At 48.8% G+C, this 252,761-nt stretch overlaps 21 protein-coding genes and 3 pseudogenes across 40 annotated transcripts; 12 read left to right on the top strand and 12 right to left on the bottom strand.

Annotated features, from left to right (window-relative positions):
• Positions 1-13,789: 13,789 nt before the first annotated feature.
• LOC123633563 lies at positions 13,790-13,909 on the bottom strand (annotated as a pseudogene).
• A 12,391-nt stretch (positions 13,910-26,300) lies between these two features.
• Positions 26,301-26,546, top strand: SMIM40 (small integral membrane protein 40). Its single transcript, XM_045542196.1, has one exon. The coding sequence runs from the start codon at positions 26,301-26,303 to the stop codon at positions 26,544-26,546; it is 246 nt and encodes an 81-aa protein (XP_045398152.1).
• A 2,323-nt stretch (positions 26,547-28,869) lies between these two features.
• On the top strand, positions 28,870-33,319 carry DAXX (death domain associated protein). Of its 4 annotated transcripts, none has more exons than XM_045541848.1 (8): positions 28,870-29,020; positions 29,942-30,197; positions 30,336-31,167; positions 31,296-31,510; positions 31,674-31,869; positions 32,029-32,503; positions 32,661-32,883; positions 33,079-33,319. In XM_045541848.1, the coding sequence occupies exons 2-8, from the start codon at positions 29,991-29,993 to the stop codon at positions 33,136-33,138; spliced, it is 2,208 nt and encodes a 735-aa protein (XP_045397804.1). In that variant the 5' UTR covers positions 28,870-29,020; positions 29,942-29,990; the 3' UTR covers positions 33,139-33,319. The 4 variants fall into 4 exon arrangements, with proteins under 4 accessions (XP_045397804.1, XP_045397803.1, XP_045397802.1 ...); XM_045541847.1 differs by having other exon boundaries at positions 29,939-30,197; XM_045541846.1 differs by having other exon boundaries at positions 28,974-29,075; positions 29,939-30,197.
• Positions 33,320-33,974: 655 nt separating this feature from the next.
• Positions 33,975-37,308, top strand: ZBTB22 (zinc finger and BTB domain containing 22). 2 transcript variants are annotated; one of them, XM_045541835.1, is made up of 2 exons: positions 33,975-34,053; positions 34,719-37,308. In XM_045541835.1, the coding sequence occupies exon 2, from the start codon at positions 34,788-34,790 to the stop codon at positions 36,714-36,716; it is 1,929 nt and encodes a 642-aa protein (XP_045397791.1). In that variant the 5' UTR covers positions 33,975-34,053; positions 34,719-34,787; the 3' UTR covers positions 36,717-37,308. The 2 variants fall into 2 exon arrangements, with proteins under 2 accessions (XP_045397791.1, XP_045397792.1); XM_045541836.1 differs by lacking the exon at positions 33,975-34,053 and adding an exon at positions 34,091-34,109.
• Positions 37,309-37,469: 161 nt separating this feature from the next.
• LOC123631829 (TAP binding protein) lies at positions 37,470-47,694 on the top strand. Of its 3 annotated transcripts, none has more exons than XM_045541841.1 (8): positions 37,470-37,713; positions 37,817-37,987; positions 38,197-38,457; positions 44,142-44,306; positions 44,883-45,224; positions 45,305-45,394; positions 45,535-45,572; positions 46,594-47,694. In XM_045541841.1, exons 1-8 carry the CDS (start codon positions 37,677-37,679, stop codon positions 46,603-46,605), a joined length of 1,116 nt encoding a protein of 371 aa, XP_045397797.1. In that variant the 5' UTR covers positions 37,470-37,676; the 3' UTR covers positions 46,606-47,694. The 3 variants fall into 3 exon arrangements, with proteins under 3 accessions (XP_045397797.1, XP_045397796.1, XP_045397795.1); XM_045541840.1 differs by having other exon boundaries at positions 44,142-44,540; XM_045541839.1 differs by lacking the exon at positions 46,594-47,694 and having other exon boundaries at positions 44,142-44,540; positions 45,535-45,858.
• Positions 47,695-48,020: 326 nt separating this feature from the next.
• RGL2 (ral guanine nucleotide dissociation stimulator like 2) lies at positions 48,021-56,008 on the top strand. 2 transcript variants are annotated; one of them, XM_045541832.1, is made up of 18 exons: positions 48,021-48,547; positions 48,764-48,960; positions 50,274-50,357; positions 50,620-50,798; positions 50,925-50,975; positions 51,064-51,361; positions 51,633-51,884; positions 51,964-52,067; positions 52,176-52,260; positions 52,341-52,409; positions 52,606-52,680; positions 53,268-53,300; positions 53,420-53,541; positions 53,636-53,731; positions 53,813-53,924; positions 54,033-54,326; positions 55,101-55,215; positions 55,332-56,008. In XM_045541832.1, the coding sequence occupies exons 2-18, from the start codon at positions 48,805-48,807 to the stop codon at positions 55,541-55,543; spliced, it is 2,337 nt and encodes a 778-aa protein (XP_045397788.1). In that variant the 5' UTR covers positions 48,021-48,547; positions 48,764-48,804; the 3' UTR covers positions 55,544-56,008. The 2 variants fall into 2 exon arrangements, with proteins under 2 accessions (XP_045397788.1, XP_045397790.1); XM_045541834.1 differs by lacking the exon at positions 48,764-48,960 and having other exon boundaries at positions 48,425-48,547.
• An 837-nt stretch (positions 56,009-56,845) lies between these two features.
• PFDN6 (prefoldin subunit 6) lies at positions 56,846-58,365 on the bottom strand. 2 transcript variants are annotated; one of them, XM_045541844.1, is made up of 5 exons: positions 58,136-58,365; positions 57,841-57,919; positions 57,528-57,598; positions 57,322-57,446; positions 56,846-57,062 (listed from the first exon to the last, which is right to left on the bottom strand). In XM_045541844.1, the coding sequence occupies exons 2-5, from the start codon at positions 57,902-57,904 to the stop codon at positions 56,933-56,935; spliced, it is 390 nt and encodes a 129-aa protein (XP_045397800.1). In that variant the 5' UTR covers positions 57,905-57,919; positions 58,136-58,365; the 3' UTR covers positions 56,846-56,932. The 2 variants fall into 2 exon arrangements, with proteins under 2 accessions (XP_045397800.1, XP_045397801.1); XM_045541845.1 differs by having other exon boundaries at positions 57,841-57,991; positions 58,136-58,225.
• Positions 58,249-66,679, top strand: WDR46 (WD repeat domain 46). Of its 2 annotated transcripts, XM_045541837.1 has the most exons (15): positions 58,249-58,649; positions 58,812-59,024; positions 59,134-59,214; positions 59,321-59,433; positions 59,545-59,632; positions 59,755-59,816; positions 60,083-60,187; positions 60,281-60,431; positions 60,561-60,696; positions 60,901-61,000; positions 65,224-65,537; positions 65,686-65,780; positions 65,958-66,053; positions 66,204-66,317; positions 66,418-66,679. In XM_045541837.1, the coding sequence occupies exons 1-15, from the start codon at positions 58,581-58,583 to the stop codon at positions 66,514-66,516; spliced, it is 1,836 nt and encodes a 611-aa protein (XP_045397793.1). In that variant the 5' UTR covers positions 58,249-58,580; the 3' UTR covers positions 66,517-66,679. The 2 variants fall into 2 exon arrangements, with proteins under 2 accessions (XP_045397793.1, XP_045397794.1); XM_045541838.1 differs by lacking the exon at positions 60,083-60,187 and having other exon boundaries at positions 58,449-58,649.
• A 279-nt stretch (positions 66,680-66,958) lies between these two features.
• B3GALT4 (beta-1,3-galactosyltransferase 4) lies at positions 66,959-68,676 on the bottom strand. The gene has a single exon (XM_045541843.1). It carries the CDS (start codon positions 68,393-68,395, stop codon positions 67,244-67,246), a length of 1,152 nt encoding a protein of 383 aa, XP_045397799.1. The 5' UTR covers positions 68,396-68,676; the 3' UTR covers positions 66,959-67,243.
• A 584-nt stretch (positions 68,677-69,260) lies between these two features.
• Positions 69,261-73,314, bottom strand: RPS18 (ribosomal protein S18). The gene is made up of 6 exons (XM_045541831.1): positions 73,220-73,314; positions 72,613-72,711; positions 69,894-69,980; positions 69,715-69,816; positions 69,514-69,605; positions 69,261-69,377 (listed from the first exon to the last, which is right to left on the bottom strand). The coding sequence occupies exons 1-6, from the start codon at positions 73,220-73,222 to the stop codon at positions 69,302-69,304; spliced, it is 459 nt and encodes a 152-aa protein (XP_045397787.1). The 5' UTR covers positions 73,223-73,314; the 3' UTR covers positions 69,261-69,301.
• Positions 73,315-73,399: 85 nt separating this feature from the next.
• VPS52 (VPS52 subunit of GARP complex) lies at positions 73,400-88,576 on the top strand. 2 transcript variants are annotated; one of them, XM_045541829.1, is made up of 20 exons: positions 73,400-73,754; positions 74,704-74,788; positions 74,937-74,989; positions 75,171-75,246; positions 75,435-75,502; positions 75,930-76,105; positions 76,491-76,641; positions 76,932-77,032; positions 77,145-77,277; positions 77,414-77,471; positions 77,836-77,969; positions 78,442-78,597; positions 79,090-79,208; positions 79,475-79,598; positions 79,850-79,945; positions 80,066-80,173; positions 80,394-80,459; positions 87,033-87,144; positions 87,535-87,653; positions 87,856-88,576. In XM_045541829.1, the coding sequence occupies exons 1-20, from the start codon at positions 73,665-73,667 to the stop codon at positions 88,000-88,002; spliced, it is 2,172 nt and encodes a 723-aa protein (XP_045397785.1). In that variant the 5' UTR covers positions 73,400-73,664; the 3' UTR covers positions 88,003-88,576. The 2 variants fall into 2 exon arrangements, with proteins under 2 accessions (XP_045397785.1, XP_045397786.1); XM_045541830.1 differs by having other exon boundaries at positions 73,729-73,810.
• A 3,305-nt stretch (positions 88,577-91,881) lies between these two features.
• LOC123631822 (V-type proton ATPase subunit e 1-like) lies at positions 91,882-92,249 on the bottom strand. Its single transcript, XM_045541828.1, has one exon. The coding sequence runs from the start codon at positions 92,243-92,245 to the stop codon at positions 92,069-92,071; it is 177 nt and encodes a 58-aa protein (XP_045397784.1). The 5' UTR covers positions 92,246-92,249; the 3' UTR covers positions 91,882-92,068.
• Positions 92,250-114,627: 22,378 nt separating this feature from the next.
• Positions 114,628-118,264, bottom strand: LOC123632070. Its single transcript, XM_045542194.1, has 4 exons — positions 118,160-118,264; positions 117,327-117,449; positions 116,700-117,105; positions 114,628-115,304 (listed from the first exon to the last, which is right to left on the bottom strand). Exons 1-4 carry the CDS (start codon positions 118,262-118,264, stop codon positions 114,904-114,906), a joined length of 1,035 nt encoding a protein of 344 aa, XP_045398150.1. The 3' UTR covers positions 114,628-114,903.
• Positions 118,265-118,375: 111 nt separating this feature from the next.
• RING1 (ring finger protein 1) lies at positions 118,376-122,440 on the bottom strand. Of its 2 annotated transcripts, none has more exons than XM_045541826.1 (7): positions 122,131-122,440; positions 121,900-122,031; positions 120,985-121,145; positions 120,643-120,858; positions 119,527-119,916; positions 119,091-119,364; positions 118,376-118,794 (listed from the first exon to the last, which is right to left on the bottom strand). In XM_045541826.1, the coding sequence occupies exons 2-7, from the start codon at positions 121,975-121,977 to the stop codon at positions 118,693-118,695; spliced, it is 1,221 nt and encodes a 406-aa protein (XP_045397782.1). In that variant the 5' UTR covers positions 121,978-122,031; positions 122,131-122,440; the 3' UTR covers positions 118,376-118,692. The 2 variants fall into 2 exon arrangements, with proteins under 2 accessions (XP_045397782.1, XP_045397783.1); XM_045541827.1 differs by having other exon boundaries at positions 120,985-121,055; positions 122,131-122,295.
• A 1,490-nt stretch (positions 122,441-123,930) lies between these two features.
• Positions 123,931-126,338, bottom strand: HSD17B8 (hydroxysteroid 17-beta dehydrogenase 8). Of its 3 annotated transcripts, XM_045541824.1 has the most exons (9): positions 126,058-126,136; positions 125,670-125,887; positions 125,426-125,542; positions 125,222-125,314; positions 125,034-125,119; positions 124,837-124,921; positions 124,590-124,632; positions 124,314-124,388; positions 123,931-124,124 (listed from the first exon to the last, which is right to left on the bottom strand). In XM_045541824.1, exons 1-9 carry the CDS (start codon positions 126,107-126,109, stop codon positions 124,108-124,110), a joined length of 786 nt encoding a protein of 261 aa, XP_045397780.1. In that variant the 5' UTR covers positions 126,110-126,136; the 3' UTR covers positions 123,931-124,107. The 3 variants fall into 3 exon arrangements, with proteins under 3 accessions (XP_045397780.1, XP_045397779.1, XP_045397781.1); XM_045541823.1 differs by having other exon boundaries at positions 123,931-124,388; positions 126,058-126,338; XM_045541825.1 differs by lacking the exon at positions 125,426-125,542 and having other exon boundaries at positions 123,931-124,388; positions 126,058-126,338.
• A 7-nt stretch (positions 126,339-126,345) lies between these two features.
• SLC39A7 (solute carrier family 39 member 7) lies at positions 126,346-130,046 on the bottom strand. The gene is made up of 8 exons (XM_045541816.1): positions 129,871-130,046; positions 129,145-129,559; positions 128,887-129,055; positions 128,672-128,725; positions 128,376-128,540; positions 128,119-128,259; positions 127,727-127,923; positions 126,346-127,244 (listed from the first exon to the last, which is right to left on the bottom strand). Exons 1-8 carry the CDS (start codon positions 130,044-130,046, stop codon positions 126,972-126,974), a joined length of 1,590 nt encoding a protein of 529 aa, XP_045397772.1. The 3' UTR covers positions 126,346-126,971.
• Positions 130,047-130,151: 105 nt separating this feature from the next.
• On the top strand, positions 130,152-136,910 carry RXRB (retinoid X receptor beta). 5 transcript variants are annotated; one of them, XM_045541818.1, is made up of 10 exons: positions 130,215-130,563; positions 131,261-131,509; positions 132,021-132,177; positions 132,554-132,733; positions 133,898-134,070; positions 134,468-134,597; positions 134,774-134,906; positions 135,022-135,113; positions 135,438-135,543; positions 135,656-136,910. In XM_045541818.1, exons 1-10 carry the CDS (start codon positions 130,372-130,374, stop codon positions 135,801-135,803), a joined length of 1,560 nt encoding a protein of 519 aa, XP_045397774.1. In that variant the 5' UTR covers positions 130,215-130,371; the 3' UTR covers positions 135,804-136,910. The 5 variants fall into 5 exon arrangements, with proteins under 5 accessions (XP_045397778.1, XP_045397777.1, XP_045397774.1 ...); XM_045541817.1 differs by having other exon boundaries at positions 130,236-130,563; positions 135,010-135,113; XM_045541819.1 differs by having other exon boundaries at positions 130,332-130,563; positions 132,124-132,177; positions 135,010-135,113.
• A 1,137-nt stretch (positions 136,911-138,047) lies between these two features.
• COL11A2 (collagen type XI alpha 2 chain) lies at positions 138,048-166,527 on the top strand. The gene is made up of 66 exons (XM_045541815.1): positions 138,048-138,336; positions 140,945-141,094; positions 141,230-141,440; positions 141,895-142,057; positions 144,660-144,851; positions 145,632-145,709; positions 146,342-146,404; positions 147,074-147,253; positions 149,364-149,423; positions 149,521-149,562; positions 149,768-149,830; positions 150,152-150,226; positions 150,697-150,783; positions 151,015-151,071; positions 151,238-151,291; positions 151,389-151,442; positions 151,540-151,593; positions 151,761-151,814; positions 151,996-152,049; positions 152,132-152,176; positions 152,303-152,356; positions 152,703-152,747; positions 152,938-152,991; positions 153,205-153,249; positions 153,384-153,437; positions 153,663-153,707; positions 153,910-153,963; positions 154,090-154,134; positions 154,318-154,371; positions 154,699-154,806; positions 155,695-155,748; positions 156,042-156,095; positions 156,205-156,249; positions 156,333-156,386; positions 156,507-156,551; positions 156,696-156,749; positions 156,848-156,901; positions 157,115-157,168; positions 157,590-157,697; positions 157,837-157,926; positions 158,097-158,150; positions 158,379-158,486; positions 158,623-158,730; positions 158,871-158,924; positions 159,028-159,081; positions 159,269-159,376; positions 159,604-159,657; positions 159,804-159,857; positions 160,057-160,110; positions 160,269-160,322; positions 160,652-160,759; positions 161,108-161,161; positions 161,341-161,394; positions 161,527-161,580; positions 162,070-162,123; positions 162,388-162,495; positions 162,600-162,653; positions 162,798-162,851; positions 163,084-163,191; positions 163,346-163,399; positions 163,663-163,698; positions 163,878-163,931; positions 164,044-164,311; positions 164,872-164,984; positions 165,336-165,542; positions 166,016-166,527. The coding sequence occupies exons 1-66, from the start codon at positions 138,252-138,254 to the stop codon at positions 166,154-166,156; spliced, it is 5,214 nt and encodes a 1,737-aa protein (XP_045397771.1). The 5' UTR covers positions 138,048-138,251; the 3' UTR covers positions 166,157-166,527.
• A 15,057-nt stretch (positions 166,528-181,584) lies between these two features.
• On the bottom strand, positions 181,585-191,460 carry LOC123631813 (HLA class II histocompatibility antigen, DP beta 1 chain-like). 2 transcript variants are annotated; one of them, XM_045541813.1, is made up of 6 exons: positions 191,257-191,460; positions 186,457-186,720; positions 183,148-183,429; positions 182,500-182,610; positions 182,140-182,163; positions 181,585-181,838 (listed from the first exon to the last, which is right to left on the bottom strand). In XM_045541813.1, exons 1-5 carry the CDS (start codon positions 191,354-191,356, stop codon positions 182,144-182,146), a joined length of 777 nt encoding a protein of 258 aa, XP_045397769.1. In that variant the 5' UTR covers positions 191,357-191,460; the 3' UTR covers positions 181,585-181,838; positions 182,140-182,143. The 2 variants fall into 2 exon arrangements, with proteins under 2 accessions (XP_045397769.1, XP_045397768.1); XM_045541812.1 differs by lacking the exons at positions 181,585-181,838; positions 182,140-182,163 and having other exon boundaries at positions 182,367-182,610.
• Positions 191,461-196,448: 4,988 nt separating this feature from the next.
• Positions 196,449-197,216, bottom strand: LOC123631815 (annotated as a pseudogene).
• A 2,150-nt stretch (positions 197,217-199,366) lies between these two features.
• LOC123632069 lies at positions 199,367-205,732 on the top strand (annotated as a pseudogene).
• An 8,199-nt stretch (positions 205,733-213,931) lies between these two features.
• Positions 213,932-223,805, bottom strand: LOC123631814 (HLA class II histocompatibility antigen, DP beta 1 chain). Its single transcript, XM_045541814.1, has 6 exons — positions 223,602-223,805; positions 218,801-219,064; positions 215,504-215,785; positions 214,856-214,966; positions 214,496-214,519; positions 213,932-214,194 (listed from the first exon to the last, which is right to left on the bottom strand). The coding sequence occupies exons 1-5, from the start codon at positions 223,699-223,701 to the stop codon at positions 214,500-214,502; spliced, it is 777 nt and encodes a 258-aa protein (XP_045397770.1). The 5' UTR covers positions 223,702-223,805; the 3' UTR covers positions 213,932-214,194; positions 214,496-214,499.
• Positions 223,806-225,651: 1,846 nt separating this feature from the next.
• Positions 225,652-234,316, top strand: LOC123631812 (HLA class II histocompatibility antigen, DP alpha 1 chain). 2 transcript variants are annotated; one of them, XM_045541811.1, is made up of 5 exons: positions 225,652-225,873; positions 230,069-230,314; positions 230,657-230,938; positions 231,149-231,299; positions 234,010-234,316. In XM_045541811.1, exons 1-5 carry the CDS (start codon positions 225,792-225,794, stop codon positions 234,011-234,013), a joined length of 765 nt encoding a protein of 254 aa, XP_045397767.1. In that variant the 5' UTR covers positions 225,652-225,791; the 3' UTR covers positions 234,014-234,316. The 2 variants fall into 2 exon arrangements, with proteins under 2 accessions (XP_045397767.1, XP_045397766.1); XM_045541810.1 differs by having other exon boundaries at positions 231,149-231,315.
• A 4,258-nt stretch (positions 234,317-238,574) lies between these two features.
• Positions 238,575-239,359, top strand: LOC123631810 (probable ribosome biogenesis protein RLP24). The gene is given in 1 exon segment (XM_045541809.1): positions 238,575-239,359. A coding segment is annotated over 1 exon segment (492 nt). The 5' UTR covers positions 238,575-238,607; the 3' UTR covers positions 239,100-239,359.
• Positions 239,360-252,761: the final 13,402 nt, after the last annotated feature.

The raw sequence follows: 252,761 nt of genomic DNA, 5'->3' as shown, positions 1-252,761 counted from the left end.
AGCTGAAGAATTTGAGGCTGCAGTGAGTGATTGAAAGCGCCCTGTACAAATCAATAAAGGGGTGCAAGGTGAGAACTGTGGTAAGGGCCTAAAACTCTGTGAAGGCACCGGCCTAGATGAAAATATTGATAATCATCGGCCACCCTCCCATTGTTTGGTTCTCTATAATTGCTGCTCTGGAGTCACCTAGCTGGTGGTGTAGATAAGGTCACCTTTTTCAAACCTAAAGGTAGTTTCGGAGATACCCTCCAGGCCCTCATTCCAGTGGATTGGCTAAGAAACTGACTCCACTGGAATTGTGACCCCCAACCCAGGAACTGACTCAACACAAGAAGATGATTTCTACACCCCTATGATTATGCCCTGAACCTAACCAATTAACAAACCCAATTGCCTAATCCTTTGCCTGCCAAACTATCTTTAAAGACCTTTCTCCCATCTGTGATCCTAGCACTCTGGGAGGCAGAGGCGGGTGGATCCTTTGAGCTCAGGAGTTCCAGACCAGCCTGAGCAAGAGCGAGACCCCATCTCTACTAAAAAAATAGAAAGAAATTAGCCGGACAACCTAAAATATATAGAAAAAATTAGCCTGGCATGGTGGTGCATACCTGTAGTTCCAGCTACTCGGGAGGCTGAGGCAGGAGGATCGCTTGAGCCCAGGAGTCTGAGGTTGCTGTGAGCTAGGCTGATGCCACAGCACTCTAGCCTGGGCAACAAAGTGAGACTCTGTCTCAAAAAGAAAAAAAAAACCCTTCTCCCAAATTCTCAGGGAGACAGATTTTAGAAATTCCCCCCGTCTCCCCATTTAGTCCTCTGCAAAATTAAACCCTTTTTCTATTGCAACCCTGACTGCCTCAGTGTACTGGCTCTTCTCTGTGCCTCGGGCAATGCAACTGGTTGGATGACAACACTGTGACACCACCACTGCACTCTAGCCAGGACAACAGAGAGAGACTCCATATTAAAAAAAAAAAAAGACATAAATTAAGCTATCCCTAGATATGGGGAAATTTGGGCCCATATCCCTGGATATGGGCAAATTTGAGCTCCCTGAGAAGGCCTTCTGCTTCAGAACAAGCGAAGGGACAAGAAGCAAGAAAGGCCGCAGCCCCAGCTGTGGAAGCAGAGGCTTGTGCAAGGAGGTGACTGAGCAGTCCCAGTCCCCATGTCAGGGGCCTCGTATAAAGAAGGCAGAGATGTGTCAGCACCAGGGACCCCATCATCACTGGAGGTTAATGAAGACTGGGGGTTCCAGAAGATGCAGCAGAGATGGCCCTGGGCACTTGGAGATTCTGGTCATTAGACTTTCTGGGAGCTCATGCAAGGCCGTGGAAAAGACAGCAGAAATTTCTGGAGACTGACTCCCCTCACGGACAGACAGAGAGGCTTGGACAGGGCTGGATTTCTCTTTTTCTTTCTTTCTTTCTTTTTTACCATTTTAATTCATTGACAAAAGTATGGTCAGAAATGGATTTCTCTTAATACTGTAGGTAGAGCCCCCCAAAATATCACTTTAAGTGGTTATTTTTCTTTTGTACTGTATGACCAAATTTTATTTGAGCCTGAGAAATTGTTACACTTTCAAATCTCCCAAATCCACCCAAAGCAGATGTCTCAACAGCTTGTACAGGCCTTAGAGAAACCCCCTCACCATGTCCTGGCCCCTCTGACCCATGCTCAGTAACTGTTTAGTGTAGTCTGCATCTGCACCTTCGACTAGGCAGTGCCTCGGACAGAGGCACAAGAAATTCACTCACTGAAAAGACATGATATCCGGGTATTCTAGCTTATCTGTCAGTCTTTTCATTTGTTTGTTTGTTCATTTTGAAACAGTCTCACTTTGTCACCCCAGCTGGAGTGCAGTGGCATCAGCCTAGCTCACTGTAACTTCCATCTCCCAGGCTCAAGCGATCCCCCTGCCTCAGCCTTCCAACTAGTTGGGACTACAGGCATGCGCCACCATGCCCGGCTAATTTTTCTATTTTTAGTAGAGACAGGGTCTCGCTCTTGCTTAGGCTGGTCTCAAACTCCTGACCTCAAGTGATCCTCCCACCTAGGCCTCCCAGAGTGCTAGGATTACAGGCATGAGCCGCCATGCCCGGCCTGTCAGTCTTATGTGACTTTGGCTAGCATCACTCAGCCCCCTTGAGCTTCAATAACTCTGAATATATTGGCAAACAGAACTTCAGACTTGCAATGACAATCATCAGGCCCTGATCCTCGAAGGTGGTTAGTGCATTTATTCAATAAACCCTGATTGAGCACCTTCTGAGTAGGAGACCATGGTTGGGTCTATCCCCAGTATGGACCTTGACAGCTATTTCCATGTGACCCAACAATCTTATCTATAGAATAGATCTGAAAGTTGGTGGCTTAAGCCAACTATTTGCTAAACTTCCTTCCCAATGTTTCAAAGGAAAATAGTGTGTTGAAGGGAGGAGGTACTTAGGAGGGCCTGATTGAAGCATGCAGGTTTGACTAAATTGTTGAGTGGGGTCACCATCACCATGACATGTCTCCCTACATAGAGCTCAGGGCAATCCTAGGACTAGCCCTACATCTAAGTAGGGGCCTGCAGGAGGAGCCTGGACCGGACCCTTCCCTGTGTTGACTGGCTATGGTCAGAGCAAGGTCACACTGGCACTTTTTTACTGTCATGCCCAGATCTTCCACTTTTTCGCCACAAGGGCATTTAACTGCTTTATCCTTTGAATCAACTGGCAAGTACATAGGAGACTTCAGCCTCACATAAGATTTGGAAGGTAGGATATCATAATAGGTAAAAGCATGTGCTCTGGAGACCAAGTCTGGGTTCAAATCCAGCCTCCAGCCTTTACTTCTCTGGGCCTCATGGAAAATTAAGGCTCATAAGAGTCCTGCAACAGTTAGGATGCACTCAGATGCAAGCAACAAAATCTCAGCTAATAATAGAGATATTTAGTTGTTTCATATAATAGAAATGCCTGGAGTTAGGTGCCTGGTAAAGCCTCTTAACTATATCATCTAAGACCCAGGCTCTCTTCATCCTGGTGCATCATCCTTGGTATGCTGGCTTTTGGGACCCTCTGTGACAGACACTCCACTGATACTCTTAGCACATGGGAAACATGGTCTGCTCTTGGATTTCTTATATCAATCTGGGGTATTACTGCTTGGGAGGTGGACAGGGAACAGTGGCCCTGTGGTGGCTTGGACTATTACTCCCAATTCTTTGCTCCCTCCTTATTATTTGAGTATACATCCATGCCCTTTGCTGTTCGACTTGCTTGAGCCAACAGAATGTCAGAAGACACCATGCAAGCAGATGCTTTAAATGTGCTTTTGCAGTGTGGCTTGGCCTCTTGCACTCCTGTGATCTACCAAGAGAAAAGCAAACTCCGGGTATTCACTGCCCTTCAGCTTGGGCCCCACTATAAGGACCCCAGACCAGAACTCAATACAATCAATAGCCCGGTGTCCTACCAAGCCCTGGCAGGCCCAGCCTGGGGCAGCCAAAACACAGCCAACTTGCAGACCCAGGAGCAGGAAAATAAATGGAAGGTGGACAGGTATAGGAGGAGAGTTGGGATCCTTTGGCCCCTCTGGTTTATGGGTCAACATGCCCTTGGTAACTTTGTGTAAAGTCAGCACTTGGAGTATCTCATGGATCTCTTGGCAGAGTCTGATCTCACTGGTGCTTTCTGGCCAACTCAACCTCCCTGTGGCTCTGGAAAGCCCAGTGGGCCACCTGAATCTCCAGCATGTCCCCCATTCAGCCCCTAACCCCAGCTGTACAAACAGCATGCCTCTGCTGCCAGGTCACCATCCTCCTGTCATACCACGTCCCATGGCAGATCCACAGCTCTCAATACCCATCACTGGGGGAGGACTGGAAATGCAAAATGGACCCTATCTCCCCGCCAGGACACCCTGATGTGCCCACTTATCTATACCAGGCCAAATTTTGTACCAGCTTCAATCGTCTCCTCTATTTTCTGAATGTTTCTGAAGCCATTTCCCCAATTCCAAGTTAAGCCCCTTTGATCCGTATCTTACTCTCACCTCCCGGCTTTCCTCTTCTTCAATCCCCAAGACAAGAATAGGTTTCTCTTTTATTCCTTTCATATCGTATCTTTGGCTTTCTGGCTTTAGTTGCCACTTCAGAGGACAAGAATGGAAACAATATGTTGAGGTAGGTGATATTATCCTCATTATGGACAAATAAGGAATCAAAGATGGGAGATTAAATTACCTCCTCCTTTGGTAGAAACTTAAATCAAGATCTGGATCTTGATTACGTTAAATGGGAGCTAAGTGAATGTAGAAAATTATCTCTTTCTCAGAGTCCAGTTTTCAAGCCCATTGTATTACTGCAAAATCCTATTTTGAATTTCAATAGATGCATATTAGCTCTTTCCTTCTCTTTATATTCCTCCTGAAACAATCTTAATCTCCTCACAAGCAGATTGATGCCATAACCAAATAAGAAAGAGGTCATTTGCTGAAGGCAAAAGAGAAAAGAATAAAAGAGAAAAACACATTAATAGTTTTTTCATACATTGTCCATTCCAGCTCCCTGCTTCTACCTGACTTCCATCCTTCAAAGTCTGGAGAATTCTTATTTACTCTTTTGAGTGCGTGCATGCACACGGCTGTGAGTGTGTGCATGCTTGTGTATGTGTGTGCAATTGTGTGTGTATGAGAGTATTGAGAAAAGCAAACTCTCCGTTTATTCTTCCAAAGCTGTTTTTTTTAATGCCATGAGTCTTGGAAACGCCAAAGTCAAAAGTCTGACTCATTTATAACTGTGTTCATTTATAATTGTCATGCTTTTCTTTAGATAACACAGCCCGAATCAGTTTTTGTGATGCAGTTAGACAGAGGGGTTACAGAGGTTACAAGAAATAGACAGTAATAGGTTAATATTTTAAAAGTCTCATCTCTCCAGGATCTAAGTCAATGGCAACAGGGAGGGAAGAAAGGACGATGGTGGCCCAATCACACTGTCACAGAGCTGTCCAGCCCCTTGACTCTTCCTCCCTTAACTTCTTTGAATCATCACTCTGGCTCCAACAACCTCCCAATGCAGGAAAATAAAGCTAAAATTTTTCTGTCTCAGCCACATGCTGGGCGATAGGCCATGTACGTTTATACACATTACCTCATTTATCGTCAAAGCAATCCTTCAGAGTAGGCAGTACCAGGCTCACTTTTTAATGATGAGGGAGCACAGGCTGAAAGAGGTTGAATAACATCCCCAAGGCCACACAGCTAAAACTTGAAAAAGCTGGGATTCAAACTTGTTCTCCATGACTGCTAATCTCACCCTCGTTTCCCTATGTCAGGGCGCTTCCTGGGAGAATGTGCTAGCACTGTGTGGAGAGGACTCTATAAAGATGAGTATCTTCTTCCTTGTAGGAGTTTTATTTTTATTATTTATTTATTATTTTTAACGAATATATTTATGAAGTATTTATTTTTTAAAATTTCTATTTTTAATGACTGTGGGTACATAATAGTTGTATATCTGTATAGGGTTATTTTTTTTTTATTTTTTGAGACAGGATCTCACTCTGTTGCTTGGGCTAGAGTTCAGTGGTGTCATCATAGCTCACAACAACCTCATACTCCCGGGCTGAAGTGATCCTCCTGCCTCGGCCTCCTGAGTATCTGGTACTATGGGTGCACACCACCATGCCTGGCTAAATGGCTAAATTTTTTATTTTTTATAGAGGCAGGGTCTCGCTGCATTGCTCAGGCTGGTTGTGAACTCCTGGCCTCAAGCAATCCTCCAACCTTGGCCTCCCAAAGTATTAGGATTACAGGCCTGAGCCACTGTGTCCAGTTAGAGGTGATTTTTTTTTTTTTTTTTTTTTTTTGAGACAGAGTCTCACTCTCTTGCCTGGGCTAGAGTGCCATGGTGTCAGCCTAGCTCACAGCAGCCTCAAACTTCTGGGCTCAAGCCATCCTCCTGCCTCAGCCTCCCAAGTAGCTGGGACTACAGGCATACACCACCATGCCTGGCTAATTTTTTCTATTTTTAGTTGTTTGGCTAATTTCTTTCTATTTTTAGTAGAGACAGGGTCTCACTCTTGCTGAGGCTGGTCTCGAACTCCTGAGCTCAAGCAATCCTCCCGCCTCGGCCTCCCAGAGTGCTAGGATTACAGGTGTGAGCCACCGCACCCAGCCAGCTGGAGGCTATTTTTAAAGCAAGAATGAAAATTTATTTACCTAATCTGGCTCTAAACTAAAGGGACCAGATTTAAGCCCTTGCCAAAGAGATAGCACAAGTGGAGAGGGTGGCCCCTGCTCTCTTGCCATGGCTTAGAGGGTGCTTATGCTGAGATGTGTCCAGAAGCCACCTGATCTGGAGATACTGTTTGGGGCATTTCCATTCTTGTCTTTAAACTTAGGCTTTTAAAGGATAGAACTATGAGTAAAGAAAAATGCTTATAGTTCATACTTTCTAAAGATTTTAACAATTCTAAAGTGCATATTTTCTTCTAGGCCAGCATATGATTTTAGCTGCTCTCTCTATTTAGCTTTTGTTAATTCTCTTTTTTTTTTTGAGACAGAGTCTCACTCTGTTGCCCCGGCTAGAGTGCCGTGGTGTCAGCCTAGCTCACAGCAACCTCAAACTCCTGGGCTCTAGCAATCCTCCTGCCTCAGCCTCCTGAGTAGCTGGGACTACAGGCATGCGGCTAATTTTTTCTATATATATTTTTAGTTGTCCCGATAATTTATTTCTATTTTTATTAGAGATGGGGGTCTCATGCTTGCTCAGGCTGGTCTCGAACTCCTGAGCTCAAATGATCCACCCACCTCGGCCTCCCAGAGTGCTAGGATTATAGGCATGAGCCACTGCGCCCGGCCTGCTTTTGTTAATTCTAAATGTCATGTAGAGAAGTTGTATAGACGAGGTGCGTGGTGTGTGTAGGAAGTCTCTCAAACATTGATAACCGCCAGGCACAGTGGTGCACACCTGTAATCTCAGCTACCTGGGAGGCTGAAGCGGGAGGATTGCTTGACCCCAGGAGGTGCAGACCAGCCTGGGCAATATAACGAGACCCCTGCCTCAAGAAAAAAAAAAAAGAATCATAGGCCAGGCATGGTGGCTCATGCCTGTAATCCTAGCACTCTGGGAGGCTGAGGTGGGAGGGTCTCTTGAGCCCAGGAGTTTGAGGTTGCTGTGAGCTATGATGATGCCACAGCACTCTAGCCAGGGCAACAGAGCAAGACTCTGTCTTAAAAAAAAAAGAAAAATTGTAACTCACATTTCCTTTTCTGGTTCAGTTTTGGTTATCTATTGCTGTGCAACAAAGTACGCCAAAACTGTGTGTCTTAAAGCAGCAAAAATTGCATTGTTTCACATAATTCAGTGGGTCAGGAATTCCGGCAGGGCACAGCTCACCTCTGATTCATATGCTGTCTGCTGGGCGTGGAGGGCTCAAATGGCCAGGAGATGGCTGGAACTGCACAGCTGGGTCACATGTCTGGGGCCTCAGCCAGAGTGGAACCCTTTGGAAAAGAGATTGTCCAAGAAATTTGACAAGGACCGACCAACCAAACAAACAAAAAATAACCCTGAAAATACTTTTGGGAGTTTCCAAGTAACAGCCCAACTAGGTTGCTGTAGCAGACATCACTGCCCCCACGCATATGCCCTGGGCAGTTCCACTTTATATTACTCCTGCTCACTTACAGCTACTGGTGTCTGTGGCTCTTTGCCTGAAGTCCCTCTCCAAAGCCAGGGAGGGTTACTCTGCCCAGGTGCAAAGCAGGCAGAAGTGCCAGGCTAGGGAATTAACACCCCCAGGAACAGCTTTCAACCAATGACTGTGGGAATTTGAGGTATAAATACCCCAGCTTCCTTGCCCTTGCATCAGTGAGTCTGAGGTTTGTGTTTTACATCATTTCCCAAAGGTCCTCTGTAGGATTAAGCCTCAGTCCCTCCCAGTCACAGTTAGCATTACGACCGCCTTCCCTTCCCCGTCTCATGTCCCCACTCCCCCGTGTTCCACTGAGTACTTCCACTCCAGTATCTGTCTCGGGGCCTCTCAGGGGGAATCCAAACTAAGACGATCACATTGAAGTTACAAAGCCCCGTGCAAAGTGAATAGAGTTTCTTATTAGCTTTTTAGTGCTTCATTCTTAAATGTAAGTAGATAAAGATCACCAGAAATATAAGAAAAATCTCTGACTTGAAATATAGAGATCAAGCAAAACCAAACCAAAAAAAAAGAATAACTCGGAGGAAATACAGACTAAAAAGGGGAAGCAAACTTACCTAAAAACCTATTATCAATGTCTTCAAGAGAGTTAAAAGAAATCATATCTATGAAATAAGAACAAAATGCTATTTAAAAAATAACATTCAGAGAACACAATAGAGCTGTTGAAAATTAGAAAAATATGAGAGCAGAAATGGGCTGGGCGAAGTGGCTCACGCCTGTAATCCTAGCACTCTAGGAGGCCGAGGCGGGTGGATCGCTCAAGGTCAAGAGTTCGAGACCAGCCTGAGCAAGAGCGAGACCCCGTCTCTACTAAAAATAGAAAGAAATTATCTGGACAACTGTTGAGTCTAAGAATACTGAGTTATAGAAATGCCCCCTGTATTTCTGGAGACAAGATTTGATTTCAGAAGTCACATAAGGCTTTGCCTTAAAGAAAAAAGAAATGTGTTAGTTCAAAAGCTGCCTTGTCTCAGGAGGGCGTCTCATTGGTCAGTAATAGCTGCACTTCAAAGAGACAGCTGTAAACTGAGCCTATGGTTCTCACCTGTTTTGAAAGACAAGACAGGCCTCTTCCTAGAGCCATGGGTTGCCAGAGCTGGCAAGGACCCCCAGAGATGAGAGCTGATCAGAGAGATATGCTAATGCCCAAGCCAGGCCCAGAAGGAGCCATGCGGTTAAAGTAATTAACACAAAGCACAGCTCATGTTGACTTCTGAAATCATCTCTGTCTCCAAGAACACAATCACCAGAGCCAAGATGTCTCTGTTTTTTGATGAAGTAATAGCCTTATCAGAAAACTTAGAAGTTTGCCCCAAGAAGATTTTACAATTCATTGTTCCCCTAGTTAGAGTTAGTTAAAGGATCTGTAGCAGCCTTTTAGAAGACTTTGACCCTAAAGCAAACTGCCTGTTAGTAAAGGGCAACGGGAGCTTGTATCTACCCGATATAATACCTATGTGGATTTTCAGTTTGGGAGATATTTCTAGCGGGAGGAAATATCCCCATCCGGATACCCTCCTTTTATCTATTTTCATAAACCTTTACTTTATAAACTATATCTTTGGCTCTGTGTATTATTATTATTATTTCTGTTTCCTACTATTTTTTCATCCTTTGCGATGACCCCTGCCTGAGAGACCTGATCGGAAGAAAAAACCTCTTTGCTGGGAGCGTAGCTAACTCCCCGCAAACTGGCGTGGTCAACTTAGAGACCTGATCCGAAGAAAGAGATAAAACCCCTTTGCGGGGAGCGTAGCTAACTCCCCGCAGACAACTAAAAATATATATAGAAAAAATTAGCCGGACATGTTGGCACATGCTTGTAGTCCTAGTTACTCAGGAGGCTGAGGCAGGAGGATCGCTTAAGTCCAGGAGTTTGAGGTTGCTGTGAGCTAGGCTGATGCCACGGCACTCTAGCCCGGGCAACAGAGCGAGACTCTGTCTAAAAAAAAAAAAGAAAAGAAAAGAAAGGAAAAGAAAAAAAAGAAAAATATGATAGCAGAAATGAAAAACATTCCAGGAAATTTAAAAGATTAAGTGGATGAAATCTACCAAAAGTAGAGCAGAAAGAAAACAAGATGAAAACTGAGAGAAAAAAAGAATTTAAAAATTAGGGAACAAGCCCAAGAGGTCCAATATCTCGTTTGGGGAGTTTTAGATAGAAAGAATAAAGAAAGCAGTTGGGGCTGGGCGTGTTGGCTCACATCTATAATCCCAGAACTCTGGGAGGCAGAGGCGGGAAGATCCCTTGAGGTCAGGAGTTGCAGACCAGCCTAGGCAAGAGTGAGACCCCATCTCTACAAAAAATGGAAAAAATTAGCCGGGCATGGTGGCGCATGCCTGTAGTCCCAGCTACTTGGAGGCTGAGGCAGGAGGATCGCTTGAGCCCAGGAGTTTGAGGTTTCAGTGAGCTGTGATGATACCACTGCACTCTAGCTGGTGTGACAGACCCAGACTCTGTCTTAAAAAAAAAAAAAAAAAAAGCAGTTGGAAGGAAATTATCAAAGAAATGATTTTTGTTTTTGTTGTTTAAAAAATTTTATTGCAGCAGCTATTCTGGCCCAGGTACTCACTCCCCCTCAAAGAAACCCTCCATAAAACCCAAGCTTTTCCCCTCCCCCTCAGGGTGGATGCTTTTTTGGCCTCCACTCATCTGCACCAGATGCTCAAATAAACAGCATTTTGCTACCTGAGGCTTCGTGTGTGGCCCTCTCGGCTCTGGACCTAACATTTGGTGCCAAAACCCAGTAGGGCACACCAGGTGGACATGACCTCTGGACTCTAGCAGGCAAGGCTTGCAACTCAGGAACTCCCAAATCCTGCCTTCCTCTGAGTCCCTGCATCACCGGTAAGGTTTCCATGATCTTTGACTAAACTGAGAGAGGCCAGTCTCCCTGGTAGATCAAGAGTCCCTCGGAGCCACAAACCTCCCTTGTCTCTGACCAGGTGGCTGGGAGAAGTCCCGAGCGGAGCCATGCAGGGGTCTCTCTCTAACTTGTCTCTGATCCTGGAGTGTAGGCAGAGCGCTCTAGCTCGGCTGAGGTAAGGTAATTGTCCACTGCGACCCTCCTGAACCGAGCTGAGAGAGATACACCCGAATGGGACTCAGATCTTCCTTGCTGACCTCCACGATCTACACCCTGAGACATCCTGTCCTGGTGAGTGGGAGCTCACAAGCTCCTTCTCGTTTCCCGATCCCTCTCGTTCTCCTTCAGCCAGAGGATGTCCCCCGACCTCTCTCAATCTCGCTCTCGTTTCTTGACTCGTCTTGACTAGAAAGTCCTGCCGGGAAGCCAGAGGACCCTCAGCCCCTGGGGCCCCCGTTGGACACAGGGACACCTGTTCTGACTCATCGCTTGCTGGTCACTCCCGTGCCATTCCCTCATTCTAGGGATGCCTAGAATTGAGTAGAATCGGCCCCGTGTAATCCCTGCTCTTTCCAGAAACATGGTAAACTCTCAGCCTACTCTTCCTAAAACTACCCCTTTGGGGTGCCTTCTCCAAAGCCTCAAAACACGAGGTCTCATTGACGAAATCTGGCCAAACGACTTACCTTTTACTGCAATACAGCTTGGCCACAATGTAAGTTAGAGAATTACTCTCAAAGAAATAATTTAATATCTATTGGTAGGCACAGGAACTTTTTCATGAAATGTCTGATTTCCTTAATTTCTAAGTTTGACAGTGGATATCTCTGACATTTCACTTTGAGACTTCTTTTTTTATTTTATTTTATTTTATTTATTTATTTATTTTTGAGACAGAGTCTTGCTCTGTTGCCCAGGCTAGAGTGAGTGCCGTGGCATCAGCCTGGCTCACAGCAACCTCAAACTCCTGGGCTTAAGCGATCCTACTGCCTCAGCCTCCCGAGTAGCTGGGACTACAGGCATGCGCCACCATGCCCGGCTAATTTTTTTTTTTGTATATATATTTTTAGTTGGCCAGATAATTTCTTTCTATCTTTAGTAGAGACGGGGTCTCACTCTTGCTCAGGCTGGTCTCGAACTCCTGACCTTGAGCAATCCACCCGCCTCGGCCTCCCAGAGTGCTAGGATTACAGGCGTGAGCCACCACGCCCGGCCCTTTTTTTATTTTTATTGTGAAGGTACATCCTCAGTCTTTCAAACACACACTGTGGCTTGTGATTATCTTTCAAAATTTTTTTAGATCAATATTTATGAAACCGTGTACAAGTAAAAAATCTGTGTTATTTTTGAATATGAGTTCTGTCATGGAACCAATGCAGCACAGACAGCTCAAAATACCAACAAAACGTTTAGGAAAGATGTGGCTAATGAATGCACAGTACATCAATGGTTTGAGAAGTTCTCTTCTGGTGATTTTAATCTTGAAAATGAGCCACGTGGTGACCTGAGACCAAGGTGGGTAATGATGAGCTAAAAACCTGTGGTGGAAGCGAATCTATCTCAACCTATGCCTGAATTAGCAACAAAGTTTGACGTTACTGTTCCAACAATATTGGACCATTTGAAACAAATCGACAAGGTAAAGGACCTGGACAGATGGGTTCCACATGAATTAAATGAGTGTTAGAAGAGAAATCATCTCAAAACTTGCCTTTCTTTGCTGCCACAACATAAAGGTGAACCATTTCTACACGGTATTGTGACAGGTGATGAAAACTGGATTCTTTCTGACAATCATAAGCACTCAGCACAATGGTGGAATAAAGATGAAGTGCCAAAACACAATTCAAAACCAAATACTCATCAAAAAAAACCCAATGGTGTCTGTTTGGTGGTCCAGCGCTGGTATTATCCACTACAGCTTCAGGAAACCTAGTCAATCCATTACAGTGGATGTGTACTTCAACCAATTGGATAAAATGATGAGTCTGCTTACAATTATGCAGCTGAGATTGGTCAATAGAGACAGGCCCATCGTCGTGCAAGACAGCACTTGACCACATGTCACACAAACAATGCTGCTCAAACTACAGAAGCTGGACTTGGAAACTCTCTGTCATCCACTGTATTCACCAGATTCTTGCACCAACTTCTTCCAGGCTTTGGAACACCTCTCACAAGGAAAAATATTCAATTCTCAACAAGCTGTGGCAAACACCTTTAGCGATTTCATCACCACTTCTTCTCCAGGCTTCTTCACTGCTGGCATAAAAAACCTACTATTAAGATGGCAAAACTGTGTCAATAGTTTAGGCGCATACTTTGATTAATTATACTGCTTCTTATTTGAGATATAATAAACTATACTTTCAATTTAAAAAAAAAAAAGGGGCTGGGCGCGGTGGCTCATGCCTGTAATCCTAGCCCTCTGGGAGGCCGAGGCGGGTGGATCGCTCGAGGTCAGGAGTTCGAGACCAGCCTGAGCGAGACCTCGTCTCTACTAAAAATAGAAATAAACTATCTGGACAACTAAAAATATATATAGAAAAAAATTAGCCGGGCATGGTGGCACATGCCTGTAGTTCCAGCTACTCGGGAGGCTGAGGCAGTAGGATCGCCTAAGCCCAGGAGTTTGAGGTTGCTGTGAGCGAGGCTGACGCCATGGCACTCACTCTAGCCCGGGCAACAAAGTGACACTCTGTCTCAAAAAAAAAAAAAAAAAAGAAATGATTTAAGAAGATTTCCCAGAATTGATGTACATAAGTTTCTATAGTGAAAGGACCGAGAACATTGAAGGAAAATTAGCCAGTTCCAGGGCTGTATCAATTTTGGAATTTCACCAGTGGACAAAAACAAGATCCTAAAAGCTTCTAGAGAGGATAAAACAGTTTTTTGTTTGTTTGTTTGTTTGTTTGTTTGTTTGTTTGAGACAGTTCTGCTCTATCACCCAGGCTAGAGTAGCATCATCATAGCTCACAGCAACCTCAAACTCCTGGGCTCAAGGGATCCTCCTGCCTCAGCCTCCAAGTAGCTGGGACTACAGGAGCACCACCATGACTGGCTAATTTTTCTATTTTTAGTAGAGATGGGATCTTGCTCTTGCTTGGGCTGATCTGTAACTCCTGAGCTCAAGCGATCCTTCCACCTTGGCCTCCCAGAGTGCTAGGATTACAGGTGTGAGCCATCGCGCCTGGCCTGTTTAGTTTTTAAAGTCTACAGCACCTGGTTTGCCAAGGTGGTCTCCCATTTCAAGCACTAACCAGGCTCAACCCTGCTTAGCTTCCAAAATCAGATGGGATCGGACACATTCAGGGTGCTATAGCTGTAGGATAAAATAGTTTTTATACAAAGAATCAAGAATCAGAATGCCATCCACTGGAAATAGGAATACAATAAAGCAATACCTTCAAATTTCTGAGGGGAATTTTTTGCGATCTAGGATTCTATACCAAACCAAATATTAAGTGTAAGAATAACATAAATACACTTTCCGTCATGCAAGATTGCAAAGCATTTACTTCCCATGCACCTTCTTAACAAACTTGTAAAGGATATGTTTCACCACAACATGAGGGTAAACAAAAAAGAAGACTTGATATATGTGAAACAGGAAATCCAACACAAGAGAGGGAAAAGAGAATTTTCAGGAGACGGTAAAGGGAGATCCCAAAGACCACAGCTCTTCAGCACACTGGAGGGCAGCCAGTCTCCACTGGAGGTGGTCAGAGGCTCCAAGAGAAAATTTCATTCAGAAGATGCGATAAACTACCTAGTGTGTTTGAGCAAATTGAGAAAAGACTCTTATCTGGGAGACACTTAGGGGTTGAAATAATGATAAGAACATAGTGAACAATGAATATCCATTTAACCAAAATTAGTTATATTGACTGATGGGGGATGAGAAGTGGGCAGATGGAGGGAGCTGTTGTTTTCCATAACAAGCCTCACAGAACTTATTCAAACCTTTAAACTATGTTCATTGGGCTGGGCACAGTGACTCACAACTGTAATCCCAGCACTTTGGGAGGCCGAGGTGGGAGGACCGCTTGGGGCCGGGAGTTTGAGAACAGCCTGGGCAAAACAATGAGACCCTGTCTCTACAAAAATAAATAAATAAAATGAAGTTTAAAAAAAACTATGTTCATGAATCACTTGATTAAAATTTTTTAAATCTGAAATTAACACCAACAATTAAGTAAAAAAACACTGGGACCTCTAAGTAAGTGTGGAGATCAAGTAGGGATCAGTGGTCTGTTATCTCATAAATATCTCATAAAATTATGTGGACTTTTGCTTTTCAGTTTCTTCACTGAAATTTTTTAATTGACATATAGCATGCATACCCAAAGTGTACATACATCATAATCACACAACTTGATGTTTTTTCACAAGGTAAACACATCCTTGTAACTACCTCCCAGATTGAGAAATAGAATGTGACAGAATATTACCTCACCAGATGGCCCCACATATCTAGATGAGTTCTAATCACAGCCCATATGGTAATCCCTTCCTGACTCTAGCATCATAGATTAATGTTGGCTTTCTTGTATTTTATATAAATGGAATTGCTCAATATGTCCTCTTTGTGTCTGACCTCTCTCACCCAACATTGCGTCAGTGAGGTTCATCCATGTTGCTGTGTGCAGTTGTAGTTCATCCATTGTCGTTTCTGTAACATCCCATTGTGAAAATATGCCACAATCTATCCATTCTACTGTTGATGGCATTTGGGTAGTTTCCAGTCTGGAGCTACTATGAGTAAGGCTGCTATGAACATTTTTATAAATGTTTTTGTAAAAATTATATACATATTTCTGTTGGTTATACTCGTATACTAATCAACACTAATCAAAAGAAAGCAGAGGGGGTATATTAATACCAGACAAATTAGATTTCACAATAAGTAATATTACCAGGGATAAAGAGGGACTTAATGATAAGGGAGGCACTTCATGAAGACAGAAGAGTCCTAAATGTTCATGCAGGAAACACAACTTCAAAATACATATAGCAAAACTCATAGAGCCAAAAGAAAAATAGATAAATCCACAATTATAGTTGGATACTTCAACACTCCTGTCTCAGTGATCAATAAAACAAGTAGGCAGAAAATCAGTTAAGTATACAGAGGACCTGAACACGCTATCCATAAATTCAACCTAATTGACATTTATCGATCACTTCATCCCACTACAGAATACACATTCCTTTCAAAGGGTACATGGAGCATTCATCAAGATGACCATATTCTGACCATAAAACAAACTTCAACAAATTTAAAATAACTGAAATCATAGAACATGTTTTCTGACCACAACTGGATTAAATTAGAAATAAATAACAGAAAGATATCTGGAAAATCCCTCAAATATTTGCCAATTAAACAAGATAGTTCTATTTAATAAATAACCCATGGGTCAAACAGGAAGTCATAAGAGAAATTAGGAAATAGTTTGAATTGAATAAAAATGAAAATGCACTGTTGTACTTAAATGGAAATTCATCTATTTATTTATTTATTATTTTTTGAGACAGGGTCTCACTCTGTTGCCTGACCTGGAGTGAAGGGGCATCATCACAGCTCACAGCAACCTCAGGCTCAAGTGATCCTCCTGCCTCAGCCTCCCAAGTATCTGGCACTACTGGTGCACACCACACTATGCCCAGCTAATCTTTCTATTTTTTGTAGAGATGAGGTCTGGCTATGTTGCTCAGGCTGTTCTTGAACTCCTGGCCTTAAGCATCCTCCAGCCTCTGCCTCCAAAAGTGCTGGGATTACAGGCACTGTGCCTGGCCAGAAATTTAAAAATTACACCAGAAAACAAGAAAAGTTTTCTTACCAAAATGTCAGCACTTGTCCCTGAAGCTGCATCAGAAGAACAAAGACAAGTGAAGTGGTTGAGGAAAAGGAAAGAGGAGTTTATTAATTTGCCAGCAAATGAGGATGGAGACTCCCATCTTAAAATGCCATCATCCTGCTCATAAGCAGAAATACAGAACTTTTAAAGGGAGGGTTTCCAGCTTCAGGCCATTGCTGTTTAATTATAATTGATGATTTTCATCTGTCCCATCTCCAGTGAAGACAATCTGTCATGCCCGGACGTCCTGGACCTCTGCCCAGGCAATTCCATTGAGCCATTTCCTGTGGTAGGAAGAACAAGACACTCCTCTGCCCCTCCTGACCACTGGCCTAAGGCGAGGATGCAGGTTTTAATTCCCAAATAGAGTGGGGGAGGCTTTAAAAAGACAGAAAACATTTTACCCTTTTTCAGGCTGTTCCCTCTATTACAGTTACCCATCAGTAATTAAATCATCCACTTTAAGAAACCCGAAAAAAGAAGAACAAATTAAATCCAAAGCCAATAAGAAAGGAAATAAGAAAGATTAGAACAGAAATCAATGAAATTGAGAACAGGAAAAAATGGAGAAAAATCAATGAAACCAAACACTGCCTCTTTGAAGAGATCATTAAAATCAATCAACCTCTAGCCAGACACATCAAGAAAAAGTATTTAAAAAAATCTGTAAAGGGGGAAATCCAGTCAGAGCTTGCCAGGAACTGCTAGTTGTGGGAGGGATTGACTACAAAGGAGCCAGAGTGAACTTTTAAGGGGATGGGTACGTGCTGCATCTTGACTGTGGCGATGCACATGATTGAGTACATTGTCAAAGCACAGGGGCCTGTACACCTAAAAAGGGTGAATTTTGCTGCATGTAAATTATATCTCAATTAACCTGATGTTAAAGAATACAAGAGTTCATTTTAGTATTATATATGGAAGAAGTAGTTCATGAAATTTTCATTTTAGGGGTGCGTGTGTGTGTTCTGGATTGCAGAGTACAATGTGTTATTTTACCCCAAGAATTGTGGTTTTCAAAAAAAAGGAGAAGAAGGAAAGAAAGCCACTGCTGGAGAACACGCCAAGCTGTTTCTCGCCTCAGGACTTTTGCACCCCCTGCTCCTCTGCCTGAAGCGCTGGGGCGTTCTACTTCAGGCTGCCTCCTTAGGGAGCCAGCTCTATCATGTCACTAAGTCTCTCCCCACTGTCGGTCTGTCTCTGACTCTGTATGGCACTGTTTATTTCCTTCACGTCACTCACCCCATTTTGTCATTATTCTACCTCTGTAGCAGTCCACTGAACCTGTGCACCTGCAGATTGCAATCAGATAGCTGCTCTCTCCTTCCCCCCACCTCCCTCCACCCCTTTGAATCTGTCCTGTGGGGCTGGTTTTTCCACTCCCTTGAAAGATAACTCAGGCAGGCCTCAGAGCATAACTGCTCCACCTCTGGAACAAAAAAATCCTGCAAACTTCATTTTGAATTACGTTCCTTCTCTAGGCCAGCCAAGACCAGCTTGATGTGGAAAGATGCACGTAGGAAATGGGCAGAGTGGCCGCTGCCTCCCTGTGCAATTCTTTCCTGACTTCCCCAGTGTCTGACTCCCCGCCATCCCCATCACAGCCAGCTGCACAGAAGGTACCAAACCTGCACAGACCAGAAGTGGTTTTGGTTTCTTCTGGCTGTGGTGGATGTTCAAATTGACTTTTGCTCTTGTGAGATGTTTGTGGGTCTTTTATAAACCTCCAATTGCTGGCCATCTCTCACTTGTACATTGAATCCCAAACCTGGAATTTACCTAGGTGTTAGATTGTCTGCAATTCTCCACCACTTCCTGCACTCCCTGAATCTGGATTGGCCTGTGATTTACACTGGTCAATTGAATGAGGTAGAGTGGCATTAAGCCAGCCCTCAGGAGGCTCTTCTGTTCTCAGCCTGTCTGGCAAATAAGCTCAGCCTGGTCTCTGAATGATAGGACACATGGCCCAGGCACCCTTGTCATCCCAGCAGCAGAGCTGTCTAGCTGACCAGCAGCTGGTCACAAACAGATGATTGAACCTTACTGAGATTAAACGAATTGCACATGTGTGCCCAGACCGTAATGCTGACCTGTACAATAGTGACCTAATTAAATGGTTGTGAGACACTAAATTTCATGGTCATTTGGTAACAACAATAGCTAAGTGATACAGTCTGTCGAAAAGTGTGCCAGCTGGATTCTGGTTCATAATTTTCATGCTATAACTTTTATCATCCCTTTACTTAAAAATATTTTGTGTCCTTATGATTATTTAGAAAAGATAAATAAAAGGACAAGTTTCTTTTAGTTTTCCAAGCTACCTGTTTCTTGGCATGGGCACTTTGACTCCAACCTTATGAGGTAGAAATTATTATTATACTATTTTACTGATAATTAGGCCAGGTACAATCCTAGGTAATCCTAGCACTTTGGGAGGCCGTGGCAGGAGGATTGCTTGAGGCCAGGAGTTTGAGACCAGCCAGAGCAACATTGTGAGGCCCCATCTCCACAAAAGTAAAAATAAAAAATCAGCAGGGCATGGTGGCACACGCCTGTAATCCCAGCTACTCAGGAAGCTGAGGCAATAGGTTCGCTTGAGCCCCCGTTTGAGGTTGCTGTGAGCTGTGATGACGACGTTGCACTTCTAGCTCAGGAGACAGACCTAGACCCTGTCTCAAAAACAAAAATAAAAACAATCCAGGTAATTGAATCAAAGAAATTTTAAAATTTTGTCCAAAGTAACTCAGCTAGCAGGAGGCAAAGCTGGAATGTGAACCCAGGAAGTCTGGCTCCAGAACTGATGTTGTTAAATGCCATCTACTCTGCTCCCTGCCACACTGACAAGTAGTCCCTGGAATATATGGAAACCAATTTGAGGAGAATAGGTTTAAAATAAGGTATGCATACACTGTTACCTCCAGCCTTTACTTTCCCAAAGTTATTTTTATATAACAGGCAACTCTTCCTAATATAAAAAACTCTTTCAAATCAATAAGAAAAAGACCAACAACCTATCATAGAAAATGGGCAAAAGATATAAACAATTTTTAGGAAAGAAAATTCAAATGGGTTTTTTACATAGAAACATGCTCTATTTCACTCACAACTTATGGAATAAATTAAATTAAAATAATAAGGACATACTATTTTTTGTCCATCAGATTGACAAAGATAAAAAGTTTGATGACACACTCAGCTGGCAGGGGAGGGGAAAGGAAATTGGTACCATTGTACATTGTTGATGGAACGGTAGGCACACTGGCATAGTCTCTACAGACAGCCATTTTACCATATCTACCAAAATTAAGTATGTACATATCATATCCTTTGACCTACCAATTCTACTTCAAAGAGCATACATTTACACTTGACAATTTTTGAGCGTCAAGGGAGCACTAGAATGGGCTGGGTGCGGTGTCTCACGCCTGTAATCCCAGAGACCTGGGAGGCTGAGACAGGAGGATGACTTGAGGTCAGGAGTTTGAGGTTGCTGTGAGCTATGATATCGCCACTGTACCCCAGCCTGGGTGACAGAACAAGACCTTGTCTCTAAAATACCAACAAACAAAACCAAGATGCAGGTTTTGGAGAGGGAGGCCCCGAAACTTGTACATTTTTGGTGGCCCTTTTAAAGAAAAAGAATACCGAAAGCACAAATACAAAACTAAGTCCAGAGCCTGGAAGGGCCCTGAACAAGTGAGGGACTCCGATGCACAAGCATCACTAGCGTCACAGTAAATCACCCCCATCTGGAAAGACACGTGAGAAACCAGGAAGAGGGCTTGGCTGCCACGAGGTCCACTGGGTGGTGCAGGACTTGGGAAACAGGGGCCGGACCTTTATCTCCTTGGACTGTGCTCATGTTATCTATGCAATGGGAAGGATTCTTTTGTAAATTAATCACAATGTCAAATCAATATAATTCCTAAAAAGCCAGGACAAGTAGAATCATAATTTCTCAAGAGAAAGATGTATTTCTTTCTTCAGGAACTTATATCATTTTCAAGAGAAAAAGGATTTGTTCATTGTTTGATCTAAGTATAAGGACAACTATTGTTTTTTAAATGCCAGTAGCTTCTTTCTGTCACAAAAAATAAAATCTGGATCCTAAAATTGGGCTTAAGTTTTCATTTCTCATATACTGTTGATCTTTTTACAGCTCTTGCTGGTTTTTCATAACATCCTGTTCTTCTCACACTCTTATCTTCTATCTATGAGGAAGTTTATCGTAGTTTATGTGAAGTTTTCCTCTTCTCTCCGTCTCTATTTCCTCCATGTTCTTTTTTTTGCTTTCCATTTTGGTTTTTTGCTTTTGTCCAAAGTCTTCCTCAAACATCTGGTGGTCCTTAACTGAACACTCACATTTAAGAGAGAGCCACCAAAGTTGATGTCTGCTCTCGTACCCTGGCAGGAACTACTAGCACTCACTTTGGTGTGATTAAGAGAAAATCCAGCTTTTTTTTTTTTTCTTTGAATAACGCCTAAATGTAGGTATATTTTTCTTGATGGGGCCAGTTTCCTCAAAGGTTCAGAATTCTAGAGGGTAAAAGTGGATTGCTGGTCTTCTGGGAAGCAGCTGGGGGAAGGGGTCTGAGGGCAGGCCTCACTGCCAGGTATAAAGACCTCCTTAAAGACCCCTATTTTCAGTCTGGGCCCTTATCCTTGCTCTCAGGTGGGCTTGCTGCCCCCAAGGCCAGACTCTGGTTTGGCCTTTCTCCAGTCTTCTCCCAGCAGCATGGGTGGGCCTGGGACGGGGTTGCCTGGTTACCAAGTGTAGGGGAGGGGGACTAGCTGCAGGCATCTTAGCTCCTCCAAAAACTTTCCCATCCTCCCATTGCCCTCTGCTTTCAAAGGGAACTGGGCCTCGATTCCTGTATCTTCCCTAAGTACTGCCTGTGGACCAGCTCAATTCTTGTTGCCCCAGCAACGGCTCTCACACTTAGGTTTTGTTGTTATTATTATTATTATTTTTACTTTTTGAGACAGAGTCTCGCTCTGGTGCCTGAGCTAGAGTGTAGCTGGGACTACAGGCGTGTGCCACCACACCTGGCTAATGTTTTATATTTTTAGTTGTTTGGCTAATTTCTTTCTTTTTTTTTTTTTTTTTTTTTAGTAGAGACGGGATCTTGCTTGTCTCCAACTCCTGACCTCAAGAGATCCTCCCGCCTCGGCCTCCCAGAGTGCTAGGATTACAGGCCTGAGCCACCGCGCCCGGCGCACACTTAGGTTTTGCTTTCTCAGGTTGGTGAAGTCAATTATCACTCTTCTCTCAGCTTTGTCAACTTTCCAGTTTCTAAAATGTTGACTTCTCTTGTCTGATGCTGTCTTTGCCACTTCAGGGACATCTGGACATGAGGAGAGATACACTTCAATGCCCAATTCTTAAGAATTAACCAAAAGAGCTTAAAATTGCCTTTGTATTCAAAGAAATTAAGCTAGAATTTGTCCTTGGATTAAGGTATATCTTTGTTTGGAGGAGGACTACTTCCGCATGTCTTTTATTTAGCATCATTTTATTCATTAAGTCACTCAAGAACATTTCTGAGTGCCGGGTATACTGCAAAGGCTGGACAAGATGGTGTCAGCAGCCACCTCATGGAGCTTAGATTCCACTTGCAAGAAAGGAGAGGCACAGATGAAGAGGAGAAAACAACAAATATTATAAACTGCCGTAAAGGTTATAATGAAAACAAATAAAAGAGCTAAAGAATAACCCTGCCGTCCTCCTTTTCACAGCCCGGCGTTGTGGTGTCTGGAGGAGTTGTCCGCACTGGCCCTTCCCGCGGCGCCTCCCACTCTCCTCGCAGCCCATTCCAGACGGGCTTCTGCCTCCTACTGCCCCTGCATTCCCCACGCCCTTCGTGTAACTAAACCTGGGGACTTTCAGACCACCTCCTGCTTGATTTCCCAGCCCATGACATGTGCACGTCCACTTTCTTGAGACACTTGTCCCTTGGCTTCCAAGACCCAACACTTTTTTGATACCCTTCCCACCTCCTCATTAATCTTCATTTCCATGGCATTCTTCAGCCTAATATGAAATACTGCAGCTGTCTAAAGCTTAGTCTTGGACCCTCTTCTCTTTTCACTTTATAATTGCTAGGAGATCTCATCCTTAAGAACTGGAAATTTTAGACCGGGAGCGGTGGCTCGCACCTGTAATCCTAGCACTCTGGGAGGCCAAGGCAGGTGGATCGCTCGAGGTCAGACTGAGCAAGAGCAAGACCCTGTCTCTACTAAAAATAGAAAGGAATTAGCTGGACAACTAAAAATATATACAGAAAAAATTAGCCGAGCATGGTGGCGCATGCCTGTAGTCCCAGCTACTTGGGAGGCTGAGGCAGGAGGATCGCTTGAGCCCAGGAGTTCGAGGTTGCTGTGAGCTAGGCTGATGCCACGGCACTCTAGCCTGCGCAACAGAGTGAGACTCTGTCTCAAAAAAAAAAAAAAAGATAAAAAGAAGTGGAAATTTTAGCGCTCACCTTATTATCTGGCGTCCACCAATAATCCTGACATTATGTTTGCACACAGCCTAGACTCGCTTGCTACTGCAGCCTTTCCCAGTACTACTGGCAAAGCCTTAACTCTCTGAAAACTTCGCCGCTTCACTCATATGGCTGAACACACCCGGAGGGGAAGAAAACCACACAACAGTGCTAGCCGATCTCACTTCAAATTTATGGGAAGCCTCAGGTAGACCTCAGTGTGCCTGACAGTCATGCTGCACCTTCCTAGCCCAGTGGGCTATAACCTAGAGTATGCAAGTCCCAGGGGTCACGAAGACCTCACCAGGGGCATGGCTACTTATGAGCCATCCTGTGTCTGTATGTCCTTTTCCTAAAACTGATTTGCCTGAGAACTATTCTGAACATCCTCGTTTTTTTTCTCCTCGTTTACCATTGCCCATTTACCATTCTCCCAAGATGGGGAAATGTAAAAACTTCCGGGTTGCCAAACAGAAGTACAATTTGAAATATCTGAAATACTGTTTTTGAAAGTGAATGACTGTAAAGATTGAGAAACGAGTCCTTTAGCAAATCAGGTGGTTTCCAGTTCTTTGCTTTCCATGAAATTGTAGGTGAATCTGAGTTGTCAGCTTAAATATCATTAAAAATAATTTTAATGATAGCTCACTGTGTGATTTTTGACATGTAATTCAGACAAATTCAAACAAATGAGTGTCACTGCTATCATGAAAGTCTTTCTGTTCCCATTTACTTATTTATGTGAACAAGGACTCTCAGCTTTTACATTTATGAAAAAGAAAAAAATAGAAAGAGAATTGATACTGAATGCTGTCATTCCAGCTACATAATACAATGATACATGAACTAGTTAAAAACCCATTAAAAGATGCATTTCTGATAACATGTTAAATTTAGACAATTATCTATCACATTTATAATATACTTATGTGATTTTGATTAATGTGTACTGCTACTAATAGTTCAATCTAGAAGAAAAGTTTTTTGGTTTTTTTTTTGAGACAGAGTCTCACTCTGTTGCCTGGGCTAGAGTGCCATGGTGTCAGCCTAGCTCACAGCAACCTCCAACTCCTGGGCTCAAGCAATCCTCCTGCCTCAGCCTCCCGAGTAGCTGGGACTACAGGCATGTGCCACCACGCCCGGCTAATTTTTTCTATATATTTTTAGTTGTCCAGCTACTTTCTTTCTATTTTGTTTTTAGTAGAGATGAGCTCTCCCTCTTGTCCAGGCTGGTCTTGAACTCCTGACCTCAAGTGATCCACCCGTCTCGGCCTCCCAGAGTGTTAGGATTACAGGCGTGAGTCACCAAGCCCAGCCTAGAAGAAAAGTTTTAAACATTAGAATGTTAAGTGTAAATGAAATTAAAAATAACTAATTTTTTTTTTTTTTGACAGAGTCTTGCTCTGTCACCCCAGACAGTGTGCTTGGCACCATCCCCTCCCCAAGTAGCTGGGACCATAGGCATATGCCACCATGCCTGGCTAATTTTTTCTATTTTTGGTAGAGATGGGGTCTGGCTCTTGATCAAGCTGGTCTCGAACTCCTGACCTCAAGGAATCCTCCCACCTTGGCCTTCAAGAATGCTAGGATTACAGGCGTGAGCCATCAAGCCCAGCCCTAGAAAAAATTAATTAGTTAAAAAAATATATTTTTATGAAGAGTGGAGCAATAGACATTGGAGACTTGGAAGGGCAGGAGAAGTGTATGGGACGAGAAATTACCTAATGAGTACCATGTACATTAAGGGGATAAAGTTTACACAAAAGCCCAGACTTCACCCCTCACTATCCATGTAACAAATCTGCACACGTACCCTATAAATCACCAAAAAAAAAAATTTTAAGTAGACTTTTAACATATTTGTTGCAGAGAAATATAGGGTGATGAATACAAGACTTTCAGTATAAAATAAATTAAATTAGGATAAATTTCTTTAGTGGAAGTGAATAAAATATGAATTTAAGGAGAAAGGGCCAGGCACGGTGGCTCATGCCTGTAATTCTAGCACTCTGGGAGGCCGAGGCAGGAGGATCGCTCGAGGTCAGGAGTTCGAGACCAGCCTGAGCAAGAGTGTGACCCCGTCTCTACTAAAATAGAAAGAAATTATCTGGACAACTAAAAATATATATAGAAAAAAATTAGCCAGGCATGGTGGCACATGCCTGTAGTCCCAGCTACTCAGGAGACTGAGGCAGGAGATCGCTTGAGCCCAGGAGTTTGAGATTGCTGTGAGCTAGGCTGACACCGGGGCACTCTAGCCCAAGCAACAGAGCTAGATGGTGTCTCAAAAAAAAAAAAAAAAACAGATCCTCCCACCTCCGCCTCCCAGAGTGCAAGGATTACAGGCATGAGCCACCGTGCCCAGACTGCACCCAGCTTTTTTTCTTTTCTTTGAGACAGAGTCTCACTCTGTTGCCCTGAGTAGAGTGCTGTGGTGTCAGCCTAGCTCACAGCAACCTCAAACTCCTGGGCTCAAGCGATCCTCCTGCCTCAGCCTCTGGAGTAGCTGGGACTACAGATGTGCACCACCACAGTAGAGAGTGGGGTCTCACTCTTGCTCAGGCTGGTCTTGAACTCCTGACCTCAAGAGATCCTCCCACCTTGGCCTCCCACAGTGCTAGGATTACAGGCGTGAGCCACCATGCCTGGCCAAAACCTCACTTATCTTTACAAGTACCCCAACAGTCAAGTTTTAATCATATACTCTGATCCTGCTGACATATCATGGTGTTTCTCTTTTTATAAACCTCCCCTGGGGCTTCTGCAGTCCAATTACAACCCACTCCTGGCACTGCAGAGACCAGAAGTTAGGAGGGAGCACTCTGACTTAGCACCAAAAGCCCAGTCACTCACAGATCTCGGGATTACTTCTGCGCAAGCTTAAGACCCTTCTGCTTGTTCCCACTGGCCTTGGTTAGGAGAGACCACCTCACCCCCAACCACCCACTATACAGCTAGAAGGGGTTTTAGATCCTTGACTGGCAGTGGCTCTCAGAAGCATACTAGGTCTACATGTTTACTGTATCTGTAGGGGCCCAAGACTTCGAGCCTTGGGCCTGGAGACCCAGAATGACAGGGTTCCAGCTTATGTCTCTATGTTGGGTCTTCTGTTTCCAAATCACAGAATTACACTATGGTAAAGCTGAACAGAGTTTAGGGCTCATAGGGATCAGACTTTTCACATCGCACTGGATGATTAAATAATTGTTCCAAAGACTCAGACACCCTCCTCTCCTTTCTCTTGGGTGTGGGAATTAAGGTCAAGACTGGCAGGTATAGGACTTGCCACAGCCACACCCCTTAATCCTGTTGGTGCTGAGCAAGGGCTTCCATCCCAGCCCCACCATCCAGCTGGCTGTCAGACTGTGGGTTAGGATGGCAGAGGAGGAGGAAGGCAATGTGGATGAGGGGGATGTGTTCTTGGCTTTTGCCCAGGGTCCTTCTCCCCCCAGGGGTCCCCTGCAACGTGCCTTGGACAAGGCCTTCTTTATCTTCCTTGCCCTCTTCTTGACACTGATGCTGCTGGAGGCTGCTTATAAGCTGCTGTGGTTGCTACCATGGGCAAAGTTTGGGGACTGGCTCCTGTGGACACCTCAGAAGGAGGAGGAGCTGGAATTGTGATCACTTTTCCTATAAACGTCCTCTTCCCCTGCCACTGAGGTGAGAGGGGAGAAAGGAGGGAAATGGGAGTGTTGGGGGCTGTGGAAGAGATACCTGGGTAGCTTAGGGCAGCAGTCTTAAATTTTCTGTACCTTTACTCTGGGAATTCATTTGGAAAAATACGTACTCCTTCATATATTTTTAAGTAGACATCAAAGAATTTTCATCATAAAATTGTTTCAAGAATATAATTCTGGCATATTGAAAATATTCAAATTTTAAAATAAAACAATAAAATCACCTCTTTAATGTCCAGGGGAATTGAAATATAGTGACTTGGTACCCACCACCCATTTAATAATATATAAATAAGCTTCTAACAGTTGGGAATCATTCCTTTTTTTCTTTCATCATCTCCTTGAACTACTATTATCATTCCACTTGCCTGCAGAAAACTCTATGCTTTTATACTTGAAAGTCTTCTTTCTTTTTCTTTTTTTTAATTTTAGAGATGCTGGTCTCAAACTCCTGGGCTAAAGGGATCCTCCTGCCTCATCCTCCCTAGTAGGCGGGGCTACAGGCCTGGACTACCATCCAGGTCTATACTTGAAAGTCTTTTTATCAGCCAATCTGTCATACTTTCCTGCATATACATATATGCACACACATCTATATACTAAATTAAGATGAAAAATATCTTTAAGTTTCTAGTTAAAAATTCCTTTGGGATGAGTTATTGTGACAATTGTTCTGAGAACAGAATTGTTCAAACAGCATAGAGACTGTACAGATTTTTATAATTGCTCAAAAGGAATTTTTTCCACTCCCACTGCTTCACTTGACAACCCTACAAAATACATAAATAAAAAATAAAAAGGAATTTTTAATAAGATGGAACAGGTGGTGTTCATAGTGCTTTGATGAAAGACATAGGCTACATGTCTCTTTAAGACAGGTAAGATTACCCCAGATTTCATGGTCCAGAACTTTTTTTTAAGAGAGAGAAACTCTATTTAAAAAGGGAAGAGAAAAAGCCTGTACTGCAGGCTTTTGGAAAAGTTGAGGTTCTGGGAAATTAAATCCCTTATATCTTCCAAGTCCCAGTATCCTTTTCAGAGTTTTCATGTTCCCCAAGTGGAAGGCTGTAGGATGAGACGACTGGGAAGAAGTGACGTAGGATTCTCTAATGGAAGGGTGTGTTTGAGGTCCTGGGGCTCTAAGGGTTTCTGTGGTCCTAGAAAGTGGCAAGATGCCCATCACTTGTAGAATGAATGCTCAGGAATGCAGGAGGTGGGAATCTCAGTGATTGGGGGCATGTCAACCTTTATGGCGTCCTCATAAGCTCACCGTGTCTGGACCCAGCCTTGCCGTCACGAATCCCTCCAGCCTCCCTAACTGGGCAAGGTGGGCGTCACAGTCAGTTTCTTCCCCCTTCGTTCTTTTCTCAGCTCTCCCGGAAAAGGAGGAGATGAGCCCTTCAGTATTTTAGGATCCTCATTTTGACTCAGCGCTCACAGGGGCAGTTTGCAGATACTCCGCAAAGCCTGCGCCCCGTCATCGGCCATCCTCCGGCTATAGACCTCCACGATAAAGCACGGCCTCCTGGTCAGCACCGCTGGCCCTTCGAGGACCCCGATGCAAAGAAGGAGGAGAACCACTCAGGTCCCGCCAATTTGGTTGGTCATTAGTTCTGTGGTGTAGCTTGAAAAGCAAATCAACAACAACAGCAATAATAATAACACTTTCGTACAGCGCGTTGTGCTCATTTGTGTGCATGTGCTATGATTTAACGATCGGGAGATGTGGCACCTGGTAGGAGTAGCTGCTGGAGGGTTGCAAGGAGTGCGCCGCCCTTGGGAGCAGAAGGGCAGGCGCAGTCGAGTAAGCCGCGGAAACCGGGATCTGGGAAATAGGAAAGTAGGGTAGGAAGGCTTGCCGGTAGCTCGGCTGAAGGAAAAGGTTTTACTTCCCTTTTAAGAGACTCCTGCCCTTCCCTGAAGCCCTGCGCAGCCTAGAAGAGCCCAATTCCTTTTATCCCTCCCCCTCCTTGGAAAAGTGGGCCCGTGCGCCCGGCACGCGACTCGCCGGCGGCTGGGCCCGAGGCAGGAAGTTTCTGATTGGCGGAGTCGCGGAAGCACCGGGAGACACGAGCGCCCACGTCGCGGCAGAGCCAGCGCCGTACGGCAAAATGGCGGCCTCTAGGTACTTCGGGGCGCCCAGCAGGGACAAACCCCACGGCCTACAGGTCAGGGGGAAGGGAGCCGCGGACTAGGTGGGCGGCCCTGCGGGCGCTCGGGGGAGGGCCCACAGCTACTTCCGGTCACAGGAAGACGGTTCGGTGACGCAGTACGGTCGCGCTTAGGTGTGTGTAGGCGGAAACTCTGTGGCTTCCGGTCCGTAGTGGGGCCTACGGTGGGAGGGGTAAGGGAGGCGGAGGGAACCATGCGAGTTTCTGAGATCAGCGGCGGGAGTCGCCTCGAGAGACCGTTTCTGAGGTGGGGGCCGGACGGTGCGCGGAATGAAGGCAGGGGCGGGGATGTCGAGAGAGAGGTACTGGGGAGACCCCGGCGCTGAGTCTGAGGGACCAGCCACGGTACCCTCCTATCCCTGAAGGGGAGTGGGGCGGCCGGGGGCTGTACTGGGGGGTGGGGACTTGGCGGGAAGTTCATCTACGGGACCGGCCCGATCCAAGGTTGGGGTCCGAGAGGAATCAGAAGAGCCCAGTGGGGGGCTCACGACTGGTTACAGGTCGCAGAATGGAGAAAATTAGGGTGGGGTGAGAGGGAGGGGACTTGAGGTGAAATATCTACAGCCTAAATCCCCGGTTCGAGGAGGACCATCAGAAGGTGAAATGTGTAGAGAATTCAGTGAGGGGAAAGGAGAGTGGATTGTTGGGAGGGAACCTCTTTGGCCTCAGAGAGTCTAGGAGTTGGGCCGATCCTTCAGGATGGGGTGGGGTGTGTGGGTTTGATGTGTCTGAGGATGAAAGGGGGCAAACACCTGAGGTGGCACCTATGGGGGTGTGTTATCTGTGCAAGGGGGTGTCAGGGAAATTTGGGATGTAGGTGGTCCTGGGGTTAGGAAGGAGAATCAACTAGCCAAATTCTCTTGAGAAATAGTGGGAAAACGAAACAGTGAATCAACTTGCGAAATATGAGAAATAGTGGGAAAAGGAAACAGAAAGACTGGAAATCGAAATGAGGGGTGGAGCTGGGGGCGGGGACCTAAGTTTGCACCTACCCCACTTGAAGGGCCCCAGAAAGCATATAGAACTCATGGTGACTGAAGATAGGCAATGAGGACACTGTTGGTCAGTGCTGGATGTTACTGAAACCCACGGAAATTGGAAAGTGTGAGATGAAGGGATGGGGCTATGCCGGAGGGGCTCTTTCTGAGGCCCCATCCCCTTCCAGCAGGAATTCTGAAATCCCCAACACTTCCTCCCTCTGGGGGATTTGATCCCCCATGGCCACCGCTAACAGCATCATTGTGCTGGATGATGATGAAGAAGATGAAGCAGCTGCTCAGCCAGGGCCCTCCCAGCCACCCCCCAATCCTGCCTCACCTAGGGCTGAAGCCCCTGGCTCCTCTGAGCCCCATGGGGCTGGAGGAAGCAGTAGTTCGGGCAGCAAGAAATGCTACAAGTTGGAGAATGAGAAGCTATTTGAAGAGGTGAGCTTTAGGGGAGAATACCCGGGAGGTACCCCAGGGAGGGGGGTGGCTGACTGGCTCTCCTGTCCTTTCTTCCCCACTAACCCCACCTCCCCTTCTTTCTCTCAACCCCCTCCCTTCTTCCCTTGAACCCTCCAGTTCCTTGAACTGTGTAAGACACAGACGGTGGACCACCCTGAGGTGGTCCCATTCCTCCATAACCGGCAGCAGCGTGCCCACCCTCTCTTTTTGGCCTCGGCGGAGTTCTGCAACATCCTGTCTCGGGTCCTGTCTCTGGCCCGGAGCCGGCCAACTAAACTCTATGTCTACATCAATGAGCTCTGCACTGTTCTCAAGGCCCACTCAGCCAAAAAGAAGCTGAACCTGGCCCCTGCTGCCACCACCTCCAATGAGCCCTCTGAGAATAACCTTCCCACAGACTCCTCCTTGGACCCCACAAATGCTGAAACCACTGCCTCTGAGGCCTCAAGGACCCGTGGTTCCCGGAGGCAGATCCAGCACTTGGAGCAGCTACTGGCATTGTATGTGGCAGAGATCCGGAGGCTGCAGGAAAAGGAATTGGATCTCTCAGAATTGGATGACCCAGACTCCACATACCTGCAGGAGGCGAGATTGAAGCGTAAGCTGATCCGCCTCTTTGGGCGTCTATGTGAACTGAAAGACTGCTCTTCATTGACGGGCCGTGTCATAGAGCAGCGCATCCCTTACCGTGGCACCCGCTACCCAGAGGTTAACAGGCGTATTGAGCGGCTTATTAACAAGCCAGGGCTTGATACCTTCCCTGACTATGGAGATGTGCTGAGGGCTGTAGAGAAGGCAGCTGCTCGTCACAGCCTTGGCCTCCCCCGACAGCAGCTCCAGCTTATGGCTCAGGATGCCTTCCGAGATGTGGGCATCAGGTTACAGGAGCGACGTCACCTTGATCTCATCTATAACTTTGGCTGCCACCTCACAGATGACTATAGGCCAGGTAAGGGGTTAGCAGGATGCCCATCAGTGACCTTTATATGTCAGGCATGTGGTGGAGGGAGAATCTGTCTATCTACTCCCCTTTTCTAGGGTTTGGGCTGAATGTTCTGACTATATCTTCCCATGTAGGCACTGACCCTGCGTTATCAGATGCTGCACTGGCCCGGCGCCTTCGGGAAAACCGGGATTTGGCCATGAGCCGGCTGGATGAGGTCATTTCCAAATACTCAATGATGCAAGAAAAAAGTGAGGCGAGCGACAGAAAGAGGAAAAGAGCCCAGCTCCACCAAGGCACCTCTTCCCCCTCTGCAGACTCCCCCAAAGCCTCCTTGGATTCTGGTGAGGTGTGGAAGGTGGAAGGGGTAAACCCTTTAGAGAGACCTTATTCTATCCCTGTGCTGGCTGCCAGGGAACCCAGGGTGACTGATGGGGGAGTGTGCAGAAGGTATGTAAGAACCGAACCCTCTAGGGCAAGAGATTCCTTAGAGAAATGTCTTTATCCCCCAGGGCCCTAGTGGAATGGTATCCCAGGAGTGTCCCACCACCTCTAGGGCTGAGACAGATGATGAAGATGATGAGGAAAGTGATGAGGAAGAGGACGAAGAGGAAGAGGAGGAGGCTACAGATTCTGAAGAGGAGGAAGATCTGGAACAGATGGAGGAAGGTCAGGGGAATGATGAAGAGGAGGCAGAGGAGGAAGCAGGTATGTCAAGGGACCATTTTCTTTATGTGTCATTTCTACTTTGTCAGGTATGAGCCACCAATTTGAGACCCTTTCCCTTTCTCTTCTTATTCCTAGTGTTCTCTCAGTATTTTTCTCCCTAGTTCTCATGCCACCCCCTTCCCTTTTATTCTTTTCCAGATAAGGTTGGAGATAAAAGCCCCATGTCCTCACCACAGATTTCCACTGAGAAGAACCTGGAAGCTGGCAAAGGGATCAGCAGGTCTTCAAGGGAGCAGCAAAACAAAGGACTCATAACGTCACCATCATTACTATCGGAAGAGCCCCTGGCTCCGTTCAGCGTAGATGCTGAAGGCAATGGAGAACAGCCCGAGTTGCCCCTGGAGGAAGAGAGCCCTGTATCTCAGCTCTTTGAGCTAGAGATTGAAGCCTTGCCCCTGGATACTACTCCTTCTCCGGAGGAGACAGATATTTCCTCTTCCAGGAAACAGTCAGACGACCCCTTCACCACTGTCTTAGAGAATGGGGCAGCCATTGTCACCTCCACTTCTTTCAATGGAGGTGTCTCTCCTCACACCCGGGGAGATTCCAGCCCTCCCTGCAAGAAATCCCGAAAGGAAAAGAAGCAAACAGGATCAGGGCCATTAGGAAACAGGTAATAACAACAAGAGGAGGAAGAGAGAAGCCAAGGAAGGATTGCAGGGGGCTTTCTGAGAGGAATATTGGGGAATTGAGTCTGTTGGGAGAAACTGGACACTCTCCCTCCAGCCTCAGTCTTCCCATACTCCATGCATTCATGTTTCTGTTCCCAGCTGTGTGGAAAGGCAAAGGGCAGTGCATGAGAAGAATGGGACGAAGACATGTACCCTGCCCAGCCCACCATCCCCCTTGGCTTCCCTGGCCCCAGTTGCTGATTCTTCCACGAGGGTGGACTCTCCCAGCCATGGCCTGGTGACCAGTTCCTTCTGCAGCCCTTCTCCAGCCCGGCTGTCTCAAACCCCTCAATCACAACCTCCTGGACCTAGTACTTACAAGGTAAGAAGAAGAGGCTGTTTTTCCTCTGATAATTCATTTTCTTTCATTTTCTGTTTCAGTCGCTCTGAATATTGCACCAGCCACCCTTTTTCCTTTTTCCCACCCAATTTTTAAGAATCTCTAAATCCTTCCCTCTGTTTCTCCTCCCCCTGTACTTCAGGTCTCTCTGACTCTTTGTCTTTCACTTCCCTACAGATGAGTGTGGCCACACAGTGCGATCCAGAGGAGATCATCGTGCTCTCAGATTCTGATTAGCTGCTTTCCCCTCTCTTCACCTCCAAAATGTTTGGGACAGCATTTGGAGGATGGTGGGAAGCAGATGACTGAGAAAGGGATGACTTGAGCTAATCCCCTTTTGGTGGTGTTCTTTTTAAGAAACAAAAGGTTAAGTTTTACACAGAAAAATAATAAACAATAAAGTTCTTTTCTTATTGTATTCCTGTCTTCCTTGTCCTACTGTCACAGATTGGCATCCCCTGTCCCGTGGCTCAGGGTTAGCCCAGCCCCGGTGGTAGCCCTGATCTGTCCTTTCTGATGTGGCCTTTGCACTCCTATCTTGGGGTTTCCTCTCCCTCAGGTCTTCCCAGTGCCCTCTGCCAGGCACTTTTTTAAAAAATTGGCTTTAGCCTCCTTAACACATTTTGCTTTCTCGCTTGGAGCGGTAGGAGTAAAAAAGCCAATCAGAGGCCCACTCAAGGTTATTTGGCCAATCCAGGCCCGGAGGAAAGGGGCGGGGCATCAGGAGGACTGTCCGAAGCTAGGGAGAGGGCAATTAGATCCCGCACGCCAGCTAATGGCCACAGCTCAGGGGCGGAGCCTGGGAAAAGACGGCCAGCACCCTTCACCAATGGGAAAAGTCAAGCTTATCGAGTTAAAGGGGAATGAATGCTTCGGCCGATCCAGGTCCTGAGGCCTCAGCGGAGGAGGGGACCTGATACCTTTAAGGTGGAATGAGGCGACGGTTCTTTAAAGGAGAAGTGGCTGAGTCGGCCGAGTATTGCCCAGAGGCATGGGCGGGGTGCCCGCCTGTGCCTTTAAAGTCTGAGGGGCGGGAGGCGGAGCGGAGGCGGAGGGCGGAGAGAGTCGGCGCAAGATGGCGGCGGGAGGGGCTCAGGCTGCAGCTCTGGCCGCCGAGTGAGGGGCGGGGGGGGTCCGGGGGTGCGCGGCCCGGTAAGCGAGGACGCGCGAGGTTGGGGGACGCCTTCCGGGTGGGCAAAGAGGCCGAGGTAGCGATTGGGGCAGAGCGGGGGCGGGGGGGCGGAGGCGGGTTCCGGTGTGGGCGGGGGGGCGGGGCCTAAATGACCGAGGGGGCGGAGCACGAGGCGGGTCTTGAAGGGGGCGGGGCTAGAACTAAACAGGACGAAAGGGGCGTGGTCAATGAGAAAGCTGGGGGGCATAGTCTAAAAGTGAGATGGAGCGAGGGGTGGTTTTCAGTATAGGAGCAGACCAGCTCCCCCCTCAAAAAGGGTGCAAAACACCAAAAAAGTGGATTTTGGAAAGACAGGCTCTCAAGCAGATGGAGAATAGGGTGTAATTCCAAGGGAAGGCACCCATTCCCTAAGAGCACCTTATTTCTCTTATCTCTAAGGAAAGGACACAGGATTTGGAGTCAGACACCTGTACTTGCTGGTGCTTCCACTTAATGGCTCTGTGGCCTTGGATAATCTTTTAATCTTTCTGAGCCTCAGTTTCCTCATCTGTCAAATGAGGTTAAAAGGAATACGTAACTCACCGTGTTGTGGGGAGTTACTCAGATAACAGCTATGAACATTATTAAACTGTAAAGGGCTGTGCCATCATGAGATTTTATCATTCTTTTCTCTTTTTCTTCCCAGAGACCCCCCCGGCTGCCCTCCTCCTTCCTTTGTTTTTGTGGCTGGGGGGGTATCCCCTCCCTCCACAACATGGAGCCATCTCTTCTGTCTCCCAGTGGGGCAGCACTCCCACTGCCTCTATCGCTAGCTCCACCCCCACTACCCCTGCCAGCGGCTGCAGTGGTACATGTGTCTTTCCCTGAAGTGACCAGTGCTCTTCTGGAATCCCTCAATCAGCAGCGGCTGCAGGGCCAGCTCTGCGATGTGTCTATCCGAGTACAGGGCCGGGAGTTCCGGGCTCACCGAGCTGTCCTGGCTGCCTCCTCCCCTTACTTTCATGACCAGGTCCTACTCAAGGGCATGACCTCCATCTCACTGCCCAGCGTCATGGACCCAGGCGCCTTCGAGACTGTCCTGGCCTCTGCTTACACTGGCCGCCTCAGCATGGCTGCTGCTGACATTGTCAACTTTCTCACAGTGGGGTCTGTACTCCAAATGTGGCACATTGTGGACAAGTGCACTGAACTCCTCCGAGAAGGCCGGGCCTCGGCCACCACCACCATCACAACTGCTGCAGCCACCTCTGTCACTGTCCCTGGCGCTGGGGTCCCATCAGGGAGTGGGGGCACTGTGGCCCCTGCCGCCATGGGCTCTGTGCGTTCCCATGCCTCCAGCCGGGCCAGTGAGAATCAGTCTCCCAGCAGCAGCAACTACTTCAGCCCCCGAGAGTCCACTGATTTCTCATCTTCCTCCCAAGAAGCATTTGCAGCTTCTGCAGTGGGCAGTGGGGAGCGTCGAGGAGGTGGCCCTGTATTTCCAGCCCCTGTCGTTGGCAGTGGGGGAGCCACCTCTGGGAAGGTCCTGCTGGAGGCAGATGAGCTGTGTGATGATGGCGGGGATGGGAGAGGGGTGGTGGTTCCCGGGGCTGGGCTCCGGAGGCCCACCTACACGCCCCCCAGCATCATGCCACAGAAACATTGGATGTACGGGAAGCGAGGTGGGAACTGCCCAGCACCAGCACCCCTGGCTCCCCAAGACCCAGATCTGGAGGAGGAAGAAGAGGAGGAAGACCTGGTGTTGACCTGTGAGGATGATGAAGATGAAGAGCTGGGGGGTGGCTCCAGGGTTCCAGCAGGGGAAGGGCCTGAGACTACCCTCAGCATAAGCGATGTTAGAACTCTGAGTGAGCTTCCAGGCAAGGAGGAGGAGCAGGTCAACTTCTGTGAGTCCTCCAATGACTTTGGCCCCTATGAGAGTGGGGGTCCTGGGGCAGGGCTTGATGATTCAGTGGGGCCCACTCCCTCCTCCTATGTTCCCTCCCAGCCTCCCCGACCCCTTCTTCCTTTGGAAGTGCAGGGCAACCAGATCCTGGTCTTCCCATCGTCTTCAGCCTCCTCCTCCTCCTCCACCTCCTCCTCCTCCTCCTCACAGGCTCCAGGCCAGCCCCCAGGGAACCAAGCTGAACACGGGGCAGTGACCCTGGGGGGCACGTCAGTGGGGGGCCTGGGTGTGCCGGGGGGTGCTGGTGGGGTCCCTGGAGGGACCAGCAGTGGGGATGGAAATAAGATCTTTCTATGCCACTGTGGGAAGGCCTTCTCCCACAAGAGCATGCGGGACCGGCACGTCAACATGCACCTCAATTTGCGACCGTTTGACTGCCCTGTGTGCAACAAAAAGTTCAAGATGAAGCACCATCTGACTGAGCACATGAAGACGCACACAGGTCTCAAGCCCTACGAGTGCGGCGTCTGCGCCAAGAAGTTCATGTGGCGAGACAGCTTCATGCGCCACCGGGGACACTGTGAGCGCCGCCACCGCCTGGCTGGGGGCGGGGCCGGACCTGGACCTGGGACGCCCACGGGGCCAGTCTTGCTGCCCAAGAGAGAGTCCCCCAGAGCAGGCGGAGGCAGCAGCGACGAGGCCAGTGGGGCCACGCCCCAGTCCAGCAGACATGTCTGGTCCCCACCCAGCGTCCCCAAGGTGGAGATGGGCTTCAATGGGGGCGGAGGAGCAAATTGAAGGGTCAGGCTACTGGGGGTAGCTTTCGGGGAAGAGGGACTAGGGAGTACGATCCAGGGGCGCTGTGGCCCCGAGGTGCTCTTTCACCGCACTACTGTCTTCCTTTATCTCTGTGGACTTGTATATATTATGGAGGGGGAACCACATTGTACCATCGCCAGCCCATTCCACTCCTCAGTCCTTGTCTCTTAAGGTATCCCTGGAACTAAGCCCGTCCATCTCTGTTGAGTACACCGAAGCCCCAGCTCCACAGAGTGGGGTGCGCATGGAGGGGGGCGGGAGACGGGGCGTGTTGAGCATCCTGGAGTCACAGAGTCAAGGGTCAGGTGGTTGTAATCTGTGCCTGAAGTCTGTGTTTGTGTTGTTGTGGGGATCAGGCCTTTGAGCCCTACCCTTGTCTTAGAACCTCCCCCTCCAGAAGGATGCGCTCTTTATTTCTACCCTATTTCTCCTGCCCCTCACCTCCCTTGGGGATCCCCAACTCGGCTTTCATGGGGGAGTGGGTGGAGATAAGGAGGGAGTAAGTCGTAGGAGTGTGAAGCTTTTATTTTATTTTTTTTAACAGTGATTAAAATATTTATTGGTCATTTCACTTGGCTTCCTGACAACCCCTATGTGTTTGCTGGGGACCCGGCACAGGTAGAGGAAAGCCGGAGTAATGGTTCTAGGGGAAGTGGATGCTGGAGGGGGGATACGGGAGGGGAAGCCTAGGTTTGGGGAGGGCTCGAACTCGGCGCGGCTAGGTGGCCCAGAGGGGCACGGTAGGGCTGGGGTGTCCAGACCAGAACTGGAGAGGATGTTCCCGGATCCTGTTCTGGCCAGTGGGGGACGCACCCACCTCCGAGACACCCATACCTAACCAGAGCGGGAATTTCCTCCGCCCCTCCTGCTGGCCTTCGGAGGAAAGTGAAAGTGAAAGGCGGGAAGAGGAGGCTTCCGGGCTGAGAAGATCGCAGCGCCATGAAGCCCCTGTCTCTGCTCCTCGCTGTGGCTTTGGGTGAACGAACCGCGCGACTCCTCGCCCAGGAATAGGAGGGTGGGGGAAACAGAGGGAGGTGGCCCCATTCCCGGCCCCCCTCACTCGAGCTCCTGTCCTCCAGACCTGGCCACTGCCGTCTCCGCGGGACCCGCGGTGATCGAGTGCTGGTTCGTGGAGGATGCCAGCGGAAGCAACCTGGCCAAGAGACCTGCTGCACTGTTGCTGCGCCAGGGACCCGGGGGACCGCCGCCCCGGCTGGACCTCGACCCTAAGCTCTACCTCAGCGTGCACGGTAAGTCTTCCTGGACTTGCCCCCACCTCTGTTGCCTCCACCGAAACCCCTTCCTCTTTAGATCGGGCAGTGACCTGAAGCCTCAGTTTCCCACTCTGTAAAATGGACTACCTGTAAATCTCCCACTATGAGAAAATCTGTGCGTCTGAAGTTCCCCGAACGCTGCGGCCATGACTCTATCGCTGCAACTCCCTTCTCCGCACTCACAGACCCGGCTGGCGCCCTCCAGGATGCCCTCAGGCGGTACCCCCGGGACGCTCCCGCGCCGCACTGTGAGATGAGCCGCTTCGTCCCGCTCCCCGCCTCTGCGCATTGGGCCAGCGGCCTGACCCCGGAGCAGAGCTGCCCGCGGGCCCTGGACGGGGCTTGGCTGATGGTCAGCATGTCCAGCTCTGTTCTCAGCCTCTCCAGCCTCTTGCGACCACAGCCAGAGCATCAACAGGAGCCTGTTCCCATTACCGAGGCAACAGGTAGCTGGGGAGGGGAGGTGGAGATGGGTACGTGGATTCTAAGGGTCCACAGCAGCCGGTGACGCGCCGTGTGGACTTGAGCGAGACATTTCCCCAATGGCTTTCAGTTTCTTTTTTTGTAAAGCGAGGCGTTTTGGCCAGAATTAGCTTATCTCCACTGCAGCTTCTAGCCCTCCCCCAGTTAAAAAAAAAACAAAAACCAAACAACAACAACAACAACAAAACCCCTGTGGTTTGGGGGCGGGGCTTGGGAGAGGCGGGGTTTCCAGACAGCGACCTTGAGAAACTTGTTAGGGAAAGGGCTTGGGAGGAGTTCTGAAGCCGGAACCGTTTCCTCTGCTCCTCCCAGATCTGTATCTGGCTAGGATCCCTCACCTTTGCGGTTCACTCTGTTTCAAAAACCAGCCCCGAGCCTCACCCGCGCCCACACTCGGTGCTGTGACAGTCGGCAAAGCAAAGGCTCTTGCACCCAAGCGCGTTTACCTTTCCTGACAGCCGCCTCCCTGAGGTGCGTGGGGCTGTGCTCTCAGTGGTCCCCAAACAGTGGGCTTGAGTGAGCGGAAGGCGCGAGGTAGGAGACCCGATGGTTCCCACTGCCAAGACCGCTTATGGCGTGGCGCAGCGCAGTTTGGGGCCCAGGGGTCGGGCACTGCTGGGCTGGGTTGCGGGCAGCGAGCAGGCGGATAAGGCAAGAATGGGGAGGGGCTCTCCCTCCTCGCAGCGGAGGCAGCATAGGCTACCGGTGGAGTCCCCGGCTTCTCGGCCTCCTACGCTTTTATGTAAACAATACAGTCTCACGGACAGGTCAACCCCACCCGAGCCCTGCACCCTCCCTTCCTCAGTTTCTGAGAATCACCCACCCCCAAACCCTCACCTCTGCCTACACCTCCGTGCTCTACCCTGGGCAGAGGCTGAGGAAAACTGCTCTTTGTGGGGAGAAGAACTGTCTCCAGTAGGGAGGAATATTTCCTAGGGCTGCTGTCTTCGCTGAGGTGGCGATGAGAATGTCCTTTGCTCTCAGAGTCTGTTTTTCCAACTGTAAAATGTGGATGTTATTTCCCAGCTGTCTTTCCGTTGTTGTGACTATCGGAAGAGGCATTGTGTTAATTTCTTGGTTGATTCAATAAATACACCTTAGCACCAAGAATAAGTTAGGGCTCAGTAGTTTTCAGCCCAGGTTGTGAATATGAATCCTGTTGGAGGCTTTTAAAATATATCAAAACTTCTTTCACGCAGGTCTGAGACTTGCTAAAAAAAATAAAAAATAAAATAAAATTTACTAAAGCCTAGGTCCCTCTCAAGGCCGATTAAGTCAGGATCTCTGGGGTAGCCGTGGGCAATTTTAAGATTCTGCTCTCAGGGAGGTTCTGGGCAGACTTGTCAGGGATAATCCTACTGTAAAGTAGAAAGTGACTTGTGCCTATGACAGAAGTGCGGATAGGGATCGCCCCACCCCCCACCCTGGGGGCCCAGACAGACCGATGGGGGAGGGGGGGGAAAAACAAGTGGCTGTGCTCTGTCTTCCTTTTCAAGCATTTCTGCTTAATTAGGGATTTAAGAAAACAAAAGCTGTTATTTTGATATAAAATTACAAATGGAATCTCTCCAGGGTCAGAGATCATTGATAATTTTGCTAATATATATATATTATTTCATCAAATGTTTTAAGTATTTGTTGCAAATATACTTTCTTAATATGTTTTACATATACAGTATTTAATTCTTACCATTCTTTTAAAACACTGTGGAAAATTTCAAAGATACATAAAAGTGGAGAGAATAGTATAATGAACCCACCATACCTGTTACCCAGTTATATAGTTATTACATTTTACCAAATTGTTTCACCTATCCTCCCTCCACGCTCTTTTTTTTAATTTTTTACAGTGTTTTAAAGCATATCCTAGGACCATATTATTTTACTCATAAGTACTTCAGTAAGCATTTCTCTTAAATAAGAACTTTATTTTTTTTTTTCTTTAACTCATGAAGTAAAATAGCATATATAAGGACTTAAATAAAACCAACAATAACCACAAGGCCTGGCGCGGTGGCTCACGCCTGTACTCCTAGCACTCTGGGAGGCCAAGGCGGTGGATCGTTTAAGCTCAGGAGTTCGAGACCAGCCTGAGCAAGAGCAAGACCCCGTCTCTACTATAAATAGAAATAAATTACCCAAACAACTAAAAATAGAAAAAAAATTAGCCGGGCATGGTGGTGTGTGCCTGTAGTCCCAGCTACCTGGGAGGCTGAGGCAGGAGGATCACTTGAGCCTAGGAGTTTGAGGTTGCTGTGAGCTAGGCTGATGCCACGGCACTCACTCTAGCCCAGGCAAGAGAGTGAGACTCTGTCTCAAAATAAATAAATAAATAATAAATAAATAAATAAAACTATAACCACAATACCATTATTACACCTAGCAAAACAAATAATTCCTTAACATCATGTAATTCCTAGCTTGTATTAAAATTTTCTTGTCTCAATGATGTCATATTACAGTTGATTTGCTCAAATCACAATCCAAAACAGGTTCATATTTTATATTTGGTTGTTGTATTGATATTCTCTGGCTGCCATAACAAAATACCATAAACTGGGTGGCTTAAACAACAGAAATTTATTTTCTCACAGTTCTGGGTGCTAGAAGTCCAAGATCAAGGTGCCAACAGGCTTGATATCCAGTGAAGGCTCTCCCCTTGGAATGCAGGCTGGGGACTTTTTGCTGCATCCTCACGTGGAAGAGAGAGAAAGAGTGCTGGTGCCTCTTCCTCTTTTTATAAGGACACCAGTTGCATTGAATTAGAGCCCCACCCTTTATCACCTCTTCACAGTCCTTATCTCTAAATACTCAGAGGTTAGGGCTTCAACATATGAATTTTGGGGGACCCAAGCATTCGGCCCATAACAATCATTTGGTCTCTTGCATCTCTTTTATTCTGTAATTGACGTCTCCTCACTTTAAGAAAAAATGTTATTGATTTGTTGGAAAAACCTGGTCATTTGTCCTGTAGAATTTCCCACATACTATCTTTGGCCAGTTGTTTCCTCATGGTGTCATTTATCTTGTTCCTTTTTCCTCCATATTTCCTATAATTTGGTAGTTAGGTCTAAAGGCTTGATTACATTTAGATTTAAGGTTTTTTTCAGTAATACTTTATAATTAGTTGTTACCATTCACTTTTTTTTTTTAACAGAAAAGCAAAAACTTGTTATTAACAAGCTACAAAAACATAACTTTTCCTTACTTTCTGGCTTTCTGGCCCTGTTTATATACATTTGTATTCTTACAGAGTACAGTTTATGGGATGCAGGTCTAAAATTGCTTCCAGTAAAAATCACTGTTAGCTTAAGGGTTCAACTATAAAACTTTTAGGTTTAGTTTATTAATGTTGTGGATTTTTTTTTTTCACCATTCAAAAGTATGTTTCTGGATTTTGCTAAACTAACTGAAATTGCATGCTTTTTTTACTCTACTGAACTAAAACAATCCCATGAGGTTGAGAAAAGTTCAACTTTATGGGCCTCAGAAGCTAAGATTAAAAATAACAAAAATATAATTATAAGAAGAAAAAGATTACTTCTACCTGGAGGATGCAGACATTTCTGGGAAGAAATAACAGTGGAACTGACCTTGAAGGACATGGAGCATTAGATGTTTGGGAGAAAATGGGAGAGATGTTGTAAATTGAAGGAACCTCATGACCAAAGTGAGGAGATGCCCAATGATTAAAGCTTCTACTGCTAGGCACATAAAAGGGATTCTATGTGGCTGGTTCATAGGGTACAAGAGAAATCTCTTAGAAAGGTGGGTTAGGGGCTGAATTTTCAAGTATCTTGAAAGCTGGGCTTTATTCTACAGGTGATAGTGAACCATCAGAAGTTTATTTGTTTTTTTTTTTTTTTTTTTTTTTGAGGAGGGTCATTCTAGAAAGCCTGTTATTTTACTTGATTCTTATAAAAGGTAGGCAAGGATAGGATCATTGGACTAGTGAGAAAAAATATAGTCTAAGTGATTTTCCCAAGATGCCCAGCAAGTCTTTGATAATGATGAAGGTAATGAAAGTATAACAACTAACATTTATCAAGCATTTTCTATATGCCAGGCCCTGTTCTAAGCACTTTATATGCATAATCTCATGTATTCCTCTCAACAACCATAGAACATAGGTATTAATATTATTCCCAGGTGAAGAAATCTGAGACACAGAGCAGTTAGGTAACTTGCCCAAGGACACACAGCTTGTAAGAAGCAGGGCTAGAAATAGAACTCAGGCCATGTAGCTTTGGCCTGTGCTTTTAGCTGCTGACTTCCTAGATAACTGGGATTTTTAAACAGGTAAGTAACCTGATCAGACTTGTAGCAATGTTGTTTGAGTACAGTATGAAGGAAGAATTAAAGGAAAGAGAGACTGAGGATAGGGAGACCAGAGAGGAGGCAGTTGTAATTGTCCAAATGTACATTGATGAGAACCTGAGTTGGAAACAGGTGTGAGATTATTAGGGCCTGGTGGGGATAGCACACAGCACATTATTTTTGGTGATTTGCTTGTCGCTCCCTGGACTGTAAGCAATCTGAGGGCAGGAACTGCCTGTCTTGTTCACCACTCTGTTCTCTACCACTACACCTTGAACATCCTAGGTGCTCAATAAATAATTGTTGAGTAAATGAATGAGAGGAAAGAGTCTGAGTGACTCCAAGTGTTTGCGTTTAGTCTCTGGGGGGGATGGTGGTGACCATTCATCAAAGTCAGAGATGACAGGCATTAGGGCAGGGTCAGGGAATGTTGTGGAGATGCTGTTGAGTTGGATTATATTAAGTTTGTCTGGCAGATGGTCAGGTGTAACCATAGCAAACACTTTTGTAGACTTACTGTGTTCCAGACACTGTTCCAAATACTTTTCATATATAGGTGTCTTTGTTATCTAAAATCAGGAACTGAATAGATTTGGGTAGCAAGAGGTTTTAAATGATTTAACCTTCTCAACAACCTCATGAGGTAGGTACTATCATCATCACCATCACCATCATCATCATCATCCCTATTTTAGAGATTTGGAAGCTGAGCCATGGAAAAGTGAAGTAAGTGGCCCAAGGCCATATAAATAAGCTGCATAGTTGGGATTTGAACCAGGGCAGCCAGGCTCCAGGCACTTGGCCACTGCACTGCACTGCTTCAGTAGAGCACACAGGTCTGTGCTCAGATCCAGGCTAGAGCTGGAACCTTCTGGGGTCAATAAACACTCTGTATAGCACCATAGGATTGACCGTCATGGCTCAATCACTGGTCTTCACTGGTAACCAAGCAAGGCCTGGTTCTTCAAGGCTGGTGCTTGGAGACTAGACTGGTTCAGGCTGTGTTAGAAGTACCCTGAGATCCTGCTGTCCCCAGAGCTAGAGTCGGCTGTGTGTTCAGAGCAGGCTTCCAAGGGCATACCCCCTCACTGCCCCTATTCACCCCTAGACCGCTCTGCTTGCTCATTCAGCCACACTGGATCCCACCCAGTCCCAGGCAAAGGGGATTTGCAGGGAGGGCTGGGAGACAGCATCAGAAAAGGAGGTGTCTATGTGGGGCGGGTGAATTGGAGTTCAGTCTTCCCTATAATTCAATTTCTCTCCCTCTTTTTTTCTCCTTCTTTCTCTCTCTCATGCCCCTCCCACTCCCTCATCCCCCTCTCTTCCCCAGTGGTGCTCACTGTCCTCACTCACACCCCTGCCCCTCGAGTAAGACTGGGACAAGATGCTATGCTGGACCTGAGCTTCGCCTACATGCCCCCCAGCTCCGAGGCTGCCTCATCTCTGGCCCCAGGTCCCCCTCCCTTTGGGCTGGAGTGGCGACGCCAGCACCTGGGTAAGGGGCATCTGCTCCTGGCTGCAACTCCTGGACTGGATGGGCAGATACCAGCAGCCCGAGAGGGGGCAGTGGCATTTGCTGCTTGGAATGATGATGAGCCATGGGGCCCATGGACTGGGAATGGGACCTTCTGGCTGCCTGCAGTGCAGCCCTTCCAGGAGGGCACCTATCTGGCCACCGTACACCTGCCATACTTGCAAGGACAGGTCACTCTGGAGCTTGCTGTGTACAGTGAGTGGGAGGACAGAAGTTTCCACGGGTAGAGGGTGGGCATTGGATTATGGGGACACCATGATGGGGAAGGGATGTTGGTGAAGAGGGTGCCTGGGTGAATGGAGATGGGGATCCCTGGGAGTCAGAAGGGCAATGACAGGGTGGAGGGTCCCTGGAAACCTGGGGGGCTTTGGCATGGGGATTACTGTGAAGCACCAATGGAGAGAGTGGGCTCCCCATCCCAGGAGAAGAAAACCAAACCCCACTCAGTTTTGGGGGAGCCATAGGATAGACTGAGAGTCTCTGAGGGAAGATGGTACAGATTGATTTCCCCATTCTCACGTCCTACTTTTTCCCCAGAGCCCCCCAAAGTGACCTTGATGCCAGCACCCCTTGTATGGGCTGTCCCAGGGGAGGCTCCCCCAGAGTTGCTCTGCCGTGTGTCCCACTTCTACCCTTCTGAGGGCCTGAAGGTAGAGTGGGAGCTCCGGGGCGGCCCAGAGGGTGGCTCTCGGAAGGCTGGGGGACAGAGTTGGCTCTCTGCCCTGAGCCACCATTCTGACGGCTCTGTCAGCCTCTCGGGGCACTTGCGGCCACCCCCAGTCACCGCTGAGCAGCACGGGGCACGCTACGCCTGTCTAGTCCGTCATCCCAGCCTGCCTGCCTCGGGCCGCAGAGCTGAAGTCACCCTGGAGGTGGCAGGTAAGAGCTGGGAGCGCCCTGGACCCTGAGCTGGTGCTGGGGAAGACATGGAGCTCACTCTTGCCTCTTTCACCTGCCAGGCCTCTCCAGGCCCTCCCTCGAGGATGGTATAGGCCTTTTCCTGTCCTCCTTTCTCCTGCTTGGACTCATCAAAGTGCTGGGCTGGGTCGGTGAGTGTGAGCCCCACCCTGACCATGACCCCCGACTTACAGACACCCCCTGCCTACTCCCAGAAGCCTGACACCCATCCCTCTTGTCCTCCCTGCTCTTCCATTCCCGAATCCCATCCCTTCTCAATCTTTCCCCACAGCTGCCTACCTGTCCACTTGCAAGGATTCAAAGGAGAAGGTAACAGCACTCCACCTCCCTTTGTTTTTCCCTTCTCATTTTACCCCCCGCCCCACCTCATCACCATGGAGGGAGGCTGCTGGTGTGGTGGGGCTGACACAGACCTGGGTCAAATCCTACCGCTACATCCTAACTGTAGGACCCTTTGAACATGCTACTTAATTTACATCTCAGTTTCCTTGGATGTAGGGATTCAAGAAAATTACTTAGGCAGTGCTGTCCAACAGAAATATAATGCAAGCCACTTATATAAATTTAAATTAGCAATCCATTAAAAAATAAACAGGTAAAATTAATTTAATATATGCTTTAATCAAATACAGGGTGAGTATCCCTTGTCTGAAATGCTTGGGACCAGAACTGTTTTTGGATTTTGAATTTCCCTATGTATGAGATATCTTGGGGATGGGACCCAAGTCTAAACACAAAATTCATTTATGTTTCATATACACCTTATACACATAGCCTAAAGGTAATTGTATACAATACTTTTAATAATATATGTGACCCATCACATGAGGTCAGGTGTGGAATTTTCTACTTGCGGCATCATGTGGCACTCAAAGTTTTGCATTTTGGAGCGTTTCAGATTTTGGATTTTTGGATCAGGGATGGTCAACCTGTATATCCAAAATATTATCATTTCAACACGTAAACAATATAAGAAATTATAGCTCTTTTTCCATTCTAAGTCTTCAAAAGCAGATGTTTATTTTAAACTGTCAGCACATCTCAGTTCGGACCAGTCACATTTCAAATGCTCAATGGCCACATGTGGGTGGTGGCTACCATGTAGGACAATGGAGCCTCGAGGGACTGTTAGGAGGATTAAAGAAGATAATGCATCTTCTTTAGAAGATGCAGGAGATAAAGCATGCAGCAGTGTCTGGCAGGTAGAAAACACAGAAAATGTTAACCCCATCCCTCCACTCTCTGTGCCCCTGACGGTTAATATGTCTCTGGAAGGAAGCTCACCTGCCTTCTAAACCCCTGAATTCCTCACCTCCTTCTTCTCTTCCAGAAAGCACAATGAGGGCACTCATCACCGTCCTGTGGCAGCCACCACCATCTCTGGCTCCAGCTACTGTAGTAGCTCCCATAACGAAAACCCGATCATCTGCTCCTACTCCCTCCAATCTCCCTCCACTGAGTGGCTTTTTTTTTTTTAAAGAAACAAATCTTACCACATTCTTCTTCTTAGAGCTCTAGGGCAGTGGTTCTCAAAAATTTTTGGTCTCAGGACCTCTTAAAAATTATCAAGAACTCTAAAGAGCTTTTGTTTATGTGGTTTGTAACTATCAATATTTATCATACTAGAAATTAAAACTGAGAAAAATTTGAAACACAAGAATACACAAGCACACGTTCCATTCGTTGTGAGAACCATGGTATCAATACATATGTAGCTTCTGGAAGACTAAACTAATTGTACACTCTTAGAGAATAATGAAAAAGGTAAATACCTTAATTTTGGTATAAAAATGCTCTTCATTTCGCATACGCACTGAAATATTAATAGTCTCGGGGACCTCTGAAACAGGGACTAGATTCAGGGAACCGGCGCTCTAGGGCCAAATCCATTCTTCTTGCCTCGGCCTTGGTGGCCCCCGAGCCTGACACTGCCTACCTCTCCAGCCCTACATGGTTCCCCCTACCCCTACCCCTACCCCCTCTCAGTGCTTATTACACGGATGGTTATTCCTTTCCTCCAGTGAAGCAAACGCCTCCCGCCTGCCTCTGGGTCCCAGCGCTCTTTTCCCTCTGCCTGGTCCATCCTCACCCTCCCTGGTCCACCTCGCCATTCCCCTCAGACTGCCGCGCGTCCCTCTTGTGCGGTTCTCCACAGTTGTATTTAAGTGATTGTGTGAGTCGTCGTTGAATGCCCGTCTCCCCTCCCGGACTGCGGGCGCCTGGAGGACAGGGGCCGGCCCGCCCGCTGCGGTACGCTCCGCGCCGGCACCGGGCCTGGCGCCCACTGGAGGGCGCCAAGCAAATAGCTGCTGGATGTCGGACGAAGGAAGCGGTGGCGCAGCTTTGGGACCTTCCGAGGGTCAGGACGGTCACCCAGAGAGACGGGGGAACGGGCCTAAGTGGGAATAAAGTTGTGTTCCAGTGCTTCCAACCGCGTCTCTCATTCTGCCCCCTTTCCAAGCACAATGAATCTCGCAATCACCTCTGGTCCTTCCAATGCCCCCGACCTCCCACACGCCTCGGAGACGTTTGATGCCCGGGTGAAACGTTTGGGGGCGGGCGCCACTAATGGCGCATAAGACGCCCCAAAGCCGCGGGCTATACACGGACCCGACCAGCATAATACGGGAGCGTCGGTCGCGGCCCCGGCGCCGGAAACCCAGAGCGCCGAATCTGGAACCGGATGTGGCGGCTTCCTGCCCCGCCCGCTTGCGCGACCGAGGGAACCGAGTGCTCCTCGGAAAACCCGGAGTGGAATTCGGTCGCGCTGCACTCGTGGGTTGGGGTCGGGAGTGTAACTCCGTGAATTGGAGTGGCGGGGTGTCTCCCCACCTAAAGCGCTCCCCGCAGGCCTTTTAGCCTTGTTCTTGTTGGGGAGGAGAACGTCAACTTCTGCTCTTGCCGTCTCCCGGGGGCAGGTGACTGGAATCTGTCCCAATTCAGTGCAGGGCGACGTGGGCTCCAGAATCCCGGGGGTGGAGGCGGAGGACAGTGGAGCTGGGGACCCGGCCTCCTGGGCTCCGGCCCCTGGGCGTCCAGCGCTCCCCCTAGCTCGCGGCCCTGGCTCCTGTCCTCACTTCCTTCCCCTTTTGGCTCCCGCTTTCGGAGCGGGCGGACGCGGGGGGGAGCGGAAAGGGCGGGAGGGCCCAGGAGCCCCGCGGGAGGGGATACAGGGGGGTGCGGAAAAGCCCGGGAGGGGACTCGATCCGGGGACTTGGTCGGGGACTGGAGAACGACGGGAACGGCGGCCCGGGACCCACGCTGTCCCCACCCCTCCCGAGCAGGTCAGAGCCTGAGCACCTTGTGACCCTGCCCGTTTCCGTATTCGTAACCCCCTTATCCCCCAAATGCACCAAGGTCCCCTATATTACACCCCTGTGTTGCCCCCCTACCCCGGCCTTCCCGCAGAACTCCCATCCAGTTATCTGGACACCTACCCGTGTCCCTTCCCTGCCCCGCTTCCCCGCCTGACTCTCCACCCCAACCCGGTCTCTCCCCAGGCGCCCCCATGGCCCGACCCCGCTGATTGCTTCACTCGGCCATGCTCCCGCGGCCCCTGCGGCTGCTTTTGGACACGAGCCCCCCCGGGGGAGTCGTGCTGAGCAGCTTCCGAAGCCGAGACCCCGAAGAGGGTGGGGGCCCAGATGGCCGGGTCGTGGGCGGGGGGCAGGAGAAAGAGGAGGAGGAGGAAGAAGAGGTGAGACGCGGGTGGTGGGAGGTAGGGGGTGCATATATTTCGGAGATCTCCATCTTCCTCTTGTCTCTGGGTCCCTACATCTCTTCCTTCCTGCCCCAGTTCCTCCCAGACACCTCTCTCCAGTGTCTGCCTGTCTCCCTGCTGCGGGGAGCCCTGGCTTCTCTGTGGTCGTCTGTGTCAGTGTGACTCCGGACTGGCTCTCAGGAACCTGCCTGTTCCTGCCTGGAAATGCTGGCTGGCTGTCCCTGCGCGTCTCTGGCCGTCTCTCCCTATGGCTGCTTAAATGTGCCTGCCTCTCTGAGCAGTTTTGTCCTGGTCCCTGTCTCCCTCCTTGTTTTTGTTTGGCGGGGAGGGGTTTGTTTCCACAGTAACCAGCTCCTCTGACTCAGGGATTGGGGAGGGAACCCTTAAGATTTCGTGACCCCATCCTCCCCTCCCCTGGCCTGGTCCTGGGTAGAAGCCAGGAAGCCAAGGTTCTGGGACCAGGAGGAATGATTCTAGGCTGGGTAGAGTGGTCACCTGCTTTCCTTAGGGCGAATGGTGGTGGCCAGGAGCAGGATTTGGGGCTTCAGGAGGGGCCAGAACTTGGATTTGGGGCCTGGAGGTCCTGGACTCCTGGGTCCAGACACTGGGTGAGGGCAGGCTGACTGGCAGGGCTGGTTTTTCGGGATCGGTCAGGGGAGGGGCTGGGGCCACGTGACGCTCTGAGCCTACCCCCTACACCATCCCCACTTCCCCTTCCCCTTCCTGTACTGGGATTGGAGCTGCCACCTTCACAGGGTCCCCGCGGCTGGGATAGTAGAGGCCCCACCTGAGGGACCAGGATGAAACAGGGCCTGAGGGAAGGACTAATTCTTTGGTCTTGCCAGGTCCTTGCGGGGGAGGGTGGGGCATGTGGCTGTGCCTGTGACTGAGGTTTCAGCTTCTGAGGTCGCTGCCTCTGGCTCTCTGCCTCTCGCTTCCCTCTCCTACCCTTTGCACCCTGCATCTCTGTTGTGTTGGGGTCAGCTCTGGGGAGAAGGGGCTTCGGGGGTCTCCAGGATCAGGGTTCCTGCGCTCCATCCACCCCCTCACTGCAACCCCCTGGACTCCACCGGGCCCTGAGGCGGCTGGTCGGGGGCTGTCTGGGCCCCAGTGGGGGAGACCTGGGGTCACCAGCCCCCCCCACCCCTCGCACTTGCTGGTATTGCCCCCTGCCATCACAGGTGAGGGGTACAGTGGGAGGAGCAGGGCCTGGGGTGAGTGAGGGCTGAGGGCAGTAGGGGTGGCATGGAATATGGAACTATCTGACTTCCCCTTCCTTGCTCCTCCAGGCCCCTGTGTCTGTCTGGGATGAGGAGGAGGATGGTGCCATCTTTACTGTCACAAGCCGCCAATATCGGCCTCTTGATCCCTTGGTGAGATCATGACTTTGGCTTCTCACCTCTGACCCCTCATCTTCCCAGTTCCCCTTCCTCTGGCTGACTTTCTGGCCAGAGTGCTAGGTTGGAGGTCTGGAGTCCTGGACTCTGCTCTGCTGTGTGATGTAGGCCAAGTCTTTTGCCCTGTCTGAATCTCAGCAAAATGAGCCTGGATCATCTCCTAGGACTGGGACTGTCCCTAGAAATCCAGGGGCAGAGTTGAAGAAAGAGTCAGTGACCATCCCTCTGTGTCCTCCAGGCCCCCACGCCTCCCCCGCGTTCTTCCCGACGGCTCCGGGCTGGCACTCTGGAGGCCCTGGTTAGACACCTTCTGGATGCCCGGACATCAGGGGCTGACGTGACCTTCACGTCAGCCTTCCTGGCCACCCACCGGGCCTTCACCTCCACACCTGCCCTGCTAGGGCTTATGGCTGACAGGTCAGGGTCATAAGGGACCAAGGGTCATGGAGGTGTTTGGACTTCCTAAAGCACCAGCATCCCACCGAAACTGTCAAAGCCACTGGGGATTTGGGGAAAATGGACAGATTCTCTTCTCCTTCCCAGGCTGGAAGCCCTTGAACCTCATCCTGCTGATGAACAAGAGAGGACAACAGGGTGAGTGAGCCCTGATCTCAGTCTTCCAGTCCCCTCTGCCCATGCTGTGGCTTTACCTCTGACCCTTGGCTGATTGCCCCTCTCTCAGGGTAGCCATCTCTGTACTGTCAACCTGGCTGGCCTCTCACCCTGAGGATTTTGGCTCTGAGGTCAAGGTTCAGCTTGACCGGCTTGAGAGCTTCTTACTTCAGACAGGGTATGCAGCAGGGGAGGGTGTTGGGGGGGGCAGCGCTGACCTCATCCGCAATCTCCGGTCCCGGGTGGACCCCCAGGCCCCTGACCTTCCTAAGCCCCTGGCCCTCCCCGGCGATCCCCCTGCTGACCCCACGGATGTCCTGGTGTTCCTCGCTGACCACTTGGCCGAACAGCTGACCCTGCTAGATGCGGTGAGACCCTGACCTCTGACCCCCATGCTCCTTGACCCCTTACTAACCTCTCCTTGACTCCAGATCCTTCCCTTGCTTCCAGCCCTTCCTGATCCAGTTCCCAGCCCCTTCCATCTACCGTTTGGACCTTTCCCCTTTTCCCCTTGGTTGTTTTTACCCTTTCAAACCCTGTGCCCTTGGTTCCTTGGCCACCCGAAACCCTCTGATCCCTGATATTGGAAGGCTCACCTCACTTGACTATGAACTTTAACCTCTGACCTCTGCCTTGCAGGAGCTGTTTCTCAATCTGGTCCCCTCTCAGTGCCTGGGGGGCCTATGGGGACACAGAGATCGGCCGGGACATTCCCACCTCTGCCCATCTGTCCGAGCTACTGTCACACAGTTCAACAAGGTGGCAGGGGCAGTGGTTAGCTCCGTCCTGGGGGCTACCCCAACTGGAGAGGGGCCTGGGGAGGTGACCATACGGCCACTCTGTGCCCCCCAGAGGGCCCGGCTCCTGGAGAAGTGGATCCGAGTGGCAGAGGTTAGAGTGGGTTGCCCTGCTGGGGACTGTGGTGTGGAGAGGGCTCCCACAACCTTAGCTTTCCACTTTGACCCCGTAGGAGTGCCGGCTGCTCCGAAACTTCTCTTCGGTTTATGCTGTTGTGTCGGCCCTGCAGTCCAGCCCCATCCACAGGCTTCGGGCAGCCTGGGGGGAAGCCACCAGGTGGGGAGGATGGGGCACTGGGCTGGGGCTGGGGGTTCCTCAGAGCGCTGGGAAGAAGGCATGGCTGAGCCAAGCCTGTCCTCAGGGCCGCTCTTCTCCCTCACCCAGGGACAGCCTCAGAGTCTTTTCCAGCCTCTGCCAGATTTTCTCTGAGGAGGATAATTATTCCCAGAGCCGAGAGCTACTCCTGCAGGTGAGGCCTTGTTTTCTGGCTTTCCCAACCATCCCTGCTCCCTGCTCCTCTTCCAGATCTTCTTGTTTTGTCACCACCAGGAGGTGAAGCTGCAGCCCCCTGTGGAGCCACACTCCAAGAAGGCCCCGAGGTCTGGCTCCCGAGGTGGGGTGAGTGACTAGCGGGGGTGGTGGTCGTGAAGGAGTAAGGAGTGTGTTTGTGGGGAGCAGTCTGAGGGCTGTGAACGGGAGGCACAGGGTGAGCAGAATGAAGTCTGTCCTCTGAGGCAAGTGGAGGGAAAGTGTGGAGGGGTGGAGGGCCCTCCGATCAGTGGCAGGGGCATCTGACCCTGACCCCTGACCTCAGGGTGTGGTCCCATACCTCGGCACCTTCCTGAAGGACCTCGTGATGCTGGACGCAGCCTCCAAGGATGAGCTGGAGGTCAGTGGAGTGTGTGTGTGTCCACTGTGGGGATGTGGCAGGCGGGCTGCAGCGTCAGACAGACTTCCTTCCAAAAAGGGGCTGTAAGGCGTAAACAGCTGAGAGTGGGACTCCGGAGCCAGATCTGTTACGGCGGCAAGTGGCATAGCCTTGTTGTACCTTGGTGATCTATAAATGGGAAGCTAGCTATGGTATCTATATCAGTCTGTTATTATGAGGGTTAAATGAATTTGTATTTGTCAGGCACTTAGAACATGCCTGAAATGTAAGCATGTATAGAATATAGTTTGTTAAGTAAATAAATACTGAGACCTTGGGCAAACTCCTATCCTCTCTGCACCTCAGTTTTCTCATCTGAAAAGTAGACACATTTTCTACCTGAGATACTTGCTTTAAAGAGTCCGGTGCAGTGCTCAGGGCATGATAGACTGAGGGGAAGGGTGGGGAGGGATGGGGGAGTGAAAGGCCAGAGGGAAGTGTTTGTGAGTCGGTTGTGGATTTGTGTGTGTTTAGGAGACGACATATTCTCTCTCTGTGGCCTGGAAGGCAGGGCTAGGACTTTGATCCCATCCCCATTTTCCTTGCAGAATGGATACATCAATTTCGACAAGCGGAGGAAGGTGAGAGGAATCCGTGGGCTGGATGCTAGACATCCCTATCCACGTCCCAGGAGGAGGAGGAAGGGAAAGTCAGGGGTCCCTGAATTTTTGGCTCCTGCAATTTGAGGGCTCCTTCCCAGGAGTTTGCTGTCCTTTCTGAGTTGCAACGGCTCCAGAATGAATGTCGCGGCTATGACCTCCGACCTGACCATGACATCCAACAGTGGCTACAGGGGCTCCAGCCACTGACAGAGGCCCAGAGGTGACTGGCTGGGTGAGGTTGGGACTCTAGGGCTCTGGCTGGGTATGGGGGGTTGGTGTCATGTGCTGACCTCTGCCTATTGCCCCCACCCCAGCCACCGTGTGTCCTGTGAGGTGGAGCCACCTGGTACCAGTGACCCTCCTGCCCCAAGGGTGCTTCGGCCAACACTGGTCATCTCACAGTGGACAGAGTGAGAGATTCAGCAGTTGGGGGTGGTTTCTAGGGAACTTGCCATTCTTCTTCTGACCTTCCCAATCTCCCGCCACTCCAGGGTCCTGGGCTCTGTTGGGGGCCCCACCCCCTTGGTGTCCTGGGACAGGCCCAGTATAGGGGGAGATGAGCTGCCTGGAACCCCTGCTCCTCTGCTGACCCGCCTGGCTCAGGTGAGCTCTGCTCCTGATCTCTGACCTTGACACTGACCCTAACTCTGTGAATGTTTCTTTTTTAATCTCCCCACCTTCATGCCAGTCCCCCTATGTTGTTTGTTCTAGCACATGAAGTGGCCGTCTGTCTCGTCGCTAGACTGTGCCCTGGAAAGCAGTCCATCCCTGCACAGTCCGGCTGACCCCAGCTACCTCTCTCCCCCAGCCTCCTCCCCTAGGCCTTCTCGAGGTCACCGCAGATCAGCTTCCTGTGGCTCCCCACTGAGTGGGGGTTCAGGAGAAGGGGCCTCCAGGGGGACTGGATATGGGGAAGGGGGATCTGGGCCAGGGGCCTCTGATTGCCGAATCATCCGAGTCCAGATGGAGCTGGGGGAAGATGGCAGTGTCTATAAGAGCATCTTGGTGAGGGAGCCTTGGGCTGCGGGTGAGGGTGAAGGATGGTACTTTGTTGGATTATAAATGTCGTCTTAGTTTTGGGCAGCCAAGTGGAGTTGATTCTAGTTTTAACTGTGACCTTTGGTTTTGGCAGTTATGTTTTATTTTGATGGCCACTTTGCATTAGCTGCTGTACCTTAAACTTTTTTTTTTTTTTTTTTTTTTTTTTGAGACAGAGTCTCGCTCTGTTCCCCGGGCTAGAGTGAGTGCCGTGGCGTCATCCTAGCTCACAGCAACCTCAAACTCCTGGGCTCAAGCGATCCTCCTGCCTCAGCCTCCCAAGTAGCTGGGACTACAGGCATGAGCCACCATGCCCGGCTAATTTTTTCTATATATATTTAGTTGTCCATATAATTTCTTTCTATTTTTAGTAGAGACGGGGTCTCGCTCTTGCTGAGGCTGGTCTCGAACTCCTGAGCTCAAACGATCCACCCGCCTCGGCCTCCCAAGTGCTAGGATTACAAGCGTGAGCCACCGCGCCTGGCCTTAAACTTTTGGTGGCCATATTAGATTTTCAGAACCAACAGCAGTTTCCCCCACAGGAAGCAGCAGTATTTCACTGGGCACCATGTGGGCTGGCTCATGAGGTACAGGGACCCACCATATTGGATTTCCCTGTTCATTCTAAAGCCTTGGACACATGTAACCTTTTTAGGTTAGGTCAGTGGCTAAGGTTGGAAGGATGGGAAGCAGAGGTCATCATGGCCGATTTATTGCTCTTTTGGTCTTTTGTCCTGTCAGGTGACAAGCCAGGACAAGGCTCCAAGTGTCATCAGTCGTGTCCTTAAGAAAAACAATCGTGACTCTGCAGTGGCTTCAGAGTATGAGCTGGTACAGCTGCTACCAGGGGAACGAGGTCAGAGGCCATGAGGGAAAGGCAGACTCGGGAAGAAAGTGGAGTGCTTCCACATCTGGGCGGTTGTTGGGGGGGAACGATTGTTTGCGACTGACATCTACCCTCTGAACCTACAGAGCTGACTATCCCACCCTCGGCCAATGTCTTCTATGCTATGGATGGAGCCTCACACGATTTCCTCCTGCGGCAGCGGCGAAGGCCCTCTACTGCTACACCAGGCCTCACCAGTGGCCCCTCTGCCTCAGGAACTCCTCCGAGCGAGGGGGGAGGGGGCTCCTTTCCCAGGATCAAGGCCACAGGGAGGAAGATTGCAAGGGCATTGTTCTGAGGAGGAGCCCGTTGGCTTACAGAAGTCATGGTGTTCATATCAGATGTGGGTAGCCATTGTGAATGGTGGCAGTTATGTCACATTAGGACAGAAATTTAGAAAGGTGGCTGCCACCCTGGGGCAGTGAAGTGCCATTGGTTTACCAGACAGCTGAGAAATCCAGCCCTGTGGGAACTGGTAATCTTGTAACCAAGTAACAGCTCCCCCCTCCCATGAATGCAGCACACAGCTAGTGCTGGAAAAAGGCATCAGTTTCTGATTCCTGGCCACATCCTAGCGAAGGGCCAAGGAAAGGCCTAGAAGTTGTGGGGTGGGGGGGAGAGGGGAAGAAGGCCTAAAGTCTCTGAGCCCTGGGGCAGAGGGGAATGGCAAGAAGTAGGTTCTAGTAGTTCCTTTTCCCACTCTGGGTGTTTCTATCACTGTGACAACACTAAGATAATAAACCAAAACACTACCTGAATTCTACTCCCCTGTCCTTGCAGTGCATTGAACTGGCTGCTGGGAGTGGGAGTGGGGGTGGGGAATTGGCTGAAGGTAGAAGCCATGGAACAGGAAGGGGCATGAAGAGCTGAAAGTGAGGTATTGGTGAAAACGGCTTCCTCAGAACAGTTTATTCCTCTCCAGTAACCTCTCCACCCCTGGTCTCTTCATTTACCGTTAAACTGTCCTCCTCAGTTGTCACAGACCCATGTCAAGTAGTAGCCACCAAATTAAAGTGATTAGTATGAAGGACACCCCTGGCTGCAAATTTTTAAGAAGCAATTTTAGGACAAATAAATGAAAAAACAACCTTGTGGACAACACATACTTGGTGGTGTTGGAAGACTTACCAACACCATAGAGTGTTACGGGCTAGAATTTTAAATCAGTTTAAGCAGCATTCAAACAAATTCTAAACGAGTCAGAGGCTAAAAAGAACTGAAAAGAGATTTCAGAGCTATTTGGAAGATGACAAGTATTCATAGCAAGAAGGGTAACCGTATTTTTATCCTGGGGTCTCAGGTTAGAGAATTGTGAGTGCTTCAATTAAACTGACATTCCTAACAATATGCTGTAAATGCTCTTCTCATGTTTCCTAAAGGGTCATGCCAACCAAGACAAGCGAGAGTTAAGGGTTCTATGTATAGGCAAGAAGCAGGTTTGAGACATTTAAGATTTTAGTTTCAAGAAAGAAGGATTACCCTGCCACAGAGAGATTCCAGCTGCAAGAGTCTGGACCTGAGGGGAGTAACACAGGTGGAATATGTATAAGGTGGAAGGGACCGGGGAGATGGTGGAGACAATTATGACAGAAGTGCCTGGTCAGAAAACAAGCCAGGTATTTTTACATTTTATTAGCTACAGTATAGATCCTAGAGCTGCCTTATTCCCCTCCCCCCCCCCATGGGGTCAGGCCTTCCCAGGAACCCCTGCCTTTGCCGCCTGGGCCCGCTGGAACTCCTGCTGCAGCTGAGCAAGGGTTTCCCTCTGTTGCTCTGACTGCCGCTCAAGGTCCCGGAGCTGGGATTCGTATCTCTTACTGAGGAGAAACAAGGGAGACAAAGACTCAGAAAAGGAGAAATTAATGGGAGTTATTGAGGGTGCTAAAGGCAAGAATGAGATTGGTAGAAAACTTTAGATCTAGGGGAGGGATGAGAAGGGGGATTAAAAGGGAAGGAAGCGGTTGGAGGAACTGGACAACTGGGGACTAACTATGGAGAGCTACTCTGCAATTGTTCCTCAACACCTGTACTCCAGTGGTGTCAGTTGTAGCACAGGGTGGCAGAACAGAGACTCACATTTCAGCTGTGATATACTCCAGCCTCTTCCCCACTGTGGCCCGAGCCTCCCCCAGCTCCTGTTTGACCAGCACAGGACCCAGAAGTTTAAAGACCACGTTGGACCCATCCAGCAGGGCCAGTTCCTGATGGAGGGGCAGGACGTATATGATCAGAACCAAGGCTGGTACAGGTCCCTCCTCGCCCCACACATCCCAGTCCCTCACCTCCTTCACGATATTATTTTCTGTTAGTTGTGCCTCAAGCTTCTGCCTCCCTGACATGGATTTACTCAAGTCTGGGAGTAGGAGGAAAGACATGATTAGAAACATCAAATATGCCACTGACACCCCACAACCCCAGTTAGAAGAAAATGGATCTGAGAAAGTAGACAAGGATGGGGGCAGCGGGTCAGTGGGTAGAGAAGAGTATTGAGGAGGGAAAGTAGCTGCATGCGGGGGCCCGGATGGGGCAGAAAACCTTATCTCGGTATGACTCTGGGTTGTGAGTGGATTGGGGCGAGGTCGCCTGCTTCCTTACCCTTCTGTAGCTGTTGATATTTCTCCACTTCTCCCTGCAGCTTCTTCTGGATCAGTTCAGCCATGGCCGGGATAAAAGCCTGCGGGGAGGGGGAGACAGCCGCTGGGTCTCACTCTCTGGAAGGTCCCTGAGCTCCCCTTTCTGGCCTGGCCTGCAGAAATGACAGCACTCTTGAGAGGCAGTCCCTCGGGGCACCGCAGCCTCTCCCTGTTCTGGATATGGACTGTACCCTGGCCCTAGGGGGTGGAGGGCGAAACTCGAGACCCCAACCCTCTCAACCGAAACCCTAACCTACCCACGTTCTCCCCTCCGTATTAACAAACCCGGAAGTAAACAAGGAATGCTGGGAAAAGATGGCCGGAAGCTGCCTTCTGACACAGGCCGGGACTGTAGTTCTCACATGTTTAATAAGTGGCGTTCTCCTAAAAAGATGGGACTCAGAAATGTTTAGGCAAGATGGGGAAGCTAATCCGGAAAAATAAACCGCACCGTTACTTGGGCTCTGGCCCCAAACCTGCTTTTTTGCCATTACTCGGGCATAAACTGCCGCTCGCGGGGGCGGTGACAAGACCTGCCCCGCCCCTCAAAGGAGAGCATGCCCTCACTCAAGATGGCGCCTAGAAGGCTTCAGACCTGGTACAGTGCTCATTGGATGAGGCTCAGAGGACTTCCGGGAGTTTCTAAGGCCGCTGTGGGACAGCTGAGAGTTTTCCACGTGGATTGGGGTTCGGGAGGGCGAGATGGAGAGAGCCCCCAAGCCAGGCAGAGATGTCCCACCCAAGAAGGACAAACTTCAGGCCAAGAGGAAGGTAGAGGCCTTCCTGGGTGGGAAAGGAAGTTTTGTTTGTTTGTTTGTTTTTTATATTTTTGACCTCCTAAGATTTCCATGTCCTAGGGAAAGAAGGTTTTTAGCTGCAGGTTCGGGGGGCGGAGCGTGGGCAGGAGTATCAGAGTGCCCCGTCTTCCCGTAGAAACCGCGGCGATATTGGGAGGAAGAGACCGCTCCGACCACAGCCCGAGCCTCTCCAGGGCCCCCTCGTAACAAGAAGAGGAATCAGGAGCTCCGCCCCCAGAGACCAAAGACCACTCACATCCTAAAGAAGTCTCGGATCTCTAACAAGCCGCAGGTCCCGAAGAAACTCAGAAAACGGAAAAATCCAGATCCCCAGCGGAGCTTGTCTGGGGTGAGCTTGGGACCTGATGGGTGGCAGGGCACGTCGCCTTGTGCTTTGAGAGTGAGAGGGTTAGGGGTCTACACAAGCCTGTTTGCTAATTGCCTCCTCCCTGCCCCAGGCCCAGGACCCATTCCCAGGCCCCGCTCCCGTGCCTGTGGAGGTGGTACAGAAGTTCTGTCGCATTGACAAATCCAAAAAGGTGAGGTCCAGTCCGAGAGTGGAGCAGGGTTGGAGGCAGGGAGTGTCTGGGTGAGCTGGATAGAGTCTTGACCAGGTGGCTCTCCTTTGATCCAATAATTTTACAGCTACCACATTCGAAGTCCAAAACCCGAAATAGACTTGAGGTGGCTGAAGCTGAGGAAGAGGAAACAAGTGTCAAAGCTGCTCGTTCTGAGCTACTGCTTGCTGAGGAACCTGGGTAAATGTACCCTAATCTGGGCCTCCCTAGTCCTTGCTTTACAGGACTGTCTTTTCTCGTTTTCCCACTTCATATGGGAAGCTTCACTGCCATCCTAACCTTCACTTGCAGGTTTTTGGAAGGAGAGGATGGGGAAGACACAGCAAAGATACTCCAGGCTGACATCGTGGAGGCTGTGGACATTGCAAGTGCAGCCAAGGTGAGCCTGAGGAGGGTTGATTCATGGTGCAGGGCAAGAGAGAAATGGGGACTAGAAGAGAGAATTACTGAAGAGAATTCATTCTTTCTTGATTTTTTTTTTCTCACTCTTCTCTTTCCTAGCACTTTGACTTGAATCTGCGGCAGTTTGGACCCTATAGACTGAACTACTCTCGAACTGGGAGGTAAGGTTTGTATTCCAGTGACTCTTGAACTAAAATGTGGTTGTGTTTTCTTAAACACTTCAGCCATACCCACCTCAGTCATACCCAGAATACATTTGGGTGGTTGATGCGGGGAGGGTCCTGCGATTTGCTTAGATGTGAGGGTTAGCATCTACAGCAACAGCTCTCCTCCCACGTGGAGAGGAGGGGCTGGTGTGGGGCAGACCTCAGTTTGAGTCAGGGTGTTCCCCTGTAATAACACCTTGCCTGTCTGTCACCCCCAACAGACACCTGGCTTTTGGAGGGCGTCGGGGTCATGTGGCTGCCCTTGACTGGGTGACAAAGAGGCTTATGTGTGAGATCAACGTCATGGAGACAGTGCGGGACATCCGGTCAGTGGTCAGTGGGGGTGAGATAGCCCATCCTTCATTGAATGACAGCCCATGACCCCATCTCCCATTGAACCACCACTCCTCTCCCCGCAGGTTTCTCCATTCTGAGGCACTGCTTGCTGTCGCTCAGAACCGCTGGCTTCACATCTATGACAACCAGGGCATTGAGCTCCACTGCATCCGCCGCTGTGATCGAGTAACACGGCTTGAGTTCCTGCCTTTCCACTTCCTCCTGGCCACAGCTGTGAGTGGCTGTGAAGCACAGGGACTGGGTGGCAGCCGTTGGGAAGACCACTTCTCCTGAAGGACCCCAGGAGAGAGAAGACAGGCAGTCAGGACCCAGTCATTCTCTCTCTTTGTCTCTCTCTGTCAGTCAGAGACAGGGTTTCTGACTTACCTGGATGTATCGGTGGGGAAGATTGTGGCAGCTCTGAATGCTCGGGCTGGGCGGCTCGACGTCATGACTTGGAACCCTTACAATGCCGTTATCCATCTTGGACACAGCAATGGTCAGTCCTTGGCTTGGCTTGGACTCTCTGACCATCCTGACCTGCTTTTCTTCTACAATTTGTACTTCATATGTGCCTTAAAGTTACCCTTTTGTTTCCTTCTTTTGTTATCTCTTGGTCTGGAGTCCACATCTTTCCCAGGTTTAATAACCTCAGGGTTAGGTTTGTGTTGGTAACTTTAGTTCTTCTCTTAATTACTTCCAGGCACTGTGTCTTTGTGGAGTCCAGCTATGAAGGAACCGCTGGCAAAGATTCTCTGTCACCGTGGTGGGGTACGCGCTGTGGCAGTGGATTCTACAGGCACGTAAGTCACTTGTTTACGGATGAGGTGTTGGGTGTCACAGCTGGGCAGAAAGGTATGGAAGGCAGTGTGCCATTAGGAGCACAGACAGACTCTGTAGCCAGGCTACCCGGGTTTAAATCTCAGTGTTACCAGTGCCCAGCCATGTAAGTGTGGGCACATCCATAATCTCTGTGTGCCACGGTTTCCTCACTCTTAATGTGGTGACCTGAGGGTCTAGCTCAAAGGTCTGCAGACTTTCTCTGCAAAGAGCCAGACAGTAAATGTTTGAGGTCTTGCTGGCCAAGAGGCAAAAATTGAGGGTATTATATAGGTACTTAAATAATGACCGAGAAAACAAATTATCATTAAGTTTTTTTTTTTTTTTTTTTGAGACAGAGTCTTGGTCTTTTGCCCTGGCTAGAGTGCCCTGACGTCAGCCTAGCTCACAGCAACTTCAAACTCCTGGGCTTAAGCAATCCTTCTGCCTCAGCCTCCCAAGTCGCTGGGACTACAGGCATGCACCACCATGCCCAGCTAATTTTTTCTATATATTTTTAGTTGTCCAGATAATTTCTTTCTATTTGTTAGTAGACACGGGGTCTCACTCTTGCTCAGGCTGGTCTTGAACTCCTGACCTCGAGCGATTCTCCCGCCTCGGCCTCCCAGAGTGCTAGGATTACAGGCGTGAGCCACTGCGCCGGCCTATCATTAAGTTTTAAGCAATGAAATTAAAAATATTAGAATTGAATATGATATTCTTGTAATACAGGTTTACTAATGGGAAGAACTGAATTCCTCTTTTTGAGGAAAACATTTTGCTTAGTTGAGGTTCAAACTTGGTATTCTAAATTATCCAATTTGATTGCAAATATTCACGTTAATGCTGATCTGTAGAGAGATTTTACATATTTCATCTCTGAAAACATCTTTCCCCACTGGTGATGATGTAGGTGGTATATGAGATGCTCGAAATGCTATCAGGTTATAACTGTGTCACTGTTACTTGTAGTGTACACTAAGCAGCAGGGCAAATCGAGATGCCATAGTCTCCATCTCGGTCCCTTGACTGTGGTGTGACAGAGCAAAAGCAGCCACAGTTTAAGTGCATTGAGTGTGGGTATGTTCCAGTAAAACTTCATTTGTGGGCTGAATGCGGTGGCTCATGCCTGTAGTCCTGGCACTTTGGGAGGCGAGGCAGGTGCATCACTTGAGGCCAGGAGTTTGAGACTAGCCTGAGCTATAACATGGCGAGACCCTGACGCCACAAACAATAGAAAAGTCGGCTGGGCGGGGTGATGCGTGCCTGTAGTCCCACCCAGGTACTTGGGACTGAGGCAGGAAGATGGCTTGAACCCAGGAGTTTGAGGTTGCTGTGAGCTATGATGACGCCATGGCACTCTAGCCTGGGGAAGAGAGCAAGACCCTGTCTCAAAAAACCAAACAAAACAATAACAAAAAACTTTATTTGTGGACACTTGAATTTGAATTTCATTTAATTTTCATGTTTCTAAATATTATTCTTTTGTTTTTTTTTTCCAACCACCTAAAAATGTAGAAACCATTCTAGACTTATGGGCTGTACAGAAATAGATGGTGGGCAGATTTGGCCCATGGGAGTAGTTCACCAAGCCCTGGTCTAAAGCCCTCATAAAGCTGTGGCAAATTTAAAACTAGTTAAGGCATATGCAGAGTTTAGCACAGTGCCCAGCAGATGGGGAGCACTACTGTCATTGTTGTCGTCAAGATGATCGTTCTCTTCAGGTCTGGCTGGTGAGGTGAGGGGCGGGGTGGTGTGTCTGCCTCGGATTCCTGCTGTTCCTGAGGGAGTATCTGCGTCTTCCACAGCTGTGCTTTCTGACTTGTACTTTCCTCTAATTCCTTTCATCAGGGCACCTGCTGGGGGGCGGGGGCTCTGTGGTGAGGTCCTGGGGTCATAGGGATGAATTGTTGAGCCTGCCCTGGTGTGGTGTTCCAGTTACACTTCAGGTACAAAACAGGTGGCCGTGGTTTATGGGAATGAAGCCAGGTGATGCATTTAGTTTCTACTCTGTTGTCTTCTGTTATCCCAGAATCAGTGTGACCAAACTGAATAGGTCGCCTTACTCCCAGAGTTCCTCCTTGCCTGCTCCCGTTCTCCCAGAATTTTCATCACCCAGAATTGGACTTCTTTGATTCCTGTAGCTATACATAGTCCTCATGTTCTTTGGCCAACAGGAATAGCAGGAACCAAAAGTACTGTTTCCTGAGTGCCTTCTGGGTCCCCCGGTTCTGACACTTTGGTGGCATCATGGCTACCTGTGAAGTCTTGGCTGCGTTTCCTCAGGGGTCCCTCCCAGAGCTGTCTCCATCCTTGCTGTCTCCCGTGGGCCTGAGCCATTTCCAGCCTCTGGCTCTTCCTTGCTTGTCCTGGCACTCTTCTCAGAATAACCTTTCCCACAGGCTGCTTTCTTCCTTTTACACTGCTGCTCAGGAATCTTCTACATTAAGTATAGACTACATAATCTATTTTTAAGTTGTTTTAAGGAAAATCAGTAAGCAAATGCCTGGAAAAGGAAAAGCCTGGTGGTCACCAACTTATGAAAGCCTCCAGGGTGCTTGGACCCCCTTGGCCTTCCACGTTTGCATCTTTGTGAACAAGCGATGTGGTTCAGCCCTTTTTACTCCCTATCTGTGCCAGCCTGGCTCTTGGAGAGTGGGGAGGTCTGCCCGAGGCTTTGTGCTTCTGTGGGCCACTAGACCTACGGTGTAGCTTACCCTTCCCGGGCCACCTGGGTCAGCCACTGCTCACCTGTGCTTCGGGCTTAGTCACTAGTTCACTGAAGCCTGGGATCTAGTCAACACCTTGATGCTGAACAGCTCTGTTCCTTGATCTTAGGCCCATCCTCACTTTTCTCTGGTTCTCCTCAGGAGGTCTTCACACAGGCCAAGGGGGCTCCAGAGATGAAGCTGACCATCCTCAAGAGGCTTTCTGGAAGCTTGCGTCAGGACTGGATTGGCCTTTCAAAGCTGAACTGCTTCTTGCAAGTTCAGTAGTACAGTGATGTGGCCTAGACGGCTGTCTGGCTGCTGGGCTGGTATTGACCCAGGGGATCCCATAGGTGGGTGCGTGTAGGGGAGAGGAGCCAGCATGTGCCCTTTTGTTGCTTCACTGAAGGGTGTGACCCCACGTCCTAGGAGCCATCTGCAATTCCTGGTTTGCATTAATAGCCCCCTGTGGTGGGGTTGAGGCCCTGATTATCTTGTCAGGAGAAGTACCCAGCTGGACCTCTCATGGGCTCCATTACCAGGGCAAGTCTCGAAGTCCTTGGCTGCTTGGCAAACATATCTCCCCTGCCAGGATGGCCCCCCTTCAGTCTCCCTCTCTGAGGAAAAACTTGAACATAGAAACTCCAGCGTCTGAAAGTTAACAGCTTATGCAGCGCACGGTTCCCTGAGGGGATATGGTTACCACCCTTGCCTTCCTCCTTCCAGGGGAAGCAGAGAGGGGCAGGGCCCAGCCCTCCGGCGCGTTACTCCCCTGCTTCCTAAGTAGGTTTGCTCGAGTCCATGCCATCTTCAGCTTGTGATTTGTCACTGCCAGAGAGCAGTGTTGGGATAATGAGTTGTGGGTCCTCAGTCTGACTTTAGAAAGACCCTACAATTTCTCCCCTCCTGATTTTCCTGACCATCTTTCCCAGCAATCCTGAGAAACCTCATCTTATCTCACTGAAAACAAACCTCTGCTTCCGTCTCATGGTAGCATGTGTTAATACATTTGTATCTGCTGTATCTGTTTATCATGCTTTCTTGAGAATTACCTAGAATGGCTCAAATCCCGCCTTGCCCACGAAGCCCTTCCTGACCACTGCAGATGCTCTTTTCCTTTGCTGCGCGTCTACGCAGGGGACGTCACATTTAGGTACAGCCTGTCGTCGGTGTGCTTGCTCCCTTGGCCTCGTGTCTCGCTAGGGAGTGTGGTGTGAGCAGATAAGATGCAGACACTGGAGAAGCAGGCCTGACTTGAATCCCAGTCCGACCATTCACTAACCTAGATTTCCTTTCTCTGAGCTTCAGCTCCTCACCTGTAAAAGGGAAATAAAAATAGTACAGAACCGTGTGAGGCTTAACTGAGAGGATGCCCGTGGAGTGTTAGCGTGACGGCAGCAGTTGTTATCGTTAGTCTTTTTCTCCTCAGGTGGACTTGGCCACAGGCCTGCTTAGTAAACCCATTTACTGACAGCTTAACTGATCCTCCTTCCCCCCAGGTACATGGCCACCTCTGGCCTGGACCACCAGCTGAAGATCTTTGACTTGCGAGGGACATTCCAGCCTCTGAGTGCTCGGACCCTGCCCCAGGGAGCAGGGCACCTGGCCTTCTCCCAGAGGGGACTGCTGGTTGCGGGAATGGGCGATGTCGTCAACATCTGGGCAGGGCAGGGCCAGGCCGGCCCACCCTCCCTTGAGCAGCCCTACCTCACCCACCGGCTCTCAGGCCCTGTGCATGGCCTTCAGTTCTGCCCCTTTGAAGATGTGCTAGGGGTGGGCCACAGTGGGGGCATCACCAGCATGCTGGTCCCTGGTGAGTGGGCCGGGGATGGGGCTCGAAGTGGATCAACTCTGACTGCACGTTAGGGTGGCCTGAGACAGCCAGGAGCGCGGGGCTTGGCCAGGCTGGAGCCGCTGGCCTGGCTTCTTCCTTATGGCTCCATGCTCCTCACTCCCTCCAGGAGCTGCTGAGCCCAACTTTGATGGCCTGGAGAGTAACCCATACAGGAGCCGGAAACAGCGCCAGGAGTGGGAGGTGAAGGCCCTGCTGGAGAAGGTGAGGTTCTCCCCGCCAGAGAAGCTGTCTATGTGTGGGGCTGGGGTGGGGAAAGCTCCCCAGAGCTCTTATGCTGGGCGATCTTGGGAAGAGGGCTTCAGCAACCTCTCTGGCTTCTCTTTGGTGCCAGCCTCCTGTGGCTCCTTGCCCATTCCTGTCCTTGTGTGACACTCCCAGGTACCTGCAGAGCTTATTTGTCTGGACCCACGAGCCCTGGCGGAGGTGGATGTCATCTCTTTGGAGCAGGAAAAGAAGGAGCGGATAGAGAGGCTGGTATGGAGCAGGCCGAGTGCCCAGGCCCTTCCTCACCCCCACGTCTCTCCCCACCACGGGCCTGCCCCAGAGGTGTGGCACAGCAGGTGGGTGCTGCTCGTGCCCTGACTCTGAGGCTGTAACAGATTATACTCCTGTCCCCTTCCTCAGGGCTATGACCCCGAAGCTAAGACTCCCTTCCAGCCAAAGCCAAAGCAGAAGGGCCGCAGCTCTACAGCAAGCCTGGTGAAGAGGAAGAGGAAGGTCATGGATGAGGACCACAGGGTAAACGAGCACTCCCACAGCCATACCTTCCTCCTTGGACTGCTGGCCAGCCTGCCACTTAGCACTTTGTTCATGTCCTCTCTCCCTCTCCTGTCCCCAGGACAAGGTCCGGCAGAGCCTTGAGCAGCAGCAGCACAAGCAAAAGAAGGCCAAGCCCTCAAGGGCCCGGCCATCTGCCCTGGACAGATTCGTGCACTGAGCCAGGTTCTAGGGTGCCCTGGGAACAGTCTTTCCCCAAGATCACCAGTAGGGAAATGACTGTCCCCTGGAATGAGGGGGCAATGTGCTCCCTTCCTCAATTGGAGGTAGACACCTGGCTCTTCGGGTGGGTTGGTAATAAAGAGGAAAATGATTTTTTTGGATGATGTGTCTGAATCATCCTGTGGACCTAGTCCCCTCCCCCTTGCCCAGCATGAGGCTATTCTAGGATCAGGGGTCACAGTGTTCTGCCTTTATCCCTGCCCCATACCTTGTGGTTGCTATGGCCTTAGCCTTGCCTTTTAGGAGCCTTCCTCCTCAGAGAGGCTGTCCTTTCTCCCATGTCCCTGGAGATGTTCTTTCTGTTCGGCAGGGCCTAGTAGCCTCTGGGCAGGCTCTCCAGGTTTGTGTTCTGGAGTCCTAGTGAAGACCACACTGCACTCGAAGAGGTGGAGAGACAAGTTTATTGAGGGGTGTTTGCCCCTCTTCTGCCCTGGCTGGAGAGAACAACTCCAGCTTTTTTTTTTCCCTTCCTATGACCGTCTTTGGGCCTGGCAGGCCAGGCCCCTAGAGTTCTCCTACGTCCCTGTCTTTGGTGACAGACAACATGAGGAAACCGATCAGCTGCAGCCAGTTAGGGCCCCTGCCTTGGGCCTGTGAGAAGAGAAGGTCTCAGGGGTGCTGCTGGACTGTGAGCTTCTCATACCTCTCCTTGGCCACAGGTACTGTCAGCTGTGAAGCCAGGCCATTACCCGGCACCGCAGGATGCCCAGGGCTCCCTGGAGCCAGGAGCAGAAGGGTGCAGTCCTTTCTCCAGCAGAGCCGCCCACCAGCTTCCAGGCTTCTTGCATCTTCCAGGGGTCCAACTTGTGGGATGTCAGCAGGAACTTCCCATAGCAGCACCGGTCCAGGGGATAATGGGTGGCGCCAGCCAGCTTGACACAATGGGTTGGGGCGAGGCCTCCTCTTCGGGCACTTACCCCCACAAAGACATCTTCCAGTGGCAGCGGGGGTGCCCCGCTGGCCACCTTCAAAATGAGCTGCACAGCAGAAGCTGACAGCACGTACCCTGTGCCAGAGGCATAGGGGGGAAAAGGGCCCCAGGTTGGAGGCCACAGCTCCTCTGACACGTGGTGCCGGCCCCCTAGCGTCCGAGAGGGGTTTGCCCGCCAGTGCACCCGGCCCAGGTACAGAAGAGGCACTGCCTTGCTGTGTGAGGCCTGGCCTCCTTCCAGCTGTTCATCTCTGACCGCAGCCTCTGTCTGGGGCTCCGTGCCCCTCTCCCATTGCTCCCAACGGCCTCCTCGCAGGACCAACTCTGACACCAGTTCCGGGACGTTGACAAACACATCATCATCCGTCTTGAGGATGTAGCGGGCCATGGGGCAATGTTTGTCAGCCCAGTTCAGCCCACTGAGGGTCTTGAGGGTGAGGTTTCGGTAGGAGTCCTGGAAGGCCGCCTGCAAGATGTCTCCCTGGGCAGCTGACTCCCTCGCCAGGTCGTTCCCGTGGGAGCCCCAGGTAGGGTGCTGCCTGTTGGGCTCTCCCAACAGGAAGAGCGTCTGCACCCTGAGCCCCCGGGCCTCACGCAGCCCACCCCACGAGGCCCGAATGGCGTTTCTCTGGTTCAGGTTCTCCGGGGCCGTGCACACCAGAATTAGCAGGAAGGGAGGAGCGCCGGGACCACCGCAGGCCTCTTGGTTGGGGATCAAGAGGCGAGGCAACGCCAGGGGCGGCCCTGGTGAGGCCGGGGCTGGCAGCAGGGAGGCTAGCGAGAGGCTCAGCAGCTCCTCCCCAATCCCCGAGGGCCCGAAGAGGGTCCAGACGATCACCACCAGCAGGGCAGCGAGGAGAAGGCGCCGGAAGAGGCTGAGGGGCATGGCGTGGCACAGTTGGGGATCTGGAGGGAAAGGAGGACGCTTACAGGCTGGAGAGCATAGCTCTCCGTGGCCTGGGTCACGGGCTCCTACCTAACCGGACACGCCTCGGATGCAGCGGGAGGCGCGAGCGGCCAGTACCAGCCCACCCTGGGAGAGAGGCGGCGGCGGCGCAGCTGGGGACCACAGCAGCTGCATCCTGTGTGGACGGTTACCTGCCGCCCCCGGGCTCTGGTCCGCCCGCTACCGCACCCCTCCCTCCAGCTGCCGGTCTCTCCGCCATTTCCGAGTTACGCGTTTACATCCCCGCCGGAAGTAGCGTCAGAACGGCGCGACGGGGCGGAATACAGGCAGGCGCATGCGCGGAACGGACAGGGACATACCCTGACGGCTGTTGTGCCAGGGACATACCCTGACGGCTGTTGTGCCGTTGTCCACCTCAACCCCCGCGCGCTCTCCGCCTCGAAGTCGGGGAGGGGGGACCTCACCCTTTATGGCCACAATAATCTGTGCCTGTTGTTTGTCCTTGCTGCGTTAAGTCCAAATGACTTTTTCTGTACCAGCCTGCCCCTAACTTTCCAACTATAGGACCCCATCTTTTAGGAACCCAGGGCCGTCAGGACCTGCAAGTAACTCACGGCAACTTGAACTGGCTAGGCTGAGCTACCCACAACCGCCGTGCACACCAACCCCAGTAGATTTCCTTGGTGTAAAAAGGGGTCTGGGCACCCCCCAAGGCTGCATATGTTGGTTGTTCCATCACCCTGGTTATCTGTACATCACAGGGTGGGGACATCACTACTAGCCAGACATAGGGTGACTAGCATCAGTGTCACCAGAAGAATGGAGACCAGTAAGAAGGAAGCCATACATATATAAACTATTTATTAACAGACAAGGCCTACAGACTTATTTCTTCTTGGACACTCCCACGGTACGGCCTCGGCGGCCAGTGGTCTTGGTGTGCTGGCCTCGGACACGAAGGCTACAGGTAAAAAAGAGAGAAGGGTCATAGGTCATACACAGCACAAAGAAAAGGCTGGGGGGAAAAGACTGAACACAAATAATAATGGTGGAAGTGAGTCTAGAGGCAGGCAGATGAAACCTTCACTCCTACTCACCCCCAAAAGTGGCGCAGCCCTCTATGGGCCCGAATCTTCTTCAGCCGCTCCAGGTCTTCACGGAGCTTGTTGTCCAGACCATTGGCCAGGACCTGGATTTGGAGGAGAGGGTGAAGATGTTTGTTTTGTTCCAACCTCCTATGCCCAATTCTATTTGGATCCCCCTTTCCGCCAATCCTGCCCCAATCTCAATATACACACCTGGCTATATTTTCCATCCTTTACATCCTTCTGTCTGTTCAAAAACCAGTCTGGGATCTTGTACTGCCGTGGATTCTGCATAATGGTGATCACACGTTCCACCTGGCAGGCAGGACATGGTCAGATCTAGATGGTCCCTTTCTGAGGCAAGCCCAACCCCTAGCCTTCCCTGTCCTCACCTCATCCTCCGTGAGTTCTCCTGCCCTCTTGGTGAGGTCAATGTCTGCTTTCCTCAACACCACATGAGCATATCTTCGACCCACACCCTGAAGTGAGAGGTTTCAGAATTAGGGTTCAATCTGATTTTTTAATCTTCCCTTATAGCACCATTATTCAAAAAGCCCACAGAAGGAGGACCTGCAATAAATTGCTGTTTTACAATTCCTCAGATCGCCCTTCCCTCACCCACCTTCCTAGATATAAATCTTGGGATGGACAATAACCCCTTGAAAGCAGGATCTTTTTTTCCTTCACTGCCCAGCATATGTAGCTGTCAACAGGTGTTCTCAGATTTTTGCATTGTGGAGAACAAGGGGCCTGTCTCTCCAAGCTTATGCAAGAAAACCGGTCTTGTGAATTAACAAGGCTGATCAGGGAATGGATTCAGTTGCTTGGAACCACAACTCTTCAGGCAAGTCACTGTATCCCGATGATCAAAGGTTTCCAAGATCACTTGATTTTGTCAGTGCCCAGAGCTAACTCTGCCCTCAAAATCTCTAAAGATTCTTGTTAATATAGTGGCAACTGATTAAAGAGCAAAAAAATAAATAAATAAAAAGGATTTTAAGTATTAAAGAAACTAGTGCTTACATTGGTGGCATGGTATCAACATCAGCACCAGCCCCCCTTTGCCACGTGAACTCACAAACCTGTCTGCATAGTGAAGGATGGCATGTTGGGCTGAATAGCGCCCCCCAATTTATGTCCACCTAGAACCTCAGAATGTGACCCTATTTGGAAAGGTCTTTGTAGAAATAATCAGGTAAAATGAGGTTATACTGGATTAGGGTAGTCCCCAAATCCAGTGACTGACAACCTCACAAGAGGAGAGACACAGACACAAAAGAGGGCAGGCACAAAGGGACAAAGGAAAGACTGAAGTGATACTACAAACCAAAGAACGTCAAGGATTATGGACAACCACCAGATGACAGGAAGAGGCAAAGTAGGATTCTTAGAGCCTTCAGAGGGAGTATGGCCCCTGTGGACACCTTGATTTTGAACTTTTGGCCTCCAAAGCTGAAAGAACAATTTCCTGCCTAGTTTGTGGGAACTTGTTACATTAGCCCTAGGAAATGAAAACAGATGGCATTGCCTCTGTGCAAGAAAGTGATGGAGGATCAAATTATCAGGTTGATTCAGTAGAAATCAGGGTCTCTCTAATTTACAAAATGGGTAGAGGTAAAGAGGAAATAAAATTTCTAGTTTTTAAATACATCCATGGGGTTAATTATTCTCTTCTACTTCTGAATGTTTCACTTTTTCATCTTTGAATGCTCCCCCAATACCAGATCCTCAAAAAAAGACCACCCTCAAAGTTTCCTTCTCTCACCAGGGCCAGAGCTAGCTGTTTTTGCTGGCTCTCCAAACCATTAGACTTATTACAGAGGCATAAGTACCTGAAAATGCGTTGTTTTTCCTTGAGTTGTAAGTTTACTACAAAGGTTGGCCCAAGTAACAGATACAAAGCCAGTCAATTTCAAAGAGGCAGACAGGACAGATCCAGCAGAAACATCATCCTGTTAACCTTGCTTATCTTTTATAAACACTGTCTCACTTAAGCCTCATGTCAAGTCTCTGAAATAGGTACTGTATTTTACACTGCCTAACTGAAGGAAGCAATTTTCCTCTATATCATTTAAGAAGAAATAAAAGCTGTGCTCCCCGCAGTACAGAATAGAAAAAAAAAAATCAAATGAATTTGACAACTTTTTATAAATGAAAGAAAAGACTTACTGCTTAAACTAACTCACCTTCTGATAAATACCAATACATGCTCCCTCAAGATAAACAGGCTCCTTTAATTTTATCCTCTATAAAATTTTTATCGACTTCCTTAAAATTCCTCAAAACCAGGCAGCAGTCAGTATCCCTGGAACCATCCATTCCCTGATGCTGCACAAATACCTACCATGCACCAGAAGCTGGAGATTGTGACTAAGATAGGCCTAGCCCTGCCCCTGTGCAGTGTACACACACTGGTAGGAAAGAAAGACATCCAGCCATTTCCAAACTAATTACGAATTCTAACTGGAAAAAAAAAAAAAAGTCCCCACCTGGAAGACCAGGAATTCATTAGGTTCGTGGACAGAGATATCCAAGCTTGCATTTACTGACTCTTCCAACAAGCCAAAGAGACGTATACTGGTTCCCACTTGAACAGGAAAGCAATAGTAACTCTGGCATCTGAGTACATGTCCTGCTGGCACCTCTTCTACACCCAACTAGGGGTTTCTTCACACTTGGTATCTGCTGGCATTTCTACTTACCCCTCGAGATGTACAACAATTATCCAATTCTAAGGGCACACAAATTCCACAGAAAGGATTGCTATTAACACGCAGGGGGGAAAGGGGAGGTAGAATTATGGTATCTAGAAGGGATCTCATAAGCTGATGGTCCAGAAAAATCTTAGTGAATTCACACAGGCAACTATTTCTACCCTCACCTCCCCAGGTGAAATGTTTTGACTGGACCTTAGACTACTCTCAGGCTTTTATTACTTATGTTTTGTAAGAAATGTGGTAAAGGATTACTCGCTCCCTTAACCAGTTTTCTTCTTAACCCAGTAGCCAAGGAGATCTCGATAGAGCTCAGGTCTCCTCAACCTTGCCTCATTTATGGCTTAGGTCTTGTCCCAATTTTCGTTTACATTCTCTACCCTTTACCCTACTTTACCTTAATGGCAGTGATGGCAAAAGCTATTTTCCGCCGCCCATCGATGTTGGTGTTGAGTACTCGCAAAATGTGCTGGAACTTCTCAGGGATCACTAGAGACTGAATGAAAAAGTATGGGGGAGAAAGACACCGTGAACTACTAACAAACTGTAAGGTCTATACGGCAAACGAACAACCTCAAAACAGAAACGTTAAGTTTGTCATAAAGGGTGCAAAGACAAACCCCTCCCTTAGGTTTTCACACCACAGCAAACTGCTCGGTCCTGCAAAGAGCAGGAACATGAAGCATTCAGGCTTCGGAAAATACAATCTTTGGTAAGAGGGAGTAGGTCTGCCCACTCCGAAAAGTACACTCTGCACGGCGGAGGCTGGAGTTCTCCACAGACGCCCAAACTTTTAGCAGCACCTTCCATGAGCCCAGGGAATGACCCTTCCTCTGGCCCTGCTCCAACTGGAAGTCTTTGGTGTCCCTTCCCAACTGTGCAATCCAAGACTCCACACGGAAAGTTGCAGGCCCCCAGGACAGGGCGTTTTCGGCACCGTGACAGCAGACTTTCCCCGCCCTGGTTCCGATGTCGCTGGATCGCGACACAAAGTCCAGTCTTACCATGGCGGCAGCGCGACCAGCGGCGTGTATGCCTCCGGTGGAAGAGAAAGCGGAAGTGACGCAATATTCTTATATAGTTTCCATGCGGAAGAGGCGGAGCTAGCTAGAAGCGCGTCCGGAAACTGCTTCAGCGCGGCGATCTGACTGGACTTCTGAGAGTTTGGCTTGGGTGCCACAACTTCCGGTGCGGCTTTTGTTTACAGTTCGTAAAGTTCCTGGGTAAAAGAGCAGCAAAGGTTCCGGGACAAGATTGTGCTTGAGACATCCACGTTCCCGTTTGCACTTGGTTGAAGAGGTTGGACCTGAAAGGGGAAGGCTGGATTCAAACAATTTGTCAAATATCTGGGAACGACTTCGCGCTGTGCAAGACACTCTGGGACTTGTAGTTCCACTCTGGGGAACGGACTCGTCGGACTCACAGCTGCCGGAAGTGAGGCTGCGGGGAATGGCCGCCGCTGCGACCATGGCAGCAGCCGCCCGGGAGCTGGTGTTGCGGGCTGGGACCTCAGATATGGACGACGAGGAGGGCCCGCTGGTGAGAGTGCGGGGCTGTTTCTCCTCCGTAGTCCCGGTGATCCTCGCGTCTGAAAGGTCTGGACTGGGTTTAGGCACAAGCGTAGGAGCTTGGCTGCTACCCGTGATGCTACCTGTTTGGTTCCCCATACCCCTTTCTGGGATGGGACCCTACCCTGAACTTGGACCAGAATGGATGAAACTCAGGTTCTGGGGCACAATTTCAACTTTTCCCTCCACATTTTGGGTAGAATAAAGAAGCAGTGTAAAGGTTAAGTACATGGCCTCTGGAGCCAGACTGCCTGGGTTCTGATTCTAGTTCTGCCGCTTACACTCTCTGTGTCCTTGGACAAGTTAAGCAGCTTCTCTGTGCCATCACTCCACAGCCCTAAGGTGAAGAAGATAATAGGACCTACCATATGGGTTGTCGTTAGGATTAGATGAACATGTGTAAGATGGCACCTGGCACATAGGAAATTGCCGTGTGTTAGCTGATGTTTCTAGAAAGTCTGGTGTTCCCCAGGGTGTGGTGATAGAACAGCTGGAGAGCAGGTGTCTGAGGGTCCTAAATTTAACTGAAAGTTCTGCTTTGTCCTCGGCAACTCCTAAATTTCCTCATTCGGGCACATGACTTTTTTTTTTTGAGATGGGGTCTTACTATGTTGCCCAGGCTGGCCTCAAACCCCTGGGCTCAAGCAATCCTTCTGCCTCAGCCTCCCAAGTAGCGTAGCTGGGACTACAGGGGCTGGCTATGGTGCTGGGCTACCTTCACTGTCTTTATGGATTGCCTGATTCCTTGTCATATTCCCTTACCCGTCAGCCAAAGTAGTAAATTAGGTACAGTGTGAGACTCTTAGAATTTTTTGACTCAGTATCTGTGGCTCCCCAGCAAAAGCACCTCCCTTCTCACTGGAAGGATTAGGGGCACCCAATTACATTTTGTTCTCCTTCTTTCTCTCTATCCTCTACAGGAGGGTGGTCCTGGGCTCCAGGAACCACTCCAACTTGGGGAGTTGGATATCACCTCTAATGAATTCATCTTGGATGAAGTGGATGGTAAGTGATGGCATGGGGTGGGTACAGAGAACCTGTAATCTGAGAGGCGTGGGGGCTGGAAGGAATAAGGCAGGGATTGTGTGCAGATGCTCCGTGTGGGGAGAAGGAGCTGTGGAGCTGGACCCTTATGATAAACTTCTATTTTCAGTTCACATTCAGGCAAATCTGGAAGATGAGTTAGTAAAAGAAGCTCTTAAAACGGTGAGGCTTTCCCGTGTATTAATCTTCCTTCCACCTACCCTCCCCCAAGAGGAAAAACAGCAACAGTCTCTTTCTTTTGTTATATCACCCTGGTGTCTTACCCTTCAGCCTTTCACTGGTTCTGTTCCAGTGTCCCTTCACTGGGACTTCCTCCTGACCTGTCATCTCTATGTTCTCCCAGGGTGTGGATCTCCGTCACTATTCAAAGCAAGTTGAGCTGGAGTTACAGCAAATTGAGCAGAAATCCATTCGAGATTGTATCCTCCAGCATAAGGAAGGGGTGGTATTATTGACATGGGGATTTTGTGGGGTGTGGTTCAGACAGCCCAGCTGAGGCCAGCGTCTTCTCTCTGAGGCTTCTGTCACTTCAGGGAGAAACTGGAGAGGTACTGCAGCTCTGAGGATCTCCCTCTTCACCATGAGGCCCCTTGACTTTGTGGGTTAGATATCCAAGAGAGTGAAAACATAGCATCTCTGCACAACCAGATCACAGCCTGTGATGCTGTCCTGGAGGTTAGTAACCATAATCTGTAACTCCAATAACTCTGAAGCAGATCATGGCCTCTGGTGCCAATTTTTTTTGGTAGAGACCTTGCTTGTTGCCCAGGCTGATCTTGAACTCCTGGCCTCAAGTGATGCTGTCCTCTCAGCCTTCCAAAGTGCTGGGATTATAGGCATAAGCCGCCATGCCCAGCTTCTGGTACCATTATTTAGGCTATCAACCTTAGAGGCAGGTTAGCCTCATTTCCAGGATGACCTCGGGAGCCTTTTTGTTGTTAGCCTGCCATAACTAATGTTATTTCCTGGTACCTTTGGGGTACCTCATCTGCCACCCTCATGGACTCATAGATACTGGGGATTTCACCACGAGACTTAGGTGGCCTATCTGTCCCCTACCAACCCTATGGCACTCCAGCAACATCTTCTACCCTTCCTCCAGCGCATGGAGCAGATGTTGGGAGCTTTTCAGAGTGACCTCAGCTCCATCAGCTCTGAGATCCGGACACTGCAGGAACAGTCAGGAGCCATGAACATTCGACTGCGAAATCGCCAGGCAGTTCGGGGGAAACTTGGGGAGCTTGTTGATGGTCTGGTGGTGCCCTCTGCGCTGGTCACGTGAGTTACTGGTTTGAAGGGTCCGAATGTCCATGGCAGGTAGATGGCCTGGGACGTACCTTATTTACCACATAGGTCTCCTGGCTCTGGGCCGTCAGGTGCCTTTTAGAAATTAGTGGGTGGGTTGACAACCATTTCTGACCTTGATAAATGTTTAGGCATCAAAGATTAGGAATGATCCAAGGTCAGGTATGTAGTGAAGGGGTCCAAGGCTTATGGGGCAGGGATGTCCAGGAATAGAAGCTTTGTGCATATATCTTGACTATATTGTACAATGTAAGAAGGTAGAGGTGGCAGAGGCTGGAGGTAAGGGATGTGGTTTGGGTCTGGTTTAGGGATGTCTGGGTCTGCCTTCTAACCCATCCTACCCCTCCCTGCCACCCAGGGCAATTCTGGAGGCTCCAGTGACAGAGCCCAGGTTCCTGGAGCAGCTGCAGGAGCTGGATGCCAAGGCGGCTGCAGTCAGAGAGCAGGAGGCTAGGGGCACAGCAGCCTGTGCAGATGTCAGAGGCGTGCTCGACCGGCTCCGGGTCAAGGTGGGAAGTAGGGGTGGACACCCTGGAGACTACTAGGACCGGCCTCCCTAAGACCCTCACTCTGGATTTCCTTGGCAGAGCTTACTGTAGCCTGTCCCCAAGAACTTCACCCTGCCTTTACCAGGCAGAGCTCATCCTTGCCTCTCTGGGTTTTCCTGACAATCTTGAGAAATACCAAAGAGGTATTCTCCACACTTCCTCCTATGTTTAGCATTTGTCACTTTCCCCAATTCCTCTCGTACAGCAAAAGGATTGCAGCTTCATGCCCTGTATTTGGTTCCCCTGTCTAGGCAGTGACGAAGATCCGAGAGTTCATTCTCCAGAAGATTTATTCCTTCCGAAAACCAATGACCAACTATCAGATCCCCCAGACGGCCCTGCTGAAGTACAGGTCGCCACCTGAAGGAAGAACACGGGATGGCTTTGGAGCTTTTGAGCAACCAGATGTGGGCATCTGGTTTTTTTGGCAGATAGGGAGACTGACTTGTCCCTGGCCCCTCCAGGTTCTTCTATCAGTTCCTGCTGGGCAACGAACGAGCAACAGCAAAGGAGATCAGGGATGAGTACGTGGAGACGCTGAGTAAGATCTACTTGTCTTACTACCGCTCTTACCTGGGGCGGCTCATGAAGGTGCAGGTAAGGCCAAGGAGGGAGAGGCATTCCTGGGCACATGGACTAGAAGGAGGGGACAACCCTGGGCAAGGAGGGACAGGAATTTTTCATTATGTTGAAGGAAGAGGTGGTTACCAGGTCTCTTTTCTGTTTTCTCTAGTATGAGGAAGTCGCTGAGAAAGACGACCTAATGGGTGTGGAAGATACAGCAAAGAAAGATATCCTAGTGCTGAGGGACCCTTTTGCCAGGCCTTGAAAGTGGGAGGTCTTCTGGCTCCAGCCACTAAGGCCCTGCTTCTTACCTTTTTTTGTGCACTAAAACCTTTGAGAATATGATGAAAGCTATATAGCCTCCCTCCCTCCCCAGAAAAATGCACATATCATTTTGACACACAATTTTGCATATGATTTTAGGGGGTGTAGAAACCCCCTCAAGCCTTTCACAGATGTCAGGTGAAGGGAAGCCCCAGTACCGAGAAAGAGGGATGTCTGGGCTTGTCTGGCTGCCTGGGGTTCCTGGAGACACTGAGTCTTTGGCCTAGCTGTGGTCTCATTGTTTTCCCTGACTCTGACCCTTCTCACGATTCTTCTCGAAGCCATCCCTCCGCAGCAGAAACACCATCTTCACCCTGGGGACCCGTGGCTCTGTCATCTCTCCCACTGAACTTGAGGCCCCCATCCTGGTGCCCCACACAGCCCAGCGGGGAGAGCAGAGGGTATGAGGAGGAACAAGCTTCAGTCATGAAGGGAACTCTGAGCATGGGGAGGGACGGCCAGACCCCAGGGCAAAGCTTCCCAACCTACAGGCCCCTGCATCAATCCCCTTGGACCCAGGAGTGGCCTCCGCTCACTCTGGCCTGCTGTGATGTGAAAAGGGTTGGGAACCATTGACTCCAGGCCACGCGGAGGGGAGAGACTGGCTAAGGGGAATGACTGTCGGAGGCAGGTATTACAGTAGATGCAGGAGTAGCAGCGGTGGGTGGAAGTGGGCTCTTCCTCCTGTGCCCCTGATGTTCCCCCACCGTTTCAGTGCCTGTTAGGGTTCCCTTTCACAGCCTGGATGTAGGTTGGGTGGGAAAGTTCTGCTGGGCTCTCGTTACCCAGGTTTGCTGATTTTCCAGCCATATCCATGGGGAATCAGCGTTGGGGTCCATCTCTGGTCTTTTTTCTTTACTCCTTTGCTCCTAGTATCCATTTGAAGCCCTCTTCCGCAGCCAGCACTACGCCCTCCTCGACAATTCCTGCCGTGAATATCTTTTCATCTGTGAATTTTTTGTTGTGTCCGGCCCGGCTGCGCATGACTTGTTCCATGCTGTCATGGGCCGTACACTCAACATGACCCTGGTGAGATCCCTGTTTCCTGTGCTCTTAAACCCCTTTGTTCTCAGTGCTTGTCAGCACTCTAGTGGGGTCATAACTCTGGTAGTACTGAAACCAGGATCCCCTTACTCTAAAATGCTGAAGGCTTGTACTCACGGTGTGACTCTCCACGAAATCCTCAGAGCTCGGGGTGCCAGACACTACCCCTACTGCTGATTCACAATCAGGCAATAGCACCTGGAAGCTGAGGGCCCCCTAAATCGTGGTGCTCAAACCCCTGACCTAAGCTCAGCCCTGAATTCTGCTGTGAAAGGCTTGTGATCATAGATCCTGGTGAGCAGGGCACCAGGACCATCTGCGTGGCAACGGACAGGGAACGAGGGAGCCCTTCGCCTTTCGGTCTCTCCCTTCCCTCCCACTGTCTCATCCCCAAAGAAACACATGCATTTGTTCATAGCCACTGGGAACGACAAACTAACATTCTCTTCGAATCCTCTACCTGTTCCCAAATCACAGAAACACCTGGAATCCTATCTAGCTGACTGCTATGATGCCATTGCTGTTTTTCTCTGTATCCACATTGTTCTTCGGTTCCGCAACATTGCAGCAAAGAGGGATGTTCCTGCCCTGGACAGGTCACTGAATTCTGGTCCTTGAAGCCCTGCAGGCCATGGTCTTACATGGTCTTTTGGTCTTACATGACTCTGCCCTGAACCTTGAGCTCCTACTGACCTGATACTGTTGATCCTCATTCCCATTCCTCTGCTTTTTGACTCACCTTTCACACACACCCCCGCCCCTACCCACCATCATCCCTTAACCTGAAGAATGCCCCACTCCCTCCTGATCTTACCTCCAACATTCCTCGCCAGCTGACGTCTGGTTCTGATTAAGCCCACAGGTACTGGGAACAGGTGCTTGCCTTGCTGTGGCCACGGTTTGAGCTGATCCTGGAGATGAATGTCCAGAGTGTCCGAAGCACTGACCCTCAGCGCCTTGGGGGGTTGGATACTCGGCCCCACTATGTGAGGGAGGGCAAGGGTAACAAGGGGTTCTTGAAAGCCAGGGCTCTAAGCTTCACTGTGGGGGTTGGCCAGCATCACGGTTGTGTCATGGGCCACACTCTGTGAGCAGGCGGTCTAGGAATGTGGCCAAACTCATGGTGGGTTGGGCACTATTGGTAAGAGGGATTGGAGGAATGGTGGCCAAGGGAGTTGGGAGATTGTGTTAGTTGGGTCACAGAGTTGGTGTGATTTTCTTTCCACTGTCTTTCTAGATCACACGCCGATATGCAGAATTCTCCTCTGCTCTCGTCAGCATCAACCAGACAATTCCCAACGAACGGACGATGCAGCTGCTGGGACAGCTACAGGTGAGGGTAGGGCAGGAAAGACTTCCCAGTAGCAGGGCTGCTGCCATGGGTGGAGGATGAGGAGGGATGAAGTGACCTTACTTTTTCCTCTCATTTCCTTTCGGCTTTTTTTTTTGTTAGGGGGAGGTTGAAAATTTTGTCCTTCGAGTGGCAGCTGAATTCTCCTCAAGGAAGGAGCAGCTTGTATTTCTGATCAACAACTATGACATGATGCTGGGTGTGCTGATGGTAACGGACGCTCCTTCCCCTGCCTCTCTACCCAGAGAATTCAGTCCCCCCTGCTCTGTTAGCTCCATGAGGGCAGAGATGATGTCTGTCTTGTTCAGTGTGTCTCTCCTAGAGTCTGGCACAGTATCTGGCTAAGTACAGTAAGTGTGGAATGAAGGTGACATCCTGAAGTGAAACACTGCTTTCCCCAAACCTGACATTTCCCTTTGTCTTCCCTTAGGAGCGGGCTGCAGATGACAGCAAAGAGGTTGAGAGTTTCCAGCAGCTGCTCAATGCTCGGACACAGGTAAGGGTGTGGGGAACAGGGAGGTCTTGTGTGCTGTTTCTAGCTGTGTGTGTGTGTGTGTGTGTGTGTAGGGGTGGCATAATGGACCTCAGGTACATAGAATTGGAATTATTTGTAACTCTTGATTTATAACATGCTGTCATTATCAGTCTATTTTGTTTTGTTTTTTAATAATATAAACACCCATGAACCCACTACGCAATCCAAGAACTAGCACCTTGGCAAAAACTAACATCAAACTGTGAATTTCTCCTCACCCTATCCCCCTGCCTCTTATGCAGAGACACCTATTGACCTAAGTATTATGTTTAACATGCTCTTGTTTTTTTCCCCCTGGGGTTTTTTTCTTAGAGCTTTCATATTTTTTTCTTTCTTTCTTTTTCCTAACCACCAGACCACTAGGGACTTGTTAAGTATTTTTTATGCTCTTGCTTTTAAAAATATAACAATAAGTATGCCAAAACAGAAATTCATTCTGTTTTTGAGTGTCATAAAAACAGAATCATAGGATTTTTCCATCACCCAGGTTACAGTGCAGTGGCATCATTATAGCTCACTGCAACCTCAAACTCCTGGGCTCAAGTGATCCTCCTGCCTCAGCCTCCCGAGTAGCTTTCTACTTTCTTTTTCTTTTTCACTGGTATATAATGTTACACTACATAATTATAGATACTCATCTGTAAGTGGGTCATTTCCAGTTTTCTGCTACTGTGAGCACTGTTTGTGAACAATCATATTCTTGTAGTGTACATAGATGTCGATAAACTTTTTTTTTTTTTTTTTTTTTTTGAGACAAAGTCTCACTATGTTGCCTGGGCTAGAGTGCCATGGCATCAGCCCCACTTACGGCAACCTCAAACTCCTGGGCTCAAGCAATTCTTCTGCCTCAGCCTGCCAAGTAGTTGGGACTGCAGGCATGCACCACCATGCCTGGCTAATTTTTTCTATATGTTTTTAGTTGTCCAACTAATTTCTTTCTATTTTTAGTAGAGACGGGGGTCTCACTCTGGCTCAGGTTGATCTCGAACTCCTGACCTTGAGCGATCCTCCCGTCTTGACCTCCCAGAGTGCTAGGATTACAGGCGTGAGCCACCACGCCTGGCTGGATGGCGATGAACTTTATCAAAAGTGTCTCTTGGTTACAAACCTAGGACAGTAGTCTTGCTCCTTATAGGATATACTAATATTCAACTTTATGAGACAATGCCAAATTGTTTTCCTAAGTGGTTGTACCAGTTTACTTCTTACCAGAAATATATAAGAATTCTTACTGAGCCACATTTTCTTCAACATGTGGTATTATCTTTGCCATTTTGGTAGGTACAGGTTGAGTATCCCTTATCTGAAATGCTTGGGACCAGAAGCATTTCAGAATTTGGAATATCTGCATTATACTTACTGGTTCAACATCCTTAATCTAAAAATCTGAAATCCCAAATGCTCCAAAATCCAAAACTTTTCAAGTGCTGACATGACACTCAAAGGAAATTCTCTTTGGAGCATTTTGTATTTCGTATTTTCATATCTTACTGGAGTCTTTATTTGTATTTTCCTGATTACTAATAAGATTCAGCATCCTTTCAAATGTTTAGTAGCCATACAATTTTTTTTTCTGTAAAATGTCTGTCATAGCATTTGACCTTTTAAAAATTGGTTGCTTGTGTTTTTCTTGTTGATTTATAAGAGCTCTTTATGTGGTCTACGTACTAGTCTTTTGCTGATTATATAGGTTGTAGCTGTCTTTCAGTATACATCTTTTTACTTTTTTTTAATGTTTTTTATGAACGTAAATTCTTAATTTTAATATGATTGAATTTATCAATCTTTATTTTTGTGTCTTAAGAGATTCCTTATTAGCCCAAGGTCAGAAAACCATTATAGTACACTTTCTTCTTCATATTGTAGAATTTTGCTTTTTACTTTTAAGTCCTAAATTTACCTGGAATTACTTTTTCTGTATGACGTGAGGTAAGAATATAATTTAATTTTTCTATATGGGTAATGATTGGCCTGGAACCATTGATAGAAGATCCCTTTTTTTTCCCCACTTTATGTACTGTACTGTCTCTGTCATGTAGCAAAACTCCACAGAGATGTGTCTTGCCTCTCTCTGTTCTGTTGCGTTGATCAATTTGTCTATCCTGGAGTATAGTTTTAGTTATTATGCTTTTTAGAGCAAGTTCACCAACCTTTTTTTTCATGAGTATCTTGACTATTATTGACTTTTTTTTTTTTTTTTTTGAGACAGAGTCTCACTCTCTTGCCTGGGCTAGAGTGCCGTGGCGTCAGCCTAGCTCACAGCAACCTCAAACTCCTGGGCTCAAGTGATCCTCCTGCCTCAGCCTCCTGGGTAACTGGGACTACAGGCACGTGCCACCATGCCTGGCTAATTTTTTCTATTTTTAGTTGTTTGGCTAATTTCTTTCTATGTTTATTAGAGACGGGGTCTCACTCTTGCTCAGGCTGGTCTCGAACTCTTGAGCTCAGGCGATCCTCCCGCCTCAGCCTCCTAGAGTGTATTATTGACTTTTTGATTTTCCATATAAATTTTACAATCAGCTTGTAAGTTTTCACATTAAAAAAAAAGCACTTTAAGAGCTGTTTTACTTCATGAATTTGAAAAAAATCTTTAAGGATTTTGATTAGAATTACATTGTCTATAGATCAATTTGGAAGAATTGATATTTTATGATAGTGAAACTTGCTATCCATGGACATGGGTTTCCCTCTCCATTTTTTAAGACCGTCTTTAATGTTTTTTGATAACCTTTTATAATTCTTAGCACGAAGACACTGCAAGTCTTTTGTTAGATTTATTCCTAGGTAGGTGTAATATGTACACATAGTCCTACTAGTAATAAATATATCCTTTCAAATCCTTTGTCTTTAATTTCTTATGTCTTTGACCTCTTACTCTATTGGCTAGCACTTCTAGGATAGTGTTTAATAGTTGAATAAAAAGGTGATTGTCAGAACACTTTTCCCATCCCTATTTTAAAAGGAATGCTTTCATCATTTCTCTGTTGAGAGTAATGTTACTCTTAATGTTGTGGATAAAAGATACCCTTTATCAGATTAAGAAAATTCCTTTAAATCCCTATTGTGCTAACAGTTATTATTAGTTATTATTAGTTATTAGTTATGACCAGTAATAACTAATGACTAGTAATTACTCATTACTAGTCATGACTAATAATAAGTCTATATTTTTAAGGAATAATTTACTTAGGAATAACTACTAGGAATAATTACTACATTTTTTCCTCTTTAATTATTTGGGCTTTCCACTTTATTTTTTTAGAATTTGTCCTTTAAATGAACTGTTGTTATTTAAATATCATCTTTTTAAAACAAAGTTTTCTTGTTTGAACTGGTGTATAGAAATGCTATTGATTGTTGTATATTGATCATATAATCAGCCACCTTCCTAAATGGTCATTTCTAATATTCTGGAGGGGGGTGTGTGTGTATTTCTATGTAGACAGTCATCACCTATGAATTAGGACAGTTTTACTTCTTCCTTTCTAATCCTTATGTCTTTAATTTCCTATGTCTTTAATCTCTTACTGTACTGGCTAGTACCTCCAGTATGATGTTGAATAGTTGAGTAGAAGTGGTGATAGTGAGAACCTTTTTCCTAATTAAAAGAAAAGTCATCATTTTCCCATTAAGAGTAATGTTACTGTAGGTTTTTCTAGATATCCTTTATCAGGTTAAAAAAATATTGTCAATCTCTAGTATGCCAGGAGGGTTGTTTTTTGTAATCAAATGGGGTTTGAATTTTTAATAAAGAATGGGTGCTAGCTGGATGTGGTGGTTCACACCGGTAATCCCAGTGACTTAGCAGGGTGAGGCGGGAGGATCACTTGAGGCCAGGAATTCGAGACCAAAGTGCTAGGATTACAGGCATGAGCCACTACGCCTGGCCTGTTCTCTTTTTTTTATTAAAATAAGCATGTAATCAGATGAGAAAGGAAACACTTGTCCTCACCTGAACAGGTAGATGACCAGAGGGAATGTCAGCTCCCCTTCAGAAGTGTAGTTCTCTAGCCACCCTGATCCCATAAAGATGCACTTAACCAGTGGACTCTGCTGAGAGCAGCAGAGATGCCATGGGATTTGCCAGAGGTGGGGAGCCAGCTGCCATCGACACTCTTGTTCTTTTTCGGTGGCTGCTACTTGATACTATGTGGGAAGGATTGTTAGCCCACTGCTCCCTCTGGTCACTTCTCTGCCATGGAAGTGCCCTCTTTTGCTAAACAGAGAGTTTAACAAGAGTTTGTCCAAGCCCAGACTACTGCTGTCCAATAAAAATATAATGTATGTCACAAATGTGAGCCACTTAAATAATTTTAAATTTTCTAGTAGCTACATTTAAAAAGTAAGAAACAGGTGAAATAAATTTTATAATACATCTTATTTAAGCCACTTAATATTAAAATATTATCATTTTAACATATAATCAATAAAAATAGTAATGATATACTTAAAATTTTCTCCAGTATGAAGTATTTGGAGTCTTGTGTGCATTTTATTCTTACAACACATTTCAGTTTAGATTAGCCATGTTTCAAGTGATGAAAGGCTACATGTGACTCGTGGCTACTATGTTAGCACAAGTCATCTCTGTTAGCTCAATTTTTCTTTGCAGTCCATTCCCTGACCCCACACTGTTGTATTGTTAAGAGCGTGTGTGTGTGTGTATGTGTGTGTTATTGCATTTAGGCAACTGTAATAGGTTGAATTTGGTTATTTAATCTCTGTCCAAAATCACATCACAAATAAAGATAGATCCTTTCTTGAAGCATGTCTCCCTAGTCTTATATAAGATACTTGATAACCCTCAGTGGATATAAGTAGATATTTTGAGGTAAGAATAGAAAAGATACAAGTAATTTATTTTTAAATAGAATAATAATTTCACTTTCATCTTACTGTCTGAGTACAGTTTTTTTTGTTTTTGTGTCTGTGGGGTTTTTTGTTTTTGTTTTAATTCCCCTTTTGCATTAAAAAAATTAACTTTTTATTGTGGAAATTTTCAAATGTATATGCTAAGAGAGAGAAGTGAACCCCCAGGTACCATCACTGATATTCAACCAATAACTTACAATTTTGTCTCATCTTACCAATACCTATGGCTTATGCTTCTCCTGTCTCCAGTTATTTTGAATTAAATCGTATACATTATTATCACTTCATCTGTATCAGAATGTGTTTTTAAAACCACAATATATTATCACACTTAAAAAATTATCTTTTAAAATAGCTAGTATTCAAATTTCCCCAGTTATCTCATAAGTGATTTTTATGGTTCAAATCAGAATCCATATAAGGGCCATACATATGTCTTTTTTTAATGTGTAGATTTTCCTTACATCTTTGCCCTTCTCCCCTGCAATTTATTTGCAGAAGAAACTGAGTCATTGAGTCATCTGTCATGTAGATTGACCTACAGTGCAGGTTTTTACCAATTGCATCCCATGGTGTGGCTAAACTGTTCCTCTGGTGTATTTCCCATAAATGTGTAATTTGATGGGAAAGGCTTCATCGGATTTCAATTCGATTTTTTTTATGAGGATATTTGAGAGGTAGTGGTCTATGCTCCATCAGGAAGCACATGTCTTCTTGGCTCTTTGTGAGGTCAGTAGCCATGAGCAATCACTGCCTACATCCATTAATTAGATTTCTATATCTCTTACTGTCTCAAAATTTTCCATCTCTTTTTATGGGCAGCATTCTGAGTCATTTCCTCAATTATAAATTCCAGTTTATTGTATCATTCTTCAGTTATATCTAATTTTCTATTTAACCTGTTGACTTTCTAAAATTGGCTTTTTATTTCTAAAAAACTCTACTTTTTTTCTAAGTCTGTTTATTCTTAATGGTTCTTATCAATTGGTCATCTTTATGTGTGCATCCTAAACTTTAAACATTTCATACAGAACATACAACTGCTATCTATGTCTCACAATTCTAATGTCAGTAGTCTTTGAAAATATGAGTCCATTGCTTATTGTGTTTGCTGACTCTTGTGGTAGCTTGCCTTTTTATATCTGGTGATTTTTGACCTCATTGCTTCATCTTAATCAGGGGGAGCTGTATGGGCCTAAATTAGGATTGAGGATATTCTCCTTCACAAAGGATTTGTCTCTGCTTCTGCACTAGATGAAAGGTGCCACCCACTTGAATCTACATTGATGTCTTTTTGAGGCTCTCACAAGAGACCCTGGCTCAGTTTCCAGATAGTAGAGTAGTCATGGCCATTTGCCTTCTGGTAGCTCTGCCTCTTCTCCCAGCTGCCCACTCCTTGGGCTCCAGCCTTGACTCCAATTCCTTATTGCTTTGCTCCCAGTTCAAATTTAGTTTTGGTTTTTTTGAAGAGGGGGACCCTTGGAGATTTCCTCTACCTCTTGTGGGACCAGTGAATGTCTTAAAATCTATGACCTTTCCAGAGGTTAGCTGTTCTGCTATGGGAGTGTCCTAAGCGCCTAGTCAGTCATGATGCCAAAAGTGGGAAAAATCTGCTGACACCAGAATACTTGACCATATGTGTATGTGTTTGTTTCTCTCCAGGAATTCATTGAAGAGTTGTTATCTCCCCCTTTTGGGGGTCTGGTGGCATTTGTAAAGGAGGCTGAGGCTTTGATTGAGCGTGGACAGGCTGAACGACTTCGAGGGGAAGAAGGTATGAGGATGGTATGGTAGTGGTGGGATCAGTGGTCAGGTGAGTGGGAAGGAAAATGATAGAATGCAGGGCCGGGCATGGTGGCTCTCGCCTGTAATCCTAGCACTCTGGGAGGCTGAGGCGGGAGGATCGCTTGAGCTCAGGAGTTCGAGACCAGCCTGAGTAAGAGTGAGACCCCGTATCTCTCTCTCTCTCTCTCTCTCTCTCTCTCTGTCTCTCTCTATATATATATATACACACATACAATGCAGATTGCATGGGGTGGGGGTAGAGCAGGAAAAACTGGGTTTGATGGTGAGGATGGATGGCTATGCCTTGGGGAGGACTTAGTGGGATTCCAGATCACCCAGCCAGCTCCTTCTCTGACACTCTCTTTCCTCCTGCTGTCAGCCCGGGTAACCCAGCTCATCCGTGGCTTTGGTAGTTCCTGGAAATCATCGGTGGAGTCTCTAAGTCAGGATGTAATGCGGAGTTTTACCAACTTCAGAAATGGAACCAGTATCATCCAGGTGACCTGCAACTCCCAGGCCCAGCCCCCAACCCCCATCACTTACTATTTTCCTCCTCTTTTCCCTGGGCTCAGCATCATTTAAGTGACCCTTGATCTTCAACTACTGGCTGTGCCCAAAGTTCTGGATGAGCCCTCACCTGATTGCTAATCATCATTAGCACCACCTCAGTCTGATCCCACCGTGACTTTCTCTGCCCCAGGGAGCACTGACACAGCTGATCCAGCTCTATCATCGCTTCCACCGGGTGCTGTCCCAGCCCCAGCTCCGAGCCCTCCCTGCCCGAGCTGAGCTCATCAACATTCACCACCTCATGGTGGAGCTCAAGAAGCATAAGCCCAACTTCTGATGTGCCAGGACTGACCCTGAGATCTGCCAGTCCTCTCCATGGACTTCTGCACCCCATCTGTACCCTTGTTCACTTGGGGTCCCCCTTCCAGTTCTCCCCTGCCTCCCAAGCCCTTGACATGCCTCGCCCTATCTTCATTCCCAGGACCCTGCCTCAACAGAACAAGCTGTATCCCCTTGGCCTTCTGAATGTCCGAGTGTCTTCAGGTTTCCCAAGACCACTTTCCCCTGGGCTTCCAAATGACCTTAATCATTTTCCTAATTTTGTCACCTTTCCTGCTCCAACACACCCAAGGCTCATTTCTTCCCCCAGTAAAAACCGCCACTGCCTCAATCTCTGGCTCACTCAACTCTTACCACCATGTCCTGAGGCATGAAGCCTCAATTCTTAGAATGGTGGCAAGGGGTGACTGCCCCCAAGTCATTAATTTTTTGTTGTTGTTGTTGAAAGTGATATCTTTTCTGTAGTTTTTTGACCTAAGATCTCAGCAGCTTGAACACTAACTCATTCCCTTCTGACTTGAGAATTATTCCAAGGTCAGTTTGCAGAAAATAATAAATATTTAATAGGATAACACTCTTCTCCCATTTCCTTTCTGCTTCCTCCTGAGGGCTTCAAGTGGCCCCACTTCTTCTCCAGAGTCACCTTCCTTCTCTACTTTCTGGGCTTACGTCCCTTCCGATGGGTACCCAGAAAAGGGGGACACAGTAACGTCTAACCTCTAGCTACTTCAGGCCAAAGAGGTGGCTGTGTAATTTTAGGGTGGGGACTATTTTTTTTTTTGAGACAGAGTCTAGCTTTGTTGCCCAGGCTAGAGTGAGTGCCATGACATCAGCCTAGCTCACAGCAACCTCAAACTCCTGGGCTTGAGCAATCTTCCTGCCTCAGCCTCCAGAGTAGCTGGGACTACAGGCATGCGCCACCATGCCTGGCTAATTTTTTCTATATATGTTTTTGTCCAGATAATTTCTTTCTACTTTTAGCAGAGACAGGGTCTCGCTCTTGCTCAGGCTGACCTCAAGCGATCCACCCGCCTTGCCCTCCCAGAGTGCTAGGATTACAGGCGTGAGCCACCGCACCCGGCCAAGGGTGGGGAGTATTTCATAAGTAACCAACCTGTTGGAGGGAGGCAGCCTCTGGTTAAAATGGCAGATGCCTTGGGCTTGGAATAGGCTGTGCAGCCTCAGGCCCTTTCGGGGGGCGGGGGTGTGGAGGGTGTGGGGGGGTGGCCACATTGAGAAAAGCCCAAGCTGACTCTGGGATTCCGTCATCGGCCTCAGCTCAAGTTCCTTAGCACCTCTGGTTGTGGCTGCCACAGCCACTCGCTAGGAGGCTGCGGCACCCACACCCTCACCCACATCCACGCCGTTGGGGCAGGGGCAGACCAGGTTCGCAATTTATCCATCTCATCCATTTCTATGTTTGCCTTGGAGCTTTCCCGCCGCGCACCACCACCCCCATACCTCATTTGAACTTCCTTTAAGTCCTAAGAAAGGGGAAAGGCACTGTGAAGGGAAAAATGGTAATTTCGGGATGTTTTCTACACTCGTGGCCTAACCATTCCTTCCCCAACTTTGGGGTGAGTGAAGGAAAAAGCGGTTTCTTCTCCAGCGTAGGCGCCCCAGATGCCGGCCTAGCCCGCCCGCGAGCGGAGGCGTCCTGAGGAGTGCGGAGGAAGCGGCAGGTGTGTTCTACGGCCGCCCTGGGGCGGTCCCGGCTGACGGCTCTCCTAATTGGCTGCTGCGGGAGGGGGCGTGGCAAGACAGACTGGTGGCTGCAAGCCGCTCTCGCCTTTTTAGGGTTCCGCCCCATCTCCGAGAGCAGCACTCTGATTGGCTTTGGAAGCCGTTCCTCAGCGCCTAGGCCTTGCGGCTGTGAAAGGGCTCCCCAGGTCGAAGCTCAGAGGAGGGGGTGGGGCGGAGAGGGGAGAGGCTGGGGACCGAGAGCGACTCCCGATTGGTGCAGACGCTTTGGGGGCGGGGCCAGGATGTGTCCCTGACTAACCTCACCCTGCCCACCGCCTTTTACCCCTCTCAGCGTTGCTGCTGGCTTTCCCCGTCTGACTCTCCGCCCCGCACTTTCCCTGGGCCCTGCCCGGGGCTAGGCGGTGGTGTGCTGGCCTCCGAGGGGCCGCGAGCTCACCCCAGACGCCCGCCACAGGAATCCTCTTCCCTTTCCCCTTCTAGTTCCTCGCCTACCTACTCTCTTCCATGTGTTGATCTTGTGGGATCGAGGTGTTCTGGCATATGATCTGACTACAGCCTCCGCGCGGGAGGACGGGAGAGGGGCCAGAGGTTTGGGATTTGGGACGGGAGAGGCGTACACTGCTTTGACAAAGAGAGGGTTCCCAAAGAAAGGGTCCCCGCATACCCCGCGGGGGAGACTGTGTAGAGACAGGTGACTTCATCGACAGTCAACTAAAGCTCTGATGGAGGAGGGCTGTGCAGGGAGGCACCTTGGTTCTTCACAGTTTTGTTTCTTTCCTTTCCCTGTTCATCTCCAAACCCAAATATTCAGACTTGACAGGGTTTTTGCAGATTTCACTGAGGGGCAGTTTTGGAATGTGAGCGATAGGGCTGAGGGACAGCTCTGGAGGCTCGCGATAATGGAACCCGGTGAGCATCTAAGTGAATGCTGGAGCACGCAGTTTTCGGGGACATTTAACTTCCTCCGGGGGTCCTTAGGAACCCTCAGACCCGGGACAGGGTGATCCAGAACTGAGATGAAAAGGAGACAGAATAGCGTGAAAGGGAGCGGCGATACCCACACAGACTTCCAGGGGGCAGCATGAACCAGGAGATAGAGCGGTTCTCGGTCAGCTCCAACCCGCTAAGCTGTCGCTCAGGCTGTCACTTGCCCGCTTCGCGCTGAAGCTTTTCCTTCAGCACCCAGATTCTCTGTTCTGTGCCTTAGATGGGGCCTTGTGATCCCCAGGCTGAAACTCATAATTTCTGGGCAACATCACCACCCTTCAAACTTCTCCCTCACTTGTTTTGCTGATCATGGATGGACACACTGGCCTCGCAGACTCAGACGCATCTGGAATCACTCCCTAGGACAGAGCTGTGTCAATATCCTCCTTCCTTCTGCTAATCCCTGAGACCAGTGTCTGTATCTGGTACAGGGGTCCCTAGTCATATAGGAAGGACTTGGAGGTGTCTTCATGGGCTGCAATGCTATTCATGGATCCGTGTCCTTTAAAGCAGTGTAATTTCCCCCTATTTCTCTACCTTTGTGCCCTCACCTTACTCTAAGTTGGTTCTTTTTTTTTTTTTTTTTAGAAAGCAGAAAAATAATTTATTCCAAAAGATGGCAGAAATAAGAAATTTATCCTGAAAATCGTTTGGTGTAATTCTGTTGGGACAGATCTTCGCTCTGAACATGCTCGCCCAAGGACTGCCCTACTGGAATCTTGTCTTACAGTGGTTCTTAAACACTTTGCTGATTCCAATGTTGTGAGAAGGTAGAAGCCATCTTCAAATCTGCAGATTCCAAGGAAAGAGTAACATATTTCTCAGAAGAGTGTCTTCCGTCTCAGAAGAGTGCATAAACATTTTGTAGAGTCAGCAGCGTTCAGGTTAAGTAGGCACATAATTCATTAAAGTGTAAAAAAGTACCAGCCTGAGCAAGAGTGAGACCCCGTCTCTACTAAAAATAGAAAGAAATTATCTGGCCAACTAAAAAATATATATACAAAAAAATTAGCCGGGCATGGTGGCTCATGCCTGTAGTCCCAGCTACTAGGGAGGCTGAGGCAGTAGGATCGCTTAAGCCCAGGAGTTTGAGGTTGCTGTGAGCTAGGCTGATGCCACGGCACTCACTCTAGCCCGGGCAACAAAGTGACACTCTGTCTCAAAAAAAAAAAAAAAAAATAAAGTGTAAAAAAGTGAAGGAAAAAAATACTGCATTGTAGAATAAGATATTCAGATGTGGTGTATTAAGGCAGTTGATGCCCAAAAGAGGCAAGTCAAGGAAGATGGTCTGGGTTTGGAGGTAATTTTGCTTCTAGAAGGAATTCTCTTTTCGTAACCTCAAAGACTGAGCACTGTGGAGCATGTCTTCTTCCTCAAGGCCAGTGATACTTCAGATACCAGATGGTTTCATTTTTCAACTGTGGTCCAAAGAGAGGGTTGAGTTGGGCCAGAATTGCAATCAGCCAACCCCGGTTAGGACCTTTGGGGATGAACCAAGGCACAAAGAAGCCGACGAAGCCCCAGAACACGCTCATCACAATGAGAGGCATCGTGCTGAAGCTGCCAGCCTCTGCCCTGCCGCCTCACTTTGGTCCCACCCCTAAGTTGTTTCTTCACTGGGCTTTCTGGGAAACATTTACTCAGTGTTCAACAGCACTGTCTGTGTATAATATGGAAGGGTGCCTACTTTAGCATCAGTTTCAGGCCTACTGAATATGGACATGTGCCCTGAGGACAAAAGAAAGAAGGGACATCCTCCTTTCTTCCCATCCTATAAATATGGACCCATCTACCCTCCACATAAGAAAGGTGGCTTTTCTGATTTTAGGATACCAGGCATTATGGAAAGCAGGCAAACTGACTGCATTTCAAACTAAAGTAGTAAGACTTAGCATAAAGATACAAGGAAAGAGAGAGATGCAAGACCAAGACAAAACTCTGGGGAGAGGGAGAATAGAAATCAGCTCTCTTCACCCTGGGCATAATGGACACGGCTACTCATGTTGCATGCTAGTGTTGACACAGTGTTTTATATCCAGTGTTCATCAAACCAACAAATCTTTGTTGGTGCCCTCCCTGCATTCTGTGGTAGACACTGGATTTGGCAGAGAATAGTTCAAAGTCCCTGATCTCAGAGAACACATATTTCACCTCATTGAATTCACACGCCAGCCCTGTGAGGTGTTCTTCCTATTTCAAGTAATGAGCTTGAATTTCAGATAATGAGCTCAAAACCATATAGCCACTCAGTGGCTTTAACCTTCGGTGCCCACATTCACCTTTTGTTCCATGACTCCAGGGTGGAAGTCATGGAGCTGAAGAGGCAGCCAGTTGTAGAGAAGCAACAGATAAATAAGTAAAAAAAGGTTATTGAAGGGGTATTTACAGAACTGAAGGAAAAACTGAACAGATGGTCCTTGGAAAGGACAGAAGCCAGGACAGTTGCAGCATCGAGGTAGGAAGGACCACTGGTCCATGCTTCTGTCTTGGGTGAAAGGGAGAGAACTCTGATTGGCTTAGGTTGGGTCAGGTGCCCACACCCAGCTGAGGCAGGGGTGGGGGAGGGTCCCTTGACGAATAGTACTACCAGCCGGTCCAATGTTGGAGGATAGTGGCCCTGATGCAAAATGGGATCCTGCTACCAGGAGAATGGGGAATAGATGCTAGGTGGCAGAGTCCAACAGATGCCCACATGCTCAAATGGCAATTCCACCACAAACAGACATGCAACTCTCTGAGTGTCAATTAGAGTAATACCAAATCTCTTTTTTCTTCTCACCATTATGGTACATGCAGTAATTATGTTTACTCTTCTCCTTGTTTTCTCATAAGACTATCAAGACCAATCAGTCTTTTGTAAAGAAGTAAAAGCAAAATTGTTTATTGTCTTAGTCTATTCAAGTGCAAACTAGTAATATTAAGTACAACTCAAAGAGGAGTCGCTGGAGAAGAACCAAGTGCAACTTAGAAGAAACAACACTCTGTGGGTGTGTGCTTGCGCACGTGAGAAGGTAAATACATTTGTCCCACCCCAACTCCAAGTCATGAGCACGGCCCTCTCAGCAGAGGTTTATCTCCATCTCCTCTGGAAGAAGTTTGTAAAAATGCAGATAAAAAAATCTGATATTGGGCCTAGTAAGGTGGCTCATGCCTGTAATCCTAGCACTCTGGGAGGCTGAGGTAGGAGGATGGCTTGAGGTCAGGAGTTTGAGACCAGCTTCAGCAAGGACAAGACCCCATCTCCACTAAAAATAGAAAAAATTAGCCGGGCGTGGTGGCTCACGCTTATAGTCCCAGCTACTTGGGAGGCTGAGGCAGGAGGATTGCTTGAGCCCAGGAGTTTGAGATTGCAGTGAGCTAGGCTGATGCCACGGCACTCTAGCTTGGGTGATAGAGTGAGACTCTGTCTCAAAAAAAAAAAAAAAAAAGAACTGGGAGGAGGGAATTGAGGAGGAGAAAAGGATATCTCAAAAGCCTATTTGTGTGTGCGTGTGTGTAAACTGGAAATGGTTAAACTCCCCTGTGTGCAGTGGCATACCAAGCAAGGTGGGGTGGTAGGAAGAGGCTGTACCATGGGGAGAATTTTATCACTAACTTTGTTTTATAATTGCTGGTGCATGGTAACAATAAAAAGTTGTGTTTAGAATTATTTATAAATTCTCCACAGACAATGCACCCTCTTATTCCTGCACCCAGGGCAACCTTCCCTCTGCTCTGACCTTGGTAAGTGACAGCCTGTGTACCCTACATGAGTAAGCAGTTCAGCTGCTCTATCAGATTGTGAACGGGGCCGGGGAGCACTGCGAGTGAGAATTATTTTGCATGAATGTGTTTCCTATTTGGCAAATGAAAGAATAATTGAACTTGAATGATAATGAAAGAGACAAAAAAAAAAGGGAAGAAATTTCATAAGCAGACATTTAGTTTAAACATGAAGAAAACTTTCCTAATGACTCTGGTTGTAAAATAATACAAAGTAGGAAGCTGTACCACCTCATTAGAGACCTAGGGGTTCTTAACCCTTATATGCCTTGGATATGCCTTTGGCAATCTAGTAAAGTCTGTGGCATCTTGGAATAGTCTTCAACTGCGCAAAATAAAATACGTGGGGTTTTAAAGGAAAACAATTGTATTGAAGTATGGTTATCAATAAATTTTTAAAGTGTGATAATAAGACCTAGTGGTGAGTCTAACCACTACCATTAACTACAGTTAATGATGAGCATACATGACATTTTGAAATTTCTGCAATAACTGGAAGGTGATCTAAAATATCTGATTTCTACTGGAAACAGCTACATATACTGCAAATACCTGCATAGATTTATTGCCTACATTTATCATTGGAGAAAAATGCTAAATTTCAGTTAGAGATTAGTGAAAATAAAATGTAATTTTTCCCCATCCTCACTCATGGCCCTTTGGGATCCTGGGTCTGAGTTAGAGCCAGCGATGTCTTTGAGCAGAAAGGAAGTCAGGTCTGGAGAACATGGTACTCGCTGCCCACGAGCCCTCGGGGCGGTGGGAGGCGCCTCTCCCCACTTGACAGTCAGAGCCAAGCTCCCCAGTAGCCTCTCCCCTCCCAAGCCGTGTCTCAGGGCTCCGGGAGTGGGCACTGTCCTCATTCCCACTGAGCTTCCATCTGAACCACTACTGAAGGCTCTTCCATGGACCAAAGCCCCTAAGGATGTGACATTTGGAGAAAAGATGGGAAAAAGAGTCGGTAGTTAGTGACAATGCCCTGTAACTATTTGAATGGAAGCACGAAATGAGTCCCCAGCCCTCAAGATTGAGTCAGTCTGGGGAAGAAAACTAATTGGCCTTTCAGCTGGGCTATGTTGTCATTCCCGAGGCAGATATTTGTTCGGAAGGTTCTTTTCTAGTTCCTATGGACAATGACACTTTATGCTTCTAAGATGAGAGAGTCCCAAAGGCAGAGGACGTGAGATGTGGTGTTAGAAACCTGGAAGACAGGCTTCTTCAGTGGGACACCCAGCACTTAGGTCAGGGAAGCCACCAGGCAGTGATGCTGACCCTGGGATGCCCTTCATATCTCACAGGAACAGAGAGGAACTAACATTTCCTGAGGACTTGCTCCGTGCCAGGGGCTATATATTTGGTACCTCATATTTATCATAAACTGTTCCCCTGTAAGGTAGGTGCTGTAAGGTCGGTGGCGGGCACCCCTCCCCTCCCTAATGAAAAGAAGAAGAAGCCCATGACACCTGCCGAGAACAATGCCTGCAAGGCACAGCTAAGTTAAAGAATAGCCACACCTGGATGGATTACCCTGATAAGGGTCTCGGTTCCTAAAATCCACCAGGTCCTCCTAGTTCTCAATACTCACCCTAAAACTGTAACAGAACTGAAAGACCTCCATCCCCCAGCTCTAAAACATATATAAGCCCACACAAGACTTCTGGGCGGTGCAACTTCTTGGGCCCCTCTCGGGACCCCTTACCCTCCCCTGGGAGCGCTCAGATAAAGCCTCGTTGCTTACCCCTTTCTACTCTACTCGTCTTTCTTTCTCTGGCGCCAACCATCCAAAAACCTTACAGGTGGTTCGTTTGCTTTTCAAAAAAATTTTTTTTACTAAATAAAACAGAACAAAATATGGAAACGAGAAAAGGCTTTACTTTGCTCCAATATTACTCTTTTTGAGACAAAGTCTTGCTCTGTCACCCCAGCTAGAGTGCAGTGGCATCATCATAGTTCACTGCAACCTCAAACTCCTGGGCTCAAGCGATCCTGCTGCCTCAGCCTCCCGAGTAGCTGGGACTAGAGGTGTGTGCCACTGTGCCTGGCTAATTTTTCTGTTTTTTAGTAGCGATGGGGTCTTGGTCTTGCTGAGAATGGTACAGCCTCTTTCTACCGTCCCACCTTGCTTGGTATGCCACTGCACACAGGGGAGTTTAACTATTTCCAGTTTATACACACGCACACACAAATAGGCTTTTGAGATATCATTTTCTCCTCCTCAATTCCCTCCTCCCAGTTTTTCTTTCTTTTCTTTTCTTTCTTTCTTTCTTTTTCTTTTTCTTTTTTTTTTTTTTTTTTGAGACAGAGTCTCACTCTATCACCCAAGCTAGAGTGCCATGGCATCAGCCTAGCTCACTGCAACCTCAGACTCCTGGGCTCAAGCAATCCTCCTGCCTCAGCCTCCCGAGTAGCTGGGACTATAAGCGTGAGCCACCATGCCCGGCTAATTTTTTCTATTTTTACTAGAGATGGGGTCTTGCCCTTGCTGAAGCTGGTCTCAAACTCCTGACCTCAAGCTATCCTCCTACCTCAGCCTCCCAGAGTGCTAGGATTACAGGCATGAGCCACTGTGCCCAGCCCCTCATTCCAGTTCTTTTGTCACTCTACTCAGGATGGGATCTGCAGCACTGCTGGCCCAATCTACCCTAAGGTGAGTGTCCAAGCTCTGTCCCCGTAAGCTCCTCAGCCTCTGATTGGCTACTTAATAGTCCAGTGTAAGTCCTGCAAACCTAGCATCTGTAGCCCTTCTTCATGCCCTGTGCTTGAGCCCCTTGGCAGTTGCTTTGACAGTAGGTGATTCCCACTCCTCATTTCCAGATTTCCCATTCTTCAAGAAAACATTGGGTCTCCCGGTCACTCCAGGGTTTAATTAAGTGGCCCGGCAGCTTCTCTGGTTCATTTTCTTTTGTTTTAGATACAGAGTCTCGCTCTGTCACCTGGGCTAGAGTGCCGTGGCTAGATCATATCTCACTGCAACCTCAAACTCCTGGGCTCAAGCAATCTTCCTGCCTCAGCCTCCCAAAGTTCTGGGACTACAGGTGTGGGTCAACACGCCCAGCTAATCTTGCTATGCTGCCCAGGCTGGCCTTGAACTCCTGGCCTCAAGTTATCCTCCCACCTTAGCCTCCCAAGGTGCTGGGATTATAGGCATGAACCACTGTGCCTGGCCAAGTTTCCTTTTCCTCCCTTACTTTCTATGGATTTTTAGGGAAGATCCATTGGTCCTGAATGAGCTCAGAGAAAGTAGTTTTACTCAGTAGTTTTACTCTACTAGTATTACTCAGATGTGTCACTGTCTCCATTTCTGTTCTTGAGTTTTTTGTGATTCTTTTCTCTGCAGCCACAGAGCCTCATCCAGCTCTGCAGAGAGTCGACACATAGTCTGAACTGCTAGAATTGAGGTAAGGAGGTCTCCAAGCGTAGGAATGTGTTTTCTCCTCTCCAACCACTATTAAAGGCCTTGGATATGATCGAGTCAGGCCTACCCTGTGCAGTCTCCTTTTTGATGAACTCAAACCAATCTGTGACTTTTATTATTATATTTGCAAAATCCCTTCCCAGCAGCACCTAGACTAAAATTATGATTGAATAACTGAAAGAGGGTGAGCTAGCGATCGGCCAGGGCAGTGATTCCAAGGGTCCCTGTGCCCCACATCCCCAACTGCAAAATGTGGGTTGTTATGTCTCCCCCTCCCAATTTCATTGCTTGAGTTAATGCAAATAAATTCAGTGATGTCTTTTGGATTTGGCATCTGACGAGTGTCTGTGACTTGGGAAGAGTGGTCAGAATGCAGGGTGGGAGGGAAGGACCAGGTTGGAGCTGGTTGAGGGTGAAAGCGTGGCCATTGCCTTGCTCTTTCTGAAGCACAGGTGGAATTTGGAGACTAAAAGCCTCTGTTGGCCTCGGGGGCACTAAGGAAAGCCCCCCATCCTCTCAGACTTCACTCCCTTTTGGCTGAGGTCTCCTCAACCTGATAGTCTATAATCCCACCCCATGCCTGGGCCAATAATGCACCTGCCATGGAGGATTTGAATATGGTAATCAGCTTCCTCTATTCCACAAGGACACAGAGTCCACACCATCTGCGAGCCTGGCAAAGAGAAGGAGCTTCCTAATTTGTCGTGACTTTGAGCACTTTACTCAAAGGTCTTCTCTGAGCTCATTCAGCACCAATGGGTCATCCCTAAACATCCGTAGGATGAAACATATGTTTGATGATGACACTTCGCTCGTGGTGCTTTCCCGACGGCCCAGCTCCCCTCACGGGTCTCCAGTCCTACTGCTTTTGTTGCAGACACAGCTTCTTGTATCTTTGCACTTCTATTTTTAGACATCATAGTCCCCCTTTGGCTGAAACTTTGTCACTTTGACATGTAATTTGTAGCCTCTAATTTCACTTTCATCCGAAAGCTTTACTGCAACACCTGCAGATTCCCTCTTCAAATAGTAGTAGAACCCGTCTCCTCCAAGATGTCTTGAATTATCTTTGTAAAGCTTCATCTTAAAGTCTTCTGAGGATTTCTTATGATAATGCAAAATTTGAATATAGGCAATACAAATTCACCCCTGTGATGTGTCTGGAGGCATGCCATATATATATATATATTTGTATTTCTGTTTTTTTCAACATGAAACTGTCCTGATTCCATTTTTCTTTTATCTCCCCTCTTTTTTGGATCAGTGGGTTTGGGAGATTTTCTTTGTGGAAGTTCCTCTGCATTCTTAGCATTTACATCTTGTACATTTGCCAGAACTAGGTGTCCCACCATTAGAAAAGCCATAATCGGCCTGATGTGTAGTAATGAAACCTTCAGTGGCTTTGGGGAACCAGGAATTCTTGTCTAGATCTCACTCATGGGGGACTCATCCAGCTGCTGCCCAAAAGAACACATTTTTTCTCACCAGACGTGGTGGCTCATGCTTGTAATCCTAGCACTCTGAGAGGCTGAGGCAGGAAGACCCCTTGAGGCCAGGAGTTTGAGACCAGCCTGAGCAAAAGCGACACCCCATCTCTACTAAAAATAGAAAAATTAGCCAGGTGCAGTAGCGCATGCCTGTAGTCCAAGCTATTCGGGAGGCTGAGGCACGAGGATTGCTAGAGCCTGGGAGTTTGAGGTTGCAGTGAGCTACGATAATGCTGTGGCACTCTAGCCAGATGACAGAGTGAGACTCTGTTTCAAAAAAAAAAAAAAAATTCATTTTCCACTGGGATCTTCTTGGATGTTGCTGTCCTTGGTGTTTCCATATAATTCTTGCATTTGCCACTGCTCGTCAAAGTTGTCATTACCATTCATGTTGTTGCTGCTCATGTTTCCTACCTAGGCAGGGGCAGGGTCCAGGTGATCAAAGAGGCTGCTCTGTGGGCCTGAGAGCCCCACCAAGTGTATCTGAGGTGACTGCCCAGGTACTGTTTTAAACATTTAACACACTAAGTCTTCGAATTATCACAGACAGCCTGTGAGGTGGGTACTATTGTTATCCCCATTTTATTTCATTTTTAAATTTATTATATATATATACATATATATATATATATATATATATACATATATATATATATATATATATATATACACAAACACATATTTGTAATGTCCATTTTAGAGAAGAGGAAATTGAGGCTCAGAGACCTTGCGAGACAAAGCTGGTATTTGGATCCGGGCAGATCTGCTTTAGAGGTCACATCCTTAACCATCACGTTTTATAGCCTCCAAGAAACTAACAGGGTGAAGCCCAGCCTGCCTCCTGTTCCTGTTTTTATCATTTAATAGTGAAAGTGTGAACTCCCTAGCCCACCCACACTGCTGTCTCCACGACCCTCTCTCTGTTCTTCCTGGCTCTGACCCAGCCCTCCACCCGCCCCCTCCCTAACCTGCCTTGCGCCCTCTAATAAGCTGCAAACCCCTCATACCCTTAACTTCTCCCTGGAGCACTCCCTCCACTTGCTGGATTTAACTGAAATTTGACTCTCCCTTGAGGGCCCTACCTCCTCTGCAGGCTTTCGAAATGAGAGCTGTTTATTTTCTTAGAGGTGAGAGTGCCTTCCCTGCTTCAGATTGCTGCCTCCAGAAACTCTCCCCCTAACCCCCATTTCTAGCTTAAAATAACCCTCTGCCTTCCAGGCTCAGCCACTGGGCTAAACTGCTCTCTTCCTTTCTCACTGCCACCACCTGCCACCTTACTTGGGAACACTGGCACGTGGCTGACTATCTAAGTCTTCCATTGAGTCCTCCCACCGTGGCACTTCATTGTCCATGTGGAGGACCCATTCTCCATCTGGCCTCTCAACAACTTGGCCACTTTATCCCCAAGAAGCTTCTCTGCTTCACCTCTGCTGCACATTGTCATCAGCATATCCTAGACCTTCTCACCTGGAGCAGACCCTTGTGAGGAGTCATCCACGCAGCCCGGTCTCCTAACCTTCCACCCGTCAGTCTATCCACCGCCTCGTAACCATTTTTCAGACTCCTAGGACCTCCAGATCAATGAGGTCTTCCTTCCTCCAACTTGTCAGCCCTTCCTATCTAGACTGACTCCACGACCCTTCATTTCAGCAACTCTCTGGGCAATATCCCCAGCTCCTGTGCCCCTCTGTATTTTCATCCTTTGCACCTAACTGGTGAAACCCCAGCCCTGGGTGAACCCAATGATTTGTTTTCTTCAGGATTTTGCTCTGAGAGCTAAGAATTGTTGGGGGAACTCACACAACCAGGAAATGGTTACTAGTCCTCATTCATGGTCATCAGTCTTAAGGAGGCTCCCAGCACCGCTTTGTGACCCAACCACGCACTCTGTCTGGTCAGTGGTTACTTTACACCTCCCTGATCCTTTAACCTCCGAGGCTCTTCTGTCTGTCTGTCATGTCCCTCTCAGTTGATGATCACACTGTTATGTCACAGAGAAAACTGAAGCTGTCAGAAATTAATTTCTTCTGCCACCTGTTACCAAATTCACACCCCAGCCCACATCTGTGCCCATTCTTTCTTTTCCTTCATGTTGAATAGAGCAATGGTTCTCCAACACAGGTGTGTGGCAGATTCAGTGGGTCAGGGCTGGGGGCAGGAGTTTTCATTTCCAACTAGTTTCTAGGTGATCCTTGATGCTGCTGGTCTGTGGACGCTGCTTTGAAAAGTGCTGGAGTAGAGGGACTGCTGTCCTTCTGCACGCGGCCGATCTCTCTGCATCCATCTCCTTCTTCACCTGTTATATTTCTCCAGGATCTTGAACCTCTGCCTCTCAGAATAAAACTAACACTAAAACTAATCTCTCCTCTACCTCACGTCCTCTGACTGCTACCCACATCTCTCCGTTCTCTCGATAGCTGCACTGCCAGGCTCCTCTCTCACGCAACAGGGGCACAGCGTGTGTCTTGACCGGGTCCTGGTTTGAAAAAATCTGTATACTTGTAAGACGTTTTGGGGTTAATTGGGGGAATATTCGAGCATATTCTACATATCGGATAGTGTTAGGGACCGATTATTATTTTCTTAGCTGTGATCATGGTATTGTGGTTACGCAGAAGAAGGTCCATGTTTTGGGGAGATGCACACTGAAGTACTTAGGTGTGAAGCACATGTTTTCCTACACTTTCATGTGGTTCAAGAACTATATGTAAATATATAGTTGTATATGTGTGTATGAATATTTGTATATACGTATAAATAACAATTGTTAAATCTAAGTAAAGTGGTGGATATATAAATGATATTTTGAATTTTTCTGTATGTTTGAAATTTTTCATAATAAAAAGTTGGGCAAAATTCTCTCTCTGTTGCCTCACTTTACTACTCAGTGCTCAACCCTTTCAGGCTGGTGTTCTCTCTACCACGCTACTCAAATATTTTTGCAGTGAACTTCATGTCATTAAATCTTTTTTTCAGTTTTCCTCTTACTTGAACTGCCACTAGTATTCAACATTGTTGACCAGTTCTTTCTTTCTTTCTTTTTTTTCTTTTTTTTTTTTAAGACAGAGTCTTGCTCTGTTGCCTGGGCTAGAGTGAGTGCCATGGCGTCAGCCTAGCTCACAGCAACCTCAAACTCCTGGGCTTCAGCAATCCTCCTGCCTCAGCCTCCCTAGTAGCAGGGACTACAGGCATGTGCCACCATGCCCGGCTAATTTTTTCTACATATATTTTAGTTGGCCAAATAATTTCTTTCTATTTTTTTAGTAGAGACGGGGTCTCACTCTTGCTCAGGCTGGTCTCGAACTCCTGACCTTGAGCGATCCACCCGCCTCGGCCTCCCAGAGTGCTAGGATTACAGGCGTGAGCCACCGCGCCCGGCCTTCTTTCTTTTTTTTTTTTTTTTTTTTAAAGACATTCACCACAGACAACAAATGGACCCTTTGTCATAACAAGAGGCTGACCAGTTGTTCTTAACACACTGTATTCCTTTGGCCTCTAGGACTGGGCCTCTGCTGGTTTCCTCCTACCCCTGCAGCTGCTCTTTCATGCCTCTGTTGGCTCGCTCTGCTCTTTAACTGAACTGAACTGGCCATGTTGGCATCCACCAAGAGTGGCCAGTCCTGAACCCTCCTCTTCTCATGCTATATTCTCTCTCCAGGGGATCACACCTGGCCCATGGCTTGGGTTCTATCACTAATTACTCTCAAATTTATGTCTTTCCTCTAATCTCCAGACTTGCAGTATATCTGACTGCTGACCTGGCATCCCTACTTAGATGTCTCAAAGGTACTGCAAGCAGCATATTCAAAACAGAAATCATGGTCTTCCCCTACAAGTAATATCATCCTCCGATCTGGACCACAGGGGCCCTGCCCTGGCCCACATGCTTTAGGGGGATTTACCTATCACAAACAACATATCACACACAACATTTATTAAATGACACCTGTATACCTCTGTCATTTGGGATCTTCCCCCAGTGCTGGCACAGAACAACCTGAAACCCTAAATGTCTGCTTTTGTAATTAATTCTGTCCAGGCCCCAGGGAAATGCTTCTGCAATCTCTTGCCCTGTATCCTAGAACAAAAGATGCTACAACCGAATTCTGTGTAAGTCTGAGGTTGTGTTTCTGCTGGATTCCAAGGCACACGCTGCTTTGGAGTGTATGGAGGATTTAAGCAATGGAACCACTTACATAAGAGAAAATACAGCCTAATGATCTTGTCAAATATTACCTCTCAAATAGCATGATAAAGTATAATTTCCCAATAGTGTTGAGTGTCTGTTTTTCTTCTCTTTGTGTTCTAGAGGTATCAATTCGTGGTGTGCTATATTCACAGCAGTTGCAAATGATAGTTGAGGAACATTTTGCAATATTAAATAATTCTTATTACTGATAAATTTGCACACATGTAGGTCTAGACATAACTTGTGTGAGGTATGCTGTTGATTACCTATATTGGTAAGTAACTGGACACTCAATACTAGATTATGAATGCAGTTCTCCCTCGGTATCCACTGGGGCTTGGTTCCAGGAACCCCACAGAAACCAAAATCCACAAATGCTCAAGTCCCTTATATATTAATAAAATGTAGTAGTATTTGCATGTAACTTACACATCCTCCTGTATTCGTTAAATCATCTCTAGATTTCTTATAATAGCTAATACAATGTAAATGCTATGTAAATAGTTGTTATGCTGTATTTTTAATTTGCATCTTTAAAAAGTATTGTATTGTTATTTTTTATTGTCATATCTTTTAAAAACATTTTCAATTTGTGGTTGGTTGAATCCATGGATGTGGAACTGCAGATATGGAGGGCCAACTGTAGTTTAATTTTTATAAAATTATTATCGTAGTTCATTCAGGCTGCTATAACAAAGTACCTTAGACTGTATAATTTATAAGCAATAGAAGTGTAATGCTTACAGTTCTGGAGGCTGGAAAGTCCAAGATGAAGGTGCCAGCAGATTCAGTGCCCAGTGAGGGCTCATTTTCTGCTTCATAGATCTTGTCTTCTTGCTGCATCCTTACAGCCTCTTCTATAAGGGCACTGATCCCATTCACGAGGGCTCCACCCTCAAGACCTAATCACCTCCCAAAGCCCCCAGACTCTTCACACCACCATATCAAGGACTAGGTATCAGCTTATGAATTTTGAAGGGCACATTCATGCCATAGCAATGTTTGATAATATCTAATTATAGATATTATAATATCTATATCATATAGATAATATATATTGCAGGTGGCTCACACCTGTAATCTTAGCACTCTGGGAGGCTGAGATGGGAGGACTGCTTGAGGCCAGGAGTTAGAGACCAGCCTGAGCAAGAGTGAAACCCCCAAGTCTCTACCAAAAAATAGGAAAATAAGCTGGGCCTGGTGGCTCCCATCTGTAGTCGCAGCTACTTGGGAGGTTGAGGCGGGAGGATCGCTTGAGCCCAGGAGTTGGGGGTTGCAGTGAGCTATGACCTGGATGACAGAGCGAGAACCTCACCCCCACTCCCCTCTCTGCTTCTAAAGGAACAAACAACAATAATAGTAACAATACCAACAACAACAACAAACAACAATAGTCTTCTAGAGTAGTTACCCCAAGGCAGGTACTGTCCTAAAGCACTTTGCATGAACTTATTTAACTCTCACCACAATGCAAGGAGGTAGGAGGCACTTTTTTTTTTTTTTTTTTGAGACAGAGTGTCACCTTGTTGCCCGGGCTAGAGTGAGTGCCGTGGCGTCAGCCTAGCTCACAGCAACCTCAAACTCCTGGGCTCAAGCGATCCTCCTGCCTCAGCCTCCCGAGTAGCTGGGACTACAGGCATGTGCCACCATGCCCGGCTAATTTTTTCTATATATATTTTAGTTGGCCAGATAATTTCTTTGTATTTTTAGTAGAGATGGGGTCTCGCTGTTGTTCAGGCTGGTCTCGAACTCCTGGCCTTGAGCAATCCACCTGCCTCAGACTCCCAGAGTGTTAGGATTACAGGCGTGAGCCACCGCGCCCGGCCAAGGAGGCACTTTTAATATACACATTTTATAGATGAGGAAATTGAGGCATATAGTGGTTACGATTATCAAGGAACTCGGATCTCTCCACCTACACAGCCACCGTTGTCATACTCTTCTAAAGAGACTGGCAAGGGGGGAGGGGCAAAAGCCCACCTAACAGGTACAATGAACACTATTCGGGTGATGGGCACATTTACAGCCCTGACTCAAGCCATATATAAAAAACATCTGTACTGCTTTAATCTTTTGAAATAAAAAATAAAGTGTACAAAAAAAAAAGAGATTGGCAACGAACTTTCACTTAGCACTGTCCCATTTATTAGCTCATTTAATCATCACAACAACCCAATTAAACAAATCCCCACCTTTGCATCACATCTTTTGCTTTGTATGTCTTTTTCTTTAAAAATTGAAAGAGACCAGGCGCGGTGGCTCACGCCTGTAATCCTAACACTCTGGGAGGCCGAGGCGGGTGGATCGCTCGAGGTCAGGAGTTCGAGACCAGCCTGAGCAAGAGCGAGACCCTGTCTCTATTAAAAAATAGAAAGAAATTATCTGGCCAACTAAAAATATATATAGAAAAAATTAGCCGGGCATGGTGGCACATGCCTGTAGTCCCAGCTACTCGGGAGGCTGAGGCTAAGCCCAGGAGTTTGAGGTTGCTGTGAGCTAGGCTGACGCCACGGCACTCACTCTAGCCTGGGCAACACAGCGAGACTCTGTCTCAAAAAAAAAAAAAATTGAAAGAAACAAAAAGCATTACAGATTTGGCCAAAGCCCATCCCATTTCTGTCCTTCCTTGTGATAATAATTATTGTTCTGAAGTTGCTGGGAAATATTTCTATGCATATTTTGTACTTTTTAACAAATATGTTTATTTTCCTAAACAAAAAATGCCACTGTTTTTTGTATTTTAAACTAATGTAAATAATATCATACAACATCAATTTTTGCAAATTTCTTTTACTCATTATATTGACAAATATGTCTATAATTCATTTAACTGCTGTATAGTAGCCCACTGTAAGAACAAAACATACTTTATCTGTTCCTTTAAGGACAGTTAGGTTGTTTCCACTTTTTCTTGACAATCAAATGATACTGCAATGACCATTTTTATCTTTGCCTCCTTGTGTGTGTGTAGAAATGTTTTTCTGGGGAATGAATCTAGAAGCGAGGTTGCCAGGTTGTAATGTATATGCATTTTTAGCACTAACTATTGCCAAAATTCTCTTCAAATTTGTTCTATCTGTTCCCACTTTAACCCAAAATGTATGAGTTCCTATTGTCCCACATTTTTGTCAACACTTAATGTTATCAGAGTTATTTATTTATTTATTGAGACAGGGTCTCACTCTGTCACCCAGGCTGGAGTGCAGTGGCGTCATCATAGCTCACTGCAACCCCAAATTCCTGGGCTCAAACAATCCGTCTACCTCAGCCTCCCAAGTAGCTGGGACTATAGGTGTGCTCCACCATACCCAGCTAATCTTTTACTGTTGCCCAGGCTGGTCTCAAACTCTTGACCTCAAGTGATCCTCCTGCTTCAGTCTCCCAGAGTGCTGAGATTGCAGTGTGAGCCACCGTGCCTGGCCCAAAATGATTTTAATTTTGCTGATTTAGTATGTATAAAATAGTATCTCATGTTTTGATTTGTGTTTATACATTACTAGTGAAGCTGAGCATCGATTTTTCTCTTTTTCTTTCTTTCTTTCTTTCTTTTTTTTTTTTTGAGACAGAGTCTCACTCTGTTGCCCGGGCTAGAGTGCCGTGGCATCAGCCTAGCTCACAGCAACCTCAAACTCCTGGGCTCAAGCGATCCTCCTGCCTCAGCCTCCCGAGTAGCTGGGACTACGGGCATGCGCCACCATGCCTGGCTAATTTTTTCTATATATATTTTTAGCTGTCCAAATCATTTCTTTCTATTTTTAGTAAAGACAGGGTCTCGCTCTTGTTCAGGCTGGTCTCGAACTCCTGAGCTCAAACGATCCATCCGCCTCGGCCTCCCAAGTGCTAGGATTACAGGCGTGAGCCACGGCGCCCAGCCTCTTTTTCTTTTTTGTATTAAAAACATTTTTTTAAGCCAAGCGCAGTGGCTCACGCCTGTAATCCTAGCACTCTGGGAGGCTGAGGCAGGAGGATTGCTTGAGCTCAGGAGTTTGAGACCAGCCTGACCAAGAGCGAGACCCCTTCTCTACTAAAAATAGAAAAATTAGCCAGGCATCGTGGAGCATGCCTGTAGTCCCAGCTACTGGAGAGGCTGAGGCAGGAGAATGGCTTGAGCCCAGGAGTTGGAGGTGGCAGTGAGCTGTGACGACGCCACTGCACTCTACCTGGGCGACAGAGTGAGACTCTGTCTCAAAAAAAAAAAAAAAAAAAAAAAAATCAGCACACACTACCTTTGGGAGAGTATTTTTTCTGATGTTTATTGGCCATTTGGGTTTCCTTTTTTATTACTTACACGTTCATAGCTTTTGCTCATTTTCTCTTGCCTTGTTCTTTTCTTGTGGATCTGCAGGAGTTCTTTATAAATCCCAGATACCTCCCTTTGTTGGTTATATAGGTTGTAAATATTCTCCAAGTCTGTGGCTTGTCTTTTTACTTTATTATAATGTCTTTTAAATCTGTAAGTTTAAAAAATGTTTTAATGTGGTCATGTGTGTTACTATTTTCCTTTATTGCTTGTGCTTTGATTTATTTATAATTAACAGATACACATTGTATATATTTATGGTGTACAACATGATGTTTTGATATATGCATATATTGCATAATGGCTAAAGAAAACTAATTAATATATCTATTGTCTCACATACTTATCATCTTAAATGTGACAACATTTAAAATGTACTCTCTTAGCAGTATTCAAGTATACAATACACTGTTATTAACTCCAGTCACCACATTGTACAATAGATCTGCTGAGTTTATTCCACCTGTCTAACTGGCGTTTTGTGTCCTTTGACTAGCGTCTCTCCAATCCCCACCACCAGTCCCTGGTAACCACCATTCTATTCTCTGCTTCTATGTAAGTTTGATTTTTTAGATTCCACGTATCAGTGAAATCATTCATTATTCATCTTTCTGTACCTGGCTTATTTCACTTAACATAATATCTTCTAGATTCACCCATGTTGCTGAAAATGACAGAATTTCCTTCATTTTAAAGGCTGCGCAGTATTCCATTGTGCTGATGTCCACTGAGCTTGCTTCCACGTCTTGGCTGTTGTGAATCATGCTGCAATGAACACAGGGATGCAGACATCTCCTCAACACATCCTTTGGATGTCTACCCAGAAGGGGAATTGCTGGATCATATATGGTGGTTCTCTTTTCCATAATGGCTGCACTAATTCACATTCCTACCAATGGTGTAAGGATTCCCTTTTCTCCACATCCTTGCCAACACTTATTACCTCTTGTCTTTTTTATAATAGCCACCCTAACAGGTGTGAGGTGACATCTCATGTAGTTTTAATTTGCATTTCCTTCATGATTAGTGATGCTGAGTACTTTTTTCATACACTTGTTGGCCATTTGTAGGTCTTCTTTTGAGAAATGTCTTTTCAAGTCCTTTGCCCATTTTTTGATTGGGCTATTTGTTTTCTTGCTATTGAGAGTTCCTTATATGTTTTCGATATTAACCCCTTATCAGATGTATGGTTTGCAAATATTTTGTCCCATTTCATAGGTTGTCTCTTCACTCTGTTGATTGTTTCTTTGGGTGTGCAGATGCTTCAGTTCAGATGCTCTTGCTCAGGCTGGTCTCGACCTCCTGAGCTCAAGCGATCCTCCCACCTTGGCCTCCCAGAGGGCTAGGATTACAGGCGTGAGCCACCAGGCCCCACCTCTCCTGTGTTTTCTTCTAGTAGTTATACAGTTTCAGATCTTATGTTTAAGTCTTTAACTCACTTTGAGTTGATTTTTATATTGGGGGTGAGATAAGGGTCCAATTTCATTCTTTTGCCTGTGTCTATCCAGGTTTCCCAGCATTATTTATTGAAGAGACTGTCCTTTCCCCATTGTGTATTCTTTGCACCTTTGTCAAGGATCAGTTGCTCATAAATGGGTGGATTTATTTCTGGGCTCTATCCTGTTCCATGGTTCTATATGTCTGTGTCTGTGCCAGCATCATGCTGTTTTTATTACTATAGCTTTGTAGTAGATTCTGAGATCAGGTAGTGCCTTTAGCTTTGTTCTTTTTGCTCAAGACTACTTTGGCTATTTGGGGTCTTTTATGGTGCAACGTGAATTTTAGGATTTTTTTTCTATTTCTGTGAAAATGTCATTGGAATTTTGATAGGGATTGCATTGAATCTGTAGCTTCGGATAGTACAGACATTTTAACAATATAAACCCTTCCAATCCATTAACACAGGATATTTTTCCATTTATTTGTTTCAGATCTATCACCTCTTTGGTGAAGTTTATTCCTAAGTGGTTTTGTTTTCTTGGTTTTTTTTTTTTTTTGGATAGTTCACTATTAGTGTATAGAAATACTGATTTTTGTATATTGATTTTGGATCCTGCAACTTTACTGAATTTGTTTATTAGTTCTAATAGTTTTTTTGGTAGATTCTTTAGGGTTTTCTATATATAAGATCATCTCATCTTCAAACAATGACAAATTAACTTCTTCCTTTTTGATTTGGTTGCGTTTTATTTCTTTTTCTTACCTACTTTCACTGGCTAGGACTTCTAGTACGATGTTGACTAGAAGTTGTGGGAGTGGGAATCCCTGTTTTGTCTCTTACCTTACAGAAAAAGCTTTCAACTTTTCACCATTGAGTACAATGTTACCTGTGGGTTTGTCATATATAGCCTTTATTGTGTTGAGGTACATTCTTTCTACACCTAATTTGTTGACAATTTTTATCATGAAAGTATGTTGAATATTGTCAAATGCTTTTTCTGCATCTGCTGATATGATCATAGGTTTCCCCCTTCATTTTGCTAATTGTTTCTGCTTTTTGTATCTTGTTTAAAAAATCCTTTCCTACTCTGGTATCTTCAATATATTATCTTACATCTTCTTTGAACAGTTTTAAGTTTTCCTTTTCATATTTTAGCTATCTGAAATTTTGTTTGGGATATGGTGTAATGCAGAAATCTATTTGTTGTTTGTTTGTTTGGATAGCCAGTTAACCCAAGACCATTGAAAAAATAGTCCATCTTTTTCCACTGATGTAATTTCCATAATTTATCAGGTCTCATGTCTTCATGAATATGGCATTTCTCTCCATTCTTCTTTTTTTTTTTTGAGACAGAGTCTCATATATGAAGTAGTGTTAAACTTTATCCAGCGGGTTCTCCATGCCTACTGAGATAATCATATACTTTGCCACCGTGCCCACCAAATTTTTCTATTTTTTGTAGAGATAGGGTCTGGCTATGTTGCCCAGGCTGATCTCGAACTCTCGGCCTCAGGAAATCCTTCTGCCTTGGCCTCCCAAAGTGCTAGGATTATAGTCATGAGCCATCACCCCCTGGCCTAAACTACTTTTTTACTTCCAGGGAGCATAGATTCAAGTTGCCCTGAATATATGCTCCTCATTAATAGATTTTTAGCTGGGTGTGGTGGCTCATATCTGTAATCTTAACAGTTTGAGAGGTTGATGTGGGAGGATCACTTGAGTTTAGGAGTTTGAGACCAGCCTGGCCAACATGGCAAGATCCTATCTCTACAAAAAAATTAAAAAATTAGCCAGGACTGGTGACTCATGCCTGTAGTCCCAGCTACTCAGGAGCCTGAGGTAGGCAGATTGCTTGAGCTCAGGAGTTTAAGGTTGCCGTGAGCTATGATGACACCACTGCATGCTAGCCCAGGCAATGGAGTGAGACCCTGTCTCTAAAACAAAAAAAAAAAAAAGAAAAAGAAAAAAGGATTTTAAAAGTAAACTGTTCTTGCATTCCTGGAACAAACCCTGCTTGGTCATTTACTAAACATATACACATGTATGTACACATGCACGAACTTCACTGGATTGTTTCCTAATATGTTATTTATGATTTGTAGTCTTATGACTGATAGTCTTTTTCCATTGTCTGGAACAGTTTATACAAATAAATAAACAGTTCCACTAACCATTGGCAAAGTATTAATACATCTGTAAAAACATGTGGGTACAGCATGTGTGTGTACATTTTTAACTTATTCAATCCTTTTAGAATTTACATATCTTGTTCAATTTTTCTATTTCTTTCTGAGTCAGCTTTGGCTGTCTTTCATCTCATTCCTCAACTCTTTGGGACCAACACCTCCTCTCCTGTCCCTGTTGGCGGTAACCCAAGCCCTCCCAGACCCACAGTCCGTTCATCCTCTGGCTTCTGGTTTCCTCTGTTTCTAACACCTGGGAGTTCACTTCCCTTTTGAAAACTCAATCACATGTTAAATTTTTTTATTCATATTTTATTCAGTATTTCCAGGTGGTGGGGAGGATTGCTTTTAGATGTGATAATTCCTGCATCTCGCTTGATTCTGAAGTTGTTCCCATTTTGTCAACAAGAAAGCTTGGGTTCAGAGTGATTTTATAGCCTGTCAGAATCACTCCATTCGTACTTTTAACCTGGTTATTGAATCCAGATTTTCCTGTTCCGAATCCTGTGTTCTTGCCACGTTATTCCACGCTAATGGAATGAGGCAAAACTAGAAAGGGGCACTACCAGGTTAAAGGGGGAGAGACTCTCCTAGGCAAGATAGAGGGGCCGGGATGAAGGCAGGGCCATGGCACTGGATGATGCCGGGAAATACGGAGGAAGTAACAGTGTCAGGTAATGGCATGTGACACTCCTGGGCTGCAGCCGCAGGAGGGAGAATCATGGCCTCCATTCATCCTCTCTGAAATCATGAATGCTTCTATTCGACCAATATTTATGGGGTGTCCAGTATTAAGTCCAGAGTATGGCAAAAGTGAGCATCTGTAGGCATGGTCCCTGCCCTCAGGGTCTTACATTCTATGGGGAGACAGACATCAATCAAATAACCAACAAATGTAGAACTTCAACTGTGCCAAGTGCCTCGAAGGAAAAGTAGACCTTAGTTAGTGTGAGAGCTCATAAAGGGGAATTTGACCTTGAAAAGGTCAGGGAAACTTCCCTGAGGATGCTAAGAAGCTGAGACCCAAAAAATGAGGAGGCACTAACCAGGAAAGGAACAGAGGAAGGAGCCTTTCGGGCAAAGGGTCCAGCCTACCCAAAGGCTCTTTGCAGGAGGAAGCACAATGTGGACGGGATGTGGAGCACGCGGAGTGAGGGGGAGAGAGAGTGGTGGGAGATGAGGCTGGAGAGGTGGGGCCACCGTTGGAAGAGCCTTAGGCCAGGTTAAGGACTGGGGTCTTTAATCTAAGATGAATGGAAAACCACTGAATGGTTTTAAGCAGGGTGATTGAAACAATCAGATTTGCATTTTTTAAAGATCCCTCTGGGCCTGGTGGGGTGGCTCATGCCTGTAATCCTAGCACTCTGGGAGGCCGAGGTGGGTGGATCATTTGAGTCCAGAAGTTCGAGATCAGCCTGAGTAAAAGCGAGACCCTGTCTCTACTAAAAATAGAAAGAAATTATTTGGACAGCTAAAAATATATATAGGAAAAAATTAGCCGGGCATGGTGGCACATGCCTGTAGCCCCAGCTACTCGGGAGGCTGAGGCAGAAGGATCGCTTGAGCCCTGGAGTTTGAGGTTGCTGTGTGCTAGGCTGATGCCACAGCACTCTAGCCCAGGCAACAGAGTGAGACTCTGTCTCAAATAAATAAATAAATACAAATAAAAGATCCCTCTCACTTAGGTGTGCATCATATTTTAGGGAAGGCCATTCCCAGCCTCTCCAGCCACTGCAGTGACTCAGAGGACAGCCAGTGGTCTAGATGCGAAAGAGTCGACAGACTGTGGATATATTATAGCAGATAAAATTGACAGGACTAGATGCTGGATTCGATATTGAGATGCTCACACTGAGATGCTCGCCCCTAGGTCAAGTCCCCCAAAGGCAGGGGTCACATCCTATGACCGCAATATCCAGGTCCCAGAACAGCCCCTGCCACGTGGCAAACTCAGTACACATTTCCTGAAAGGGTGAAACTGATTTGCAGTCTCTCTGGTGATCCTTTTACCTGTAAAGGTATTTAATTCCTTCTGACATGTGTCAATAATCAACCTCCATGATACATCATAGGGAGAAATGTCAATTTCCAAAGAGTATACTTTGGGGAAAGTTAATACAAGAATAAGGTCTCACTTATCTGACAACATGAACAGTAACAATAAACGTGATGCAAAGTGTTGCCCAAGGGAATAACTCCCCAAAGGAACCTTCCACAAGGGTGAATGATGACAGCTCCCTCTTCAGTTGCCAGGCTGGGAGGAAGAGTGCTAATTTGGAGGGGACAGACACTCTTGTGCGATTCCTGGCAGACTCTGTTCAAAATCAGTTTCCCAGCATGTGAAGAGGACATTAAACAAACAATTTTGCAAAAGAAGTGCACATGACAGGACATGCACTGCTTATGGTGGCAACTCAGTGCCTTGGCAGCACTGGGGAAAGCTGTAAATTGAAGAAATGGGTGGTCCCGTCGGGGATGTCTGTACCTAAAAGTGTTTCTAAGTTTTCCTGAGGTCTGTCTTGTGCGTCTTGCCTCACAGAGCCCTGTTCTCCTTTCCCTACTCTCTCCTCCAAACTCCCCTGGCTCCTTCCTCTGGTTCCCATCTCCTCCCTCTCCCTCGCTTTCCCTTGGCCGCATGCCTCTGCCTGTTTTCGTCCTTCAGTAAGAGCCCATCTGTGCAGCTGGGAAGAGCGGCCCCAAGCTGGGCTTTGTTCTTAGGAGTTAAGTGCAAGAAGGGTTTTAGAAAGTCCTGGGGTCCCGAGAACAGGCCTGATGAGGCCAGGAGTGGGCACAGGGAGGTGGCATCATAGGATAGGGGTGGTGGTGTAGCTTTAAAAGAAGGACCCAGTAACCTCTGGGGGAAGTGATGGGTTGGGTGGGATTGGTGGGGGACTAGGATTTGATGGTGGGGTTTGTCATGGAGATCTCTGGAGATTAAGCTATCTCTTTAAAATGACCCCTTCAAGACAATCGTAGGGAATCTGATCCATCCATGACAACAGCAGGTCTGAGACAGTCTGGTTAAATTTCTCAGATAGAGGACAGGAGAGGAGAAAGTGCGTAGGGAACTTTTATTTATGTAAACAAACAACAACAAATATATATATATATGTATATATATATATATAAAATGAATATATATGTACACACACACACACACACACACACACACACACACATACAGATTCTTTTCTAAGAAAAGTCTTTTCCAGGCCTGGGAGCTCCTTCAGAGATCAGCACTTTGGCCTAGAGCGAGGTAGACCTGGCCATCCCAGCTTTAAGTAGGTCCAGCTGAGACACTCTGGCCACCCCATGTGGCTGCTCTGAAAGTCACTCTGGCTGGGCGCGGGGCGGGAGCCGTGCACTGTTACGCCTCCCACAGGTGGAGGGCGTCTGTCACCAAGGCTGCCCTTCTGTCCTCCTCCAGTGCTTCAGGGTTGTGGGGGTGCTGCCACAGGGGCTCTGACTCCACTCTCTCTGCACTGTAGAGGCCTGGTGTCATGGCAGATGGGTAATCTGAGTGGAGTCACAGCCACGGAGGCCAGAGCAGCAGGGCCTATCCGTGGTGTGGCCCTGGTGCTGCTGTGCCGGGTTGGAGTTGCATCAGAAGCTGCCTGCAGTGTTGCCCCTGGGAACTTGCTGGTGCTGCACCAGCCCTGAGCTCTGCCCGAAGCCCTTGCCGCACTGGCCGCAGTGGTGGGGCCAGTCCCCACTGTGGTCCTGCTGCTGGTGCTGCAGGCTGGAGTGGCAGCCAGTGCCCTCGCCACACTGGGGCAGGAGAAAGGCTTCTCACTGTGTGCTGGGCTGCACAGTAGCGGGCCACTGCCAGTGCCTGGGGGAAGAGCAGACCAGAGTCGTAGCAGCTGTGGACTAGTGGGGACAGCAGCAGGGGAACCAAGTGGTGGGCCCACTGGTGGACCATGAACCAGGAGTGCTGGCTGAAGCCACAGCAATTCTCACTACACGGGTAGGGCATCTCCCCCATGGAGGCTGGGGTGGTCCCCTAGACCCCACCCACAGGTGGCACAGATATAGGGCAGCAGGCCAATAGCCTGTGTGTATGGGGGCATGCTGCAGCTGCCTAGAGCTCTTGGGAGAAGCCCTTGCCACGCTGGCTGCAGTGACAGGGGGGCTCAGGCGGGTGTGTGCGGCAGTGCTGGGCCAGATTTGAGCTATGGGAAGAGCTGTGGCTACACTCGCTGAAGAAGCAGGATCTGTGTGGAAGTATAGGCATGGGGTCAGGTGAGCCCTTTAGCTGAAGCACTTCCCACATTTGGGGCAGGGAAAGGGCTCTGGGGCTCGGCTTCTGCATTCAGACACATGATCTGCTCTGGTGTGGGGTAAAGTGACAAGGGTGCATGGGTGAGTGGTGGGTATGGTAAGGGGGAAAGAGGTTCCTCCTACATCTCCCCTAATCGCCCCCTCAAAGGCTCCTCTCTTTCTCCAGCTCAGTCTTACCTCCTGACCACCCTACCGGCTCACAGCCATCCCCCTGCTTGGGCCACCTTTCATTTAGGCTATAAGGAAAGGAGGTGACATGTCATTGAGCTTCTTACTGCAGCGCTCTCAGGGTCATGTGCACATCAGAATCACACGGAGCCTTGTGGAAACACAACTGCTGTCTCCCCTCCCCGGAGTTTTCGTACAGCAGATCCAGGGTGGGGCCCAGCAATGTGCATTTCTAGCAAGTTCCCAGGAGTTCATGCTGCTAGTCCCGGATCCATACTGGGAGAACCACTGGCCTGTCAGGCATGTTACTTCACTTGTAGCATCTCATTAAATCCTCATGGCAACCTGTTATTCTCCCCATTTTGCAGGTGAGGAAACCGAGGCAAGATCCAGTGGCTCGTGCAAGTCACTCAGTTTGTAAACGGTAGAGGGAAGATTGGAACTCAGGTATGTCTGACTCAAATACTGTATCAACCTTCCTTTCTCTACCCCACTCTTTTGCATTGTTAGCTATTCTAGTGTATCTTGTACCTCAACAAAATAGTAAAGTGCTCTTTTGTACACTTTGTATCTCTCATCTTGCCTAACCCGGTAATGCAGGCTTGACCGAGAGGGACCGAAGGATTTGAAGGAAATACCCCAGTGGAGCCAGGAGTGGAGCAGAATTGGAGCCCACCCCCAGACTCAGATGCCTCCTTCTCCTGGCACTGGGGAAGGGGGATGCCTGGCCAGGCAGGAGTAGTTATCTTTTCTTGGTGGATGGGTAGAGAAGACTTACCCAGGGCAACGGGTTCTTGTATGTCTTCCACACGGCGTGACCTAAATAAACAGCCCTGTCTGCAAAGTTCACGAAGGTCGCGGTTACCGAGGGGTGGGCGCCAGAGCACTCCAGCAGAGAGGGGCGGGAGGGGAAATGAGGCGAGTGCAGAGAGGGGGATGGCCAGGCGACTGTGGCCACTGCGGAGCTGAGAGCGGAGACAGCGACCAGGGAGGCGGCAGGCTGTTCCAGAGTGAGGCAGGGGGGACTGGCAAGAGACAGAAGAGGCTGTCAGGTCGGTCAGGGCTGGGAGAACGAGAAGAGGGAGGGGAGATGCTTCAGCCCCTGGAACTAGAAGAGAGGCCGGGTTAATTCCATACTCTAGCTTCCACCTCGGTATCGCCCCCGACTCCTCCGCACCGATTCTCTACTTTGAAACTCCAGGGGCAACGCCCACCTGCCTCCTGCCCTGGCCTCCAAGGAACATCACCCCCCCCCATACTTGGGATCCCAGAGGAGGGGAGTCAGGATCACCGGTTCCAGGGAGGCGGGTGTACAAAGGGCTCCTACAAGGGTAGAAGTGAGTGTTTACTTCTGCAGTCCAGGAGGCTCCGGGGGTCACCAGCCAGGTCACCAGGTCTGCAGTACTTGCCGGGGCTGGAGGATGCCTGCCAGCATCTGCGGTATTGAGGGTACCAGGGACGAGGGGAACAAACGAGAACTCCCAAGGGTGGTGCAGGGTGTCCGCGGGTCGGCGGGCGGCCGCCTAGTCTGCGGAACCAGGAGGGCCAGGAGGGCTTCACCCGCACGGCTTGCTCCTCTGCCAGAGAAAGAACTGAGCGAGGGGGAAGCGTTTGGGGCGGGTGGGGTGAGGGCTCCAAGGGCAGCGGAAACAGGAAGCGAGGCTTGTGGCATTAGTCCCATCTGGAGAAGCAATTTGTCTCCTCCTGGCCCCTGCACTGCCCTGGCCGGGAAGCGCAGTCCTGCTCCCCTGTCCCCCAGCCCGGAGCTTGTGGCCCGCCCGCGGAACTCCAAGCCGAGGTTGCAGCCGCTGTTTTCCGCTCCGCTGTCAGCCGGGCCCGACCAGCACGAAGCTGCAACTCGGGGCGGCCCTCCCTCCGCTCAGCGCCGCCGGCCCGCACAGCGGCGCGGCCCTGAACCGCAGTCCCAGCCCTGCCTGCCCTTCTTGGAGAGGTGGCGCGAGTGGGCTGCAGGGACGTCGAGCAGGGAGCGAGTCTCCCTGCCCGCTCCCTCCTCCCGGCCCCCGCCCTCGCTTTTTTTTGTGTTTTCACGCAGCTACAGAAACCAGCTCTTCGCAGGGATGAGCAATTTCCCTTCGGAACATCACGGTCCTGTCCGTGTCTACAAACATGCCTTTCCTCTTCTGAGCCACTTTCCTGCTTTCCCTTTGCATTGGAACCACGGATTTAAGTCTGGGCAATTCAGGTTTTAGGAGGCAAGTTTGCGATCTGACTTCACACCTCTCCGTTCTTCCTCCTCTCCCCCAGCTTCACCCATGTTTCTGTCCTCGTCCGTGTTTGCCAGTTTGGAGGTTCCGAAAGAACATGGTGAATAACCTCGGACATTTTCTCCCCATTTCCAAGGCTAATCCTACGTGATTTCTAGGCTTCCCTTCTCAACCTTTTTTCTTTTTTTTTCATGTACACCCCCGGTAAACACAGACACAGCACTGCAGGTTTCAAAGAGGAGAAAAAAGCACATTTGTTGTTGGTGGGAGGGAATAAAGGGAAGGGCTCTTTGCTTCCCCACGCCTTGTATAGAAGGGTGGCCGGGGGCAATAGAAAAGGCAGCAGATGGGGGCGTGTGCCTCGCTCTGTACAATATAGAAGAATCTGATATAGATACTTTGTATAAAAGCCACTTGTCCTCATTTGTGTCCTCTTGCTGGCTGGCCGGCGGGGGGTGGGGGCGGTGGGGGACAAAAAAGCTGGGGTGATGGGCCAGGACACAGGGACATCCCATGGTCCCCATCCTCTGGCTATCCCTTCTGGGGTCACTTTGGATCCTTGGTGGGGGCATAGCAGAGCTCCAGTGGCCGGGACACCTTCCAGAACTTCTCATTCACCAGCTCCAGGGTTAGCGAGCCATTCAGCGTCTAGGTAGGGGGTAAAAGGGAGAGGGAGGGGGACAACAGAAGAAAGTTAGAGAAGATGGAAAAGGAAATGGATAAATGAGAGGCAAAAGGTGACCAAGGGAGGAGGGAAGGAAAAAGGAATAATACAAGGGACAGGGCAAAGCAGGAGCACACAGGGAGATGGGAGAAGGGCACGGAGGATGCAGAGGGAGAGAAGAGGGCGGATGAGTTCCGTGGTCAGGCTCCTGGTTCTGTGTGGCCTCAGCCCACCCTTCTTTCCTTCCCCCCCTCATACCACTGCCCTCAGAGGCTCTCACCGTGAATGCTCCGCCTCCAGGTGCAATGTAGATGGTATACTGCTTTTCACTGACGCCCTCCAGGCTGGGCAAAGCAGGCTCCTCAGGACCATCACCTCCTCCAGCACCTCCACCCTCCCCACCACCCCCATCAGGTCCCCCAGTGTCAGAGGCACCCCCACCAGGCCCTCCTGGCTCCCCCGCCTCTTGCTGCTGCCGCCGCTCAAGGGCAATGCGCAGGGCCAAGTACTTGGAGAGATGGTCCACTGTGGCATTCCCAGTTGTCTTCACATACCTGGAGTGGAAGAAAAGGCCGGATTAGAGCACAGGAAGCCTCAAATGAAGAAAGGAGGTAGGGACTTTCGAAAAGGGCTGCGTTTGAGAAAAGCCCACTTCTGATGGAAATCTCTGTGATCTTTGGTTTCTCAGTGGTCTGGGGAAAGACAGGGCTCCTCACCTAGTCTGGCAGTATTCTCCCTTCTCCACGAGCAGAGGGTGGGGCCGGAACACGAGCTCAATTTCTCCACCTGGCTCCGGGGGACTGGGAGCCCCAGGAGGGCTTGGGGGGCCCAGAGTTCCCCCTCCCAGGGTCCCTCCCCGGTCACCAGAGTCTTCAGAACCGGCGCCCCCACCCACCCCACCAGTGCCACCTCCTCCTGTCCCTATACTGCTCCCCCCTGCACCCCCTCCACGGGGTCGCTTGGGAGCAGGGCCTGGGGCAGAGTCAGGGGCAGAGTCTGAGCTCACGTCCTCTCCATCCCCCTCACCCTCCCCAGGCTCTCCTTCCCCCCCACTCATCGTTGTGGTCTGATCTGACCCGGGCATCGGCCGCCTCACACGCTGGGCCCTGTAGAAGCAAGTGGTTAAGGTTAGAAAGCATCAAGGATAAGATCTTAGACTTTAAGCTTCAAAGAAGTAAGAGATCAGGGAAATCCTAATGACAATACCTAATATTCATTAAACATTAACTATGTGCCAAGTGCTCTGCTAAGTGTTTTGCACCAATCCCCTTACCTAACACAACAAATCCTACGATGCAGGTAATTATTTCTGTTTTATGACTGAGGAAACTGAGGCTTAGAGAGGTTAAGTAACTTGTTTGAGGCCATAGGCCCTCTCCTGTCAAAGTATGGTCCAAGAACTAGCATCACCTGGGAGTTTGTGAAAGGCAGACCCTCAGGCCCACCTCTAGATCTACTGAATCAGAGTTTGCATTTTTAACAAGACCAACAGGTAATGTGGTACACATTAAAGGCTAAGTGATGCTGGCCTAGGAAGTGAGTGATTTAATCCCCAGCAGTATGAATCCAGAGCTTATTCTCAAAATCACTCTACTGTTCTAACTTCTAGAAAGTCAGAGGATAAACTATATTTTTCTTAAGAATAGCAGTGCCAGTTGCTTACTACGAAGCTGCAGGTTACATCCATGATTTCCAGGCCTAACGATCAGGCCGTGCTCAGCTCTTAGGATGCTGAGACTTAGAAGCTGGCAGGCAGTAAAGACAGTACTAGGAATCTGACCCACAGACCCGTCCCACTAGTCCTGCTTCTGCCTCTCTCCTGACCCCTGCACCTGTGCATGGCCTGCATGCGCAGCCCCTCCTCGATGCTGGAGCTCAGTGCCTGCTGGTTGTGCAGGCGGCTGAGGCGGATGAGCACTCGGTCCTGGTGGGCTTCATATTCCTCTCGGCTGGGATAGATTTTAGAGATCAGGGCATCAAAGTTGGGGTCTGGCCGTAGGGATCGCTTGGATACCAACTTCTTGCGACAGGTAGGGCACTCCTTGTTCCTGGAGTAGGAGAAAGGAAGTCCTGAGCCACCAGTCCAGGAAAGTGGAGCCTAGGCTGAACCAGGACCAGTGAGAGGGTCCAACTCCATACCCCTCACCCCATCTCAACCATGGCTTTCCAGTTACCCGCTCCGCAGGGCTGTGACAATGCAGTCAGAGCAGAATCGGTGGAGGCACTCCTTGGTGGTCATTGTGTTCTTCAGCATGTCCAGGCAGATAGGGCACATGAGTTCTGAATGCAGTGACCGAGGGGAAACCGCAATCTCTGTGCCATCCATGATGGCTTCCTAGAGGCACCAGTGAGTGGGAAGGTGGTGTGGGTTGCGGGGAAAGGAGTTTTTAGAAACCAGCAGTCCATGAAATAAGCGTTTTGTGAAATACAGTGAGATGGCAGAATCTGGGTATCCATGCTGGCCACTAGAGGAGGATGGGAATTCAGAGAAAGAGGGGGCCATTGACTTGGAGAGAATAGAGAACAGAAAGGAGTAGTATCCATTCACTAAGAGTAGCTTTGGAATATGAGGATCTGAGGTTTGGTGAGAGGCCTAGGGGTGGGGACAAATTTGCGGTTTGGAGAAAATTTATTCAACAGAATTTCTTAAAGTGTGGTTCTGGTACTACTTACATCAGAATCCCCTAAGGTGCTTGTTACAAATGAAGATTCTGAGGCCCCATCCCGCTACTGAATCAGAACGTTAGGGGGCATGAAGCTCTATTTTTAATAAACTCCAAAAGTGAGTCTTATGTGCACTGACCTATGATGCTGAACTGAGGAACACGAAGGTAATTTCTGTGTCTGTTTACTGTCTTTCAAATGAAGATAGTAATACTCTACCTCTCTGGCAGAGTTGTTTTGAGGATTAAATGAGTTAAATGTGAAAGTGCTTTGAAAAGATTAAGGTGATTCAAAGGTAGGACCAGGGAGTCTGGAATCGAGCAGGGCTGAATAGAGCAAAGGATGAAAAAGAGGCTGTGTGATGGGGTCTGTGGATTGAGGGGTTTGGGGGGAGGGGGTAAGCTGGGAAGGAGAATCCCTGTCACCTGCGGGGTCCGATGCAGCTCGTACAGACTCAGTTCCCACGTTTTGCTGGCATTCTGGGCATTCGCCGGCGTCGTCATGGTGACCAGGCACAGACCCCCACCAGGGCTCCGCCGCCGAGGAGGAGAGGAAGGCTGGGGAGGTGGGGAGGCGGGTGTTAGGGGGGCCGCCCTCGCGCAGACCCCGCCCCTCCAGCGGCGCCCCTCTCCGCCCCCGCCTCCGCTGCCCCTCACCCGGCTCCGGGAGCCCGCACTCCCGCTGCCGCCGCTTCTCTCTCGAGGCCCGGGCTCCTGGGCCGCGTTCGCTCGGTCCGCAGCCGCTGCTCAGACAGCAGCTCCAGCCGCCGCCGCCGCCGCCATGGCCCGGGCGCTGGGGCCCTACGTCACTTCCGTCTGCCCCCCTCCATCCCCGCCGGCGGAGACGTCATCCGCCACTCGCAGCGCGGGTGGGACAGGACGTGGACGCTGGGGTTCTCCCACCCACGAGACGCGCCCGCCCCACGTGAGGAGCCGACGTCCCGGGAGTCCTGCGCCACGTGGGGACCACGGCCTCCGCCCCCGGCCTGGCAGCGTCGCGGGGCCAACAACCTTGGCCACCGTTCCATACCCGATGCGCCCACGCGGGGCCTCCGCTCCGGGGGCGGGGCCTGGGATCTCTGAGACCCCGGGAGGGGACGGAGGGCTCGGGAAACGGGCCATCTCCCCGACTCTTGAGTCCCCTGGCGGCCCTGAGGATCACGCTTCCACCCACCCCCAACACACCCCGCAACACACACAACTTCTCGGAAACCCCAGCCCAGAATCCCGGGGGAAGCTGCGAAAGATCCTTTGCCGCTTTAGCCCTACAGTCCTGTGAACGCAACCAGATGTACCCAGGATCCCCCTTATCACCCTGGGGACTTGCTCCACCCTCCGCCCTCCGCTTTGGGTCTCCCTGGACCCTCCAACCCGCTCTCCCCCTCGAGGTTTGGGGGCGGCGGCTCTGGACGTCCAGACTCAACTCTCGGCCGGAGCCAAAGACTCGAGAATTGCGTTTGGACAATCAAGAGCCGCGGCCCGGGGCGCGGGAGGGAGGCGCACGGGAGGGACGGGGGAACGGAGACACCACGCGGAAGCAGGGACAGACACAAGATGGGGCCCCCATGGGGGGGTGCGTGTGTAGGTGGGAGACACAGGGGCGGAATGTCTGGAGTGGGAAGTGGGCAGAAGCCTCTTCTAGGACTCTCGAGTAAAGGAAGGGGACAGGGAGGAAAGAGAAGAAGAAGGGCCAGAGCGATCCTCATTGAGGGTAGGGGATGGGGTGGGGGAGACCGTGGTGGATGTCCTGTCCCCGCCAGCCCGAGCTGGGGCTCCCGGACTTGGGCTGCAGCTGCCAGGGGGTGGCTTGTCTCTGAAACAAGGCAGCAATGGGTCCCTTTGCCCCCCACCCCAGTTCCCCCCTACTTCCCTGTCCTCTCCTTCAGTCCGTGGCCAGTCCTTATGTGGGAGCCAGAGTCGATTAGCGCGGACCCCCTCCCCTTCCTCCTCCTCCTCCCAGCCCCCTCCCTTCTGCTCTCCTCCAGCCCCTTTCATCGGCTGGTTCATTCCCCTAATCCTGGCCCCCTCCCCTAATCCCCCCATCCGACCCCAGGCCGGCTGCTGCTATTGTAAGGTGGAGAGAAAGGGGTGGGGTGACTCAGAGAAAAGAGAGGGGTGGGGGAGGGCCACCTGTTCCAAGACCCCCCTCTCAAGGCCAGACTGGACACCACGATGGGGCCATGAACAAATCACCTTTGGGGACCATAAGGACCCAGGGAACTGGGGGGTGAGGAGTGGTGCTGAAGAACCAGTGGAAGGGGGTGATGCAGAAACCCCTCCCTCCAAAAAGACCTAGAGTGTCATGCATACACAGTGACACACACTCTTTCCTCTCACACCCGGCGGCGGGGGTTGCCCTGGGAGACCAGGCAGTGAAAGGGAACAATCCTTCAGGAAAGGGACAGGAGGGGGAGGTAGGGAAGGGTCTGAGAGCTTGGACACAAGAAGAACCGGAGGTGGCAGGGAAGAGGATTTGGAATTTATTAGGGTCACAAGCACCCCTGCCTCCCATATTCAGCATTCCTGAGCCAAACACTGCCACCCCTTTTGTAGCCTGGGAACTTAGAGTCCTCATCAGCAGGAGGCTGAGCAGAGTGGTGGGGGAGTAAGCAGAGTCCAGGGTCCTTGAGGCAGTTACATGAAAAGACCTCCTGGGAGGGCAGAAACATTTGCACAGATGCATGGGTGGAGAGACAAACGGGCTGGGGGGAGCCCATTTCTGTCCCTGGCCTCAGGAACCTCTGCCCTTCCCACAGTGGCTTCAGACTCCCCTCACTTGCTTTCTCATATAGTCTGGGTTCCAGTTCTCTGCCCTCTCTCTCCCCATGCTGGCCTCATACCAGTGACTTCCACTGAGGCCCCTGTGATGTATCCACTGTCTTCAGATGCCAGGAATGCGACCACATCTGCCACATCTATGGGAATGGTGGGGAGAGGGCACAATCCTACTTACTCCCACAGACATAAAGCAGCCATCATCTCCCACCCAAGACATCCCCTCCCCCAAACACATACACATACACACCCCAACCCCCAGTCTCTCAGAAATACCACAAACCTTGAGATCTCTTCATTTAGGCACCCTCCCCAGGCCCTCCTCCCTACTCAGTGCTCACCCTCAGGGTCCCCCATGTGTCCCATCGGGATCATTCTGGTCACCTGTAAGGAAACACTCATATGTGGCTGAAAGTTTCTTTTATGGATTTTTTAAAAACTTAGTCTGTGACCCTTTTTTGTCTTCATGCCTCACACATTTATTGAATACCCACTGTTTGCCAGGCACTATGTCCAGCATTCTCTCTCTGTGAAGCCCAGAGAGGTTGGGTCTCTGAATGATTCTGCCTTCCACCCACAGCCTCCTACCTTGTCCAGCACCTTCTGTGGCACTTTCTGTGTCATGGGTGTTGCAATGAACCCTGGGAGGACAGAGTTGCAGCGGATCCCATGTCTGTGGGAAGGAGAGTGGCTGCTTACTCTGGAGAGGACTAAATACTGACTGTCCCCTTAGACCCACACATGCCTCAGCAAAGCTCCCCAGCACCCTCAAGCATGTGACCAACCGTCCAAGCTCCCGGGCTGCAGTCTGGGTCAGCCCAATCACTCCAGCCTTGGATGCCGCATAGTTTGTTTGCCCCATGTTCCCCACCTATGGGTGAGTCAGAGATCTGGGATGAGTCAGGAGTCTCAAGGAGGGGCTCTTCCCTCTATGCTCACTTGGCTGGCTGACCTTGTCCCAACTCAATCTGACCTTTCCTACAATGCTACTGATGTTGATGATGGAGCCATGACAACCACTGGACACCAGGGCTTGGGCTGCAGCCTGAGTGACTAGGAAGATGCCCTGGCAGGAAACATTAACAAGGCAAAAAGATCAGCTGGGGTGACAGCCCTCCTCCAACTGCCTCCCCAGGCTGGGGAGGTGGGCAGAAGTCACAGGTTCAGAGGTCACCACCTTGAGGTTGACAGCTATGACTTTGTCCCAGTCATCCTCAGACATGTGGAGCAGAAACTCATCCCGGGTGATGCCCGCACAGGACACAACGACAGATGGCGGGCGAGAGAAGCAGGCCTATAGGAGGGGTAGGTTACACACCAAAAAAAAAAAAAACACACACACACAAAAAAAACCACAAAGAGCCGGGAGCAGTGGAGGCAACGTTATAGCTTTAAAGGGGGCAAGGTTGCCTGGCGTTCACCTGCACTTGTTCCAGCAGGAGCCTGGCGGTCCTGGCCTCAGACACGTCACCCTGGAAGGCAGCGTGGTTCCCTCCGGGCGCCCTCTCCTTGCTCCCCGGCCCGCCCAGCAGCCGCACCGTCTCCTGTGCCGCTGCCCCGTCCAGGTCGCAGGCGGCCACCGCGGCCCCCTCTCGGGCCAGGCGCACACTGACCGCCCGGCCGATGCCGCTACCCGCACCTGAGGTAGGAGACAACACGCGGGGTGGGGGTGGGGGGGAGTGGGCAGGGGTCAGAGGTCACGGGACGCAGAGTTAGTAAAATTTAGACAAGGAGCCAGAGGTTACAGAGGCCGCGACCGCTGACATCACTCCGGCACCCTAACCCGCCCTCGGAGAGCACCCCCTCAACCTGTGACCAGGGCCAGCGCGGAGCGGAGCCTGAGCGGGAGCCGAGGCGCCATCGTGGGCTGCGGGTGGGCGGGCACCCCCGCACCGAGCCAATCCGAGCGGAGAGAGGGCGAGGCTAAGGCAAAGCCGGGGCCAATCGCAGCCCAGGCAGCCTTAGGCCATCTGCGGCCACCACCGCCGGCCGACCTCCCACCGCGGGGGCGTGGCCAGACACAACCGCTAGGGGGCCCGCCGGGGAGTGGGGGAAGACAAGGGCCCCATTCCCCCACAAAAAGACAAACACTGCATGTGGGGTGGAAGATCCGAGGACTTTATTTCTGGTCACCACCCTCCCCTTCGATTCAAACACAGTGATATAAAAAGAAGAGAAACAAACAAAAAAAAATCAGGCCATGAAATTACCAACTAACCCTCTCCCCATCCCCCCAAATCAGGACACACGATTGATGTTTAATTGATGTTCATCCCAGACTCCTCCTGTTACCCCCTCTGTCCAGGGCTCTGGTCTTCCCTGAAGCCCCCACCAACTGGTGGGAGTCATGGAAGTGGACCCTGGAGTACCCTCTGCATAGCAGCTTGGTCCTCTGAGAACAGGTAGGGTAGGGGACACCAGGTAGGCTGCCATCACCCCTCTCCCTTCCAGCCTTCTTCATGGCCCCATTTAGCCCTCCAAACCCAACAACATGGTCAGGCAGTGCCCAACACTATGGTCCCTCTGGCCTCTCATTCTCACCTCTACAGCCCCAGTAAGACTGCCAAATCTTGAAGGCCCTAATGCCAATGTCACCATTCTCCTAGGTTACAATTCCGTCCTTTGGCAGATGTCCCTGGCCATGGCCTCCAACTTCTACAGACCCCTGACCTGGAGTTAGGGGCAGAGGTTTGGGACAGGGGTGAGGTGGTTTATCCCACCTCTCACTCGAGGTGGGCAATCAGCACCATCATGACGACGCCCCCCAGCAGCCCCAGCACCTCCAGAAGGGATTGCAATGGCGACGCCTCCCTCAACAGCTCAGGCAACACAGACACAGTTGCTACGTAGATAAAGCCACCTGCAGTGAATGGCAGGACCCAGCCAGGACCTGCACCACCTGCAACTTCACTGCCTATGGCCCCTCCTTCAGTTAGAAGGGCACAGACTGTGCCTGCCAGTGCCCCTACTGCTGTCAGTAGTTGTAGACGCATCGCCTGGTGGGCAGAAAAGAGAGAGAGGCACTCACCAATAGTTAAAGATTATTAGTGGTTTAGAAGTGGTTGGTGGGGTACAGATATATAGATGTAGGCTATGTGTCTTTGGAAAATGAAAAGCAAGGTAAAATGAGGGATCTAGAATAGACAATTTCTGAAAAATCTTATAGATCAAAGAGGTCCTTTCCATAAACCTTCTGATGCAGTAGGTGTGTGTGTGTGTGTGTGTGTGTGTGTGTGTGTGTGTGTGTGTGTGTGTGTGTAAGACCCCCATAAACCATTCGGATGGTTTACAGACCAGTTTAAGAAATACCAAGCTACGGGACAAAGAAAACAGAACTTCTTTTCCATCGTTTCTAAAGGATTTGTTGTCAATGATAGTATGACTTGTTTGAACTAATAAGAGGCAGTTTTGGGTTTTGGGTGAGTGAACAGAAATAAAGGGTTTGAGGCAACCATGTCTGGTAGACATTATCACCAACCTGCTTTTTGCTGCAGCCAGATTGGACCAAGATGGCAAAATCCCCAACTTCATGGGGCACTTCATGTAGCAGGACAGTCATTGTGGTCAGGATCCCCAGCCCCCGGCCCCCTCGAAAAGAAGCACCAATGGCCAGACCATCTGTGAAGTTGTGTGCCAAGTCAGCAGCCAGATTCAGGTACCCAGATACACGCAAGTCTTGTATAGGACAAGAAGACAAAATGATCAGAGGCATCCACCACCACCAGTCCCAGTCCTGGCCATTCTCCCATCTCTCCTCAGAGTCCACTTCACACCCAGCCCCTTAGTGTTTCCCAGACAGCTGTCTGTCATTACCCATGGCCCATATTGCATGTGATTCATGATAATGCTCACCAATCCCCAGGCCCTTACCTGAGCCTGTTTTTTCTGCTTCAGGGTTCTGAGGTCGCACTGGCCCATCTTTGGGTACTGTGCTTCCTCCTCTCCTCTTCCGCAACCCCCCTGCTTCCTTTTCTTCTTCTTCTGAGCTCTGTTTCTCCTTTGAAGAACACTCTGAGAAAAGAAAGGAGTTGGTCAGAGTAGGGAACAGAGATCTTGACATATTCTCTCCCTTCTGAGAGCCATCGGATGAGGGGATTCTGAGGCAGGAAGGTTGTTTTTGGGCTCACCCTGTCTTCCATGTCCATGACTTCCACGTGCGTGACTATGAGTGTGTCCATGTCCGTGACTGTGTCCATGTCCTCCTTTCACATGCCTCACAAATTTCTCCACCACAAGAAAGGCAACAATTCCACTGAGAACCCATAGTCCCACAGACAGAATGGGGCCCTGGCCTGGGAATGGAGGCATTGAAACATTAAAGGAGATGTGGATTCCAGACTCCTCCTCAAGTGCAGGAGGTGAAAAATAGAAAGAGAAAGACCTCTAACACCCCAACTCCTGTCCCCATCTCTCTCTTTCTCACCACTGTGGGAATGTCCATGTCCGGGCTGCTCCAGAGGGTGGTGAGAATGAGGTTCTGGAAGGGAGAAAAAAAACCAGATCAGCGAATACCTGATCCATAGGGTGTAGTACATTTGGGGGAGCATTGGGAGATCAGGGACTACAAAGGAGAAAGAATCCTTTTTCCCCAAAGAATAAAATAGGTTAAGATTTGGGTAAAAGTCAGAGGTTACTTACCCAGAGCATGAGGGATAAGGTGAAGGAAGGCATCTCCCAGGAGCCCACCAGAAGCAAAACTGAGCAAGATCTGGAGTAGAGAGCGATGCCGGGGAGAGTTTGACTCCACAGGGATAAGGAAAAGGACAAAAAATGGAGCTGCAGAGATGAGCACTGTGGCCCCCAGTGCCTGGTGAGGGAGAGTCAGGGGTCAAATAGTGCGCAGTTTTCCAACAATCCAGAACCAGCTCCTCTCTCCCCCATCCCCTGGGGACTCACATAGGCCCAGAGAGTGACAGTGTCCAGGTCTTGCTTGATGTGTGGAGCCCCAGACTCCCCATAGCCTCCATGGCTATGCTCATGGTCATGTCCATGTTCTCCGTGGTAGAATCTCTCATGGGAGTGGCCATGACTATGGCCATGGTGCAAATCCTCATGTGAATGTCCATGGTCGTTACTATGGGTATGCCCATGCCAGATGCTCTCATGAGTGTGGCCATGGCCATGGGCATGGCTGTGGCCATGGTGGAAATCCTCATGTGAGTGCCTGTGGCTGTGGCCATGGAAGTCCTCTTGCAGGTCCTCGTGCGGGTCGCCATGACCCCCGTGTCCGGCCACCAGCAGCCCCAAGGCTGCCCAGGTCAGCAGTCCCATGGCCACCCAGTGGGGGGCCCCCAGGTCTCTGGCCATCACGCTGACCAGAGGGACAGAGACAGTGACTCCACTTGACCCTCAACTCTATACCTATGCAGGGTCCGCTTTATTCCAATCGCTCCCTCCGTCCATCTCTACGGGCCGCTCCCCAATTCCATTATGTCCCCGCCCACATTGTTCCCAAGACTCTCGTTCACTTTATCCCGAACCCCCTCCCAGATGTTGGGCCCCTGGGACACCACTCTATACTTTGACCCACCACTTTACAAACTTCTGGGCCCTCGTCTCTATGACCCATTAGGTGGGGAAAAGGCCTGGAAAGGACCGTAGGGAAAAGCAGGGAATTCTCACCGGCTCGGGATCCTTTCCTTTCCCGGTTTGCTCGGACGTGGCAGTCCCACCTTAAGCTCCCGCGAGAACAGGAAGTTCCGTTCTACCTTTGTCCTGATACCTTTACCAATATGGTGGCACTCCGGTAGCGGCGAAGCCACCCTGCCCTGACGCGCGTGCGCAAGCGTGGAGGTCATCTGAGGGGAGGGTGGGCGAGGCGGGCTAGCAGGCCAGAGGAGACCGCCTCCTCCGTTTCCAACTAGACGAGGGGGCGGGAACTAGCGCCGAGACTTCCCGTCTGTACAAAGATGGCTGCCACATCGGCGCTGTCATTTTGGTACAGAGCAGAGCAAAGAGCTTAATTCGACCTGATCCGGGCCAGAGTCGTTTTCTCAGGGCCTTCCTCGTGCTCAGCTAGTCCTCCGATCAATCCTTGGGAATCCCTTGTACCTCTTAGGTATCCCTACACTCAGCCAGCGATCATGTCTTGGGCCGCTCGCCCGCCCTTCCTCACCCAGCGGCATGCCGCAGGGCAGTGTGGGCCGGTGGGGGTGCGAAAAGAAATGCATTGTGGGGTCGCGTCCCGGTGGCGGCGGCGACGGCCTTGGCTGGATCCCGCGGCGGCGGCTGCGGCGGCGGCGGCCGGAGAACAACAAACCCCGGAGCCGGAGCCGGGGGAGGCTGGACGGGACGGGATGGGCGACAGCGGGCGGGGTGAGTGTCCTAGCGGACGGGCAGGCAAGCTACTGACCGCGTTATCTGCAACCCCTCCCCCCACTCTCCCCCGGTGCTTTCCTTGGCGCTCCCGCCCCCTTGTTTGTAAACACGCGTCCCCTCCCTCCCGAAGGCTTTAGCGCCCTCCTCCCCGGGGCGGGGCGGGGAGGGGGGAGCTTCCGCCCTCCTAGCCTTGGCCGCTCGAGGCCCTGTGCACCGTAGGTCCCAGGCGTGGGAAGGACACGACTCCGCTTGAGCTTGAGGACTTTGGACGCTTGAAGGCAGATCCTGCGTCCTAGAAGGGGTCTCTTCCCCTTATCTCTTTCCTCTGCACGCCTCAGCAACCCTGCTATAAGCTGGGAATGAAGGGGTTGGATGGTCCACCCCACGTGCTGCCCCACCCACGAGACACGTCTGGCTTGGGTGACCTGGCATTTATTGAGGCATTTGGCTTGGAATTTTTCCTCACCTGAACCATCCTCCTCTCCTTTGTCAGCCCCCATCTCTTACCACAATTAGGAGTTACACTGTTGTTTGACAGGAGGTGGTCTCTGGATTTGGGGACGGGTGCTGTGGGCTGGGTATGGGCAGGGTGGGGTATTAGAGAATTAAAGTCTCCAGTGGATGATCAATGACTCATTTTCTCTTTTTGTCTCTCCTTTGTGTGTCTCTGTGCCTCTTTGTACCCCTCTCTCAGACTCTAGAAGTCCAGACAGCTCCTCCCCAAATCCCCTTCCCCAGGGGGTCCCTCCCCCTTCTCCTCCTGGGCTACCGCTACCCCCCTTCAGCAGCCTCATCCCTTGGAGGCTCTGGGGTGCCACCCCCACCCCCTATGCCACCACCCCCACTGGGCTCCCCCTTCCCAGTCATCAGTTCTTCCATGGGGTCCCCTGGTCTGCCCCCTCCAGCTCCCCCAGGATTCTCCGGGCCTGTCAGCAGCCCCCAGGTGAGAGGTTGTGACCCGCTCAACTGCCTCTCCACTTTTACTTCCTTGTTTTCCTTATAACCCCAGATCCTTGTGTGAACTTCCCCATGGCCCACTGACCTTCCAGTCATCTAATCTTGGCAGGCCTGTGGTCCTTGTGAGACCCCTTGCCCTTCCTGAGGTGACTGATCTTTCAGTGCATGCTTCCTCCCAATGCTATGAAAGAATCCCAGTATTCTTGATACCCTATTGATCTATCCGTGATTTTCTACCCTTTTGGTCGCATCTGCTCTTCTAAGACACATGCCCTTCAGGGCCACTGTGTTGCAGTTTCAAGGGGAACTGTTTATATCTGTCCTCTTTGGGGTTGTGTTCCAGGGGTGGCCCTTCACATAGACTGCAGTGTAAATAATGCCCTCTGGAATGTGCAATGCAGGGCCCTGCCTAGTGGTAGGGTGTGATTTCCATCATTTCTGCAAGATTCTCCCTCCCAATGAGTCTTCCTGTGACTTCCCTATTTCCCCCATCCCAGATTAACTCAACAGTGTCGCTCCCTGGGGGTGGGTCTGGCCCCCCTGAAGATGTGAAGCCACCAGTCTTAGGGGTCCGGGGCCTGCACTGTCCACCCCCTCCAGGTGGCCCTGGAGCTGGCAAACGGCTTTGTGCAATCTGTGGGGACAGAAGCTCAGGTATGGGGCTCAGAAGATCAGCAGAGAGGAAGAAAGAAAGAGTCTGGGACATTTACCATCACCTGTGGGATTACCAAGGGCTTATGGGGTTGGGTCAGAGCACGTTACCTGAGGGAGGCCTGAGAAGAGTAAGGAGCCCGAAGCTCAGATGTGGGATGGGGTGGGGGTTGGTCAGAGGGAAAAGGGGGCTATTAGAGGGTTTCTGAACAGTGAGGAGAGTGGGGTTAGGTTATCCCCCACTTCCTGGTTCCCCAGCTCTGCATTTGGCAAACACAGGAAGATTTAAATTAAGTTTTGCTGAGGGGGAAATTGGCACTCTTGCTTAATGGTGAAGGGATCTCCATGCAGCCTTCTTAATTCTCTTCCCCACATATAGGCAAACACTACGGGGTTTACAGCTGTGAGGGCTGCAAGGGCTTCTTCAAGCGCACCATCCGCAAGGACCTCACCTACTCTTGCCGGGACAACAAAGACTGCACGGTGGACAAGCGCCAGCGGAACCGCTGTCAGTACTGCCGCTATCAGAAGTGCCTGGCCACAGGCATGAAGAGGGAGGGTAAGGACCTGCCCACCCAGGCTTCCTAGGCCACAGGCCCTTTCTCTCACACCCCATTCAATGGGAGAGGAAGGAGCAGGGGGCAAGGAAAGGGGAGATTGAAGGAAACCACATGCTCTGTATCTCTCAGGAAGGCCTACTGTTCTCTCTCCCCTCTAGAGGGCGATATTTGATTTCTCTTTCCCCTCCTCATCAGCTCTTCTCCCTGGTACTCTGCTCTGGCCTTTGAGTTTCCTTCTTAATGGTTCTGCCTGTGTGGCCTGTACCTATGACTCCTCCCCAGTCTGGTCCTAGGGTAGGATAACTTTTCCTCACCCATAATGGGATTTTTTATCTCCCCTTCTCTAATCTGAGTAGTCTGTTCTCTCCTTGATCCCATGTGCCTTCTCTGGTCTCCATCTCCTGTTATCTGTGGTCTTTGCTGTGACTTTTGGGACTCTACACCCTTATTAGCTATAGACTTTACTGAAGATCTCAGAACCTGCCTCCCTCTTCTGTGTCTCTATCCTGTCTTCTTAAGCAGATTCTTAAAGTTCTGAGAGAGACATTTTAGAGAGTATCTTGGTCAAACCCCTCATTTTAGAGAAGATGAGCCTGAGGCCTGGCTTTCCCAAGGTCATGCACAAAAGAGTGGTAGGACAGGGATGAGAACTCACATCTCTGAAGACCCAGGCCAATGCCCCTTTTACTGCCTATTTTGTTGAGTCAGAAGAGCACAAGATTTGCCGTCAGGCACACTTGGATTCATTTGTGTGACCTGCCGTGTATTGTGTGAACATAGGCAAACTATTTAATCTGTTTGAGTCCCAAGTTCTTCATCTTGAAAATGGGAATGAGCTCACAGCATTGTTATGATGTTTGGATGAATGTTAAACTGTGCTTAGCATGTTTCTTGGCATGTTTTTTAGCATGTAGTAGGCCTCCATTTAAATTCCTCCCTAATTCCTTTACCCTCTTCTTCCCTTCTTGACTTATTTATCTGTCCTTTTATAACTGCTGCCTCCAGGCTTCTTCCAGTCCACTGTTTCTAGTGACTTCCCCAATTCCTATAAATATCTCCCAAGGGCCACGACACCCTGATAAGGCCCTAAGGATATTTGTGGAACCCCTTCATGGCTGGCTGCTGATTTTCCATTTTTTCTCCCCCCCTCCTCTGCCCCGCAGCAGTACAAGAGGAGCGTCAGCGGGGCAAGGACAAGGACGGGGATGGGGAGGGGGCTGGGGGAGCCCCTGAGGAGATGCCTGTGGACAGGATCCTGGAGGCAGAGCTTGCTGTGGAGCAGAAGAGTGACCAGAGCGTTGAGGGTCCTGGGGGAACCGGGGGTAGCGGCAGCAGCGTGAGTGATGGGGTTAATCCACTCTTCTTCACGATGGGGGGTTGGGGGAGGGAATCCAGGTCTGTTGTATGTCCCCTCCCCCTCCCTCCTCTCACAACCCTCCTAACATTGCGTGGGACTGGAAGTCTGGCCAAACAAGATCTTTCAAACACCTGAGGTGGGTGTGATTGCTCCTCTGTCCCCACTCCCAAAACAACCCACTGGCAGGACCACAGGCAGGTCCAAAATAAGCAATCATCTACACTAATGCCAGAAGAGAAGTCTGGCTTATAGGGATTGGTTTAGTTGGGGCTTGAGGGAAGACTATATATAAGGAAGGGGTGTCAAAAGCCTCTTACGAGGAGGCTGCCGGTATACCTCCAGACCTTCCATAACTCCTACCCTCCGTCCCCTGCAGCCAAATGACCCCGTGACTAACATCTGTCAGGCAGCTGACAAGCAACTATTCACGCTTGTTGAGTGGGCGAAGAGGATCCCACACTTTTCCTCCTTACCTCTGGATGACCAGGTCATATTGCTGCGGGCAGGTCAGTGACCTTGGATCTCTTTGACCTCCTGACCTTTAGTGACCCCGGTGGCCATACCTTGCATACTGAGGGAGCCAAGCTAGCTGACCTGGCTACCTCTTTTCTTCTTCTCTTCCACTGATGTGCTTTGAATCCCATGGCCTTATCTCTGTCCTGACCCTTGCTATCCCACCCAGGCTGGAACGAGCTCCTCATTGCCTCCTTCTCCCACCGATCCATTGATGTTCGAGACGGCATCCTCCTCGCCACAGGTCTTCACGTGCACCGCAACTCAGCCCATTCTGCGGGTGTGGGAGCCATCTTTGATCGGTCAGTGGCCCTCGACTGGGCAGGCATATTGGTAGAAGGGGTGGGGCTATAGGCTGGTCCGTGTCCAAGGCTGGCTGAGCTGTGACCTTTGAGTGACCTGCAGGTCCCTCTCCAGGGTGCTGACAGAGCTAGTGTCCAAAATGCGTGACATGAGGATGGACAAGACAGAGCTTGGCTGCCTGAGGGCAATCATTCTGTTTAATCCAGGTAAGAGGAGGATTACCCTTGTCTCTCAAGGCCAAGGCAACCTTGGAGCCTCCTCTTCTCCAGAGACTCCTAAGTTACCCAACTATCCCCTCAGTAAGACCCTCAACCCAGAAATCTCCCACCTACCCGAGGAAAAACTCACATCCGCTGATACATTCCTTTCTGACCCTATCCCATAAACTCGGTGGGCCCTTCTTCCCTTGCCAGGCATCTGGTAAAAGGCAAGCAGGTGGAGCCCAAAAGGGGCGTCCTGTGGGCCACATCTGTCTGTTCTGATTTGATTTGTCTTCCTTCTTCTTCCTCGTCTCTTCCCTGCCATCCCAGATGCCAAGGGCCTCTCCAACCCCAGTGAGGTGGAGGTACTGCGGGAGAAAGTGTACGCATCACTGGAGACCTACTGCAAGCAGAAGTACCCTGAGCAGCAGGGACGGTGAGATGGAGTCGTGGGGACTGAGGTGCCCATGGGAGTGGGGAGTGCCATGAGGGTGTGTTCAGGCCCTGTGTGCTTCCAGCTCTCACTCCTTCTCCCACCTCCACCCTAGGTTTGCCAAGTTGCTGCTCCGTCTTCCTGCCCTCCGGTCCATCGGCCTTAAGTGTCTAGAGCATCTGTTTTTCTTCAAGCTCATTGGCGACACCCCCATTGACACCTTCCTCATGGAGATGCTCGAGGCTCCCCATCAGCTGGCCTGAGCCTAGACCCAAACATGGTGCTTCTCACACTTGAGGAGCACACATCCAACAGGGACTCCAAGCCCTGGGGCAGGGTGGGAAGGGCCACGTTACCAGAACCTTGGGGTGAGAAGTACAGGCAAAACCAAGACCTCCAAGGGGATCCAAAAACCCTCCAAGAGGTTTGCTTGATATCCCAATTTAGAGGGGACCCCAGGTCCGTGTGAGGACTGGACATCTCCTTTCAGTGGCCTTGAGTCTCTGAATTTGTTGGGGTTTCCCATGATCTGGGATGATTTCTTACCCCCTGGCCTTCCCCTGGCACAAAGCACTGGCCCTGCTTCTGGGACCTTGCTTCCCTCTCATCTTGCCTCACTTTGCTCCCCATCTGAAGAGAAGAAATGGGGAACTCCCCCAGGGATGGATATTGGGGGGCAGGCCCCCCAAACTGGTAGACATGGGAGTAGGGCTCTGACAGGCCTCTCTTCCCAAACCTGGCAGATGGGCACCTCTCTGGAAGAGGGAGGGCCCTGTCACTGTCTCCTGTCTAATGTCCCCTTTTACACGTCACCTCCTGCAGTCAGACTGAAAAATAAAAAAGGTGGTGGTGGTGGTGAAGGGGCTGGTGGATATGTAGGAATGATCTGCTATTTTTAATTTCCTCTGAGGATAGAGACTTGCAGTTAGACTCAAAGAAGTACTGTACTTTCCCAGGTTGACTAAGAAATGCCAGTGGTGGAGGTGGGTGTTTGGGAAAGGCAGGGCCCTGAGATGGTCTGTCCCTGGGGCTCTCCAAGCACTGGCCTTCCCAGTTCTCCCCCTCTCCCATCTCTTCCTGTCTAACTTGTGGAAGGGGCCTGGGCTGTGACAACAGGACCTGGCAGGGGATGGTTTGGTGAGTGCAGTCCCCAGCCCTTCCCTTCACAGCTCTCCCCCAGCCCTGGGCACACAGCATAGGCTGGGGACACATGATCCTGGCCTGAGAACTGAGGGGAAGTGGCCAGCCCACAGAGATGGGGTGCTGGGGCTGCATGATTTTTGCCCTGCGTCTCTTCTCTTTGGAGTTCCTCTCCCCTCTCTTTCACTCACACATAAAATCGCTTTCAAATTAAAATCCGTGTTTCTGGACTGAAGTGACTGTATGGGCATGGGCAACCCCACATCGGGCTTGGGGGCGGTATCCGGTTGGGAGCTCAGGACGCGCTCCCTTGACGCCGGCGCTGAGGTTCCCTGGGGCTGGAGAGGCGGGCGCAAGGTGGGGGACACAAGGCGAGCTTTGTCGGGGAGGGGGGAAGAGGGTGTGCCAGGCTGGGGGCGGGGCCGGCCGGCGGAGGAAGGGGGGCGGCTGATTCTCAAAGGCGCCTTGTTCGCTCGTGCCCTGCCAGCGCCAGCGGGCGGCGGCGCCGCGGCTCGCCCAGGCCCTCTCCGGCCGCGCCGCGGGCTCCGGGCAGACCCGGCGCCGTGCCCGTTTGTGGGGGCGCGCCGGGCGCCAAGCGCAGCGGCTTCCTCGGGCGCTGCCGGCTCGGAGGCGCCCCACGTCCTTGAGTGACCCCATTTCCCTGGACCCTTGTAGAGTCGACTGCTCCCTCTTCGCACCTCTGCTCCCTCGCACCTGGGCTCTCGGGCTCCCTTACCTCATCCCCCCATTTTCCTCTCCTTGGACCTATCCTGTTTGTTGGTCGGGCAGTCTCTGGCCTCTGCCCCTAAGCAGGCTCCCCCCGCTCGGCGGAACCGCCCTCCCCCGCGTGGGTCGCTATCTATAGCCTTGTCTATAAATACCCCCGCCCCGGGCCCGCTCTGTAATTACGGGCGGGGCGAGGGAAGCAATTGTGGAGACCTGATTGGGGGTGGGGGTGGGGTGGCGACCCCCAGGCCCGCCTCTCTCCTCCCACTGTGCCCTCAATCCCGCCCCAGATTTTGCAGAAAGGGGGCTCTGGGCCCCTAAGGGGGAGGGGAAAGGGGGGCTGTGACTGGCCGTTTGGGTCCTAGAAAAGGAAGGGGCTAGGGAAGATCTACTGGGGTTCCCGAAAAGAGAATCTTAGCGTACAAGCCACTGAGTGCCCGCAAGGAGCAGAGAACAGTCCGAGGGTCTGGGAGGCAGGGAGGGAGGGGAAAGGGGAGGGTTCCCCAGGTGGAGATCGAGGGTGGGGTTTCCCCTCGGTGGCTGTGGGCGGGCGGCTTGAGACGGGGGCCGGGCCCGGGGCGGGGGCGAGGTGGGGGCTCTGGGCCGCCGGGGTGGCGGGGGACACACAGGAGCGGCGGCCACCGAGGAGGGAGCAGGGCCGGAGCCCCGACCCCCGACGGCGCCTCGCAGCCTCGAGCTGGGCCGCTGAAAGCTGTCGCCTCTGACCTCCCCCGACCCCGGCGTCCGAGGCTCACAGCCCGCTGGTTGTCTTCTGTCAGCCTCCGGGCGTCCGGCGCCTCAGGCCCACCTGGGTCGCTGGGACCGGGCTTTCCGGTCGCTCAGCCATGGAGCGGTGCAGCCGCTGCCGTCGCCTCCTCCTCCTGCTTCTACCTCTGGTGCTGGGGCTGAGCGCGGCCCCGGGCTGGGCAGGTAAGAGGAGTCCCGATGCCGGGGTCTAATCGGCTGCAGCTCTAAGTATCTCTGGGGAGGGGACAGCTGATGACTGGGGCAGAAGCTTCTGAGTCTAAAAAGGAGGTTTTGCGAGTCTAAGGTCCAGACTGGAGGCCAAGACACCTGGGTTCCTTGGAGTCAGGGCAGGGATCTCTCCCTCCTTGAAGTGACTGGGGGAGGGCAGGTAAAGCCGAAAGGTGGAGGACCGCCTTAGAGAGCCCGAGGTGGCCAGGGCCAGTCCAGCTGCTGCTGGTGTCGGGGTGGTAGATGTCAGTGTTGATGGGTGAGGGGGGTGTGTGTGTCTTCTGGGCTTTCTATCTATGTCTTTGGGATGAGGGCTGAGCATCTGTGGTTCAGAGAGGAGCCTTGTAGGCCAAGAAAGAAGGGATGCCTCAACTGTCTGTCCTGTTGGCTTCCCTGACAGGGTCCCCCTCCCCCTCCCTGTGCCCCCGGTGCTGCCACGCGGCTGGCTCTGGGGAGCACTGGGGCTGGCTGCCAACAGGACGGCCGCTGGACAGGCCAGGATCAGGTGTCTGAGGCCAGAGCCAGCTCTTTGCATTCCTGCCCGGGGCCCTCCTCCTCTGGCCAGCCGGGCTCCCGGGGGACCCGGGTGTCCACAACCCCAGTCTTTTCCTTCTTTTTCCCAGGACCCAGAATTCCTGGCTGCTAGGAAAGGGGATTTGATGTCAGAGAGGAGGGGGCTGGGAGGGCTGTGCCCTGGGCAGGCTGGAGAAGCCCCCACTCCTGGAAACATTGGGGGCTGATGTGTATATAACTTGACCATTTCTTCTCTGCTTTGGAGAGAAAATGGTCAGAATGGCAGCATAAAGGATTTAGATTCAATATAGAAGGAACTTCCAAGATGTGAGGAGTGTGAGGCTCAGGGACAGGAAACTGAAGTGTATGGTGTCTGTAGACCCTAGGAGTCTTTCTTAGGGCAAAAAGGGACCCTCTGGCATGGAGGGAGGGGGATGGGTAAGATGACTGTCTCTTATTTCAGGGCTGAGTGGGACTCTAGGGAAATGGGTTACTATGGAATTTCTAAGATTAAAGAATAAGGCATTTGGGGGGCCATAGGTAGAGTGCTAGAGGGTGATGGGGCTACCAGTGGGGAGCCCTGGGGCAGATGAGGCCGGAGACAGTGGGCAGGTATGCGGCCTGATGTGGGCGGATGGTGGGCGGACCTGTGGGCAGGTTGTCTATGGGATTGAACTGTACTCTCCTGAGGTTTGGTGGAAGGCTGGGGCCTCTGAGATCTCCTTGGCCTAGGGTCTCTGTGAGTCTCTGTGTCTCTGTCTCGCTCACCCTTGGTCTCTCAAAGCTGCCCTTGTGTGTTGGTGTTTGCGGAGCTGCCACACGCGCAGGGGCCAGGATCAGGCAGGGGGGTGGGGGGGGCCAGGCTGCGGTTTCCCCGGCTCCTGGACTCAAAGGGCCTTTTCTCTGCCTGCCCACCCCGCCCCACCCAGCTCTGCTCTCCTGATTGCTCTGGCCTCTGCACTGCCCCACACTTCTGTGAAAGTTTTGCTGAAACTCTCTTTGGGATTTTTCCAATCTGGAGCTGATGGTGTGAGGAGAATGTGTGTTAAGGAGCAAGTGAAGGAGAGGTGACCTCTGTCTTCCAGGGAGTTTGAGCCTTAGGAAGCTAATTTCTAGGCGGACAGGGCTGGTGGCCTGGGTCTTGAATCTTTAGATCCCAGGTGGTGGGAGTAGTGGGGGTGGTGAGGCAGGATCAAGGTTCCAGGTGTGGGGAGCTTGCCCGGGTTTTGGGCGAGGACTCTGATGGGATCCACAGATGTGTGGCTCAGGGCTCTGGACCTGCTCCGGCTCTGCGTGGCAGCTTCAGCGCCGCCCCCCCCCCAGCCCATCTCCCTAGTAGGGGGCACAGGCTCCTGGGAAGGCTCTTTTTTGTATCTTCTTCGTCTGCATGATCTGAGTTGCCCCCTGCCCCATGAACCTGGGATCTGAAGCAGCTTGAAGCCCCCTCCCACAGCGCCACCTCCTGCTCTCTCCTCCTGGCCCCCCTGCACCTCTTGTGCCCAGGATAATCGATGGCCCAGATGTTGTTTGTGCTGGAGACGGGACAGATGCCAGAGGCCCGGAGAGTGAGAGATATGGAAAGGGAGTGAGAGTGAGGAAGAAAGACAGGGAAAGAAAAAGATAGGCAGAATGTGAGGAAAATGGAGGAAGACAAGAGACAGGGGGACAGACCAACAGTCAGAGACAAAGAGGGTAAGAGAGACAGTGCAAGAGAAGGGGAGACATGGAGAGTTAAGAGAGAGGTCGAGAGAGAATAGAGAGACAGAGTCATACACCGAAAGATAGGGCGGGAGAGTAGGAGAGACAGATGCTGGCGGGGAGGGGCAGGAGTGGGCGTGAACGGGATACCCCAGTGCTGCCCTGCCCGTCCAGGCAACTCTGCATTTCCCATCCATCTGGGCCCCATGCAGAAGCCAGTGAGGGAGACGGTGACCTCTGTCTTCCAGGAAGACAAAGAGCCCTAGGAAGCTGAGTTCTAAATCCCAAATGTGCCCTGTTTATGCCCTCCTGAGGGCATGTCCTTTGCCCTGACCTTCATGGACTCTCCCAGGTACACCCCCTGTGGATGTGCTCCGGGCCCTGAGGTTCCCCTCTGTCCCTGATGGTGTCCGGAGGGCGAGAGGCATCTGTCCAGCTGATGTGGCCTACCGAGTGTCTCGACCTGCCCAGCTCAGCGCACCCACCCGCCAGCTTTTCCCAGGTATGGGTGACATGGTGGGGTAGGGACACCTGGGGGAAGTAATAGGGTGGGGTGTGGGATCAGACACCAGGAAGGGAGGGGTTATGGCCCTCTTTGCGTCTCACTCAACCTGTGTGTATCTCTCTTGGGCACTAGGAGGCTTCCCCAAAGATTTCTCTCTGCTGACTGTAGTCCGGACCCGCCCTGGTCTCCAGGCTCCCCTCCTGACTCTCTACAGTGCCCAGGGCGTGCGGCAGCTGGGCCTGGAGCTTGGCCGACCTGTCCGCTTCCTGTATGAGGACCAGACTGGACGGCCTCAACCTCCGGCTCAGCCGGTCTTCAGAGGCCTCAGCCTAGCAGATGGCAAGTAAGTCCATTTGCTCCCCTGGTCTGCCTGGCCCACACTTTTAGGAGAAAGTGTCCCAGAAGCCCTACTCCCCAAACTGGGAAACCCTGCTAATCCTTCTGGCCACACTGCAGCTACCTGCTGGCAAGACTTCAGTCACTTCTAGCCCAGAGTTTGGGCTTTAGAGTTTGCATTCTTTTCTGCGTGTTGTACTAGCCTGTACCTTGGACATGTTACTTAACTTTTTTGAGCCTCAGTTTCTGTCTGTAAAATAGGGATAATAGAATCATGACGATCAAATGAGAAAATGATTCCATGATGACTGGTGCACTATAAACACTCAATAAATGGTAGCTGTTGTGTTACTATAATACTACTGTCATCAGTGGCTTCAACTCTTCCATCAACTGCTTCCCAGCCCTGTTGACTCCATGCCTTCCGTCAGTCACTTGAACCTCTCCTCCCATATGACCAGGTGGCACCGTGTGGCTGTGGCCGTGAAGGGCCAGTCTGTCACTCTCATTGTTGACTGCAAGAAGCGAATCACCCGGCCCCTACCCCGAAGTGCTCGCCCAGTGTTGGACATCCACGGAGTGATAATCTTTGGTGCCCGTATCCTGGATGAGGAAGTCTTTGAGGTAACCAGAGTGATCAGAGAAGGAAGTGATTTCTGGCCTCATATCTTGTGCCCACTCCCCTTCCGGCCCCAGCACTTCATCTTCTAACTCCCGAGGCCTTCATTTTTCCTCTCATGAATTTTTATTTCCGTTTTCTATCTTCAGGGCTAATTTTCTCTGTAGGAAAACTAGATGCCCACTTATGTGGCAGGACTGTCCACAGCCACTTACTGTGTCATTCAGTCTTCATCAGTTCACCCATCCATCCATTCCTTCAACCCATCTCTCTATTCACCCACCCACTCATTCACCCACTCACCCCCTGGCCCACCTATGGACACATACATGCCTCCACCACCCACCTGCCTACCCCCTGGCACACATGCATGCCTCCACCACCTGCCTGCCCACCCCTTGGCCCACCTATGGACACATACATGCCTCCACCACCCACCTGCCTACCCCCTGGCACACATGCATGCCTCCACCACCCACCCGACCACCCCCTGGCCCACCTATGGACACATGCATGCCTCCACCACCCACCTGCCTACCCCCTGGCACACATGCATGCCTCCACCACCCGCCTGCCCACCCCCTGGCCCACCTATGGACACATACATGCCTCCACCACCCACCTGCCTACCCCCTGGCACACATGCATGCCTCCACCACCCACCCGACCACCCCCTGGCCCACCTATGGACACATACATGCCTCCACCACCCACCTGCCTACCCCCTGGCACACATGCATGCCTCCACCACCTGCCTGCCCACCCCCTGGCCCACCTATGGACACATACATGCCTCCACCACCCACCTGCCTACCCCCTGGCACACATGCATGCCTCCACCACCCACCCGACCACCCCCTGGCCCACCTATGGACACATGCATGCCTCCACCACCCACCTGCCTACCCCCTGGCACACATGCATGCCTCCACCACCCGCCTGCCCACCCCCTGGCCCACCTATGGACACATACATGCCTCCACCACCCCACCTGCCTACACCCTGGCACACATGCATGCCTCCACCACCCACCCGCCCACCCCCTGGCCCACCTATGGACACATGCATGCCTCCACCACCCACCTGCCCACCCCCTGGCACACATGCATGCCTCCACCACCCGCCTGCCCACCCCCTGGCCCACCTATGGACACATACATGCCTCCACCACCCACCTGCCTACCCCCTGGCACACATGCATGCCTCCACCACCCACCCGCCCACCCCCTGGCCCACCTATGGACACATACATGCCTCCACCACCCACCTGCCCACCCCCTGGCACACATGCATGCCTCCACCACCCGCCTGCCCACCTACACACACATGCATGCCTCCACTACCCACCCGCCCACCGCCTGGCCCACCTATGCACACATGCATGCCTCCACTACCCACTCACCTACCCACTTACCCACCTATCTGTTCCCACACTTACCCACATACTCATGCATTTAGACTTATATTCACCCACCTGCCTATCCTCCCCCTGCTTAACCACTCCCCGCTTCAAACCACCCAACTATCCATCTATTGTTCTGTCCATCTATCCTCTTCAGCCCATCCAGCCATCTACTCACTCACCCATGCGCCCACCCACCCCATTTACCCATGCATACAAGGATGCATGCGTGAATATAGCCATCCACCCACCCATCTACCCACCAACTCAACCACTCCCTCCTCCAATACACTCACCCACCTGTCTCCTCACACACCTACACCCCATTCAACATTCATTCACCCACATATTCAATTCCACCTATCTACCTATTCACCAGTCTGCTTCCATCTACTCTGTGCCTCCTGTTCATCTACCCACCAATCCACCCATACACACATTCATTCATTCACCATCCATCAACACTCCCATTTAGCCATGCATTTGAACCTCCACCCAGCCATCCACCTGTCTATTCATTCATCCATTCCTCCAGCCATCCACCTAGCCAGTCAACAGTTTCTGAATACCTGCCAGCCAAGGGGAACACAGAAGAATCATCTAAGGTCTCTGTCATCCCAGGAGCTCCCAGTTTGGCTCTAGAAATGAGATACTGTCCCTAAATTACAGTGCAAGGGAGGGTGTGCTAAGCACCCTGTGTGGGCCCAAATAAATGCCATTGGAATTCCAAAGTGGGTTCCCCTCCCCCAGCTCTAGAGGTCCTTAGAATTCTCATCATCACTGCCATTGGCAGGCCAAGGCAACTAAGGCTAGGCTACTGTCTCCAGAAGCCACTATGAAAAGGCCCATGCATTGCCACAAGGGGCGGGGGGTAGGGGTTCTAGTCCTGGAAGTCCTGGGTTCTAGTCCTGATTCTGCCACTCTGAGTGACCCTGGGCCAGTCATTGCCTTTTGAGCTTTTCCGAATGGAATGTATCTGAAAAAGGGGCATAAAGATCTTTGTTCTACTGACTTACTCCATTGTTATGAAGGATCCATGAGATTCTTTGAGAACTGAAAAGGGCTATGCCCATGAGAAAGCTGATAATGACCTTCTCCCATTGTACCGTTTTCCCTAGGATTGGCCTCCTACCCTTTGTCCCAGGCTATTCCCTTTGTCTCTCTCGGCCTCCCTCCCTTGATGTTCCTTCCTCATGTCTTTGCAGGGTGATGTCCAGGAGCTTGTCATTGTCCCGGGGGTCCAAGCTGCCTACGAATCCTGTGAACAGAAGGAGCTGGACTGTGAGGGGGGCCAGAGAGAGAGCCCTCAGAATCAACAGTCCCACAGAACCCAGAGATCTCCAAAGCAGCAGCCGTCAACACTTCATAGGCCACAAAACCAGGAACCCCAGCGACAGGTGAGGGAGCTGAGTGAACCCCCAACTGCAGCACACCCCAGAGAGGGAAGATACCCAGACATCTCTCCTCCTTAGATCCCTCCCCATCCACACCTCCATCACCCCGTCCTCCCAGTCCTCATTCATCAATCTTTTTATTTTCATTTAAAAATAAAAAGAGTCATTATGAAGAGTTTGTTATGAAGAATTCGTGGCTGGGAGCTGTGTTCCCTACTTGTGTCTCCTCCTCTGCCAGTCTTCCTAGAACTGTGCCTCTGGGCTTCCCATTCCTTCCTTGAATTAAGAGATTGGGAGAGAGTGGGAGAGTAGAGGAGACAGAAGCTGGGAGAGAGAAGTTGAGATGGTGGGACCGAGGAGAAACAGGGAAGGAATAGGGGTAGAGGATCCCAAAGGAGCAGGGTCTGCTGAAGTGTGGGAGTGGGGAGCCCAGTCTCTGGCCCCTCCACCCAGAGGGACAGGGTTAGGGCTGCGGAGAGGAAAACAGCGTCCGGAAGGGAAACTGGGTGGGGTGGAGTCTGGACAGCGCGAGTATAGATATGATCTGGGGCCAGTGGTCTGAAGATTGGAGGGTCAATCTCTTAATCATGTCTACTTCTGTCTCACACGCGGGACCCCTTCCCCTTTCCCACCTCTCTCCACCACTCTCCTGACCCCCAACCTTTCCTTTCATCCTCAACTCTCTGCTTCCCAACTCCATGCCTCCCCTGTTTCCCAACGTCCCTGCCCTTCACCCCCACCCTCCAACTGCCCCACCCCCTCCTGCCTATTCCTCTGTCCCAGCCCACTGAGTCTCTCTACTATGACTACGAGCCCCCCTATTACGATGTGATGACTACGGGGACGACCCCTGATTATCAGGTAAACTTGAGGGACCCCTTCATTTCTTCCCTTCCTCCCAGCATCTCCTATGACACCTCCTCCCTCCCCCGTCTGTGGGGAGAGACACCATATATAGATTATGGGGGTTTACTCACTCAGTGCCCCTCCATGTCTCTCTGCTGCAGTGGCCTCGGAGCCCCCACCACAGGGCTCCCCCTTCCCTTAGGGGGCATCGGACCCCTCCCCGAAAGCCCACCCCACCTGCCAAGAGGTCAGCAGCCCGGCAGGCGTCCCCCTCACCAGGCCGGAGGCCCTCTCCAACTGGAGGCTCTGGCCCAGCACGGGGCCAGCCTCCCCCCTCCCGACGCCCAGCTCGGCGGGCTGCTTCCCCCGCTGCCCAGGCCCCCCCCAGGACCAGAGGCAGCGGTTACCGGCAGGTAGAGCTGGGGCATCCAGATCTCTGCCCCCAAACTTCTATGACCTTGGAGATTCAGTCTCCCCAGACTGTCCCCCCTCCAAAAGGGCTGCAAGATCTGAGATTTCCCCCATCCCCCAGCACAGACAGACACTGCCCTGGGGTGGAGGGACAGGTGCTGCTTTGCCTCCCCTTCCACTAACCTCTCTCCTTCCTTCTACCCTGTGCTACTCTCCTCCCCTCTCCTTGGGGTTAGGACCCCAACCCTGGTGAAGAAGAAGAAATCCTGGAGCCCAGCTCCTTGCCACCCCCTGAGGAGGTAACTCCGTCCCCTGCCCTCACCCCAGCTGGGGGCAATGGGCATCTGTGACCCAGTCCCCTTGCCCCATGCCATCTTGATGAGCCAGCCCCTCTTCTGGCCAGAGGGCTCTTTGTCATTTCCATTTATGGCCTTCTGTCTTCTGATCACTCCAGACCTATGGGGTGGCTTCTTTCTCTAAGTATGTCTAAGTATGTCCATGCCACCTGCCATCATTCTTTGATTCCAGAGTAACCTCCTCTCCATGTTGGTGCCAAATGGTCTGATTTCTGTGTCCTATTTCCATCCCTAGGAGCCATTTTCTGTCCAATGCTGTCATTTTTTTCTTTTCTCCCAGTCTCTGTCTCTTTGGTTGTTGCCTGGACTTCTTTGTCTATCATTACATCCATGGACTGTCCACTCTGTGTCCAGCCCTCTGGCCGCCCTTCCTGTTATCCACCATTTCTTCCCACCAGGCCCATTTGTGGGACATCCCTCCCCACTTTTGGCCTTCAGTAGCCATCCCATTTCTATACAACCACTCCCCTTGCTCTTCTTGGGAGAAAAACTCTGGTCTCCATTACCCTCAGAATCCTTTGGGCTGGAAGTTGTCACACCCTGGGGTCCAGGGAAAGCCTTCTCTCAGCCCTAACGCCCCCATCTACCCCTTCTCCCTTCCCACCTGGGAAGGAGCAGACAGATCTCCAGGTCCCCCCAACAGCTGACAGGTTCCGGGCAGAGGAACATGGGGAGGGTGGCACAGACCCCCCAGCAGGGTCCTACGATTACACCTATGGCTATGGGGACGATTATCGTGAAGAGACGGAGCTTGGCCCTGCCCTCTCTGCGGAGACAGCCCACTCAGGAGCCGTAAGTGAAAGGCGCTCCTCTTCCGTTCTCACCACCACCGGGAGCTACAAGAACTGCTGCCTGTTGGTTTTGATCATTGTCTGTTGGCTGTGCGCTACTTCCCATTAGTGGTGTGCCATTTTCTGTTCACGTAACATGTATATGTTGCTTGAAAAGATACTTCCTGCCTTCCCTTGCCAAATGTCTTACCCTGTGACTCCTTGTGGATCCCTCTGCCCAGGGCATTGGGATTTTTTAAAAAATCCTGTGGCCACATCCTGTCTTTTTTGGTTGCTTTCTGTCTAAACCCATCAAGCTGGATTTCATAAAGCTTTCGGTCAATAAGTCCCTACCCTGTGTCCATTTTCAGTCTGTCTCTGTCATTTCTTCTTGGTCAAAACAATATCTTGTTCATGTTGCTGTCAAATAATCTAACTTCCTATGTTACATTTTCCAATCTACAGGCCACTTCTTATCTGTCCCTTCCTTCCGTGGCATCCATCTTGGTGTCCATGTCAGATTGGGCTGAAAGGGATTTGTTGTTTGTGTTCTGCCTCTAGTTTTTCATGCTGTCTTGTGACAATTTCCTTTGACAGTAAGCCATTTCCTGTGTGTCTCAGATCATCCAAATCATAAAGTTTCCATTGTGGGCCTAGGTATTTATCATGGCCACTTCTTGTGTGTCCTAGCCTTGATGTTTGTGTTTTTCCGAAGAATTACCTGTCATTGTCTTAATTCCCTTTGCAGGAATCACTTTCTATTTTGCGGATGCCTTTTCTCTCTTGGTCACAGTAGCGATGTTGTTGAAGTTTCACCTCCTGGGTCCTCTTTCCTTGGCTCTTCCTGTGTGTCCAGCCACTTCCTGTTTTTCTAGTTTGTTTTCTAGCCATCTTGGTCATGTTTAATTTTTCTTGGCCCTGGCATCATTCTTGCTTCCAAGTGTTTGTCATTTTGTCCTGTCTCCCTTGATTGTTCCCCATGTCTTCAACAACTCCCCGTCAGCTGGAGTGTTCCCTGTCTACTCCGCTTCATCTCCTGCCTGCCCCACGGTCATGGCTGCCTCCTCTACCTGCCGCCTCACCGCACACCCCCCTTCTCTAATATTGCCACCCTTGACCCTCTGCTACCTTTCCCTTATGCTGCTCTTTGGCTATTTGGGGTTGATCTGGGATTGGGGAGAGTTTGGAAACTGATCATTGCTGTTTGGTTAGGATAGAGGGGAGGGGGCCATCCTGAAGATCTCTGTTGGGAGAGTTGGGGGTGGTGGTAAATGTCCTCCCTTTTCCCTGTCCTTATCTTGGTTCTGGTCCTAGAGTTGGGAGTAGCCATCTGAGTGGAAGCATGACAGGGAGGGAACTGGTAGGCTTGAAGGGACGGAGGAGGGACAGAGGAAGGGCATAGCCTCCTTGCTGAGAGATGAACTGAGGGACTTACAACAGGGGGCTGCTCTTGGGGTTGGAAAACTGAACCCAAGAACTGTGTTTTTCCAAAAGCTAGTTATGAGGCCTGAGTTGGGGGTATCAGTGGTGATTACTCTCCAAATGTACTTAGAATATGGATGCTTAACCTCTGGGGAATTTTTAAATTGTGAACCCCTTGACGTCTACATAAAATTCTGTGCACAAGGGCACATACTTTTTCTTTTCTGGAGAAAGACTCATAGCTTTCATCAAATTTTCACATGGGTCCCTGCCCTCCCATTACCCCCAAATAAAAGTCTATCTACAATCTTAGAGAGATTCTTATTTGATAGGTTGGGGTAAGGGTGAGAAAGTGGATGCCTTCTTAAGATTCTAGGGACTCCTGGCGCCAGAGGGAGTTTGGGGAACAGGGTCGGATCCTCTGGAAGAGGGTTTGAAATCCCAGGAAGGGTCTGAGAACTTTCCTGACAGAAGCGCTCAGGGAGATGGAGAGGTTGTGCTTGCTGAGGCGGGGCTGGGAACTAGCAGACTCCTTGGCGGGTCTGCAAGGTCTGTGAGAGGAGGTTTTGGGGGAGGGCTGGCAGATTTGGGGGGTAGGGTCAAGAAAGTCTTGAAGGATGTAAGAATCAAGGCTGGATTTGGGAGGGGGCAGTCCTGGGGTCCTGGCTGCTCACAGGCCCCACTGGGGGTTACATGTGTGTCTCCCTCAGGCTGCCCACGGACCCCGGGGGCTGAAGGGAGAGAAGGGAGAGCCCGCGGTGCTGGAACCTGTGAGTGGTCCCTGGCTGAGGCGGTGGGAAGAGGGGAAGCAAGTGGGGGTGGGGAGCTAGCCCTGTTGTGTCTGACTTTTAACCTTTGACTCCACAGGGTATGCTCGTGGAGGGGCCCCCTGGCCCAGAAGGCCCTGCGGTGAGTCTGGCTGTGACTTGTTACCCTCCATTCTTTTCTCAGAGACCCTTCCCCCATATGCCCAGGCCTCCTTCTCAGCACCCTCGAGGGTCCTTCCAATCAAAGCTTCCCGGATTCCCAGACTTCTTCTGTAAGACCACCCTCAGCCACATTCCCCTCTTCTGCCTGAAAGTCCAGACCTGACCCCTACTCTTCTGTTCCTCAGGGATTGACTGGTCCCCCTGGCATCCAGGGGAACCCAGGCCCAGTTGGAGACCCTGGCGAGAGGGTAAGGGAGTGTCCTGTGGGTGGCGGGGCTGCAGAGGAGCCGCCTGTACCCCACAGGGCTACCATGCTCAGTGTTCCTTGCTAGCTGGCTGTCTGGTGAATGAGGGGCAGCGTGCTCCTCAGAACCCAGAAAGGAGGGCAGTCACTGGTTGGGGAGGGGAACAATCTGGTATCTCACCCTCATTTTTCTCCATGGGGCTGGGGGGCTCAGGAAAGATCTAGGGAGTCTACATCTATTCTGTTGAGGAGGGTTGCAAAATGACAGTAAGACCTTGTCACCCCCCATCTGTCACTGTGCTTTCTCATTCTCTCCCCACTCCAGGGGCCCCCTGGCCGAGCAGGGCTTCCTGGATCAGATGGGGCCCCTGGCCCTCCTGGCACGTCCCTCATGCTGCCAGTGAGTTGTCTTCTGGGCTTCGGAATGGGCTGAGGGGGAGGACAGGGGGATTCTGTTGTGTCACCAAGAATCAGAAGGTCAGGGAAGCTATGGAGCAGTCTCTAAAGACCATCATCAACCTAAAGGGATTGATCTTTGGGGTGAGGGGGTTGGAGCTTCATTAGATGATCTAGAACCAAACATGGATCTTCTAGAACCAAATAAATTATCTAGAACTGGCCAGAAACTCCTACATTTCAAGGAGTCTAGAACCAAAGGAGAGTCTTTTGGGAGGTAGAGGCTAGAGATTGGGGGAGGTGCACAGGGGTTGAGTTTCTGAAAACCTCTAAGTAGTTATCTGGAACCCACGAGAGATGCTGGACAGAGCAGAGCCTGGGGGATGGGGCAGAGATGCTGGAAGAAGCCTCTGGCTGGGAGGGTCCCACAGATTTCCTGGAAGAGAACTTGGACCTTCTCTCCTTGCCCCTCAGTTCCGGTTTGGCAGTGGTGGGGGTGACAAGGGCCCTGTGGTGGCAGCCCAGGAGGCTCAGGCCCAGGCAATCCTGCAGCAGGCACGGGTGAGTGAGTCTGGAGGGGGTCTTGGTGGAGGGAGGGGTGTGGTGGGAAGGGAAGGCTCTAGGAGGGCTGCAAGGTTCAGTTGGGGCGAATGTGGGGCGGAGAGGGAGGTTGGGGAGAATGCAGGGCAGTGGATGAGGACCAGGAGTGGAAGGGCAAGTTGGGAGGGTGTGCTGGGGCTGGAGGCTCCCCTGCTGCCTCTCCCTCAGCTCTGCTGTGGCCTGCTCCCCTAGCTGGCGCTCCGTGGACCCCCTGGCCCCATGGGATACACAGGTCGCCCTGGACCCTTGGTGAGTGAGTGGGGTGTTGGGGTAGAGGATCCTTTATTTGTATGGGGGGTGTGGATAGTTCTGGAAAGGGGCCAGGTTGAAAGTTGTTTTGCTTCTTTTGGGGAGGGTTCTGAGGTCACCGTTGGGCATGTCCTTCATCATGGCCATTCTCTCTTCTCTCTCCCAGGGGCAGCCTGGAAGCCCTGGCCTGAAAGGAGAATCTGGAGACCTAGGACCTCAGGTGACCACCCCCCCAACCCCTGCCCCGACGCCTGATCCCCAACCCAGCGCCTCCCACTGTCTATGCTCACTAACCTCCCCGTCTCTGCCCTCACCAGGGCCCCAGAGGACCTCAGGGCCTCGCAGGCCCACCTGGCAAGGCTGGGCGAAGGGTGAGTGCCCCAGGGGTGGGATAGGTGTTGGGGGAAAGGGGAATGGAGAGGAGGACTGCGCCCCCTGCTGGCTCTGACGCTTTCCTTGCACTCCCAGGGCCGGGCGGGTGCTGATGGAGCCCGAGGGATGCCTGGAGAACCTGGAGTGAAGGTAACAGGCCCTGGCCCCTCTCTGACACCTGTAGCTCCCAGCCCCACCTGTGCTCGTTCATCCCCCCGGCTCCCCCAGGATGCAGCCCCTCCCCACTCAGAGCACTGTAGGGAGGGCAGGGGCGTGGAGGGGCTGGGCCCTCACTCTGGCTGCCTCTCTTCCTCTAGGGTGACCGAGGTTTTGATGGACTCCCGGGGCTGCCTGGGGAGAAGGGACACAGGGTGAGTATGTTGGGGGCAGGCGTTGTGATGGGGGTAGATCTGTGGAGGGAGGGAGGCAAGGAAAGAAGGCTGGGGGTCCGCAGGAGCTCCGTGAGCGGAACCCGCTGGCGAATTGAAGAGGGCCGGTGTCTGCCTGCATTGGGGCTCTGAGGCCCCTCTTACCTGTTCCCCTCTTTTCCAGGGTGATACCGGTGCCCAGGGCCTTCCGGGGCCCCCTGGTGAGGATGGAGATCGGGTAAGTGTTGTGGCAAGCACAGGGGGTGGGTGCAAGAGAAGTCTAGAAGGCAAGGCCACTTCACCATGTCCTCCTCCTCCAGGGAGACGATGGGGAGATTGGGCCTCGAGGGCTGCCTGGAGAGTCGGTGAGTGTCCAGGGGGTCAGTTTGGGGGAGGGGGCTCTGGGGAGGTCAGGAGGGGGCCATGGGCACTAAGGGGACACATTTTCTCTAACCCATCCGTGCTGTCTCCTCCCCTTACCCTGAATGCAGGGACCCCGAGGTCTCCTTGGCCCCAAAGGCCCACCTGGTATTCCTGGACCCCCGGTAAGTGACTCCCTGACTTCTGACCCTGATGTGACCTCTTGACCTCTCCAACTCTCCTCTCTCCTCACCCAACCCCTCCATGGCCTCCACCTGGCCCTGCTTCAGCCTTTGCCCACAGATGCACCAGGGCTCTGAACATAGCCAAAAAGAAAAGCAAATCCTCAAGAAAAACGAAACAAAAACCCACAAGCCCACAGGTCCGCAGCCCCGTGCCCTGTGGGTATGGGCTGGGCTGGCTGTGTTTGCTTACGTTTGGGATGAACTGGAGGTCTGGCCGCCCCACCCTCTCAGGACCACAAGTCCCTCCAAGGCCCATCTGGCTGCTCACACCCTTCTCGTGTTTCAGGGCGTCCGAGGCATGGATGGTCCCCAAGGCCCCAAAGGGAGCTTGGTGAGTGACGGGCATGGAGACCCCACCCCAATCCCCATTCCCGAGGTCCCTGCCAGGGTCCTGTTCACCACTGTGTTGACGCTTTGCCTACTTCCCAGCTCTCTTGGCTGACCTGCTGGGACTCTGCTCTTTGCCCTAAGTTTGTTCTGTCACCATCTCCTCTGACCCCTGCCTGGTTGCCTGTTTCTAGGGACCCCAGGGAGAGCCAGGACCTCCTGGACAACAGGGCACTCCTGGGACCCAGGTGAGTGGTCCTGCCCACCCTCTCCCCAACTTTAGCAGCTTCCCCTGGACTTCCACAATGGGCCAGACCCCAGATGGGGACAGGAGATTAAGGGTCTCAGGCTCTGGTTGGGACCCATGCACACTCTGGGTGGGGAGGCTGGCTGTAGGGGAGAGCCCACCTACTCTCTCTAGTGGACAGAACAGTGACTGTGACCTCTCTCTCTGTGCGTAGGGTCTCCCCGGGCCCCAGGGTGCCATCGGTCCTCATGGAGAGAAGGTAAGTGACTAAGGGATTTGGGAGACAAGGGGCTCAGGGTGGGGTGTAGGGAGCACCCAAAATGTCTGTTGGGACTTTAGCTGTGTCCAGACCTGACCCCTCCAGTGACCCTGAGCCTCCTCATCTTCCTGTAGGGTCCTCGAGGGAAACCAGGACTCCCTGGCATGCCTGGCTCTGATGGACCCCCGGTGAGTGAGCCCCCCCCTGTTAATCCAGTTCCCCTCAGCCCTCTACCCCAGGGCACAGCCTCTAAGCTCCTTGAGTGACTGTCCATACAGTGTGTCCCTGGCACTGAAAGGTCACTGGTGGTGCCTGGTTAGTTAGCTTCATTAGGTTACAGGGAATTTGGGTTGGAAAAAGTGTGGGGAAGGTGACAGGGGCTAGCGGTCACCTTCTCTATCCCCTACCCTCAGGGTCACCCCGGGAAGGAAGGTCCTCCTGGAACCAAAGGAAACCAGGTGAGATCTTCCATGTCTCCACTCAGACTCGGGAGTCTCAGGGTCCCTCATCTCTTCGTTCACATGGCTCTAACGATACTCTCAAGCCCCGTGCCCTGTAGCCCTGCCCAGACTCCAGTGCTGTTACCTCCATTTCTACCCTCTGGAGCCCCACACTGGTACCCCAAGGCCCCTTTATAAATGTCTCTATTTCTTCTCCCAGGGCCCGTCTGGACCTCAGGGTCCTCTAGGATACCCAGGACCTCGAGGTGTCAAGGTAACCAACCACCTGGCTGGGAGATAAAGGGCTGCAGTCAGGGGAGCGAGATGGGGTCTTAGGAGCTCAGCCCTCCCCGCCCCTCCATCCCCTGATCACTCTGTCCCTATTCCCCTCTCATTCTAGGGTGTGGATGGAATTCGGGGTCTGAAGGGTCATAAGGGTGAGAAGGTGAGCGCCATGTTCCCAGCGTCCCAGCACCTGCGTCCTCTCTCCTCATGCCCTTCCCTCCAGCCTGCCCACGTTGCCCTCCAGCTCCAGAGCCCACCCTTCCACCCATGTTCTCTGAAAGCCTCCCTTTGAACCCCCAACCCTCTGTGATCTGTGGTGTCCTCTCACCTCTGTCTTTCTCAGGGCGAGGATGGCTTTCCTGGGTTTAAAGGTGACATAGGCGTGAAAGGTGACAGGGTGAGTAGAGACCCCACACTGGCCCCCACCCCCATGTCCTAATGATGCCCCCCTTTGGAGCCCCCAGTCACCAGCTTACTGCCCTGAGACCCTGGACTCCCCCGCTTGGTGCTGTGCTCCCTCGGGAGCCTGATCCCAGCAGGATGACAAGCCCACTGTCTGTCACGCTGGCCCTCCAGTCGCAGCACTGCCCCTGTGGGCTCCCTGTCCTGCAATAGCTTCTGGGATCCCACCAGCTCCACCCAGCCTCACTGGTGCCCGCTTCTTCTCCGGGCCCAGACCCTACCTCCAGTCCCCAACCCTCACTTCTCCCACCCTCCCACTCAGGGCGAGGTTGGAGTCCCTGGATCCAGGGGAGAGGACGGCCCTGAGGGGCCGAAGGGACGCACTGGACCCACTGGAGACCCTGGGCCCCCTGGGCTCATGGGCGAGAAGGTGAAGGGATGGGGGATCTGTGCCTGGGTCCTCGGGGGGGCCAGGGTGGGCGTGGGGGTGCCCACAGCTGGAGTCACAGAGTCAGCTGAAGATAGCCTCGCGTTCATTGTGCTCTCTGGCTGCCCATGGGTTGTGGGGGGATAAATGAGCAGCCAAGGAGAAGTCCCTGCCACAAATGAAGAGTCTGGTGGGGACGAGGCACAGAGGGTAACTGTAGTGAAAATGTGTCCAAACTCAGAGCAGCCGGGCTTCCGAGAAGGGAGAGAGTCTACCAGCCGGTGAGGTCTGTGATCTCCAGAGCTGGCCCTCCCGGAGCGAGCACTTGCCGTGTGCGGGCACCGTGCCAACTCGTCCTGTCAATCCTGCGAGGCAGGCCTGGGCTTTGCAGAGGCACAGGGACGTTAAGACGCGTGTTAATCATGTAGCCAGTGAAGGGCAGATCCAGGGTTTGAGCCCAGGCAGTCGGCTGCAGGGTCCCTGCTCGCAGCCACCGTTGCACAGCTGCCTGGCAGGACGAGCTCTGAGCCCCAGGAGGAAGGGGGCGCATGCGCGGGACTTGGGGTGGTGTGCTGCCTGGGCAAAGGCCCGGAGGCCTGCAGGGCGACTGGTCTTGGTGAGGTAGCAGTGGGTGCTGAGGTTGACAGGCGGGCAGCAGCTAGACCACACTGACTCTGAAGGACTTGTCGGAGCTGCAGACACGGGGGAGGCGGGGTCCCAGCACTAGAGTTGGGGAAGTCTCCTGTCTCAGGAAGGAGAGACTGCAAAGGCCAGACAGCCCTGGGGTTGAGGAGGGCAGGGCTGGGGTTTGTGGGGCGTTGCTGGATGAGGCTGGGGTCTCTAGGGATGCAATGGTAACGGTGGCTCCTCTTGCTCCCTGTGTCTCCACAGGGCAAGCTGGGTGTTCCTGGTCTGCCTGGCTACCCCGGACGCCAGGGTCCCAAGGTGATGTGATGTCCCGTTTGTGCCCCTCCTCCTTTCCCCTTCCCCGACCCCTGATTCCAGGAAGCACAGGCTAGCAGAGCAGTGGGGGGTCCTAGAGAGAATGTAGCTGACCCCTTTCTACAGAGGAGGAAACAGAGGCCCAGAGCAGCAGGGGTTTGTCCGAGGCATCTAGTTATCTGCAGAGCCCGGGTCTCCCGTGCTGCTGCCTCCATGGTCCGCCGACGCCCTCTGGCCCTTCCTGAGCCCTCCTCTTTCACGACTTCTCAACTTCCCCCCTTCGCCATCCTCACCAGGGGTCCCTGGGATTTCCTGGCTTTCCCGGAGCCAGTGGAGAGAAGGGAGCCCGGGTAAGCTGGGGGAAGGGAGAGGGTGTGGAGGGAAGGGCGGGGGGCTCTGGAGGGGGTCTGTGGGGAGCCGAGCCTGGGTGACGGTCTCTCTCGACTTCCTTCCCACCAGGGCCTGTCGGGGAAATCAGGGCCTCGGGGAGAACGGGGCCCGACGGTGAGTGCAGGGGTGCGACAAACAGGAGGTTCAAGATCCAAAGGGGAGCGTTTGCGTATTTCTGACCCTTCCCCTCTCTCCAGGGTCCACGGGGTCAGCGAGGACCCCGAGGTGCCACGGGAAAGTCTGGAGCTAAGGTTAGTGGCCTCTGCAGGGCTCCATCTGCCCGCTGAGCCCCAGCTCGCCCTCAACCTCTCTGACCTTGGGGATGTCTGGAAGGCAGCTCCTCCCACTCTCTGACTCTGTTTCCCCCACAGGGAACAGCTGGTGGTGATGGCCCTCACGGGCCCCCCGGAGAGAGGGTGAGTTGGCTTGAGTCTCCCCTTCCCCAGTGCTTCCCTAGGGAGCCTGGGTGGAGCCAGCTCCCTCCTCACCCCAGGGAGGAGGCTGCGCCCCCTGCCCAGCACCTGGCCCATTCTCCTGACTCAACCCCTCTCTGACCCTAGGGTCTCCCTGGACCTCAGGGTCCCAATGGATTTCCTGGCCCCAAAGGACCCCCGGTAAGCTGACCCCTGAGATCTGACCACTCTGGCTCTCTGAGTCCTCCCCTATCCCCCTTTCCAGCCTAGAGTTCACCTGACATCTGAACTCCTTCCAGGGCCCCCCTGGGAAGGACGGGCTGCCGGGACACCCAGGCCAGAGAGGAGAAGTGGTAGGTGATGCCCTTGGCCCCTCATTCCCTCAAACCCCAGAGCTGTCTGGAAGGCCCACAGGGACGTTCTCCTGGCAGAGGGGAGTGCACCCCAGCGCTGCTCAGACCCACAGCCCGGGGCTCGGAGTGACCTGCCCCCTCCTCCGGGAGCCTGGGGTCTGCCCACAGTGCCCACGCCTGCTCTCACCCTGTTCTCCTCTCTTCCTCTCTCAGGGTTTCCAAGGGAAGACCGGCCCCCCAGGCCCCCCAGGAGTGGTGGGACCTCAGGTAGGTCTGTCCCCAGGAGAGAATGGACCCCAGACTCTGGAGTTAAGCTGTCTGCCCCTCCTCTCTCAGCCATACACCCTTCCCTGGTCTGCCTGACCCAGACCCCTGGGGCTGGGGTCAATGGTGGGGGCTGGATTGGGGGCAGGGGTCCTGAACAGGGGTCAGTCTATTTCCTGGGTTTGTTCTCATCGTTTTGTCTCCGAGAAGGGGCAGTTCCCCCACAGGGACACAAGGTGGTGCAGTTACTCCACACTGGGGAGCCTGGGGAAGCCCAGGTGGCCAGGGGAGCCCCCAGGAATTTCCCAGGAGCTTTGGGGCAGGGATAAAGGGGTTCTAGAGGGGTTATTTCAGGGTGGCCAAGGTGGGCTCTTCTGGCAGAAAGTGGGATGAAGGGTCTGAGTGGGGACTCTGCCTTTTCTAGGGAGCAGCAGGAGAAACTGGCCCCATGGGGGAGAGAGGTCACCCAGGCCCCCCAGGTCCCCCTGGAGAGCAGGGACTGACCGGGACAGCTGGAAAAGAAGGAACAAAGGTCAGTGAGGGGCTGGGCCGAGGGGAACCTGGGGGGCTGGAGTTGGGCTGAAAGGAGTGGGTACTTGGCGATTTGAGGGGGCCAGGCATCTCTGATTTGGGAGCATGGCTGTGGCTCATCACCTCTCCTTTTCTTTCAGGGTGACCCTGGTCCTCCTGGGGCCCCAGGGAAGGATGGTCCTGCTGGTCTGAGGGGCTTCCCAGGGGAGAGAGGCCTTCCAGGCACTGCTGTGAGCGATTCCCAAACCCCTGCCTGTAACAAGTCACCAAGTGTCCTGGCCCCCTCCCTGGTCCCCTCTGTGTCACCCACTGCTCCCATCTCTCTGAGCCCGCCTGCCCCCCAACCCTCATCCTTCCCATCCGTGTGAAGTCCCACCTTCCCCAAATCTCTGGTTCATAGGGTGGAGCCGGTTTGAAGGGGAATGAAGGTCCGGCTGGCCCCCCTGGCCCTGCAGTGAGTCTGGGTCCCTGGGAGGCAGTAGGAAGGAACCGGGAGAGGGGGTGGGTGCAGAAGGGTGGGAGTGGCATCTGGATCTAGATAGGGGTGGGCACTGGGCAGAGGGAGTTGAGGATCGGCCAGAATACATCTGACTTGGGGCTCTTCTCCCAGGAATCGTGGTCAGGAGTGGTGTGGGGGGTTGTGGTCTCTTCCCTGGGGGTCTGACTTCATCTTGTTTCTCAGGGCTCCCCTGGGGAGCGAGGTGCAGCAGGATCAGGAGGACCCATTGGCCCCCCGGGGCGCCCAGGCCCGCAGGGTCCCCCTGGGGCAGCAGGAGAGAAAGGCGTCCCTGTGAGTGTGGGCGCCCTGGGGAGGGGTTCTGGGAAGGGCTCTGTGAGCCAAGGTGGTGGGCTACGAAGGATTTCCTGCATGGGTGTTTGAGGGTGAGGGTCGCCTCCAGGCTGTGACTCATTTCTCATTCCCACAGGGTGAGAAGGGCCCCGTTGGTCCGACCGGCCGCGATGGGGTGCAGGGTCCTGTGGGACTTCCGGGTCCTGCTGGGCCCCCGGGCGTGGCCGGAGAGGATGGAGACAAGGTGAGGGACCCACAGGCCCTGACCAATCTCCTCTCCAGACGAGGTGGCTGATCTAGGCATGACCCCTGACCCCTGTCGTGTCATTCTCCCCACTCCACCCCTCTCCCTTCTCTCATATTCCATCTGCCTTCTCCTCCCAGGGTGAGGTGGGGGACCCTGGACAGAAGGGCACCAAAGGGAACAAGGGTGAACATGTAAGTGCCCATGACCTTGACTTCTGACCTCTTGGTCTTTAACCTCATTCTCACCTGGTCTCTCTCCTTGCCTTGGTGTCTCTGACTCTCCTTTCTCCCCCAGGGTCCTCCTGGACCCCCTGGACCCATTGGTCCTGTGGGGCAGCCTGGAGCAGCGGTGAGTGACCCCTCCACCCACACTGAGGCCCCGGAGGCTCTAGTCTGCCCTCAGTTCCCTCTGCCTTGGCGCTGAGGGTGGGAGTGGGGCTCTGGGCCTGGTGCTCATTTCTGTGTGGGGTCTGTGGGTAGAGAACACCTGATCCATGACCCATCTCTGTGTCCTTGTCCCTGCCTCCTCTCCCCAGGGAGCAGATGGGGAACCTGGAGCTCGGGGACCCCAGGGACACTTTGGAGCCAAAGGTGATGAAGGAACAAGAGGATTCAATGGGCCCCCAGGACCCATTGGCCTACAGGTGAGTTGGGGGGTGGGGACAGGGCCTGAGAGGTGGGGTCGGGGTGGGCTGCTATTTGCCCCAGACCCTGCTAGCAGCCTGCTGAAGAGTTCTGGGGAGGAGGGGGCAGGGCAGAGGACTGGGGGGCATGTGGGGTTTGTGGGGAGAGGACCGTGGGGGCCTGTCTGCCTAGGGCTGTGCTTTGGGTGAGTTGGTCACCTGGGTCTGTGCTTTGTGTACCTGCACAGGGTTTGCCAGGGCCCTCTGGGGAGAAGGGAGAAACAGGAGACGTGGGTCCTATGGTGAGTGTAACCCTACCGCCCCCACCCCATACCCACTGCTGACTCCCTGGCCTGGCTGCTCCTCCTCCCTCCGCCACTCCTGCCTGTCCATAGTGCTCTTTCTCTCACTTCCCTCCCCCATCTCTGGTGTGTCTGTTTCCCCCCAGGGACCACCTGGCCCCCCAGGACCTCGAGGCCCAGCTGGACCCAATGGTGCTGATGTGAGTCATCTCAGCCCCTGTCTCTTCAGGTCCATGTGTCTAACCCTCTGCCTCCCTTTCCCCAGACCATGCACTCTAGTCTCATCTCAGGTGTCAAGAGAAGCCCCTGGAAGGCCTCCCACCGTCTCACTGCTGTGGCCATGGGGCCTCATCCAGGCATCTGCGCTAAGCAATGACTCTATTTCTGTTCCTCTTCCAGGGCCCACAAGGTCCTCCGGGAGGTGTTGGGAACCTGGGTCCTCCTGGAGAGAAGGTAACTGGGAAGGGGGTGAATGGACCAGTCTTGGGGGGAGGGGGTGAGGGTTGAATTTCTGCCAATTTTGGTTGAGGGTACAGAAGGGAATGAGATGTGGGGAATACAGGGATTTTTTTTTTTTAAGAAGCAGGTTTTTGATCCTAATCTCTTTGCAGGGGGAGCCAGGGGAGTCAGGATCTCCAGGGGTCCAGGGCGAGCCAGGTGTCAAAGTGAGTGACAGCTCTGAGACCCCACTCCCCAAACCCCCTCATCCCTCTCAACCCACCCCCATTTCTCCCGGGACCTCTTTGAGCTGGAACTCCTCTGCATCCAGCGGTCTCTTGCTCCACGACACCTGATCCCTTGATCTGAGTGAGCCCTTCTACTCTCTCCTTGAAGGGCAGAGGGGCCAGGGGACGCCCCCATGGGCTTGGCTTTCTGTGTGTGTCCCCTTGTCATTGAGGGCAGTGGGAGGAGGCTGAAGATGTCTTGGAAGCAGAGGCTGCATCCCTGATCTTCAAGACCCCGGGACCATCTGTACTCTCTACTTGTTCTGCAGGGTCCTCGCGGGGAGCGTGGGGAGAAAGGAGAGTCGGGGCAGCCAGGAGAGGCGGGACCACCAGGGCCTAAAGGCCCGGTGGGCGATGATGGCCCCAAAGGGAACCCTGTGAGTTTGCAGGTGGTGGGGGAGCTGAGGAGGGCCCTGTGAGTGAGCGACTTGGCAGTATGGTTGTGTGTGAGCCCCAGGGTGGGATATGCCTAGGAGGGAGGCCCTGGGAATGGGGTCTCCTGGGAGGGAACAGAGAGAACAGAGAGATGCCCTGCAGCTAACGCCTGAAAGCATTAGACAGCATGCCGTGCACAAGGTGGGGGGAGGGGTACAAGAGACCCTCTTCCTAGGGGGTGCCAGTGGGCACTGCTTGTAGAGAGGGAGAGTGTGGCATGTGCTGTGGGAGTCTGGGTTGGGTGGGCTTAGGAGGCTGTGATCCTAACCCTTGTTCTCCCTCTGGATCAGGGTCCCGTCGGTTTTCCTGGTGACCCTGGCCCCCCTGGAGAAGGTGGCCCTCGGGTGAGTCTTACCCAGGGACGGGAAGCGGCAAAGAGGGTGGGACCTCTGTGTGGCTGGTGGGTTTGGGTAACGGGAAGCTGGGGGTATGGCAGGGCAGGCAGGGGGATGGGAGAATTGGCAGCTTTACGGGTCATGCCCCCTGGTTGGGGCCCACCTCTGACCTTGCTTCATCCCTGCAGGGCCAGGATGGTGCTAAGGGTGACCGTGGAGAGGATGGTGAGCCAGGACAGCCTGTGAGTGACCAGTGACCCTGCCACCCCCACTGAGCCCAAGCCTTCTGACCCCATACCCTTCTTCTGTGCCCCACTCCTGAGGGGCTCCCCTGGCTGGAGGCTAAATACCCACCCTGATTCCTCTCTTCCTAGGGATCCCCTGGTCCTACTGGGGAGAATGGACCCCCTGGGCCACTTGGAAAGCGGGTGAGTGAGGTGGACTCCTGGCACCTTGGGAGGCAGTCCTGGGGCAGTGTGGACGGAGGCTGGGCAATGGCAGGTGGCAGATTTGTGTGTGCACGAGCGCGTGGGTTTATAAGTGTGTGGGGTATCTTGGGTATGTTCGTTCCTGGGTTTCGGAATGCATGTTCTTGCCAGAGGTGGTGGTGTTTACCCACCAGTCAGAATGGACACTGGAGGGGGTGCTGGCTGGCTTTTCTGGAGGGCCCCTGCTGGACCAGGTTAACCTTTTGGTCACTGGGGCAGGAGGTGGGCCACTAGGTGGGGTGTGGGCAAGTGGCTCTTCACCAAACATACAGAACTACTCAAGGTTTTAACAACTGGTGCAGCTTACCTGTTCTTAACGTCTGTGCCTGTGTACGCCCACGCATGTGTGTGTCCAGGAGGACAGGAGGTGGGAAAAGTTGAGCCTGGCTGTCCACTGCCTCATCTTCTCTTCCTTCCCGCCCCCTACAGGGTCCTGCCGGCACGCCTGGTCCAGAGGGGCGACAAGGAGAGAAAGGAGCCAAGGTGAGGCAGAGGCCGCCCCGGTGCTGTGTTCCCTCCAGCTTCCTGGCCCTCAGATTCCTCTGTCTCCAGATGCCTAACCCATGTCCACCTTTCCCATGTTGAGCCCCTTTTGGGGACAGGGTTGCCTACACTTGTTCCTGCCCCAGGAGCTCCTAGGGTTTGGCCCCTCCTCCCTGCCTTGTCTCTGCCACCTGGGACCCCCGGTCCCCCAGCCCGCACCCACCTCCTCTGCCCTTTAGGACATGCTCCTTGTGTGTGTTTCAGGGGGATCCTGGTGCTGTGGGTGCCCCGGGGAAGACAGGCCCCGTGGGTCCCGCAGGCCCAGCAGGCAAACCTGGCCCTGATGGTCTGAGGGGGCTCCCGGGCTCAGTGGTGAGTGCTGGCAGGGAAGGGCTGGGTGGGCGGGCGTGAGGGGCCACAAGGGGTGCCGTGTGGGGATGCCCCTCCTGACCCCTGTGGGCCCCTCCGATCTGCAGGGTCAGCAAGGCCGTCCTGGAGCCACAGGCCAGGCCGGGCCCCCAGGTCCTGTGGTGAGTGACTGGGATTGGGCCCGGTGGGGGGTTGAGGGTGGGTGCCCTGGGGCCAGAGCTGAAGTCCTGAAGGAAGTGGGAGGTGGTGGGGGAGGGCTTAGTCCCCTCTCTTCCTGGAGAAAGTGACTTTCTGTCTCCTCACAGGGACCCCCAGGGCTTCCTGGCCTCCGGGGTGATGCTGGGGCCAAGGGAGAGAAGGTGAGTGACAGACATGTGGCCAGGTGGCTGCCATCACCCTCATTCCCTGAAACCCGTGGGGACCCCGAGTGCCCACTGCTCTGCTTCAGGCCTCCGCACCCGGCCCTCGGGTCCTTGCTCAGTGAGAGCCGCTCCCAGACCTGTGCCTGCCTCCCTCTCCCTGCCTTCTCGGCCCTTCTCCCCACCCACGTGACTCCTCTCTGTATCCCTGACCAACTGCTTCCTTCCCTAGGGTCACCCAGGTCTCATTGGACTGATCGGGCCCCCTGGGGAGCAGGGAGAGAAGGGAGATCGGGGACTTCCTGGCCCTCAGGGCTCCCCTGGGCAGAAGGGGGAGACGGTGAGTAGAGGGGGTGGTCCTGGAGGGTGTGCGGGCATGAGGGTGGGGGTTCCTCTTGGGGTGGGGAGGGGTGGCTTCAGACTTAGCTGTGGGCGGGAACAGATCCTGGGGGTGGTGCGGGGGACCCAGTTGAACAGCCCCCTCCCCTTCCTAGGGTATCCCAGGGGCATCTGGCCCCATTGGCCCTGGAGGACCCCCCGGCCTCCCCGTGAGTACCTCATCTGTTCCTCTGCTAAGTCCCTTAAACCCCACTGCTCCCCACCCCATGGCCTCCCACTGACGTCCATGGCAACTGCCAGCCTCAAACATAGTCCTCAGCGTCCCCTTTTGTCCTCACACCCCCAGTGTTTCCTCCACACACTTCCAGGGCCTCCCGGATGTCCCCATATTCCCTCATGCCTGCCTCTCCATTCCTCCGAGTCCCGTCCTTCCTCTGCGGTGACTGTCTCTTTCTTGTTCTTCATTTCACAGGGACCTGCTGGCCCCAAAGGAGCCAAAGGAGCCACGGTGAGTGACCCCCGTCAGTTCTGACCTTTGCTTGCCCCAGAGGGACTTGACACTGTCTCTCCAGGACAAAGAGACCCCCCACCATGGAGCCCCTCATCCTGAGCCAGGAGACTGATTGGACCCTGCTGTGATCTTGATTCCTCTTGACCCCCCCATGACCTCATTTACTCTTTTTTCAGGGCCCAGCTGGACCCAAGGGAGAGAAGGGCGTCCAGGGCCCTCCAGGACACCCGGTGAGTTAGGCGACAGGGCCTGCCTCCCTGCCGTCCGTCTCTGCCCCAGCGTTTCTCTGCTTCACCCTCATACCGACCTATCTCTGCCCTCTCCGCCTGTCCCTCCGCCCAGGGCCCCCCGGGCGAGGTGATCCAGCCACTGCCCATCCAGATGCCCAAGAAGACTCGGCGCTCAGTGGACGGAAGCCGCCTGATGCAGGAAGATGAGGCCCTGCCGACCGGGGGGGCCCCAGGCAGTCCTGGGGGGCTGGAGGAGATCTTTGGCTCACTGGACTCCCTGCGGGAGGAGATCGAGCAGATGAGGCGGCCAACGGGCACCCAGGACAGCCCTGCTCGCACCTGCCAAGACCTGAAGCTGTGCCACCCGGAGCTGCCTGATGGTCAGCTCCTCAGGGGACATAAAAATCTTAACCACAGCGTGGGCACTGAACAAGCAGGATGGAAGTTGAGGGAGTCTTGGGGAAGGTGCTGGGTGTGGGGTAAGGGTCGAGGGGCTTGGAACGGTGGCTGTTTACCACCAGGTCAGAAGTATTTCATGATTTTAGCCACTGAGGTGGGCCTACCAGTAGGTACCAGCTGGTCACCAGCCCAGTGTCTTCAGGAGCAGATGAACACACATGTGTGCACACACCTATTTACACCGACACAGATGAATCTGTACAAGCACCCACGACCACATCGTCCCTGGTGTGAGGATGTCCACACTCGTACACCCTCCAGTCAGAGGAGCCTGGGCTTACTGTGGGGGCGGGGTGGGTGCAGCGGGGTGGGATGGATTGTGGTGCTCTGGGTGGGAGAGGAGGAGGACTGGGAGATGGGGAGCATGATGGGGAGAGCAGGGGGTGTGCAGCAGGTGGGGGAAGAGGGACAGTCAGGGCAGAGAGCATACTGGAGCCTGGGACCTGGGTGGCCTTGACGTCCCCTCTCCCTCACCCAATAGGAGAGTACTGGGTCGACCCCAACCAGGGCTGTGCTCGGGATGCCTTCCGGGTTTTCTGCAACTTCACAGCAGGAGGGGAAACCTGTGTGACGCCCAGGGATGATGTCACACAGGTGAGAGCTGGCCCCTCTTCCCCCCCACCCCCGCCCCAGAGGGTACCCCCTCAAGGCCCAGTGGTTTCTGTGTTTATATGACAAGTCCCCTGACTGCTGAACCCCCAGAGCCTGCTGACCCTTCTCTACCACTTGGCTCCTTCTTTTCCTTCTCACCAGTCCTCTGATGCTCACTTTGTCTCCTTCCCATGACAACCCAAGACAAAAGTTCACCTGCGTGTACCCCCAGTCTCCTGCTCCCACCTCGTTTATCCCCCAGCCCTTTCCTCCCATTCCCTGCTCGCAGCCCTGGCTCAGCTGCCCTGGTGCTGTAGGTGCCTCCCCCGACCCCAGCCCTCCCTCCCTTTCCAGTTCTCTTACGTGGACTCAGAGGGCTCCCCGGTGGGTGTGGTCCAGCTCACCTTCCTGCGGCTGCTCAGTGTCTCAGCCCACCAGGACGTCTCCTACCCATGCTCTGGAGCAGCCGGGGATGGTCCCCTGAGACTCCGGGGGGCCAATGAGGACGAGCTGAGCCCAGAGACCAGCCCCTACGTCAAGGAATTCAGAGAGGGCTGCCAGGTGGGAACCAGGGAGAGCTGGGTGGGGGGATGGATCCCAGACTCAGGCTGGAGGAAGGAAGTGGAAAGACCCCTTGGGCAGGCCACCCAGGAGGAGCAGGGAGGAGTCCAGCCTCTTGCTGTCAGATATGCCTGAGGGAGCTCAGAAGAGGTGAGGAGGGTGGGAGGGATGAAAGCTGGGCTGCTGTGAGCTGTCTGCATGGGGTTCATCTCTGTGCACACACCAGCATCATACGGGGCGAGTCGTGTGGGCTGTTACACACACTGACACTCAGGTGCCCAGCAGAGGCACACGGAGTGCAAACACGCACATTCATGGAGTGACAGGTGGGCACACAGACATCCCCGATCTCTACATCCTGAGTCGCCCGGATGGGGTCAGGGCACTCAGAGGAGGGTTGAGCCTGGGCCTGGGGTTGGGGGTGCGGGTGCCTCCACCACGCTTACTCCTCCCTCTCCTGTCTCCCCCTCAAGACACAGCAAGGGCGAACGGTGCTGGAGGTGTGGACGCCTGTGCTGGAGCAGCTGCCGCTGCTGGATGCCTCCTTCTCAGACCTGGGGGTCCCCTCGAGGCGGGGAGGGGTGCTGCTGGGGCCTGTCTGCTTCATGGGCTAGGTCTCCTCTGTCTGATCCTGTCCGTCGGAACCAGGCCCACCTGGAATCCTATGGCATCAGCTCCGTGCCGCCTCCCAAGAGGGCTCCTCACCATCTAGGGCGCCTTGGGCCGAGAGTCCCCAGTCAGGGGCAGGCCAGGGGAGGGGTGAAGTGGTGCCAGGACACCCCAGGGGAGGGGTGGCATCTGGGGCTCTTGGCCCTCTGACCTGGGGCCTGTGATCTGTTAGAGAGCTGAGACCCTTATTTAAAACTCACCTCCCCATCACCCCAAACAAGTGGAAGAGAAGAGAAAGGACACTGTGTATTTTGTATTTAAAAGTAATTATATTAATTATTTAAAGAGTGGAAAACAAAATGACAAGAAAGATAAAGAGAGAAATGCCAACACACATCGGCAGACATTGGAGATGGCTGTCCAGGGGTGGGCCCGGGCACCCCCATCCTTGCCTCAGGGCTTTCCTCAGTGACTGTGTGTGGGGGTTTCCGGGCTGAACCCCACCTCCCTCCCGTCTCTCCTATGGCACCCACTGTGAAGTCGGAATAGGTGGTCTCCTATGCCTCAGGGCTCTGACTCTCTCTCCCCAGGGCGGGGCTCTCTCACCCCTGCCTACCAGGTGTTGGCTCCCTGGCCCACCTAACTGCTGTCGTCTGTCACTTGGTCTGGGGCTGGCAGGCTCTGCCTGCTACCTGAGGACCAGGCTGCTCCCCCAGGGAAGAAATGGAACAGTGTGGGGTGTGTGCAGGGCCAGTATCCAGCAGATTGTTGAAATATTAAAATTCTTCCATATTGGCTGGTAAATCACTGTGGGCCTGCGCCTCCTGAGTATCTCATTGCCATCCCGGCCCCTCCAGTCTCTCCCCCGGGTGCCTTCACCCTCTCTGATCCTGCAATTAAAGGGTTAATGTCTGGCATATGGATGGAAGGGATGCCCAGGACCCTGTGCCCAGCATCCATATGTTCTGACTGATGGTTAAATAATGTGGTTGTCTCTTCTGGGGTATGTGTTGGCGCCTGTGTTGTTATTTCAGTCTCTCCCCGCCCCCATCCAGCGCTGCTTGTTCCCAGCTGAGCTGTTGCCGGAAATGGATGACTTCATGACGCCCTGGAGGGCTTGTCTAGCTGGGTGTGAGGGCCCAGAGTTGATAAAGCCTGGGTGACAAGTACAGAAAGCACAAGCAGATGCCCCAGGGACTCGAGGTGTGGGACTGTCTCTGGGTGCGGGCGTGCCTGTCCTCTCCATTCGGCCTCAAATACAGCTTCCACCCTCGTCCCCCCACCCAGCCATCTTTAGGGATTTCAGGGCTGGAAGGAGCCTTAGATGGCCCAGTCTAAATTCTTTGGAAGTGGGGAGACTGAGGCCCACTTCCCAGACAACATTTACTGCACTTGTGCTCCTGGTCATCTTATCCCTCCCCCTCAGGCTTGCCATGTCCTGCCATAGAAAGGCAGGGCTGGGCTAGGCCCTCCACACTGGCGTGTACTCTCGGCTGAGGCTTTGTGCTGGGTCGTGCACTGTCCCCTCCTTCCGAAGCTTCCCCTCTCCGGGCTTACTCAGCAGCTCCCCCCCCAGCTGCCTCCTCACACAGCATGGCCTGGCTCCCGCCCGTGCAGGCGGCGGATTAAAACTTACCCCAGGGCCTCATCCCAGCCGGGGCACCCGTCCTTCGCTGGGCGCCCGGCGGCGGCGCGGAGGGGACGGTGCAGTCGCGTGCGCGGTGTTCGCGTCCGGGTTTCCGGCCGCAATCCCCGGGCCGGGCGGGGCGGCCTCGCACCGGGCCGGAGCCCCGGTGGGCAGTGGCGGGTCCCTCTCCCCGTACTTCTTCCTTCCCGGACGGCACCGCCTTGACAGTGCTCGTCCCCAAGGACAAAACCCTGGGTGTCGGAGCCAGCTCAGTCTAGACGGCGGGAAGCCCCCCGTGGGCGTCTCCAAGCCAGCCGGGCCCGGCGGGGGCAGGCGAGCCCCAGCCCCTCCTCCGCGCCTCTCCCCGCCGCTGCTGCCCCCGGTGCCGCGCCGGCCCCCGGCCCCTCGGACGTGGCTCTCCTGTCACCCGCTGCGCCCTCGCCCACCCCCACCGCCCCAGGAGGCCGAAGGAGAAGGAAGCCCCGTCTCACCTCTCGGGGCCGGCGGTGGACGGGCTTTCTGGGGTCCCCCATGGCTCGTATCTCAATCTCCAGGCCCCCCCGCCCCCTCGCAGGCCTCGGATCCCGAGCCGCTCAGACCCCCACGGACGCCCCGCGCCCACTCCCAGCCACGCCCGGCCAGAGCCGAGGTTTCTCAGGCGCTGTCTCTGCCCCTGGAGCCGAACCCACGGACCCGCGGAGGTCTCCCTCAGAGCACAAAGCGGACTTCCTCAAAGGTCACTTTTGGTCAGATGCTCTGAGCTCAGAGGGCTTTTCTCCATGGAAACAGTGCCATACAGTCGCTCAAATGTTCACACACGGCGGTTAGGTCCCCGGGCCAGTGCACAAAAGCCAGCCAGAGCCGCCTAACGGTTTCATGAGAGATTCTGTGCCAAGCTGCTGCCCAGGGTGCCAGGACCACAGCCCGCCCCTGCAGTCCGTTTGTCCCTCCCCTCCCGCAGGCTGGGGCCTGGCTGCAAGGGAGGATGGGAGGAGTTTAAGGGCAGGGCTGCACGGGCGGGGGTCTTGGCGTGGGGTGGGTGTGGCATCTGGGCATGTGGGTGCTGGCGGAGGCTCCCGTGGCTGTGGGCACCGGAGGCTTCTGGATCGGGTGGGAGGAGATGAGGGAGAGAGGCAGGGGCTTTGGGGATCACTTTGGGTTTGATTGGGGCAGAACATAAACGCTTGTGGGAGGAGCTAAGTTCTGAAAAGTTTTGACTGCCTCTCAGAGGAGTTTAACGTGGACCCCAAAAGTAAGAGGGAGTCCTGGATGATGTTTGAAAGCAAGTGATATGATGGGCTCCCTTGGTGGCTGAGGAGAGGAGGGTTTGGGATCACGAAGCCTGTGGCGATGGGTCTTCTGGCCTGTCACCCCCTTGGAGCTACCTCCCAGCTTTGGGCTGGTATTTTTAGCATCTGTGACTTACAGTCGTAAAACTAACTTGTGGAATAAAATAAAAATAACTTAGGGACCACTCAGATCACTGTACCTGGGAGCACCACATTACCCAGAAGGCCATGGGCTGCATGTCTCTGTTCTCTCCCTCCCTTGGCTGTGTCCTGTTTTGGGGTCTGTCGTCATGAATGCACCAGGGCAGGGGGAGTGAAGAGGAGAAACAGAACAGAGTGGGTCAAAACAAGGCTAGAGCTGCTTCAGAAAGAAGTTCCAGTGTAGTAGGGGGTGGCTACCCCCTTTTGTGGTTTATAGCCCCTGTTCCTGCAAGTTTAGTGTGGTCGGCAGGGAGTGTCAGGGCCACACCTGAACTTCTTTGTGGCCAGCTATGCAGTTCACAGAGGGTTTATGCACATAGGCATGGTTATATCTCTTAACTCAAACCTGAAGTGAGCAGAAGTCACCCCTGGGTGCTTGCAATTGGCTTTCTCTTATCTTTTTTCTCATCTTCGTGTAGTTTCATGGGAACTGGCATTGCTAGCAGACTGCCATCTCAGTAGAGAAGACTTGTCCCACTAGTCCTTGAATGAAGACCAGGGACATCTATAGGGGCACCTCCTTTATGGCTGCCCCGAAACAGCCAGGCCAGTAGAATGACTGCAGCTCTCAGCCCACACCACCTTCCCTGAGTAGGCAGGAGCATGTTGATCCATTTTGTTTGCTCTGGCCTCTCTTTCTATTAGTTTTATAATATCTTACTTCCAGGTTGAAGGTCTTTTGATTCTTAAGACATAGATGGATGGTTTTCCAAAGTAAGACAGATAAAGGCCATGCTGGAGACTATGGCAGCTCACTTCACCTATGCAGGGCTTGGACTCCAGAGCGACCCAGGCCAAACTATATGGGTCGTGGTGGTGTCCTGTGTTGTGCTCACATGTCCTCAGGGTCCGGGCAGGATTGCTGGATCAGGCAGTGGGCCAGTTCTCCTCACTGAATAAGTCATACCTCTATTACTAGTGCTGGCAGAGATTTCTTACAACACTGCAACTTTTCAGTTGTGGTTATTTTTATTAATACCTGTAAGTTTTCCTTACTTTTAGAACTGCAAATCTTTAGAAACAAACAAACAAAAACTAAAAACCAGCAAACATGTTTCAGAGACATTAGGGTTAGGGAGAAGTTGGGAAATAGCACTGTGTTTAATCGAGGCTGCCAGGCAGAAAGTCTGAGTGGCAGGTGGTCTAGGTTTGGGTTGAGCAGACTTAGGGTTGAAGGTGGTATAAGGTTTTTGGATAGGCCAGCACCAGAGAAAGAAAGACGAGCAGAGTTGAAAGGGGTAAGCAACGAGGCTTTATTGGGGCTCTCCCAGGCGAGGTTCACGGGCCCCGAGAGAGAGAGAGACCCGGGAAGTTGCCTTGCCCAGAAGTCTGAGTGGGTTTATATAGTTTTTTAGGGCTGAGGGTTGGGAGTTTTTCCGGAGGAAAGGTTTTGGTGGGAAGAGTGAGGAATTTCTTTGTTACAGTTTTAGGGCGGGTATTGAGGAGTAGGAGGGGCTTCTTCTTTTTCATTTGGGAAGGGAGGGGTGCCTGCCACCAGCCTTACAGGTGGCACTGATGCCAGCTGGCAGGAGGCCTCTCTGTGATTCTAACAAGGGCATCTCCTTCATTTAGCTGGCCAGGGTGCTTCGCTTCTAATCTGAATTGCACATTTAACTCCAGCATCAGTTTCCTCATCTGCAAAGTGGGATAACACTTGCTCTGTAAAGGAACAATTGCCCCTTTAATGACAGCCTTTGTACTGCAAAGAGAGGGCAGGGGAAGTGGCCAGCCACCTTGGTTCTATCTGCATGCCTTGGTTATTGTTGACATGCTGGTGTCTGGGGCATGTTGCTGCCTCTTTACACTTCTGATCTTAGTGCTGTTAAGACTCCATACTTAATTTTTTTTTTGTTACAAGTAGCAAAATTGGATTCAGAACAGCTTAATCCCCCAAGGGAATTTATTGTTAAAATATTAGGGTTTCCCAGGATTTGAGGGAAGGGTTAACTCAGTAGGGAAGAGCGAGAGCAGTTCTGGGGACCTCAGGGGTTCATGAACTTTGTCCCTGGAGCGTGGCCATGAATACCACCCAGCAGGGCTGCTCTCAACCTCTGTGTCTCTGGGCTCCGTGATTCAGAGTCGTGGAGCAACAACCTGGTTGACCTAGCTCATCTTCTCTCTGAGAACCAATTTTCTATGGCCGGGGCCCCGATATGTAGGCAGCCTTTCAGTAGAAGTGCTAGGGGCACCGTTCCTAGATAATGTGGGATCACTCAGACACCCCAAGAGGTGTCTGCAGTTTTTTGCTCTAAACAGATCCCTTTGCATACATTTCACCCCCATGATCCAACCAGCCCCTTCATGACCACACTTGCTCTCCCCCGCACACCCTCACCCTAGTGGGCAATCCAAAGCCACATTCAGCTGTTGTGGCCATGATGTCATGAGCTCTCTAACCTCAGAGGCCAGCGTCTCTGCCAGTTTGTGTTTTGATGCTTCAATATTCAGCACATAAACTTTCATGACCGTTATATCCAGGGCTGCACTATGACTTCTGTGAACCCTATGCACTTGTGCCTTTCTGGAGTTTTTCCTTCCAAAACAATTTCAAAATCATATTTATAACTGTATTGGTATACAGGAAAATATATTGATATTATATATTAAGATATTTTCTTCAACCTAAAAGTTAAACTTTTTCTGTTTTAAAATAAGGGTAGGCCAGGCACAGTGACTCACACCTATAATCCCAGTGCTTAGGGAAGCCAAGGTGAGAGGATCCCTTCAGCCCAGGAGTTCAAGACCAGCCTGGGCAACATAGAGAGACCCCCGTCACTACAAAAAAGAAGAAAAAAAAAAAATTAACGGGACATAATGGCACACACCTGTAGTCTTAGTTACTCGGGAGGCTGAGGAGGATCACTTGAGCCCAGGATTTGAGGTTGCAGTAAGCTATTGATGAGACCACTGCACTCTAGCTAGGGCGACAGAGGAAGATTCTGTCTCAAAAAAAAAAAAGCAAAGGAAGACAGCGGCAACCAAGTGCCCTAGATCTGAAAGAGCCTCCTGGGACCTGCTGTATTTATCAGGAATGCTTGCAAGTGCAGGCCCAGAAAACCTGAGTAACAGTGGCTAAAATAAACAGGGATTAATTTTTCCCGCATAACAAGCCATCTGAAGAAGACAGCTTCTGGCATTGGTTTGCCCATTCAGTGGTGTCATAAAGGTCCCAGACTGTTTATATCTGTACACTCTACCCTCCCACAATGTTACCCTTACATATTCTCTTTGGCTAAACTATAAGCACATTTTTTGTTATAGAGATTGTTCTGTTTATGTCACTGTCAAACATGGCATTCACCAGCAAAGAAAAGAGGCATTAGACATACCCGACACCACTTAGCTGTAGAAATGCCCATCACCACTTTGCTGTATCTCTTTGTTTTTTTTATTATTTTTTTATTTTTTTATATTATTGTTCGTTTGCCTGTCCCCAGGAATGCTGTGTCTTTAAAGAGCCGTTTTCTGGCTACTGCAAATGTTTCGAAAAGATACTGAGTCTTACACCCGGCAGATACAGATGCAACATGGGAAACTGGGAAGTATAATTGCTACTGAATTGTTATTGATTCATTACCGAAAATAATCTATGCAGGGCCTTTCTGAAATCATTAGCTATGGCCCTAAACTCAACCAGTGTCTTATTGATATGTACAACAGTGTCTGGTATTCCTTCTCTATCCTGTAAGTCCTGTAAGTCATAGTTTTGGGGCTCGATGATTAGCTGAATAGAAAGAATCCCACTTGCTCTTTCCTAATGAGCACCAGGGAGTGGCATGATGTTGGAAAAAGCACCATGCAAGATGTGATTACCAAGAGGACAAACAGCTTGTACAGGGGCAGCCAGTGAGGATTTTTGAGACAGAGTCTTGCTCTGTTGCCTGGGCTAGAGTGTCCTGGCGTCAGCCTAGTTCACAGCAACCTCAAAGTCCTGGGCTCCAGCGATCCTCCTGCCTCAGTCTCCTGAGTAGCTGGGACTACAGGCATGCACCACCATGCCCGGCTAATTTTTTCTGTGTATTTTTAGTTGTCCAGATAATTTCTTTCTATTTTTAGTAGAGGTGGGGTCTCCCTCTTGTTCAGGCTGGTCTCGAACTCCTGAGCTCAAGCCTCCGCCTCCCAGAGTGCTAGGATTACAGGCATGAACCACTGTGCCGGGCCCCAGTGAGGGTATTGAGCCAGGGCTTGGGCAATCATTCCATCAGTTTGCTATATCTGATGCTCGGGGATGACATGCCCATCGCAAACTCCATTTTATATTTTGATGAGTCTACGCTTGTTCTGTTTTAGTTAGGGTTAGGTTCAGCTGGAAAACAGAAAACCCCCAAAACGATAGCAGCCTCACCATGATAGAAGTTTATTTCTCTCTCACATAGAGGCCCCAGGGGTGGTATAGTGTTGAACAGTGTCAGGGATTTAGAATCCTTCTGTCTTATTGTTCCAAAGCCTCAACTTAGCTCTTCCCTCTCAGATCTGATATGGCTACTTGAGTTCCAGCTCTCATGTTTGCATTTCAGTCAGCAGGAAGGAGGAAGGGGAAATAAGGACCACCCCCTCTTTATAAGGCCACTTTCCGGAAGTTGTGCGCAACAATTCTACTTACAGCTCTTTGGGTAGAACTTGGTCACCCAGCCACTTGTATCTGGAAAGAATAGGAAACTGGTACTTACTCTGCAAGTCCATGTGCCCAATTAAAATGGAAAGTTCTATTAAGGAATCTTGGGATTATGGATATTGGGGAACAATTCATATTCTCTGAATCATATCATGTCTCTGAGCAATTTATTGAGTAAGATCCAGAAATGGAGGAATCTGCCACGGCAACTTTTACCAATAAAGCAATCCCTAATTTGCATAAAAATCAATTGTTTAAGAATATATTTTTTGCTCTTATGAGTGAGAGACTTCAATATAATCAACCTACCACTGATAGTTTGGAGGCCAATACCTCTAGGCAGAGCATTATAGTAGGAGTGTAAAAACAAGTAGAATGTTTTGTTTTGCTGGCAAACCACCCCCCAGGGATTTCTTGAAATACTTGGAGGCTGTCATAGGTGCCTAGAGTGTGTGCCCATCCCACAGCAGTCCTCTCTCCTCCATGACACCACTGTTAGTTACCTCTCTTTTTATGCTTACTGCTGATGTGTCTGGGTGTCTGAAAAGGTCATTGGCTTTGTTAGAGCACCACTAGGATAGTTACGGTATGTATCATCTCAAGATGATTTTAATAATTTGTTAGAGACATCAGTAATCAAATTCTCAGAGACACATGCCATATAATTTTGCATTCAGTACTCAAATCATTAAACTCCAGTGGTCTATATACCTGTTTGGCCTCTAAGGCAGTGCTGTCCAATGGAACTTTCTGTGATTACGGAAATGTTCTACATCTGTGCAATCCAATATGGTGGCCATGAGCCATATGCAGCTGTTGAACACTTGACATGTGGCCAGTGTACCTGAGGAACTCAGTTTTTAATTTTACTTAATTTTAATTAATTTAAATAGCCACGTGTAGCTAGTGGCTCTTGTACCAGACAGCACAGCTCTGAGGCAGCTTGCTGTTTAAAGACCCACATAAATTTGGATTAATTTTTACTAATTTGGTGAAGAGACCCCAGTTGAATGCAGATGTGGGATATGTAGTCTTCAGAATTCAAACATGCCAATTAATTTCTCTTCCTCTTTTTCAGATAAGGGGTTTCAAGGGCAAAGACTTCTGCTTGGTCTTTGTCTGAATTTCCCCCCCAAAAACTCTACTGAACCTTTTGCTGTTTTATGAGTTTTTTGGTGCAGTTGCTTTTTAAAAAACTCGCATTTGCTGAGATATAATTTATATACAGTAAAATTTATCCTCCTTAGCGGTACAGTTGTATGAGTTTTCACAAAATTCGTGTTTATTGTGTAACTACCGCTACAATCAACATAAAGGATATTTCTATCACCCAAAAAAGTTTCCTCATGGGCATAGTTTTTTCAAGTCACCCCTGGTTGATGCCATTAGTTTAATGAACAGTTTTAATACTTAATTGGATTTAGGCCATTTGTTTAAATTCTGCTTACTGGATTATGCCTCAGGGCGGGAGATTCACTGTGGCAATATAGTAAGGGTGACTTGGGGCTTCTGAGTGGGAGCAAACTGTTGGTGTGAGTATAGTTGTTGGTGTTGGAAAGAATGCATCAGCCGGATGGATGCATGCATGCTAATCAAGGAGATTTAGCAAGATCTTCTAGTAAGGAAATGATATCAGGTACAGTGCTAACCACATTTAATTTATGTTTTATAATTAAGTGACTTAAATATATGTAAAGTGCTTAGAACAGTTCCTGGCACTTAATAAGTACTATTTCAGAATCAGCTACTTGAAAAAAAAATTGTTGGAATTCACAATTAACTTCCAAGATCCACCTACCTTTTGAGTGGCCAAAATGAGTTGTTAAGGAGTCCTATTGGTGGTGGGGGGGCGATTATCTCAAGCTTCTCCAACTATTTTATAATTGTTATTTTACGTGCTGTCCTAAGGGCTTGGCACTGTTCCACATCTATAATTTTTGTGGGGAAGTGGAATTCCAGAGGTTCATTTAAGTAAGTGCTTTTCCAACTCCCAGAACTGTGATAGTAAATTCAACTAATACCCAGGGCAGGTAAGATCACCATAGAAACCTTCCTTGTTCTCCGTATCCCTCATTAATGTTATCACTACCTACCACCTTTCTCCTCGACATGCCCTAATATTCAAAATAGTCCTTCTTATTAGATTAGGTTTTCCTAATTAAAAGTTGTCATTGATCCTATATCCTAAAGCTTTTGGAATTCTGAAATATTGTCCTTCGTCTAAAATGTTTTAACTAGAGTGGAGGGGAGGACACTGGGGCCATCTGTCCTGTCCTATGAGAGGATTTGGCTTTAGGACAAAGCTCTTTAAACTCAGAGGATGTATCAAAGGAGGTGTTGAAGTGCCCCCTCTCTGTGTTCACTGAGGGAAATGTGTTCTTAAAGTTTATAAACTTATTGTCTTGGTATTCCCTGTAGCTTGGTTTGCAGCACTTTTAGACTGCGTGAGTTGAGGGTTCGCTAAAATTATTTCTATGGATGTAGCTTCTGTATCTGCTAAAATTGGACTATTTTTGATGCTTCCTTAATCTCTTTTGTAAATGTATTAATTTGCCAGTGGGCTTATCATGTTGTTGAATTCTGATATCCCCAAATCTACAGAGCCATGGCCAGACATTATCTCCACTCCTCCCGCTCCTCACTGCTTCTTAAATTCTTTTTCATTGTTTCAATTCTCTAGCACTTTCTCTTGCAGATGGTCCTGCTTCCATTAAAAGCTACTCAGAGAGGGCCTACATTTATTTTTAGAGAAACATTGTAAACTCTACTCTGGCTATCCAATATGGTAGCCACTGGTACATGTGGCTATAATAATTTAGATTTAAATAATTTAAAATTAAGTTAAATAAAAACTTCAGCCCCTGGCCGGGTGTGGTGGCTCATGCCTGTAATCCTAGCACTCTGGGAGGCCGAGGCGGGTGGATCATTTGAGCTCAGGAGTTCAAGACCAGCCTGAGCAAGAGCGAGACCCCATCTCTACTAAAAAGAGAAAGAAATTATCTGGACAGCTAAAAATATATATAGAAAAAATTAGCTGGGCATGGTGGTGCAGCCTGTGGTCCAGCTACTCAGGAGGCTGAGGCAGGAGGATCGCTTGAGCCCAGGAGTCTGAGGTTGCTGTGAGCTAGGGTGATGTCTCAGCACTCTAGCCTGGGCAACAGAGTGAGACTCTGTCTCAAAAAAAAAAAAATAAAAAAAAAAATAAAACAAACAAACAAACAAACAAAAAAAACTTCAGCCCCGTAGTTGCACCAATACTAGCATTTTAAGTGCTCAAGAGCCACCCGTGGCTAGGGGCTACTCTATCGGACAGCTAGACATAGAACATTTCCACAGAGCAGAAAGTTCTGATGGACAGCACTGCCCAAAGTGGTGTTCTCTGAGGACCACACCCACTTCCCGGAGACCAGGCCTCCACTTGTGTACAGCGACTCCTTTCCATGGCTGATGTGGAAGTCTTGCTTCTGTTGGTATCTTTTAAAAAATTTTTAAAAGTCTTTTATTATCACTCTCTCATACATCTTGGCAAAAAACATGTATATTCATTTGTTTTAAATTTTTTAATTGACAAAAATTGTATATATTTATGGTGTGCAACATGATGTTTTGATTTATGTATACATTGTTTAATGGCTAAATCAAGCTAATTAATATGTGCATTACCTTACATACTTATTTTTATGTGGTGAGAACACAAAATCTATTCTCTTAGCGGTATTCAAGTATACAATACATTGTTACTAATTATAGTCACCATGTTGTACAATAGATATCTTCGACTTATTCCCCCTGTCTAACTGAAATTTTGTATCCTTTTATATTGTTTTTTTCTTTTTTTATATTCAACTCTTAAAATATATAATCAGGGTTGTTTGGCAACAGAGCAATACCTGGCATATTTTCACAGCTGCTGTTGAAAGCATAGCCAAACCACAGAAGCCTCAGTGCTGCCAAAGCCTATCTATTTGGTCACATTTATTTTGACTTATGTCTTTTGTATGTTAACTTTTCTTGTAAAGAATGTTGGAGTATTCCCAAGTTGTTGACAAATTCCCTTATTTTCTGTTCCAAGTCTAGATTCCACTGTTGGCCACTAGGTGGAGACTGGATCTTTCTTAATGCCATAATACCATTTTAAATTCAGATTCTTTGCAACGGATAATCAGACATTTTCCTCAAAAACTTTAAAACATTTCTCACAGAGGTAAAAACAACCCACAGTTTCAATTCTCTGTAGTTGTCCAATAAAAGTGGAAAGGAAAAAAGGGCTAAATTATTTCCCTACACTGTTTCCGTATGGCAATCCTCTAGCCCCAGGAGGGCAAGCTGCACAGCTCAACTCAGGGGTGGGCATTGTGAGTTAACTCACAGCTTTATGGCTGTACTTGGACCACACCATGTTTGGAGGATTCTTGGCCAAACAGAAAGTCAAGGGAGACCTTCTTCTCCTTGTCAAACTCTATTAATAAATTAATCTATTGGTTCTTTCATAAAGGAGAGGGTGAAATGTTCAGGACTCCAAGAGTTAGAGAGTCAAAATGGTTTCTAAAGTAAGTCCCTTTTACTTACGACTCAAGATAATGTTAAAGGGATCATCAGGTGTTCTGAACCCTGGTTTCTCACCCTCTGCTGCTGAGGTTTGTTTGTTTGTGTGTTTCTTTCTTCTCAAAATCCCAAATAGTGAAGCCCCTCTGAGGCAATGCACCAGTGGGAGGCTCATTCACAGTCAAATTCCTTGGATGTCAAAGTCTGTGGGTGCAGAGTAGACCACCTCTCCGTCCCCCCCCTTTTTTTTTTACAAAGGTGATTGACAATGGATATATAAAATTACAACTTCCCTTTCTCATTTGGAACACTGAGAGACGGGAAGCCCTAACTTTCTACAAGAAATATCATAGAACAGAAAGCTTGTATAATTTCTCATGGCGTTGAGCAAAAATTTAAAATTTGACAGAACACTCTCATCTGCATCCCTGGTGTGTAACTTCAGCTTTCCAAAACCTGCTTAAATGCTAATAGGACCCATAAAACATTTGTAATAAATAATTCCATAATGAAAAAGAATTTTATGAATTAGGCCTATGTCTTCTATAATAACCAACGTTCCCAGAAAAGTAGGATGTAAGAGTGTCTTCTGTTCCAATGCATGACTTTCTTTGATAAGAATTGATGCTCCTGTTATTTTGAAAATTGTCAACAAAATGGATGGTTTACCCCTGTTCAGGAAAGAGTTAACACATCAGACCTCAATGCTACCCTTTGGAAGGCCTGCTGGCAATGTTGCCCTGGCTGGCATGTGGAAACTTGGATTTCAGGAGGTTTCCGCCACTCCCAGAACTGACAAGAGTGGCTCCCTGTCTAAATGTTTGTACAAACATGTGGTTAATGCTGAACCCCTGCTTTCCCTCGGGAGTCTGGGATTTTGGTCTGTATTGGGCAGAGGGTGCCTACATGATCGGCCCTGTGATGGTTAATTTTAGGTGTCAGCTTGACTGGATTAAGGGATCCCCAGACAGCTGGGAAAGCATTATTTCTGGGTGTGTCTGTGAGGGCGTGTCTGGGACTGGCATTTGAATCATGGACTGAGCAAGGCAGATCTGCCCTCGCCCGGTGTGGGCAGGCGCCATCCAATCGGCTGAGGACCTGGATAGAACAAAAAGGCAGAGGAATGAAGAAAGGTGAATTTGCACGGTTTCTCCAATCTGGGGCTGGGACACCTTTCTTCTTCTGCCCTGGGACATCATAACTCCAGGTTCTCTGGCCTTTGGACTCAGGGACTTGCACCACCATCCCCCAGTTTCTCAGGCTTTCAGCCTTGGACTCAGAGTTACACGCCTGGCTCCCCTGGTTCTGAGTTTTTGGACTTGGACTGAGCCATGCTACTGGCTCCCCCCGGGTTTCCAGCTTGCAGATGGCCTTTTGTGGGACTTCTCAGCCTCCATGATGGAGTGAGTGAATCCCCATAATAAATCATAATAGTGATCCAGATTTTAAGATTTTCCAGGATTCTCAAGACCCCTTTCTGTCTCTGAATGGCTGGATTATAATCATATTAATTTTCTGCTGCACAGGTTTCTCACGTGTTGGCTGTGAAGCCAAAAGGGAAAACGAGGCAGTTAAAGGCTCCTCATTTATTTGCACTGTCCTCTTCACCTCACCGTGTGACAGCTGACATTGCTGCACAAAACAGGGGTAAGAATGTTTTCACTGGGCAAGGACCACGTCTCTCTATGAATTGTCTAAGGTGAGTAATGGAAAGAGCATGGGCTTTGGAAACAGATCTAAATTTTCCATGTTTGTGGCTCTGCTAGGATGCGATAGCTGTGGGTCCTCACCAAGCCTCAGTTTCCACATTTTAAAAAGAAAAGAAAACTGTGTCCTATTCCCCAGGTTAGGAGGATTAAATGAAGCACTTATTGGATTATGAGACATGGATGATGGTTCTTGCCTGTGGCTTCTCCTTCCTGACCCCTCCCTAGTGAGTCCATCCTCGCTGCAGACTCTGGCTGTGTTTGCTTCTGTGTGTGCACCTTCAGCCCGGACCCCTTCTGGAAACCGGGGAAGCTGGTCCCCAGAGGCAGAGCGTGATTTGCGAGGGGACCTGGGCAAGAGGAGCATAGTAGCTCATGGGAACCGACCAGGGACAGGTGCCTAGGGGCACACAGGCCAGAAGCTGATTGTAAGAAGTCAGGGAAGGGGTCGCCATCGACCAGCTGCGTCAGGGAGCTGCTGAGCGCTCACTGTGTGCACCAGGAGGTAAGAAACTACACTCTCCACAAAAGGAAAGCTTTGGCTGGGCCCGGTGGCTCACGCCTATAATCCTAGCACTCTGGGAGGCTGAGGCAGGAGGATTGTTTGAGCTCAGGAGTTCGAGACCAGCCTGAGCAAGAGTGAGACCCAGTCTCTACCAAACAGAGACAAGTCATCTGGGTGTGGTGGCACACACCCATTGTCCCAGCTACTCAGAGGATCACTTGAGCCCAGGAGACTGAGGTTGCAGGGAGCTATGATGAAGCCACTGCACTCTACACTGTACCCAGGACTGTGTCTGAAAAACAAACAAACAAACAAACAAACAAACAAAAAAAACCCAAAAAAATAAAAAAGGAAAGTTTAGGTCAAACATGTCTTCTGTCTTGACTTAAGGATAACTTAATATGAAACCCCAAAGCCATAATTTTGGACTGTAAAACAATGACCTGTGTTTGAAAAACAGTGCTACGTATGTTGCTTTAATCTTCTAACAGTGGGGGTGCATTTCCCACTGTAGGAATGAGGACAGGAGGGCTAGGTGGGCGCATGCACGCAGACTTAGAGGATAAGTCTCTACTATGTGAGTCATTGAAAAGGCCAAGCCATGTTTGGTACTTGCTTTTAATAAGTTATATGTCGAGTCACTGCTATGTAAATACGGGTCATACAGCCCGGATTCACAGTCTGTTCCCCACTGAATAACCAGGAATAATGGTCCTGGACCTAAATGCACGAAGGGACCAAACACGACTATGGGGCAGCCCGCTGAGATACAGTAAGTCAGAAGTCCATGTCCAGCTGGCCACTTCTCAACAGTTAAGATATCCATCCCCATTTTCCTGTTTTCCTTCTTGCCTACGAGTAACCAGCAGCAAATTTCTTCATAACTCCTGCTGTTTACCAAACCCTCAGAGAAAAACAATGGCAGAGATGACTTGGTCCATATTCTTAAAACAAACAATAATGTGGGTTTTTATTATTTATGGGGCTAAGGAGAAGGGAATTTGGTTGGAGGCTCATGAGAGCAAGCGTGCATTGAATCAAACAGCAGAACCAGAGAAACTGGCTTCAGAGCAAATACTTGGCAGCAACATCCTCTTGGGAAGTTGGGGGTCTGCCCCAGAGCCAGCCTCCAGGACTAAGAAACACAGAAAAATACTTGTTCCAAGGCACATGTAGTTTTTCAGGTTAGGTCAGGGACCCTGTGGGAGTAAAAGACAAACGTTACCCAGGTTGCTGACCTCGCTGCCTCTGAGTCCCAGGAGAGAAAAATTACGGTGAGAGACGGAGACTGGGCCTGATTAAGAGCAGAGTTTATCTGGGCCTCCCTCACTGGTGGAGCAAAGTCATGCCCTTTCCCCACACTCGCCCGAGGGCTGAGGTTGACGGAGACGTTCAGGCCTGAGACTGTCTTCCCAGGAGGGACCTCAGCATCCCAATGCAGAGAAAGGACAGGTCCTTCTGCAACCCACCCCCTCAAGAACACTGAAGCACGAATACTACCTGTTTACGGAGAGCATCGTTGGACTGAAATCAAAAGAGGGAAGGGAATGGATTAAACCATCAAAAGCACCTTAGACAATCAGAGAAACTTTCCCATCTCATGTTCCATTGTCCGTCACTCGATGGACGCCTTGACGGGCAGAGTAGAGGGGATCCACTGAGTCTCACTGCGCTAAGATCCCAGTCCAGGGCTCCCCTCTCCCTACGGGCCACCTCTGCTCCCCGACCCACCCGCTCCCCATCATCCGATTTCAGTGGGCTCCAGAACTCTCTGGCACTGTTTTGTGTCTCAGCCCCTCAGCAGGGAAGGTGGGTAAGGCAGGGGAAAGGCAAGTGCCAGGCACCTCGCGGGCTTCTCACCTTTCCTGCTCCTCCTGTGCAGGAACAGGCCCACCCCAAAGGTGATGAGCCCCAGCACAAGGCCCCCAGCTCCCGTCAGTGTCTTGCTCCGGGCAGAATCCGACTGTGCCTCTGGGAAGAACAGACCCAGGGTCAGTCTCACCTCCACCTGCGGCACCCCTGCTCAGGTCCTGTCTGAGACCCCGGAGCCTGCTGTAGAACATCAGCACGAGGACGGTGAGGGCTCACACCTTGGATAAGGAGGAAATTTAGAGAGACCCAGCCCCTCAATTCTGGAACTTAGGGTGTGACCTCGGCAAGGGGACAGATGCTGACTCTGGCAGTTGCCTCTTAAAAGAACTAAGAATAGGCTGAGAGGCAGAAAGAAGAGAACAGTCCCGTGGGTGAGGGCAGTTCAGGAAGTTATCTGATTTCCTGGATTCTCTGACAACAAGGGAGAACTATGAATCCTCCAGATCCCCTAGGCCAGGGACAGGCAAGTTCCCATTGCCGCCAGCTTAAAACTACACTCGGGGGCTTGTGTAGAAGAAAGATGGGGTGGATATGGCCCAGGGTATAGGCACAGAGCCAAGATGAGTGGGCCCCACAGCCAGAGAGTCCCTGCTCCTCAGAGGCGGGGTCTGGACGGGTCATCAGGGAGCAACGCACTCCACTGCACGGTGACAGCACTGTCCAGGCTGGGGTGCTCCACTTGGCAGGTGTAGACATCTCCCTGCTGGGGGGTCATTTCCAGCATCACCAGGATCTGGAAGGTCCAGTCTCCGTTCCGGATCAGGTTGGTGGACACGACCCCAGCTGTTTCCTCCTGTCCATTGAGGAACCACCGGACTTGAATGCTGCCTGGGTAGAAATCTGTCACGTGGCAGACAAGCAGGTTGTGGTGCTGCAGGAGCCCCTTCCTGGAGGGGGAGACGTTCACTTTAGGCTGGACTAGGAGTGAGGAAGAAAAAAAACAGAGTAGCATTTGAGATTATTATTATTTATTAGACATATTCATTATGGAATCCATTGGCAGATGCTTAAAATATGAATGATGTAATTAGTATGTCAGATAAGGGTGGTACTGAAAAGGTACAAATAGACTCTCAAAAAGAGCATGCATCATCTTGAATAAAATAATAAGTATTGAGAAAAATAGAGAGACAAAGGCAGTACTTTGTAGAAGATTTAGGAGAAATTTTAAACTGTAAGCAATAGATTAACAGTCTTTGGGCAAAGAGTATTTAATTAGCTGTGAAACTACCTATATTTTTAATGTTTTATCTTGATGTAAAATATGCAAAATTTGCTCTAATTATTTCTTTCCTTCTTTCTTTTTTTTTTTTTTTTGAGACAGAGTCTCACTGTGTTGCCCGGGCTAGAGCGTGATGGTGTCAGCCTTGATCACAGCAACCTCAAACTTCTGGGCTCAAGTGATCCTTCTGCCTCAGCTTCCCGAGTAGCTGGGAATACAGGCATGTGCCACCATGCCTGGCTAATTTTTTCTATGTATTTTTAGTTGTCCAGCTAATTTCTTGCTATTTTTAGTAGAGACGGGGTCTTGCTCTTGCTCAGGCTGGTCTTGAACTCCTGAGCTCAAACGGTCCCCGCCACCCGCCCCCCCCCCCCCGCCCCCTGCCTTGGGCTCCCAGAGTGCTAGGATTCCAGGCATGAGCCACCACACCTGGTCTCTAATTATTTCTTGGAATTAATATATACAGACAATGTCATTCTCTTGGTCTATTAATTCATAGAAAATTAATAAAATGAAGCAAGCTTGACATGACTTATTCTGCAAATAACCTATGTATCTTCCTGCCTCTCCTACAAAAAATCAAAATCTTCATTTTTACAGTAATATTCCCAAACTCGATGTTTTGAGCCCCTACATGCTTGGTTAGTGGAAATTCCGTCCTTTTCCAAGTTCCTCCTCTGGGAACCGTCTTTCCTGTCCTGCGGGACCTCACGGATGATCAGGGGATGCCTGCACCTGGGCAGCTCTCCATTTGCTGTCCCTGTCCTCCTGGCTCCTAGGCAGCTTGTGGGTCAATTTCCATGCTGCCACCTGCGGTTTGTCTTTCGGATCTCTGCCACCAGCACCCTCTCCTCTCCAGCAGGCAGAAAAGATGCAACTGCCCCAGAGAACAGCCCATTCACCGGAGTTTCCCAAATCAGGGCTTCTCGGTCCTTACTGAGTTCTTTCCTTTCTACCTTCTACTTCCCAGAGACGCAAATACCCCGATGGGGCTGGGCCAGGTACAGGTGCAGTCTGGAACTAACCCACAACCTTTACCCCTATGGTATTTCTGCCTTCTGTCCAGACTTATCCGAGTCGCCAGGCTTTGCCGCTCAGTGTGATTGGACTTTAGAGGCACCTTGTGTTTTCACTCTAGTTCAGTCACCTCTGTAAACTGCAAGTCCTTCAGACCCTTCAACACATGTGTGAATCCCGATTGTGGATCACATTTAATTTCTGCCCCACAGGGACCCATAAACATCGGGGGGTGTACCTGGGTGTCTATTTTAAGGTCCCAGAACATTCCGTGGGAGGTGCTTTGCTCCATATTCCCACAGGAGCTGGTCAGCCTGGCGCACGTAAGAGACCTCCAGGGGGCGCTGGAGCTCAGGCTCAATCCCACATGGGGTCTTGCTGTGTTTCCCAGGCTGGTCTTGAACTCCCGGTCTCAAACAATCCTCCTGCCTCGTCCTCCCAAAGTGCTAGGATTCCAGGTGTGAAGGAGCGAGCCCGGTCCACGTAAGTTTTCTTTGGACACTTCTCTCAACTAATTACTTCGGCAACTTTCCTAACCCTTGTCATTCTCCTAATTCCCACCCAATTTGTGCACCATCTCACGCTTAGCACATGACCTTACCTTCCACGTACTTCCCCAGGAAAAGAGAAATGGAAGGTGTGACTTCCCCAGCCCCTCCCTTCCCCCTCCTCCATGCTTTCCTTTTTCTCTCCGACAAGGCCCTCGTTTTGCCCAAGTCTCACCCCCGCCCCACACTGCTATTGACTGAGGTGTCCTCGGCTCCGCGCACCAGGCTCCGCCACCCTACAGGGGGACAGGAGAGGCCAGTGCTCCTCTCGCCCATCCTTGAAACGTCCTCCTGACTCTGCACACGCCTCTTCTTCCCTTCCCCCTCAGACTGCCCGAAGGAACAGCGCAGTTCAGCTCAGACTCCACTCCGCCAGCCATGCGGGGTCCAAGACAAATACCCCAGCGCAGAGGGCCCGATGCCCCGCAGCCACCCTCATCTTCCCCCGCCGCTCTCCCCGGGCCTCCCCGGCTTCCCAGCCCACCTTGCAACGTCTGTCTGCTCGGCCTGCCTGACTCACGGCACCGCCGGCTACTGTGCTGCCGAGGTCACCTTCGCTGCCTCAGCTTCCAGGCCCCTTCCCTGCCGGGGGCTCCTCACAGCGCCCTTGCTTTCTGGTCCCCTTCGCAGGCTGCGCTCTCTTAGCCCACATCACCGCGTCCAGTTCCCAGGATCCGGTCCTTTGCCCTCTTCCCACGGGATCCCCTGTCCCCAGATGGTCTCCTGGAGCCCAGCTGTCCTCCCTGGCTCCAGACCCCTCCCTACACCGTCCATCAGGCGTCCCCTGTCCCCACCAGCGCCGCCGACTCGCCGTGTCCCCCAAGTCTCCTCTCTGCATGGCCCGCTGTGCCTGGGGTGGCAGCTCTGTCTCCTGCTGCACAGGACAGCCCTGGGCTCGCGCCCGTCTCGTGGTTTCCCTCCGTCCCCGCCAGGGCGGCTGCCAGGCCCGAGGACCCGCCTGCCCCCGTCTCCCCTCATTCTGGGCTCGGCCCAGGTCAGGCCTCGCTCCCGGGACAAGCCTCCCGCCTGGCCGGGCGCCCCCATCATCCCCGGCCCCCACGGCCCCTTCCTGCCCCCGCGACGCCCTGGGCGGCCTAGGTCTCCCTGCCATCTGGGCCTGGGTCCCCCGGCTGCCCCAGCCCCGGCTCCCGGCCTCACCTCGGCGCTGCGCCACGATGGGCTCCTCCAGCTCATAGTTGTATCTGCACGCGGTGTCCACCACGGCCCGCTTCCCCTCCAGGAGGTCCTCCTGGCTGTTCCAGGACTCAGCGCTCTGTCGCCCCAGCTCTGTCACCGCCTGGAACAGGCCCACGTCGCTGTCGAAGCGCACGTACTCCTCGCGGTTATAGATGTATCTCTCCACGAAGCGCTGCGTCCCATTCCGAGCGTAGCACTCCTGCCGCCCCTGGTACACGTAGTTCTCTGCGGGGCGGGACGGCGCTGAGCCCGGCGCCTCGTCCTACCTCTGTCTCTCTCAGTATTAACTCTTCTCCCCAGACCTTCCCACTCTGGATTGGCCGGTTTGGATTTTAAAGCACAATTTTTCCTAATACCGAGTTAGGCCATCTTAGGCGGCCACGCAACCTTCCTAGGCCTCAGTCGCCCCATGAAATGAGAGGATTTGCTGAGTAGCGATGGGACTCGCTGCTCAGGGGTGGTTCAGTGTCATTAGAGAGGGGTGGGCACCCTGAGGACAAAGTAGTCACTTCTGCTGGCACCTGCAGGAGTAGAGGGGAGACATTTCCTGTGGGGTGGCGACTGCAGTGGGGGAGGAGCTGGGGACAAGGAGGGCAGCCCTGCTCTCTCTGTCCCAACCCCTGCCTGATGTTTCCATCCTGGTGACAATAGGGGTGCAAGTGTCACTGCCTCCACCAAGCCATCCCTTATTTTTCCCTTTCCCTTTTCCACAGCTGGGAGCTCTCTTCTCTGCCAGTACCTTGACTATACTTCAATTTGCTCTCGTTTTCCACGCTGCAAATGTAGCAATACATTTCTTAAAACTTTCTTAAAGCTTGGTATATAAGAGACTTTCTAGCCTGGAAGTCAATGTGTCTTTGCACTTTTCAAACATGGCTGTAGAAAGAATGGATCTCAAGACGTGTGAAAAGTCACCGCAACACACAGAGACCGATGGCGGGGGGATCCCTTGTGTTTATCGGCATTGGTGGTGTAATTTCATACAGAGGAATGTCCCAGCCTCTACCACGTGCTCCTCTTCCTAAGGACAGCCACCAGCAGTGCCTGCAGGTCACGTCTCCACAGAAGGAGCAGTGACCTAGCACATTCCTGTGTGCTTAGGCCTGCTCTGTTCCTGGTTACATCGGGGAAATTAAAGTGATGTGATGATCATTTTGCATATGTTTCATCCTCTACAAATTAACACCTTGAGGTGAGATGTTCCTCTCTTCTATGTTCAGTATCTAACGTAGCTCAGTGAATCTTTCCTTATCAGTGAATGAATGAACCAAGAAATAAAATGAACGATGTTCCTGGAACGTAAGAGGGAACTCCAAAAAGTTTATGAGGCATGTTTTCAAAATAGCAGTCTCTGTTACTTCATCACACAGAATTTCAGAAATTTCAGTGCTAGACACGATCAATCACACACTCCGAGAGCACATTTAGTGCGCAGGTGTGGTGCTGCTGCACGTGTGCTTTCACATGGGATGCTCACCTGGTTCGCACTATGTCCGGGAGAATGAGAGGAAGTGGGAAAGGTTAAAGCCTAATTTAAAATTTTAAATTAGGCCTCTGGATCCTTCAGCCTTTTCACTGTATCCAAGTTTTTCAGAACAAATGCCTTTAATAAAGGGATTTGTCCTGTTAAGTTTGGATTTGGTCGAGGGGCTGCACTTGGTGATCTGGAGGGCCACAGGTGGCCTTGAGGCCTCAGGTTCCCCATCCCTGGGTGAGGAGCCCCAAACCGTAGAGGCAGGCACACTGCCTCCTCTAGCTTCAAATACTGGGGAGCCTTCCTGAGGGTAGAAGAAAATAAACCTGGGGTTTCCAGGAGTCAGAAGGAGGTGGTTTCAGGGGTGATCTGTCTGCCACCTCTGTCACCATGGTGATGGTCTGAAGAACGTGGGTTCATTTGGGGAATTAGGTCTGACCTCACACCTCATTAGCAGCTGAACAACAAGTGGCAGAGGCCGGTGGAGAAGGGGTGTGACTAGCCTCGGGGACACCAGAGTGTTTCCTTAGTGTACAGTGTCATTGCAAAGGCCAGATCCCATCTCTTGCCTCAGGTGTCCTGACCTGCCTGTTCCGCTGGTGTCTTGGGCCCCAGCCCCCAAATCTCCCAGGCCCATCACTACAGCCCCCTTCTGGCCACGTTCCTTCCCCTCTGCCCTCCCTAGTACCTGCACCACTCTCATTGTGTATCCTGTGATTTTAATCTGCTAGTCCTCGTTTCTCCTCCTCATTTATCAGAAAGGGAACATTTTTCACTGAAGAATAATAGTTTTCAAACTATTTGTGGCACTATTTAACTTTTTAAATGGAAAAGTTACCTGCAGAGCAGACATAAGTAATGGGTGGTTTTATTGTGTAATTTAAAATCATTTTTCTGTGTGTTTAAGAAACTATCCTGTCTGTGGAACCCTTGACAGTTGAATGACCCAGAGCACAGTTTGAAAACCACTGATCTATGTGAATTCATCTCTCATTCAGAACAAAGTATATTTGAAAAATTGCAGGAGGATATCATGGATGCAACATGATATAAGACAAGGAACACGTTGCAGGTCTGGTTTCCAGTCCCCTCACTACAACTTATAACTACATGATCTTGGCCAAGAAATAGCCTTCTAAGTCTCCATTTCTTGAAATGTAAAATATTAACATTACTAGTAGTAACACCGTTTACCTTGCAAAAGTATTGTGAGAATGAAATACGTTAAAATATGTAAAATATGTAGCATTGTGCCTGGCTCTGCTCAATACATGTCAGCTCCCTTCCCCTTTACACTGCGTGATCTGTTTCAATATGTGCGAAAGTCTAAGAACCAGGGAGGGAAGAACTAGCTCAGCTCAGGGGCTACTGGAAAGTGTCAAGGGCAGTTGCCAGGTGGACCAGACCTTGACATCGAAAAGTTTGTGTTGACTATTTGGTGACTGTATCTTCTTGCTTCTCTTTTGTCCTGGTGATTTTACTTGGAGGATGAAAATGATAGAAGAGTCACTACACGAAGACTCCAATGCAAAGGGATCTTCTGCTAGTGCCAGCTGGTGTGACAGGAGGACTTGGGAGCGTGGCCCTACAGCCCAGGGTAGTGGGTGTGGTGATGGGGGAACTCAGCCTCGAAAAGCCCATTTTAAAAGTCTGTCAGAAGCAAAGGGATGTCCCCTGCATGATTCTGGTTTCTTCCAGTCCATCTGCTGTGTCCCATAATGCCCCTGTCGGGTTGTCTCAACCAAGCTTTTCCAGCCCAGCCCCTTCCAGCCAAAGCCTGACTCCTCAGGCCGCTTCTGTCCGGCCCTGTGTGCAGTTGAGGATCTGTGTGGAGCAGGCAGGGAAGTGTGGAATCTGCCCTGCCCACACTACCCACACTCCCCGAGCAGGGTGCCTGGCAACCCACCCTCAGTCCCTGTCCCAGGCCTGCACGTCCTCATCTCATTCCTCCTGCAAATCTCAAACCACCCTTTGCCCTCCACCCCGCTCACTGCCCACCACCACACGCACCCCTCTGCTGTCTGATCGTCCTGCCTCTGGCTTTCCCTGGTGGCTCTGAGGCTGCCCCTTATCCTGCAGGACAGCTCTTCCTATGGGATGGTGGCACTTTGTCCCCTCGCCTCCTGCTGGGCACTATGCAGTGTCATCAGACACTGCTCTGGCCTCCTCTCTTCCCAGCCCCACCCCTGTCCTCTTCCCAGGATTCCGAGGGCAGAGTCCCCACAGCTGAGCCGTCCTGCTAGTGAGTTCTCAGCACCGTCTGTGACCACAAGCGCCAGTCTCTGCCCTTGTCAGCCAAGGGACCTGCGGTAGGGGGCGAGGGGCCTTGGGGCTGATGGCTGTACCCAGAGAGGCAAGCACTGTTACCCCTGGAACAGCAGGGAGTGCAGCGAGGACAGTGCAGCCTTCCTGTGTCCCGGGAGGGCTGTGGAGGGTCTAAGAGAGGGAGGATCTATGTGGGAAAGGGGAAACTAAGACATCTACTTCCCCGCCCTTCCCCTCTTGCTGTTGCTGTGAATTTGGACTAGAAAGTTAAGAAGCGTCTTGAGAGGGAACCAGGACTGTGGGAGCCACGACACTGCAGCAGCCACAGGGAGGCAGCATGAGGAAGAGGCTCTTGCCTGGGTTCCTGCTTCCTTGGCTGTCTGATAACCTGCACTCAGCCCGTTCACAGGCCTACCCGTCCTCCTCTCCTTCTTGCTACGAGTCTCAGCCCAGCCTGGCACTCTAAGCAGGGCCTGGGAAGGTTGGGAGGAACAGCTTCAACGACAGCGCTGTCAGGCCCTGGAAGCAGAGGCTGTCGCGCCCTTCCTCCCGTCTTGCCGTCACTGTCGGGGCGAGGCTCCCGCTCTGCCCAGGGGAATGGAAGGCCCCTCCTGCGCACTGAATGGGCACAGTGCTCTTCCGAGCCTGGACCCTCAGCTAAGGGCTCTCGGCCCGAGTCCCCTCAAGGCTGTGATGCAGACGCCGGGATGCCCAGAGGCTGAAACTTGCCGACCTCTCTCTGGGGAAACCTGGTCCCTCCGATGTCATCCCAGACCTCTTGGCCCCATTTCCCACCACAGACAGACACGCCGAGCACTTGGCACCTCTGCCCAGCTCGCATGCCTGTGTCCCTGGGAGAGGGAACGGGCCTGCAGGACGCCAGCCTGCCCTATGGGGTGAGTCCGGTTCTCTAGCTGGGAAGGGAGGGCGCTGGCCTGTCTCAGAGTCTGGTCCCTGAAAGAGAAAGTCTCCTGGGTGTTTTCGCTGAGACAGAACTCCAGCAATAGGCGCTCTGCGCTTACCTGGAGTGGCCCTGCCCTGGACCACGGGCTTGAGCAGTACCGCCAGCAACACCGTCAGAGCCGCTGTCCAGGGGCCCTCCGGCAGGTGCAGGACCATCATGGAGCTGAAAAGGGTGGTAGAATGTGGAGAGGTGCAGTCAGGACAAGAAGGACTCAGTAAATGGAGCTCCCGTCTGAAATCTTAGAGACCATGAACCAAATGGTCTCAGGTGGCCCTGGGATTGGGCAGCCTCTGAGAAGAGAACCAATGGGCACTGAGCCTTGTATGAGTCATCACTCACTGGGCAGATAGTTGGTGTGAAAGGTCTGACAATGGCAAGTGTGTGATGCAGGTAAGATGACAGATGGAGGACTGTGACACTCATTTTATTAATAACAGGTGGGAAAGTCATGAGGTTGTGGAAGATCCTGTGTTTTCTTGGTTCTGAAGGTGATCTCAAACATTCTGGTGGCCCATCTATGGGGACTGTCACTCCACCAATCCTGTCCCACATCACACACGCACAGGACAGGACATGGGGTGGAATAAGAGCCATCTCAGTGTGTAAAGCGTCATTCAGTGACATGATTTAAAGCAATTAGAGTGCCCATCCCAGACCTCAAAATGAGACCTGGAGTCTGTCCTGCCTTTGCTCAAGGGCATGTTAAGGATCAGCATCCATCCATGTTTTATTTCTCCCAGAGGTCTGTTCGTCCTGAAATGTGCAGGGGATCCAGGGTCCTTCCATAGGACTGTCGTTAGGGTCGGCAGGGCTCAGTCTAGGGGCTTTTACCTGAGAGTATGGGCATACTAGCTCTACTAACAAGGAAGACCAGCAAATGAGGAAGGAAATGAAAAAAGTCATCAAAGACCCTACCTCCTCCAAAACATCTGATTCTGCTGTGTTTATAGTGCATTTTTTTTTTTTTTTTGAGACAGAGTCTCGCTCTGTTGCCCGGGCTAGAGTGAGTGCCGTGGTGTCAGCCTAGCTCACAGCATCCTCAAACTCCTGGGCTCAAGTGATCCTCCTGCCTCAGCCTCCCGAGTAGCTGGGACTACAGGCATGTGCCACCATGCCCGGCTAATTTTTTAATGTAGATTTTTAGCTGTCCATATAATTTCTTTCTATTTTTAGTAGAGACGGGGTCTCACTCTGGCTCAGGCTACTCTTCAACTCCTGCGCTCAAATAATGCTCCGGCCTCGGCCTCCCAGAGTGCTAGGATTACACACGTCAGCCACCGAGCCTGGCCTATGGTGAATATTTTTACAAACTTTCAAAGAACATCACACAGTTATCAATGTGATTCTGTTGGATCAACAATTCTATTAAAGAAAATGTCAAACTGTTATCATTTCTTTATGTAGATATCAAAATGTGAATAAATGCTAGTATGTAAAATGGCACAGAAAAACACAATTATATAGCATAAGGTGTTGATGAGGAATGAGGGGAAACGCTCAGGTTCTTCAGTAAAGCTACTTGGGTTTGACTCTTCTCTTTGTCATGTATCTGCTATGGACAAATAGACAAATACTTAGTTCCACAATTGTCAGGTCATTCATTTTTCTTTATTTATTATTTTTGTTTTTTAGAGATAGGTTCTCCCTCTATCACCCAGGCTGGAGTGCAGTGATTCAGTCATGGCTCACTGTAACCTCAAAGTCCTGGGCTCAAGTGATCCTCCTGCCTCAGCCTTCGGAGTAGCTGGGACTACATCTGTGCACCACGACTGTTACATAGGGATAAGGAGGAGGGGGAACAGATGCTTTTTCTAGGGGCTTTCCACTGAGAAACAGCACTAGGCGTTGCTTTGTCTACAATAGGAGGAACAAATTGACCAAAGAGGACTTCTACGAAAGAACAGATGACATGTCAAGGGGACTTCCAAGGACTGAACAGATGTTTGGCCTATGATAGGGTGTCTCCAAGGACCGACCAACCAGAAAGAGGTAGGAAGGCCACAAGGTGGAGATATGGCCAAGGCCACAAAAGAGGGTCTTTAGAGCATGTGTACAAGTAAGGTGACAGTACCCTCAACCGACCTACCCTCATTAACATAGTAAAAATCACACCCACCCATGCCAGGACAGTTTATTCATGCATTTATTGATTTATTTTTCCTGCGTACATCATGGACACATGACAGTTTAAATACCATGGCAACCCCCGGAAATTGCCACAGGAGTATAGAAAAGGGGAGGATTCGCCATTCTGGGAATTCTCTGCCTTTTTCCAAGAAAAATGATGACTATTCCGGCCCCCGCTTAGCATAGAATTAGGGAATCAGCATAAAGGGGAAAAGCATCTTGTTAAACTCAGGGGCTCCTCCACTCTCGGAATGCACTCTGCTGTAGCAAACCTTGGCGCTTCTCTTGCTTCCATCTGCTTGGTCTGGTCATTTGCTTCTTGACTCGGCGCCAGGAACCATTCTTCAGTACTAGAAATCAAAAACCAGGGTCTGAGGCCGCACCGCCCTGAAGGCGCCGGATCTCCTCTGATCTGGGAAGCTAAGCAGGGTCGGGACCTGGATGGGAGACCCCTGTCGGGGAACAAAAACCAGGGAACATGGACCTGACATCTGGTGCCCATGCCTGGCACCAGCCCGGGCAAATTAAAAGAAAAAGTGTTTTTAGAGACAGGGTCTTGCTATGTTGCCCAGGCTGGTCTTGAACACCTGGGCTCTAGTGAGCCTCCCGCCTCAGTATCCCAGGTAGCTGGGACTATTGGCCTGAGTCACCACATCTGGCTGTGACTAGTGACTTAAGGAGAATAAGTATTATTTCAGACAGCTTCCAGACCATAAAACCTCAAATAATAAGAAATCTGGATAATGAGAATTATCTAGAAATTTCACTCACAAAGGTATCCAAGATCATCTCCATTCAGGTTAGTTAAAAGCTACAAGAGGAGACTATAAAACTCATACATAAGAGAGTAAATAAAAAGTAGATATCTCAGGCAGGTGGGCCTGAAAGAAAGATCAATTATATTCTCAATTAGCTAGTGCATTTATCCCTAAATATTAACATCAGCAAGATATTTTTTAAACTTGATGAAATAACTTAAAAAATCATTCAGAATAAAATAATGGACAAAAAACATCAAAGATCATCTGAATGTCTGGCATGGAGGTGGGTGTGAGGAATGAAAGAAATTACATAAAACATTTGCCAAAATTATTTCTATGGATGTAGCTTCCGTATCTGCTAAAATTGGACTATTTTTATGCTTCCTTAACCTCTTTTGTAAATTTATTAATTTGCCAGTGGGCTTATCATGATGTTGGATTCTGATATCCCCAAATCTACTGAGCCATGGCTGGACACTATCTCCACTCCCCCTATCCCTCACTGCTTCTTAAATTCTTTTTCATTGTTTCAATTCTCTAGCACTCTCTCTTGCAGATGGTCCTGCTTCCATTAAAAGCTACTCAGAGAGGGCCTACATTTATTTTTAGAGAAAACATTGTAATCTCTATTCTGCCTATACAATATGGTAGCCACTAGTACATGTGGCTATAAAAATTTATATATTTTTTGTGATAACCTTTTATTTACATAGAATTATAAATTACAAACTATTATTTTGCTCAGTCCTTTCAACCACCACGTGAGGCAGACATGCTAGAGGATATTAGCTCCATTTCACAGGCAAGAATGGAAGCGCTGTTCCCGTATTTAGTATGAGACAGCTGGGACTTAAGCTCTGGGCTTCCATACTCACAACCGCTTTTTTCCCATGACTTTGTGATACATCATTTTAAAGTAATCTGATTTCATAGTGCTTTAAAATACAAGAGCAATGTGTATAACATCTATTGCTGGCACATTATCTCTGGAGCCCACCAACCTAATTGATTACCTCATAACCTGGCACACTTTCAGGCACTTCTATACCTCTAACTGAACTTCACAGCTATCTTTGAGGGCTCCATGAGCCAAAACTGCAGCAAAGCTGACCTGAAAGGACCAGCAACACAATGGTCAAGCCTATTTCCAAATTTAACCTAGGCCTGGCACATCCTCACCCATTGCTTAGATGGCAAGCTGAGGCAACCAAGCGAAGGCCCCTTAAAAGTGGACACTGATGAAAAAACACAAGGAGTATCAGACTGACTTCTTTAAGGTCAACATCCTCAGAAAGCCTATTGCTGGTCTCTACATTACCAGCAGGACAACGGGCAATACTTCTGGAGTCCAGAATATGCAAGAAAAAGATCAATTAAGCTGCCTTCCAGATGCCTAAAAAGCCAAATAGTGCTAAGTTCATCCATGCCAAACAAGAAAATGGTTCATTCCTTGCTGATCTTGGTTTTAAGGAGAAAGATGATCACCAGAGAAACCAGGAAATCCCATCCTGAACCCTGGAAGGGCATTTCCCAGACTTCATGGTGCAGGGGCAACACAGTCTGCCACTGTGAAGGGGAAAAGCTATCTTGGTCAGCTTTGGTCTTCCACAAGACAATGGAACCAGAGACTAGCAAGATCAGGGCTTGGGTGACCAATCCTGGGAGAAGCAGGACATCCTCACATGAAGTGCAAAGGTCCATGGGGAGAAAAGTCTATGAACATCCTAAAATTGTGAGCAAAATTTTGAGTACATGTATGTACCTGGCAAAGGGGTTCTTCATTCTCAAATCCTGAACTAGAGAAAGGGACTAACCAGTTGCAGTCTAGGATACAAAAGCCACCAGATGCACTTAGAGCCAGCCAAGTCTGAGAGCTCTCAAAGCCTTTACTGAAAACTTAGAACAAGGATTCAAAGAGATAACTGAGCACTTGTTTTTGCATTCTCCTTCCTAATTGTATTTCGAGTCTTCAAAACAAAGCCCTGGGAGGACCCGGATTCAAGTATGCACTTGGGCTTGGACCACGTTGCAGGAGTCTTAGGGATCCTTGTACACATGCTTGAGCTGTTTGTTCACCAATGTTTAGCCTCAGGATAGAAGATCTGACAAAGCAGGACTCCTTTCTCCGCGGCACATGCTGATTTCAGAGGTGGCGGCAGCCAAAGTGGAAAACACTGGAATATTTCCTCGGAACTGGACTGTGATGAGAGGTTCCTGCCACGAGCATAACCTACTGTCTTTTCCCCAACTCTTCCCTTCTTTCTTGAAGATACATTAGAAATAACCTTCTCTGAAGATACTTGATAATTCCAAATCCCAAAACACATGCTCGCAATGCACTGTGCTGTCAGATATTCTGGGCCTAGTTCAGCTGGCAGATGAGCTGATTGATGCGTTCACCCCGATAGCCAGGTGAGCCCATCTCCTTGAGGATGCCAACTTTATTCTTGGTAGCATGAGGGGCCACTGAGAGTTGGAAAGAACACAAGAACCATGAGATCTCCGGGAATGCTTCCCCAGGAAGGCAATTTCATGAATGAGGTCTTCCAAGCAAATGACACCAAACCTCCACAGGTGCTCTTCCATCACTGTTATCTGTCAGAAGGATGCTCTTATTTTTGACCTTGGCTTGTCCACGTTTCAAGATGAGTTTCCGGACAGACTTCAGATTTGGAAATCCCCGGGTCCCGTAAGGATCCACTACTCGCAGCATTTTTAGGCTCTGAGGGGTGAATCTAACAAAGGCACCACTGAAGGTTTTCTTTAGGTGAAGGCTTGCGATGGTCTTTTGCACCAGTGAACTCGCCCCATTAATCCTTTGGACGCGTACAACAAAGGCCACGGAATGCTTATCCGGCGATTCCAAGGCATGAGGTTTCACTTCTCGTCCTCTGAGACCAACCCTGTCCCGTTGCTGCCAGCAGGAATCATGAAGAAATGATTCCAGTCTCTTAAACCCGGGCCCTTTTCGTTTCCGCGGCCCTTTCTTTGCCAGAAGTGCCTGCTCTGCCTGGGTGGCTTTGAGGGCTTGGTAAGCCTTCCTCTTTTTCAGGAGATCATCTGGAACCAAAGGGATTTTTTCTCTTTCCTCTTGCTCCGCCGTCTTTCTAGTGTTGCAGCTACTGATCATGTGCACTCGCCAATAATTTAGATTTAAATAATTTAAAATTAAATTAAATAAAAACTTCAGCCCCTTAGTTGCACCAGCCACTACCATTTTAACTGCTGAAGAGCCACCCGTGGCTAGGGGCTACTCTATCGGACAGCTAGACATAGAACATTTCCACAGAGCAGAAAGTTCTGATGGACAGCACTGCCCAAAGTGGTGTTCTCTGAGGACCACACCCACTTCCCGGAGACCAGGCCTCCACTTGTGTACAGCGACTCCTTTCCATGGCTGATGTGGAAGTCTTGCTTCTGTTGGTATCTTTTAAAAAAATTTTTTAAAGTCTTTTATTATCACTCTCTCATACATCTTGGCAAAAAACATGTATATTCATTTGTTTTAAATTTATAATTGACAAAAATTGTATATATTTATGGTGTGCAACATGATGTTTTGATTTATGTATACATTTTTGAATGGCTAAATCAAGCTAATTAATATGTGAATTAACTTACACACTTATTTTTATGTGGTGAGAACACAAAGTCTATTCTCTTAGCAGTATTCAAGTATACAATACATTCTTATTAATTATAGTCACCATGTTGTACAATAGATATCTTCAACTTATTCCCCCTGTCTAACTGAAATTTTATATCCTTTGATGTTGATTTTTTCTTTTTTTATATTCAACTCTTAAAATACATAATCAGGGTTGTTTGGTAACAGAGCAATGCCTGGCATATTTCCACAGCTGCTGTTGAAAGCATAGCCAAACCACAGAAGCCTCAGTGCTGCCAAAGCCTATCTGTTTGGTCACATTTATTTTGACTTATGTCTTTTGTATGTTAACTTTTCTTGTAAAGGATGTTGGAGTATTCCCAAGTTGTTGACAAATTCCCTTATTTTCTGTTTCAAGTCTAGATTCCACTGTCGACCACTAGGTGGAGACTGGATCTTTCTTAATGTCATAATACCATTCTAAAATTCAGATTCTTTGCGACAGATAATCAGGCATTTTCTTCAAAAGCTTTAAAACATTTCTCACGAGAGGTAAAAACAACGCACAGTTTCAATTCTCTGTAGTTGTCCAATAAAAAGGGAAAGGAAAAAAGTACTAAATTATTTCCTTACAATGCATAAACAATCTAAGCGCCTGTCAATACATGAGTGGATTAATAAAATGTCATATACGTAAACCATGGAGTACCACTCAGCCATAAAAAATGATGATGTAGTATCTTTTATAACAATCTGGATAGAACTGGAGACCATTCTTCTAAGTGAGGCATCACCAGAACAGAAAGATAAACACCACATGTACTCAATATTAAATTGAAACTAATTGATCCACACTTATGTGCATGTATGGAAGTAACACTCAGTGGAAATCAAGTAGGTGGAAGGGGTAGCAGAGGATGGGCAAATTCACACCTAACAGGCAGCATGCACACTATCTGGGTGAAGGGCACACTTATAACTTTTGACTCAAACTGTACAAAAGCAAAATATGTAACCAAAATGTGTGTACCCCTGAAGTATTCTGAAATAAGAAAAGATTCTCATGGCATTGAGGAAAAATTTAAAATTTCACAGAACACTTTCATCTGCATCCCTGGTATGTAACTTCAGCTTTCCAAAACCTGCTTAAATGGTAATAGGACTCATAAAACATTTGTAATAATAATTTCATAATGAAAAAGAATTTTATGAATTAGCCCTATGTCTTCTATAATAGCCAATGTTTCCAGAAAAGTAGGATGTAAGAGTGTCTTCTGTACCAGTACATGACTTTCTTTGATAAAAATTGATGCTCCTGTTATTTTGAAAATTGTCAACAAAGTGGATGGGAAAGCATTATTTCTGGGCGTGTCTGTGAGGGCGTGTCTGGGACTGGCATTTGAATCATGGACTGAGCAAGGCAGATCTGCCCTCGCCCAGTGTGGGCAGGCGCCATCCAATGGGCTGAGGACCTGGATAGAACAAAAAGGCAGAAGAAAGAAGAAAGGTGAATTTGCACGGTTTCTCCCTGCTGCAGCTGGGACATCTTTCTTCTCCTGCCCTGGGACATCATAACTCCAGGTTCTCTGGCCTTTGGGCGCAGGGACTTGCACATTTATCTTCTCTTGGTCACTTCCTCGCCCTGCATTACCTTTGCCGTCTCTGACGCCACGATGGCCACGTTGCCTGTTCAGCCTGGACTCCCTCGTGTCCCTACTCCAGCCACATCGTTTCCTGATTCCTGCCGCTTCTCCTCTCATCCCTGCCCTTCAGACCCACCTGCTCTCCTTACTGCGTGTTACTGTCCCTCCACACCCTCATCCCACGTCACCTGATTGCCGAAGGCTCCAACTACCCTTGCTTTCAAACCAACCACCACGACGCATCGCCCCCACCAGGGCCACCTCCAAACACAGGTCTGATCATGTAGCTGTTATGCTCGAGACCCTTCGGCCATTTCCCAAGTCCTGTGGGTGAAGTGCAAACACCTGCGATTAGCTCACAAGGCAGGTTACACTAGAGCCCAGCGCACACCTGCCCCGGCTTCAGTCGTGCGAGGGACTTGCAGCTCTCCGTGCAGTTTCAGCCCTCAGAGTCTCCTCCTGGCCTGCTTCTCCTGCTGGAAATGCCATTTCCCACTTTTTCCGCTTTGCTAACCCCAGGTCCACACCATCCCTAGGACCCTTCCCCAAATCGCGCTTTGATTCTAATGCCCTCTTTTTGCTCCTGTGTAGCATCTTTTGTGTACCTTGTGATAACTCAGCGGTGATGAAACCACACGTACAGTAGCCATCTTTTCTTTGTCTCTGGCATGCTTTGCATTTCAGGCAGCTTGAGGACAAGCACCACATCTTCTGAATTATGTCCTTAGTGCCTGGAGAGTGAAAGTTCACAATATATGCTTTTTTGACCAAAGAAACATGAATATTTGAAGAGTATAATTTGCTTAAAATGCACAAACCTTTAGTTTTCAGATTTTGTGAATATAATAAGTATAGAATGTCCTAAGGTGAACAAACTACATCTGAGTAGGTCAGCCTGTACTCCGTGGGTTTTTCTTCCTTTTTCCTTTGGGCTTCTTTTCTGTAGATGAGTAATTTTCTAGCCGCCAAACTCAGTGGAGGACCCTGAGCATTCATGTGTGACAGTGAACTTGCGTTACTAGACGCATCCAAGGAGGGGACTGGTTCTCACGTGCTGGGGCTGGGAGGAGAAATCCCTGCTCAGGGACAGTGAACCATGCAGTGTCACTTCACTTCAGTTCCTCTACCATTCTTGAGCCCAGACTCTTTCATTTTTATTGTTTTCCTGTTATAATAGTAGGCGTCTTGTTTTCAACATTTTACTCCTTATATATCAGTTAAAACTAAAGAAAGGATCTCACTGGTGTTTCAAATGCAACAACCTTTATTTCCAATTACAATTACACTTAAAAACATAAATTCAACATGAAAATTTTGTGAATGTTATGTGAATGATAATACTTTTAATTTCCTGTACCTAAAATAAAAGTGTTGTGGATGGAATTATATAACCTACTGTTTTTATTTTGAAAGTAAAAATGTAATTTGAAGTGTATACATAGCTCTAAGATTCTGGAGGTCTTTTCTTTTTTTTTCCTCTTTTTTATTTCAGCATATTATGGGGGTACAAATGTTTAGGTTACATATATATTGCCCTTGCCCCACCCGAGTCACAGCTTGAAGCGTGTCCATCCCCCAGACGGTGTGTACCGCATCCATTAGTTGTGAATATACCCATGCCCTCCTCCCCCCTCCCACCTGCCCAACACCCAGTGAATGCTATGACTATATGTGCACTTAAGTGTTGATTAGTTAAAACCAATCTGACAGTGAGTACATGTGGTGCTTGTTCTTCCATTCTTGGGATACTGCACTTAGTAGAATGGGTTCCGGCTCTATCCAGGATAATACAAGAGGTGCTATATCACCATTGTTTTTTGTGGCTGAATAGAACTCCATGGTATACATATAACACATTTTATTAATCCACTCATGTATGGGTGGGCACTTGGGTTATTTCCACATCTTTGCAATTGTGAATTGTGCTGCTATAAACATTCGAGTGCAGATGTCTTTTTTATTGAATGTCTTTTGTTCCTTTGGGTAGATGGGATTGCTGGATCAAATGGCAGTTCTACTTGTATCTCTTTGAGGTATCTCCATATTGCTTTCCACAGAGGTTGTACTAGTTTGCAGTCCCACCAGCAGTGTGTGAGTGTTCCTATCTCTCCTCAACCATGCCAACATTTATTGTTTGGGGACTATTTGTTGAAGGCCATTCTCATTGGAGTTAGGTGATATCTCATTGTGGTTTTGATTTGCATTTCCCTGCTGATTAGAGATGTTGAGCATTTTTTCATATGTTTGTTAGCCATTAGTCTATCTTCTTTTGCAAAGTTTCTGTTCATGTCCTTTGCCCACTTTTTGATAGGGTTGTTTGATTTTTTTTCTTCTGATTTTCCTAAGTTCTATATAGATTCTAGTTAGCCCTTTATCAGATGTGTAAGATGCAAATATTTTCTGCCATTCTGTTTGTTGTCTGTTTGCTCTAGTGATAGTTTCCTTGGCTGTGCAGAAGCTTTTTAATCTGATAGGGTCCCATTTATTTACTTTTGTTGTTGCTGTGATTGCCTTTGGGGTCCTTTTCATAAATGCTTTGCATAGGCCAATGTCTATAAGAGTTTTTCCAACATTTTCTTCTAGAATTCTTATAGTTTCATGCCTTAAGTTTAAGTCTGCTATCCACGGTGTGTTGATTTTTGTGAGAGGTTAAAGGTGCGGATCTTGTTTCAGTCTTCTCATGTGGCTATCCAATTTTCCCAGCACCATTTATTGAATAAGGATTCTTTTTCCCAGTGTGTGTTTCTGTCTGCTTTGTCAAAGATGGGGTGGCCATATGAGGATGGTTTTATATCTGGGTTCTCAGTTCTGTTCCATTGGTCTATGTCTCTGTTCTTGTGGCAGTACCATGCTGTTTTATTTTCTATAGCCTTGTAGTATAGTTTGAAGTCTGGTAAATTGATGCCTCCCAATTTTTTCTTTTTGCTTAAGATTGCTTCTGCTATGTGGGTTCTTCTCTGGTGGCATATGAAGCATAGAATTATTTTTTCTATATCTGTGAAAAATGGTGTTGGTATTTTAATAGAGATTGCATTGAATCCATAGATCACTTTGGGCAGTGTAGATATTTTAACAATGTTGATTCTGCTGACACGTGATCATGGTATGGTTTTCCACCTGTTTACGTCCTCTGCTATTTCCTTCCTTGGTGTTTCATATTTCACCTATAGAGGTCTTTTGCCTCCTTAGTTAAATATATTCCTAGGTATTTTATTTTCTTTGTTGTTATTGTGAACGGTATTGAGTCTTTGATTTTATTCTCAGTTAGACTGTTGTTGGCATATAGGAATGCTACTCATTTCTGTACATTGATTTTGTAACACAGAATCTTTGGGGTTTTCTAGATATAAGACCATATCATCAGCAAAGAGGAATAGTTTGAGCTCTATTCCCCCATTTGGATGTCCTTGATTTGCTTCTCTTGTCTGATTGCTCTCGCAAGGATTTCCATCACTATGTTGAATAGAAGTGGTGACAGAGGGCAACCTTGTCTGGTTCCAGTTATACATAGGAAGGCTTTCAGTTTTTCCCCATTCCGTATGATGTTGGGTGTGGGTTTGTTATATATGGCTTGTATCATTTTTAGGTAAGTCCTGTCTATGCCTATTTTGTTAAGCGTTCTTATCATAAAAGGGTGTTGAATTTTATTGAATGCTTTTTCTGCATCTATTGAAGGGATCATAAGTTCTTTGTTTTTGTTTCTATTTATGTGTTGAATTACATTTATAGATTTGTGTATGTTCAACCATCCCTGCATCTCTGGGATGAAGCCCACTTGGTCGTGATGGATTATTTTTTTGATAAGCATCTGAATTCGGTTTGCTAGGATTTTGTTGAGAATTTTTGCATGTGTATTCATAAGGGATATTGGTGTGTAGTTTTCTTTTTTTGTTTCGTCCTTTCCTGGTTTTGGTATCAGGGTGATGTTGACTTCATAAAATGTGTTGGGGAGGATTCCTTCCTTCTTGATGTTGTGGAATAATTTCTGCAAGAAAGGTACCAGTTCTTCTTTGTAGATCTGGTAAAATTCAGGTGTGAAATCATCTGGTCTGGGACTTTTCTTTTTGGGAAGGTTTTTATTGCTGTTTCAATTTCGGTACTGATATTGGTCTGTTCAGGAATTCTATTTCTTCCTGACTGAGCCTAGGGAGGCTGTGTGTTTCTAAGAATTTGTCCATTTCCTGCACATTTTCCAGTTTATATGCATAGAGGTTTTTATAGTATTCATAGATGATATTTCATATTTCCGTGCCATCACTTGTAATTTCTCCTTTTTCATTTCTGGTGGAGCTTATTAGAATTCTTTCTTTTCTGCTTCTCATTAGTCTAGGCAGAGGCATGTCAATTTTGTGTATTTTTTCAAAGAACCAACTTTTTATTTTATTAATCTTCTATATATTTTTTTTTAAATAAATTTCATTTAGTTCTACTCTGTTCTTTGTTATTTCTTTTCTTCTGCTGGGTTTGGGGTCAGTTTTCTCATCCTTTTCCAGTGCTTTGAGATGACTCATTAGATTGCTTATTTGTGACCTTTCTGTCTTTTGGATGTAGGCATTTATGGATATAAATTTTCCTCTGGAGGTCTTTTCATTTCTTTCTCTATTTTTCTACTCTGAAAGATTTTTATTCCTCCCTCCACCCATCTCTGCCCCACTCTGCGGCTATATTGATAAATTCATGTCTGGTCCTGTAAGGATTCTGAGATCCTATGTGAGTCGGGTGGGGGCACCACTCAATACTGTGTCTACCAGGAGTTGTTTGACCTTGGGGAAGTCACTCAACGTCTGTCTCTAATATGCAAAGTAATGTCTTCTACATGGGTCTATGAGGTTTAAATGAATAAGCGGAGCACATAGCAAGTACTCAATAAATATTATCTTAATGTGTTCAATATTATCATTATTGTACTGGTGTGATAGATGTTTAAGTCTTCAGGGACAAGGGAAAGCACCTAAAGTTTCAGTGGGTCATTTATCTCATTGTTTCTTCCCATTACTTTTCTTTCATTTTACATTTTAATTCTTTGTCTTACTCCTTCATGTTCCTAATAACCTTCCCTTTACCTAGTCGTTTCCTGTATTCTGTTTAGTTTCCTATGTAGTCACCCATTCTCCAGCCTTCATCCCCGTTATGCTGTGGACCACGTGTCAGCGTATGCAGAGTTTGTCCAGACATTCAGTCCTTCTGGGGAGTATATGTTTGAGTTTCATGAGGATGAGCAGTTGTCCATGGACCTGGATAGGAAGGGGACTGTGTGGCATCTGCCAGAGTTCATTATGCCTCTACTTTGATGCTCAGAGAGGTATCACTGACATTGTCATGGCAGGGAAGAACTTGAACACCCTGATCCAAAGGTCCAAACACAGCCAGGCCACAGATGGTACCGAGTATAGTTGCCTGTTCCTCTATAGTCTAGCTGGCAGGGTTCGTGGGCTTCTCTGCCACACAGAGACTGGGAGACCCAGATGTCCACTCAAGAATGAGCCCCTTCCCTATGAGTGAGTGGTATTTGGCCTACAAAGCAGGGTGCTTAGGCCATCACAGGGGACATTTTCTTCCTACTCAAGAGAAAGGCTGGGCTGAGGGGGCCAGGTCAGGAGCATAAGAAGCTGTCACCCTGACCAGGAGCCCTGGGGGAGCAGAAGTGTGGGCCTGAGAGGTGTTGCCCCTAATCTGGAGAATAGGGGGCTTGGGTGGTGGAACCTTTGAGATTTAGCCAACAGCAGTAGACTCATTGAGTCCTGTCTCCTTTCAGAGCCCCCCGAGGTGACTGGGTTTCCCAAGGAGCCTGTGGAGCTGGGCCAGCCCAACATCCTCATCTGCCTTGTTGATGAGTTTCCTCCACCAGTGCTGTATGTCACGTGGCTGCTCAATAGACAGCCAGTCACTGAGGGCATCGCAGAGACCATCTTCCTGCCCAGCTCAGAATTCAGTTTTCACAAGTTCCACTACCTGACCTTCCTTCCCACAGCCAAGGACGTCTCTGACTGCAAGGTGGAGCAGTGGGGCCTGGATGAGCCCCTCCTCAGACACTGGGGTACGAATTGTGTCCCCCCCCCACTTTGCCATCACTGTCTTGACACCATCTTTATTTCCAGGACGCTTCCCCCACAGCCCTGCTTTCCTTACTCCTATGTTTTATTTTCACTTTATCCAATCTTTACTCTCTCATGGTTTCCAATACCCAGCACCTCCTGCACTCGAGGCCAGCCCCTGCTCTCGGCACCTCCTAACTCCATCTTTCCCTTGTGACCCAGAGGCCCAGGAGCTGATCCAGGAGCCTGAGACAGTGGAGACTGTCATCTGTGCCCTGAACCTGCTGGGGGTCATCGCTGACACCATCATCCTGAAGATCAAGTGATCTGACAGCACCCTTGAGTTCTGGGGCCTCTGTGAGTCATCCCAGAGGTGTTTTAGGGATACAATGGAGAGGAGGAGGTAGCATGCTACGGGTGGTGAAGGGAAGGAGAAGCACTTCAACAAGCGTCCTTTCAGCACTGTATATTTTAGAGCCACAGAGCTAGGTGAAAACATTGTCAAATGCAATGATGAATAACAGTAGTTGAGTTCCTTACTACATTCCAGGCACTATTCTAAACGCTTATTATGTGATCACTTATTTATGTTTGGAGGTTGGTATCCATTATTTCCCCCATGTTACACAGGGGGGAACAGACACAATGAGAAGTGAAAGTCACACAGCCTCAAAGTGCAAAGCTTGGATTTGAACCCAGTCATTGGGGCTCCAGCAGCTACAGTCTTATCCAGTGTGTAGACTGTGTCATATGCAGCAATATATCTCTCCCTACAGTCTTCACAGCCTTGTTTTTCTTGTGTGCTGATAGTGGTGTCCAAAACCTCCAACACTGTGTTAAAAATTTGCAACAATAAAGGACATGCTATGTATTTATTTATTTATTTATTTATTTATTTATTTTGCGACAGAGTCTCACTCTGTTGCCCGGGCTAGAGTGCTGTAGCGTCAGCCTAGCTCACAGCAACCTCAAACTCCTGGGCTCAAGCAATCCTCCTGCCTCAGCCTCCCAAGTAGGTGGGACTACAGGCATGCACCACCATGCCCGGCTAATTTTTTTCCTATATATATTTAGCTGTCCAGCTAATTTCTTTCTATTTTTTTTTTTTTTTTTTTAGTTGAGACCAGCTCTTGCTCAGGCTGGTCTTGAACTCCGGAGCTCAAGCGATCCTGCCCCCTCGGCCTCCCAGAGTGCTAGGATTACAGGTGTGAGCCACCTCACCTGGCCAACATGCCATTGTTTGCAAAATCTCATAGGGAATGCATCTGATTTCTCCACCAGTATGTTTGCTATAGATTTTTGTTTTATTATCTTTATTTACCATGTGACATAACTGATCAAATTCTGTTTATGTATTGCATTGAATTCAGTGGAAATTAATATGAATTTTCTTCTTTGGTCCATTGATGTGTTAATTACATTATAGATTTCCTGACACGGAATTATGATTGCATTACTAGAAGAAATCTTTCTGATCACAGTGAATCGTTTTTGTAATTCACTATTGGATTTGGTGACTTGGGTAAAGTTATTCCATAATTTCCTTTTCTTGTATTATCCTTAGCTGTCTCTGGAAGTAAGGATGCACCAGCCTCATACGATGATCTGGAAAGCTTTGTTCCCTTCTATATTCTAGAACTACACCCACCGTCATCATGATCTGTTCCTCGAAATCAGGAAGACTCACCCTACTGTGATATTCTCGGGACAGGGGCCCTTTGTAAGGCTATTCTTTGCTTCCCGTTTCAATTTCTTTGATATACATTACTGTGTTTTAGTCTTCTATTTCTTCCTATAGTTTTGACCTTTGTGTCTCTCTGGAAAGGTAGTCATCTTATCCAGATTTTCACATCTATAGGCATGGAGTTGGCCATATGTATATTGTTTTCATTAAAAAATGCAAGTATGTGCAGCCATTGCCCTTTTCAGCCTGAATCTCCTACATTTTCCTTAGCAGTCTTGCCAGGTCTAACAGCCTCGTAAACTTTACATTGGTTCAAATTTTGATTTTGTTTATCTTCCCTATATATTGTTTTCTAATTCATTGAATTTTCTTCTTGTCTTTATTGTATACATAATTTTTGTTTTTGCTGCTTTTCTACTTTTCCATCTTCTTAATTGAAATAATTTGTTTTTAGTCTTCCTTTATCTAATAAAAAGCTATTTGTCTTTCTATGCACTATTTTATACTGAATTATTTAATCTTTCTTTAAAGGTTAGAAATCTATTATTTTTTCAGTTATTTCATCTCCCTCTACTATTCCTGGACTTTCTAGATGTCTAATGATCACAATGGCAGATGTCTGTTCATCTCTTACATTTCTCTTATTAATAGCTTCTCTTTTATATTTCCTATTGTTGAATCTTTCATACAGACCTTGGGAGAGTTCCTCAGTCTTACTTTTTGTTTATTAATTGTTCTTCAGCTGCAAAAGTCCTACTTGTTATCTCATATATTATGTTCTTTATTCCAATCACTATCAAAACTCAATATTTCAGCATGATTCATTGGCTTCCTGCTTTTGCTTCCAATTACCAATATCCTCCTTCACTTCTCTTTTTAAACCCTTTTTATTGTGAACTAGAGAGCAATTGTAAGAAATACACAAAACAATATAATGCACAGCCAATGGTTATGAAAGCAAAGACCCATCTAACTGGCATCTAGATCAGGGGTGGCCTTCTGCTCCTTAAGTGTGGCCTTTTGACTGAATCCAAATTTTACAGGATGAATCCCTTTATTTTTATTAATGTATTTTGTTCATCTTTTATGTGTTTATTTTATTTTTAAAATGAATATATTTAAAATATCAAAGAATAAAATAAGTTTCAATGAACTAACCCCCCCAGACTGACCAGTACAATTAGAACATTAGGAAGCCATAATGGCTACATTGATGACTGCTATGCTCATAATTTAGTTCTAACTTCTCCTGCCTGCCTGGAGCCACTACTGCATGAGGCTGGCTGGTGAGAGTTTATGGGGTCGAGTATGCCAGTGTGTTATCATTTCTGATAGTGGTGCACTGTGTTTCTGTTTGAAGTGGAATTTGTGAATAGTTGCACAGCTCGACAGTTTTTTTAAAAATTGTTTGCTTAACAGCCCATCATGTCAAAGAAGACCAAGAGAACGCTGAAAGAAGAAAACAGATTTTTTAAATGAGAAATGGGAATTGCAATATCATCTTGTTTCTGCTAAAGATGATTTGCTTGCTTTGTGATACTGCAATATCAACATTAAAGGAATTCAATGTTTATCAGCATTATAACATTCAAAAGGACCACAATATTTTAAATTAGAGGGAGAGGTGTGAAAGGTTGTATTGCAGAAATTCAAAGACGAAAAGGAAAAGCAAAGTTCTTTCAAGCAGCAATAAGATCTGGAAATAATGCCACTGAAGCAACTTATAAAGTAGCTTATATAGTCAGGGAATAAAAGGAAGCCATTCAGTGATGGAGCAATTGTGGAAGGATACATTGCCGAAGTTATAGGATGCTTAGACCCCGTTAACGGTCCGAATTACAAACAACTGCCTCTTTCAAGGAGAAACATAGCTGACTGGCAACATGAATTAGCCTTCAACTTAACAGAATGACTTCATGCAATACTTCAAAAGGAAAATATATATTATTCAATCACTTTGGATGAGTCAACCGATACTACTGACTTGATGCAGGTTTTATACTTTATTCTGGTCATAACAGAAGATTTTCTTTGCTATGAAGAAAATTGCTTTGAGCACTCTTGCAAACAGAACACGGGGAATAGATATCTTCAAGATAAATGTGGTGAAGTTGGACTGAAGTTGGTAAATTTAGTGAGTGTATGTACAGAGGGTGAACCTTCCATGACAGGAAAACATAAAGGGTTTATACGCACAGGATAGAACTGTAAAGTACTAGCAGATCCAGATGCTCTCATTTCTTTTCATTGTATGTTGCATCAGCAAAATCTCTGTGCTGAAGGTACTATTTTAAGTGACATTTTGCAACAAGTTATAAGTATTGTTAACTATATTCATGCAATTGCACAGGGCATCATCAGTTTTGTAACTTGCTAAATTTGAATGATGAGGTATTCTTTGTGGATTTGCTGTATCATTCTAAAGTGGGTTGGCTATCACAGGGACAGATGTTAGCCAAAATTTTATCTTTGGGACAACAGATAGTTAAATTTTATGAAGAACAGCATCAACAATGTGAATTATTGAAAGAAGATTTCTATAGGAATTTAACATTTCTGTGAGGTATCATTGTCAAATCAAAACGACTCGCAAGGTAAAACTAAGTCTATATATGATATGTGGCAAAAAATCCAAGTATTTTGGAAACACTGTCTTTTTTCAAAACACTTTTTCTTCAAAAGGAAATTTTGGATGATCATTTTCCCCAGTTAGCAAAGGTCCTTGATGAGCAGGATGATATATGCAAATCATTTGAAGAATACGCAGCTGTTATAGACCTATTAATTGGAGGATACAATGAAAGATTCACTGACTTTGAGAATCATGACATCACACTCAAATTAGCGTTTAAGCCTCACATAGCTGATATCACCAAGGCTCTGAAAGAACCACAGATGAACTTGACTGAGCTCTCATTTTTACATTTTAAAATCATTGTTTGATGCTAAGAAAGATCTAATTGAAATATAGAAAAATGCAGAATACCCGCACCTTTGGCAACATGCCTGAAAAATGCTTTCTTGTTTTTCAACCACTTTTCCTACCTAACCCTTAAGGTCACAAACAACTGATACCTATCTAGAGAGAGGATGAATTGAAACTGCGGACCTCCTTGCTGCAACCAAGTACTCAAATGCTTTCCCACAAAAAGCAGACATAACAAAGCCATTAAAAAGTTAGTTAAGGCTGGGCGCGGTGGCTCACGCCTGTAATCCTAGCTCTGGGAGGCCGAGGCGGGTGGATTGCTCGAGGTCAGGAGTTCGAGACCAGCCTGAGCAAGAGTGAGACCCCGTCTCTACTAAAAATAGAAAGAAATTATCTGGCCAACTAAAAATATATATACAAAAAAATTAGCCGGGCATGGTGGCTCATGCCTGTAGTCCCAGCTACTCGGGAGGCTGAGGCAGTAGGATCGCTTAAGCCCAGGAGTCTGAGGTTGCTGTGAGCTAGGCTGATGCCACAGCACTCACTCTAGCCCGGGCAACAAAGTGAGACTCTGTCTCAAAAAAAAAAAAAAAAAAAAAAAAAAAAAAAAAAGTTAGTTAACTTTAAAATTAACAAAGTTTTCATTTTTAAAATTATTAAGTACATATTAGTTCAATTTTAAGTATATCTATTTGAAGGTTCTTGCATGGGGCTTTCTTTGATTGCAGCTAAATTAATGTGGTCTTCCAACATGAAAAGGTTCCACACCCCTGACCTAGGTGAAGAGACAGAACATTGCCTGCATCCCTGAGACCCTCTTTAGGCCAGCAGGTAGTTTGCAAACTTCTCTGGAGCTAGAAGCTCTTTTTACCCATAATTCCCAGCATAGCTCCTTGTACACAGTAGGTACTGAATAAATGTGTCTTGTATTTTATTAAGTACTTAAGATGTACTTACTAAATACTTTCTGCCTCCAAGGATTCCAGCTCATTTGAAGTTAGATGTAGTCATGTGATTTGCTTTGGACAATGAAATATGAGAATTGTGTTCTGCCTAGGAGGGATCGTTAACAGTCAGTGCAGGACTTACTAGGTTCCCATCACTCCACTAGGGAGAATATGGGAGCAGATGTGGAGGCTAAAGTCCGTCAGCCTGGCTCCCTGAGTAACATGGTGAGCAGAGCTTTCCCCCAACTGGCTTTGGACATGTAGCACAAGCAACAACTAGATATCGGGGTATTTGATACTTGAGCACAGGCTATTCTACTCTTATTATACAAAAGACATAGAAGGGAACGTACTCAAAGGGACTTCAAAAAGCAAAGAGGCAAGAGAATTAGGGAATGTTTCATTATATAACCCAAGGGAGCAGAAATTTCAGGAAGATGGAAGGAAATAGTTAATAGTGTTGGATGTTAAAAAGGCATCAGCTAAGATAAATATCCACTGGTCTGGTTATTAAATGGTTATTGGAGCCCCTTTAAACAGCAGCTTCAGGCTGGGCATGGAGGCTCATGCCTGTAATCCCAGTGCTTTGGGAGGATGATGTGGGAAGATCGCTTGAGCCCTGGAGTTCGAGGCTGCAGTAAGCAACGATTGCACCACTGCACTCCAGCCTGGGCAACAGAGGGAGACCTTGTCTCTTTAAAAAAAAAAAAAAGCAGCTTCATACCTTGTGCCCCAACCCTACCTCCTTCAGCTCTCACGATCTCATGGCTTGGCCCCCTGTTTCTTGAGGCTCAGAGTATGAGGACAAGCGGAGAGTCAGAGAGGGTGAAATGACATCTCCTTAGGGTACCCTTGACTTCTCACTGATCATCTTCTGGGGCAGCAGCACCTGTGGGCTAAACTGCCATCTCCTTAGGAGCCTATGAGGGACATAATATTCAGGGACCAGGTGGAAAGGGATGAGGCTACAACACTGAGTCCTAATCCCACTGTGTTTGTGCTTCTGCAGGTGACAACCTTTCTGAGTCAGAAGTCACCAGCTTCAGACCTAATTTAAAGCCCAGTCCCAGCTTTCCTTTGAGTCTCTGCTCTTCAACACCAGTGACTGATGTACCCCAGGACCCCTCCAACTCCTGGCTGTCTATGGTCCTGCTGCACTTAGCACTCAGCACAGGGCCCGGCACTCAGAAAGTACTCAATAAATGTTGAAAACTGGAAGTGTGATGAAAAGGTGGTGCCCACACTGGATGGTCTCTCTGCCTCAGTCTCCTCTGGGGGCTCTCTCTACACTGCATCCTTCTTGAGAAATCCCAGAGATCAATAAATACCTCTGTATGTCAGAGCTAGATGTGTCTGATGCCTTCTTCCTGTGACTCCAGAGCCTTTCCCCACCTCCTTGTACCCTCAGCTCCCTAGGAGTACATATCCTGGACCTGTAATGTGGGTGCAGGTGCTGCAGTTTCTGATCTGCCAGGAGCTCGGTCCAGAGAATGTTCTCTCTGCCCTGGGCACCGCCATAGCCTACAGCAGGAGGACAGGGGCAAGGATGGCTGGGGTTGACTCTGTTCAGTGCTTAGCGGCTCTAAGGATGGGATTCATGTGCTCAGGACCTGAGAATTTAACAGTGCTCTAGGTTTTAAGACTTTCCAGAATTCTCAAGACCCCTTTCTGTCTCTGAATGGCTGGATTATAATCATATTAATTTTCTGCTGCACGGGTTTGTCACGTGTTGCCTGTGAACCCAAAAGGGAAAATGAACCAGTTAAAGGGTTCTCATTTATTTGCACTGTCCTCTTCACCTCACCGTGTGACAGCTGACGTTGCTGCACAAAACAGGGGTTAGGATGTTTTCACTGGGCAAGGACCACGTCTCTCTATGAATTGTCTAAGGTGAGTAATGGAAAGAGCATGCGCTTTGGAAACAGATCTGAATTTTCCGAGTTTGTGGCTCTGCTAGGATGCGATAGCTATGGGTCCTCACCAAGCCTCAGTTTCCACATTTTAAAAAGAAAAGAAAACTGTGTCCTATTCCCCAGGTTAGGAGGATTAAATGAAGCACTTATCGGATTATGAGACATGGATGATGGTTCTTGCCTGTGGCTTCTCCTTCCTGATCCCTCCCTAGTGAGTCCATCCTCGCTGCAGACTCCGGCTGTGTTTGCTTCTGTGTGTGCACCTTCAGCCCGGACCCCTTCTGGAAACCGGGGAAGCTGGTCCCCAGAGGCAGAGCGTGATTTGCGAGGGGACCTGGGCAAGAGGAGCATAGTAGCTCCTGGGATCCGACCAGGGACAGGTCCCCAGGGGCACACAGGCCAGAAGCTGCTTGTAAGAAGTCAGGGAAGGAGTCGCCATCAACTGGCTGCATCAGGGAGCTGCTGAGCGCTCACTGTGTGCACCAGGAGGTAAGAACCGACACTCTCCACAAAAGGAAAGCTTAGACCAAGTCCTTTATCTTGACTTAAAGATAACTTAATATAAAACTCTGAACCCATAATGTTGGATTTTAAAACAAAGACCTGTGTTTGAAAGAGTGCTACCTATATTGGTTTGGTCTTCTACCAACGTGGATGCACTTCCCACTGTAGGAATTAGGACAGGAGGGCTAGGTGGGCGGATGCATGCAGACTTAGAGGATAAGTCTCTGCTATTTGAGTCATTGAAAAGGCCAAGCCATGTTTGGTACTTGCTTTTAATAAGTTATATGCTGAGTCAATGCTATGTAAATATGGGTCATACAGCCCGGATTCACAGTCTGTTCCCCACTGAATAACCAGGAATAATGGTCCTGGACCTAAATGCACGAAGGGACCAAACACGACTATGGGGCAGCCCATAGTCAGTAAGTCAGAAGTCCATGTCCAACTGGCCACTTCTCAACAGTTAAGATATCCATCCCCATTTTCCTGTTTTCCTTCTTGCCTACGAGTAACCAGCAGCAAATTTCTTCATAACTCCTACTGTTTACCAAACCCTCAGAGAAAAACAATGGCACAGATGACTTGGTGCGTATTCTTAAAACAAACAACAATGTGGGTTTTTATTATTTATGGGGCTAAGGAGAAGGGAACTTGGGTGGAGGCCCATGAGAGCAAGCGGGCATTGAATCAAACAGCAGAACCAGAGAAACTGGCTTCAGAGCAAATACTTGGCAGCAACATCCTCTTGGGAAGTTGGGGGTCTGCCCCAGAGCCAGCCTCCAGGACTAAGAAACACAGAAAAATGCTTGTTCCAAGGCATATGTAGTTTTTCAGGTTAGGTCAGGGACCCTGTGGGAGTAAAAGACAAACGTTACCCAGGTTGCTGACCTCGCTGCCTCTAAGTCCCAGGAGAGAAAAATTACGGTGAGAGACGGAGACTGGGCCTGATTAAGAGCAGAGTTTATCTGGGCCTCCCTCACTGGTGGAGCAAAGTCATGCCCTTTCCCCACACTCGCCCGAGGGCTGAGGTTGACGGAGACGTTCAGGCCTGAGACTGTCTTCCCAGGAGGGACCTCAGCATCCCAATGCAGAGAAAGGACAGGTCCTTCTGCAACCCACCCCCTCAAGAACACTGAAGCACGAATACTACCTGTTTACGGAGAGCCTCGTTGGACTGAAATGAAAAGAGGGAAGAGAATGGATTAAACCATCAAAAGTACCTTAGACAATTAGAGAAACTTTCCCATCTCATGTTCCATTGTCCGTCACTCGATGGACGCCCTGGCGGGCAGAGTAGACGGGGATCCCCTGAGTCTCACTGCGCTAAGATCCCAGCCCGGGGTTCCCCCTCCCTACGGGCCACCTCTGCTCCCCGACCCACCCGCTCCCCATCATCCGATTTCAGTGGGCTCCAGAACTCTCTGGCACTGTTTTGTGTCTCAGCCCCTCAGCAGGGAAGGTGGGTAAGGCAGGGGAAAGGCAAGTGCCAGGCACCTCGTGGGCTTCTCACCTTTCCTGCTCCTCCTGTGCAGGAACAGGCCCACCCCAAAGGTGATGAGCCCCAGCACAAGGCCCCCGGCTCCCGTCAGTGTCTTGCTCCGGGCAGAATCCGACTGTGCCTCTGGGAAGAACAGACCCAGGGTCAGTCTCACCTCCACCTGCGGCACCCCTGCTCAGGTCCTGTCTGAGACCCCGGAGCCTGCTGTAGAACATCAGCACGAGGACGGTGAGGGCTCACACCTTGGATAAGGAGGAAATTTAGAGAGACCCAGCCCCTCAATTCTGGAACTTAGGGTGTGACCTCGGCAAGGGGACAGATGCTGACTCTGGCCGTTGTCTCTTAAAAGAACTAAGAATAGGCTGAGAGGCAGAAAGAAGAGAACAGTCCCGTGGGTGAGGGCAGTTCAGGAAGTTATCTGATTTCCTGGATTCTCTGACAACAAGGGAGAACTATGAATCCTCCAGATCCCCTAGGCCAGGGACAGGCAAGTTCCCATTGCCGCCAGCTTAAAACTACACTCGGGGGCTTGTGTAGAAGAAAGATGGGGTGGATATGGCCCAGGGTATAGGCACAGAGCCAAGATGAGTGGGCCCCACAGCCAGAGAGTCCCTGCTCCTCAGAGGCGGGGGCTGGACGGGTCATCAGGGAGCAACGCACTCCACTGCACGGTGACAGGACTGTCCAGGCTGGGGTGCTCCACTTGGCAGGTGTAGACATCTCCCTGCTGGGGGGTCATTTCCAGCATCACCAGGATCTGGAAGGTCCAGTCTCCGTTCCGGATCAGGTTGGTGGACACGACCCCAGCTGTTTCCTCCTGTCCATTGAGGAACCACCGGACTTGAATGTTGCCTGGGTAGAAATCTGTCACGTGGCAGACAAGCAGGTTGTGGTGCTGCAGGGGCCCCTTCTTGGAGGGGGAGACATTCACTTTAGGCTGGACTAGGAGTGGGGAAGAAAAATAAAACAGAGTAGCATTTGAGATTATTATTATTTATTAGACATATTCATTATGGAATCCATTGGCAGATGCTTACAGTATGAATGATGTGATTAGTATGTCAGATAAGGGTGGTACCGAAAAGATACAAATAGATTCTCAAATAGAGCATGCATGATCTTGAATAAAACAATGAGTACTGAGGAAAATAGAGAGACAAAGACGGTACTTTGTAGAAGATTTAGGAGAAATTTTAAACTGTAAGCAGTTGATTAACAGCCTTTGGAGAAAGAATATTTAATTAGCTGTGAAACTACCTATCGTTTTAATGTTCTATCTTGATGTAAAATATGCAAAATTTGCTCTAAGTATTTCTTTCTTTCTTTCTTTCTTTTTTTTTGGTGGGTGGGAATGAGTCTCACTTTGTTGCCCGGGCTAGAGTGAGTGCCGTGGCATTAGCCTTGCTCACAGCAACCTCAAACTCCTGGGCTCAAGTGATCCTCCTGCCTGAACTTCCTGAGTAGCTGGGACTACAGGGATGCGCCACCATGCCTGGCTAATTTTTTATATATATTTTTAGTTGTCCAGGTAATTTCTTTCTATTTTAAGTTGAGACGGGGTCTCACTCTTGGTCAGGCTGGTCTTGAACTCCTGACCTCAAGCAATCCACCCGCCTCGGCCTCCCAGAGTGCTAGAATTACAGGCGTGAGCCAACGTGCCTGGCCTCTAATTATTTCTTGAAATTAACATATACAGACAATGTCATTCTCTTGGTCTATTAATTCATAGAAAATAAATAAAATGAAGCAAGCTTGACATGACTTATTCTGTAAATAACCTATGTATCTTCCTGCCTCTCCTACAAAAAATCAAAATCTTCATTTTCACAGTAATATTCCCAAACTCAATGTTTTGAGCCCCTACATGCTTGATTAGTGGAAATCCCATCCTTTTCCGAGTTCCTCCTCTGGGAACCGTCTTTGCTGTCCTGCGGGACCCCACAGATGATCAGGGGATGCCTGCACCTGGGCAGCTCTCCATTTGCTGTCCCTGTCCTCCTGGCTCCTAGGCAGCTTGTGGGTCAATTTCCATGCTGCCACCTGCGGTTTGTCTTTCGGATCTCTGCCACCAGCACCCTTTCCTCTCCAGCAGGCAGACAAGATGCAACTGCCCCAGAGAACAGCCCATTCACCGGAGTTTCCCAAATCAGGGCTTCTAGGTCCTTACTCACTGAGTTCTTTCCTTTCTACCTTCTACTTCCCAGAGACGCAAATACCCTGAAGGGGCTGGGCCAGCTACAGGTGCAGTCTGGAATAACCCACAACCTTTACCCCTATGGTATTTCTGCCTTCTGTCCAGACTTATCCGAGTCGCCAGGCTTTGCCGCTCAGTGTGATTGGACTTTAGAGGCACCTTGTGTTTTCACTCTAGTTCAGTCACCTCTGTAAACTGCAAGTCCTTCAGACCCTTCAACACATGTGTGAATCCCGATTGTGGATCACATTTAATTTCTGCCCCACAGGGACCCATAAACATCAGGGGGTGTACCTGGGTGTCTATTTTAAGGTCCCAGAACATTCCGTGGGAGGTGCTTTGCTCCATATTCCGACAGGAGCTGGTCAGCCTGGCGCACGTAAGAGACCTCCAGGGGGCGCTGGAGCTCAGACTCAATCCCACATGGGGTCTTGCTGTGTTTCCCAGGCTGGTCTTGAACTCCCGGTCTCAAACAATCCTCCTGCCTCCTCCTTCCAAAGTGCTAGGATTCCAGGTGTGAAGGAGCGAGCCCGGTCCACGTAAGTTTTCTTTGGACACTTCTCTCCACTAATTACTTCGGCAACTTTCCTAACCCTTGTCATTCTCCTAATTCCCACCCAATTTGTGCACCATCTCACGCTTAGCACATGACCTTACCTTCCACGTACTTCCCCAGGAAAAGAGAAATGGAAGGTGTGACTTCCCCAGCCCCTCCCTTCCCCCTCCTCCATGCTTTCCTTTTTCTCTCCGACAAGGCCCTCGTTTTGCCCAAGTCTCACCCCCGCCCCACACTGCTATTGACTGAGGTGTCCTCGGCTCCGCGCACCAGGCTCTGCCACCCTACAGGGTGACAGGAGAGGCCAGTGCTCCTCTCGCCCATCCTTGAAACGTCCTCCTGACTCTGCACACGCCTCTTCTTCCCTTCCCCCTCAGACTGCCCGAAGGAACAGCGCAATTCAGCTCAGACTCCACTCCGCGCCAGCCATGCGGGGTCCAAGACAAATACCCCAGCGCAGAGGGCCCGATGCCCCGCAGCCACCCTCATCTTCCCCCGCCGCTCTCCCCGGGCCTCCCCGGCTTCCCAGCCCACCTTGCAACGTCTGTCTGCTCGGCCTGCCTGAGTCACGGCACCGCCGGCTACTGTGCTGCCGAGGTCACCTTCGCTGCCTCAGCTTCCAGGCCCCTTCCCTGCCGGGGGCTCCTCACAGCGCCCTTGCTTTCTGGTCCCCTTCGCAGGCTGCGCTCTCTTAGCCCACATCACCGCGTCCAGTTCCCAGGATCCGGTCCTTTGCCCTCTTCCCACGGGATCCCCTGTCCCCAGATGGTCTCCTGGAGCCCAGCTGTCCTCCCTGGCTCCAGACCCCTCCCTACACCGTCCATCAGGCGTCCCCTGTCCCCACCAGCGCCGCCGACTCGCCGTGTCCCCCAAGTCTCCTCTCTGCATGGCCCGCTGTGCCTGGGGTGGCAGCTCTGTCTCCTGCTGCACACGACAGCCCTGGGCGCGCGCCCGTCTCGTGGTTTCCCTGCGCCCCCGCCAGGGCGGCTGCCAGGCCCGAGGACCCGCCTGCCCCCGTCTCCCCTCATTCTGGGCTCGGCCCAGGTCAGGCCTCCTCCCGGGACAAGCCTCCCGCCTGGCCGGGCGCCCCCATCATCCCCGGCCCCCACGGCTCCTTCCCGCCCCCGCGACGCCCTGGGCGGCCTAGGTCTCCCTGCCATCCGGGCCTGGGTCCCCCGGCTGCCCCAGCCCCGGCTCCCGGCCTCACCTCGGCGCTGCGCCACGATGGGCTCCTCCAGCTCGTAGTTGTGTCTGCACACCGTGTCCACCTCAGCCCGCTTCCGCTCCAGGAAGTCCTTCTGGCTGTTCGCGTCCTCAGCGCTCTGTCGCCCCAGCTCTGTCACCGCCTGGAACAGGCCCACGTCGCTGTCGAAGCGCACGTACTCCTCGCGGTTATAGATGTATCTCTCCACGAAGCGCTGCGTCCCGTTCCGAGCGTAGCACTCCTGCCGCCCCTGGTACACGTAGTTCTCTGCGGGGCGGGACGGCGCTGAGCCCGGCGCCTCGTCCTACCTCTGTCTCTCTCAGTATTAACTCTTCTCCCCAGACCTTCCCACTCTGGATTGGCCGGTTTGGATTTTAAAGCACAATTTTTCCTAATACCGAGTTAGGCCATCTTAGGCGGCCACGCAACCTTCCTAGGCCTCAGTCACCCCATGAAATGAGAGGATTTGCTCAGTCGCAATGGGACTCCCTGCTCAGGGGTGGTTCAGTGTCATTAGAGAGGGGTGAGCACCCTGAGGACAAAGTAGTCACTTCTGCTGACACCTGCAGGAGTAGAGGGGAGACATTTCCTGTGGGGTGGCGACTGAAGGGGGGCAGGAGCTGGGGACAAGCAGGGCAGCCCTGCTCTCTCTGTCCCAACCCCTGCCTGATGTTTCCATCCTGGTGACAATAGGGGTGCAAGTGTCACTGCCTCCACCAAGCCATCCCTTATTTTTCCCTTTCCCTTTTCCATAGCTGGCAGCTCTCTTCTCTGCCAGTACCTTGACTGTACCTCAGTTTGCTCTCGTTTTCCATGCTGCAAATGTAGCAATACATTTCTTAAAACTTTCTTAAAGCTTGGTATATAAGAGACTTCCTAGCCTGGAAGTTAATGTGTCTTTGCACTTTTCAAACATGGCTGTAGAAAGAATGGATCTCAGGAGGTGTGAAAAGTCACCACAACACACAGAGACCGATGGCGGGGGGATCCCTTGTGTTTATCGGCATTGGTGGTGTAATTTCATACAGAGGAATGTCCCAGCCTCTACCACGTGTTCCTCTTCCTAGGGACAGCCACCAGCAATGCCTGCAGGTCACGTCTCCACAGAAGGAGCAGTGACCTAGCACATTCCTGTGTGCTTAGGCCTGCTCTTTTCCTGGTGACATCGGGGAAATTAAAGTGATGTGATGATCATTTTGCATATGTTTCATCCTCTACAAATTAACACCTTGAGGTGAGATGTTTCTCTCTTCTATGTTCAGTATCTAACGTAGCTCAGTGAATCTTTCCTTATCAGTGAATGAATGAACCAAGAAATAAAATGAACGATGTTCCTGGAACGTAAGAGGGAACTCCAAAATGTTTATGAGGCATGTTTCTAAAATAGCAGTCTCTGTTACTTCATCACACAGAATTTCAGAAATTTAAGTGCTAGACACGATCAATCACACACTCCGAGAGCACATTTAGTGCGCAGGTGCGGTGCTGCTGCACGTGTGCTTTCACATGGGATGCTCACCTGGTTCGCACTATGTCCGGGAGAATGAGAGGAAGTGGGAAAGGTTAAAGCCTAATTTAAAATTTTAAATTAGGCCTCTGGATCCTTCAGCCTTTTCACTGTATCCAAGTTTTTCAGAACAAATGCCTTTAATAAAGGGATTTGTCCTGTTAAGTTTGGATTTGGTCGAGGGGCTGCACTTGGTGATCTGGAGGGCCACAGGTGGCCTTGAGGCCTCAGGTTCCCCATCCCTGGGTGAGGAGCCCCAAACCGTAGAGGCAGGCACACTGCCTCCTCTAGCTTCAAATACTGGGGAGCCTTCCTGAGGGTAGAAGAAAATAAACCTGGGGTTTCCAGGAGTCAGAAGGAGGTGGTTTCAGGGGTGATCTGTCTGCCACCTCTGTCACCATGGTGATGGTCTGAAGAACATGGGTTCGTTTGGGGAATTAGGTCTGACCTCACACCTCATTAGCAGCTGAACAACAAGTGGCAGAGGCCGGTGGAGAAGGGGTGTGACTAGCCTCGGGGACACCAGAGTGTTTCCTTAGTGTACAGTGTCATTGCAAAGGCCAGATCCCATCTCTTGCCTCAGGTGTCCTGAGCTGCCTGTTCCGCTGGTGTCTTGGGCCCCAGCCCCCAAATCTCCCAGGCCCATCACTACAGCCCCCTTCTGGCCACGTTCCTTCCCCTCTGCCCTCCCTAGTACCTGCACCACTCTCATTGTGTATCCTGTGATTTTAATCTGCTAGTCCTCGTTTCTCCTCCTCATTTATCAGAAAGGGAACATTTTTCACTCAAGAATAATAGTTTTCAAACTATTTGTGGCACTATTTAACTTTTTAAATGGAAAAGTTACCTGCAGAGCAGACATAAGTAATGGGTGGTTTTATTGTGTAATTTGAAATCATTTTTCTGTGTGTTTAAGAAACTATCCTGTCTGTGGAACCCTTGACAGTTGAATGACCCAGAGCACAGTTTGAAAACCACTGATCTATGTGAATTCATCTCTCATTCAGAACAAAGTATATTTTAAAAATTGCAGGAGGATATCATGGATGCAACATGATATAAGACAAAGAACACGTGGCAGGTCTGGATTCCAGTCCCCTCACTACAACTTATAACTACATGATCTTGGCCAAGAAATAGCCTTCTAAGTCTCCATTTCTTGAAATGTAAAATATTAACATTACTAGTAGTAACACCGTTTACCTTGCAAAAGTATTGTGAGAATGAAATACGTTAAAATATGTAAAATATGTAGCATTGTGCCTGGCTCTGCTCAATACATGTCAGTTCCTTTCCCCTTTACACTGTGTGATCTGTTTCAATATGTGCGAAAGTCTAAGAACCAGGGAGGGAAGAACTAGCTCAGCTCAGGGGCTACTGGAAAGTGTCAAGGGCAGTTGCCAGGTGGACCAGACCTTGACATCGAAAAGTTTGTGTTGACTATTTGCTGACTGTATCTTCTCGCTTCTCTTTTGTCCTGGTAATTTTACTTGGAGGATGAAAATGATAGAAGAGTCACTACACGAAGACTCCAATGCAAAGGGATCTTCTGCTAGTGCCAGCTGGTGTGACAGGAGGACTTGGGAGCGTGGCCCTACAGCCCAGGGTAGTGGGTGTGGTGATGGGGGAACTCAGCCTCGAAAAGCCCATTTTAAAAGTCTGTCAGAAGCAAAGGGATGTCCCCTGCATGATTCTGGTTTCTTCCAGTCCATCTGCTGTGTCCCATAATGGCCCCTGTCAGGTTGTCTCAACCAAGCTTTTCCAGCCCAGCCCCTTCCAGCCAAAGCCTGACTCCTCAGGCCGCTTCTGTCCGGCCCTGTGTGCAGTTGAGGATCTGTGTGGAGCAGGCAGGGAAGTGTGGAATCTGCCCTGCCCACACTACCCACACTCCCCGAGCAGGGTGCCTGGCAACCCACCCTCAGTCCCTGTCCCAGGCCTGCACGTCCTCATCTCATTCCTCCTGCAAATCTCAAACCACCCTTTGCCCTCCAGCCCGCTCACTGCCCACCACCACACGCACCCCTCTGCTGTCTGATCGTCCTGCCTCTGGCTTTCCCTGGTGGCTCTGAGGCTGCCCCTTATCCTGCAGGACAGCTCTTCCTATGGGATGGTGGCACTTTGTCCCCTCGCCTCCTGCTGGGCACTATGCAGTGTCATCAGACACTGCTCTGGCCTCCTCTCTTCCCAGCCCCACCCCTGTCCTCTTCCCAGGATTCCGAGGCCACAGTCCCCACAGCTGAGCCGTCCTGCTAGTGAGTTCTCAGCACCATCTGTGACCACAAGCGCCAGTCTCTGCCCTTGTCAGCCAAGGGACCTGCGGTAGGGGGCGAGGGGCCTTGGGGCTGATGGCTGTACCCAGAGAGGCAAGTACTGTTACCCCTGGAACAGCAGGGAGTGCAGCGAGGACAGTGCAGCCTTCCTGTGTCCCGGGAGGGCTGTGGAGGGTCTAAGAGAGGGAGGATCTATGTGGGAAAGGGGAAACTAAGACATCTACTTCCCCGCCCTTCCCCTCTTGCTGTTGCTGTGAATTTGGACTAGAAAGTTAAGAAGCGTCTTGAGAGGGAACCAGGACTGTGGGAGCCACGACACTGCAGCAGCCACAGGGAGGCAGCATGAGGAAGAGGCTCTTGCCTGGGTTCCTGCTTCCTTGGCTGTCTGATAACCTGCACTCAGCCCGTTCACAGGCCTACCCGTCCTCCTCTCCTTCTTGCTACGAGTCTCAGCCCAGCCTGGCACTCTAAGCAGGGCCTGGGAAGGTTGGGAGGAACAGCTTCAACGACAGCGCTGTCAGGCCCTGGAAGCAGAGGCTGTCGCGCCCTTCCTCCCGTCTTGCCGTCACTGTCGGGGCGAGGCTCCCGCTCTGCCCAGGGGAATGGAAGGCCCCTCCTGCGCACTGAATGGGCACAGTGCTCTTCCGAGCCTGGACCCTCAGCTAAGGGCTCTCGGCCCGAGTCCCCTCAAGGCTGTGATGCAGACGCCGGGATGCCCAGAGGCTGAAACTTGCCGACCTCTCTCTGGGGAAACCTGGTCCCTCCGATGTCATCCCAGACCTCTTGGCCCCATTTCCCACCACAGACAGACACACTGACCACTTGGCACCTCTGCCCAGCTCGCATGCCTGTGTCCCTGGGAGAGGGAACGGGCCTGCAGGACGCCAGCCTGCCCTATGGGGTGAGTCCGGTTCTCTAGCTGGGAAGGGAGGGCGCTGGCCTGTCTCAGAGTCTGGTCCCTGAAAGAGAAAGTCTCCTGGGTGTTTTCGCTGAGACAGAACTCCAGCAATAGGCGCTCTGCGCTTACCTGGAGTGGCCCTGCCCTGGACCACGGGCTTGAGCAGTACCGCCAGCAACACCGTCAGAGCCGCTGTCCAGGGGCCCTCCGGCAGGTGCAGGACCATCATGGAGCTGAAAAGGGTGGTAGAATGTGGAGAGGTGCAGTCAGGACAAGAAGGACTCAGTAAATGGAGCTCCCGTCTGAAATCTTAGAGACCATGAACCAAATGGTCTCAGGTGGCCCTGGGATTGGGCAGCCTCTGAGAAGAGAACCAATGGGCACTGAGCCTTATATGAGTCATCACTCACTGGGCAGACGGTTGGTGTGAAAGGTCTGACAATGGCAAGTGTGTGACGCAGGTAAGATGACAGATGGAGGACTGTGACACTCATTTTATTAATAACAGGTGGGAAAGTCATGAGGTTGTGGGAGATCCTGTGTTTTCTTGGCTCTGAAGGTGATCCCAAACATTCTGCTGTCCCATCTATGGGGACTGTCGCTCCCCCAACCCTGTCCCACCTCACACACCCACAGGAAATGGCACGGGGTGGAATAAGAGCTATCTCAGTGTGTAAAGCGTCATTCAGTGACATGATTTAAAGCGATTAGAGTGCCCATCCTAGACCTCAAAATGAGACCTGGAGTCTGTCCTGCCTTTGCTCAAGGGCACATTTAGGCTTAGCATCATCCATGTTTTCTTTCTCCCAGAGGTCTGTTTGTCCTGAGATGTGCAAGTGACACGGGGTCCTTCCATAGGACTGTCATTAGGGTTGGCAGGGCTCAGTCTAGGGACCTTTCACCTGAAAGTATGGATATATAGATGTACTAGCAAGTAAGAATGCAACTTTAAGTTCATTGCCTCTTTTGGCCTTCAATTCTTTGTCTTCATTATGGGATGCTATAACCTGCTTTTACAGCAATGCATTGAAGGTCAAACTAGATAAACACATCTGAGATAGCTTTGGAAACGTAAAGTTCACAGGGAATGTAAACAGACATGTAAATTAGGAAGGAAATGAAAAAAATCATCAAAGACCCTACCTCCTCCAAAGCATGTGATTCTCTTGTATTAATAGTATTTTTCTAAACTTTCAAAGAACATTACACACTTACAAATGTGATTCTGTTCTATCACCAATTCTAATAAAGAAAATGTCAAACTGGCAATATTTGTTTATACAGATATTAAAATGTAAATAAAATGCTAGCATGTGAAATGGCAAGAAAAAAGAATTATATAGCCTAAGGTTTCAATTAGGCTGGAATGCAGCAGCGTTATCATAGCTGACTGTAATCTCAAACTCCTGGGCTCAAGTGATCCTCCCACCTGAGCTTCATGAGTAGCTGGGACTACAGACATGCACTACCATGCCCAGCTAGTGGTGTGAATTTTTTGTAGAGATGAGGATCTTTCGATGCTGCCCAGGCTGGTCTAGAACTCCTGGTCTCAAGTGATCCTCCCATCTTGGCCTCCCAAATTGCTGGGATTACAGGTATAAGCCACTGTGCCTGGCCTGTAATTTATCTTTAGAATGGACATTAATAATACTAGCAAAGGTATCCAGGAAAAGAACCATACTAAACATAAACTTCATTCAAGTTAATTAAAACCTACATGTTGAAACTATAAAACTTCTACATAAAAGAGTAAATAAGAATAGATATCTCAGGCAGGTGGGCCTGAATAAAGATCAATATATTCTCAATTAGCTAGTGCATATATCCCTAAATACCAGCAGAATACTTTTGTAACTTGATGAAATAACTTTAAAATCATTTAGAAAAAAATAATGGACAAAAAGATCATCTGAATGTCAGGGATGGGGGTAGGTGTGAGAAATGAAGGGAATTATATAAAACATTTGGCATCAGAAGAATGTGTGACTTGTCTTGTCGAGCCTCTTTCTCTAACTCTGAAAATGAACTATGAATCAGGGTTCCCTTGCCCATGCTGGTCCCTGAAAATTCTCCCATCTCGTCCCCAGCCCTTCCAGTGTTCGCTCTACCCAGCAACAGAGAATGTCAGTTCTGTTACTTCTGTGATTGGTTAAGCCTAGCCATGCTGATTCCTCTCCACCCAGTTTGGGCATTTTCAGGTGACAGAAGCCCACAATTTCAGAACTCTTGTCTGCCCCCAGCCTGCCTCAGTGCCTCATTACTGTTCCTCTGCTCACAGTTGTCAACTGCAGACCCCACAACGTGTTCCCTGAAGAGAGAATGTTCCAGAGCAGAACTGTGATCCTGAGAGCCCTCTCCTTGGCTTTCCTGCTGCATCTGGAAGGAGCTGAGGCCATCAAGGGTGAGAGCCAGGGGAATGTGAGAGCATCGGGCGGGAGGTGGGGGCAGGCTACTGTGAACTGTTTCAGGAATTAGAGATTTTAGGGACTCGTTGATTTATTTTCTTCTATGTCCGTTTTCTCTCTTCTTTCCCTAGTGTGGGGTTTACCATTGGTCCTATTCGCTCTAATGATAATAATAGCAATAGCAGCCACAATTTATTAGACACCTATTTAATTTCTTTCCCATTTACATTTCACAAGGACTTTCAATGAAGATATTATTACCTCCATTTTAGAGGTGAAAAAACTGAAGGTCAAAAAGATTAATATATTATCTAAGGTTACACACCAAGTCGAAGAGCCAAGGTTTATGTCCAGACCCAATTCTGATGATCATACTCCCCAGACTTCTGCACACAGTGACTTTCTAGCTGAGCCCTGCAGGGACCCCTCTCCCCTCATATCTCTCCTGGATCCCCAGCCTCTGCTCTGTGTGGCTGCTTCTGGGGGACCCAGAGTTACGGGCTCCGTGTGCTGGAGGCTAGGAGAGCAGGTGCTGAGAGTCTTCCTGTACTCCTCCTGTCTCCCAGGACCCGAGGACCCTTCCCTGGTCTTTGTGGGTGGTCCACAAGCTTCCTTTCTCAGGACAGCAGTGTTGCATGTTTTTGTTCACCTTGTGATTCAGGTCTTGAAGACCCAGGGGACCACTGGGAGGCTCAGACTTTGGATAACCACAAGGACTCAGCCAGGGATTATAAATGGGGATGAATACACTTTTTTCTGTGGCCGACATCAGGGGGCATCAAGCCTGGGCATGATATTGTCATCCAAAAATCTAGTGATGTGAAGGATTATAATTTATAACATAAAAGATGCACCCTGGCCCCCAGGTAATTTTATTTAAGGTGTGGGGTCCAAGGGTGTGAAGAAGTAAAGAGGAGGTTGGGGAGAACCAGGAGTACCTACCTGTTGCCCTGATGGTCACTTTGTATTACAATATACACCGTAATGAACATATCATCACATAGATATGATACTTTTTAGGATTCTTGGTAGATATTACTAATTAACTCAGCTGTATCTGCAGTGCTTCCCTCCCCTCTCGTTCCTTCTCTCTCAACATATAAACATATTCTTTACCCTAAAAACATAAATATGAACCAACCAATACAAAACAACTTTGCCTTCACTCTGCATCCTACCCTCATAGCTAAGCTTCTGATTTTTGTCTCTAATACAGTACTAAGCGTACTCGTATCTTAGCTGTCAGGAACCTCTACATAAGATCAAATCCAGTGGGTACTTCAGTATCTCTCTGACTTGAGTTCTTGATAATATTTGCACTGTAATCCACTTTTTTCTGGTTTCTTTTCTTTTCTTTTTTCTTTTTCTTTGGAGACAGAGTCTCACTCTATTGCTGGGGCTAGAGTGCCATGGCATCAGCCTAGCTCACAGCAACCTTAAACTCCTGGGCTTAAGCGATCCTCTGCCTCAGCCTCCCGAGTAGCTGGGACTACAGGCATGAGCCACCATGCCCAGCTAATTTTTTCTATATATGTTTTTAGTTGTCCAGATAATTTCTTTCTATTTTTTAGTAGAGACGGGGTCTCGCTCTTGCTCAGGCTGGTCTCGAACTCCTGACCTCGAGTGATCCACCCTCCTCAGCCTCCCAGAGTGCTAGGATTACAGGTGTGAGCCACCACACCTGGCCTTTTTCTGGTTTCTCATTGGAACTTTTTTAAAAGATCCTCCTTTAATTTACTCTGTCCTTATTTTTCTCATATTTTTCTGGATCCTCCTTATTTTTCCTTTGAAAATCCACTTAATTATCATGTTCCCCAGAGCTACATCCGCTGCTCTCTGCAAGTCTTATTTTTTGCACTCTTCCTGGAAAAGTTCATCTAGCCTTCACCTGCCACTGACGGCTCTCAGTTCTCTGGGCCAAACCCCTCTCCTGAGATCAGCCATCGTATACAACCGTCTATGTGTCATTTCTACTTAGATGACTTTTGAGTATTCTGAATGCAATATGTCCTACACTGAACTCAATATCTTCTCCCAATCCCAATATCTTTTATTACCCATTCAAATTAATGGAATCAAGATGATTGCATTGGGTTGGGGAGATGTTAGTCAAAGGATACAAAATTTCATTTAGATAGGAGGAATAAGTTCAAGAGTTCTGTTGTACAACATGGTGACTATAGCTAATAACAATGTATTGTATCCTTGAAAATCACTAACAGAGTGGATTTTGTGTTCTCACCACAAAAATAGCTGTGAGGTAATGTATATGTTAATAAGCTTGATTTAGCCATTCCATGATGTATACATATTTCAAAACATGTTGTACACAATAAATATGCACAATTTTTGTCAACTAAAAATAATCTGGGCTGGGCACAGTGGCTCATGCCTGTAATACTAGCACTTTGGGAGGCTGAGGCGGGCAGAGCGTTCGAGGTCAGGAGTTCGAGAGCAGCCTGAACAAGAGCGAGACTCTGTCCATACTAAAAAAATAGAAAGAAATTATCTGGCCAACTAAAAATATATATAGAAAAAAATTAGCCAGGCATGGTGGCACATGCCTGTAGTCCCAGCTACTCGGGAGGCTGAGGCAGGAGGATCGCTTGAGCCCAGGAGTTTGAGGTTGCTGTGAGCTAGGCAGACGCCACAGCATTCACTCTAGCCTGGGCAGCAGAGTGAGACTCTGTCTCAGAAAAAAAAAAAGATCTAGAAAAGTGATGAGAGAGAGAGAGAGAGAGAGAGAGAGAGAAAGGGAGAGAGATGATTGTATTGGCCAGTCTAGGGCTGCAAACTCACAGGGAAATCCATGAGTTAGCTGGTTAGACTAGATGAGCCCTGAAGTCCCTTTGCACTCTTATTCATCTATCATTCTAAAGCAGAAGCTCTCATATATTCATTGCTATATTTAATGATGGTATTTGCTTTTATCCTTTTATCTTTGCTTCTTCTTGCAAACTAATAAAGACTAAGAAAAAAGAAATTAAATCCCACAGATGTTTCGAACTCTGCAACAATTTGTAGTTCCATCAAAAACAAAATAAAAACCTAAATTAAGAAGAAAGTTTGGAACCAATGCCAAAATAACTGTACTATACTCTTGAATTTAATATGCCTGAAATGAAAACTATTATCAACAAAACCGTACACTCTGCAGTTTCATGTTCACAGACGAAAACAGAAATTTAAAGACTGTAAAGAGGAATAAAATTTGAAGGATGTTTTCTTCTCTCTCGTGATTTTCTATCTTTTCTCCCTTTTCTGTAATAAGAAAATAAAATTTCTACCTCCCCTGCTCCTATAACTCTAAAGATAATTTTACACCTGTGGTCCTAGAGGAATTGAAATCTTATGGGGAGACAAAAACTTCTCTACTAGTTCCACCAATAGCTGTGTAAACTCATGCAGGTTGCTTAACCTCTCTGCATTTCCTGATCTGTAAAACAGTATGTTACGTAATTGCTTCATAGGGTTATTGTGACAACTGAATGAGTGAAATATGTGAAGTATTTAGAACAACACCTGGCACATAGTAAGCGTTCAGCAAATGTTACTTGTTATTGTTTTTTTTTTTTTTTGTGAGACAGAGTCTCACTCTGTTGCCCGGGCTAGAGTGCCGTGGTGTCAGCCTAGCTCACAGCAACCTCAAACTCCTGGGCTCAAGCAATCCTCCTGCCTCAGTCTCCCAAGTAGCTGGGACTACCGGCATGCGCCACCATGCCTGGCTAATTGTTCTACATATATTTTTAGCTGTCCATATAATTTCTTTCTATTTTGAGTAGCGACGGGGTCTTGCTCTTGCTCAGGCTGGTCTCGAACTCCTGAGCTCAAACAATCTGCCTGCCTCGGCCCCCCAGAGTGCTAGGATTACAGGTGTGAGCCACCGCGCCCGGCCTCTTGTTATTGTTATTATTACTATTTCGGGGCTGTCAGGATGTCCAGACTTTCAAAGACCAGGAAGCAGCTTGACTTCTCAACGATATTCTCATTTTGTTCCTCCCTCATTTCCTTGTAACTGCTCTTGTCTCTTCTGCATCATCTCCTTTTTCATGTTCCTCCTTCCCCATATGTCCTTCCTTTGACCTCTTTCCTTCTGCCTTTTTATGTGCATAAATCTTTATTCATTCTCTGGCCTCCACCACTTACATATTCATACTTATATTTTGCCATGTTTTTCTCTACTTTATGCAGCGGACCATGTGTCAACTTTTGCTGCATTTGTCCAGAAGCATAGCCCATTAGGAGAGTATATGTTTGAGTTCGATGAGGATGAGATGTTTTACGTGGATCTGGACAAGAGGGAGACTGTCTGGCATCTTCCGGAGTTTGCCCAAGCCTTTTCCTTTGAGGCTCAGGGTGGGCTGGCTAACATCGCTATATTGAACAACAACTTGAAGTTCCTGATCCAGCGTTCCAACCACACCCAGGACGCCAATGGTACTGCCTGTCCTTGCTTCTTCCTCTAGAGCCCAACTGGGAAGGGCTGGGAGGGCCCCTCTGCCAGCCCAGAGTGGGAGAACCAGAGGCCCACGGCTGGGCGAGCCCCTTCCCCTGAGTGGCTGCGGGCTTATTCCAGTGCAGGCGAGGGCTTCGTTGTCCCTTCTCACACTAGAGAAAGGCCGAGCTGAGTGAGGTTGGCCGGTGGGGTGAGACCCCTGGCTCTGATTCAGGAACCCAGAGGTACCGTAAGGTCTGAGCCCGACGTGGACACACTCCAAAGGTGCAGTCTCTGTGCTTCATCCCAGCACCGGTGACTCACCGGGTCCTGTTTTCTCCCAGAGCCTCCAGAGGTGACTGTGTTTCCCAAGGAGGCTGTGGAGCTGGGCCAGCCCAACACCCTCATCTGCCACATCGACAAGTTCTTCCCGCCAGTGCTTAACGCCACGTGGCTGCGCAATGGACAGCCGGTCACTGAGGGTGTCGCTGAGAGCCTCTTCCTGCCCAGAACAGACTACAACTTCCACAAGTTCCACTACCTGACCTTCGTGCCCTCGGCCGAGGACGTCTATGACTGCAAGGTGGAGCACTGGGGCCTGGACGAGCCATTCCTCAGGCACTGGGGTACGGAGCCCGTTTTCCTCTCCCTGATTTCCCTGGCACCCTCTGCTCCCCGGACCTGTGCCCTCTGCACCAGCTTTCCCCACCCGCCCGTCTCAGGCCTCCCCGAGGGTGAACACGCCACCAACTGGTCCCTAACCTTCACCCCCCACACACATCGCAGGCTGGCCCTGCGCTCACTGCACCTTCCGACCCCCTTCATTCTTCCGGCAGAGGCCCAGGAGCCCGTCCAGGTGCCTGAGACGACGGAGACCGTGCTCTGCGCCCTGGGCCTGGTGCTGGGCCTCGTGGGCATCATCGCTGGCACCGTGCTCATCATAAAGGCTCTGCGTTCGGGTCGTGACCCCCGGGCCCAGGGGCCCCTGTGAGTTATTGTAGAGGTGGGACCTTAGGATACAGTCAGAGGAAAAGAGGAGGGAGCCTAGGACCTGTGCTACGTGAGGGAGGGACGACACACTCAATTTGATAAGTGTACATTGATCTCTTAATGGGTTAGAAGCACGAAGCTGCATAACAGCAACACTGATAATTTACCGAGCACTTAATATGCTCACGCACCGTTCTGAGAACTTACACTTACTAACTCATTTTATCCTCACAAATTCTCTATGAGGTAGGTACTATTACTGTCACCGTTATACATGAGTGATACTTACATCTTTGTGCATACACAGAGACATTAAGCAACTTGGCCGAGGTCACATGGCTAGGAAGTAGTGGAGTTAGCGTTCCAATCCAGAAAGTCCGGATCCAAGATTGTTTGCTTAACAACTGTCCTATACACTTGGTCTTTTATGAAGAAAAAGAGCACGTCCAAACTCGCCAAGAGCCTAGAGTCTAGTCGTGAAGCCAGATCCGTATTTCTGTACATAATCACAACACAGTGTGATAGGTGCCTACAAACTGTTTGCCGTCTCTGCTTGGACTCACTGAATGGCAAAGCTCATACAAAAATGCCCCTCCTGGGATCCCACAGTTTTCTAGTTAACATAAAGCTTACCATGTTTTATGTATTTGTATGTTTCTGTAATTCTCTTCCCATTAGCTAGTGATCTTCCATGCGGGTGACCACATCTACTTCATTATCATTATTATCGTCATTTGTGCTGGACCATAGGTGCAAAGGGTTAAGTCCATCATGCTCCCCAGTTCATACATCCCATCATCATGGGATCTGCCAGGTTTTCTCTGTTGATTTGTTTGTTCCCTTCTAGCCCTAGTCTTTATTCCCATATTTAACCTCTTGTTCCCACCCCCTGCGTTAAACATTCTAATGGATTTGATGAGTTTCCTTTTATTTGCATGTATCCTGTATAACGTAGCATTGTTTCATGTACATGTATTTTTAATTAACCAAAATGGAATTATATTATAGATCTAATTTTGCACCTCTATCCATTGCTTCCAACTGTTCCATAGTGTTCTACTCTGTACTTCCACCTGTCTATATTCCCCTTGGCATACCTGGATTACTGCTGGCCCTCCACTATTGCAAACAATCCTTGTATTCTCGTGTGGACTTGCATGTGCCCACGGACCTGCATCCCTGGAACGTATGTTCCCTAGAAAGGGGTTGCAGGGTCACTGAGGATGTAACTCCTCAATTTGGCTAAGTCCTGCCCATCTGTACACCAGAATGGCCGTGCTAATCACTATTTCCTTTAGTGGCACCTGAAATTTTCTGCAACCCTTAAATTCATATCAATGCTAGACATCCAGTTTTCTAATTTTTGCCAATTTCATGTACATAAAGGAATATGCTGTTTTATTTTGCATTCCTTTTCCTTCTTTTTTTTTGGGGGGGGGGGACAGAGTCTCACTCTGTTGCCCCAACTAGAGTGCAGTGGCATCATCATAGCTCACAGCAACCTCAAACTCCTGGGCTCAAGCGATCCTCCTGCCTCAGCCTCCCGAGTAGCTGGGACTACAGGCATGCATCACCACACCTGGCTAATGTTATATATGTATACACACATGCACATATATATATATATTTAGTAGAGACGGGGTCTCGCTCTTGCTCAGATAGTCTCAAACTCCTGAGCTCAATTGATCCTCCCACCTTGGTCTCCCAGAGTTTTAGGATTACAGGGATGAGCCACCTCGCCTGGGTGATTTTGCATTTTTTTCATTACTTATATTAAATAGATTCATCTATGTCTGAGTTCTATCTTATTCATTGTTCTATTTGTCTCTTCTTGTGCCAGTATCCTAGTGTTTTGATTACAAGACATTGTAGTATGTGTAAATATCTAGGACACTTCTTTCTTTTTTCTTTTTCTTTGTTCAAACACATTTATAATTACTCTCCATGATAATTGATAATTATAACAGAATGAAGTGAACAGAGAGTGTCAGATGTTAAGAGGAAGTGTGGAGAGCAAGCCTGAGACGAGGGTGAGGTGAGGGATGCACTTGCCTCAGGTGCAAAGTTTAGGGGGCACCAAAAGAACTCAGTAATCAAAATAAACCACATTTTAATGAAATATCTTAAAAAATCAAAATTAATGCAAAACTACATGATTAACAAAATATCAAAAGAGAAGTATTCAAAGAAAATGGAGAAAAGTAGAGAGGGAGAAAATTAGAATATGCTATCACATAAACCAAGGAAGTAAAGAATTTCCGGAAGGAGGGAGTGCCGAGCAGTGTCAGATGTTCACCAGAGGTCATATGAGAAAACATGCTTGGTTTTGGAATCCTTTCAAAGAGCAGTTTTACACAATGTGAGCAATTCTCCTTCCTTCATTGCCGTCATTCTGGAGTTGAGCTTCTGCCCTGGCCTAGTAATGTGGCCCTTCCCTTCTCAGAATATTCTAGAGACTTGAAGCACCTGGGATGCCCCCAAAGTCAGCTGGGGTTTGGGGTGAGATTTGGTCCCTTTAGGGTATTCCTTGACTTCTAACTGCTGTTCACCTGGAGGACCAGGGCACATGCAGGGGTGACCACCGTCTCCCCGGGACCTAAACAGGGCAGAGAAACGGGGGATCAGGTATAACGGCAGTGAGGACAGTGGGTCTGAGCTTCAAGTGCTGAACCCCGAGATGACAGTAACTGTGTGTGTCTTGCTACAGGTGACAAAATTCCTGAAAAGAAGAGGATGTAGGAGAGATCTGAATTCCAGCTGCCCTACAAACTCCCAGTCGCAATTTCCCTTTTCAATGCAAGTGCTCTCCACCCCAATGGCTGACTTAACTGCTGACCCTTCAAGTTCTGTCCTTGTGTGGTTTTTCTTGTTTTGTTTTTGTTTTTTTGAGACAGAGTCTTGCTCTGTCATCTTGGTTAGAGTGAAGCGATGTCATACAGCTCATAGCAACCTCAAACTACTGGGCTCAAGTGATCCTCCTGCCTCAGGCTCCCGAGTAGCTGGGACTACAGGCATGTGCCACCAGGCCTGGCTAATTTTTCTTTCTTTTCTTTTCCTTTTTTTTTTTTTGTAGAGATGGGTTCTCGCTTTTTCTCAGGCTGGTCTTGAACTCCTGAGCTTGAGCGACCCTCCCATCTCAGCCTCCCAGAGTGCTAGGATTACAGGCGTGAGCCACCGCACCTGGCCTCCGTCCTTATTTTTGACCTTAAAGCACTCAGTCCTTAGTAAAGCTCCTGACAAACAGAAGGTAATGGATACATGTTGATACTTTTGTAGAGTTAGTATAAAGATTACACCTTCACTGGGTTTCCCATCCTCTGGTCTTCTTTGAAAAATTCTTCACTTCCCTCTTCCTGACATCAATAAATTCTTCAATATTTCAAAGCTGAGAGAGTCTGAATTCTTCTTGCTAAAAGTCTAGGACTAGGTGGCATATGACTAATTTTTTATAAAGGTGTGGTTTTAAACTGGGTTGTGGGTATAGTTACTGAAGGTCCTGACCCCGCCTGGATGAAAGGGGTTGAGAATATTGATTCAGCCCTGGGCTCTCCCCCAACTACAGAGCAGGGTGGTGTGGGGAGAAGATAGTGGGGGAAATTGTACTTGGATGAAGCTTTGGTTGGATGTACCTTGAAAACCGCAGTGATTGGAGTCTCTGAGGGAGAGATTTGGTCTGTCTGGGTCAGGATTTCAGGCAGGTGTGGATTCCCCTCTCTAGGCCAGATTCTGACCAGAGTGATTTTCCATGAAGTGTTTTTCACAGGATGAACTGACAGCCAAGAAAGAAAAAAGAATCTGCCCTCATTCATTCCAATTTACACCTGCTAGAGTCACTCTATGTGAGAGAGCCTAAATTATCATTAGCAGAGCTTTGAATCAAAGGTTTGCAAAGAACAGTGTTAATCATAAAGAAAAAAAAATAGGCCAGGCGCGGGTGGCTCACGCCTGTAATCCTAGCACTCTGGGAGGCCGAGGCGGGCAGATTGTTTCAGCTCAGGAGTTCAAGACCAGCCTGAGTAAGAGTGAGACCTTATCTCTACTAAAAATACAAAGAAATTATATGGACAGCTAAAAAATATATAGAACAATTAGCCAGGCATGGTGGCGCATGCCTGTAGTCCCAGCTACTTGGGAGGCTGAGGCAGGAGGATTGCTTGAGCCCAGGAGTTTGAGGTTGCTGTGAGCGAGGCTGATGCCACTGCACTCTATTCTGGGCAACAGAGTGAGACTCTGTCTTAAAAAAAAAAAAAAAAGAAAAGAAAAAAATACATATATTTTGAGACATAATCTCTCTCTGTCCCCTGGGCTAGAGTCCAGTGGTGTCATCTTAGCTCACTGCAACCTCAAACTCCTGGGCTTAAGCAATCTCCTACCTCAACCTCCCAGGTAGCTGGAACTACAGGCATGTGCCATCATCCCTGGCTAATTTTTTAATTTTCTTGTAGAAACGAGGTCTTGCTCTTGCTCAGGCTGGTCTCTAACTCCTGACCTTAAGTGATCCTCCCATCTCAGCCTCCCAGAGTGCTAGGATTACAGGTGTGAGCCACTGTGCCCAGAAAAATATCTTATTTGAGCAAGGATTTTGTCTTTTTATGAATGTTCTCTAGATGTTAAAATGAAAAGAGCATGATATGGTAAAAATGCAGATAAATATAAAAGTTTGTTTTCTATTTTTTTCTTATTTTTAAATAAAAAATATAATTATTTATAGTAAAAATTATAATAATGTATTTTGGGGTTTAAAACATACCTATAAGTAAAACGTATGATGAATATAGCACAAGGAATAGGATGGGGAAATGGAAATATAGTGCTTATATATGTGAAGTGGTATATTATTATTTTAAGGTAGAATGCATTAAGTTAAAGATCAATATTTTAAACACCACAGCAACTACTAAAAAAAGAGGTATAGCTAATAAGCCAATGAAGAAGATAAAATGAATAGTAAGCATAATTAATCCAAAATAAATATGTAAAGAGGGAATAACTAATAGGACAAAGAGAAAATAGCTAGTGAGATGGTAGACTTAAATACGACCATGTTAATAATTGAATTAAATGTACTTGGTCTAAACACTGTAATTAAAAGGCAAAGATTTTCAGAATGCACCAAAAAAGTATAGGTCAACTATATGCTGTCTACATAATACCCACTTTAGGTATGAAGGCAAAGATACATAAAAAGTAGAATGGGGAAATAATGCTAATCATGAGAATGTTGGTTAGGGTTAGGGTTAGGGTTAGGGTTACTTTTTTTAGAAATAGAGTCTAGCTATGTTGCCCAGGCTGGTCTCAAACTCCCGGCCTTAAGCAATCCTCCCTCCCCAGCCCCCCAAAATGCTGGAATTATAGGCATGATACACTGAACCTGACCTGGTAGCTATATTTATATAAAAAATGTAGAAAAAAAGAAATATAGAACTTCAGAATAAGAAATATCACCAAGGATAAAGAGGGATAGTTATAATAATGAAAGGATCAATTCATCAAGAACATAATACAGTCCTTTTTTATTTGTTTGTTTTACAGACAGGGTCTTACTCTGTCACCCAGGCTGGAGTGCAGTGGTCTGATCATATCTCACTGTAACCTTTAACTCCTGGGCTCAAGTGATCCTCCCACCTCAATCTTCCGAGCAGCTAGGACTACAGGCATGCACCACCACACCTCGCTAATTTTTAACATTTTTTTTTATAAAGGCAGGGTCTTGCTATGTTGCCCAGGCTGGCCTAGAACTCCTGGCCTCAAGCAATCTTCCTGCCTTGGCCTCCCAAAGTGCTGGGATTACAGGCATTAGCCGCTCTGATGACCCCATTACATAATCCTAAATGTGTATTCACCTAATATTATTAAAAAAGCTTCAAAGCACATGACACAAAAAATGATAAAAATAAGAGCAGAAATAGACCAATCCACAGTTACATTTTAATATTCCAGCACTGTCCTCTCAGTAAACAATAGAAAAATTGGGCAAAAATCCCAGTAAGGATATAAAAGATTTGAATAACACTTTCGACCAACCAATGTGATGTAATTGACATCTATAGAATACTCCACCCAACAGCAGCAGAATATATATTATTTTCAGATGCACATAGAACATCCCACATGATAGACCATACGCTGGGTTATAAACAACTCTCAATAAACTTGGAAGGGTTGAAAAGGTACAGCATCATTTTCTGACCACTACAGAATTAAATTATAAACCAATAAGAGAAAAATATCTGGAAAATCCCAAATATTTGGAAATTAAAAAGCACACTTCTAAATAGCAAATGGGTTAAAGAAGAGTCAAAAGGAAACTTAGAAAATATTTTGAACTGAATGAATATGAAAACACACTATATCAAAATTTGTGTGATACAGTATTTAGAGGATAATTTATAGCTTTACATAATTAGAACAAAGGGAAGCCCCAAAATCAATGATCTAAGCTCCAATCTTAAGAAGCTAGGAAAAGAAGACAAATTAAATCCAAGATTAATAGTAAGAGAAGAAATAAATTCAGTAAAAATTGACAAACAATAGAGAAAATTAACAAAATGAAATGCTAGTTCTTTAAAAAGCTCAATACATTGGTAAACCTCTAGTTATATGTATCAAAAAAGAGAAAAGACTCTAATTGCCAGTATCAGGAATGAAAGTGGGTACATCACAACAGATTATATAGACATTAAAAAGATCATAAGGAATATTACGAAATGCCAATAAATTTTAGAAGCCAATAAATTTGACAATTTACATTGTTAAATTAGGTCTAAAGATGCCTTCATATCTTGAGTATCTACACAGTGAACTGCAACCTAGCTTAGTATGTAGACAAACTGCAACCCAAATTATGAGTATATTCTTGTAACAAATAGCTGATTCTCAGCCAATCACAGCAGTCGGGCTTCGGCCAATTGCAGGCTGCCAGCTGATCAAACCACGTCCATATAAGGCAAATGGCTCTTCACACTGTGAGCAAATGAGCAAATACTGCGCTGTAAACAATCAAGCTGTTTCTGTATTTCTGGTTTCTGTCTATAAATGGTGCCTGCCCATTGGTATAAATGGGTGGAGCTCTCCGAACCTCTTCTAGTTCTGAGTGCTGCCAGATTCATTAATTGTTCTTTGCTCAAATAAACTGCAAAATTTATTTTGTATTAAGTTTTCCTTTTAACAACATGAAATAGAAACATTTCTTGAGAGATTCAAATGGCCAAAATCTATTCAAGACGATACCTGAATCAATGAAAGAAAATGACTTTGTACTCTCAAGTTTGGCATTTGGTCAGTGGGGACCCACGCGGGTTCGACATGCACATCGAGAAGTGTTATTTCTGTTCGGGGTCAATCTACCCTGGCCACGGCATGATGTTCGTTCGCAACAATTGCAAGGTGTTCAGATTTTGTAAATCCAAATGTCATAAAAACTTTAAAAAGAAGCGCAATCCTCGCAAGGTCAGGTGGACTAAAGCCTTCCGGAAAGCAGCTGGTAAAGAGCTTACAGTGGATAATTCATTTGAATTTGAAAAACGTAGAAATGAACCTGTCAAATACCAGAGAGAGCTATGGAATAAAACTATTGATGCAATGAAGAGAGTTGAAGAGATCAAACAGAAACGCTAAGCCAAATTTATAATGAACAGATTGAAGAGAAATAAAGAGCTACAGAAAATTCAGGACATCAGAGAAGTCAAACAAAACATCCATCTTATCCGAGCCCCTCTTGCAGGTAAAGGAAAGCAGCTGGAAGAGAAAATGGTACAGCAGTTACAACAGGATGTGGACATGGAAGATGTTTCTTAAAAATCTCACTGTAACCATTTCTATATATGTACATTTGAAAGTGTCCTTTGGACACTAGAACTAGTGTCACTAGTGGATACTTTGCTGTCTGCAAAACATCAGATAGTATGGATGTTGGATTGCATCTCAGTGTTAAACCTTCATTGATAGATGTGCTTCATGTAAATTATGAAAATTCTCTTTGTAAATACAGAAATGAATTGTGGACAAAATGGTCATGCCATTTGGATAATGGCACTAGACAGCATTTATATAATAACTTAGGATAAAAATTCTGGCTAGTATATGTAAAATAAAATTTTCTTTGCAATAAAATTCTCTTTATTGTTTTAGAAAGGGAGATACAACAAGGAACTAACAATTTGTGACTATCAGCTTCAAATAATATCTTTTATTTTGATCAGTATTTCCTGTTTTGGGTTATTAGCATCTTACAAGAAGAGCATAATGGCCTCATCTTGTGAAGCCTAATCATACTGAACTGGTCTGACCTGGTTTAACTATGGATGTTGAGGATGAAAGCTGAATAATCTTTGCCTGAAATGGCACTATGTAATTTCCACTTTGGAGAATACTCAGTCCTAAGTTGTGATTCCTGGTACAACAAGCTTTATTTTTCTAGCCCAGCAGTGATCTAAAAGCAGAGGAATCCCAGTGTCTTTTAAAATTTTTTTGGTGTGATTTCCTGTATAAAAGCTCCTAATTGTTTTTGGAAAATAGAGTTTATGGGTAGAACATCTGTCCATTAATTGCACATAAAATAAAACTATTTTAAAAGTAAAAAAAAAAAAAAAAGAAAATGACTTTGTAATGTAAAAACCTCCTCACAGAGAATATTCCAGGTCTGATGGTTTCACTGATTAATGCTATCACACATTTAAAGAAATAATAATACCAATTCTACTCAAACTCTTTCAATAGAAGAGAAGAACACATCACAATAATTTATAAGTGCAGCATACTAAGATCAAACAATGACATTACAAAAAAATATAGACCCATATCACTCACAAACATAGATACAAAGATTATTAACAAAACATTATAAAATTGAAGCCAACAATAAATTAAAAAGGAATTAAATTAAAAAGGAATAATACAGCATGACCATGAGAGGAATGGAAGGTTTATTTAACATTCAAAAATCAACGTAGTTCCACATCTTAACAGAATAAAGAGAAAAATAATATGATTATCAGATGCAGAAAAAGACATTAGCTCATTCAGAAAACTATGAATAAAAGGGAATTTCTTCAATCTGATAAGGAGCATCTATGAGAGTCAACAACTGGCCAGGTGTGGTTGCTCACGCCTGTAATCCTGGCACTTTGGGAGCCCAAGGTGGGAGGATTGCTTGAGGCCAGGAATTTGAGACCAACCTGAGCAAGAGCAAGACCCCCCAAAATAGAAAAAATTAGTCAGGGCTGGTGGCACATGCCTGTAGTCCCAGCTACTCAGGCAGCTGAGGCAGGAGGATCACTTGAGCCCAGGAGTTTGAGGTTGTAGCGAGCTATGATGACGCCACTGCACTCTAGCCCAGGTGACAGAGCAAGACCCTGTCTCAAAAAAAAAAAAAAAAAAATCAACAGCTGACATAAGATATTTTCAACTTTTTTGTAAGCTTTCCACTTTCCCTATAAAACTAATAAATTTCCTGGTATGACAGTGGGATTCAGTGAAGAAATGCTCCCTACTGGAAAAACATGAAATGCTGGATATTCTGTGAACAATTTCTGTGCATTCTATGTAATTGAAGCTATTAACTATTAACTACATAATACTTTCATTGAAGAAAAGAAGATGACATTCTTAAACTAGGATGCCAGGTGGGCACACTGAGCAAACAGCAAGGTTTGCAGAGAAGAAATGTTTCTAACAGAAAAATTGCGGACAAGAGTTTGAGGTAATGAGGGAACATCCAGGTGGATGAGCCCACCACATATCCTAAGATGAAGTCGGAGGCTGTAGACCTCAGAGTTTTCTGTGGCGTGACGATTGAGGCCCTGAGTGTGAGTGAAATCGGCAAAAGAACAGATGCGGAGATGAGCAGAGGGCTGAAGACTGGGCCTCCAGGATGTCTCCACTTAAAGGCGGGAAAGGGAGGAGCAGTGCACAGAGGAGAACACGTTCTTTCCCATCTCGGCACTTTGGAGTAAGTAGGGTAAGAGGCAGAGGGCTATGGGAAGAGAATGACCCTCTCCCTCTCACTTGTAGCTATCTGTTGGCCATCAATGGATAAGAGCCAATAGTTTGATGTGCCTGCCTAAGGACTGACTAGGACAGGCTGCATCAATATCAGCCATGGTCCTGTAATAAGGACGGTGATAGACCTCCTGTGCTCTGCTTGGACAGCTGAAACCTTGTACATTCAGATATTGATTTTTAAGAAAAATCTGTATCACCTGGACAATGGTATAAAGAAAAACAGAAAATGAGTAAAATAATACAAAGGCTTGGGATTTTGGAGCCATTAAAAAATCTGAACAATTTCACATGCGTCATGGGTCAAAACAAAAAACAAAAACCTGACCAAGTTTGGTTTGGAGAAGAGAAAAGGGCAGAACCAGGGGTGATTTCAGGATCTCTGACTCCAAATACCTACTCCACAATTATGGAGGTCCTAGGAAGGGCTGTTTTGCTTTATTTCCGAGAAAAGTGTACCTACATGTCTTTAAATACATAAAACATATTATCATTGTTTTGGTCTGAAGTAGGATTACTTGCTCTTAGTAAAGTGTAGCTGGGGCTCACGTGAGCCCTAAGCACTCGTGCATGATTAGGAGCAGAAGAGTCTTCCTTCGGATGAGAGCACTTGAAGCAAGAAGGTTATTCCAGCCCGTCCTCCCGTTTGCCCTCCCTTTCTAAGTTTTCAGCTCTCATAGAAAAGCTTTTTTTTTTTTTTTTGTATCCAAGCTCAATTGCTCTTCTTGTGGAACAATTAGAGGCAGCATATGAGTCCCATAAAAAATATTTGTCTGTTTCTTTCCTCCACTTCCTCTCTGAAAAGGCAGCATTGCAGCCATTTCCCTCACTCCTTTTCCCGTTTCCCTCCCTCTTTGCTCAGGGTTAGCAAGCACAGTCAACTGAAAAATCTGCCCCAAGAAGGGGCTGTTGAGCACTCAACTGTTTGTGCGATGGTTAAAAGCGAGGCTCCAAGTCTGAGAAGGAAAGTCTGATGGAACAGGTTTGGCGAAAGCTGTGATGATAAGAATTATTACTTCTGCTTACTGACTTTCCCTCCAGCCAATGAGAAGTGAGTGTGAGGCATTGTCACTTGTGTCCAGCTAACAGAGAAGCTGCGATTGTCCTGAGCTGAGTTATGGAGAAGGAAGAGGTGTTATAACAGATAGTGTATCTTTGAGTTCTGGAAAGAGAAGTAGCATGGTATCAAGAGAGTAGTTCTGAGAGTGGGCAAGTGAATCATGTGGACCTAGAGGTGAGAGGACTGAGGGTCTAGGTGGGTTCCTGGGGAGGACGTGTCCTCCACAGTGAGAGTGGCTGAAGTGCATGCCAGCTGGCCTTAGAATTGCTGCCTCCCGTGAGAGAGCAGTCAGTGCAGCCACCAGTCACAGCCTGGCCGGAGCCTTTCAGGATGGTGGGATTGAGTTGCCAGCCATATCCTTTCTTGAGACAGACTCTGTTAGCTCAGATACGACTCTCCAGCCCCTTCAAAGAACTGATGTTTCAAAATGATAGCATTTCAGATAAAACCCATAAAAATGCAGAAACAACAAGAGGTAAACTTTCTATTAAGGAAGGAGAAGGTGCTGCAACACTTAATGAGGAAGAAAATGGCAGTTTTTTCTGATTTGTTGATCTGAGTTGCTGGGTTCTAAAATTTCTAGAATGAGACAGCTGGGTAAATCAGAAGAGAGTGAGATGAGGGAAAGTACAATTCTTAAAAACTATCCACTTCTTCAGGGCAGCAGGCAATGAGAGGTAGGGTAGGGGTAATATCGTTTGTATTATAAATCATGGTGTCAGCCTAACAGAATGACTTGCTGCGAAGGTCCAAATACCAGTTAGCTGACAGCAGGCAGGTCCTATTAGTAGTAGGTTTAAAAACTTGTAATTTAGTTTTTATTTTAGAGATATAAAGCCTAATGAAATCTTCACTTACACATTTCAAATCTTCAGAACTTAGAATGTAGAATTTTATTAAGTAAATAAATGAAATCACCAAAATATAATATTCTCCATTTCTTAATTATGACTAGCTGGTAAACAGGCCAAAAAAACCCCACAAGATGTGTGGAAAGAATGACAAGAAAAAGAAGACAGGAGAGAGCAAAAGACAGAGGAAAAAGAAAGAAAAAGGAGAGAGTATAAGGATAAAATGGTCCCTATGCAGAGGCTGACTGACCATTAAGCTAAAGAAACTTAAAATTAGGCTCCTACTCAGGAGCCTTTTTACATGTTCATATGTTTTTGTCAAATTTGCAAAATGTAAGATAGTTTAACAGCAGATGGTTAAGACTGCTGTCTCTCTCTTCACTCTGACTTCCCTTCCGTCATACCTTTGCCCCTAGTCAGGTGGCAATAGAGCGACCACAGATATTTTGGAGATTCTGACAATACATTTAAGGTAGAGAAATATGTTTATGGTTTTACATTCACTCCATGTATAGTTAAATTATTGCTAGAAACATTTCATGGACTTAATCAGTGGCACAAATAGATTTAAACTAAGATTTGCGTGACTCTCATACTAATGCTCTTAGAACTCTCAATATTGTCTTTTATGTGCCTACTGATCATCCACAGGCCTTGATTCTTCAATATAAAGCCATAATAATCTATGGTTTCTTGCCAACAGTTGATATTATTTGCCTAGAGAGAGGCAGAGAAGTGGTAAACAAAAAGCCTCAACTCATTTACTGTCTGCCACTCTATTGGACACTACACGCTAACCACAGAGTTACTAGATCGTGTACTTGACCATCTCTTTCCTCAGCCTGAAATGGAACTGCCCAAGTACATCTATACAGGTTATTATTAATTTCCTTGATGATTTTACTTGATATACTGAAGATAATCCCTCATTTCTAATTCACCATGACAACAATGACATCAATGATAAACTGTTAATGAGTGTCATTAATTCCAAGGGTATCTAAGATTAATTTCTTCTTCCAGTACCAGGTACAGGGGCACATAATGTATGCTTGACCAAATGTATGACTGCCGTTTGCTGGTTGGAGTAGGGGATTATGAGAGTCATAACACATCATTTGATAGTGTCCCCAGATTCTTAGTGTATGAATGGAATATATATGCTTGGCTATTGGAAGATGTCCAATATTGAAATAAGAGATAATGAAGGAAGGGTAGTAGAAAGACCTGAAGTTCTAACTCTATGCCAAGCTGTAAATCAAAAGCAATACTGTAGATTGACTTCTGCCTTTGTCTTTGATGGAATAGCTTGTAGAAGATAAATGCTTCTTTCAAGGACAATGAGTAAAGCCAGATGAAACACAAAAAATACATGCTTGAGGGAATCAGAGAACTCTCAAGGCAATCACAGCTTGAGAAGACAAGATCATGGAAGGAAGAGAAAAAGAGAGATGAGCCAACATTTTGCACTTGCTTTATTCCTAAAGAAATTATTTTATTTTTAGGACAGAACAAGAGGCTGATAATCCCAGTAGGCAGTATATGGGCACAGAGAGACAAAGAATGGTGTTTGGGGCTACCAAGGCAGCCAGGAATTGAGAGGTCAAGATGCTGATGAAACAGTAGAGCCTGATAGAAACTTCAACCCTGCCTCAAGTCATATCAATTCCTGATTAAAATAAGGTGATCAGTCTCTACTCTATATGTCTAAGAGGATAGGGCAAATCCCTTATGGAAGAAGAATACATCATTGAGGAAAAGGGCAAATACCTAATTATTGGCGTAGTCAGAGACAAACTTTATAATAGCTATGATGAATATGTTCAAGACAATACATAACCTGATGAAGATTTCACTAAATAAATAGAATGTATAGAAAAGAATCAAATAGAAATTCTGGAGTTGAAAAATGGCAATGATATAAATTAAAAACTCCCATAGATGGAGTGATATCATCAAAAATAATGGAATAAGGACCTCCAAAAACTCTCCACTACATAAAAGCAATGAGAAAAATGGCAAAAATTATAAAAATCAACCTTTCCAGAATTCTGGAAATTAGCCAAAGTCTTGCAGCAATCTCGGGAGCATTACTAAAGAAAAATGGTGCAATCTCAGTAAGAACAGTGAGTTTTATGGCACTTTAACTGGCCCAATTTCCACCCTGTCCTCTCGGGTTCTGCAGCAGACTTGAAAATCAACATCTTGCAATCATGGTGAAAACCAGTAGGCTGGCAGCTACTGAAGTGGGCCAAATGGAGGTGGGGCTTTTTCAAAACCTCAGTATCAGAGAGAGAATTGCCATTATTTCACCTGTCTGGTGGTTCCCTGGAAGACCCAACTTGCAAGGTAGTCTTTGTTTGACCTGACTTGGAGCTTGTCCAGTGCAAAAATCCTTTTCCATGGGAGCATTTATTAGAAATAACTGACTAACTTTGGAGTTTCCTGAGGCAGGGGATAATAATCAAAGGAAACAGCAGGCTAACTAGAAAGCTTAAACGGAAAAAAACTGGGGAATGAAATGTCCAAAGGGGCTCTGAATTATTTCCAACATATTCCTGGGAATCTAGAAGGCCATGCACATATGCAGGGCTGGGTAAATGCTTAGGACAGACCTGAGAAAATTCTAAGCTCTAATCTTGGACTTTCACGAGGGTCTGTGCAAGCAGGGAAGGCAGAGTTGTCAAATGTCTGGCTGAGTGTTGAAGGCATGCCCCAACATGCACACAGAGCCTGCTATGGTTTTAATATGATTTATCCCCACCAAAACTTATGTTGAGTCTTGATCCCCAATGCAGCAGTGTTGGGAGGTGGTGCCTTTAAGAGATGATTAGGTCATTAAGATGGATTGATGTCTTTCTTGCAAGACTGGGTTAGTTCTTGAGGGAATACATAAGTTCCCATGAGAGTGGGTTGTTATAAACTTAAGTTTGCCTCTCTTGTTTTGCCCTCCTCACACATACCTGGTTCCCCTTCCATTTCTCGACAATGTTGTTTTTGAGACAGAGTCTTGCTCTGTTGTTGCCCAGGCTAGATTGCTGTGGCATCAGCCTAGCTCACAGCAACCTCAAACTCCTGGGCTCAAGCAATCCTCCTACCTCAGCCTCCTGAGTAGCTGGGACTACAGGCACATGCCACAACACCTGGCTAATTTTTCTACTTTTAGTAGAGATGGGGTCTGGCTCTTGCTCAGGCTGGTCTCGAACTCCTGAGCTCAAGGGATCCTCCCACCTGGCCTCTCAGAGTGCTAGGATTACAGGTGTAAGCCACCAGGCCTGGTCCATTTCTCTACAATGTTTTGACACAGCATAAGGCCTGCACCAGAAACTACCAGAGGCAGACATCTAATCTTGAACCGCCCAGTCTGCAAAACCGTGAGCTAAATAAATCTCTTTTCTTTACAAATTACCAAGTCTCAGATATTCTGTTATAGCAATATAAAATAGACTAAGGCAGAGCCCCTTGTGAAAGACTAGGAAACTTATTTGTTCCAGGCATTTAAGGAATTTTTTGTTTAATCATTAGGTGACCAATAATCTAACTGAGAAAATTTTAATGGCTACACATAACAAAGAATCAGACTTTACAAGTTAGTTCAGAAAAGTCACGAAAAAAAAAAAAAAAAACAAGAACAAATAGTGAAAACAAACCCTGGAAGGGAAAGGGAGGGAAGAATCTGATTTTCCAGGGTCACCAAATTATATCACAAAATATCGTTTTCAACAAAAAATTATAAGACATTCAAAGAAGTAAGAAAGTATGGCCTGAATACAGGGGGAAAAGTAATAAGCAAAAATGTTTCTAAGGAAGCCTAGAAATTAGACTTTATAGACAAAGACATTACATAAGCATTTAAAATACATTCAAAGAACTAAAGGAAACTACGTTTAAAGAACTAAAGGAAAGTATGGGAATGATGTCTCACCAAATAGAGATTATAGTGGCAGAAATTGTAATAGAGACTCAAATAGAAATTCTAAAGTTGAAAAATACAATAACAGAAATAAAAATTTCACTAGAATGGCTTGAGAGCAGATTCAAGCAGACAGAAGAAAGAATCATCAAACTTAAATGTAGGTCAACTGATATTATCCAGTTTGAGAAACAGAAAGAAAACTGAGTGAAGAAAAATGAACAGGGCCTCAGAGACCTGTGGAACACCATCAAGCATGCCAAAATATGTATAATAGTAGTCCCAAAATGGGAGGAGGAAGAGAAAGTGGCAGAAAGACTATTTGAAGAAATAGTGGCTGAAAACTTTTCAAATTTGAGGAAAAATTTTAATCTGCACATTCAAGAATTTTAATGAACCACTACTTGGATAAACTCAAAGAGATCCATACCTACCCATATGGTAATCAAGCTGTTGGAAGTCAAAGACAAAAAGAGAATCTTGAAAGAAGCAAGAGAGAAGTGACTCATCACATTCAAGGGATCAGCAAGAACATTAACAGATGATCTTTCATCAGGAATCATGAAGGCCTGAAGGCAATGGAATGGCATGTTCAAAGTGCTTAGGTGGGGGTTAGGGGGAGGTGTCAGCTAAGAATACTATATCTGGCAAAAGTATCCTTCAAAAATGAAGGAGAAATTAAGACATTCCCAGATACAAAGAAACAAACAGATTTTATCATTATCAAGACTGCTTGACTAAAACACTTTCAGGCTGAAGCAAAAGGACACTAGAATGTAACTCAAATCCACATAAAGAAATAAAGACACTGGTAAAGGTAACTGAAATAGGTTAATACAAAGGACAATATAAATGTGATGTTTTGCTTATGACTTTTTCCTTCTATCTAGTTTAAAAGAAAATTGCATAAAACTGCAGTTATAAATCTGTGTTGTTGAGCACACATGCATAAAGGTGCAACTTGTATGACAATAACAGCACAGAAGAGGAGGAGGGAACAGAGCTATATAGGAACAAAGTTTTTGTATACTATTGAAATTAAGTTGGTATTAATACAAACTAGATTAATAATATGTTAATTTTAATTTCTAGGGCAACCACTAAGAAAATAACTAAAAAGTACAGTAAAAGAAATGACAAGTAAATTAAAATGATACAATAGAAAAAGGCTATTTAACACAATAGAAAACAATCATAAAAGCATAAAGGAACAAAAAAGACATAAGAAAAATAGAAAATAAATAATAAAATGGCTGACATAAAAATACTTTATCAGTAATCACATTAAATACAAATGGTTTACACCAGCAGTCCCCAACATTTTTGGCACCAGGGACCGGTTTCATGGAAGACAATTTTTCCATGCACTGGAGGTGGGGGGAGAATGGTTTCAGGTTGATTCAAATGCATTACATTTATTGTGCACTTTATTTCTATTATTATTACATTGTAATTTATAATGGAACAATTATACAATTCACCATAATGCAGAATCAGTGGGAGCCCTGAGCTTGTTTTCCTGCAACTAGATGGTCCCATTGGGGGGTGATGGGAGACAGTGGCTGAGCTGACGGGAGGTGGAGCTCAGGCGGTGATGCAGTGATGGAGAGCTGCTGTAAATACAGTTGAAGCTTTGTTCGGCTGCCACTCACCTCCTGCTGTGTGGCCCGGTGCCTAACAGGCCACGGAGTGGTATGGGTCTGCAGCCCAGGGATTGGGGATAACAAGTTTACACACTTCAATTAAAAATCAGAGGTTTGCAGAATGGACAAAATAAAAATGATCCAACTATATACTCTCTACAAGAGACAGACTTTAGATGCACAGATACAAAGAAGTTGAGAGTACAAGGTCAGGAAAAGAAACACCATGTAAGCAGCAAGCGTAAGAAAGCTGGGGTGGGTATACTAATACCAGATAAAATAGACTGTATGGCAAAAATTGTTACTAGAGAAAAATAAGGACATTTTTAAAGATAAAAGAAATTTATAGCTGTAAATGCCTACATTAAAAAGAAGAAAGATTGAAAATCAATAACTTAAACTTCCACTTTAAGAAACTAGAAAAAAAAGAGTAAGATAAACCTAGAACTAGTGAGAGGAAATAAATTATAAATGTTAGAGTGGAAATAAATTTAGAGAATAGAAAAACAATAGAGAAAATCAACAAAACCAAAAGCTGGTCCTTTGAAAGGATCAGCAAAACTGATGAACCTTCAGCTAGAGGGACTAAGAAAAAAGAGAAAAGACACAAATTACTAAAATCAGGAATAAAAGATGGGACATTTCTACCAATCTTGCAGAAATAAGAAAAAAATTATAAGGGAATACTGTGAACAATTGTATGTCAACAAATTAGATAACCTAGATTAAATGGACAAATTTCAAGCCAGGTGTGGTGGCATACACCTGTAGTCCCAGCTACTCAGGAGACAGAGACAGGAGGATCGCTTGAGCCCAGGCATTCAGGGATGCAGTGAGCTATGATTGCACCTGTGAATATCCACCACACTACAGCCTGGAAAAGACCCCCATCTCTAAAAAACAAACAAAAAACAAAAAAACAAAAAACCAAATTTCTAGAACAACATTACCAAAACAGAATAAAAAAAGAAAGAGAATATTTCAAAGTATTAATATTGTGTTATTTATAATATGTTCTCTGACAAAAATAGAAGAGAGCTGGAGATCAATCACAAAAAGATAACCAGTTATGGTGGTGTGCACTTGTAGTCCCAGCTACTTGGGAGGCTGAGGCAAGAGGATCACTTGAGCCCAGGAGTTTGAGGTTGCAGTGAGCTATGATGATGCTACTGCACTCTAGCCCAGGCAACAGAGCGATATCCTGTCTCAAAAAAAAAAAAAAAAAAATATATATATATATATATATAAAATGTGAAATAATTCATAGATCAAAGAATAGATCAGAAATAAAATCTGATTGTTATCAGATCCCTGACAATAAAAAAGTAAAAATATTGCAAATCAAACTGTACTGGCATTACTAAATACTGTAACATAAGATGTAGCAGAAGTCATGCTTAGATAAAAATGTATGGCCTTAAAATACATATAATTGGAAAAGAAGAAAGGCTCAAATCAATTATATACTTAGAAAAAGAATGTCAAATTGAACCCAAGAAAAGTAAAAGGAAGAGAATGATATAAATAAGAGGAGAAAATAATTAAATAAGAAACAATAATACAATGGAAAAATCAACAAAGCCAAAGTTTTTTTCTTTGAAAAGACTAATAAGATTAATAAAGTTTTAGCAAAACTGTGGAAGATAAAAAATAGAAAGAAGGCACAAAATTCCAATATCAGAATGAAAAAGGCGCTATCACTACAGGTCCTATAGGCATTAAAACAATAATATAAAATATTATAAATAACTTAATGCTAATAAATTTGAAAACTTAAATGAAAGGGACACATTCTAGAAAAATGCTACTTATTAAAATGAGTGCAAGAAATAATAGAGCTGGGCGTGGGGGCTCATGCCTGTAATCCCTGCACTTTGGGAGGCTGAGGCAGAAGGATCACTTGAGGTCAGGAGTTTGAGACCAGCCTGGACAACGTAGTGAGACCTTGTCTCTACAAAAATTTAAAAATTAGGGCCAGGCGTGGTGTCTCACGCCTGTAATCCTAGCACTCTGGGAGGCCAAGGCGGGTGGATGGCTCGAGGTCAGGAGTTCGAGACCAGCCTGAGCAACAGAGAGACCCCGTCTCTACTAAAAATAGAAAGAAATTATCTGGCCAACTAAAATATATATAGAAAAAAATTAGCCAGACATGGTGGCACATGCCTGTAGTCCCAGCTACTAGGGAGGCTGAGGCAGGAGGATCGCTTAAGCCCGGGAGTTTGAGGTTGCTGTGAGCAAGGCTGATGCCACGGCACTCACTCTAGCCCGGGCAACAAAGCGAGACTCTGTCTCAAAAAAAAAAAAAAAAAGTTAGCTAGGCATGGTGGTGCGTGCTTTAGTCTTAGCTACTCAGGAGGCTGAGGTGGAAGGATCACTTGAGCCCAGGAGTTCAAGGTTGCAGTGAGTTGTAACCTTGACAGAGTGAAATTTAAATTAAAAAAAAAAAAAACAGAGAGAAAAAGAGACAATAGAAAAATCTGAATCATCCTATACCTATTAAAGAAATTGGGTTGGTAATTACAGAACTTCCCACAAAGAAATCTGTAGGCAAAGATGACCTTATTGGTAAATTTTCCCAAACATTCAATGAAGGCATAGGCTAACCTTACACAAGCTGTAAAAGATAAATAGGAAAAAAGGCATGTAGAACAAAAAGTACAAGGTCATCTCTTTTATAAATGTAGATATAAAACTCCTAAATGATCTATTAGAGTCAGTTGAATCCAACACTATGTAAAAAACAATACATAACCAAGTTGGGTTTATTCTATGAATGTGGGATGAGTAAAAATAGTTACTTTACAGTAGAGAAATCTGTCAATTACCACTTAAATCAAGTAATCAAAATTAACATCACTGATAATAGAACACATCAACATCATGGGTCTCCCAGTTCAATGCACTAAGATACAACATCACGTATAAAGGATTCCTGCCTTTGTCTAAGACTTGTTTTTAGCCTCTGCCAGCTATCTGGTACCTTTCCAATAAATTCCTTTTCTGCTTAATTATCCAACTTGCTTTCTGTTGTTTACAGTCAAGAACTGCTATTAGTACAGTAGTAGTATTTATTGAGCACATTTGAAATACTATGCTGGTACTCTCTATATAAGCTAACACTCACAGCAACATTTTGACATAGGTCTTATTGTTGTTGTTGTTGTTGTTATTATTATTATTATTATTATTATTTTGAGACAGAGTCTCACTCTGTTGCCAGGGCTAGAGTGCTGTGGCTTCAGCCTAGCTCACAGCAACCTCAGACTCCTGGGCTCAAGTGATCCTCCTGCCTCAGCCTCCCGAGTAGGGGGGACTACAGGGGCACACCACCATGCCCGCCTAATTTTTCTATTTTGAGTAGAGACGGGTCTTGCTCTTGCTCGGGCTGGTCCCGATCTCCCAACCTCAGGGGATCCTTACGCCTTGGCCTCCCAGAATGCTAGGATTACAGGCGTGAGCCACCGCGCCCAGCCAGTATTTCTATCTTTATTCTAAGATGAGGCAGCACGTTGTTATAGTTAAGTACATGACCCCAAATAACAGACTATAACAGGTAAAGGGAGGATTAAAATTCATATTTACCTGCCTTCAAATTCCATTTTTCTAAGCTGTCTAATTCTTCTCCCCTGACCATGCTTCGCATTTTACTGTGAGGTTTTAGCCTGGAGCCTGGTTTACCCAAATACGTAGAGGCAGCACTCCGTCTCTCTCCATGCCCTTCCCTGGGATTTGAGGACGTGGGGAGTTGAGGGGAGGAGACGAATGCGCTGTTACTGTGACGCTCTCCGGGGAAGAGAAGAGTTGCTGGGGCCCGGGTAGAAATCATTGTCTCTCAGAGAACAAAGACTTACTCTACTCCCAGGGGGCTGCTGCGAGCTCTTTTGAGGAGGCTCCACGTAGTATAGCTAGGCCTCAGGGCAGTAAGGAAAAGACAACAGGCAGAGTCGGGACGCCCCCGCCCTGGGGCAGCGCTCGCGCTCTTGCCCGCGTCCC

Source organism: Lemur catta, chromosome 2 (assembly GCF_020740605.2).
Source record: "Lemur catta isolate mLemCat1 chromosome 2, mLemCat1.pri, whole genome shotgun sequence".
Classification (NCBI taxonomy): domain Eukaryota; kingdom Metazoa; phylum Chordata; class Mammalia; order Primates; family Lemuridae; genus Lemur; species Lemur catta.
The sequence above is the reverse complement of the archived record's forward strand: the minus strand, read 5'-3'. Positions and strand labels throughout refer to the sequence as shown.

Excerpts from the sequence above, each read along its gene's own strand:
- SMIM40 (XM_045542196.1), top strand. The coding sequence starts at position 26,301 with ATGGCAGAGGAGGAGGAAGGCAATGTGGATGAGGGGGATGTGTTCTTG.
- DAXX (XM_045541848.1), top strand. The coding sequence starts at position 29,991 with ATGGCCACCGCTAACAGCATCATTGTGCTGGATGATGATGAAGAAGAT. Across the intron at positions 31,511-31,673 it reads CCTCCTTGGATTCTGGTGAG|GGCCCTAGTGGAATGGTATC; the intron begins GTGTGGAAGGTG and ends TTTATCCCCCAG. Across the intron at positions 32,884-33,078 it reads CTGGACCTAGTACTTACAAG|ATGAGTGTGGCCACACAGTG; the intron begins GTAAGAAGAAGA and ends ACTTCCCTACAG.
- ZBTB22 (XM_045541835.1), top strand. The coding sequence starts at position 34,788 with ATGGAGCCATCTCTTCTGTCTCCCAGTGGGGCAGCACTCCCACTGCCT.
- LOC123631829 (XM_045541839.1), top strand. The coding sequence starts at position 37,677 with ATGAAGCCCCTGTCTCTGCTCCTCGCTGTGGCTTTGG. Across the intron at positions 44,541-44,882 it reads TCTGGAGCTTGCTGTGTACA|AGCCCCCCAAAGTGACCTTG; the intron begins GTGAGTGGGAGG and ends CTTTTTCCCCAG. Across the intron at positions 45,225-45,304 it reads AGTCACCCTGGAGGTGGCAG|GCCTCTCCAGGCCCTCCCTC; the intron begins GTAAGAGCTGGG and ends TTCACCTGCCAG.
- RGL2 (XM_045541832.1), top strand. The coding sequence starts at position 48,805 with ATGCTCCCGCGGCCCCTGCGGCTGCTTTTGGACACGAGCCCCCCCGGG. Across the intron at positions 50,799-50,924 it reads CTAGGGCTTATGGCTGACAG|GCTGGAAGCCCTTGAACCTC; the intron begins GTCAGGGTCATA and ends TCTCCTTCCCAG. Across the intron at positions 55,216-55,331 it reads GCTGCTACCAGGGGAACGAG|AGCTGACTATCCCACCCTCG; the intron begins GTCAGAGGCCAT and ends CTGAACCTACAG.
- PFDN6 (XM_045541844.1), bottom strand. The coding sequence starts at position 57,904 with ATGGCTGAACTGATCCAGAAGAAGCTGCAGGGAGAAGTGGAGAAATAT. Across the intron at positions 57,599-57,840 it reads ATATCAACAGCTACAGAAGG|ACTTGAGTAAATCCATGTCA; the intron begins GTAAGGAAGCAG and ends TCCTACTCCCAG. Across the intron at positions 57,447-57,527 it reads AAAATAATATCGTGAAGGAG|GAACTGGCCCTGCTGGATGG; the intron begins GTGAGGGACTGG and ends CCCCTCCATCAG.
- WDR46 (XM_045541837.1), top strand. The coding sequence starts at position 58,581 with ATGGAGAGAGCCCCCAAGCCAGGCAGAGATGTCCCACCCAAGAAGGAC. Across the intron at positions 59,817-60,082 it reads AACTACTCTCGAACTGGGAG|ACACCTGGCTTTTGGAGGGC; the intron begins GTAAGGTTTGTA and ends CACCCCCAACAG. Across the intron at positions 65,781-65,957 it reads TGAAGGCCCTGCTGGAGAAG|GTACCTGCAGAGCTTATTTG; the intron begins GTGAGGTTCTCC and ends TGACACTCCCAG.
- B3GALT4 (XM_045541843.1), bottom strand. The coding sequence starts at position 68,395 with ATGCCCCTCAGCCTCTTCCGGCGCCTTCTCCTCGCTGCCCTGCTGGTG.
- RPS18 (XM_045541831.1), bottom strand. Across the intron at positions 69,817-69,893 it reads GAGAACTCACGGAGGATGAG|GTGGAACGTGTGATCACCAT; the intron begins GTGAGGACAGGG and ends CCTGCCTGCCAG. Across the intron at positions 69,606-69,714 it reads AGGATGGAAAATATAGCCAG|GTCCTGGCCAATGGTCTGGA; the intron begins GTGTGTATATTG and ends CTCCAAATCCAG.
- VPS52 (XM_045541829.1), top strand. The coding sequence starts at position 73,665 with ATGGCCGCCGCTGCGACCATGGCAGCAGCCGCCCGGGAGCTGGTGTTG. Across the intron at positions 75,247-75,434 it reads GCAGAAATCCATTCGAGATT|ATATCCAAGAGAGTGAAAAC; the intron begins GTATCCTCCAGC and ends TTTGTGGGTTAG. Across the intron at positions 80,460-87,032 it reads TGCTCAATGCTCGGACACAG|GAATTCATTGAAGAGTTGTT; the intron begins GTAAGGGTGTGG and ends GTTTCTCTCCAG.
- LOC123631822 (XM_045541828.1), bottom strand. The coding sequence starts at position 92,245 with ATGCCTCTCATTGTGATGAGCGTGTTCTGGGGCTTCGTCGGCTTCTTT.
- LOC123632070 (XM_045542194.1), bottom strand. The coding sequence starts at position 118,264 with ATGTCCGAGGTTATTCACCATGTTCTTTCGGAACCTCCAAACTGGCAA. Across the intron at positions 117,450-118,159 it reads AGAGGAGGAAGAACGGAGAG|ACTAGGCGGCCGCCCGCCGA; the intron begins GTGTGAAGTCAG and ends CTGGTTCCGCAG. Across the intron at positions 117,106-117,326 it reads GCATCCTCCAGCCCCGGCAA|AGAATCGGTGCGGAGGAGTC; the intron begins GTACTGCAGACC and ends GTTTCAAAGTAG.
- RING1 (XM_045541826.1), bottom strand. The coding sequence starts at position 121,977 with ATGACGACGCCGGCGAATGCCCAGAATGCCAGCAAAACGTGGGAACTG. Across the intron at positions 119,917-120,642 it reads CGCATGCAGGCCATGCACAG|GGCCCAGCGTGTGAGGCGGC; the intron begins GTGCAGGGGTCA and ends TTGCTTCTACAG. Across the intron at positions 118,795-119,090 it reads CTGGAGGCGGAGCATTCACG|ACGCTGAATGGCTCGCTAAC; the intron begins GTGAGAGCCTCT and ends CCCCCTACCTAG.
- HSD17B8 (XM_045541823.1), bottom strand. The coding sequence starts at position 126,109 with ATGGCGCCTCGGCTCCCGCTCAGGCTCCGCTCCGCGCTGGCCCTGGTC. Across the intron at positions 125,543-125,669 it reads TCCTGCTGGAACAAGTGCAG|GCCTGCTTCTCTCGCCCGCC; the intron begins GTGAACGCCAGG and ends CCCCTCCTATAG. Across the intron at positions 124,922-125,033 it reads GCAGCCCGGGAGCTTGGACG|ACATGGGATCCGCTGCAACT; the intron begins GTTGGTCACATG and ends TCCTTCCCACAG.
- SLC39A7 (XM_045541816.1), bottom strand. The coding sequence starts at position 130,046 with ATGACCTCCACGCTTGCGCACGCGCGTCAGGGCAGGGTGGCTTCGCCG. Across the intron at positions 129,560-129,870 it reads AAGGAAAGGATCCCGAGCCG|CGTGATGGCCAGAGACCTGG; the intron begins GTGAGAATTCCC and ends CCCTCTGGTCAG. Across the intron at positions 128,260-128,375 it reads TCATGGACATGGAAGACAGG|AGTGTTCTTCAAAGGAGAAA; the intron begins GTGAGCCCAAAA and ends TTCTTTTCTCAG.
- RXRB (XM_045541817.1), top strand. The coding sequence starts at position 130,372 with ATGCCGCAGGGCAGTGTGGGCCGGTGGGGGTGCGAAAAGAAATGCATT. Across the intron at positions 132,178-132,553 it reads CTGTGGGGACAGAAGCTCAG|GCAAACACTACGGGGTTTAC; the intron begins GTATGGGGCTCA and ends CCCCACATATAG. Across the intron at positions 134,598-134,773 it reads GGTCATATTGCTGCGGGCAG|GCTGGAACGAGCTCCTCATT; the intron begins GTCAGTGACCTT and ends TATCCCACCCAG.
- COL11A2 (XM_045541815.1), top strand. The coding sequence starts at position 138,252 with ATGGAGCGGTGCAGCCGCTGCCGTCGCCTCCTCCTCCTGCTTCTACCT. Across the intron at positions 153,708-153,909 it reads CTGGAACCAAAGGAAACCAG|GGCCCGTCTGGACCTCAGGG; the intron begins GTGAGATCTTCC and ends TTCTTCTCCCAG. Across the intron at positions 155,749-156,041 it reads CCGGACGCCAGGGTCCCAAG|GGGTCCCTGGGATTTCCTGG; the intron begins GTGATGTGATGT and ends CATCCTCACCAG.
- LOC123631813 (XM_045541812.1), bottom strand. The coding sequence starts at position 191,356 with ATGATGGTCCTGCACCTGCCGGAGGGCCCCTGGACAGCGGCTCTGACG. Across the intron at positions 183,430-186,456 it reads CATCGTGGCGCAGCGCCGAG|TCCAGCCTAAAGTGAACGTC; the intron begins GTGAGGCCGGGA and ends CCTCACTCCTAG. Across the intron at positions 182,611-183,147 it reads TGCTGTCACCGTGCAGTGGA|AGGCACAGTCGGATTCTGCC; the intron begins GTGCGTTGCTCC and ends TGTTCTTCCCAG.
- LOC123631814 (XM_045541814.1), bottom strand. The coding sequence starts at position 223,701 with ATGATGGTCCTGCACCTGCCGGAGGGCCCCTGGACAGCGGCTCTGACG. Across the intron at positions 215,786-218,800 it reads CATCGTGGCGCAGCGCCGAG|TCCAGCCTAAAGTGAATGTC; the intron begins GTGAGGCCGGGA and ends CCCCACTCCTAG. Across the intron at positions 214,967-215,503 it reads TCCTGTCACCGTGCAGTGGA|AGGCACAGTCGGATTCTGCC; the intron begins GTGCGTTGCTCC and ends TGTTCTTCCCAG.
- LOC123631812 (XM_045541811.1), top strand. The coding sequence starts at position 225,792 with ATGTTCCAGAGCAGAACTGTGATCCTGAGAGCCCTCTCCTTGGCTTTC. Across the intron at positions 225,874-230,068 it reads AGGAGCTGAGGCCATCAAGG|CGGACCATGTGTCAACTTTT; the intron begins GTGAGAGCCAGG and ends TACTTTATGCAG. Across the intron at positions 230,315-230,656 it reads CCACACCCAGGACGCCAATG|AGCCTCCAGAGGTGACTGTG; the intron begins GTACTGCCTGTC and ends GTTTTCTCCCAG.